General features: G+C 42.0%; 2 protein-coding genes across 6 annotated transcripts in view; one reads left to right on the forward strand and one right to left on the reverse strand.

Moving 5' to 3' along the window:
* Positions 1-316: 316 nt before the first annotated feature.
* On the reverse strand, positions 317-164609 carry LOC309568868 (uncharacterized protein; the record flags this gene model as incomplete). Its single annotated transcript, XM_082274652.1, is given in 21 exon segments — positions 317-668; positions 2955-3185; positions 11537-11747; positions 13562-13719; positions 41443-41612; positions 42650-42759; positions 44102-44146; positions 46704-46852; positions 83920-84084; positions 85689-85799; positions 99232-99244; positions 101253-101506; positions 105241-105295; positions 105299-105546; positions 107165-107375; positions 125124-125281; positions 125883-126052; positions 134529-134638; positions 148568-148612; positions 151447-151607; positions 164501-164609. Coding segments are annotated over 21 exon segments (3168 nt in total). The 3' UTR covers positions 317-384.
* A 95878-nt stretch (positions 164610-260487) lies between these two features.
* Positions 260488-288358, forward strand: part of USP28 (ubiquitin specific peptidase 28) — a 159067-nt gene continuing 131196 nt past the window's right edge. For all 5 annotated transcript variants that reach the window (XR_014225968.1, XM_082273384.1, XM_082273386.1 and 2 more), the window contains exons 1-2: positions 260488-260617; positions 285349-285426. Coding sequence is in view for 4 of the 5 variants with exons in the window: in XM_082273384.1 (XP_082129510.1) it covers positions 260507-260617; positions 285349-285426 (189 nt within the window). In the remaining variant the exon portion in view is untranslated. The remainder of the gene's footprint in view (positions 260618-285348; positions 285427-288358) is intronic.

Consider the following 288358-nt stretch of genomic DNA (forward strand, 5'->3'; position numbering starts at 1 on the left):
TGCCCATATGCTGCAGAGAAGGACCCTGCTCTATGAAGAACCATTAGCCTCTCTGCAGAGGTCTCCTTGCCAGGTCAGAGCTAGAACATTGCAATCAACAAGGACACAGAGTACAAAGGTCAGCCCTGAGCTTAGGCAGGTGAAACATCAGCCTTGATTGGGTCCTACAGCTTGATAGTTGGCTGACATTTCTGCTCTGGCAGAAATAAAAAAAAAAAAGAAATAATAGTACAGACACCAATCCCTGAGAGGTTGGGCTGTACAATAATAAAAAAAGTAAAAATTCCAGTTAATGCCTGTTATTGATGGGGTCTCTTAAACTTTATTAACATATATAATTCATGCTGAACAAGGCTTTGCAGCATACTTCCTTCAAATTATATTTTAGGCTTGCTGCCAGTAGGACCACATAGTTGCCAAGGTAACTGTATATGCCAGCACTGCCACCAGATAAATGCGGAAAAGTAGAACATCAAGGACATAGCCAACCTGTAGCCACTCCCTTGCTATATCACGATATTCATCTCTCTTTTCCAAATATTGCCGAATAGATGCAATTTCATGGAGGATGCTATCCACTACTACAGAGCTTTCCTTTGTAGGTAGAATGGCTCCTATGGATCTGTCATATTCTTTAGTGTTTTCTGAGTTGTAATGGGCCAGCTTAGCTGTAAAAAACAAAGTGGGTTATTGTAAAATTTTTCTTCTATAGCCATCAGTTTAATAACAACTAAAAATTAGGAAAGAAATTGAGTTTTCTAATAGAGTCAATAGAAAATATTCTAGTTTATTAAAACAGATTCAAGTGTAGCACAATCCCAATATAAGCCCATGGAAAAGTTTGAGTTCTTCTGCCCCTCCCAGTGATGACCAACTCGTGTTGCCTTATGAGAAGTTTATGTGTAATCTCCATTAGTAACTGTAAATAGATGTGTGTCAATATATGGATGAGATATTGAATATTGATTTCAACTAATAGTTGATATAAAACTATATGAAGTTAAGTTGTGTGAAACCAGTCTGCAGGCATTAGTAATTTATTTAGCAAGTCATTTTGAAATGCAGGAATGTGGTTAGGTTGGGCTACTTCTCACAGACCTTACGGGGCCAAAGTAAGAATTTGATAATAGGCCGTGTCACCTCCCTTGTCATCTCTGCTCCCACTTCAAAGATGCTCTCTTTAGATATACAATGAAGGTGGCTGTCTGTTCAGGGATGGACAATTTGCCCGGGAGATGACCTGGCATGATTAACCCCCCCAGAGAGGAGGGCTATCGAGAGGCTGGGTTATGCTAAATATAGGGGATGGGGAAATTGTCCAATCCTGAATGAGATAGGCCCAAAGGGAGGAGAGAGTAAGACAGCTACACCAATCAGACTGGCCCTAAGCAGGGCTGTGAGAGATAGGTCCATACTAGTTAAGGCGCGAAGGAGAAAAAAATATCTCTGAATCAGCAGACTAGAAGGAAACTCTCGTGAGAATGGTAACTATGGAATATACCTCCTGCACTTATATCTAAATGCCTGTCCTAGGTGTTGTATGTCTGGCTGTTTGTATCTTCATGTTTTGAGTAGCATACTCTATATTTGTTCAGTTAACCTATGAATATTTTCCATTTTGTATGTACTATAGATAATTGTTGTGAATTTAATTTAGGCCTCCATGCTATTTACCAATACATTTCTGTTGCTCTGTTAAAGCTTTTACTCATGGTCAAAGAACTCTCATTTAACCCGAATATTATCTGAGGTACACAAAATCTCAAAATATAGCATACGGGCAACACTCTTGATTAGACTTACAACTCACAGATGCACCAGTATTGGTAAATGGGCTTTATTTAAACAGAAATAAGCCCTGTAAGGGAAGTGCTGGTTGAACAGTTTCAACATTGACAAGGTTAACCAAATGTTAAATACTGAGACAATTTACAAATACAAAGCATATACTGTCCATTCACCCAGCTGCCTGTGCAACAGTCCTACAAAAATGAACTAGATGAGAAAAAAGGAACAATGTTAACAAAAAACATCAACAGTAACATATTGAAATATCCTGGCAATGTAAGGCAATGCAAGTGACAATGTCAATAGGAGTACTAATAGTAGGGCAGCCTAACTACTGTGTACAGGCCCAGTCTAATCAGCTGGCCAGTGGAGTAACAAACAAGTCTTATGGTTGTGGGTTCCTTAAAATTTTGTTGGAGCACTCACCCTCAAAGTGAAGGTATTTAAAATCTATGCGTTATGTAGGGAATACTCCCAAGGTATCATGGGCAGCAATGATCAAAAGACAAAAACTGGTACAGGAGTGGTGTCCTCTTACCAGCAGATTGTCCCTTTAGGCTGAAAGCAGGGGATGGAAATAGGTTGCTGTGCCTCTAGCTGAATGATGGTAGATGAGTGGTGCAGACTGCACTTTCCCTGATGGCCTCCCTATGTCTCTGGAGGGGTCAGAAGAGTGGCTGCCCACAATGCCCTGGGCCTCCCCTCTCTGAACAATCACAGCATTTCTCTTGTCTTTCCTTCTCCTGCCTGACCAATGCAGGCAGGGAAGATAAGCGAACTGTGGCAGTTATTTTATTGCCCCAGCTACATGGCTCATGCAGCCTAAAGGGGTGGCAAGCTAGGACTACATAAGCAAACTGGCTTTGCTGGTTTGGGATTTGACTAGATATCACTCCCATCACTCCTAATATAAAAACTTGAAAGTAATGAATAAAATAAAAATAGATGATATAATATATATTTCAAAATTATATTTTTAATTATGATTATGACACAGAAGGTATGTACACAACCATCAAGAAATTGCCAATTATTCCCTCACATCGGTCAGAGTGGTTGTTACCTTGGACAATGATGAGCTGCAGAAAAGACAGCCAGAAGCCTAGAAGTAAAAGCGTTGGACAAACCAATCAGCCAAAGTATGATAAAACAGTAAGATATTTTACCTGTGCTGCTATTCTCCATTTGTTGGGAAATATTAGAACTGTGGATTCGAGAGGCACTATATTTCTTCTTGTCCCGAATGCATAATAAAATTGTAATCTTTTCTAGTACCACCCTTTTCACCCACTCAGGAACATGAGGTTGGAGATCTTGCTTATGTACTAATCGAACAATCAATATTGTTTCAGTCAAACTGATTACCAGGAGTGCCATGCAAACTACAAAGTAGACACCTACAAAATCAGGACAAAAAAACATAGACATTAACATTTTCTATGCTGATAACATTAATGTTGATTATGTAACCATTTACTTTTTCATTGGTATCCTTTAGAGAACCAAAAAAAAAAACACCCTGAAATATTTTATAACACTTTTTTTTTAAAAACACTATAGCAACTTATTATTACATCTGCCTGGATGCAAAATGTAAAACATACAAAAGCTTGTTACATTTCAGCTCAAAATATAATTGCTTGCCTCTTTATTAGCCTCCGATTATTGAATTATAAAATACTAAAAAAAGAAAAAAAAATATGTAATTTCTACACAAAATATTTTTTAAATCATGACATTCTGTATGCAAATACAAACTCCCCCAAAAATGTAGAAGTTTCTGTTCTAGACCTAGCGGTGTTCTTTTATTACAGTTCTCAGACTGATCTTGTGATTCTACCATGCAGACCCTCTCACTTATCATTCTGCAGAAAGTGACAAGAATCCACTAATCCATTTTTGCATTCCATTATTTTCTTTTTTTATATACTGATTATGCATAACTATGAGTTTGTCTAAGGGCCTGACTGCGTGTTTACATGCATTTAAAACGCATTTGAAGTGATCTTAACGTGCGCTTGATGCACGCTTGAGTACGTTTTGCACTGCAATTGCAGTGTATTTTTCTATACGTTTTGTGGACTTGGCTTTCTTGGCTTAAAGCGGCTCAGTGCAGTAAATTTGAAGAGCATTTGTAGAGCGTTCCCTGCATTTGCGGCGTGGAAAAATGCAGCATGCTCTACTTTTTTAACTGTGCTGAACTTCACTAAAATGATGTGAACTATGCCTATAAGATTACCTTGATTTTAGGATGTGTATGCATTTCGAGTGCAGTTTAAAATGCATCCAACTGCAGCCAACTGCGTTCAGTGGGAAAGAGCCCTAAGCTGTTTTCTCATTTAGATCATTTTTTTTTTTCTAGTAAAAAAGCAAGAGTTTTTACACTGGGTATTAATGGCTACTTTACATTGCTGGTGACACACCCACATCAGGCCTGCATCAACATCATAATTTGATTAGTATTTGGTTTACTAGGAGTCTAGGGCAGCTGTTGAGGTGGCAACCTCAATATTCTAATGGTAGTTTTAGCTTTGTTTAGATACTTCACACAGATTTCTTGAAGTGGTGGTCAACCTACGTGATAAAGGGGGCCTCAAGTACTGCCCCGACATTCAAACAAACAAACAACCGCTCCTGCACTCAAAGGGCATTCACCAGATCAAGTTATGTAACTCTGTGGAGTCTTTGCTTCTTCTAGGGCAGTGGTGGCGAACCTTGGCACCCCAGATGTTTTGGAACTACATTTCCCATGATGCTCAACTACACTGCAGAGTGAATAAGCATCATGGGAAATGTAGTTACAAAACATCTGGAGTGCCAAGGTTCGCCATCACTGTTCTAGGGCAATACTTCAATGATGCAGCTCTCCTCAGATGGGGGAATCCAAAATGGAACTATAAAGAAACACACACAGGAGGGCACAAATGCCTAATGCATTACTCAAGATTTGTTTGTACAAGAAACCAAAAAGCCAAATAGATACTCACAGGTGACAGAAGTGACAAGCATTACACCAAGTCCATTAGTCAACTAGTGTGACATTGAGTGGCCTAACTAATACAAAGCATTGTAGGCAATCGGACCCATTTCTGGGATGCACCCCTGCCTATTGCACTACTCATGATTTATTTGTACAAGAAGCCCAAAAATCAAATAGATATTCACAGGCGACGGAAGTGACAAGCATAACAAGAAGTCCATTAGTCAACCAGTGTGGCATCAAGTGGCCTGACTAGTACAAAGCAGTGTAGGCAATCTGACCCATTTTGGGGACACACCCCCTTCCACAGAGCTGTGGCAAATGAGTGTTCCTCTCCTAATAAATGTAAAGGCACCCAAAACCTCCACCTCCATACAGGAGGAGTGTCGCAACATCAAACCAGGTCAGGCTGGGTCAAGGGTCATTAAAACAAAAGACCCATTATAAATAGGAATACAAATAAAATTAAAAATAATATTACAAATAAGATTAAATCAAATAGAATATTCAGTATACTAATATCACTATATTATCAGTCCAAAAACAACATTGCTTACTCGCTGGATGTTCAGAAGTGTTGTGGCACAAATGGATTAGGGCACACATATGTTGGAACAATTATGCAACTCAGCGTGTAGACTTGCAAAATAGTTATAGCATACGCATACGATTGGCCTCATGATGAAAGCCGCATAGCATTATTGGCCGCTGGAATGCACCTTAGGTGGGAGTGTGCTATGGACAACTGGAAGTGTGTCATTTTGCACTATGCACACTAGAAAGTGACGCAACACAACCGCGTCACAGCCAGAACAAGAAGTGTGCATCCCACCCTGCTTAACCATCGGGACTGGGCAAAAAAGAAAAAAAAAGGAAGAAAAGGAAAGTGTAAACTTCACTACCAACAACCCAAACATAACAGCTGGCAAAAAGTATATTCCTATTGATATACCTCAACTCATCAAAGGAATTAAAAATTATTATTAATGAAAAGTAATTATTATTAATAAAAAAAAGGGGAAGATGTAACTGACCTGATCTGTTGCTGGGTGCTTGTCCAATACATTCATATACAATTACTCAAATGTATGAGTATAATTATACTACAAATGCAAATATACCTATTAAAATACATTTAAGAAAGCTATATCTTAAAAATAGTAAGGGGACTCCCAAGATCAACATGATTCAAGCAATCATAATAATGATAGATCATCTCAAAAATCAATAAAAATATTTAAAAAAATATATATTAATATACAGAAAGAATTGAATATGATAAAAACTGTACAGGACATATAAAAACCTTGATAGTGAAATGAGACCAAAAGGGCTTACAACTAAGACCAATAAATTCCCAAAAGGGCCCAAATAAGATACATATAGAACATCAGTTGAAAGGCCATCCCAAAATGTATATTGGAGTAACTACTGTATATTATGGAACAATGTAAATAATATGTAATATGACCACAATAGTAATAATAATAATAATAATAATAATAAATTGCAAAGGGGAATAGAGGTCTAATGTAAAGGTGACCACAGGGACAAATGAGGCAATATACCACGTATTGAGAACTACAGTTGATAAACTACCTGATGAAATATGTGGTGCCATCACTCCCCATGGCCCCTTTTTTCTATGCCACATAAAATAGCAGCACCAACAGGTAGGAACTCTGCACCTATAACTGCCTCTCTGGTCAAAAATGGCACCACTTCCCATGGCCAAGTTGTTTTTAACAGGTCAGATCCTACTGGGGGCTATATGGCTGTGTAGATCTTTGGGTTTGGAAAATCACATCAGGGTATTCTGAAATAACCTTGGTCAAATGGGGATCCTGATGAAGTATGTCCCAATATTTCTCCAGAATCAATCCTCTTAAAACAAAATGCCTTGGGATTGTACCGAGTACAACATGTAATGTCATTTCTTTTAAATGAGCTCCCAAGTTTACGCTGGTTAACTGGCATTTCACTAGTGTCACAAGGTACCTGCCTCTGTATTTTTCATATGTTTACCCTTCTACAGAATTTTCATACCCCTTCTCCAGAATTTTTTCTTTAAGATAATACTTTGCTTATCATAATCCTGTAGTCGTGTACAAGTTTTTTTAAACTGACAAAACTGCCCAAACGGCTCGTTCCTAATCCATATAGGATGATGGTGGCTGCGAGCATGCAGGTAGGAACTTCCCACAGCCAGTTAAAAATGTGTCCAAGATATAATATGAAGATCCACATAAATCATTTGTTCCAGATCTAGAAACACATATTTCTTGCCATCCGTCACATAAGTAAAGTTAATGTTTTATGGATTGTTTTGTGTCCCCCTATATGGAAGTGGAGATTTGGGGAGACATTACATTTATTAGGAGGATAACACTAGTTGGCCACAGCTCTGAGGAACAAGCTTGCCAATACAGCTATGTATTAGTCAGGTCACTCAATGCCACACTGGTCAAAGAATAGAGTTGTTATTCTAGTCACTCCCCTTGTCTGCGAGTGTCCATTTAGCTTTTTGGTTTCTTGTACAAATAAATATTGGGTAATGCACTAGCATTATTAGTATTACGCCCTCCTGTATGTGTTTCTTTGTACTGCCCCTGATATCACTAAATGGCCACACATAATATCTAGCGATTGTAATGCTAAGAAAAGCTGTTGGGTATGACAGGCATGCAACAGGAAATGTTCAGACATGCTATAAGAGATGGTCAGAGATTGACGACATACTACAGGAGGTGGTCAAAGATTGAGAGCACGCTAAAGGGGTTGTTGGAGACTGAAGACATCCTTCAGGACAAGAATCACAGGGCAGAGACAGATTACATTGGGCTGCCAAAGATCACTGTTATTTCTTCCCCTTTAAACATGGATGCTTCCCTATTTGTGCTATGTACAGCTCTAATAAAATCAATTGTGCCACATTTGATATTTCTCTTAGCAATATCCATGAAAAAAGATCAAAGGAAATAAAACACACCAAGAGAAAAGGAACTGACAGTAGATAGAAATTGGGTCAATGTAAAAGAAATAGACCAAACTAATATACTATTGCAAGAATTTTTTTTCTTTTCTTCTCTGGCCTGAGAACCCCCCGAAACCCACAGAGGACTCCATAGTAAATGCCTTGGGCAGCAGGTTAGTTACCAGCTGTCTAGAGAGATGCTGGTTGTTTTGTATAACTCTAGATTTCATCATTTGATTGAAGTAAAGCAGAAGTTCTGATTCAACCAACACATTTGAGGATTTCTGGTAATGCTCGTAATGGTCTATTAGTACCTATAGAACAAAACAGGTAATAATCTGTAATGACTTTCACTAAAATCATTGCACTGTATATAGTGAACCAGGAGTTTTTCTTCCTGAGAAAAACATTTTAAAATGGCTACAGTATTGGTTGTTACTCAATTTTCCTTCACTGGTTTCTATATACACTTTTACAGTGCTACATTTTGTTACTATTATACAGTAAAATTTCAATTTTGTATTCATTTTTTTTTTTGTGGGGGGGGGGGGATACATTTTTATAATCTCTAGAGCAATATTATTGGACTTTCCAAAAGACCAAATACCCACCTAAGAACACATACAAACTCATACTGGGGTTGACACAAGTATATTATGAGGTTCATTTGACCAAATGTAGATGTTTTACCATCAGACATCCCATCAGGTGCTAGTGAAATTAAACATACACTCACACACAATTGGGTATTTGGCCTGAAGACAGCATCAGTGAGTTAGGTAAACTTTCTACCCCTGTAGTATATCAACCCCAATGTATAAAACTCATATTTAATTTGTTCTATGCATTAATGAATCACATAAACAGATATTGGTATTCTGCAATAACTACTCAAAATGTTTATTTGTTTAAACACCAGATGTTTCCTTTTTTTCTCTTTTTATCTTGATTCTAATGTGCTCTCCTTGGTTGCATCTGTTTCCTTTTACTACCTCAAAGACATTGATGTATATGTTCAGATCATTAATTTTTATTGTGCTACGACATCTCAGAAATATTCAGACATCATTTTACTAGTTGATAGTTCTGTACTGATACAGTTTTAGCTGTTATAAAATAGCAACACCCTTGGAAAAGTAATTAGACCCAAGGACACAATAGTCCTTCTTGCTCAAGGAGAGAAACTAATAACATTTGAAAATGTCTCACATAGAAAAACAATTCATCCCTGTAAAATGGATATTTATCAAACAATGAAACACTGTTAACCAATATCATCTACAAACAGGAAGTCATAGACGGAGAATGTTACCTTTAGGGCTGGTACGGAAGCAAAACGAGCAAATGCCCACAATATTCAGTCTTCCTTTAAAGTGGTTGTAAAAGCACAATGTTTTTTGCCTTTATGCATTCTATCCATGAGGGTAAAAAATCCTCTGTGCAGCAGCCCCCCAAGCCCCCCTACCCGCTCTTGATCCAGCGATGTCCATTAGAGCCTTGTCTCTCCGCGAGGACTCGCACTCCTGATTGGCTTTTGGCAGCAGAGAAGCCATTGGCTCCCGCTGCTGTCAATTACAGCCAGTGAGCCAATCAGCAGACAGAGGGGGCAGGGCGGAATTGCCGCTCCATATGTGAATGGACACACAGAGCCAAGGATCGGGAGTGCACCTGCTTGGGTGCCCCCAGAGCAAGCTGGTTGCTGTGGGGGGCACCCGGCAGGTGGGAGGGGCCAGGAGCGCCGGTATGGGACCCTAAAAAAAGTGGGATCCAGGCTGCTCTGTGCAAAACCATTGCACAGAGCAGGTAAGAATAACATGTTTGTTATTTCAAAGAAAAAAAACAAGACTTTAATATCCCTTTAACATTTGAGGTTGGTGAATAGAAGGTGAACAGCTATCCTTCAGACTTAGTCATACTGATAAATATTTGCATTTGTATACTTACTGACCTATTCAGTGATGTAGTTTGTTCTCTGGAGCTCTTAGGAACGCAATTGTCTGCACCCTTTTGTTAGAATCATCTCACACAGAACATTTCCTTGTTTTTTTTTCTAGTCCTAACCTGACTTTAAATATTGAGATAATGTGTACCTAACATTATATGAGATAACTGATGGTGAAAAAAAATGAGTCTAAAAACTATTCATGAAAAGGCTGCTTTTTCATCTCTGCTGCCTATAGGCACTTGCCGACTTTGCTAAATGCTTATTCCAGACCTAGGGCGATTCGGTAAAACTGAATGAAGGTAATGTTCATTTGGATTCATTTTTCAGAATCTGAAGTTTAGTCAACAAAAAATTAAAAGGTTGCTAACAGTATTCCTTTTTTTGGCTTCTACACAGTTTTTATCTGTTTTCTTCTTCATTCCCTTTCTCTGTCTTTTTCCTATAATATTAAGACAATAGATGTAACAAAAGTCAACCAAATACACTATATGAGCAAAAGTATGTGGGCACCCTTCGAAAATGATTGAATTCAGATGTTTCTGCTGCACCCATTCGTAACAGGTACATAAAATCAAGCACATAGCTATGCCATTTCCATTAACCACTTGATGCCCACGCTATAGCCGAAAGGCGGCTACAGCGTGGGCTAAAAATGCCAGGAGGGCATACATGGATGTCCTCCTTTAGTCGTACTGTCCACACTCCACCTGGGGTGCACGGGCAGCGCGCTCTGTGATCACCGAGTTATCTGCTTTTTTTTCCGTCACTCTGTCAGCGTGAAGAAAAGAAGAAAGCCATTACCCGGCTTCTGTTAGAGGGACATCAGTCCCCTTAGTGCCCTCCAGTGCTGCTAATCATTGCCCTCCAGTGCTACTAATCAGTGCCCTCCAGTGCTACTAATCAGTGCCCTCCAGTGCTGCTAATCAGTGCCCTCCAGTGCTACTAATCAGTGCCCTCCAGTGCAGTGCTGCTAATCAGTGCCCTCCAGTGCTACTAATCAGTGCCCTCCAGTTCTGATAATCAGTGCCACCTACCAGTGCCCATCAGTGCCGTTTATCAGTGTCCATCAGTGCCACCTATCAGTGCCCATCAGTGCTACCCATCAGTGCAGCCTCATCAGTGCATCCTGATCAATGCCCACCAGTGCCACCTCATCAGTGCCCATCAGTACCACCTATCAGTGCAGCCTATCAGTGCCTATCAGTGCAGCCTATCAGTTCCCAACAGTGAAGGAGAAAAATTATCCGTTTGCAAAATGTTATAACAAAATATGAAAAACAATAAAAAAACAAGTGGTGATGAAATAGCAGCAAAAGAAAGCTCTATCAGTGTGAAAAAAAATGCTAAAAAATTTCATATGGGTACAGTGTAGCAAAACCGCACAATTGTCATTACAAGTGTGAAAGCACTGAAAGCTGAAAATTGGCCTGGTCAGGAAGGGTATATAAGTGCCCAGTAAGCAAGTGGTTAACAAACATCGGCAGTAGAATAGATCATATGCCTTTGGGATGAGTTGGAACAAACTTGCCAAACATCAGGCCGGGTCTCCTCATCCAACATCAATATCTGATCTCCTAAATGCTTTTAATACTTTTATGCTGAATGGGCACAATTTCCCTTAGATTTACTCAAAAATCTTGTGGAAAGCTTTCCTATAACAATAGAGGTTGTTAAACCCAAAAAAGTCAGAGAAGCAACTCCATATTATTGCCCATAGTTTTTAAACATAATGCACAACAAGCCTAAATAGGTATGATGGTCAGGTATTTACACATTTTTGCCCATAAAGTGTAAGATAGGGTCACAGAACAAATAATAACTGAATATTAATAAACCCCATCCACTGTACCTATTAATGGGGTTCCAATAGCAGTAGCTGGTAAGGTGTCTGAAACGATAATGAGGAAGACTGAGTAACCCAGAAGTAGGGTGATCTTGAACGAGACTCTTTCTCCACTGTCAGGTGGAAGATAGAACCCAATTATGTCCATCACCATGAGGAACATACTGGGAAGAAGCAGATTGACAGCATAGAAAAGGGGTCGTCTTTTAATTACAACCTGTGAAAACAAATAAGACAATGATAATTTTATAATAAAGTATGAAGAAATTAAAATGTTAGTTGAAGTTTTAGGCTTTTATAACTGCAAAAGAACACTATGTTATCTAAGCCTCTGGTCAGTAAAATTGGCAAAACCCCTACTGAAAGGTGATAGGAAAGTAAGGGAGGACATGTAAAGCTGCATGCTATAACGTTTTTAATTGAGTATATGTTTTGCTGTGAAACACAAAAAAATAACAGATATATTAACTAAGTTGGTTGGAAAAAATAAAGAAAAAAAAAAAACTTTGGTATGCCCATCTCTACTTAAAGCCATTTTGATGCAGCTTTATGTAGCACTACAACTCAACTGATAGAGCAACTGGTGGCTTTTCTGCTAATTAGAGATGCTGTGTAGAAGGTGTGTTTTGGATGACTGTAGAGGAGAGAGGGCTGCAGATAAGCAGGTATGACCTATGTAGGAAAATTTCTTTCATCTCTGTGTATCACTGGAGGCTAGTAAACTTTTTGGCCAAACTGAAGACAGCCATTCGTTTTTTCAATACCAGTCATGGATGGGAGCAGGTTGGGGGAGAATCGGGCTATCTCCAAGCCCACCTGTTTCCCATCCATCCATCAGCATTCATGTGCTTACATTGTGGAGACACTCAGGTTGAGTAGTGTTAGGACTGCAAGATGCACAGGGTGCTGTGGAGAGGCCTTGCAGCTTACACATGCGTTTGCAAATGTGTCTTAACCAAACTCCTGTTTTTAACCTACATTGTTAGACAGGTTTATTTGGTTTGTTAGCCGGCTGTTTTCCACACACCTTTTTTAGTCCCCATTTTTCTTCAGTTTTGTCATATACAGGGATGGAGATACAGAGCAATACCTGCTGGTGTCTCATTTAAAGTCCCAAAACTGCCCATATTTTATGTTATCAGGGATGGAGACACTGTGCTTTACAGGCTGGTGTCTCATTTAAAGTCCCAATTTTTCTTTACTACCTATTCTAAAGAGATGGAGGTGTGTGCTTCCCAGCTGGTCATTATTTAGTTTGCACCTCATGGCTATTACACAGCCATTAGTTTTTTTTAATACCAGTCATGGATGGGAGAAGGTTGGGGGAGAATCGGGTCATCTCCAAGCCCATCTGTTTCCTATCCATCCATCAGCATTCATGTGCTTCCATTGTGGAGACACTCAAGTTGAGCAGTGTTAGGACTGCAAGATACACAGGGTGCCGTGGAGAGGCCTTGCAGCTTACATATTACAGATGGAGTCGCAGAGCAATACCTGCCGGTATCTCATTTAAAGTTCCAAAACTGCCCATATTTTATAAATAAACTTTTTGGCCATACTTCTCTTCTGGTTCACAGGAATCGACTGACATCATCAGTCCAGGTTCGGGAAGGATCCAGACTTTAATGTTGGGATCCACCCAGATGCTTGACAGGTAGCTGGCTCAGTCTCTCAGCATGCTGCTAAGAGCCTGAGCCAGATTCTCCAGCCCCCTCCACAGCCCAGCAATTCAATAAGCAATCTGCTCAGTGAGCAACCAATGGTCATGTGATCTCTCAGTTCTCGGTCTTAGAGCTGGTGGGGGATAGCTGCAGAATTGGACCAATGCTGCAGCCATATAGATGAGTATGTACGGTATGTTGGTGTTTTTGATATCCCGACCCACACTTTATCTTTAAGCACTAAGAAGTATAAAGTGTACTACAATAGCTATTCCACAACTTGAAAGCAAAATATTTATATCATGACTGAAGCATCAATCTGCTTGGTTACTATGAAGACATTTAGAAAAAGCATCAATCCACAACTCACATGAAATTTCATTTCCGCAAAACTATCTTCATTTTCCACAAACATTCTATATTGAGGTAATACATACAGGAGCTCCCACTCTCCTTTGTTCATAAAAACACTTTTGTCCTCTTTCACTTCTTCTGGTGTCCTCCATAAAGATACATTGATGTCCTGAACTAAAAAAGGAGGTATGTTAGCATTAGTACATTTTTAGTTAGGCACATTGACAGGATTTAACAAATTTCATAATGACCCTGTTGTGAAATGTATATGTATATTTCATAATGACCCTATTGTGAAAATTGGCAATGTTTAGCAGCCCAGTTAATTTCAAAGCTGGTTATAGGGTGACTATGAATTGACTACCCATTAAAGTAATACAGTAAAACCTTGGTTTGAGAGTAACTTGGTTTAAGAGCGCTTTGCAAGACAAGCAAAATTTTCAAATAAATTTTGACTTGATATACAAGCGATGTCTTGATATACAAGTAGCCTCAAGTCACAGCTGAGTATAAAAGAGAAGAGAGGTGCCTCTAAGTGTTGCAATATGGTTAAATTTAATGAAGGTACAAAATTTAGCAACTCACATGGTTGATGGGAACAGGCACATCTAAGTATGCAGGCATCCAGGCTAAAGCTGTCCACATAGACCATCCTCCGCACCGCCATCTACGTCATCCCTTCCATGCTGCCCCTCGCTTTCAGAGGTGGTCATCCCAGTCAGCATTACAGACTGGCAGCCGGCGGTGCAGAAGATGGTCTATGTGGCCAGCTTTACCCCGGATGCCTGCATACTTAGATGTGCCTGTTTTAATCATCAACCATGTGAGTTGCTTAATGTTGTACCTTCATTAAATGGAACCATACTGCTACACTTAGAGGCACCTCTCTTCTCTTTGATACTCTGTAGCTCCTGCTGGATTTTGCTTCTAATCCCCTTGTGGAAGCGGCTATTTGTGGATGGACATTTTATGGTTATATAACCTATCGCAATGCTATAATCTTTTTATATGGACTATAAACTGAAGGATTTATGAATAAATGGTTATGGAACGAATCATCTCAGTTTCCATTATTTCTTATGGGGAAATTTGCTTTGATATATGAGTGCTTTGGATTACAAGCATGTTTCCGGAACGAATTATGCTCGCAATCCAAGGTTTTACTGTACTAAAGTCTTGTTTTCTTTTTTTCTTTAAAAATAACAAAAATGTCATACTTACCTGCTCTGTGTAATGGTTTTGCCTGCATTCTCCTCTTCTCGGGTCCCTCAATGGCCCTACTGGCCCCTCCCTCCTGTTGAGTGCCCCCTTAGCAAGCAGCTTGCTATGGGGGCACCCAAGCTGAGCCACAGCTCTGTGTGTCTATTTAGACACAAACCTTTGGTTCAGCCCCACACCTCTCTCTCCTCATTGGCTAACTGACTTTGATTGACAGCAGCGGGTGCCAATGGCACCGCTGCTGTGTCTCAACCAATCAGGAGGGAGAGTCACGGACGGCCAAGGCACTCGTATTAGGGGGTTGAGGGGGACTGTTGCACAATGAAGGTTTATTAATAGGATGCATTAAGATAAAAAACCTTCTGCCTTTACAACCACTTTAACGAATATGTTCTCAGCTAAAAAAGTTAAACCAAAGATTTGAGTATTTGATGCTTTTTTGATAATAACCTTAGAAATAATTAGAGCATTTAAAAACTAGGGTAGAGTGTTTAAACAGGAGTAAATAACTAGTTAATGATCTAAAGACGAAGAACAGTTGTGAATGGAACATATTTAAACTAGAATGAATATACCAATGGTGTAGCGTAAGTATTAGTAGATATTTTTAGCTGCTTTTATGAACTAAAGTGTTAGAATGAAAATATAGTACGCATTTCTACTGGTGATGACACAACATTATGTAGAATTTTTACAACTTAGCAGCATATTAACACCTTACAGAAAGACCTCTACAAAATGGCAATATTAACACTTACAACACAACAAAAGCAACTAAAATAGTCCTAAGACCACGTAATCACTTTCTCCCAGCGCACATGGGATTACAATTAAAATCAAATGAAAAAAAAAACACACATATGTAATTAGTATATTAATGTATAAAAAGTTCTTTACACTGTCAGCAGCCACTATGAATAACATCCAACATTTAAATATATGCTTTAAATCTTCATAGAAAATTGTTCAGCATTAGCAGCGCTCCTCGGGTGTATTCCACCTCATGTGCCTTTAAATTTAAATTTAAACACCATGTGAGTCATGGGCGTCTGCAAATTCCTGGCCTGCTCTAAGAGGGGGAATATTTGGGGACCCTGCTTTAAAGGGGGATCTATGGGGGACCCTGGCCTGGCCTGCTCTAAAGGGGGATCTATGGGGACCCTGGCCTGCCCTAAAGGCGATCTATGGGGATCCTGGCCTGCTCTAAAGGGGGTCATATTGGCTATATATATATATATATATATATATATATATATATATATATATATATATATTCTTTGCAGGGAGTGCCTGGAGTACCTGGTGGTGCAGGAAAATGTGGTAGCATGGGGAATATAGGTGAAAAGAGGGATCTATGGGGACCCTGGCCTGCTCTAAAGGGGGATCTATGGGGACCCTGCTCTAATGGGGATCTATGGGGACCCTGGCCTCATCTAAAGGGGGATTTATGGGGGTGAAAAGGGGCGGTGCACGGGTGACCTTAAAATGATGCCCCCCTTGAAAAAAGTTCTGCGGATGCCCATGATGTGAGTATTCAAGATACTGCACCACTTGGGTTTAGAGGGATGGAATCCAAACTTAATCTGCAGATCCCGTCACCACACTTCTTGAGACCTCTCCCTTAGGCAATCAAAGTCGCCAGATCTTTAATAATATTCACCTGGGATAAACACTTGTCCATCGTGGATGATAAAGGATCCTCTAAATTTGAAATCCTCGTCTCCCCAAGGTGTCACTCATATCATGAAACAAACGGACTCATAGCATAAAACTGTTTTAAAATGTATTACCAAATTTCTCCCCTTTTTAAAATGCACTTACACACAAAATAAAACAAGTCAAGCATGTAATCACAGTCTCATACCTCTGGGCCAGCATGTATTAGTCTCACCGCTCACCTGGTAGCCGCATGATCACGCCCTAACGTGTTTCGTCATCGCGACTTCGCCAGAGGGCGTGGTCACATGGCGTAGCTCCCTGTTTTTATTGTATAGTCACCAGAGGTGTTAACCCCTTCAACTTCTTCCGTGACTACTAAACTGGCACCAGATCGAGCTTCACTACGCTCGATCGGCCACGTGCTATTTAGGACACAACATCCAATCCTGGTGCTCGTGCAATATAAGGCAACATATCCAGTGCACGATATTGGGCACAGATAAATGAAGGTTTACAAAACATTAATCATGTAATGCTTTCTTCACATAATCTTTTAACCTACATGGTATGAATCGGCTCTGTAATCTACACCTGCGGTGTCCTATATAGGGAATAATCCCAATAGCAGATATCTTATCATGTATGGGGGCCTTAACCAATCTAAATTACGGTCATATGGTATATATACACACATATATATATATATATATATATATATATACCACATTATACAAATTCATGATCTGCTAACCATTGTTTCTTCCTTAAATACCATGCAATAGATATAAAGCCTTCTTTATATTCTTCTTTAGAAAATCATAAAAAATCAATAATTGCACAATTCTAACACATTATAGTACAAGACCATACAGCCTGTGCTAACAAAATACAGGCATACCCCACTTTTAAGTACACAATGGGATCAGAGCATGTATGTAAAACGACAATGTACTTAAAGTGAAGAAATGCCTTTTTTTCACTTCTCAAAGTATGTAAATACACTAACTCAATGGGAAATATTGGTCAGCTTGACATGGCACTGTTCCCAAACCATAAGTGACAAGGACACCAAACTTGGGAAGCATATTAAGGGGACCTAGGACTATGACATGGGAAATTACCTAGGCAAGCTGGCCAGCCACAAAATAGGATATGTTGTAGTCCTGGGTTCCCTCTCAGTGCTCCCTAAGTTTGGTGTTCCTGTCACTTATGGTTTGGGAGCATTGCCAGTTTAAGCTGACCAAGATTTCCCACAGATGCCAGTGTTAGACAGGGAGCAGTGCCTTACCAAGCTGACCAAGATTGCTCATAGACACCAATGTTAAAAACTGGCAGCAGTGCCATGTCAAGCTGACCAAGATTTCCTATAGACGCCAATGTTTAAATTCAGGAGTAGTGCCATGCCAAGCTGACCAAGCTGTGTCCGTACTTGCGAGTGTACATAAAGTGAGTGTACGTAAAACGCGGTATGCCTGTATGTTATCACATTTTAGCTGCAATCACATCATTTGAAATCAATATTTTAATTTTAATCCTAAAAATTCTATCTAATTTTAGAACCCACTCAAAGTTAATAATCGGTTATGAAGCATTTCAAATCTAATTCTACATTCATTCCCCTAGGACTCAGGGTATTAGTTTGATATATCCATTTGGTCTCACATCTAGACAAATCTATCACTCTATTTATTCCCCTCCATACTGGATGGGTTTTGTCTATACCCCAAAATTTCAAACCAGAGGGGTTCCTATTATGTTTCCGTCTGAAATGAAACGATACGATGTGATCCTTATAAGCTACAGTATACAGATATTATGGATACGTTTGGTGAAGTGTTTGCCCAATGTTCTTTTAGTATGGCCAATATACATTAGCCCACATGGGCATTCAAGAACATTATCTCGTGCAACTCCACCCACGTAGTTTAATTCCTTAATCTTGAACTCCCTCCCATTTGCTGCGGTTTTAAACATTGTTAGCCGCCTAGGGTGAGTATCCACTTGTTGGCAAGCTCTGAATTTCCTGCAGGCATAAAATCCTGTTCTATCCCGAAACATCTTGGGTCTCACTGGTGGATTCAACACTTTTTTTAACCACTCTATCCCCAAAGGATGGCGCATTCCGATAGATGAAAACTGGATTGTTAGGGAGTACTTTAGTCGAGGTCTTATCCTTACTTAGTATGTTCCAATTTCCTGAATATTGTTTCTACTTCCCTATACTGGACATGATAGTTACTAATAAATCCCTACTCATGCTTTCCATCCCTTACACTATCTTTCTCTACCAGACACATATCCTGTGAAACCTGACTGACTTAATGGATTACTTTATCCAAATGTGGGGCTTTGTACCTTTTTTCCATAAACCTCTTTTTAATTATTTGTGTTTGTGACATAAAGTCTGAATCAGAGGAGCAATTCCTCCTGATCCACACAAATTGCCCTTTTGGAATATATTTCAACCACAAGTGATGGCCACTATACACAGGCAGATAACTATTCCAATCAGTTGGTTTAAAATAGGCTTTAGTAATTACCTGGTGATCTTGTAACTCTGTATTCACATCAAGATAGTTTCCCTGTTCCCTACTCCAGTGGTATTCCAATTTTATATTGTTAGTATTGGTATTAAGATAATCTGTGAATTCCACAAACGAAGATTCCGTGCCTACCCAGATAAAGAGCAGGTCATCTATAAATCTGTTGTAGAACATTAATTAATTCCTCTGTCTTCCGAAAATGTATCTGTCCTCCCATTCACTCATGAAGAGGTTGGCCAGGCTGGGCGCAAATTTTGCGCCCATTGCCACGCCCCTCTTCTGAGTGTAAAATTTTCCATCATACCAGAAGAACTTTTTCTGAGCAAAGGGCAAATTAGCCCTCTGGCTGAAAGCCCAATTCAGGGCTAACTGCGCATCCTCATGTTGGATCACTGTGTACAAGGACGACACATCTGCTGTTACCAAAAACACATCAACCCAATCAGACAATATTATTCCCTTCAAAAGTTGATGGGAATTTTTAATGTCTTTTAAATAAGCTTTTGTCTGTAAGACACTTTTCTGTAGAAATTTATCAAGATATTGGCCAACTCTGGCTGATACCGAACCTATACTATTCACTATGGGTCTGGCAGGGGGATTACCTGGATCCTTGTGTACTTGTAATACAGGTAATGTGTGAATAGCTGGCATCCTACTAAAACTTGGGACTAAATATCTTTTCTCTTTTTTAGTTAGTACTCTTATGTGGTATCCATATTCCACTAAGTTAGTATGATCCCTTCTATATCCTGCAGTGTGATCCTCATCTAATAGGGAATAGGTTTCATGATCTGTTAACATCCCTAAAAGTTGCGAGTGATAAAAGTTTTTCTCCAAAAATGCCACCCCAACCCCCCCCCCCCCCCGCTCCTTTATCTGCATTCAGTATATTCACTTCTATACTAGTCAGTTCTACCTTAGTGAGATTATAGGTGCCTGTTAGTTAATTTCTCTCCCACTTTTTCTGCTGGATCCTTCGTCTACAGCCTCTCTGTCCCTTTCTCTTCTGGGACCTACTGGTGCCTGGGGTCTCTCCCAATAAGGTGGATTCCACCATCCCCGCTCTCTGGGAGGGTGGTAGGTAGGTAGGTGGGCCCTGGGAGGTCTTCCTCTCCAGGACCTGCCCCCTCTTTCTCCAGGATGTCCCCTCCCTCCTCTTACTAAAAAAAGGACGGGGTGATTTGGGGATAGTGTCACCCCCATAGTTATAGGACGAAGGATCCACCAGAAAAAGGAGGAGAGAAATGGACTAATAGGCATCTATAATCTCGCTAAGGAAAAACTGACTAGTAAAGAAGTGAATATACTGAATGTACGTTTAAAGTGTGTGGTGAAAAAAACAAATTTTTTTAACAAATTTAACGTGTATATTGATGTAACAAATACATAAGGAAAATTAATATGAAAAAATATTTTTAGGTAATAAAATAAGTGTAGTAAATAGGTCTAATATTTCAACAATAGGTATTGATAGTGGTCTTAGAAATACAGTATCTCACAAAAGTGAGTACACCCCTCACATTTTTGTAAATATTTTATTATATCTTTTCATGTGACAACACTGAAGAAATGACACTTTGCTGCAATGTAAAGTAGTGAGTGTTCAGCTTGTATAACAGTGTAAATGCGCTGTCCCCTCAAAATACCTTAACACACAGCAATTAATGTTTAAACTGCTGGCAACAAAAGTGTTTATTACACCCCTAAATGAAAATGTCCACATTTCGCCCAAAGTGGCAATATTTTCTGTGGCCATTATTATTTTCCAGCACTGCCTTAACCCTCTTGGGCATGAAGTTCATCAGAGCTTCACAGGTTGCCACTGGAATCTCCTTACATTCCTCCATGATGACATCATGAAGCTGGTGGATGTTAGAGACCTTGAGCTCCTCCACCTTCCATTTGAGGATGTCCCACAGATGCTCAATAGGGTTTAGGCCTGGAGACATGCCTGGCCAGTCCATCACCTTTTCCTTCAGCTTCTTTAGCAAGGCAATTGTCGTCTTCGAGGTGTTTGGGGTCGTTATCATGTTGGAATACCCAGTCCCTGAAGGGAGGGGATCATGCTCTACTTCAGTATGTCACAGTAAATGTTGTCATTCATGGTGCCCTCAATGAACTGTAGCTCCCCAGCGCCGGCATCACTCATGCAGCCCCAGACCATAACACTCCCACCACCATGATTGAATGTAGATGTAGCACCCTCCTAGGTGGGTGCTAGGAAAAAGCATTTATTTGGCCTTGTCTGCTTATCGGATGGGCCTTGATTGTTCAGCAGGCTGTCATGTGTTCCCAGGTGTGCCTGTTGAGCTTGGGGATTCTCCCCACTGTGTCCATTGGGGGCTCTCATTTGGACAGTGGAGGAAACCTGACCAATAGCACGCCAGGGCTTGTATCTATCCCAGAGGGCATAATATGCCACAATGCATCCTGGGATGAGGTATAAGTCTGAGGGGAGCACATCACAGAGCATCTTTGGTGGGAAGCATAGTCCCAGGAGGAGGGTGACGACTGTCTCTCCTCCTTTCAGCGTGAGGAAGGTGTCCTGGGCGGTCGGCCTAGAGAAAAGCAGGTTAAGCTGAGCTGCAGAAAGGGATCCAGTGCATTGTGGACCAAGTGGAGTTGTTGGGGCGGACGTTTCCAGGAAAGCAGTGTTGTGAGTACTGTAAACTGCCCAGGGGACTGCCTAGGATAGGGGACCACTCCGGAAGGTCAGAGGGATCCAGCAGCCAGCTAGCCAGTAGAGGAGGCTTAGAAAGGGGTGCCAGAGTCTAAGCCCTGAAGAGAAATCTGTAAAGAGGGTGCCAGTGTGGGCCCTGAAGAGTTAAGAGTTGCAGCAGTGTTTACAAGTAGCTACCTCAGCCAGGAGGGCTAAAGGGAGCAGTACAAAGGACTTTGTGTCAACGGGGAGTGTCAAAGTCAGTTAAGTGTTAACAGACAGCAAGTCAGCGTTAACAAGTGCCAACCAGCATTGACCCGCATTCAGCCGACATCAAGTCAGTGTCAAGAGGCATTTTTCTCAGTTGTCCCATTACTTTGTGAATAGTTGAGCCAGAGGAGTATCCCACGCATTCCCTTCTTCCATCCAAGTTCCTAAATAAATACAAAACCCAAAGATGCTGGACTATTTCCTGTATAAGTACTCACACTTGGAGAACATGCTTAAATGTGCTGTTGTTGCTAGTGATAACCCTGGCAGACCCACATCCAGCACAATGGCTGGGAATCCTGCTATATAGGCAAGACACACTTGTCTTTGTACTCTTCACCCGGTTGCCGCCACACTCGCTTGACACCATCTGAACCAAATAAGTTTATCTTGGTCTCATCAGACCACAGGACATGGTTCCAGTAATTCATGTCCTTAGTCTGTTTGTCTTCAGCAAACTGTTTGCAGGCTTTCTTGTGCATCATCTTTAGAAGATGCTTCATTTTGGGACGACAGTCATGCAAACCAATTTGATACAGTGTGCAGCATATAATCTGAGCACTGACAGGCTGACTCACCACCCCTTCAACCCCTGCAGCAATGGCAGCACTCCTGCGTCTATTTCTGAAAGACAACCTCTGGATATGACGGTGAGCAAGTGCACTCATTTTTTGGTCGACCATGGCGAGCCCTGTTCTGAGTGGAACCTGTCCTGTTAAACCACTGTATGGTCTTGGCCACCATGCTGCAGCTCAGTTTCAGGGTCTTTAAAATCTTCTCGCAGCCTAGGCCATCTTTATATAGAGCAACAATTCTTTTTTCCGATCCTCGGAGAGTTCTTTGCCATGAGGTGCCATGTTGAACTTCCAGTGACCAGTATAAGAGAGTGAGAGCTATAACACCAACTTTAACACACCTGCTCCCTATTCACACCTGAGACCTTGTAACACGAATGAGTCACAATACACAGAGGAGGGAAAATGGCTAATTAGGCCAAATTTGGACATTTTCACTTTTGGGTGTACTCACTTTTTTTGCCAGCGGTTTAGACATTAATGGCTGTGTGTTGAGTTATTTTAAAGGGGACAGCAAATTGGCACTGTTATACAAGCTGTACACTCACTACTTTACATTGTAGCAAAGTGTCATTTCTTCAGTGTTGTCACATGAAAAGCTATAATAAAATATTTACAAAAATGTATAATAAAATATTTACAAAAATATTTACAAAAATGTATAATAAAATATTTACAAAAATGTAGGCCCTAGGCCTGACTAAACTTGGGCACCTCCTAATTAAAATATGACCCACCCCTTCCTGTAAAGGCCACACAACTTCCTGTTTATGACCCACCCTGTCATCTGTAAACCACAGCCACAGTCTATCAGTGCCCATAGGTGCAGCCTCATCAGTGCAGCCTCATTACTGCCCTCAGTGCAGCATATCAGTGCGGCCTCATAAGTGGCTATCAGTACAGCCCCATCAGTGGCCACCAGTGCAGCCCCATCAGTGCTGCCTCAGTGCAGCCTCATCAGTAGCCATCAGTGCAGCCTCATCAGTAGCCATCAGTGCAGCCTCATCAGTGGCCATCAGGGTATCATATCAGTGCAGCCCCATCAGTAAAGCATGTCAATGTCGCCTCGTGCCCATCAGTGCAGCCTCATCAGTGCCCATTAGTGCAGCATATCAGTGCTGCCTTATCAGTGCAGCCCCATTTGTGCCCATCAGTGCAGTTTATCAGTACCCACCATTGCTGCCTCATCAGTGGCCATCAGAGCAGCATATTAGTGCCCATCGGTGCAGCATATCAGTGCCCATCAGTGCAGCCTTTTAGGGCCAATCAATGTAGCATATCAGTGCCCATAAATGCAGCATATCAGAGCTGATAAGTGCAGCATATCAGTGCTGCTTTATCAGTGCAGCTTATCAGTGCCACCTTCTCAGTGGCCATAAGTGCAGCGCAGCCTTATCAATGCCCAATTTTTACAGCCTTATGTCACTGGATTAGTAAGATTACTCCTTTCTTTTAAGATATTTGGACTTGTGATTGCTGCCACTGATTGTAATTATAGGATTATTTCACTTATTTGTATAATGACTAGGAAGTCCATATTCATTATACAAATAAGTGAAATAATCCTTATGATTACAATCAGTGGCAGCAAACACAAGTCAAAAAATCTTTTAAGATTGGAGTAATCTTACTAACCCAGTGAAATATTGTGATAGCACATATGAGGTGAGCAAGTCCAAAATATTATTGCCATCATATACAATTATGTCCTAATTGTATATGATGCAGTTCAATACGCTCGCTCAAGGATAAGGATGTTTAAAAAAATAAATTATATTATTGACATGATACCTGCCATACCTGGGAGCGGAGGAGGGTAGGCGGAGCATTAGGCTGTAGTGCCACACTTTTTAACATTGGTGGTCGTCGGGCCAGTTGTATTAGGTTTGGTCAGCAGCCTGCAGTCTGTCTGAATGTCCTCACCGGACGGTATCATACCGGCAAGTAGCAGTGTGACCACTTTATGGGGCTGCCAGACTGATTTGCCTCCTGGACCCTGCCCTTCAGGCCCAATTCAACCCATAAGAATGGCACTATACTAAAAGTGTAGCGCAAGCCGGCGGGGACCCTTTTCGTGCAGTAGCTGGGAGGAGGCTGTTCGTTTTTAGTGCAGGGAGCAGCTTTTTTGCTGCCCCCCTGCAAAGTGCCGCCCTAGGCCTGGGCCTTGTTGGCCTAGGCCAAGATACAGCACTGGTCCAGAGAGATTTGGAGGATTTAACACCTAAGAAAAATAATAATCCCAGGTACATACAGGAGGGGATTGAATCATTGGAAGAAAGGAAAGATGTGATTATTCGTCCAGCGAATAAAGGAGGGGAGGTGGTAATTTCGGAGAAAAACTTTTACCACTGGCAACTTTTAGGGATGTTAGCAGATAGTGATTGTGAAACCTATTCCCTATTAGATGGGGATCCCACTGCAGGATATAGAAGGGATTTTAGTAACTTAGTGGAATATAGATACTACATGAGAGTACTAACTAAAAAAGAGAAAAGATATTCGGTCCCAAGTTTTAGTAGGATACAAACTATATACACACTACCTAAAGTACACAAGGATCCAGTTAATCCCCCTGCCAAACCCATAGTGAATCGTATAGGTTCGGTATCAGCCAGAGTTGGCCAATATCTGGATTAATTTCTACAGAAAAGTGTCTTACAGACAAAAGCTTATTTAACCACTTCCCGCCCGCCCTATAGCAGAATGACGGCGGGAATGTGGTTGTGTTATCCTGACCGGACATCATATGACGGCGGCAGGATAACACAGCTCTGGGCGCCCCCCGGGGGGCGCGCAGAGTGGCGATCGGTGATGCGAGGTGTTAGTCTGACACCCTGCATCTCCGATCTCGGTAAAGAGACTACTGACGTAGCTCTTTACCATGTGATCAGCCGTGTCCAATCACGGCTGGTCACATCGTAAACAGGAACAGCCGTTGATCGGCTTTCCTTAGTTCGCGCCTGACAGGCACGAGTAAAGGAGCGCCGATCGGCGGCTCCCCTGACAGGGGGGGGGGGTCGGCACTGGTAATCAGATAATTGATTACCAGTGCAGACCCTCGGGGGGGATGCCACTAGATCCACCAGGGATGCCCACTATGACCCCAGGGATGCCCACTATGACCCCAGGGATGCCCACTATGGCCACCAGGGATGGCAATCAGGGCTCAGGGAGCCCCCCATTGCCCTCCCCATCAGTGCTGCCCGCCAGTGTCCTCCCTATCAGTGCTGCCCACAAGTGCCCATCATTGCCATCCTTTAGTGTCGCCCACCAGTGCCCATTATTGCCCACCAGTGCCGCCTATCAATGCCCATTAGTGCCCATCAGTGCCGCCCGTCAGTGCCGATCAGTGCCGCCCATCAGTGCCCATCAGTGCCCACCAGTGCCGCCTATCAGTGCCCATTAGTGCCCATCAGTGCCACCTATCAGTGCCCATCAGTGCCACCTATCAGTGTCCATCAATGCCGCCTATCAGTGCCCAGCAGTGCCGCCTATCAGTGCCCACCAATGCTGAATATCTGTGCTACCTATCAGTGCCACATATCAGTGCCTATCAGTGCCGTCCATCAGTGCTGCCTATCAGTGCCACCCCATCAGTGCCACCCCATCAGTGCCTCCTCATCAGTGCCTGTCAGTGCAGTCTCATCAGTGCTCATCAGTGCAGGAAAAAACTTATTTATTTACAAAATTGTATAACATAAACAAAAAAACTTTTTTTTTTCAAACTTTTCTGTCTTTTTTTATTTGTTTATCAAAAAGGAAAAAACCCACAGGTGATCAAATACCACCAAAAGAAAGCTCTATTTGTGGGGGGAAAATGACATAAATTTGGTGTAGGTACAGTGTTGGATGACCGTGCAATTGTCATTCAAAATGCAACAGCGCTAAAAGGGGAAAATTGGCCTGGGCAGAAAGGGAGGGAAGTGCCCTGTATTAAAGTGGTTAAGAGACAAGAGAAATTTCCTTTCTTTTGAAGGGAATAATATTGCCTGATTGGTTTGATGTGTTTTTGGTAACAGCAGATGTGTCATCCTTGAACACAGTGATCCAACATAGGGATGCACTGTTAGCCCTGAATTGGGCTTTAAGCCAGAGAGGTGATTTGCCCTATGCTCAGAAAAAGTTCTTGGGGATGGCATTAGATTTCTGCCTATCCCATAACAACTTCTGGTATGATGGCAAATTTTACACTCAGAAGAGGGGAATGGCAATGGGCGCAAAATTTGCACCCAGCCTGGCCAACCTCTTCATGAGTGAATGGGAAGACAGATACATCTTCGAGACAGACAGAGGAATGAATTAATGTTCTACAAAAGGTTTATAGATGACCTGTTCTTAATCTGGGTAGGCACGGAATAATCGTTGGTGGAATTCACAGAATTAATTAATGTTCTACAAAAGGTTTATAGATGACCTGTTCTTTATCTGGGTAGGCACGGAATCATCGTTGGTGGAATTCACAGATGATCTTAATACCAATACTAACAATATAAAATTGGAATACCACTGGAGTAAGAAACATGGCAACTATCTTGATGTGAATATAATGTTACATGATCGTCAGGTAACTACTAAAGCCTATTTTAAACCAACCGATTGGAATAGTTATCTGCCTGTGTATGGTGGCCATCACTTGTGGTTGAAAAATATTCCAAAAGGACAGTTTATGTGGATCAGGAGGAATTGCCCCTCTGATTCAGACTTTATGTCACAAACACAAATAATTAAAAAGAGGTTTATGGAAAAAGGATACAAAGCCCCACATTTGGATTAAGTAATCCATGAAGTCATTCAGGTTTCACAGGATATGTGTCTGGTAGAGAAAGATAGTGTAAATGATAGAAAGCATGAGTGGGGATTTATTAATAACTACTAGGGTTGAGCGGACACCTAGATGTCCGTGTTCGACGGGTTCGGCCGAACTTTAAAAAAAAGTCCGGGTCCGTGTCCCGGACTTTTACCGAACTTTTCCCGGACACCGAACCCCATTGAAGTCAATGGGGACCCGAACTTTAAGGCACTAAAATGGCTCTAAAACACCAAAGGAAAGGGCTAGAGTGCTGCAAATGGCAGCAAAACGTAATTAAGAGCATGGCAAGTGCTCTGCAAACAAATGTGGATAGGGAAATAACTTAAAACAACAAAAAAAAACAGAAAAATAAAACAATGTTCTTCTTCATCTCTGAAGGACGAGGCCCATATGGAGTAGGAGGGAGGTTGAGGTGGTGGTGGATGTGGCGGTGACATAGGCGTGCGCACAGGGTGTGCTGGGTGTGCCTGGGCACACCCTAATCACCTAGGGCACATAGCATTGCCAGTGAGGAGATGGGAAAGATCTCCCTGGGACCTGCTCTGCTCTATTTCTCCTTGCCTACAGGTACATGGCCCCGATACATTACTCTCCCTGCTGGCAAACACATGCATGTGTATTTCAACTTTGGGGTGCACACCTTAATGCAATAGGCTGCGCACACCTATGGGCGGTGTAGGTGGAAGCGGCGGTGGAGGAGGACCAGGGCCGGATTAACAGCATCATGGGCTTGGTGCTGAGGATTTTGAAGGGCCTTAGGGCCGTGCCTTGCCATGCACCCAGAGGAGGAAGGGTGCAGCCATGCATGCCTAATTCAACATGGGATGCTGTCTCTGAAGCCCATAAACACATCCATGCATCGCCAACTGTCCCTCCTTGTCCGGCCTTCACGCTGTGTGGGGAGGTTCTGAGGGTGCTGCCTGGGGAAGCGAGCATAGAAGCCAGACTTCTGTGTTTACAAGTGACAGAAGAGCGGTAACAGTGAATATGGCCAACCCGGGGCCTATATAAAAGGTAGGGGCCTGGAGCTGCAGCTCCAATAGACCCTACATTAATCTGGCCCTGAGGAGGAGGACGAGGTAGCCAACACTGCTTCTTTTCACAAATTTTAAATGAGGGTACACCCCAAAAGAGTGAGAAAGAGCAAAAATGGAACAATGGGTGGGTAAGGTCGGTATCCATTGCTATTCTGCATAAGGTACGGAAAAGTCCCGTGGGATCCATGCCTGGTTCATTTTAATGAACGTGAGCTTGTCCACATTGTCTCTGGACAGGCGGCTGCGCTTGTCTGTTATAACGCCCCCAGCCGTGCTAAATACCCGTTCAGATAATACACTGGCTGCAGGGCACGCCAGCACCTCCAAGGCGTAAAGGGCAAGCTCAGGCCATGTGCCCAATTTGGAGACCCAGAAGTTGAAGGGGGCAGACCCGTCATTCACTACATGTAGGCGTGTGCACACATACTGCTCCACCATGTTGGTAAAATGCTGCCTCCTGCTAAGACGTTCCATCTGAGCTGCTGGTGCTGCTGTTTGTTGTGGCGTGCTGACAAAGCTTTTCCACATTTCGGCCATGCTAACCCTGCCTTCTGAGGTGCTGGCGGTGCCCTGGTTGCGTTGGCGACCTCCTCCTCCTCTGCCTTGTGCTTCCACTGTGGCCCCGCTGTCAGATGGGAATGCCAGCAGCATGGCGTCTACCAGCGTGCGCTTGTACTCGCGCATCTTGCGATCGCGCTCCAGTGAGTGAATTAAGGACGGTACGTTGTCCTTGTAACGGGGATCCAGCAGCGTGGCCACCCAGTAATCAGCACAAGTTAGAATGTGGGCAACTCGGCGGTCGTTGTGGAGACACTGCAGCATGTAATCGCTCATGTGTGCCAGGCTGCCCAGAGGCAACGAAAGGCTGTCCTCTGTGGGAGGTGTATGGTCCGTGTCCTCTGTATCCCCCCAGCCACGCACCAGTGATGGCCATGAGCTGGCCTGGGTGCCACCCTGCTGTGAACATGGTTCCATCTCCTCCTCCAGCTCCTCCTCCTCCTCATCCTCCTCATCCTCCAGAACTGTGCCCCTGCTGGACAATTGCGTCCCTGGCGTTTGCGTGTGCAGGAACCCACCCTCGGAGCCCCTTGCGAATGACTGCCCTGAAAGCCTTGGAAATGTTACCTCTTCATCCTCCTCCTCCTCCTCATCCTGTGCCACATCCTCTTCCATCATCGCCCGAATTGTTTTTTCAAGGAGGCATAGAAGTGGGATAGTTAAGCTGAGAACGGCGTCATTGCCACTGGCCATGTTGGTGGAGTACTCAAAACAGCGCAACAAGGCACACAGGTCTCGCATGGAGGCCCAGTTATTGGTGGTGAAGTGGTGCTGTTCCGCAGAGCGACTCACGCGTGCGTGCTGCAGCTGAAACTCCACTATGGCCTGCTGCTGCTCGCACAGTCTTTCCAGCATGTGCAAGGTGGAGTTCCACCTTGTGGGCACGTCACATATGAGGCAGTGAGCGGGAAGGCCGAAGTTACGCTGCAGCGCTGCCAGGCGAGCAGCAGCAGGGTGAGAACGCCGAAAGTGCGCACAAACGGCCCGCACTTTCTGCAGCAGCTCTGACATATCGGGGTAGTTTTTAAGGAACCTCTGCACCACCAAATTCAGCACATGCGCCAGGCAAGGGATGTGCGTCAAACCGGCTAGGCCCAGAGCTGCTATGAGATTTCGCCCGTTATCGCACACCACCAGGCCGGGCTTGAGGCTCGCTGGCAGCAACCACTCATTTGTCTGCTGTTCCATGCTCCTCCACAACTCCTGCGCGGTGTGTGGTTTGTCCCCCAAACAGGCAAGTTGTAAAACTGCCTGCTGTCGTTTACCCCTGGCCGTGCTGAAGTTGGTGGTGAAGGTGTTACGCTGTCCGGATGAGGAGGCGGTAGAGGATGAGGAAGCGGAGTAGGAGGAGTTAGGAACAGGAGGCAAACTGAAGCGCCCTGCAATCCTCGGTGGTGGAAGGACATGCGCCAAATTGCTATCCGCCTCAGGCCCATCCGCCACTGCATTTACCCAGTGTGCCGTTAGGGAGATATAACGCCCCTGACCGTGCTTACTGGTCCACGTATCCGTAGTTAGGTGGACCTTGGCACAGATGGCGTTGCGCAGTGCACACCTGATTTTTTCCCCCACTTGGTTGTGCAGGGAAGGGATGGCTTGCCTGGAAAAGTAGTGGCGGCTGGGCACGACGTACTGTGGGACAGCCACCGACATAAGGTTTTTAAAACTGTGCGTCTCCACCAGACGGAATGACAGCATTTCAAAGGCCAATAATTTTGAAATGCTGGCATTCAGGGCCAGGGATCGCGGGTGGGTAGGGGGGTACTTCCTCTTCCTCTCAAGTGTTTGGGAGATGGAAAGCTGAACGCTTCCACGGGACATTGTGGAGATGGTTGTTGGTGACCCAGGTGGTGGTGTTGCTGACAGATCGTCTGTTTGCGGGGTGGCAGGTGCCGGTATCACTACAGATGTGGCTGGAGCGGCCGAGACTGCAGCAGAAGAGGAAGCAGGATGAGCCAGAGACGTTTCTTGGTTTTGAAGGTGTGTACTCCACTGCAGCTCGTGCTTTGCACTTAGATGCCTGATCATGCAGGTTGTGCTCAGGTTGAGAAGGTTCATGCCTCGCTTCAAGCTCTGATTGCACAGGGTGCAAACCACTCGTGTCCTGTCATCAGCACATTTTCTAAAGAACTTCCACGCTAGAGAACTCCTTTGAGCTGACTTTGGTGCGCTCGTTCCCTTGCTGCGTTGGGCAGTAGCGGGCGTAGTGTCTAGGGCACGGCCGCTCCGCTTCTGCACCCTGCTCCCTCTTCTGCTGTGCTGGTGGCTCTGTGCGACCACCGCCTCTTCCTCCAAACTACTCAGTTCACCTGCATGACGTTCATTCCATGTGGGGTCGAGGACCTCATCGTCCTCCACATCATCTTCCACCCAGTCTTCACCCCTGCCCTCCTTGTCGGTCTCCACAATGCTGAACGCCGCAGCAGTTGGCACCTGCGTTTCGTCATCATCGGAGACGTGCTGCGATGATCCTTGCATGTACTCATCTTGAGGAATAAGTGGTTGGGCATCGCTGCACTCAATCTCTTCCACTTCTGGGGCAGGGCTAGGTGGATGGCCCTGGGAAACCCTGCTGACAGAGTCCTCAAAAAGAATAAGAGACTGCTGTATGGCTTGGGGCTCAGACTGCTGGCCTGATTTGCAAGGGGGTGAGGTGAAAGACGGTTGGACATTGGCTGCAGGTGCCAACTCTGACCTTTCTGCAGTAGACTGGGTGGGAGACAATGTGAAGGAACTGGAGGCACTGTCAGCAGCAAACCAATCTACTATCGCCTCAACTTGTTCTGGCCTCATCACTTCTAGGGGCGTTTGATGCCCTACCAAATACTGATGCAGGTTCTGTCGCCTACTCACACTTGAGGAAGGTGTTTCACTTGTGCGTGTAGCTGGCACAGATCGACCATGTCCTCTCCTTGCAACAGGAGCTCTACCAGCAGCACCACGACCCAGGCCACGGCCCTTATTTGACGGTCTCCTCATATTTCTGTAATTTAAGATCTTGCCCTAGAAAGGTTTTTATTGAATAGCGGAATAGAAAATATGATCCAAAAAAAGTGTATGTATATCACACGTACACAACCACACTAGGCCCCAATTACTATTGTTTGTACCCCTAAAAGGCTAGATGAGGAGTAGGGGGAGTATGGAACAGGCAGCACCCTCAAACCTTCAGAAGTATGAGATGAACCCCAACAACTTGGAAAGGTGGATCTCTCTCACACGTACCGACACAGACTATCCCGCAATTCAATTGATCCTCAAAGGTTTTTATTGAATAGCGGAATAGGAAATATGATCAAAAAAAGTGTATGTATCTCGCACGTACACAACCACACTAGGCCCCAATTACTATTGTTTGTACCCCTAAAAGGCTAGATGAGGAGTAGGGGGGGTATGGAACAGGCAGCACCCTCAAACCTTCAGAAGTATGAGATGAACCCCAACAACTTGGAAAGGTGGATCTCTCTCACACGTACCGACACAGACTATCCCGCAATTCAATTGATCCTCAAAGGTTTTTATTGAATAGCGGAATAGGAAATATGATCAAAAAAAGTGTATGTATCTCGCACGTACACAACCACACTAGGCCCCAATTACTATTGTTTGTACCCCTAAAAGGCTAGATGAGGAGTAGGGGGAGTATGGAACAGGCAGCACCCTCAAACCTTCAGAAGTATGAGATGAACCCCAACAACTTGGAAAGGTGGATCTCTCTCACACGTACCGACACAGACTATCCCGCAATTCAATTGATCCTCAAAGGTTTTTATTGAATAGCGGAATAGGAAATATGATCAAAAAAAGTGTATGTATCTCGCACGTACACAACCACACTAGGCCCCAATTACTATTGTTTGTACCCCTAAAAGGCTAGATGAGGAGTAGGGGGGGTATGGAACAGGCAGCACCCTCAAACCTTCAGAAGTATGAGATGAACCCCAACAACTTGGAAAGGTGGATCTCTCTCACACGTACCGACACAGACTATCCCGCAATTCAATTGATCCTCAAAGGTTTTTATTGAATAGCGGAATAGGAAATATGATCAAAAAAAGTGTATGTATCTCGCACGTACACAACCACACTAGGCCCCAATTACTATTGTTTGTACCCCTAAAAGGCTAGATGAGGAGTAGGGGGAGTATGGAACAGGCAGCACCCTCAAACCTTCAGAAGTATGAGATGAACCCCAACAACTTGGAAAGGTGGATCTCTCTCACACGTACCGACACAGACTATCCCGCAATTCAATTGATCCTCAAAGGTTTTTATTGAATAGCGGAATAGGAAATATGATCAAAAAAAGTGTATGTATCTCGCACGTACACAACCACACTAGGCCCCAATTACTATTGTTTGTACCCCTAAAAGGCTAGATGAGGAGTAGGGGGGGTATGGAACAGGCAGCACCCTCAAACCTTCAGAAGTATGAGATGAACCCCAACAACTTGGAAAGGTGGATCTCTCTCACACGTACCGACACAGACTATCCCGCAATTCAATTGATCCTCAAAGGTTTTTATTGAATAGCGGAATAGGAAATATGATCAAAAAAAGTGTATGTATCTCGCACGTACACAACCACACTAGGCCCCAATTACTATTGTTTGTACCCCTAAAAGGCTAGATGAGGAGTAGGGGGGGTATGGAACAGGCAGCACCCTCAAACCTTCAGAAGTATGAGATGAACCCCAACAACTTGGAAAGGTGGATCTCTCTCACACGTACCGACACAGACTATCCCGCAATTCAATTGATCCTCAAAGGTTTTTATTGAATAGCGGAATAGGAAATATGATCAAAAAAAGTGTATGTATCTCGCACGTACACAACCACACTAGGCCCCAATTACTATTGTTTGTACCCCTAAAAGGCTAGATGAGGAGTAGGGGGGGTATGGAACAGGCAGCACCCTCAAACCTTCAGAAGTATGAGATGAACCCCAACAACTTGGAAAGGTGGATCTCTCTCACACGTACCGACACAGACTATCCCGCAATTCAATTGATCCTCAAAGGTTTTTATTGAATAGCGGAATAGGAAATATGATCAAAAAAAGTGTATGTATCTCGCACGTACACAACCACACTAGGCCCCAATTACTATTGTTTGTACCCCTAAAAGGCTAGATGAGGAGTAGCGGGGGTATGGAACAGGCAGCACCCTCAAACCTTCAGAAGTATGAGATGAACCCCAACAACTTGGAAAGGTGGATCTCTCTCACACGTACCAACACAGACTATCCCCCAATTTAACTGATCCCCAAAGGTTTTTGATTAAATAGCGGAATAGAAAATATGATCCCAAAAAAGTGTATGTATATCACACGTACACAACCACACTAGGCCCCAATTACTATTGTTTGTACCCCTAAAAGGCTAGGAGTAGGGGGAGTATGGAACAGGCAGCACCCTCAAACCTTCAGAAGTATGAGATGAACCCCAACAACTTGGAAAGGTGGATCTCTCTCACACGTACCAACACAGACTATCCCCCAATTTAACTGATCCCCAGAGGTTTTTGATTAAATAGCGGAATAGAAAATATGATCCCAAAAAAGTGTATGTATATCACACGTACACAACCACACTAGGCCCCAATTACTATTGTTTGTACCCCTAAAAGGCTAGGAGTAGGGGGAGTATGGAACAGGCAGCACCCTCAAACCTTCAGAAGTATGAGATGAACCCCAACAACTTGGAAAGGTGGATCTCTCTCACACGTACCAACACAGACTATCCCCCAATTTAACTGATCCCCAGAGGTTTTTGATTAAATAGCGGAATAGAAAATATGATCCCAAAAAAGTGTATGTATATCACACGTACACAACCACACTAGGCCCCAATTACTATTGTTTGTACCCCTAAAAGGCTAGGAGTAGGGGGAGTATGGAACAGGCAGCACCCTCAAACCTTCAGAAGTATGAGATGAACCCCAACAACTTGGAAAGGTGGATCTCTCTCACACGTACCAACACAGACTATCCCCCAATTTAACTGATCCCCAGAGGTTTTTGATTAAATAGCGGAATAGAAAATATGATCCCAAAAAAGTGTATGTATATCACACGTACACAACCACACTAGGCCCCAATTACTATTGTTTGTACCCCTAAAAGGCTAGGAGTAGGGGGAGTATGGAACAGGCAGCACCCTCAAACCTTCAGAAGTATGAGATGAACCCCAACAACTTGGAAAGGTGGATCTCTCTCACACGTACCAACACAGACTATCCCCCAATTTAACTGATCCCCAAAGGTTTTTGATTAAATAGCGGAATAGAAAATATGATCCCAAAAAAGTGTATGTATATCACACGTACACAACCACACTAGGCCCCAATTACTATTGTTTGTACCCCTAAAAGGCTAGGAGTAGGGGGAGTATGGAACAGGCAGCACCCTCAAACCTTCAGAAGTATGAGATGAACCCCAACAACTTGGAAAGGTGGATCTCTCTCACACGTACCAACACAGACTATCCCCCAATTTAACTGATCCCCAAAGGTTTTTGATTAAATAGCGGAATAGAAAATATGATCCCAAAAAAGTGTATGTATATCACACGTACACAACCACACTAGGCCCCAATTACTATTGTTTGTACCCCTAAAAGGCTAGGAGTAGGGGGAGTATGGAACAGGCAGCACCCTCAAACCTTCAGAAGTATGAGATGAACCCCAACAACTTGGAAAGGTGGATCTCTCTCACACGTACCAACACAGACTATCCCCCAATTTAACTGATCCCCAAAGGTTTTTGATTAAATAGCGGAATAGAAAATATGATCCCAAAAAAGTGTATGTATATCACACGTACACAACCACACTAGGCCCCAATTACTATTGTTTGTACCCCTAAAAGGCTAGATGAGGAGTAGGGGGAGTATGGAACAGGCAGCACCCTCAAACCTTCAGTATGAGATTGTGTTCACTGTACCCCACAAAGATTGAGTTCACTGCACCCCACAATGATTGTGTTCACTGCACCCCACAAAGATTGTGTTCACTGCACCTCACAAAGATTGTGTTCACTGTACCCCCCAAAGATTGTGTTCACTGCACCCCACAAAGATTCTGTTCACTGTACCCCACAAAGATTGTGTTCACTGCACCCCAAAAAGATTGTGTTCACTGCACCCCAAAAAGGATGTTGTTTACTGCACCCCAAAAAGGATGTTGTTCACTCCACCCCACAAAGATTGTGTTCACTGCACCCCACAAAGATTGTGTTCACTGCACCCCAAAAATGATTTTGTTCACTGCACCCCAAAAAGGATTTTGTTCACTGCACCCCAAAAAGGATGTTGTTCACTCCACCCCAAAAAGATTGTGTTCACTGCACCCCAAAAAGATTGTGTTCACTGCACCCCACAAAGGATTTTGTTCACTGCACCCCAAAAAGATTGTGTTCACTGCACCCCAAAAAGGATGTTGTTCACTGCACCCCAAAAAGGATTTTGTTCACTGCACCCCAAAAAGATTGTGTTCACTGCACCCCACAAAGGATTTTGTTCACTGCACCCCACAAAGATTGTGTTCACTGCACACCAAAAAGGATTGTGTTCACTGCACCCCAAAAAGATTTTGTTCACTGCACCCCAAAAAGATTGTGTTCACTGCAGCCCAAAAAGATTGTGTTCACTGCAGCCCAAAAAGATTGTGTTCACTGCAGCCCAAAAAGATTGTGTTCACTGCAGCCCAAAAAGATTGTGTTCACTGCAGCCCAAAAAGATTGTGTTCACTGCAGCTCACACACAGAAAAATGGATGTGGATCACTGACACCTGCCTATCTCCAATCCCACACCACACAGCAATATCGATTGTAGTTTGTAGAACACAGTTTCCCTAAAATTCAGCAGACTCTGTCCCTAACAGGATTGAGAAGAGATCGTAGATCAGGATTGAGTGCAGATTCACCCCACCCCCCACACAGCAATATCGATTGTAGTTTGTAGAACACAGTTTCCCTAAAATTCAGCAGACTCTGTCCCTAACAGGATTGAGAAGAGATCGTAGATCAGGATTGAGTGCAGATTCACCCCACCCCCCACACAGCAATATCGATTGTAGTTTGTAGAACACAGTTTCCCTAAAATTCAGCAGACTCTGTCCCTAACAGGATTGAGAAGAGATCGTAGATCAGGATTGAGTGCAGATTCACCCCACCCCCCACACAGCAATATCGATTGTAGTTTGTAGAAGACACTGACCCTATATAATTCAGCAGACTCTATCCCTAAAATGCCTACAACTCGCCCTGCCTAAACACTCCGACCTGTCCCTCAATTCTATCCGGACACAAATGGTTTTTTCCTGCCTATCTTTCCCTAATCAGCAGCCAGCACGTTGATGTGTGCTCTGTCCCTGAATCTAAGCAGCATAATGACGCCGCTGCGGCTGCCTCGAACTTATAAAGACTTGGTCACATGCTTCAGACGGCCAATCACAGCTACTGAGACATTTGCAGGCATGGCTGGGATGGCTTAAGGCACACCAGTTAAACGATTGTTGATTGGCTGTTGAAAGCCCGCCATGAAAAGAGCGCCAAAGCATGCAAAACCCGGAAATAAAACGACCGAACACGGATTTTTACCCGAACATACAGTAAAGTGTCCGTGTCCGTGTTCGGGTACAAAAAATCCAATTATTCGGTACGAACACGAATAATACAGTCCGTGTTCGCTCAACACTAATAACTACCATGTCCAGTATATGAAAGTAGAAACAATATTCAGGAAATATTGGAACATACTAAGTATAGATAGTATCTTGAATAAAGTACTCCCTAACTATCCAGTTTTCATTCTTCCATCCTTTGGAGATAGAGTGGTAAAAAAAAGTGTTAGAAACACCAGTGAGACCCAAGATGTTTTGGGATAGAGTAGGATTTTATGGCTGCAGGAAATGCAGAGCTTGCCAACAAGTGGATACTCATCTTAGGGGGCTATCAATGTTTAAATCCACGGTGAATGGGAGGGAGTTGGAGATTAAGGAATTTTTCTCGTGCAACTCCACCCACGTAGTTTATGCCCTTGAATGCCCATGTGGGCTAATGTGTATTGGCCGTAGCAAAAGAACAGTGGGCAAATGCATCTCCAAACATATCCATAATAAATGTATAGGTTATAAGGATCACAGCGTATCGTTGCATTTTCAGACAAAAACATAATAGGAACCCCTTGGTTTGAAATTTTGGGGTATAGACAAAACCCATCCAGTATGGAGGGGAATAAATAGAGTGATGGCTTTTTACAGATGTGAGACCAAATTGATTGTTCTAACTAATACCCTGAGTCCTAGGGGAATGAATGTAGAATTAGATTTGAACTGCTTAATAAGTGATTATTAACTTTGAGTGGGTTCTAATAAAATATAGCATTTTTAAGATTAAAATTAAACTATGTTTTTTCTTATTAGTATATTTAGACCTGTGATTTCAAATGATGTGATTGCAACTAAAATATGATAGCATATTTTGTTAGCACAGGCTGTATGGTCTTGTACTATAATGTGTTAGAATTATGTAATTATTGATTTTGTATGATTTTATAAAGAATAAATCTTTGGCGCAATTTTATAGGCTTTATATCTATTGCATGATATTTGGGGAAGAAACATTGGTTAGCGGATCATACATTTTTATAATATGGTCAGTTTTTATATATATATATAGAGATATCTGCTATTGGGATTATTTCCTATATAGGACACCGCCGGTGTGGATTACAGAGCCGATTCATTCTGTGTATGTTAAATGATTATGCGAAGAAAGCTTGCGTGTTTAATGTTTTGTAAACCTTAATTTATCTGTGCCCAATATTGTACACTGGATATGTTGCCTTATAGTGCACCAGGATTGGATGTATTGTCCTAGATTACATGTGGCTGATCGAGCGTAGTGAAGCTCGATCTGGTGCCAGTTTAGTAGTCATGGAAGGTGAGTCTGGTGACTATTCGATAAATAGAAGGAGCAGCGCCATGTGACCAATCCCTCTGACGGAGTCGTGATGATGAAACGCGTCAGCCTGATCACTCGGCTACCAGGACTACCGACAGTTTGTATTGTATCCTGGAAACCACCGCGATTAATGAGTATAGATGAGCGGTGAGACTGATACATGCAGGTTGAGTGGTATAAGACTGTGATTAGATGCTTGACTTGTTTTCTTTTGTTTAAGTGCATTTTAACAAGGGGGGAATTTTGGTAATACATTTTAAAACAGTATTATGCTATGAGTCAGTTTGTTTCATGACATGAGTTACACCTTGAGGAGACAAGGATTTCAAGTTTAGAGGATCCTTTATCATCCACGGTTGACAAGTGTTAACGTTATTATTAATGATCTGGTGAGTTTGATTGCCTAAGGGAGAGGTCTCACTCAGTGTGGTGATGGGATCTGCAGATTAAGTTTGAATTCCATCCCCCTAAACCCAAGTGGTGCAATATTTTGAATATTCACATGGTTTTTGACTTGCAATTTAAAGGCACCTGAGGTGGAATACACCCGAGGAGCACTGCTGATGCTGAACGATTTTCTATGACGATTTAAGGCATTTATTTAAATAGTAACAGTTAAAGGGCAGTTTTAATTGAATGTTGATAAATGTAATGTTATGAAAATAAACAGTTGGAAAACTATATTTGAGAATTCTAGTTAATGTGGTAAGCTAAGTAGAAGCACTCAATGTCAAATAGCAGCAAATGACATACTGTATTGCATAAAAATGAGATCAGAACATATGATTTAAGTAAAAGATCCCTCCTATATAAGTAACATCTTGCATATAGGGTATAATTCTGAACATGGTATTACCTGAACATCACTCAGGAAATTCAAGAAACTTAGCAGGAGATAATAATCATATTCTATATTAAACACACGTTAAGTAAAGAGAAGAAAATTGTGTATGAAATACAATAATGAAAGCATGAAAACAAAGAACATAGAGAGTGCATTCCTGACACCTGCTGACACTCTGCAGTAGGCTGTATACAGGACAACACACAGTCCTCATCAGAGATTGGGGGTCTTTGGTAATTGACCATTTTGCCCCTTCTCCCAATTGTGGCTCTGTAAAATCCGTATTTAAGAGGCACTGTTGACTTAATAAAAAAGAAAAAGCAAAGCCACCTCATCAAATAGGAGACGTTTTACTTACCTTTCTGGTGGGCAGTGAGCAGAATATTTGCTCTGTTGAAGAGCTACAAGCACTGCTGCTAACTGACACCCCCAGGTGTTTGACAGCGTTTCCCCCACTATGTGCTGCGGTTCCTTCCTCCAGTGGCTACATCACTATTGTATTCTGTAATGACATAGTGGCTGGTGGGTGGAACCACAGAACCCACTGTTGCCATGGGCATTTTTCAGGTTTTTTGTTTCAAATATGGAATATCATTTTTAGCTATCATCTGGAAGTTAAAATGTAAATAAGGGATCACATTTTATTTTTAAAAATAACAAAAATGTTGCTTTCTTGCTCTGTTCAATGGTTTTGCACAGAGCAGCCCTGATCCTCCTTTTCTGCACTCCCCACCAGAGCTCCTGTCTCTTCTAGTTGCCAAGTGACCACCATAACAAGCTGCCTGCTCTGTATGTCCATGGACAACCCCCCCCCCACCTTGTCACTGGCTGAGATTGACAACAGTGGGAGCCACAGCCTCTGGGCCAAAAAAGAAGGTGAGAGCAGAGAGAGCCTCTGCTCTCATGCACAGCACTGGATTAAGTTTGAGCTCACGTAAGTATAGAATTCATTGAGGTAAGAAACCTTCAGCAATTCAACCACTTTAATAGGTTAATTGTGTTCAGTGAGTAGCTTTGCTTCCTCTATCTAAAAAGCTAATTACCTTGTCTGACTGGTTCAAAAGGGGCTGGTTGAACAGGAAGTGATGTTGGCCGAAAGTATAGGGAGAAAGGAAGAATTATCACATAGACATGTGTTGAGAAGGACACAGAACTCCAAGAGTGGAAAGAAGAGCAGACAGTCATGCTGTGTGTTCCTTGACCAATTGAAAACTCCATCTACATCAGAGGCAAACATCAGAAGGGATTAAATTCCCCAATTTAAAGCTAAGTAGCAATGTATTATTGTTTGTGAATGCATGTGTATATCTTTCCATATACCTTTTTACATCTTTATTCCAGTAAAGATATCCTTTGATACCCCATCTTATGTGAATGCCTCTGCTGCCTTGAAGGTTGCTGTACATTTTGAGATAATTATTTAGACAAAGCAAGACAGGTATGCACAATTTAACACCCTAGGAAGTGTAAGCAGCGGTGCAGGGAGCTCTTCAAAGGAGTGAAGATTAACCTCACTTCCCATAAAATATAAACCACCCTTTTTTCCTGGCTTTGCTCTATTTATTATGGCGATAGCCTTTCCAAAGAGTGAAATGGATACATTCTCTAAGTAACTTTCTTGCCAAACAACATCTAAACAGCATTCTGCTTTATAAATAACAATAAAAACAGCCACTGGATGTAGACATAGAGTACATAATAGTAGTGCAATTTAGAGATTGAGACCATAGGATCATATAAAGAATACAAAACTTACTTGTGTGAAGCCAGCTGGTGAATGTCAGTGAGCAGTTTTGAAGGTCAAATGGGAAATTGTAGATATTGAGGCTACAGGCAGTCACTACTTGAATAGGTTTGTAATTCTGAACTCTGCCTTCATAGTTGACATAGACATAAGGGATATCTGGAGATTTTCCAACATCCACACTGAAGGGAGACCAAAGAAACTTTGTATGGTAATCTGCACAGAGATAGTTATTACTTTTGCTTTTTTCCAGTCATTATTATTGTTTTAAAATAAAATAGATTTTTCAAATTGTTTACATTTTTGCCATAACCAATAAAAAGGAAACTAAAAATTGTTATTCACAAAAGTATCACTGAATGAAAATGCAATAAGTAAAAAGGCCAAATAAGGAATTTGGGAAAAAACAGCAGTCTTTGTTTTATTCTTGTCATTTTGTGATGGAATAAGGAGGTCCATGAGTTCATAACTGGAATATTTTTAAGAAGAATAATAGGTCAAAATTGTTACATAAACCAATAATAAATCACACTCAGTGCAGCAGTGCTTCTCAATACTTTAAAATTTCAAAGAGTCCATAGTCCTCCACCCTGGTGTTGAAGCAGTGCAGCAGAGAGTCAGTGGAGACATTTCCTTGAAAGGGGAACACCTGTAAGCTTCAAGGCTCCACCATTAGGGATACACCACTGGTAACCCACTGGGGCACGAAGGGTGTGTTATCTTTTTTGGTGGAGGATTGAAGCTTACAGGTGTCCTCTTTCAAAAAAAAATTCTCCATTGACTCTCTGCTGCGCTGCTTCAACGCCAGGGTGGAGGACTATGGACTCTTTAGCATTTTGAACTATTGTGGAGCGCTGCTGCACTGAGTGTGATATATTATATTATTTGGTTATTGGAGTAGCTATCTCCTAAGGAGTATTTTCTTTTTCTTTTTTACGCATGAGATTGGTGCATTTTTCCTGGCCAGTGTGTGTCAAATAAGTCAAAATTACTTTAATTCAAACATGATTCATAATAATATATTTAAAATGTTATTGGATTGTTTTACAAACTAAACATATGTTATTTTGTTGTATTTTATCTAGGCAACGTGGCAGATTCCTTTCACATTTACACTGAACTTGAATATTCTAAGAACAATTCAGCCTGTTCATAATGTAATGTTAATGCATTGATTGGAACATAGATCCAATGCTTTCTAAAGCCAGCTGTTACTTACAACTCATTGATTAGAATGTCTGGGACCCAGATCTTCTCAGTAGGAATGGATATTTGAGACACGTTTTCATACTTCTTGGGATCCCAAGTGAGAAACTCATCTATCCAAAACTAAACAAAAAAATCAAATTACTGTCCTTCTGCAGAAATTGTTTGTAAACAATTATAAATAAAAAATAAAATGAGGGAAAATGTAACTGTTACAGATCTCCATATATCTACATGTATTTGTTAGATAATAGAAATAGGCAAAATTGAATTTGTCATAGTGAGATGAGTTTGGAGAGTCCCAGATAGAGGCAATTCCAACAAAGAGATGCCATAAATAAGTCTTTGTAGCAGCTAAAGTCTCATAAAACAGCTGTTGTGATAAAGAGAGACATGAGAATTTAGAGGAGGAATACTCAACTCCTATTATGTAAGTAAATATAAGTAAGTGTGTGGCTATCTTATTTGATAGCATTTTCAGTGGTCGTATATACACCATGTAATACATGTGTATCTATATAATCAACAATTTACATAAATACAAGAAACCAAAAAGGAATCAAGTAACCAGTTTGTAAACGTTAAAACTATTTAAAAGAAAAGGCAAAAATCTTTACAGTTTCCCTTTAATTTCAATAGATGTTAGAATAGCATAGAACCTTTAAGACAATCAGATCTCTTTTTTGCAAGGGAAAGAAGTAAACCTCTTGTTTGTGTTTTAACATACCAAATGCTGTCCTTTAAAAAAAGACCTCCACTAAGCACTGCCTGTACCCCAACCGATCCAGCAATTTAATTGCAGTGTTATTTAAGAAAAAACAAGCTTTAGTTTTAAAAAATACTGTTATATGATTCTCAGGGTTCCAATGGTTTTACCCTTTTTGTAGACCCTTGTAAGATCCCTCCTCCACCTCAGAAAATCATAACTAAGTGAGTCATAATTAAGAAAACCTCTTGTCTGTGTTTTACTATACCAAATGCTGTCCTTTAAAAAAAGAACTCCACTAAGCACTGTCTGTACCCAAACTGACCCAGCAATTTAATTGGAGGGTTATTTAAGAAATGTTAGCCTTAGTTTTAAAACATACTGTTATATGATTCTCAGGGTTCCAATGGTTTTACACTTTTTGTAGACCCTTGTATGATCCCTCCTCAACCTCAGCAAATCATAGATAAGTGAGTCATAATTAAGGACAAAAAAATCAGGTTCCATGAACCAGAAGAAATTTTATTTCCTATGTTTCATTTATCAGCTATAAATAATGTGATGGTGGAGGTGGTCACAGACACAACATGGTTTGACTCCCAGGAGCATAAAGTGGAGCAGGTACCACTTTTTCTGGGTATCTGGTTTTGGAGTTTGGATAATTTGCAGATTAGCAATACTCATAGCTACAATAAACAAAATATTTTTTTTCTAGCTTAAAAAGGTTTTTTAATACCTTATATATACATTAGACTGTACCTGTCTGTACCATATGTACGTTGTGAGAACTTGATTCTTCTCATCCTGGCAAAAAAAAAAAAAAACATATTATACAATGACATGTATAGATGTCATTTCATGAACAGATAAATAATTTTCATGTGTATCATATGCATTACCATAGCACATAGCCATTAAACATAGACATTGCTACTGTCATTATACAATGACATGCATAGATGTCATTTCATAAACAGATGAATCATTTTCATGTGTATCATATGCATTACCATAGCACATAGCCCATAGCCATTAAACATAGACATTGCTACTGCAAGTTGTGTATTAGGATTTAAACAAATTTCAGGTGTTTGGAAGGGTCTAAATGATGTCATTAGAGAACTTGCTGCATTGGTGATGATCATGATCTTGGATATATTTAAATATATACAGTGTAGAAGTTAATTACCATAAGTCACACTTTCTGTAAGAAAACAAGTTTATTTTGGATACTATTTACTTGGAAGTCAAGCTGTCCATTTCTCCTTTTCATAAAGTCACTTTATTTTGAGGCTTTTCTATTTTCCATTATATTTGTGTGTAGGGACCGGTCAATGCAAACCACATCTCACAGCGGGGATAGCATACATTTGTTTGGTGATTGCTTTACATTATTGATTCATTCTGTTGATCATTACAACAGCTTCACAGCTGTGACACTATTTAGTTCTTTTGTGTAACATTCCTATGTTATTTAACAGGTTTTCAATGTTCAACTAAAATGGATGTTACCATAGGCTAGGTGCACAATATACACAAACATTACCCAAATTAAACTTTTTTTATGTTTTGCCAAATTATTCACTCATATAAATGTGCAATGGGATACTAAGTTAATTTTGAGATTATTACGAATCATATGTTGATGTCACCTGAAACGGTGGACACTTTACTGACACTTGCATCAGTCAAGTCAGTAAATAGATGCTGAAGGACAGTGCTCAAAATTGGTCCCTACAATGCACCAGGTAAAGCATTTATCATGTGACATGTCCACAGGGTGACAATGCTGTTGTGAGATTTCCCTGCAGAATGAACGTCATTGTCACCCTGTTAAAGGAAGTTGAAAATCAATTAATCTTGTGGTAGGATCAACAGGCAATAAATATACATCAATTTTGACACATGTTTATTATCTAGGTACCCTCCAATGTACATACTTGGTTGCCTATTCATAGGACAGAGTGCAATATGTGGGTAATCTATACTCTATCTATACTCTATCTATACTAAATCTACTCTATAATCTATCAAATTAGCTATCTATACAAAGAATTCAAGCGGTTTAAAGGAAACCTGTCATGAAAGAACTATAAGGGCTGCTTTTCCTGAACTCCTTTTGAAAGTATTAGTTGCCTGGCTGTCATCTTGATCCTTTAGCTTCAATATTTTTTAAATCACTGTCTAGAAACAAATGTGCAGATCAAGGGATCTGAAATCACTTACTGCATGCTTGTAGGGTAAAATTATTAAAAGGAGTGGAGACTGTCCACTTATTTAAATGAGTATTCACTTTAGAACGTGTATGTTCACCATCCTTAGTAAACAAGGTGAAGCTCTGTTCACTTTTAATGCCCAGTCGTGTGCAGGGAAAATAAAAAACACAGGGATTTATCTACTAAAGCTAAACAGTGCAAAATCTGGTTCACTTCTAGATAGAAACCAATCAGCTTCTAACCTCAGCTTGTTCAATTAAGCTTTGGCAATAAAACCTGGAAGCTGATTGGTTTCTATGCAGAAGTAAGTCTGATTTTGCACTTTCCAGCTTTAGTAAATAAACCACACCGATTTTTGCTTGCACATGACTCATTTAAACACAGCTTCATCTTATTCACTAATCTAAGTAAACGATCACTTTGGATAGTAAACTTTCCTTTTGCTAATTGAACAGTCTATATTTCTTTAGTAAACCAAACCTACTGACTAAAAATATTAAAGCCACATATTGTATGACTGATAGGGATTATATTTTGTATAGAATATAAACTATTTTTCATTCTTTAGTTACAACAATAAAGGTTTTATATATAATGGTTAGTTCTATAATTTAGGTATTTCTAGGATTTCTGTAGGTGTTATTAGCGTGTAGAGGCATTCAACAAAACAATGAAAAATGTATTATGTTGATTTATGTGACACATCCATAAATTACTTTAGATTTTTTAATAGCAGATTTTTAATATTTACAGTAAGGTCGAGTACCACTCAGACTGTTTGTTAAACTTTTTTTTCTTTAGGGATAATTTAGTGCCATCTGGCACTAAATTATCTCTAAAGAAACTGTTGGCTAAACATGTACAATGCCATTCATTTTCTCCCCCTGTGTCATATGTCTGAAGTCTGTAATTTTCAAACCTTTTATTTTTTTAATGTATAGCCCTGACTCACTAGGTAGTATGTTGGCACTTTATAACTAAAGTATAATGATAATAATTCTAATAATGATAACATTATAGGGTTTTTACTAAACATAATCAGAGGGTTTTGAAAAAAACACTTTTACCAAATAGGTTCTTAAATAAATGTACCGTATATAACTTATTGAATTAAATAGCGCTTTCCCGTTGCATACTCTACTTACCACTCCTAGGATGGCATACACCATGACATCTATGAAGACAGTGGTTGTCTGCCTCCAGTTATGCACCGGCCTCACACCTTTCTTGTAGCCTTCCATGAGTTCATCTGATAGACGCATCAGGACCGGCTTGGATTTATCCATTCCATATACTTTAATACATCAATATAAAACAATTACTTACTTGAATCTTATGTAATCTCGTTATTTGTAATTTCTCCAATTGTAAAGCAAATAAACATAACTTTTAATACTCAACTGTAGTTCATAATATCTCTGTCTTTACGAAAGCATGGCTTGTGGGCATTACAAGGAATTGCCTGCCAGTTACATTTTGCTATCAGTTTATAGCTGCATCAAACTATCAAAGCATTCTTTATTACCCAGATGAGCCAATAACACATCTGAAAGCATACAGAACATTGCTTATGAGGAGTAAAATACTGTATGTTTCATAGTTCTGCAAACCTATTCTTAATTCAAACACTGTTAATTCAATCTGAGTATGAGCAATCATTCTTCTTTACAGGCTTTTCAGTGAACTCATCACATTCACCCTACAGCTACATTATTTGGTTTAATACAATAACTGTTATGCTTTCCAGTTGATATATATTACAGAGATTATGTTACATAACTCTTTTTTATCTATATATCTATTTCGCATTATTTCTATAACTCTGTTTTATTTATAAATCTTTCTATTTTTTTATCTATCTATCTAAGCAAAATAAACAGTTCTGACAAACAGTACAAGAAAACACAAATTAGTACTTCATAGAATTTTGTGTATTAACTTACCAGCAGTAAACATGAAGAGGGCTGGTACAATCACGTTAGGCTGGATCCAGAATTTTCTTGGCACCATTTCGTCTGTTGGCCTCAAGTGTTACCTTCAATGTTGATTGTAACCACTAAAGGTCACTTATAGACCTTTTTTAGTCTTCAGGATCTTCAGTTTTGCTCCACAAGCAGGAATCCTCCAATGGTGCTGCATCAAAGCCTTTTATTCATTTGTCACCTTTGAATTATCCTAGCTTGTCCATTTAATACGGCAATGCATGGATTCCACTTCCAAACTTAAAGGTTTGTTTTTTTGTTTGTCTTCTATCTCACTCTTTTACTCTTTCCTTCTTTTCTTGATACGTATGATAGATATGTTTTCTGAATACCACTGAACCTTTCTGATTATTCCTTCTTTCCACTGCTCTGAATGAGTCTAGCATCAGTCTCTTTCATGTGTTCTTTTGCAAGGCTTTACTCTCGCTTCTTGCTTGCCATTAGCCAATGCCTTATCTTTAATATTGTAAGTGCATTAGTATTTTTGTTAGATATGCATAGTCACTATGATCTACAAACAAGGTATAGCTGGCAAATCACTCACATATAATTACAACTCGTACCACCCATTTATCAGATTCTGGCAATACTTATCTTGCTGTCTGGTCATCTCTTCTGTCCCTTTTACTTGATGTCCAGTAACTTTCCTGAAGATGTTTTCCTGTTGTCAGCAACTGGCAGCTTGTCACTCCTCTGCGTGATGTCACTCTGTAATTTAAGGAGTCAGATTAAACCTATTGCCCCTGTTCCCTCTTGCCCATTAGTGCTGTCATGTCCACTTAATGATAATCAGACAGACGGATGGTTTTGCACAAAGCAATTAGTTACCTGAGCTCTGATTAACCCATCTTCTGCTGTATCTATATTGCAGACATAATCATATGCTATTGCTGTGTTTGCTGCTTCTGAAACCAATAAAACAGAAGGCCAGTTAATGGATACGGATTCAAGATATCTCATACTGCTAATGAGAACACAGGCCACAAGTCTGCACTAACTCTTATTCTGCGAGGTTTATATCTAAATATCTAAATTATGAGATTTTAATAAAAGCAATTGTTCCTTCCCCATCTCCTGTCACTCGGTAAGTCATTTGCACTTTTTTGTTTTCCTTTACCAAACTTTAATTTCTGTTTGTGGTTATTCATTATACATTTTTGTATTTATTATTATTATTTTCAACAATATAAGTACAATATATATATATATATATATATATATATATATATATATATATATATATATATATATATATATGTTTAAACTGAGAAAATGTATAATTTTAAGGGGAAAATAAGTGGATTTTAAATTTCATGCCATTAACACATCTCAAAAAAGTTGGAACAAGGCCATGTTTACCACTGTGTGGCATCCCCTATTCTTTTTATAACAGTCTGCAAATGTCTGGGGACTGAGGAGACACGTTGCTCAAGTTTAGGAATAGGAATGTTGTCCCATTTGTGTCTAATACAGGCTTCTAGTTGCTCAACTGTCTTAGGTCTTCTTTGTCGCATCTTCCTCTTTATGATGCGCCAAATGTTTTCTATGGGTGAAAGATTTGGACTGCAGGCTGGCCATTTCAGTACCCGGATTCTTCTTATACGCAGCCATGATGTTGTAATTGATGCAGTATGTGGTCTGGCATTGTCATGTTGGAAAATGCAAGGTCTTCCCTGAAAGAGACGATATCTGGATGGGAACATATGTTGTTCTAGAACTTGGATATACCTTTCAGCATTGATGGTGCCTTTCCAGACGTGTAAGCTGCCCATGCCACACACACTCATGCAACCCCATACCATCAGAGATGCCGGCTTCTGAACTGAGCGCTGATAACAACTTGGGTTGTCCTTGTCTTCTTTAGTCCGGATGACATGGTGTCCCAGTTTTCCAAAAAGAACTTCAAATTTTGATTCGTCTGACCACAGAACAGTTTTCCACTTTGCCACAGTCCATTTTAAATGAGCCTTGGCCCAGAGAAAATGCCTGCGCTTCTGAATCATGTTTGGATATGGCTTCTTTTTTGGCCTATAGAGTTTTAGCCGGCAATGGCGAATGGCATGGTGGATTGTGTTCACCAACAATGTTTTCTGGAAGTATTCCTGAGCCCATGTTGTGATTTCCATTACAGTAGCATTCCTGTATGTGATGCAGTGCCATCTAAGGGCTGAAGATCACAGGCATCCAGTATGGTTTTCCAGCCTTGACCCTTACGCACAGAGATTGTTCCAGATTCTCTGAATCTTTGGATGATATTATGCACTGTAGATAATGATAACTTCAAACCCTTTGCAATTTTTCTCTGAGAAACTCCTTTCTGATATTGCTCCACTATTTGTTGCCGCAGCATTGGGGGAATTGGTGATCCTCTGCCCATCTTGACTTTTGAGAGATGCTGCCACTCTGAGAGGCTCTTTTTATACCCAATAATGTTGCCAATTGACCTAATAAGTTGCAAATTGGTCCTCCAGCTGTTCCTTATATGTACATTTAACTTTTCCGGCCTCTTATTGCTACCTGTTCCAACTTTTTTGGAATGTGTAGCGCTCATGAAATCCAAAATTAGCCAATATTTGGCATGACATTTCAAAATGTCTCACTTTCAACATTTGATATGTTATCTATATTATATTGTGAATAAAATATAAGTTTATGAGATTTGCAAATTAGTCCATTCCTTTTTTATTTACAATTTGTACAGGGTTTGTGTATATATATTATACCGCACCACCGATCGCCGCTCTGTGGGCGGGAAGGGGTTAATTTAATTTCTATCCTAAAGAATATTTTTCTTTAATGTAGCAATTATATTTTTATAAGCTTACTTTTCCATACAGGTGGTCCCTGGATTACAAACAACCAACTTACAAGCGATTCCTACTTACAAACGGAGGGATACAACTGGAATTGAGAGGAAATCTACCCCTAGGAAGGGAAAGGGAAATTCACTCCTGTAAGAGTTCTCATGGGAAAAAGGTGTCTCCACTGAAGCTTTATCACTAATCCTTGTTTTTACAACAACCCAAAATTTTCAAAATCAAGTTGTCATAGGGACAGAAATGTCATTTACATTGCTAAAAGCGCATTATATACATATCAACCAAAATGTATCTGCCACTCTTTTGCATGGGATAATGTATAATGCTTGTGAAAAAAATAGAGATCAGCTTCAGACTGCTACCAAAAAAATTCACCCTGGAGGTTAAAGCGGAGTTCCGGCCACAAAATCAACATAATCGATTTTGCGGCCATCCGCTTCCTATTTGTCACCTGAAAAAGAAATGGATAGTTACGATTTTTTTTTTACTTACCTTGTTATTGTAGAAAAATATACTCACCTTTCTTCCACTTCCTCCCTCGGCGGCCACGCCCCGCGCCGTCACTTCTGGTTTGCAATGATTCCTGGGAGCTGAACGTCATTGCTCCCAGGAATCAATGCGCCGGCACCGGCCCCGCTCATCACTTCCGGTGCGGCGCCACATTCCCTGCTAAACAGCTTCTGGGCGAGCGGGGCCGGTGCAGTCGCATTATGGGAGAAGAGGACACGGAAGAGGATGCAGAAGAGGATTGCGCTGGCTTCAGCTGCCCACATCCGAGATGGCAACGCTGGAGAAGAAATTTTAAAGGTAAGTATTTCTTCTTGCAGGTAAGTGCGACCCGGGACAGTACAGAGGCTATCCATTGTGGAATGTACTAGCCCTGGCTGTCCCGGGGGTATTTTTATTGAAAAAATTTTTTCGTGCCCGAAACTCCGCTTTAAGTGACAGGGGATTCGGGTAAGTGTTGGTTTTTGAGGTTTTAAAAAAGGGAGAGGGGTGGGAAATGGGACTTTTTTTGCCCAATGTTGCTCTTTAGAGATGCTGATGGTTAGACTCTGCCTATGTCACATCCCTTGTATACTATAGAAGAAATAAAATTCCCCTTTGGTGTTGGGACTTTTAAGGCATTGTATACTGGATCATGACAAATGACTGGACTTCCAGCAGATGACACCGCATCATATACTATTTTGACATTGACGGGTTTCCGTGGAATTTTATAGGGGTACCAGTTTTGGTACATTTACATCAGTATTTGGGACTTCCAGGGGCAGAGTTCTTTTGGGTCTCAGTGATACCTATTTTCCTGATTTGTGGCTTTTCCACAGAAAATCCGAGGAACATTATAAGATCATAACTTCATGCCATTGACCTCTTTCTTAACGATCCTCTATACAGCGTGTCATATATTGGGTGGACAGGCAGAAATACCAGACCACATTTTTAAGAAGATACATATCCATGTGTCTTGCTCTGTGATTGACTTACAGTGATACCTCCCATAACCCCTGATGAAGGAGAGCTCTTTCTCCGAAACGCGTTGGGTAGAGGAAGTCACAATTTCATCACTGCACCCTCCATAGTTGGTGCATTTCCGGTTCATTGCTATTGTGCTGTATCTACACTGTTAGGTATATTATGCATTTTTTGTATCTTCACTTGCATGTGTAATTATTTTATAATCTTTTTTATATTTTTCTATGGATTAATAAACATTAGTTTTACTTACATATATGTTTTCATTTGTCATCATCCAATATACAATGCCTTAAAAGTCTCAATACCAAGGGGAATTTTCTTTCTTCTAATGTTGCTCTTTAGGTTCACTAAATGTCCATTTATCCTTTAATCACTGGAAGATTCAAGCAGAGCATACACCCGCCCCCCACTCCCTCCACCCTCTTACTTAACAGCATTTTGCTTATTACTACAGTTCAGGTGCTCTTAAATGATGTTGACATTACTGTAAAGGAAACATGAGAGCACATGGTAACATAGACATATGAGATATTAACGCAGAGCTTACACCACTTAAACATTTGTGTGGGCATAAATTGCTCTTTTTATTACTGAAACTCAATAAGAAACAAACAACTCAGGAAGTGGGTCTCTTTCCTAAGCTCACTATAAGAGTGAATTTAATTAAAAAACAATTTTCAGTCCCAAAGACTGCTGACACCAGTCATATTAATAACAGTATGGAGAAGCAGGATGGTCAGTAAACCAATAAACCGATGTCCTTTTACAGAGAAGAACCTTGGAGTTAAAACTGGCACTTGGAGCTCCTGATACCACCTAAACCATTTTAACTCTTGCACCAGTTAGTAAGAACTTCGTAAGTAAATATAATAGTAAGGGATACAAAATGTTGGTATATTTCAAACAATTTTATTTGATTTTATTTTGATATTTTTATTTTTACTTGAGTTGAGTTTTCTATATAATATAGGGGCAGCACAGTGGTGTAGTGGTTAGCACCTTCAACTAGCAGCAAGAGGGTCGCTGGTTCAAATCCCAACCACGACACTACCTGCCTGGAGTTTGCATGTTCTCCCTGTGCCTGCATGGGCTTCCTACCACACTCCAAAGACATGCTGGTAGGTTAATAGGATCCTGTATTAAAAAAAAAAATGGCCCTACTATGTATGTATGAATGTGAGTTAGGGACCTTAGGTTGTAAGCTCCTTGAGGGCAGGGACTGATGTGAATGTGCAATGTATATGTAAAGTGCTGCGTAAATTGACAGCACTATATAAGCACCTGAAATAAATAAATAATAATATAAAGGCATATGCATATAATAACAAATATTTGTTTCGTTTTAAATACCGTATTTATCGGCGTATAACACACACTTTTTCCTCCTAAAAATGGAGGAAAAAGCAGCAGTGCGTGTTATACGCAGATATTAAAAAAAAAATGGCCAGGAAGCATTGCCGAGAGCAGAAGGGGCAGGCCGGGCCGAGGAGAAGGAAGGACGAGCTGTCATAAGAGCAGAAGGGGGCGGGCCGGCCAAGGAGAAGGGAGAACAAGTGAGCACAGTCATCGGAATTCCCGCCTATGACAGACGTCACACGTCTCGGCAGAGGAGGCGGGACTTCCGATGACTGCGCTCGCTAGTTCTTCCTTCTCCTCGGCCCGGCCCGCCCCCTTCTGCTCTTATGACAGCTAGTCCTTCCTTCTCCTCGGCCCAGCCCGCCCCTTCTGCTCTCAGCACTGCTTCCCGGCCTTTTTTAAAACAAATTTGGTCAGTTCCAATGGCGCTTGCGAGGCTGCATATATGGACACTGCTGGTGGGCTGCATTTATGGACACTGCTGGTGGGCTGCATATATGGACACTGCTGGTGGGCTGCATATATGGACACTGCTGGTGGGCTGCATTTATGGACACTGCTGATGGGCTGCATACATTGACACTGCTGATGGGCTGCATATATTGAGGCTGGATATATGGACACTGCTGGTGAGGCTGCATTTATTGACACTGCTGGTGGGCTGCATTTTTAAACACTGCTGGTGAGGCTGCATATATGGACACTGCTGATGAGGATGCATTGTTGGACACTGCTGATGAGGCTGCATTCATGGGCACTGGTGGGATGTCATTTGATTTCAAATAAAAAAATGTTCTGAGTTCAAAGCTGTTTATTTTAAATTTAAGCTTTTTTCCTGAAATTTCTCTCCAAATATTGGGGTGCGTGTTATACGCCAGCGCGTGTTATACGCCAATAAATACGGTATGTACAGTAAATGATTGTATTGCAATACTGCAAACATTTACAAAACAATAATTAAAGATTTATTAGGAAAAAGTTTTATAAAAAAAAAAGTCACTTATGATCTGCTCATAACAACTACAGCAAAATATAATTGAACATTATCATTACGTTGTATTTCTGAATGGCATGCATAAGCCATTACACCAATGATTCACAGAGGAGTCGCTCTTGCACATGGACCAGAACCTTACTTTCAAATATACACAGAGGGAAGCTGAGGAAAAGCAGAGTACAGTATACTCTCCTGGTACCCAATCTGTGGCTCAGGGGCTAAATGCAGACAGAACCCTATATTTTGAAACTTATTTAAGCCAATGAAGGAAAAATATTCTTTGGACTGGCTTCTAGTAGTTAAATGGCATGTTTGTTTTTGCAGACTGATTTTTTTTTTCTGTGTTGTCCATCCCTTTTCGCTTTTTTTGGTTTTATTCCTTTAATCTTATATAATGGAAATTTGTAAGAAAGGGTTTGTAGTTCTTTTAGGGATAAATTAAACAAAAAATAGCAACATAGCGCTAGAGTCCAATGAGTCTGTAAGAGCAAAGTAAAGCCCTAACAAAATGAGTTGATCCTAAACGATCAGAATTGTGCTTAAGCAAGTCTTAAAACATTCAGCAAGGAAGGGGTTAACTCGGTGTGGTTTATGATGTTCCGTGTTGCTCCGTCCATCAGCGGGATAACTGATAACTGCAAAAACGTAAATAGAAAAGACATAGTGCACTGGCTCCTAGTGCAACACTGTTTATTGTTTAAATGATAACAAAGTAACACTGAACACTCACATTGTGTTCAGAGATCAAGCGCGTCCAGGCTGGAACCAGGGTAAGCTAACACCCAAGTTCACAGTGTAAGCCACTCGCACACAATGGGGATCCTCCAATCACCAGGAGACTCGATCCAGATACACATCCAAGTGATCCTCAAGCAGTGCCAGCTGGTATCTGACGCTAAGATTGCTATGACAATGCGTTTCAGAGGCCCCTCTGAAACGTGTTGTCATAGCAACCTTAGGGTCAAATACGAGGATCACTTGAATGTGTATCTGGATCGAGTCTTCCGGTGATTGGAGGATCCTCGTTGTGTGCGGGAGCTTACACTGAGAACTGTCAGCTTACCCTGGATCCAGCCTGGAGCCATACACATGGGAGAGCCACTACAGTTTCACATAAATGCGCTTGTTCTCTGAACACAATGTGAGTGTTTAGTGTTACTTTGTTACCTTTTAATTCTAAACAATAAACAGTGTTGCACTAGGAGCCTATGCGCTCTCTCTGTCATTTCTATATATCGTAAATGTATGTAAAAATTACTGTGCAATCGTCTGCAGAAGCAGCTGCTGACACAACTATACAACAATATTGTTAAACAACTAAATACAAAACAAGTGCCGTGCTAAAAATGAAAAAATTGTTAGAATACTCCATCATAAAAAATGCTACATATAACTATATCAAAATTATATACAGTATATCTCTGCAAAAGATATACAAAGTGCAAAGTACTGTATGTGCAAAATGAACCCAATATATTGCTCATGAACATCACAAAATTATAATGGAAATTATATTAGAAAAGTGCAAAGTCCTTTTAGGGAGAGCCTCTCGCCAGGGTGGATACTTGGGTTGGGCTAGCTGAGTTCCTTACAATCTAGAGCCAGAAGAGCTTGAGGCAGAGGTTGATGGGAAGAGGCTACCCTCACTATATCACTATGTAGGCTTCTAACCTAAGGCAGTGAACCCTTCAGGGTAGGCCCACAATAGGGTCCATTGGAGAACACACCTAGGGGGACCTATAATGAGGGTACTAGAAGGCTGATCATCAGCCATTGAGCTTAAACTGTACAGTGCTATGGATGTTGGGGATAAAGAGGCAGAAGCAAAGTTGTGTTTTGACAAAAAAAAAAATGTTCATTCTGTTCCTGCTGCAATAAAACATTAAAAGACTGAACATGTGGGCATTCCTTTTTTCTGGAGCAAGCTACAAGAATATGTGTAACTAAGATGGCAGAGTTCCCCCCACATTATAGGTGTGTGGTACTCTATCTCCAACCTGTTGCAGATGGGAGATGGGAGGTCCCTTTGGCCAGCATGGGCATAGAATGCATTAAGGTGAAAAATGATGAGACTTTACAATTCCTTTAAAGGTGCACAAGGCAGCACAAATGTGAGAAAACTGATTTCTAAAGAGGCTGTAAAAGCAGTATTTTAGCAGCTTAGTCATTCTTTAATCTACGACTATTTCTGAAAGCATGTCTGCTGTCTCTAAATATCTCTTGTAGCATACCCAAAGTCTCTGAACATCTCCTGTTGCATATCTGTAGTCTCTAACTGCAGACATGCAGAAGGGCATCTTTCTGTAGCATTACTTTCACTGTAAGGGACCACATTTCTATCCCCTATTTTAGGTAAATTGACTACCACTGATATACACACTTCGTACTTAAGTTTTAAGGTCAATAAGTGAATAACAAAGAACATTACAAGCATTATTTTCATGAAAACTATCCAGCATGACATAGTGGAGGATGTGGCTACAAACGCATAATGGACAATTTTTTTTTATTTAACATAAAATTTCTATTGCTTTCTACTATTAAAAAAGGTCTGTAATTGCAAATGTAAAAGGTGACTATAAGATTTAAAAAATAAACGTAATTCTACATCTTCATGGCTTCTCTGTAATATATACTTTATGGTATTTATTATGATTTCTAATCATTTCACAGGTGCATAATCCAAAACTTTGCTAATAGCCCTGTAAACAAGGCAAGTGAGCTGGCATCCTATTGGTAAATGGGCAAGGAGGTTAAGGACCTCCTAATTCTCCTGATATCAACGCTCTGTTCAACATGTATGAGGGGTGCTTCGAGGACAGTTCCATAAGCTTTAAGCTCTGCAGCAACCATAATTGAGAAGGAAGATGTGCTAGAACTCTTTCCAACCCAAAGTAAAATTACCAACTGTTGCTATTGCTTTTTCTATATATGATGGTGTCAGTTTCTAGAGTGCATATTACCACTTCTGGACCGGAAGGTTTTACCCCTTTAATGACCAGGCATTTTTTTGCGATACGGAACTGCGTTACTATCAATTTTTTTAATCTTTTTAGGCCAATATCTATTCTGCTACATATTTTTGGTAAGAAAAATCCCAATAAGTGTATACTGCGCAAACATTTTTTTGCATCTACAATCTAGGGGAAAGATTTATGTCATTTTAAATTTTTTTACTAGCGATGGTGGTGATCAGCGATTTTCAGCAGGACTGCGACATTGCGGCGAACAGATTGGACACCTAACTGACATTTGTGACACTTTTGGGGGGACCAGTGACATTATTACAGTAATCAGTGCTAAAAATATGCACTGTTACTGTACTAATGACTCCACAGGGAGCGCCCGGCAGACATTGCCACCGCCTGACTGTTTGGCTCTGTAGCCAGTAGCGGTCCCGCGAAGCAACGTACAGGTACGTTGTTTCGCGAGACAGAGCCATCCTACCGCCGTAAAACTACAGCGGCTAATTGCCAAGTGGTTAACTGCTCTCCCTATGCAAGGAATTTTATTAAAGCTAATTGGATATAAAGAAATTATTAATACTTTAGCAATATAGTCAGTCCCATATGCTGTAACAGAGTAAAGTAGGGTGTAATATTGTATGTTGGTAATGTTACCAAAAGGTAATCAAAATATAGGTTTGGGACAAAATGGAATTTGCCTGAAATGGACAGCACCACATCCTTATAATGTACAAAAAATTGTATATACTTACAGTATATATTCACTCACACCAAACAGCGTAAAAAACAATAATATTAGTATAATAGGCAGCTGCTGTGTCAACCAATAGGTAAGTGATGATGGAAAAACTCTACCGGTTGCTAAGCTCCAAGCAGCTAACAACGCTTGCTTATATATGCAGTGCACCATCAGCCTAAACCATATGTAACATAAACATGTAAAAAAAAATGAACTGTGCAACACCATATTCTTCTATAGTGCATAGAAAATCCAATAAAGGAAGTCAAAGTGAATGTCAGAAATGAAAAAAACAACCCCACAAAGGAGAGAAACTCCCTCCGTGTCCTTTTCAAAACAAAGTGCTCCTCTTATCATGCTGGATCAGTGTATCCCAACCATGGATAGATGGATGCAGGTAGTCGGGTGCCACCCAGCGTATTTAATGAGTGTAAGAATTCCCACTCACCGGATGATCCTCCTTACCTTACAAAAATAGGATCAAAATGGGCTTGTTTGGTCACTATAACTCGAATGGCATGTCCTGCGATGCTTTCTCCTCTACCTCAAAGGATCCAAGCTGCAGAGATGGTTTTGCAGGAAGGATATAAAAACTGGAAAGCAACCTCCACTTCATGTAATAACCTAAGGTAGTCTTTATTTATATATAAAAAATTCCAACAGGGCTAAAAACCTGCAATAAAATAGTCCCATGTATGACTCTCCCGTGTAGGCTATTGCATTAACTACAGGGAGCCAGGTAGCTCAGCCCCGCCAGACCCGCCAGAGACCAGCGTGCCTTCCACCTGCGGTTAGATACGTCACAGCGTGCCTCCCAACGTGGCGCATTTCTTCATCAAACGTGACGTCTTCAGAAGCTCTTCTGATGCTAGTAAAAAAATTAGAGCAAAAAAATGTATTTTTGCTAGCATGCTTGGCCCTTGATCCAGTTTACGTTTTCTGGCATTTGTCTCTGTTCTCTGGGGTTGGCGTTTGCTGCCTGGTGGTAGCCCCCCCCCCCCTTTCCATCTTGGTCCCCTGTTTGCATCTGTTTACCTCCTAGCATTTATGACTGGTTCAGAGTGAGAAGTACATGCATATCTCCTGTTATTGTTGAATGTTCTGTTCTCATACCAATTGTGAGTTAATGGTTAAAATAATGAAATACATATATAAATGTTTACTGCTTATGAATTGTATATTATTTACATGTTCTTATCTCTTTTAGTTGTTCCGAACCATACACATTCCATGATCCCTTGGGGAAGCCGACATAGGCGAAACATGTCGGGCCTGAGCTAATCCTTCCTGCTGCTAAATGTGTTGTATACAAAGTGCAATAATACTTTAGTGTTATGCTGTGAATATATATATGCATGACGCTGTATGCAGGATAGAGACTTTACCTCAAGGTATGTTTGTTTTGATTGAAACAATATGTGTAGGAAATAATTCATGTTTTAAGGGTTAACACCCTTATTATGTCTTTTTTATTATTCTTGTAATAATAAAAATGCTTTTATTTTTATATATGTATTGACATTTTTTCTAAGAGGGGGTTCCCAGCACTTTAAAAGTCCCACTTTCTACATATTGTTCTTCTTTTAAAACAAAATATAACTTTGATAAAATATTGCACTAGTTCTTTTCCCCCTATAATATTTTGAACATAGTTCAGTTTTAATGTATCGGCTCCTGTTTTTATACTCCAGTCCTAGTCCTCTGTGGAACCATGAACCTAAACCTTAAATACCTAGGGATTATTGAGATAGATTTTCTCTGTTTGTGTCTGGTTTATAATGAACTGAGGCTCAAGTATCAAATTCTCCCTGAATTCAATTGCTATAATGGGATTTCATGCTAGTAACTTGCTGATCTATAATTGTGTTTCTGGGAAGCAGGTTTATGAACAAATTCTGCAAATAATTCAAATGAAAACATATTAGACTACAGTGGTGCTATGTGTCCTAGAATCAATTAAAATTGATGTGTTTTATATAAATGTTCTATATTTATTATGTTCATGTCTAAAAAATAAATATCATTGTATTTAGGTAAATATAAAATATTGCTTTAAAAGGTGAATATTTTTGCAGTAGCGGTTTTGCAGTCATGGTTCTGAATAATGAATTCTGCAACACTATTTTCATGGTGGTGAAGCTCCAGGTTCCCCTTCACATGTTTACTAGACTAACTTTAACTGCTTTGATGAATGCAGTAGTGGGATTCTGATGCTCAGATTACATGCACTGCTGAATGAGTAAGTGGAACCCCCCCAACACACCTCTTTAGAAACTCTTAATGCTTTGCAAAACCAGTGTCACAGATAAACCCTGTAGTAAATGTTTATTTGTTAAATAAAAATATGAGAGTATTCTGGGGCACAGAGGGTCAATGCCCAGCAAGCATGCAAACACATATAAAAGGAACTTGGGGTAAGCAAGTGACCAAACAAGTTCATAAATTTTATAAGTCCATTTACATCCTAGGGTTAGAATTGTGCACTGGTCACTGCTGTCCTGAGAGTTTGGCCAGCTCTGTGTGAAGAAACAGGGGGAGCGCCACCTAAGTGCAGTATTAGAACAGGCTGTTTTATTAACAAGGGATTGAAAACACTCACAGGATAAATATGAAAAAACTGCTCATCGGTAGTAGGTACTGGGAAGGTCGCTCTTCCCCATCCCACAGGTACTGTCAGTCAGGGTCCCAACAGCTGTGGAAGGTGTTGAATAGGCTGGAAAGCCTGGAGAAACCCAGGCGGATATTATGTCACTGGAAGAGTAGGATGACTGAACAGATGACAGGCTACACACTCTGAGCCTCTAGCCCCTTCTACAGGCCTATGGAAGCATTGTTGCATGCAACTATTTATAGTGCCAAGGAAGCCGTGACCATGGAACTACAAGGACCAGTAGTCCTATTGAATTTATAGCCAAGTGAAATTAAACAAATACAAAACAATTATACTAGACAATAAAACACTAGCCTAAAAAGCATTACATTCAAAAAGCAAAAACAACATCTATAAATAATAGATAAACATGCATTAAAAAATATAAAAGATATTGATATAAAAAGTACATACAGTGGGTACGGAAAGTATTCAGACCCCCTTAAATTTTTCACTCTTTTTTATATTGCAGCCATTTGCTAAAATCATTTAAGTTCATTCTTCTTCCTCATGAATGTACACATAGCACCCCATACTGACAGAAAAACACAGAATTGTTGACATTGTTGCAGATTTATTAAAAAAGAAAAACTGAAATATCACATGGTCCTAAGTATTCAGACCCTTTGCTGTGACACTCATATATTTAACTCAGGTGCTTTCCATTTCTTCTGATCATCCTTGAGATGGTTCTACACCTTCATTTGAGTCCAGCTGTGTTTGATTATACTGATTGGACTTGATTAGGAAAGCCACACACCTGTCTATATAAGACCTTCCAGATCACAATGCATGTCAGAGCAAATGAGAATCATGAGGTCAAAGGAACTGCCTGAAGAGCTCAGAGACAGAATTGTGGCAAGGCACAGATCTGGCCAAGGTTACAAAAAGATTTCTGCTGCACTTAAGGTTCCTAAGAGCACAGTGGCCTCCATAATCCTCAAATGGAAGACGTTTGGGACGACCAGAACCCTTCCTAGAGCTGGCCGTCCAGCCAAACTGAGATATCGGGGGAGAAGAGCCTTGGTGAGAGAGGTAAAGAAGAACCCAAAGATCACTGTGGCTGAGCTCCAGAGATGCAGTCAGGAGATGGGAGAAAGTTGTAGAAAGTCAACCATCACTGCAGCCCTCCACCAGTCGGGGCTTTATGGCAGAGTGGCCCGACGGAAGCCTCTCCTCAGTGTAAGACACATGAAAGCCCGCATGGAGTTTGCTAAAAAACACCTGAAGGACTCCAAGATGGTGAGAAATAAGATTCTCTGGTCTGATGAGACCAAAATAGAACTTTTTGGCCTTAATTCTAAGCGGTATGTGTGGAGAAAACCAGGCACTGCTCATCACCTGTCCAATACAGTCCCAACAGAGAAGCATGGTGGTGGCAGCATCATGCTGTGGGGGTGTTTTTCAGCTGCAGGGACAGGACGACTGGTTGCAATCGAGGGAAAGATGAATGCGGCCAAGTACAGGGATATCCTGGACAAAAACCTTCTCCAGAGTGCTCTGGACCTCAGACTGGGCCGAAGGTTTACCTTCCAACAAGACAATGACCCTAAGCACACAGCTAAAATAATGAAGGAGTGGCTTCACAACAACTCCGTGACTGTTCTTGAATGGCCCAGCCAGAGCCCTGACTTAAACCCAATTGAGCATCTCTGGAGAGACCTAAAAATGGCTGTCCACCAACGTTTACCATCCAACCTGACAGAACTGGAGAGTAAGGATGATCGAACTTTTGAAAAGTTTGGTTCGACCAGAACACCCGAATTTTCCAAAAGTTCGGCCCGGATTTCAGAACCCCATTGAAATCAATAGGACCCGAATATCGCTAATCAAAAAACACCATTTTGAAGCCCTAAAACCCAATAAATGCCCCTAAAAAGTGCCTAGGGTTCTGGGTCATGCCCCATTAACTATTAATCACACAAAAAAAGTTCTTAAAAATTGTAATTTTTGATAAAAAAGCCAATTATTGAAAAAATTAAAAAAAAAGAGAGATTTTTTTGATTTTAACTTTGGATTTAGTATCTGGGGGGTCTAAAAGGTGTGCATGTGAAGTTTCAGCTCTATAGCATGTCCAGAACCATGTAAAAAAAAAAGATCATTTTTCAGTAGAACAGGGATGTGGGTCGGGACCCTCCTTTAACTTTAACACCTATATGATCTTTTTTTCTGGTTCTGGACATGCTACAGAGCTGAAACTTCACGGCTACACCTTTTAGACCCCCCAGACACAAAATCACACAAAAAAAGTTGTTAAAAATTGTCATTTTTGATAAAAAAAGCCAATTATTGAAAAATTAAAAAAAAAAAAAGAGATTTTTTGATTTTTACTTTGGATTTAGTATCTGGGGGGGTCTAAAATGTGTGCATGTGAAGTTTCAGCTCTGTAGCATGTCCAGAACCATGAAAAAAAAAGATAAGTTTTCATTAGAACAGGGATGTGGGTCGGTACCCTCCTTTAACTTTAACACCTATATGATCTTTTTTTCTGGTTCTGGACATGCTACAGAGCTGAAACTTCACGGCTACACCTTTTAGACCCCCCAGACACAAAATCACACAAAAAAAGTTCTTAAAAATTGTCATTTTTGATTTTGATAAAAAAAGCCAATTATTGAAAAATGTAAAAAAAAAAAAAAAAAAGATATTTTTTGATTTTTACTTTGGATTTCAGATCTGGGGGGTCTAAAAAGTGTACATGTGAAGTTTCAGCTCTGTAGCATGTCCAGAACCAGAAAAAAAAGATTGTTTGTATTAGAAAACTTTCTGACAGGGGGTTTGCTTCGCTCCTGTAACACCTTGCCGGTTTAATAGAAGGCATTTTTTTGGGATCTTTGCAGTCAGGAAAAACATCTGAACTTGTGTATAGTGGTACTGTGCACAAGTTCTGATGTTTTGCCTGCCTCCAAAAACCCCCCAAAAATGCCAGCAAAAACACACCTGGGCATTTTTTTTTGACGCTAGCGTTTTTTTTGGCATTTTTTGGGGTTCTTTTGAGGCAGGCAAAACATCTGAACTTGTGTATAGTGGTGTATATACAAACATCCATATATTTATATACACACCTAGACATATATAGGTGTGATAGTAGCAGAAATATATGCTTGCGCTAATGAAATCATTTACAGTAATATATTTCTGCTACTATCACACCTATATATGTCTAGGTGTGTATATAAATATATGGATGTGTGTATATATACCACTATACACAAGTTCAGATGTTTTGCCTGCCTCAAAAGAACCCAAAAAAATGCCAAAAAAAACGCTAGCGTCAAAAAAAAAATGCCCAGGTGTGTTTTTGCTGGCATTTTTTGGGGGTTTTTGGAGGCAGGCAAAACATCAGAACTTGTGCACAGTACCACTATACACAAGTTCAGATGTTTTTCCTGACTGCAAAGATCCCAAAAAAAATGCCTTCTATTAAACCGGCAAGGTGTTACAGGAGCGAAGCAAACCCCCTGTCAGAAAGTTTTCTAATACAAACAATCTTTTTTTTATGGTTCTGGACAAAAAATCTCTTTTTTTTTTTTTTTAATTTTTCAATAATTGGCTTTTTTATCAAAAGTGACAATTTTTAAGAACTTTTTTGTGTGATTTTGTGTCTGGGGGGTCTAAAAGGTGTACCTGTGAAGTTTCAGCTCTGTAGCATGTCCAGAACCAGAAAAAAAGATCATATAGGTGTTAAAGTTAAAGGAGGGTCCCGACCCACATCCCTGTTCTAATGAAAAATTATCTTTTTTTTTCATGGTTCTGGACATGCTACAGAGCTGAAACTACACATGCTCACCTTTTAGACCCCCCAGATACTAAATCCAAAGTAAAAATCAAAAAATCTCTTTTTTTTTTTTTAATTTTTCAATAATTGGCTTTTTTATCAAAAATGACAATTTTTAAGAACTTTTTTGTGTGATTTTGTGTCTGCGGGGTCTAAAAGGTGTACCTGTGAAGTTTCAGCTCTGTAGCATGTCCAGAACCAGAAAAAAAAGGATTGTTTGTATTAGAAAACTTTCTGACAGGGGGATGGCTTCGCTCCTGTAACACCTTACCGGTTTAATAGAAGGCATTTTTTTGGGATCTTTGCAGTCAGGAAAAACATCTGAACTTGTGTATAGTGGTACTGTGCACAAGTTCAGATGTTTGCCTGCCTCCAAAACCCCCCAAAAAATGCCAGCAAAAACACACCTGAGCATTTTTTTGTTGACGCTAGCGTTTTTTTGGCATTTTTTTGGGTTCTTTTGAGGCAGGCAAAACATCTGAACTTGTGTATAGTGGTACTGTGCACAAGTTCAGATGTTTTGCCTGCCTCCAAAACCCTCCAAAAAATGCCAGCAAAAACACACCTGGGCATTTTTTTTTTGACGCTAGCGTTTTTTTTGGCATTTTTTTGGGTTCTTTTGAGGCAGGCAAAACATCTGAACTTGTGTATAGTGGTACTGTGCACAAGTTCAGATGTTTTGCCTGCCTCCAAAACCCCCCAAAAAATGCCAGCAAAAACACACCTGGGCATTTTTTTTTGACGCTAGCGTTTTTTTGGCATTTTTTTGGGTTCTTTTGAGGCAGGCAAAACATCTGAACTTGTGTATAGTGGTACTGTGCACAAGTTCAGATGTTTTGCCTGCCTCCAAAACCCCCCAAAAAATGCCAGCAAAAACACACCTGGGCATTTTTTTTTACGCTAGCGTTTTTTTGGCATTTTTTTGGGTTCTTTTGAGGCAGGCAAAACATCTGAACTTGTGTATAGTGGTACTGTGCACAAGTTCAGATGTTTTGCCTGCCTCCAAAACCCCCCAAAAAATGCCAGCAAAAACACACCTGGGCATTTTTTTTTATTTGACGCTAGCGTTTTTTGGCATTTTTTTGGGTTCTTTTGAGGAAGGCAAAACATCTGAACGTGTGTATAGGGGGTATATATAGACATATATATCTTAATATATACCCCTAGACATATATAGGTGTGATAGTAGCAGAAATATATTACTGTAAATGATTTCATTAGCACAAGCATTTATTTCTGCTACTATCACACCTATATATGTCTAGGGGTATATATTCAGACATATATGTCTATATATACCCCCTATACACATGTTCAGATGTCATGTCTGACATCAAACATGTCCTCAAAAAAGCACTGGCAGTGACATTCCCTGCAGCATAAAAAATGCTTGGCTGGTGAGAAGCCATATGGGTGTGATGAAGCTATTCAGAGAAAAGATCATTTCTCTATAGCGGTCACCCTGCTATGGAAGGGTTTTGTCACCCTGCCATAGCAGTCACTGCCAGTTAACCCTACACTACACTACGGTCCCCTTACACTTAACACTTTCCCTACAGAAACTGAATTTTTGAAGCTAACTAAAGTGTAAAGGAGCACTCTAACTACACTAGATATCCCTTTCCTCACACTAATAAATAGCTAAATGACACTTCCACTCTCTTCCATGTCCAGTATAACAATGCTAGGAATATGGCGGGGGCGATCTTATATACTGGGGGGCGTATTCACTAATGATTGGTCTAGGGACCCCTAGTCACTCCAATCACATTCCTAGCATTCTCCTGCCCCCTCAATTGGCTTTGCTAATGGTTCTGGTCTAATCACGGGCTTTTAAAGCCCATTTCCTGAAGCATTGCATTTCGGGCGGCTCTGGTTGCCGAATTCCGAACTTTTTGGGCAAAAAGTTCTAAATTCGGCCGAACCTCGAACACCCAATGTTCGGGCCGAACCGATGGTGGACCCGAACCGTTCGATCATCCCTACTGGAGAGGATCTGCAAGGAGGAATGGCAGAGGATCCCCAAATCCAGGTGTGAAAGACTTGTTGCATCTTTCCCAAAAAGACTCCTGGCTGTATTAGATCAAAAGGGGGCTTCTACTAAATACTGAGCAAAGGGTCTGAATACTTAGGACCATGTGATATTTCAGTTTTTCTTTTTTAATAAATCTGCTACAATGTCAACAATTCTGTGTTTTTCTGTCAGTATGGGGTGCTATGTGTACATTCATGAGGAAGAAGAATGAACTTAAATGATTTTAGCAAATGGCTGCAATATAACAAAGAGTGAAAAATTTAAAGCGGTTGTAAACCCTATAAAAAAAAAATAAAAAAAAAAACCTGCAAGACAAAGGCATAATGAGCTAGTATGCATCGCATACTAGCCCATTATGTGTAACTTACCTTAAAACGAAGCCCCGACACAGACCCCCGGACATCGCTGCGGGCGCTGCCATGATCCCTCGTCGTCTCTTCCGGGTTCGGCGGCTCCGGCGCGCTGATTGGCCGGAAGAGACGGCTCCGGCGCGATGATTGGCCGGAGCCGCGATGACGTCACTCCCGCGCATGTGGGAGTGATTTTTCCGGCAAGCTCCCGGCAACTTAATTGAAGGTCCCCCCGGACCTTCAGAGCGCATGCGCCGCTCGCGCGAGCGGCTGCATGCACTGTAAATATCTCCTAAACCGTGCCGGTTTAGGAGATATTATTTGTACCTACAGGTAAGCCTTATTATAGGCTTACCTGTAGGTAAAAGTGTCAAAAAGCACTATACTACCGCTTTAAGGGGGTCTAAATACTTTCCGTACCCACTGTATATTGTGCATATATCTTTTTTTCCCTAACATATATGAAATAGTGATCATAAAAATAAGTCAATGTATATGCACAGTATATATAATAAATAATACAGGAAGAGATATAAAGGAGCAATAATATAGTGGTACTTCATGTAACGGGTGCATGTGTCTATACATTTACAAACTTTATGGTACTTACTCTGGAAGAGGAAGTAAGTAAGAGAACCTTAGAAGACATTATGAGACCGAACTCCATTTCTAGAGGAGACCATAAGGGTCCCCTGAAAAATAATTTGAAGACAAAAATCAGAAGAGAAAAACAAGGAAGAAGAAAGTAAAACTGTGAAAAATATATGCAACATGGTAATGCTAATGATACATTGTTAGAAAATATGTACAAAAAAGGGGAGAAACCAGACAAAATCCAGTATAGTATGGAAATGTATGAATAATTCTATAAAGAGTGGGGTTACATGTTTACGGCAATGTATGTACCCCAGGGTAGGGGTGTTCAAGGAATAAATCCAATATGTAACAAATGTTTGAAACATACAGCTATGGGTAATGCTCTGGGGATGGCCTCAATGACCCATACAGTACCTTCAGTCTGATGGTGGATTTTTTATGGTGCTCAAGGGAGTGCCTCGGGACAATGTGCTTATCACAGCCATCTTCTATGAAATGCCTGTGTTCCCTGAATCGCTTACGCAGGGTCCTGATGGTTCTACTCTTGTAAAACAGCCCACGGCATTTCAAACAATATACAACTTACTTGGTCAACCAGTTGTAAAAGTCCCTGATGGTATAAGTCTTTACTTTCACAGCAAAGTCTTTTTGGCCATATTGGACAAATTAGCATGTGAGACATAGTTTTTTCTTACATTGACACATGCAAGTAGGGGGAATTAGAGTGGTGGGTTGTTTTTCTATATCAGGGGAGATTTTTTCTTGGGGTCACTTTGCTTGCACTGATGTTTTTACCAATTTTCCTTACCATTTTTCTTCATCTTAAAAAAGATAGCATTACTAGAAAAGAGCAAACTTTTAAAAATCTAAAAATTAGATATACCCCCAACATCCGGGATATGTCTTGAATAACCATCATGATTTACAAATGTTTTAACCACTGGTTTGTATAGGGTTGATTTCTCCTGCTGTACAGTGTAAAGCATATTGAAGGCTACACTAGCTGTCAAAGAGAGAATATTGCTGCCCTAGTTGACATTGTAGAAGCCCCGATTTTGGATGTAAATGATTCAGTTGTAAAATTGCATATTGGAAGCATCACAACATATAGAGGAGTTTGTTGCTTACTTAGTAGGCAATACTTTAGAGAATCCCAACTTACAAATGTTTCTTGGGTAATTTAGGGAAGCTAAATTTTCATAACAACCATGGAAGTAACTACTCTATGGGAATGGGAGTACAGTAAAGGCTTTAAATTGATGGTGGCAGAAGAATATTTTTTATTATACAGAGGAACAGATTTTTTGATCAAAACAATAAATATTGTATGTGTTGCCTCCTAGGTATTCTGATTTGGTACATTGTTGGTTGGATAGATGTATTTTTGTGTAGTGTTAGGAATGTCCCAGGGTCAATATTACAGATTGGCACCAGTGTGCTAACTTGTGACTACAGCAGGTGTACCAAATGTATTCCAAAATGGCATCTGCCACAATATCTCTTTTGGCACTGAATGGCCTCACATTCTGCCCTGTGCCTTGTCACCCTTTACACAGCAATAGAAATGTACTTTGTAAGCACATTTTGCACAATTATCTCACTGCATTGGAGGTGGACACAGTGAGGTTGACTAAAGTCAATTAGGCTGCTCGCTTTCCAAGGTAGCTTTCATTTGGAAGGGAATGTTTACCATAACTTAGTGAATGTGGTGAAAATTAATTTTAGCAAAATTAAAAAACAGTATTGCACATAACTGGATGATGGAAGTCACTTAAGTCGCTATTTTAGGGGAAATTTCCTTGCAAAGTAAAAATTACAGTGAGCACTAGGGACTACTAAAAAATTGATATAACTCCACCACCTAGGGATCCAAGCACCATCAGCTAGCTCAAAACCACAAACCTCCCTCAAGGGAAAAAACTTCTCTTAAATAAAAACAGTGTCTTTCAACAAAATTGCAGCTTTGCCCCTGTGACAGTACTCACCGTCACTGGAAGTTAAAGACAGATGATTAATGGTTTGAATTGCTTCAGATGGGACAATCATATTTGCCAGCCATATCTCCATATAGGAATATAAAGATTTATTCCCATTTGCCATGAAATCTGTTCTTCCTAAATGCTGTGTATATTACATATCTTTCAATATCAGACAGGTTTTCCTTTTGTTGTGTATTGGGAGGGAATGTGGATTGCCCTTTCGCATTGTTAAGTGTTAATGACCTTCCATTGTTCTGTGTCTGGCTATTGTGTACATTGATTGTCCCCTGGGGGCTTCTGTCTCATTACACATAACAGTCCTTCTAATCAAGCTATCGCACCAATCCCTGCTGACTCATTTTCAAGTCCTCATTTGCATGGCTAAGGAGGACCTGAAGGAGAACAACATGTACTTTACAATTGACCAATAGGAAAGCGGTTGTTGGGGGCGGGATGTTCCAAATGCTGTATAAAAGTGTGTTGTGCACTTCCAATAAACTTCTTCCTGTTTGAACTTACATACAGCCTGCCTGGTGTTTGTTCTAATTGATTCCGAACGGCACATAGCTGTAGTTCGGATCCTGGAGTCTTGGGGGAGCAAACCATCAGACGTTGCGATCTGCAAGCTGACTCACTAGTAGCAGAGGAGTGTCGGGAGAGTGGAAGCGAGCAAGCAAGGGTCTTGTTACATTGGTTGGCAGCGGTGGGATTTGCTCTCTAGTTACCGGGACACTCCAAACCACCACAGTCAATGATCAGCTATGCAACATGCAGGAGAGCCACACTGAAGGACTTACTTGAGAGCCGTGGAGGGACCGGTGGGACAAAGAACCAGGCCACCCTGATCAGTGAGCTAGCCAATATGGATCAGAGGGATAGTGATGCAGGACCCCGGTCAGTTGAAGACGTGTTTCAGCAACGAGTTCGAGAGCGGTTGGCATTATATGGTGCTAACCCATCAGAGACCGCCATACAGAATGCCATTAGAGACATCCAGCTGCAGGATAAGCGACAAGAGAGAGAAAGAGAGTGGCAACATGAGCAGAGAATGGCAGAAATACGGCAATCGGAGAAAACGCCTAAAGATGCAACGTCCCCATATGAGGAGGAGTTTCTCTGGAGGTTGCAGCAACACTTGGTCCAACAGGATGGGCCTGTATCAGAGGAAGCCATACTGTACTGGAGAGATTTCACTCGAAAGGAAATGTGGTATGAGGCTTTAGAGGATGTGCAGTGGAGGCGGAGAGAGAACCTTCACAGCGAGGAACAGCGGTTCCAGGTATACGTTGCCCTGCGGTTACCTTTCCTAGGAGAGCAGCCCCTGGATGAGTGGGTGACGGAGCTGTGGAACCTGATTTGGAAGGAGTTGTGGCTGGATGAAGCTTACCGGGCACTAAAGTGGTACGCCACCAGCTACGACCACTGGATGGCTGACGACAATATGCCGGAAGGTGAGGACTATAGTGGCCCGGCCTTGCTATGGAAGGCCTTTGAGGAGAGGGACTTTGGATTCCAGCAGAGTTTCGGCGTTGGGAAATCCAGGACACCAGGGAAGCCCTACTGGGTCTCACCAAAGCAGATGACTTGGGGTCAGACCGGATCCATCTGTTTGGAATGGAGTGGGAACTGGAGCAGGACTACCAACGCCTGCTCTGCTCCATTCCACCCCAATCTACCCTGCAAGCAGAGCCGGAGTCCTGGGTGGCAGATCCAGACCCACAACTCTTCAGTTGGAGAGACAGTACAGACTGGTGGTACTTGGAAGACCCACCGATGGCAGGTGGAGATGGGACCGAGGTCTCTCTACCTGCCCTACAGGGAAGCTGGGCAGCCGGCCCAGGTCCCCAGCTACAGCAGGAGTTACAGGGAGCCGAAGGTGTCGTCCTTCCTTCCAAGCAGCAGTGTACCTTACAGGGAGAGGAGACAACTCATCCTTCTCCCCAACCACAGGGAGACAAAAGCCCTGACCCCAATGGTACAGATGGGACCGCGGTCTCTGCACCAGACCTACAGGGATGCTGGACGGCCGGTCCAGATCCCCAACCTGCCCCACAGGAATACCAGGAGGAGGAGGTAGGTGATCTCTCCTCTCTACAGCAGACCCTCAACCAGGTCCTGGGGGTATTATTTGCCAACCCCAACCCAGCAGAAGAGCTGGCAACAGGGCAGAGTGTTACCGACCTCTGCCCAACACCCACAAAAGCAACAGTCTTCATTTGTACACCCCAGGGATGCTGGACAGTCGGCCCAGATCCCCAACAGCCTGACACAGTGAGCCCCAACCACCCTGTCTTCTCTTCAGCGGCTGAAAGGACTCCCAGGAGAAGGGCCAGTCCACACTTATCCCCAGCAGCGGGTATGTTCTGCGAGAAAGGAAGAGGTTGGCTGGGTGAGTAACACTGTATTCCAGACAATTTTTTTGGGGTACTGGGTGGGTGCAGACATTGGGAGGGCCCGTGGAACACAATCTACCTTAGAGAGGTTGAAAAGTTCCTCCCTCAGCCTACTAGGCTCCTCTTATGTCTAAATCACCCTGTGTCTCCTCGGGACACAGGGTGCCCAAGAAGCCCAGTCTGGCCTGCCCAAACCAGACTGTCACAAACTGATAGGCTATGAGAGCTCCATGCGCCTTGCCAAGACAAACTTACAAACTATGTGGCATTTTGTCAAGGAAGCTGACATGATGGATTGACTCTTTGAGACTTGTTACCCGACTAACTCAGGCACAGACCGATTGGAGGTCTGGTACCTGGTTTGTCTACCTTTGGGGGGGGAAGATATGTGACAGTACTCACCATCACTGGAAGTTAAAGACAGATAATTAATGGCTTTGAATTATTTCAGATGGAACGGTCATATTTGCCAGCCATATCTCCATATAGGAATATAAAGATTTATTCCCATTTGCCATGAAATCCGTTCTTCCTAAATGCTGTGTATATTACATATCTTTCAATATCAGACAGGTTTTCCTTTTGTTGTGTATTGGGAGGGAATGTGGATTGCCCTTTCGCATTGTTAAGTGTTAATGACCTTCCATTGTTCTGTGTCTGGCTATTGTGTACATTGATTGTCCCCTGGGGGCTTCTGTCTCATTACACATAACAGTCCTTCTAATCAAGCTATCGGACCAATCCCTGCTGACTCATTTTCAAGTCCTCATTTGCATGGCTAAGGAGGACCTGAAGGAGGACAACATGTACTTTACAATTGGGGGCGGGATGTTCCAAATGCTGTATAAAAGTGTGTTGTGTACTTCCAATAAACTTCTTCCTGTTTGAACTTACATACAGCCTGCCTGGTGTTTGTTCTAATGGATTCCGAACGGCACATAGCTGTAGTTCAGATCCCAGATCCTTGGGGGGAGCGAACCATCAGACGTTGCGTTCTGCAAGCTGACTCACTAGTAGCAGAGGAGTGTCGGGAGAGCAGAAGCGAACGAGCAAGGGTCTCGTTACAGCCCCAATGGAAAATACTTTTTCTTTCCAGCTGTAACAAGATCCAGGATGACAAAACTAAGTCCTTGCCCCTCTCCCCCCTCCCCCTCTCAACTCCTCTTTAACATAATTACACAGCTACAAGAAAGAAAGACCTCAAGATCCAGAGACAAGAAGCTTACAAAACTGAACCTTGAGAACCTGTACAATAAAAACTTTGATACTATCCAATAGAAACTTTAGATTGTGGAACTGGGTGAGCAAACAGATATGCTAGAAAATAAGCATGAAGGATTTGGAGAACTGTGATTAAACAAATGCCACATCTGCAGAGTATCAGGAGTAGTAACAGACCTCCATTTCTATGTCCTAGGCTACTTCAGTCATATGCTTCCTGATACAGCCCAGAATAGATTTGAATGTGATGGCATTCACAGAGCTTGTAATTTCCAGTCTTCAGACTCGCCAAGGGATAATATACTAAGCCTTGTATATTTCCAAGTCAAATAAGACATGTTTAGAGCTGCTCGAGCAATCTCTGGCTGAAATTATACTCATAACATTTGGATTTAACTTACACAAAATATCCCAAGTACCTAGGCAGTCAGTGTTCAGTCACAAAATGACAAAATGTCATGCAAAGACCCCCACATGGGAGGTGGTTTGAACTATTCATGTTTGTGGCATTAATATCTTTCAGATCATTTTGCAGATCATTTTGGCCAAATTTGTTTCTGGAATGTATCTTTATTTATACGTTCTCCACTATATCAATGCAGTTTTTGCTAGTGGGGGCTCCCAACCAATAAAATACCTGCCGGAAAACCAAAATTACCAGCTGCATATCAAACCTCAGTGTTTCGTTGGTGGTGTATACCAGTTTTTTGCTTCAGTAAAGACCTTTGCAGGATTAGAGATTGATCCCTTTCTCCCTAGCTGCAATACACTAGAGGGGAAACTGTTGAATTTCTTTAAACCCAGGATTCAATTGAATGCCTGGTGGTAGGGAGTTGTGTTTTAGTGCGGGGGAGAGAAACATACATACACATACATGTATACATCCCAGGAAACCTTATTCAGTATGTAATTGATGCTATTCTCCTGAGGACTCCTTCCTCTGTGAAATTACAGCCTGGGTCCCTAGGATGTTCTGTGTCATGATTCAGACCCCGTATTTGGGGTTCTGTGTTGCTTGGGAAGGAACTCAAAGCACACAAGCTCCTTTACTAACAAGAGCTTTCCATTACTTATGCCAGATTACCTTAGCTGGCCACCAACTGGCTGGCTGCTTATGCACACAAATCACTGTTATTCTTAGCAACAGCATATTAACCTTTTCTTGATTAGCTTGACCACACATCAGGCATATGTACTGGTTCCTTCTCTTACTATTCAAACTATGCTATGCATGCACAACTTTTCTTGATGGTGGAATAGCTTCTGACCAGACAATTGTCAATGGCAACAACTTCTCTTTACTGTGCCCAAAACTTTATTTGTTACAGCTCTCAAAATGGTACCTTTCTTTCAGCATGGTATACAGTCTTAATCAAATTCTCTAACTGTGGTGCCTTCTGGTAGCCCCTGCCCCATAAATTTTCATACCTCTATAATGAAGAAAGTCCTTAAAGTCCATAATGTCCTGGGATCCCCGACTAGGTTCCCACCAAGAGGAGCAGACTTAAGCAGAGTTCAATAGCATAGCAACAGCATTTCCTCTCTAGTTCCCATCCTGGAGTGAACGTCCACCCCCCAGAGACTGCTGATCCCTTGATCGCAGTGTCATCCAGAATACACACACTCTCTAGGAGTAATAATACAGCAAGGATGTAGATTGCTTCTCCTGAAACACAGATAGGTATTCCCTGTAATATCTACAGTTAGGTCCATTTAATGTTTTCTACAAATACTATATATGATCTGTCAAGCATGTCAAAAGGCTAAACTCATTTCAAATAATTCCAGATAAAAGTAAAAAAATATGCTTACTTCTAGAGAACATGGCTTTCATTTTTACGGAAACAGAAAAACAACAAAAAGACACAATAATTGCACCTTAAACTTACAACCTGAAATCCCTGTACATTCTAATTGTATTCTAATAAATCTAAACAACTGTAATATTTTACCTATGTATTTCAAAAGTACATGCAATACTGTGCTACAATGAAAGCATACAATTCATAGCTTGGAAGTGTTTGCATTGAGAATGACATTGTTAAACTGACTATTTAAAGCAATCTATCCAAGCATCAGTAGGAAAAAAAGAATTTGAGATTATTTCTGCCAGTTGTGAAGAATTCCATCTTGGAGTCAGCTGCAGCTGTCAAGATCAATAATAAATAGTTATAAAGTGCCAGGGCATGGGTTCCACTGCGTTGCCAATTGATGGCCTCTGCAGCAGATGATAGTGTTTACAGAATTACATGTCGTTTATAATTTATTGCCAAACACCTGATATCCACCACCATTTGTAAATGCTGTTCAGATGGGACATTCATTTTAATGCATGTGAATGCCGACTTGTTCATATGCAGAAAAGTAATATATTCTCCAGATTCATGCAAAGACAGGGAAGTGTGGGTTGTCCTCAATGTGCAGCCACAATGATCTAACTCAAGCAAATGCCTGTGTCATTGGCACTGATCAACTCTATAACAATAGTGTTACACTGTAATACAAAAGAAAGAAATTGCCAATAAATAAATGTCTAGTAGAAAGCAGTTTTTTTCAATTCCTTCCTATATTTGCACTGTAGAATGGCAAAGTTAGAAATTTTGGCATCATTTTTTATCATTATTTTTTTATTATTCCTGCTTTATTATTATTGTTGTTATTACTAATAATATTAGTATTTATACACTACTCAAAAATCTCAATGGGGAAAAATATCATGCTGGATATCTATACTGATAAGGACTGGGTAATGTGTTTGGATCGAAAGGATGCCACATCGTTTGAAGTAAATGAAAATGATCAACCTACAAAGGCTGAATTCAAAGACACCCCCAAAATAAAAGTAAAATAATTATGCAACAGGCTAGTCCATTTTGCTGAAATTTCATTGCAGCAACTCAAAATGGTACCCCACGTGCATGGCCCCCAAATGCTTGTATGCATGCCTGACAATGTTGGAGCATGCTCCTAATGAGACGACGACTGGTGTCCTTGGGTATTTTCTCCCAGATCTGGGCCAGGGCATCACTGAGCTCCTGAACAGACTGAAGTGCAACCTGGGGGCGTCGGATGGACTGAAACATAATGTCCCAGAGGTGTTCTATTGGATTTTGGTCTGGAGAGCATGTGGGCCATTCAATGGTATCAATTCCTTCATCGTTCAGGAACTGGCTGCATACTCTCGCCACATGAAGCCGGCATTGTCGTGCACCAGGAGGAATCCAGGACGCACAGCACCAGTATGGGGTCTGACAATGGGTCCAAGGATTTCATTACGATACCTAATGGCAGTCAGGTTGCCATCGTCTAGCCTGTCGAAGATCTGCTCATCCCTCCATAGATATGCCTCCCCAGACCTTTACTGATCAACCACCAAACCAGTCATGCTGAACCAAGTTATAGGCAGCATAACATTCTCCATGGCTTCTCCAGACCATTTCATGTCTGTCACATGTGCTCAGGGTGAACCTGCTCTCATCTGTAAAAAGCACAGGGTGCTAGTGGCGGACCTGCCAATTTCTGGTGTTCAATGGCAAATGCCAATCGAGCTCCACTCTGCTGGGCAGTGAGCACAGGGCCCACTAGAGGACGTTGGGCCCTCAGGCCACCCTCATGAAGTCTGTTTCTGATTGTTTGGTCAGAGACATTCACACCGGTGGCCTGCTGGAGGTCATTTTGTAGAATTCTGGTAGTGCCCATCCTGTTCCTCCATGCACAAAGTAGCAGATACTGGTCCTGCTGATAGGCTAAGGACCTTCTACGGCCCTGTCCAGCTCTCCTAGAGTAACTGCCTGTCTCCTGGAATCTCCTCCAAGCTCTTGAGACTGTGCTGGGAGACACAGCAAACCTTCTGGCAGTGGCACATATTGATGTGCCATACTGGAGGAGTTGGACTGCCTGTGCAGTAGAGTCCAGGTATCACCTCATGCTACCAGTAGTGACACTGACCCTGGCCAAATGCAAAACTAGTGAAAAACAGTCAGAAAAGATGGGTAGGGAAAGAAATGTCAGTGCCCTCCACCTTTAAAACCATTCCTGTTTTGGAGGTTGTCTCATTGTTGCCTATCTAGTGCACCTGTTGTTAATTTTCTTAACTCCAAAGCAGCTGAAACTGGTTAACAACCCCCTCTGCTACTTAACTAACCAGATCAATATCCCAGGAGTTTAAAAAATAGATGCGTTATGCTGATTAAAACCTGTTCCTTTAATTTTTTTGAGCAGTGTATACTTAGTAAATAAAAAAAAATTAATTCCCCTACTGGAGTTTTCTAGCACCAAAAAATGGACAAGCAGGTGTACCCAGAGAAAAAAAAAAACAAAAACAGCGCAAGTTCTTTATTATGCTCACATTTTACATGCAGGGCTAGATTTGTGCATAGCTTGTCTAAATCTAGCTTGTGTTAGATGTTTACAACATAGGCTGTGGCCTAGGGTGGCCATGTTTGTAGAAGCAGCACACAGCCACGCACACATCATGTTGCTGATATGGTCTGTACACCTAGAACCAAACTGCTAGTGCAGAAGAGCAATCATTTGTGCCATAAGCAAGGGTAGATATTGGAGAAAGGTACAACATACAGATGCAGAAAGTGTTTAGTATTATGGGCATGAGGTAACAATGAATTGTGGGGATATGAACAATCATGATAACAGAATGTCTTCACTAGGTCAAGGACACCATTTAGATCTAATACAAACTGGGCTCCAACGAAGTATAGCTTTTGTTTGACTAGTCTAAGTTGTGATCTTTTTACCAATGCTTTATGGTATTTTGTAGTTCATTATGATGTATATGCATGTCATCAGATGATTAATTTTGCATGTATACATTGTAGCTTCTGTGGATTATACTGGATGCATGCAATTGGTCATTGTGGGGGTGAGCTCAAGTGGGGATAACCTTCCCTGGGAAAAAGGCAATCCAAACGGCAGGTGTTTTCTTAAAATTATGACTTGTAGACAATTTTCTTTTAAAAGGCTGCAAGTTTGCAACCAAAACAAACAGAAAATAAATCCTTGCCATCTAGGCACTAACTTAACATTACACATTCCTTGTTGACAGGTGAAAGGCTTCCCTCCAAAAAGCATTTTGCAACATTTTTTTTTTCTTAAGAGGAGGATTAAGAAGGGGATTGGAGGACCTTAATTATGAAGAGCGTCTACAATCGCTTAATTTATTCTCCCTGGAGAAGAGACGCCTGAGAGGAGACATGATAGCAATTTATAGATACCTCAATGGTGATCTCAGCATAGAAAAAAAGCTATTCAGTCGCAAGGAATGCATGAGGACTCAAGGCCATACAATGCGATTAGAGGAGAAGGGTTTTGACCTCAGGCAACGCAGGGGGTTCTTTACTGTTAGGGCTACAAGAGTGTGGAATTCTCTACCACAAGAGGTGGTTTCTGCTGGAAGTATGGCTACTTTCAAAAGACTCTTGGACGTACATCTCAAGGATCAGAACAATAAGGGGTATGAGAGATGATTACGGCCACACACACCTACACAGGTTGAACTGGATGGATTATTGTCTTTATTCAACCTCAACTACTATGTAACTTATGTAACTATGTAAGGAGTAAGCACTGAGGAAATCAGAAGAAAAATTACGTACAAGGCACGATCGTTTGATTCTTGTATAGTGTGTATACGATTCAGACTTTGCAAATGAAAGATTCTTAAGGGACAAACTCCAAAATTTTGCTCGTATATGAACAGAACGTTTCCGTATGATGTTTGTACAAGAGAAATCAGAAATAAAAGACTACACATGATCAGAAACAATAAACAACAAAAAAAAAAAGCCTTTGCTATACGGTTTTTTTATACATTATTTACTTTCTCGGTTCCGACTTGCTGTGAAATAACGAGGAAAATAGTACAACCATTCACCCAATTTTCTCATAGTGTGTACCCCCCTTAACAGAGCAAATTCCACATTTTGTTCCCTCTCTCAGATAGCTTCCTGAGTCCCAGGCCAGAGTACCCTCTTGCTCCAGCCCTTCCTTATTTATCCCACCTGCTGCTGGTCACAAGTGGGAAGCAAGGCCAGGTTCAGATCCCACACTGCCAAGGTGGCACGGAAAACCCAAACCAGGATTCCACCTTAGATTCCCACATACTGTATACTGTGCATACGAGATGACACGTAGCGTCCCTCAACCACCTCACCTTTCATTATGGCACAGTAATATGAATATATAAACAATGGTTACTTATTGATATTCCCATTCACTCCTTGATAACTATATTTCATTACACCCCAAAGAAGCATCAGGTTTCCAGGTAAGCTCCTGGACTTTGTTAGGTTTGGGATCCATACATGCAGCATTGAGCAGCAAAGATTTTTTTTATTCAGCAAAGCGATCTAATAAACCTTTATGGACGATTCAGATTATATATGTGAGCCCATCATTATTAAAATGCCTAATGGCTGCAGATTTTGTGGACAAAAATAGTTTACAAAACTGGGCAATAAATTAACACATGGCCTTTTTTTTATTCTATGGAGAAAATCACAATTCCCAGTTTATTCCTTATTCTTCTTCAACTGCAAATAGCAGGATGTGACAGGAGCAAATAGTCAAATATGCTTTTGTTCTGTAATAGAGGAAAGGGTACATAATCGATTTAACATCATAGAGCTTAACAGGTTTCAGATGGAACAATTCTTTGTGTAGCAGTTGTGGGACCAGTGTGAAATGAAGTATGTTGAAAGTAAGAGTTCATAGCATAGACACAAAGGATCCTCAATAAAAATGTAAAACTTATGAGTTACATTTACTAGATACTCATAAACAGACAGTCAGGCTACTAAAAATGTCCAGTCAAGGATAAGAGAACTACAAGAATATATAGGAAAAAAGAAGCTAGACTGACTTCTCCAAAAAACAGACTTTGTGGGCACAGCATGAGGCAGTATGTATTAAAAAATTACCAGAATATATTTGAATTACATTTAAATACAACAAACATGACAAAAGCATTAATAAAACACCCTTTGTCAACAAGAAGTCAACAGATACCCTTGAAAGTGTTTAGTATTATGGGCATGAGGTAACAATGAATTGTGGGGATATGAACAATCATGATAACAGAATGTCTTCACTAGGTCAAGGACACCATTTAGATCTAATACAAACTGGGCTCCAACGAAGTATAGCTTTTGTTTGACTAGTCTAAGTTGTGATCTTTTTACCAATGCTTTATGGTATTTTGTAGTTCATTATGATGTATATGCATGTCATCAGATGATTAATTTTGCATGTATACATTGTAGCTTCTGTGGATTATACTGGATGCATGCAATTGGTCATTGTGGGGGTGAGCTCAAGTGGGGATAACCTTCCCTGGGAAAAAGGCAATCCAAACGGCAGGTGTTTTCTTAAAATTATGACTTGTAGACAATTTTCTTTTAAAAGGCTGCAAGTTTGCAACCAAAACAAACAGAAAATAAATCCTTGCCATCTAGGCACTAACTTAACATTACACATTCCTTGTTGACAGGTGAAAGGCTTCCCTCCAAAAAGCATTTTGCAACATTTTTTTTTTCTTAAGAGGAGGATTAAGAAGGGGATTGGAGGACCTTAATTATGAAGAGCGTCTACAATCGCTTAATTTATTCTCCCTGGAGAAGAGACGCCTGAGAGGAGACATGATAGCAATTTATAGATACCTCAATGGTGATCTCAGCATAGAAAAAAAGCTATTCAGTCGCAAGGAATGCATGAGGACTCAAGGCCATACAATGCGATTAGAGGAGAAGGGTTTTGACCTCAGGCAACGCAGGGGGTTCTTTACTGTTAGGGCTACAAGAGTGTGGAATTCTCTACCACAAGAGGTGGTTTCTGCTGGAAGTATGGCTACTTTCAAAAGACTCTTGGACGTACATCTCAAGGATCAGAACAATAAGGGGTATGAGAGATGATTACGGCCACACACACCTACACAGGTTGAACTGGATGGATTATTGTCTTTATTCAACCTCAACTACTATGTAACTTATGTAACTATGTAAGGAGTAAGCACTGAGGAAATCAGAAGAAAAATTACGTACAAGGCACGATCGTTTGATTCTTGTATAGTGTGTATACGATTCAGACTTTGCAAATGAAAGATTCTTAAGGGACAAACTCCAAAATTTTGCTCGTATATGAACAGAACGTTTCCGTATGATGTTTGTACAAGAGAAATCAGAAATAAAAGACTACACATGATCAGAAACAATAAACAACAAAAAAAAAAAGCCTTTGCTATACGGTTTTTTTATACATTATTTACTTTCTCGGTTCCGACTTGCTGTGAAATAACGAGGAAAATAGTACAACCATTCACCCAATTTTCTCATAGTGTGTACCCCCCTTAACAGAGCAAATTCCACATTTTGTTCCCTCTCTCAGATAGCTTCCTGAGTCCCAGGCCAGAGTACCCTCTTGCTCCAGCCCTTCCTTATTTATCCCACCTGCTGCTGGTCACAAGTGGGAAGCAAGGCCAGGTTCAGATCCCACACTGCCAAGGTGGCACGGAAAACCCAAACCAGGATTCCACCTTAGATTCCCACATACTGTATACTGTGCATACGAGATGACACGTAGCGTCCCTCAACCACCTCACCTTTCATTATGGCACAGTAATATGAATATATAAACAATGGTTACTTATTGATATTCCCATTCACTCCTTGATAACTATATTTCATTACACCCCAAAGAAGCATCAGGTTTCCAGGTAAGCTCCTGGACTTTGTTAGGTTTGGGATCCATACATGCAGCATTGAGCAGCAAAGATTTTTTTTATTCAGCAAAGCGATCTAATAAACCTTTATGGACGATTCAGATTATATATGTGAGCCCATCATTATTAAAATGCCTAATGGCTGCAGATTTTGTGGACAAAAATAGTTTACAAAACTGGGCAATAAATTAACACATGGCCTTTTTTTTATTCTATGGAGAAAATCACAATTCCCAGTTTATTCCTTATTCTTCTTCAACTGCAAATAGCAGGATGTGACAGGAGCAAATAGTCAAATATGCTTTTGTTCTGTAATAGAGGAAAGGGTACATAATCGATTTAACATCATAGAGCTTAACAGGTTTCAGATGGAACAATTCTTTGTGTAGCAGTTGTGGGACCAGTGTGAAATGAAGTATGTTGAAAGTAAGAGTTCATAGCATAGACACAAAGGATCCTCAATAAAAATGTAAAACTTATGAGTTACATTTACTAGATACTCATAAACAGACAGTCAGGCTACTAAAAATGTCCAGTCAAGGATAAGAGAACTACAAGAATATATAGGAAAAAAGAAGCTAGACTGACTTCTCCAAAAAACAGACTTTGTGGGCACAGCATGAGGCAGTATGTATTAAAAAATTACCAGAATATATTTGAATTACATTTAAATACAACAAACATGACAAAAGCATTAATAAAACACCCTTTGTCAACAAGAAGTCAACAGATACCCAATCCCATTGTATGGAGATGAGGAGCCACAATGTATCACAAGGTATGTTGAATCAATAGATATAGTGTCAATGTAGATCACCAAGACATGGCCCAATGTTGCTCCATACTAAGACAGACTCCCTGTTGACGGAGTGTGCTTTGTAACGCTTCTGTCATGTTTGTTGTATTTTAATGTAATTTAAATAAAATTTTGGTAATTTTTTAATACATACTGGCTCATGCTGTGCCCACAAAGTCAGTTTTTTTGGAGAAGTCAGTTTAGCTTCTCTTTTCTTATATATGTATTTTGGATGTTGGCAAGGTGAGGGTCCTCCTCTCTGAGAGCTGGGGACAAAGCAGAAAAGCAGGAAACTTCTTAAGATTTAAAGTGATTGTAAAGACACAGTTTTTTTTTGTTATAAATAACAAACATGTTATACTTACCTGATCTGTGCAATGGTGTTGCACAGAGCAGCCCCGATCCTCCTCTTCTCAGGTCCCCCACCGGTGCCCCTGGCCACTCCCTCTTACCAAGTGCCTCCATAGCAAGCCACTTGAGTGCGGGAACTAGTGAGTGCTCGCTCCCGAGCCAGCTCTGTGTGTCCATAAGACACACAGAGCGTGGCTCAGCCCTGCCTCCAGCTCCCTTCTCACTGGCTGCTGTGATTGGCTCAGGCACAGCAGTGGGACCTATATGCTCCTGCTGTCAATCAGGAGAAAGAACAGAGAGAGCCTCTGCTCTTGTGCACATCGCTGGATTGAGATGTGGCTCAGGTAAGTATTTAGGGGGGCTGGGAGGGCTGCTTGTAGAAGGTTTTTTTGTTTTTTTTTACCCTAATGCACAGAATACATTAAGGTAAAAACCTTCTGCCTTTAGAACAACTTTAAAATACTGTATATGAAGAGACTTTTTCTTAAAAGTTTGGTTAACATCCACTGTTTGTTATAGTTTTGGTTAATTTTAAGATGTCTTGACCTTGATTTGAGACTTGTGATAATGCTAATGTATAAAGCAGCAATTGTGTAACTTTTTTTTCTATACAAACAGAAATAATTTCCATTCCGATTTTCATTTTACTGTTGCCTTGAATGTCTGTGAACTGTTTTGCTGTTTTCTGTGAACTGTCCCTGTATACAGTGCTCAGTGTGGCATAAATATAATCAATCTGGATTTTTGCTTTCTTAGTTTGATTTTAGCTCTCTTCTTTTATAGGTATGAATACAGCATGAAAAAAAACTAAAAACTTTAAAATACAGCGCAAAGAAGGTGGTATAAATACATTTTAGATCAAGATATATGTGAATCAAAAACCACTTCCAAAAATGGTGTCCCAAGAAATATGGAATTCAAGAAAAAATCACAGTGACCTATTAGGGGCAACTTCTGTGCTAAACAGTTAATTCCAAAAATAACTCATAAATCCCCAATCCCCAAAGAGAGTCCAAATCAGCAAGTGTCCAGTGAAGAAATGTGCAGTATGCTCTGCGCTGTCTTCTTAACATAAATTGGTGCCAATCCGTGAAATAACGTGCAATGTGTGCAGGTCCACTCCCGATAAATGATGCACTTACCAGACTCAGTGGACAACTTAGCAATATTGCATGTGGGTCGATCAGGTTTGGGCCTGGTAAGATTAGGCACTGAATCTCCTGGTGGGTGCTCTGTCTCCTCAAATTGGTCCCCCCAGTGGAATGAATACAGCATGGCCGGCACCTCCTTATTCACATTATTGTGTTCTTCACAAAAATAAATAAACAGAGATTGGAATAAAAGGAAACTTTACAGAGACCCAAACCAAATAACAATCAAATGCATACAAAAAATACAAATACAAAAATTACTAAACCAACTAAAACGGTTAAAAAAAAAAAACAGTAATAAAAAAATGTTTTTGTTTTTTAAGAATTTTTTTTTCTACGTAGCTTAACAAGTTAAACAAAGAGTTTACGCTTCAACAAAATTTCACCAACAGGAAAATAAGTGATTTTGCAGCAAAGTCAGTTTTGCCAAATTTAGTCTGCTCATACCTAATCTTTTCAATTGTAGCACTACGACTGCTGGTAATAACTGATTCTTCCTTAAAAGTAGACACTGCCCACCACCACAAGCACCAGTCTATTCATACTAGCTCCATTAACACAGCCTAGGGTATGTCTTTTTAAGATCTATTGCTTGAGGAAACTTAGCAGGAGAGGGGTTAGGGCATGGGATACTCCAAAACAATTTGTTGTTGTTTTTGTTCAGTCTTTTAGTCGAGTCCAACTCTTTGTGACCTCATGAACCATAACGCGCCCGGCTTTTCTGTCCTCCACAGCCTCCCGGAGCTTGCTTAACTTCATGTTCATTGTTTTGATGATGCTATCTACCCATCTTATTTTTTGTCGTCCTCTTCTCCTTTTTCCGTCTATGTTTCCCAGCATTAGGGTCTTTTCCAATGAGTCCTCTCTTCACATTAGGTGGCCAATGTTTTCGAGTTTCAGCTTTAGGATCTGTCCTTCCAGTGAATATTCAGGGTTGATTTCCTTCAGGGTTGACTGATTTGATCTTCTTACCATCCAAGGGACTTACAAGAGTCTTCTTGTCAGGGTGGCAGGAAACCAGACCACATGGGGATGTAGATAAATAAAGCAGTTTATTGGAGCAAACAGCAATAAATGCAAAGCAAGAGTGAGGAAGTGAGAGCAGTAACAAGCCAGGGTCAAGTCCATAAGCCTGTAGTCATCCAAACTGGGGTCGAGTCCAAAGGTGGGTAGTCTACCGATGCCAGGTCGTCTGCCGATATGGGTTCGAGAGCCTGGAGAGTCATCAGCCAAGCCAGGTCGTACATGGAGGAACAGGGAGAACTGAAGACTGCTAGCAGAGATGCACCTTGGAGCACAAACGCAAGGGAAAGGACTGCAACCCATCAGGTGATAAATATAGTCAGGTGTGCAGCATCATCACTGTGCGACACCCAGGCAGCAGGCAAGTGATGATGCAATCAGAGTTTATAAGAGGCAGCCGTCTGCACATGTCCAAGATGACTGCCAACAGGAGGGCAAGGTAAGACCTTGACACTTCTCCAACCCCATAGTTCAAAACCATCAATTCTTTGGGGTTCAGCCTTCCTCATGGTCTACCTTTCACACCCATGGGTTACTACTGGGAATACCATAGCTTTGACTATACGGCACTTTGTCGGTAGGGTGATGTCTCTGCTTATAATGAACAGTCTAGGTTTGTCATTGCTTTCCTCCCAAGAAGCAAGCGTCTCTTAATTTCATGGCTAAAGTCGCCTACTGCTGTGAACTTGGAGCCTCCTCTTTCACCTTCATTAAGAGACTCTTTAGTTCTTCTTTACTTTCTGCCATTAGTGTGGTTTTGCCTGCACATCTCAGGTTGTTGATATTTCTCCCTGTGATCTTAAATCCAGCTTTTGATTCATCAATCCTGGCATTTCGCATGATGTACTCTGCATATAGGTTAAATAAGTAGGGTGACAATATACATCCTTGCCATGCTCCCTTCTCAATTTTGAAGCAGTCAGTTGTTCCATGTCCTGTTCTAACTGCTGCTTCTTTATTTGCATACAGGTTTTTCAGAAGACAGGTGAGGTGGTCTGGTATTCCCATTTCTTTCAGTATTTGCCACATTTTGCTGTGATCCACACAATCAAAGGCTTTACTATAGTCAATAAAGCAGAAGTAGACATTCTTCTGGAACTCCCTTGCTTTCTCCATGATCCAGCAAATGTTGGCAATTTGATGCCTAGTTCCTCTGCCTTTTCAGAATCTGGCTTGTACTTGTGGTAGCTCTCAGTTCACATGCTGCTGAAACCTAGCTTGTAGAATTTTTTAGCATAACCAAACAATTAGCAAATAGCAATTAGAGGACAATCCAGTCCTTCATCATTTGTAGGTGGAGGACAGTCTAATGCCTCACAGATGGGGACCATGAGGCAAGTCTCTGAACAGTCTAACACCTTGCAGGTGAAGACCATGAGGCAAGTTTTTTTGGCATCTGGGTGCCTTGCACCAATGCACAACTGCTGGTACCCAGTGCAATCTCCACAACACACACACAGGGATCAATTCAGGGTGTTTGTTTACAAGTTCCCTGGACAGCTGACACTTTTCAGCTTCAGATACGGTCCAGTGAGTGATACTGTTCTTCACCAGACCAGATCCCTTATAGTGGGGTCCTGCAATCAGCTTCTAACAAGGTCCATCCAGGCCCTCAGCTCTGACACCATTGAGGCTTTTAAACAGCAGCATAGTCCATAGCCTGCCTGAAGGCAGCAGCCCCTCAGGCTCTGGAAGCCTCCTGTGGAGAAGAAACCCAGTTCTCCAGTGTTTCAAACTACTTTCAGCCCTTTTCTGGACACTCCTCTCCAGGTATTGGCTGGAGCATGATAAATATTCAGGCTGGTTATTTGCATCCCCATTCCTAAGCTCTGGAAAAGAGAGGGGGAAGCAATCAAACTCCCAGATTCTGAATTCCTGAGCAGGCCAGAACAAATGATCACTTCTCCCTTGGTTACAGTTCCTAGTATCCTACATTAGGAGAGTGCTACAAGATGTATTAAATTCAAAATAGTTTCATTATTTAGAAAATAGCATCTCTCCGATGCCCTGTTCACACCTGAGCAATTTTCAGCTTCAAGCTTGTATCTCTAAAGCACTCAACAAGCCAAATCCCATTCATTTTAATTACCCCTGTTTACATTAGAGTATTTTGTCTAAAAATGTCTGTTGCTGAAAAAATCACAAGAGCTTCTTTTTGGCAGATTAGAGGCATTTTGGGCTCCTCAGACTTCAATGGGAACTCCTGAAACTGCATGCAATGAGTGTTTTATGAGCATTTCCTGGCCACATTGCTGCTCTCCACCCATATCCAACTTTACTCCACCTCTAAACACACCTTTTCTGAAGAATGGAGGACAGCACATCACGTCTCTTTTACCCAGAGAGCTTCAATGCCCTGGTGCATGTCCATACATGCCTATATGACACAAAGGACCCTAAATATTAAAACAGGGGCCAGAAGAACCAGGGCTGGGAAGACATCCCATTCAAAGTATTTTCAGACTGGGCCCAGAGACAAGAAAAATGTAATCTCGCACCAGCATTGCTTCTCTGCTCACATGTCTGCAACATTGCAGTTGCATTTTTTGCAGACATCTGATGACTTCTACCACTTTATGCGTCATGCTTCATAGAAGGCTAGCTATTGAGGGAGTTTAAAAGCAAGATATGTGCATGAGCAGGATCTTGATTTTGTAAGCCCTATCATAGAAATGTCAAAGTTATCATCTGAAAGTGTAAATACTGTCGTAAAGAATTTAGGTGTTCTAAAGCATCTTTCTGATTTCAGAGCCCAAAGCTCCAGGGAACCAGTGGGTGAGGAGGAGGATGAGGAAGATGAACAGCCAGAACAATCCACCAACAGCCACCAGTTCTTAAAGCACTTAACCCTTCCCAGAAGAGGGAGACAGCATTCCTCCCATAGCACCGACACAAGTGCAACACAGGAGAACAAGGCCTAACAGGGGCAGGGACAGGCGCTGAACTATGAATAACTAGTAGACATTTTGGCAGACTGCAGATGAAAAATGGACAGAAGTGAGACACTTTTGTTTCTTTGTAGCCTAGTGGGACTTGAGAACAAAGTCCCAGAGTACCGCCAGGTAGAGATTAGGACCGGGTCATGAACCTAATTAATTTGTTTATTTCCCACCCTGCTCCATCCACATACACACTTGCACCATCACTGGCTTCCTCCCCTCATTCACCAAATTACCCAAATACTTATCATCCCCCTGCTCTGTCCACATACCACCAAGCACCATCACCAACTCCCCTCTCTTTACCATTGTCCAAATTACCCACCTACCACTTATCTCCACCAAGATCCAACAAGCAAAAGCAAGAAATGTTCCACCACAATACCAAACACCTGTCCGATGCCAACAAAAAACTTTTCCTCCACTTCTTTGTACTCTACTTTCCCTGTCTGTGGGGGGTGGGGGGATTCCATCCACTTTTATCTGTTATATTGACTAGTTTGTTGATCCAGTACAGGTATCAAATTCAGCGCCGGTCTGTCCTGGGCTTCCGGGATCCGGGATCTTATGCGCATGTCCCGGAGCCTTCTTCATGTGGGTGGGTGCATGCCATTGCTGCCCGCATGTACCTAGCAGAGAGTTGCTGAGACAGAGACTGATTGGCTCCCTGCGGCTCCCCACTCCCCCTTTTGTAAAATGAAAGTGGCAATTTTCTGGAACTCTATATCCAGGATAAGGATTGGTGGCTAAATGCTTTATTCCCACATATTGGTGGCACCATGATGGGGGTTGGCTGCTGCCTGTTAAGGCTTAATTCCTCTCCCTTATATATTGGACGTTTTGTTTGGATCACATTGGGAACCTGACTGCAAGCCATGTACTTCGTTAGGCTCCAACATTGTTAGATGATTTGGTAGGTTTTTCTGCCTTTTTTGTCTCTCTCTTTTTTTGATTTTTTGTTTGCATGAGTACTTATTTGGGGTACATGTGTGTTTTTTATCAAGATGTCCCCAGTATTATATGATTGGGACTCATCTTCTTACTGTTTGGGCTTCCATGGACACCTTGTGGATGTACTCGTTAGCATTATCATACTTTGGTAATATCTAGTATCTTCTGTTTCTCCTTCCCCTTTGTGGGGGGTGGTCTTTTACTATTTGTTACTTTGTACCCTTTTATATTTTTGTTTTTTAGATTTTTGACGGGGAATCCATTATTCATATCTCCATCTCACATGTATTGTATGCACATGCCCCCCCCCCCCCCCCCGCTTTAGGAGTCACATTGTGCCCCTATAGATACTTTTTTTTAGATTTGGAATCCCTGCTGCTATACTTGCAAAAGGAAGCTATAATCCCACTATGTTTCTGGAATAAAATATTTTTAGTGATCCAGCATATACATAGTTGATTATATTCGTCTTTATTTACTTAGTTCTGCACCTTTTGCCCTCCTTTGCCCATTTAGGTGCGGATGCAGGGTGGAGGAGTCCCTGAGTGGCTTTATTCTTATCACCAACACTGTGAGTGTATTTCATTGCAATTTTGTATGTTTTGGTTACTATATTGTTATCTTGTAAAAACTGTGTGAAAACTAAATTAATACCCGCGCTAATAGATAAATAAATAAATAAATGTGTAGAATAAATAAATAAAGTGCAAAAAGTTATGCAGCAGCTGCAACACTAAGTAAATCTTAGGAAAATATAAAAAATCTAATTTAAGCAGCACTAGCATTAGTGACAATAATCATGTGAAATAAATGTAAATAATCAATTTATCAACCATTTAAAATGCATATGTAAAATACTATAAGTGATTAAGTTAAAGTGCTCAAGTGCTAAAAGCTAATGAAAAAGTCCATCAAATGCTGACACATGAATAGATGATATAAGTCCTTATTCGTGATCCAAAGTAAAGTGCTCAAGTGCTGAAATACATATAAGGTGCTTCAAAGTGATAGGTGCCCCTCTCGGTTCCCCACTCACCAAATTGCCAATATTTAGAAGCCTTGAGATTAGATTGCACAATAGCCCTTTGATGCCAGGATCTTACAGAGATTTGTCTATAGGTCTTCCGATATGAGTAAGTATATGGATCCGCTTCCGCATCAAACCATAAATGAAAAAAGGCCGTACATAGTGAAGTAAGTTGTAACTAGTTTATTCACTGATAAGCCAAAAGAATACTTACAAACGGAAGATCATAAAGGCATATGCAGATTATCTCGTGTTCGCAGCGCTTGGCGTGCGTTCCACGAGCAGGAAGTTCCTGACCGGAAGTGACGTTCCGTCCTGTCCGTAACCGGAAATGCGTCAAAGACCTTCCTGCTCGTGGAACGCACGCCGAGCGCTGCGAACACTAGATACTCTGTATATGCCTTTATGGTCTTCCGTTTGTAAGTATTCTTTTGGCTTATCAGTGAATAAACTAGTTACAACTTACTTCACTATGTACGGCCTTTTTTCATTTATGGTTTGATGCGGAAGCGGATCCATATACTTACTCATATCGGAAGACCTATGGACAAATCTCTGTAAGATCCTGGCATCAAAGGGCTATTGTGCAATCTAATCTCAAGGCTTCTAAATATTGGCAATTTGGTGAGTGGGGAACCGAGAGGGGCACCTATCACTTTGAAGCACCTTATATGTATTTCAGCACTTGAGCACTTTACTTTGGATCACGAATAAGGACTTATATCATCTATTCATGTGTTAGCATTTGTTGGACTTTTTCATTAGCTTTTAGCACTTGAGCACTTTAACTTAATCACTTATAGTATTTTACATATGCATTTTAAATGGTTGATAAATTGATTTCACATGATTATTGTCACTAATGCTAGCGCTGCTTAAATTTGATTTTTTATATTTTTATCTTGTAAAAACTACCTACCCTCTCAACCCCCTGGAGAAGATGACTGAAGTTGAAATGCATTGGGGTTCTTTTCTTGTATTAGTGACTTTATGGGTCTCCTTTTAGTGGATTGATTGGTATCCATTTGACAATTATATGATATTTGTTTTATATGTGGTCTCTGTAATGGAACCATATGGTTAGTTTTAATCTTTTACGATAAACTTTATGCATTTTATTTGTGAATAACTCTTTTGGTGCCTTCAAAGTCCCATCCTTCATTTATACTTTTATGTTATATTCCCTGTCTATATTGTGTTGACAGTTGGTAAATCTGAATGTTGATGACCTGCAAAAGGCTTTTGAAACATTGCTTATGGACAATTTTTGTTAACAGTTTTTCACCATTTACGGGCACTTAATGTTTTGAGACTTGATATACAGATATTTGTTTTTTTTTCCCTAAACACAGGCTTGTCTTTTATATATTACTGGTATTTCTAAAATTTGACTGGGTATTTAATTCTATTTGTGTGCTCTAAAATTGATTTGGGTGAATTTTTTTTGCTGAAAAATATACATTTTATAAACAGTGGCTCAGAAATCATGCCCTTTGCTATTCTGACCCTGTTTTGCAATATTGGTTTTAACTTTGCACCTGTTCAGTACACTGCCAGTTACAGTTCTTTGTGTCTGATCATTTGGTTGATTACCCATCCTGCTACACTCAGGACAGAACAGTAAGTGAAGAGAAGTCTCCCTAATAAAACACAGACAGAAAAAAAAAAACAGACAGTGGTTATTTACTTAATATAAATTCCTAAATCCTAAGCTGTAGCACTAAATCAACCCAAAAAGTTATATACTTATATAACCAGGTGCCTAAAATATCTACACTGATTGTTCAGTAATGGCAGTGTAGGGATCTGCTGCCCTCTGCTGTTTGTATTTGTAAATGTCTGGGCTGCTGATATATTATGCCTGCACTTCCAATCTCTGGGTTGTTAGGTTGAAAACCCCAGAAGGAGGAAGTGGAGAGAGAGAGTCTAAGATCACATGTCCTGTCCATTAGGAAGTTGCAAAGCTGCAGCTAAATCCAGGACAGAAGGGATTAACAGGCAACTGCTCCTATATTTAATAGTTTACTATTGTTGCCAATAGCCTCTGTGTGTAAATATATACAGTATCTATATCTATATACACTGCTCAAAAAAATTAAAGGAACACTTTGAAAACACATCAGATCTCAATGGGAAAAATTCTCATGCTGGATTTCTATACTGATAATGTTTTAGAAACGAAAGGATCTCACATCGTTTGATAGAAATGAAAGGTATCAACCTACAGAGGGCTGAATTCAAAGACACCCCAAAAATAAAAGTGAAAAAACAATGCAGCAGGCTAGTCCAATTTGCTGAATGGGTTTTGCCGCAATCCCTTCTGCTACTTAAATGAACAGCTCAATATCCCAGAAGTGTAATTGACTTGATGCTATACTCTGATTAAAAGTGTACCTTTAAGGTTTTTGAGCAGTGTATATATATATATATATATATATATATACTGATGGCAAAATGATATCTGTCTCCTTGTTGTTATCTTACATGCACACTATATCAGATAATTAAGTCTGTGATATGGTGTGCATGTGTAGTGGTGACCTTGCTGTATATTAGTAGGAGAAACTGTTTTTGCAATACAGTTAATATTTAACTGTTGTTATTTTAGTTAACTCTATCCCTTCTGGTCTGGTATTCCACGGCTAGATTTACCTTAGGGCTCAATAAAAAGCATAGGCTAGAACCAGGCTAGGCACCTGATGGCCACTTCTGGTAATTAGAGGTCTGGTTGCATAACAGATTAGAAACTACTAGGGACTAAAGGCTTGTACACATGGGCCGAATATTGTTCGGAATCAGCCGGTTTAACAGAAACCGCCCGACATTTGGCCAGTGTGTACAGCACCCTGTCTGACAGAAGCCAGCCTTACAGCTTCTATCGAACAGGCATGCTGGAAAACCAACATCCGACTGGCATTAAATCAGGGCTCACAGCCAATGGTTGCAAATCCTGATCAGTGTGTCCTGGCGGAGGGGGCTGTCCCACTATCAGAACACAATGGCACAGTGGTGGAGACCGCTGTACATTACTTGTGTTAGTACAGTGACCTGTCAGTTTTTATAGTGTGTACCCCACATAAGACACAGAGTAGATAGGCTGAGTCTAAGTTTCAGTGCCACACCATGGTTTCAGCTTGTGATAATCAGAATTCCAGGCTGATTGAGCAACAGTTAGGCCCCTAACACACATGCGGACCGTTCAGATCTGCCTGTCAGTTTTTCAGGCAGATCTGAAAGGATGCCCCATGCATCCGCTGACATCTGATCCGATCCTGTCCGTCAAATCCGGATGGATGGAAAACCTATTTTCCATCTGTCTGGCAGATCAGATCAGATGAGAATGGACAGGCGGTCCGTTGTCATCCGATTCCCCCATAGAGGACAGCGGGGATCTGACACCTCGGCAGACCAATCCCCTGCTGAGCAGAGCGGCTCCGTCGACGGAACAGAGCCGTGTGAAAGGGGCCTTAGAGGATCTCTTAATCATCAGTGATCTTGTCTTAAGGTCTCCAATATCAAGATGAATGCCGCATTGTGAACATCTTCATGGACCGCTGTAACTGAACTTTGCTGCAGCATTCATCTAAAAGGATCTCTATTAAAAAATATACAGCATATCCCCAGGTATATCTGCACAGTTGCACAAGGCTTCCTAATGACACCAGCTTGGTGAAACGCACGTCGAGGTATAGCTTCTGGTCACGTCTCTTCCGGTCTGGTAATTGGAACGCAAGCGGGTCCAGGGTAGCGAGCAGAGAGGTGGCATTTTTCTCCTTGCTTGTGGCGTTTGATTACAAAGCGGGGTATTCGTGTGCCAGATAGGGCACTTTAAAATGTGAGCATTTTAATGTGTGCTTGTTAAATGTCTGGACAAATAAATATACTACCTAGTTTCTTCCTTGGTTTCTATGGTGGAGTGGAGAAGTCTAATAAGATACAGACCTTTGATTATGGTGTGAATTGCAAAAGATCTAAAAAAAGTTTTATGATGAAGTGGAGGAGCTTATAGGGAAATAAACACCAGACCATGGCATAAGCTGTGGAGGAGCAAGCCGAGGAGGTTTTTCACAGAAAGAGCATACGATGACCTTCTTTTGCAAGAACGAGGTCATTAAGGTCTGATGAGTAATTTAATTCATATAACACTATCACGGGTGATAGCACAGGATCCTGTGGTGGTGGAGAAGAACAGTATAAATTTACATGTGATAAATGGACTTGATTTTGTTTTTAAGGCACTGTAAAATTCACTGTTATGAATTGTGTGTTATACAAATTTTGATTTTTATAATAACTATTTGCATGAATCATCGGGTTGGGTATATTCTTGTATATATGGTTATATATTTTTTATTGTTTATATGGGTTAGCGCCCCTATTTTCTCACTTTATATAGGACGTTGGGCCTTTTGCTGATAATACTTGTTTGTACATTGGATGTAAGTGCTATTAATAATATTTTCTTATATAAAATGTTTATTTCTTTACTAGTGTGCATCTATTTACTTGTGGGTAATGTTATATGCTGGATGCAGTAGTCTAGGGTTGCCACCTGTCCAGGATTCACCCGGACAGTTCGGGTTTTGAATCATGTGTCCGGGTTTCAGTCTGCCTGAAACCTGGACACATTATTCAGACCATTAAACTCATATACAGTGCTGCGCCAAAACTGTGAAAAAAAGATGGATGAACCATATAGTGCAACAATATTCAATAAAGTGCTAATCAAAGTAAAAATAATATGTTTAAAAACCATTGAAATCTAAAAATCAATGTGAAACATTAAGTCCATAAATGATAAAAATGTGACTTGATAGAGCCAATGAGCAAGATGATCCACTATACATTGCAAACAAATATCTGTATGCTAGTGCTCGCCTCCACCTGTGCAATCACATTTTAACCCCTGTGTTAAAATCAGCGGTTCCCTTCAAGAGACAAGAGATTGATCTAGCGTGCTGCTGGCACTCTATTCCTCTGTAACTCACTCTCCCTCCAGCCAGCTCTGTGAGCCTCAATACCACTCCACAATATATCAGGGAACAAAAGAATTGCAGAATCTAGTGCTCTCTGTTATGATAAAAATGTTATTGTTCCACGTAATAAAATCAAAAGATAAAACACTTACAAGTGTAGCACTTAAGCAGTGCAAACTGATCAGATATGTATAATTCGTATCTCTCGGACGAGATGGCCATGATATGACGTCAGCACGTAGGCTCTGCCCTCTAAGCATAGGTGTGCGCAGCATATGGCATTAGGGTGTGCACCCCAAAGCTCAAACACATATGTGTGTGTGCATGTGTATATATACTGACAGTGTCCGTAGGCAGAGATTGGTGTCAGGAGGGCAGTGGATACGGACTGTAGTTTTTATATTCATTTTTTTATATTATTTTTTAGTTCTATTTATTTTTATTATTTTTCTACAATATTTTTAGCGTCTAAACCGGGGGAATCTGCGCCACATAGGATGATTAAGGTGTGCCCAGGCACCCCTGGCACACCCTGTGCGCACGCCTATGCCTCTAAGGATCATTTTGCTGATTGGCTCTATCAAGTCACATTTTTATAATTTACAGACTTTATGTTTCACAATAATTTTTTAGATTTTTATGGTTTTTACACATATTCTTTGTACTTTGATTAGCGCTTTATTATATTATTGATTATTGTTACACTATATTGTTCATCCATCTTTTTTCACAGTTTTGGTGCAGCACTGTGTAGGAGTTTGATGAGTTGTATTGAGTGTTGTGAAAAACTGTTTCAGTGACAGCAGCCACTTAGAGTTATATGCACATCTGTATTAATTTGTTTACACTGTGATTGCGCCGATTGTTTTTTGGCACTGATACACAATATTCAGACCAGACTGTGGCTGGGGGGTGAGCAGTGTTGGGGTGCTCAGTGCCGGTCTAGGGGTGATGGGACAGACGGTCCCATCTCTGCATTGAAAGGGGGCACGCTAGCATCTCTGCATTGAAAGGGGGCACGCTGGCATCTCTGCATTGAAAGGGGGCATGCTGGTATCTCTGCATTGAAAGGGGGCATGCTGGTATCTCTAGATGAAAGGGGGCATGCTGGTACGTATCTCTGCATTGAAAGGGGGCACGATGATCTCTGCATTGAAGGGGGCATGCTGGTATCTCTGCATTGAAAGGGGGCATGCTGGCATCTCTGCATTGAAAGGGGGTATGCTGGCATCTCTGCATTGAAAGGGGGCACGCTGGCATCTCTGCATTGAAAGGGGGCATGTTGGCATTTCTGCATTGAAAGGGGGCATGCTGGTATCTATGAATTGAAAGGGGGCACACTGGTATCTCTGCATTGAAAGGGGGCACGATAATCTCTGCATTGAGGGGGGCACGCTGGCATCTCTGCATTGAAAGGGGGCACGCTGGCATCTCTGCATTGAAAGGGGGCACGCTATACCTTAATTACTGAAGGCCCCTTTCACACTTTTGTGACCTCAAAGTCATGCAATTTTTTACAGCGTTTTTTGCCGCAAAGCAATGCCTATTACATTTTTCTGTTTGCATATAAATGGTAGCTTATATTATCAGATATAATAAGCTAAATAATATTTATTTACCAGACCACACTTTCAAATCCAACAATCCCAATATTTTGTTGTCTATGGCTCTGAGCCAACCTATTTTACCAATTTCTGTTTTACAACATAATAGCTGTGCCTGCTGTGCTATATTGTTGGCATTGCTTGAAGAGTGAGGCATGCTTTCAAGCCACTGTCATTGTCACTACAGAGCAGGGAGAGCAAAGCAGGGATTGGCTTTATTACTGGAGGGCAAAACTGGAACTGGACAAGACTGGAGGCACAGCAGAGAACACGCTTAGACCTATTTATATCATATGTATAAGATTTTATTAGTATGATTTTAATCCTGTTTAAAAAAAAATAATAATCATGTTACTCTCATAATTTGTGATAACATTTTTATGCATACAGTTAGGTAGATAAAAGTGACATTTAAATAGATGAAAACAAAAGTCCAAATGACATAAACATTCGTAGAGACTGTTTTAGGATAGGTACATGTTTTTGTAGTGATGAATGTTAATGTTATAATGCCTTTACATAAGGGAACAGTCAACAATAAATGCACTTATCACGTGAAATAATTTTTAATTAAAACACATTTTATGTATAAATAATATTTCCAACTACTAACTTTCCAAACAGCAGCTAATACTGCAGTATTGCAAACAATCACCTTGTAAAACAACCCATTCAGTTTAAAATATAAATAAAAGGCAAAACATTTTTGTATAGGAATAAAAAAAAAAAAAAATAATTAAAAAGACATTATAAATGCCTTTTTTATTAGTGATCACATTTCCTCTGTTCTTAGCTGCATAAGAGCTGGGGGAGGAGAAGCAGCAGCACGCTGAGCTTCCCAGTGAATGGCTGTGCAGCGGGAGGTTGTCAAGATAAGTATGATCATTGGAGGAGAGCAGACTGAGTTCCCAGCATAGCTAGAGAACTGACCAAGGTGTACTCTCCTGCTAAGTGTGGTCACTTTTTAACATAAAAGCAAAGGGACTGGCAGGAACACCAGGGGTATCGTCCAAAGAAAGCAATACAAAGAGAACGGGATACTTTCTCATACAAGTACATGGTACAGCAGGCACATATCAGGAATATGAAATGTTGGGGTAACAAACACTTTTATTAATGGAACTGGATCTGGATATAAGACACATTTCCCTCTACCTGAAAATGCTATCAATGGCTGGAGAAATGATTTAGTGTTCAGACAACACTGGGCCATAACAGTAAAATTGCACCAGCCAAGTAGGGTCATTTTTTGTCATGGAAATGTTAAGGGGGTCCCTGTCACCCAATTTAAAGATTGTAGGTAAAAGCACAGAAAACGCAAGTATTTAAATGCTTATTTGCAATGTTGTTCCTTTCCATAAATTATAATTTATTGACTTGCAATGTGCCTTTGAAATTGCTAGAAAGTTGACGATTACAGGAATGTCAATTCTCTAGCACAGTCCGTTCTTCCCTACATGTCATGGCCCTCTACTTTTCTGGGAGCCTCTGATTCAGGGGTCTTCAAACTTTCCTCCAGTTGTTCAGGGACTACAATTCCCATCATGCCTAGTCATGTCTGTGAATGTCAGAGTTTTACAATGCCTCATGGGATGTGTAGTTCTGCAACAGCTGGAGGGCCATAGTTTGAGGATCCCTGGTCTAATTACTGACTGTGCTGACCCAGCATCTTTGTCCATCCTTCTCACCTCCCTATATAACCATTTCTGCTTTTTATAAATTTTATGTAATCTATTCAATCATTTGCTATTTTGAGTTTTAGCTAAGTGGTGCATAGCGCAGCTGTTTTACACTGTTTTATAACTATTTCTGTAGCTGCCAGGGATGGAGCTAAGAGGAATACTATAGAGTCACTTGGGTGACAGCTCTGAATCTGCTAGGGCTGTTGACATCACATCACAATCTAAGGCTTTTGGATGTCAACATAAGTGAGGCTTTTACAGATAAAGAAAATACATTATATCTATTAAATTAACCTATAATCTTATTAAAAGATTTTTGTTAAAGATATTGGTCTGGTAACAGGGTCTCTTTAATGGTTATTGGTTAATTCTGTTTTACTCCCGTTTTAAGTCTTCATTGCTACAACGTTTAGATTATGTCCAGACTCTGGAAAGGATATAGTAGGTATTTCTCTGAGTTCTGGAATATGAAACACTTTTGTTACGTAGTGATAGTTCCTGCAGTTAGAAATTACAGCCTACCTGGCAACCCCCCCCCCCCATATGTATCAAGACATCATGCTGTTGGGGCCCTCCCTGTGTGCCTGGGCCCCCTACAGGAGGACTGGTGCCCCCCCCCCCCCTATCAGCGACCCTGGTCCCTGTGATTATATTTTAAAAGATCTTAAAGTACATCCATGATTATGGCATGCAATTTACTGTAAATTAGAGGTTTTACTGCTATACTGGCCAGTGGCCACATCCCTATATCACAATCTTTACCAAAGGTTTGATTCCCTTATAGGATGGGACTTTAAGGCCTCAACGTACACTTGCTATTATCTTGAAATGTATAAAATAAAAAATTTAGATTCAGTAAAAATTAAATAGGTAAACAATATTAAAAATTTCACATAGTAGAATGAACACAGAATCACAAAATGTGATATATCTAGATAATCTAGACTTATTTTATATGCAGAGATCGCATATAAGTGTCCAACGCTTTTCAAAGTCAGATAGATTTGTGCAGCATGTATGTGGGAAGACAGCAGGCTGTTTTTCCATATACATGCTGCACAAATATGACCTGACTGTGAATCCACACTGGGTTTAACATACCTTTCAGTGTAATCTAAAAAGTCAGCAAACAACGCTTAAGTGGTCTAGAAAAAGCAGCATGCAATATGTGTGAATATACAAACACAAAAAGTACCTACAAAAATAAAAAAAGCAGCGCTGTATGATTATTAGTGATACTTCTCAACAAGTATACAAATGTGCATAAACAAAACTGAGTTTTAAAATCAAATAAAATAGATCACAATAATCTGAATAAAAGTCATTAAGGGTAAATTAAATAGTTCCATTATTATTACTTCACAATCTCAGTGAATCAGCATCTGTGTGCTGCCTCCACCAAATATAAGGTGTGCACACTCACCAGAACCAGTTGCTGTCTAAGTTATAGGACAGCAAAAGTGCATTCAGTATTCAATGGTCTTCCTTATGAAGATACATCTGATACTCTATGGATGTAGTAGATCTTCTAACCTCATAAGTGCAGTCATCAGGGAAACTGCTCATCTCATCAAGACAGATAGAGGAATCACCGACACAAGAAAAAAAGGCTCATAGTGTATAGTTTATTAAAATGTGTAAAAAAACAAAACAGCTGGGAATGGTGTTTAGACTCTACAACTAACGGTGCACGCAGTCCATATAAAGTGCATAAAAATGAGACATATAAACGTACATAGTATGCCCCCAAACTGAGATCCAAATGGTGGAAGGACCTCTAACATATAAGTCAAGCTCAAGAGTATCAGATGTATCTTCTGGTTTTGGTGAGTGTGCACTTCTTATATTTGGTGGAGGCAGCACACAGATGGTGATTCACTGAGATTGTGGAGTAATAACACTGGAACCTTATTCATTTACACTTATGGACTTTTAGTCACATACCTTTTAGTGTACATAGGACATCTACTCATATGAGTCACCATTTTTTAAACCATGTATCTGGTAGATCCAACAACATTTAATTGGAGGTGGTCCCAGTGCACAGCTGGTCAAAGAGTCTTCACCTTCCCTCTCGCTTGTCCATTCTGTCCTGGGGATCTAGCTGATCGATGTAGATGGTGGCAATTGTTTAGTCTTAATTGTTTTTTTTTTTTACCAAGAACACGTTATGACATCATACTATCTGCAGAGTTATCCCTGAAGTAGAAGCTATCTGACTTGAAAACACGATGGACACTTTTTTATGATCTCTGCATATAAAATAAGTCTAGATATATCGCATTTTTGATTCTGTGTTCATTCTACTAATTGGATTTTAAATATTGTTTGCATATCTATTTTTTACTAAATTTAAATAAAATTTATACTTTTTAAGATAATAACAAATATTGTTTAAACCATGGGTGTCCAAACTTTTGGCTTCTCTGGGCCACATTGAGTGTAGAGAAAATTTTTCGGGCCACATATAAAATATATACTATAGTTATGGTATATAAGTAATAAAATGCTGCTGCGCCCTTCCCGAGCTGCCGCGCCCCCAGCCCCCCCCCCCCCCCAGCACTAATTTAACACAACTAGTGGATGATCTCCTCCGAGGCAGCCTCTGCCAGGTTAGTTTGAAGCCATCGTGGCCGTGCCCCCGACTCGACTTCCTTCCTCCCCAGCAAAAAAAAAATTGTCAGGGGGCAGTGGGCCGCATTGCCTGCGGTTCCGGGCCACATGCGGCCCCCGGGCGGCAGGTTGGACATGCATGGTTTAAACCCTTAGAGTCCCAGCCAATGGGGAACTCAAACCTTTGGTAAAGATCATTATGGCATGGAAACCAAGGTTCACTTTAAGGTAGCAGTAGATATGAGAAGACCCTCATCTAATCTTGGCAATTCTGGCTTAATCAAATTACAATATCATGTTGGGAAAAAAGATCATTCTTACAATGTTACCCTTTATGTCAAGCCTCAGGAGTGCCTGACTAGCTCTTTTTTTAACTCGTCGGAAAGGGATCTAAAACAAAAGAGGAGTTCCTTCAAAGTATTAATTTGTTAGGGAGATTTAAATAAAGGCAATAATATTCTTCTCAAGTAGCTGAACAGTTCAATTGTTCGGTTGTTTCATGCTGATACATCATATGAGCTCCATGACCACCATAGGAGGCTCAGAGTAGCTGCGTAGGTTGAAAAGAGCAGTAGGTAGGCTTTGAACATAAGGCTGTCTAATTTGTAACAAAGGCCAAGCCAGTGGGTGTGCCAGGCTTCCTCTGACTCCATCCCTTGTACATAGGTACGGATGGAGGTCACCTCCTGCAGGATGTGCTCCATCAGCTCGTCATCGACTATTGCAGGGCTCTGGAATACTTCATCAACACCACAAATGCTTTCTAGAAGGCAAGACAGAACAAATTAAAGTTTATGTAAATTCAAAAAACTCCAAACAATTAATTTAAAGACATATTATAGCCTTCCTGTGCCAGTATTTTTTCTTCTTTTTCATGCAAAATATGCAAAAATACCCAGTGAGTCTTATTGTACCCCTGTTTCTTGCTCTATTCTGTCAGTGCTATCTGCAAGCTCTGAGTTGTGGTATCATTGACAGGCATGTTCAGTTCAGCCTTCAAAGGAAGCACCAGGCACAGCAAAACTAGAGCAAGTCAGCAGTTTCCTTGTGAGTCTATGTCCTCACAGGCTGCCATGTCCCCCACAGCCAGCATGGACCGTAAGAGAGAAGCTTGGCTGGTCCATGCTTGTCTTGTCATTGGAAGCAACTTCCTCAGGGGTCTCTGCCCCTATTCCTCAGAGCTCAGGGAGAAAAAGGGGATAAAGCAGTCATGTAAGCAAGTTTGAAAAAAGCCAAAAAATATCTTTAAAAGACAATTTGTGGAGGTTCTGTCAATGCGGATTGCTTGAAGAAGCTTTACTAAATATTAGCACGGGATTATTGCATAAATCAATAACATACACTTTACATGAGCAAAGGAGTAGAAAAAGTCCACCAGTGGGCAGGATAGTCAGACAAACTTAGAAAGGCTGTTAGGCACATGTTTTCATTTAAAAAAATGTGTCCAGTTCCAGGTTTATTGTAAAAAATACTTCACTGAAATGCATCATGTTAGGAATTATAAAAGTGTAATCCACATCCCCTTTCTAGTTAGTTATATTTCTCAGCAAGATGGACCAGATCTCTGTATAACCAACATCATCTGTGGCTGAGGCAGCTGAATATTAAGGGTAGGCACACAGCTCTCAACACATTATATACTTTACTGTGTAGTCACAACTTACATCCTCTGGCTCCTAACTGACTGCTAACAGAGCACAGTGTTACTCTTTAACCACTTAGCGACTGACCACAATGTACTCTGGATGATCGGCTGCTGTAAGCAAAGCAACAAACCCGTACGTTGCTGCCTACTTCGGGGTTTAGGGTGCTTGCATGCGCACACCCCTGACGGCACCGGCTGTGATTGTACACAGCAAGAGCCTGTCAGTAAGTCCAGGCCAATGATTCACGGCCGGGACTTGCTGATCGGCTGTGTATGTTCACAGCCCAGAGCTCTGTGTTGACCTTCAACACAGAGCTCTGTACACAGGGAATGATCTCTGTATTTCTCATCCCTGAAAAGCAGGGATCAGAAACTTAGGGAATAATTAGTAGAAGCAGCACACTTTACACATATTACACTTAGTTTGGCACATTTTTAACCCCTTGATCACCCTAGATGTTAACCCCTTCCCAGCCAGTGTCATTAGTACAGTGAACATGTATAGTGTTATTACTGATCACTTTATTAATGTCACTGATGATGTCAGTGGCAGTCAGTCAGTTACCGCCAGCGTCAGTTAGTGTCATATTTCCAGCCGCAATATCGCAGTCCCATTATAAGTCATTGATCGCCGCCATTAGTAGTATAAAAAAAAATTCCAGCTTATGTACCATAGTTTGTAGGCACTATAACTTTCACACAAAGCAATCAATATACACTTATTGGGATATGGTGTGGGGTTGTTTTTCAGGGGTTGGGCTTGGTCCCTTAGTTCCAGTGAAGGGAAATCTTAAGGTGTCAGCATGCCAAGACATTTTGGACAATTTTATGCTCCCAACTTTGTGGGAACAGTTTGGGGATTGCCCCTTCCTTTTCCAACATGACTGCGTACCAGTGCACAAAGTTAGGTCTCCTGTAAGGGAGATTCACCCTATCTGTTTGTTCTGTATATTTTTATCACTGAAAGTAAAAGAAAATCCCAAATTTTAGGTTGTTCACAGAACAGGAATACTCAGGATATCTTCCAATAGGGACACTAGTTCTGGTAAGCCTGGTAACAACCAAGGATTCCTTCACTTTAGAGTGATTTTCTCTCACCTTCTCTTTTGGGTATAGGACAAAAACTAAAGGGAAATCTCCTAAATGTGACACAGATGACAAAAATGAACCTATTATAGCAGTTGGATATTTCCCTTACTGCAACATGTAAAAATAATACTTGCCTTTAGTTCTACTTTAAGCAAAATTGGATAGTTTTATATGGCACTTGCTTACATTGGTTGTAGATTGTTTTTTTTTCTAGATATTTTTCTGACTTTCCTTTTTGTATGTTTCATTAAATGTTTAACAATTACTTGTCCCATGTAGTGACTTGTTCTCAGAAGTGTGGTTCCCTCAGTCATTTGCAGTGCTTGGTGCATATAAAATACCTACATGTAATGTAGGCATGATTAAAAAAACTACAATGAAAACAAGAAACAACTACATTTAAATAAATCTCTAATTACATTCATAGTAAATCTTTTAAACCAACTGTTACTCAAAAATAATCAACCGTATTGAAGAACAAAGCTCATTTTTCTACCTGCTTAGCATCTTAGCTAGCTTACCTATCTACCTGCCCAGTGAGTACCGTAAATACTATCAGATTGTAATATAAGTTTAAATAAAATCTGGATGCTGGCTTGCAAGTCAATAACTTCATGCTATTAATACATGTTAACCGGTTGCCGACTGCCCACAGTATATTTACTGCGGCAGTCAGCCCCGGCCAGGCAGAGTGACGTAGATCTACGTCACTCGCCTGTCATCCGCTTTAGAGCCAATAGCGGGCGAGCGCGCGCCCGCTGAGGCTCGTTCACGGAGGAGTGCGGGAGTGTGACCGGCGGACCCGATGTCCGCCGGTCACACTACGATCGTCGGTAGAACGGGAGAAAGGCAGAGCGGCTTATGTCAACAAGCCGCCTGTCATTCTCCCTGTGTAAAAATGCAAATCAGACGGTTCTACTATGTAGAACCGTTGATCTGTGTTTTTACACTAGGAGACCTGTCCCACCACAGTTAGAAGCAGGTCCCTAGGACACACTTAACCCCTCCCTGTCCAATATAGTTAACCCCTTCCCTGCCAGTGTCATTTTTGCAGTAACAGTGCATATATATAGCACTGATTACTGCAGTAATGTCACTGGTACCCCCAAAAGTGTCAAAAATGTCAGTCAAGGGTCCGATCTGTCCGCCACAATGTCGCAGTACCGCAAAAAAAAAATCGCAGATCGCCGCCATTACTCGTTAAAAAAAAAACACCAAAAATGACAAAAATCTTTCCCTTTGTTAGTAAACGCGATAACTTTTGCGCAAACCAATCAAAATATGCTTTTTGAGATTTTTTTTACCAAACATATGTAGCATAAAACAAATTGGCCGAAAATGTTAAAAAATTTTGATTTTTACTTTTTTTGGGGGGGGAATTTCATATAAAAAAAAGTGAAAAATATTGTTATTTTTGCAAAATATACGCTCTTTTTTTGTTTATACCGCATGATCAAAAAATCGTACAGGTGATCAAATACCACCAAAAGAAAGCTCTGTTTGTGGGAAAAAAAGGACGTGAAATTCGTTTAGGTACAGCGTTGCACGACCGCGCAATTGTCCATTAAATTCACGCAGTAAAAAATCGCAAAAAAAACCCTGGTCAGGAAGGGGGAAAAATCTTCCAGGGCTTAAGTGGTTAATACTGTATAATATTCTGTATAGTCACTGTTTTTTATGTCAAAACCTTTTATTTATATTGTCTCCACACTTACATGCAGGCAAACCTGTCCAGAAAAACTGGCAGTAAGAGTAACTGCCACTGTCAGATAAAGGGCATGTGTAAAGTTGCCCCCCCCCCTCAAGGGAATACATTTGTTAATTGTTGTTAAGGCCTTTCATTTTCAGAAATAACATAACTTTATCACCTCCTGTTAAATTAGTTGAACTTATAGACTGATCCTCTGTGTTTTCTTCATGATCATCCTGTCTCTCTTGGGTCAGCATTCGGCATCGGGATATCAAAAGACTTTCAGATCCTTCCTTGTCAAAATGAAGAAACTTTACCACCATTATAGATTTGCCAAGACTCAGCACCATTAGGGCCATGAAAACCAAAAAGAATACACCTAAAAAAAGATTTGGAAAGGTTTTTAGATACAAATAATTTGTTTGGTTACTCTTTTTATATAGGTGGTGAAACTATGACCATGTCATCTATCATGCAAAAACCTAAACCTATACTTGGAGTACTATCAAGGCTGACATTGCCGAATCCCTTAGTTAGCCTCCTTGCTTATCCTATCCTTATATCCTTCTATATTAAGAAATGCAATAATTGAATTCAGTTTCTTTTTTTGTAAGCATTTGAAAAATATTGTAAGCCATGTCACAATAAATCCTTAAAGGTGTAAGGTAAGGAGTGCCACACCAAAAGGTTTATGAGTCCAAGAAAATGTATTTCAACATAGAAGTCCAAAACATTTTTTGGAACTCTATAATAAAATAAATATTCTTGGACACCTAAGCATTTGGTGTGACAGTCTTGTTTTCCCTACACATTTTTGTATCTACCCTCTGAGGCCCCTTAGCGTTAGATGGCTGCATAATCATAGACATTGCATTCAAGAAGCAAAGCATTAAAAAAGTAAAGCACTACTAAAAAAACACAATAAATCATAAAGGTCATAATTGCACATCGAAAAATATAGGAATATGAATATAAGTGTCCAATCCCCAGGGAGGACCACTGCATCACTTCCAGGTGTTGGAAAGCTCTACACTAGTAGTGGGCAAGGATTAATTCCAAGGCTGTTTATGTTGGTGCTAACGGAAGCACCATAAGATTTAAGGAATTCCATCAGTTACCATCCCAAATATTTGAGGCTTGTTAAAGGCTCAGAGTTGTGCATTCTACACGCACTGTAGTGGAGCACTTATATAAGGCTAATATTTTTTTCTTTTGAAAGGACTATTTCACATTATTGTACACTTATATTCATATTCCTATGTTTTTTTTATGTGCAATATTTGTTATCACATTTATGATTAATTGTGTTTTTTCTAGTAGCGCCTTACTTTTTTTTAATGCTTTATTTTAAAGTGGTTACATCCACTTAAAGCTGCACATTTATTGTGAGATTTTTCACATTGTTGGCACCACATTTATCACATTGTTTGAATTGCACTCAATAGACTTATATTACACTGAGATACAAAACCAACATTGGATCTAGGCCCAATTTTTTTCAAAGATTAGCAATCATGTCAGTGGTGGCAACTCGCCAGCTGCATAAATGCTAAAAACATTGCTCACCTTCAATGTTCAATGAAACCCGGCTTGTTTGAGTACTGAAGGGGCAATAACATTACAGCAGGCAAGTGTCTTCTCTGTTCTTTTACTGATTTTGTTGCTGGCAAATTGCCATCAGCAACTGGATCACTAATATGACATGGCTCTAAATCTGCATTAAAACCTTTGCATTTTTCATACGTTGTGGTGGTGCAATGTGCTTTTGGCATGATTTTCATGTGCTGTCATTCGTAAGATGCAGCAGACAAGATTTTAAACAACACACCACAATGAAGCATCTGGGTGTGAATAAACCATGGCAACATGTTTGATTAGCTTTTGCTCTGAATGAATAAAAACTTAAATACAATAAAAGAAACAAATTAGACAGTTGAGGATATTTGTACAACACATACAAATGAGATATGTTATTTAATTTTTAAATGACTACCTACCGATTAATGGTACACTTAGAGTGGTAGCTGGCAGTTCATCTGCCATATTAACCCTGAAGACTGTATAGCCAACAAGAATGGTGGTTTTGAACATGATTCGGGTTCCACTGTCCGGGGGCAGGTAAAAGCTCATGAGGTCTACAAACATGAGGAGAATGCTGGGCAAGAGGATGCTTACAATATACAGAAGAGGGCGCCGGCGGATCACAAGCTGCAAAAAGGATCAGAGGTTATGAACTATGGATATTGTATAATCTGCCATTATGAAATATCACAAACAGATGATATTAATTTATACATAACACTTGTATATCAAAGCAAGATTAAAAAAGAGTGAGGGTCCTGCTAATAATAGCTTGTATATAGAGGGAGATGGAGCAAAAATAGGATGGAGGGACTAGTCATGTATCAGGTGTCTGTTATTGCCTTGCCAGTGCAGAAAAAGCAGCTGTGGATCAGTTACCAAAGAGTAGTGAAGAGTGCAGTAATTTTACGACAAAATTGCTAATTTCACCTTTGCCAAAATTGGCCTCAAAATTCACCATAGAAAATTATGTTACAGTGGTTGTAGACCTCAGACATGAAATATGAACAAAGCACATATTTCTATAGAGTTTACTTGTCTCTCTCCAAAGCTTTAGGTGTCATTTCTGTCTGCTGTCTAGTTTCTCTGTTATCTGCATGAGTCACTTCTGACAAGTTTTCCTGACACCAAGCAAAAAAAAGGTGATGGTGGGGGATCAATCTCTTGATTGACAGCTTCAGCTCTGTTTCTGTGTGCTGTGTAAAAAGGGGGGGGGGCAGGGCCATCTTACCGATTGGGCAGTTGCCCGGGGGCCCCACTTGCCCAGGGGGCCCCACCTGCCCAGCGACCCAGCCCCAGCCAAGCATTAGTCCCGATTCCCGTGTGCATCCCGCCGCCAAACTTAGCAGGTCACTGGGGCCATGGAGGGGCCACTTGGGCCGTGGAGGGGCAGCCCAGGACTGCTGGAATGCCTGTCCACCTCCATTGGAGCAGGCACACACAGGACAGTGGAGTCTGACTCCCGTCCGCATGTGTGTTCACCGGAAACCAGCCGCCCAACTTAGAGGCTGTTATTAGCGTTGCACTGCTTTACCAATAAATATCGCCATATCGATAATTAGCATTTTTATTCTCGTGGGTGATTGTGTCGGCAGGGCCCCAGTGCACTGCATTGCCCGGGGCCCTTTAATGCTCTTAAGATGACACTGGGGGGGGGGGGTTCTTCCCTCCAATAAGCTCTCACAGCTCTTGTACAGTGTGTGACTGCAGCTCTCATATTGAGTTTTACAAGGATGTACGTGTCAAATCGCTGCAAATAAACAGGTACAATGTATGCAGGAGGATTTGTTTCATCTCTGTAAATCTACTGAGGCTAGTCACTTCACTGGGTCTAGGTAAGGGTTTGCAACGGCTTTAAAACAATGGCTTCATATGGTGATCAATGGCTTTGTTAGTAAAAATAAGAGTTAACTTTAGAGTTAAAGTGGAGTTCCACCCTTAAAAGTAATTTTTCCCCATCTGCTTGCTCTCTTTCACCTGAAAAATAAATGGATAATCACGATTTTTTTTTTCTTTACTTACCTTGTTTTAGAAGAAAATATACTCACCATACTTCCTCTTCCTCTCTCTTCGACCGTGACCCGCGCCTTCGCTTCCTGCTCGCATTGATTCCTGGGAGCTGAGCATCATCGCCCCCAGGAATCAATGCGCCTGCACCGGCCCCACTCGTCAGTTCCGGTGCAGGCACGTCATTCACTGCTAAACAGCTTCTGGGCATGCCCAGAAGCTGTGCAGGAATGACGTGCTTGTACCGGACATGACAAGCGGGGCCGGTGCAGGGCATTCTGGGACAAAGAGGACACAGAAGAGGACGCAGAAGAGGACGTGCTGGCTTCAGCTGCCCACACCTGAGATGGCAGCGCTGGACAAGACATTTTCAAGGTAAGTATTTCTTCTAAAAGGTAAGTGCGACCCGGGACAGTTCAGAGGCTAACCATTGTGGAATGCACTAGCCCTGACTGTCCCGGGGGTATTTTTATTAAAGAAAACTTTCCAAGGGAGGAACTCCGCTTTAAGCTGGAGCCACAGAATGACAAACCCCCACTTCTGGGCTATTGTATACAGCAGTCAGAATACTTGAAGAGCAGCTGCATCTGATTCGATGGAGCCACTGATCAGCTGACAATTTTCCGCCCAGCTCCTTCAATTTTTCAATTGAAAGATTTCAGATGTAATCTCTGTTTCTGATCTAATGTTATGTTTCCACCTAACATGAGGAAATTTTTTAGCACAAGAGCATGTCCTGGATAGTTGAAAGGTGGTTTTATAACCCTCAAAAGCCAGTTGCACCTTAAAAACAACCTTAGGGCCAGTTCACACTAGATGTGGTGCAAATTCACAGCAAATTCACTGCAACTTCACACCGCATCAAAATCGCCACCTGTTCATGCAAACTGTTTGCGAAGTGAATGTTAAGTTAACGACAGTTTGCAAAATGCAGCGCGATTTGCAGAATCAGATCGCATGGGTATTAACAGCCATGTGATCCAATTCTGGTGTGGACAAAAAAAGGGTCATAAAGTTGTAAAAAAAAAAAATTAGATACAATAAAAAACATAGAAAGAGCCAATTCACATGGGCGGGCTCCGTAAAGCAGATCCGCCTGCTCAGCAGGGGATCTTTCCGCTATGCAGAATGGATACAGACACAGTCCATTTTCCTCTATGGGGCAGTTGGATGGAAACGGACTGCTTGTCCACTTCCATCAGACTACATTCCAATCCACCAGACAGATGGGGAATAGTTCCCCCATTCGTCTGTTTTTAGCGAACAGAATTGGATCAGATGGCGGCAAGTGTAAACGGACAAGAAGGGGTGGGACAAATATAGATGGGGGAGTGCCCAATTTTAGTCTTGCCTAGGGCAGCTAAAAAAGCAAAATACACTGCTGATTCCAGGGCCCATTTCTCACTGTATTTACAAAGGCCCTACAACATAGGCTGATGAATAGCCCTATACACAGTTTGACAAGAGAAAAGGGCCAAAATTAAACTGATCAGAGCAAGCATGATGCAAATGAAAATAGAATAATAGGAATCTATAGGGAAACAAGCCTCATAGGACTTTAATTCTCTTTGACGCCCAAATAATTGGCTTCAGAAGCTGAAAGAGATGCTACAGATTTAGGTTGTTCCAGAAAGAGGTATGAGGGGACTTGGTGGGGGTGGACAGCGGAAGCACCCTAAGTCTGGACTATGCTCCAACAGGGGATTTCATGGTTGAGGTAAGAGGATGGGGGGCTTGACAGTCTCTATAATAGAGCCACTGAATCCCCTAAAACTATTTTTTTACTGTGACTCACTTTTTTACGTGATGGAGGTTCTGTACTTTAAAACCTTCTACTAGTGGCTATGTGTATATCAAGCATTACAGGTAACAACATCAATTTACCACACAAAACAATAGGGGGTTGATTTGCTATATAAGGAGAAGGTGTTCAATTAGCATAGGGTATGTTTATGTATGTTTATGTAGCTAAGTATGTAAGATGAAACTGTGTTCATTCTAATAATATAAGGCAAAAAAAAAAAAAAGGTTGCTTGCGCACAGGAAGCACCGTCTGAATATATAATGAGCATATACTGTAAAGCTGCCCCCATGTTCATATACACTAAAAAACTTTACATTCAGCATGTCATTTGTAAGAGATTAGCACACACTGATAAGATTATTTAAATAGATCGTATTAACAAGTATACCTGTGATCTTTAAAAAGATTATCTGTGGTACAATATGCTAAGTAATATACAAAGCCCATTGCAAATGTGTAAGCAGTAAATATTTTACAGCATTGCTTCTAATTGTTTCTACTAAAAAGATAAAATAATTCTAGAAAAAAAGAACACTGGATCTGTTTTTTCCATTGTTATTTATTTCTTAGCGATGCCAAAGCACCATGGTGAAACTGTACCTTTAAAGTGGGCTCTGCTGTGTACACTATTGTTTCGAATTCCCATTGATGATAATGAAAGGAATAAATCTAATTGGGAATTTGTACATGATGAGCACACAGAAGATGAAATAGAAGCCCTACGGTGTTAGCCTAATTGCTGTGCTGCTCGTCTAACCTTCTGCTGGTTCATTTGATAAGGTTCTTTTTATGATGCTATGAATTTCGGAAGTGCTCATTTATTCCACACATAATTCCCCCTACCCCCCCCCCCCTTTATTTCACCCTCTGCTCATTTGTGAGCCGTTGTCGCAATGATAATGATTTTGCCATTAAAGCTGAAATCACTGCTGCATGAGAGAGCTATGTCCCAGGCTGGCCATTCATCTCGCTGTGTTTTGTGTGGCTAACTTCCCGTCAGGGTCGTTGTTAGTCCTGGACATGCCAGAGCAGAGGAAAAGGAGTGGTGGTATAAAGATCGATCATCATGAAAGAGTGGGGCAAGCTGGCAGATTATAACAGAGTACGTACAATTTGGTGATCAGCAGCGTCCTTGTCTCTAATAAAGCCTGTGTTCACTCTGGTGACAAAGTATCACCATGTACATGGCATTGTTTTACATTCAACTTTTTAAAATGTTCTTCTGTTCTGCTTGAAAAAAAAGAAAAAAAAACCTTTCCAGAAAAGGAACAAACGAGCTTTAATAAAATTAACTGGGTCAATATACTTTTAAAAAATACCGGGACCAGCTTACAATTTTGTTCTTCGTGCTACAGCAGAAGTTACAATCTTTTTTTAAAACATGCTAGCAACAAACATTCAAGCTGCTCTCCAAGGCATCCATTTTCTCCTTTAATCAATTTTTTTGTAGCAGTAACCAGGCTTACAATGCACAGTCCATCCTTCTGGACAACATGACTTAACCTCTGATGTATTTCATTCTCGGTGATCATAGAGATTCCTATAATTAAGCCCCTACCAGGGGTGAAATACGTTAGAGGAGTCATGTCCATCACTCCCTATTACTACTTCTAGAGAAAATAAGTTCGGTTCGGCTTGAATGTGTGTTGATTGCATGGTAAAGAAAAATACAGATCCTGTGTTGAGTCTTAGCATCCGAGGCCGGTGAGGGCAACACAGTGCACCACCTAGAGCAATACCAACTTTGGTGGACTTTAATGAAACATGATAGATGTCTCAGTTACTCATTATTAGTTCTAGTCTAACTGGAATACAGGAAAATCCATGCTTATTCAATCAAGCAAAGAACAAAGTAAAGAGTGTATAAATTCACAGCAACCAATCATGAGTCATCTTTTGGTTGTCTCATGTTAGCTGGTTACTGCATTTTTACAATTCCTGTTTGCAGTTTATGCTACCCTTTTATGATGACCCTCGCCAATATGAAAAAAGTTCTTCTGGGTAATAACTTGCCTAGCTTGGTTGGTCTGTAAGTGCATATCCTACATAAGCAACCAGACAACCCTTGCTAAGTTAGATCACAGACAGTATGGTATTACCTTAGTGGACCTCATCAGCACAGGACAGCTCATTGGGTTTTGTGTGTGAAGCACCAAAGAAATGTCTTCCCTATAGTGCGCAGAACAAAATTCTAGCGGAACGAACTTATGTAGGACTCACCCCTGGAGGGGCCACTGAAAGTATGCCCAGGTCCCCCTTGCTAGTACAGAGGCTGCCAGTCACAAGCACAGTTCCATGCACACTGAAAATACAGCCTCTGTCTAGGGGATTTATTTTTACACTTTATTGCTGAGTACCTTAAAACAGGGCAAGGGTTCAGGGATTCAGGAAACTCCAAAATGATCAATAGGAGGACAAATTCTAGCTCAAATCCTTATAGTAATTAGACACACATGAAAATCCCACAGTATGATTCACTCACAGTGTCCTAGAAGTTGAGTGCCACTCAGCTTCCACAGGCAAGTCCTTAGTAAGTGTCGGGATTCGAACCCATGACCAGCCACATCCCAGGCGGTAGCCCTGCTTACTAGGCTACCGTCCTCTCTGGACATTCCTCCCTGAAGCCTATTATTTCAACCTTAGTCTTGCCATGCCTTGCTCATCACCCTTGATTCCCCATACTTGGTACTTCCCTATATAATTCCAGCCCCTTACACTCAAGCTTGCTGATTATTGAGCTCCCGAGCCTTGGTCAAGCTTCTCCTCACCTGCTGCTCTTATCTACTACCACAAATCCACTCCTGACCAGGAATTGACTACTGACTACTCTTTGTCCCTACCTACTGAACTGCTACCTCCATTGCCGATCCGGATTGTCTGACCACGCTTACTGCTGCCCGCCCCGACCTTTGGCTCATCTGACTTCTCTCTGGTTGTCCCTGTTGGAGATACAACAACTTTAAAGCTTAGCCTATTATAGATTAACTGCAGTTCACAAATAGGACAGTAGATGTTGCTAATGCTAAGTGATATGCTATGCATTTTCTATGATGTGCATTTCCTGTAAACTGCACTGTTGGTTATCTCTTCCTGTCTGTTGTTCTTATTACAATGAGGTGACACATCTTTGATATCTGTGTTATGTTCCAATAAAGAAGCCAGTTCCTGTTTACTCCACAATGTCTGATCTGAATGGACTCCGCTGCACCCAGTAATCGCACTCTGCAACAGTCCCTTGTCTGCTTCTCCACCTCCAGACCGAACCTGCACTCTGCCTGGCTGGGTGATCCTGGGGACCGCAACCTGGTGTTAGCTTGCAGCGCAGTCTATCCCCACCATCAGAGGCTCTAGTGAAAACCAGCTAGCACTTAGTTTCCGTACCTCAGGTGAACCCGTATCCTCATCAGAGTACTACCTGGTGTCCATCCGGTATCCAGCACTTCTACCATTGTAGCCATCCCAGATTGTCTGACCACGCCTCTGCCAGACTTCCTGCTCCTACTACCAGCCTGCGGTCCTTGCACACAGGGCTCCACTCCTACCTCTGGCCAGCAGTCCTCTGAATCAGGTGAGCCTGTAGGATTGTTACAGTAAGGGAGCTAAAAGATCCTTCTCTAGACAAGGTCTTCATAACAGTGCCCTCCAGCAAAATACTTTAAGAATCTTCTCTAGACCCTCAGCCCAGCACCTACTGAGGCATAAGCTGCAATTCTTGCCTCAGTATAGCTGCATCCCAGGGGCAGCAGCCCAGGAGAACTGGAACCCTCCCGGAAGAGGAAAAAAAAACCTTGGCCTCCCAAAAAAAAAAAAAGTTATAACATCTCCAGCCACCTTCTGGATGCCCCCTACCAACGATTGACTGAGGTATGATACATTTTCATCACTGGATATCTGACTCTCCTTGCCTGATATTATGACTCTCCCTGCCTTATATTTTTAAAGTGTACTATTTTATCACGCTGATTGACATCACTGCACAGTAAGTTTACCAAGAAGGCTCCCATGGCATCATGGGAACAACATTTTTCTCTTTTTGGCCAGGATTTGCTAAGCTATTTTATAAAAATGGAAGGTGTAGTCACATAGGAGAAAATAATTAAAATGTGCATATGTATTGTTGGCAGTTGGAGTAAAAGGAAACCCTTTCAATGATAAATTAGTAATTATAAAAAAAGCAATAATTTGATTTTAGAATCCTGCAGTCAGATCAGATAATAGGAGGCTAATAATTTGTTGCTATGGGATCTGGTACTCATCATTGCTTATTGCTCCGCTGTTTTGAACTCTGGATGTATTTGGTAGAGTTTTCTCATTTCTCTCTATTACAGAAGAGGAAGTATTTGACACTGGTGGTTTTCTCACATTCATTCACTGAGTGGAACATTTACATAGCCACGTTTCTATTTATATTTGAATGTTATTTCAGGTAAATCAGATAGTACTTTACGTTTTATTGATCCTTTGAGGGTTTATTCACAGACACGGTTTTGTAGCTGTTTATGCATGGCACATTTAATGCAGATAAGCAGGTACTGAACTGCTCGAGAAATGTAATGATGCCTGTAAAAGCAGCTTCTTCCTGCCAAATCACAGACATGTTATATCCAGTTCTTTAGCATGGTAGAGTCAATGTAGAGTACTGGTGCTATACTTTATAGGACATCTTGCTCAGGCTTATGGGGGAAGGTAAGGTAAATGGCGCTGCCTATGAAAAATAATTTAAAATGATATTAAGGAATATAATAAATGGTAATAATAAGTATAGACGGAAAATTGCTAGATTATAATAATATTGTACAATCCAAAGTATACAGTTGCACAACAATAAATATAACCACAAAAAAAAATGTGCAAAGTGCAAAAGAATAAATATAAGGTGCAATGGTGAACACCGAATTGGTATTTTGGCGAATGGGTGCCAATAAATAAAGTGATAAGCGTAGATGAAATATAGAGTGATAAATAAATGGTACACAAATAATTTGACCATAGGAGTGTAAAGTGTAAAGAAATATATAAGGTGCAAATAGGACACCAAATTAGTATATAGGTGTATGTATAAAATGTACCTAAATCCCAATACAAAATTGCAATCTATTGCAAACTGCCAGTCCTTAGATGTGGCTTTACTGGTTTTCTTTTCTCAGGCTTTTTTTCCCTCTATTTTCACCTGGTGACCTTTCCAGTAACACACCACATGTCCTACGCTCCCTTATTATACTGCATCAATGAGGGAGCAGCATTGCCACCCTAGGATGTTCTTCTGATCTGCACTACAAACACATCTTCCTCTCCTCACCTCCATTACATAGGTGTTAGGAGCAGGGCCACTGATAAGGCAGTGCAGCCAGACCTCCTGTACTGGGCCTGGGCCCCATCAGTTTAAAAGGGGGGCAACTGCTGAGCAGGAGGGCCAGTTGTACTGTTTTATTGCAGAAACAACTTCTCTTTTGCCTCCCCTGTAGCTCTGCCAGCTTCTTCTCTGCTTCTCCCTATGGCTGCCCTTTAGGGGGATTGGTCCTAGCACATGTGCTCCTTCTATCTGCTGTCATGGCCCCCCATGTGCTCCTTTCCCCCACAGCGCTGCTGGCTTCCCTCATCTCCTCTCCCGCCGGCAGCAGCTATGGGCACACAGGGGGATGTTTCAGGATTGTGAGCAGTGAAGGGGCCAGTCAATATGTCATTTACTGTCCCCGTCTTTTTCTGAATGAACAAAGTGAGAAATCCGTACCAAATATCCTGTGTCAATTCATCATAGAAGCATAGTAAACCGTGTCTACTATACTTCAGTTTGTGAATGAGCAGGAAGCCTCTGAGCGCTTCCTTTTCGTTCATCTTTACAGCTGAGGCTGCAGAGAAAGGGACTGATAAATCTATGTCCTCAGTCACTTTCAGCCGGGGGGGCTTGTTAGGTAGGCTTTAGAGGGGCCTTGTGATATCCAGCAGCAGCCCTGAGTAGGAGAGTTTGTAGATCACAGAAAATACCTGGGAAAGGTAATATCCTCTTTTTAGAATTTAGTTTAGCACACATAAAGTTGCAAGGACTAAAGATTACTGGCAAGATCAATAGATGTTTTCTTTACTGAAAAAAAGAGTAATACGGCCACCACATGTAAGGGCCGGTAAGCTGCAATATAGTACATATTTGATCTATAGTTTAGAACTTTAGATATACTTTAACAGCTCTCAATATACAATTTACAATTTCAACATACTGTAAGTCATGGCCAGGTAAAGTGTGTATCAAGCCAATATTTTTTTCTAGTTCTGGCTATAGAATGGATATATTTGAATACTTGGCAGGTTTTTACTGCTATCCTGGGTCCCGTCCTGCTGACCACAGTTTCTCCATCTATGCATAGCAAAGGCGATCTACTCATGAGTTACTGTACAAGACTGATATCTGCATTCTATTACCGTTATAAGTCAGTATTTTTTTTAAATACATTTTTATCGTTTAAAGTGTAAGTCCACCCTAAAACTAAAATCCCTGCATCTGCAGACATCCACGTTCTAACACTAACCTATCTAGCCCTGTAAAGAAGAAATCAGTATACATGCCTTTTTTGAAGAACGTAATCAGAAAAAGGTAGAAAAAGACCTTACTGAATGTATAAAACACTATACTATGGATGAGTTTAGAGCATTAAGAGATTTAATGTTCTTATATGAAGAGAGCTCTGTGGAGTCTACCCCTCCCACAGTTGAGACTGCCTTGGATGTTATTGCCATGCCCAATTTAAATATTTCACAGACACACACTGGGTTTAAACCTAAGTCTCAGCACTTCCCTGCCTTACTAACATGTCCAATTTTTAAGTCTTTACTTCAAAAAACGGTTAGAGACTTAAAATCACAACAATGGCAACCATGTTCGATAAATTTGACTCCAGAACAAGAGTCTCGCCTAAAATCGCTCCAAAACGGCAAAGATATAGTCATTAAACCTTCTGACAAAGGTGGGAACATAGTGTTAATGTCCCACCCTCAATATCAGACTTTGTGTCTTAACATTCTTTTCAATCGACAGTGGTATTGTCCTATTGATGAAGGAGTGATCCCCACCTTTGTAAATAAACTACATGCATTGTGCACCAATGCTTATTTAGATGGACTGATCGATAAAGACACTTTGGAATACCTAATTGTCAAATTTCCATGTCTCGCAACATTGTATTCTTTGCCAAAAGTCCATAAGGGCATGGCCAAACCTTCAGGGTGAACTATCATCTCTGGCATTGGATCACTTCCCAGCTCATGTCTCATATAGTGGGACTTCCATCATTTATTCAAAATACTTCTGACCTGCTAAGATATGTGATGGGTACTCATGTTTCCTGCTCGTAGCGGTGGATATACAAGCCTTGGGCTCTAGTATCCCGCACGGGCGAGGTATCCGGGTGATCGAGTCCTTCCTAAAAGAACAGGATCTTAACCACTTTAAGACCGGAAGGAATTGCCCCCTTCCTGACCAGGCCATTTTTTGTGATTCCGCACTGCGTTATTTTAACGGACAATTGCGCGGTCGTGCGACGCTGTACTGAAATAAAATTGATGTCCTTTTTTCCCTCAAATAGAGATTTATTTTGGTAGTATTTGATCACCTTTGCGAAAAAAACAATATTTTTCTCATTCTGCTATATAACACTCCCCAAAAAAAAAAATTAAAAATCAAAATTTTTTTAACATTTTAGGCCAATTTGTTTTCTGCTACATACTTTTGGTAAAATATGCGTATATAAGCATATTTTGATTGGTTTATCCAAAAGTTATTGCGACTACTATCTATGGGAAAGATTTATGTCATTTTTATTTATTTATTTTTTTTTCTGGTAATGGCAGCGATCTGCGATTTTTTGCGGGACTGCGACATTGCGGTGGACAGATCGGACCCCTAATTGACATTTTTGACACTTTTGGGGGGACCAGTGACATTACTACAGTAATCAGTGCTAAAAATATGCACTGTTACTGTAATAATGACACTGGCAGGGAAGGGGTTGATCAAGGGGTTAAATGTAAGCCTAGGGGAGTGTTTCTAACTGTATGGGGTTGGGCTTTTGAAAATGATCACAGAGACCTGCGATCCTACATAGAAGGATCACATGGGCTCTATGATCATTCCAGGGAGAAGAACGTTCAGAAGTGTTTACAACAGCTGACCGTCCTTCTCTCTCAGTGGGGAACGATTGCAGGTGCCACCGGCCCCCGTGCATTGGAGTCCCTGCTGATGAGTGGGGGTGGGAGCAATAATTCTCTCTAAATGGCACCTGACCTCCAGTGTTCACAATGCATTAGGCCAGCCGCTAAGCATGGGAGCCAAAAGCAAGTGGAGATCACGGAAGCAGAGGTGTCTACTTCAGTAATATCCAGCTTCCAGGACCTTCAGGATGTACAGTATGTACATAGTCACGGCCAGATACGGTTTCTAGATGGTTACATTGGCCCAAGCTGGTCCAATTAAAAATAAATAATATAGCTGTACCTGAAATTCTTCTTTAACCGCTTCCTATGGTTATACCAGGATGAGGCCTGCATTTCTTCTTTATTTTATTTTTTTTACAAAAGGACTTGTTAAAAACTTTTTTTCAGGATTTTTTTTTACTGTGTACTTTTTTCTAAATGTGTAAGAATACAATGTACGGTACCTCTTTCTCATTTACAGAGGGGGGGGCTAGTAATTGGGAACCCCTTATTGCTAAAGGAGGCTTCTAGATTCCAATAATCCCCCCCCCCACAGACTCCAACAACCACCGGGCCAGGGTTGTGGAAAAAGAGGCCCTTGTCCTCATCAACAAGGAGATAATGTGCTCTGCTGGGGGGGTGGTTCTCCCCGGGCAAGGTCCCCCCATGTTGAGAGCATGTGACCTGGTATGGTCCAGGAAAGGGCCTGGTGGGTTACTTGCCTACCGGGCTGCATGCTTGGAAAGGGAATGGTATGGATTTTTGGGTGGACCCCTCACTTTTTTCGTATTTCTATGTGGGGTTCCCCCTTAAAAATCCATACCAGACCAAATTAGTCCAGTATAGAATTTGGGGAAGACCTCACAATGTTTTTTTTTTTTCACACAAGGTCCTTCAAATTCATATCAAATCTAAAGGGCCTGGTATGAATTGTGGGGAGAACCCCCACAATGTTTTCTTTAACACTCTCTCTGCTTCTTTGTGTACATTTACTTGCCAACCCACAATTCCCAGCTGACAGCTGAATTAGCCAGATGAAGAAAAGTCACTGGTTGGAGGTCTGCGATATATGTAGCACTGCCCCATAGAGTACTGCTGAGAATTATACTTTCTGGATTCCCCTGGGTTACCTGTAGCAACTGATAGCAGATAAACAGCAATAAAATTCCATGGGATGTTGGTTTTTGTGTTTTTATTGAGAACTTGGATAGGAGAAGGGATGAGTGAGAGATACTCCAACTATTAACTATTCACAGTCTTGAGGACAGCTGACTGTAGAATGCGGCAAGGCCGCTGCTTCACCTTGCCACTGAAGTGAATATACTTTATAGGTTACTGCTTGGTTATTCTCTTCAGGGTTCTAACTTGGCACCCCCTTTACTCTCACTGCCTATGTGCTGACATCCGTCCACTGACTCTAGCCTCTGGGGTGGTCCACTTCATGACAGACCCCTGGGCAAGTTGTTCTGTACTCACGAACAGTGTTTTTCCAGAACCACCGTTGCCTCCAACTCCACTAGTCAGCTTCCACTGCACCTCTGCGTTCAGCCACACTTTCTGGTTCACTAGGCCGACTGCCTGAGACCACCTTCCACAGCTTCAGAAGAGGAGACAGCCGTCATTCTCCTTCTGGGATTTGGCTTCCCGCCCAAAGACACCCTGCCACATGTGTCCTTGGCTTTTATAGCATATCCCAGGATGCACCATTTGCCTGTGCCAACCCACTGAGACAGCCACAAAATCCTGTGTGTCACTGGCTGGGTAGGCCTCCCTATTGGATGCAGTGGGGACACTCTCTCAGCCCAGATGATTCACACATCAGACACACTGAACAGGCCTGTCTAGTGATCATGCTCCCCTGATAAGCAGAGTTTAGCTCTATTTTGACTGCTGCTCTCCTGATAGGCAGGCAGAGCCAAAACTACTCTTCCTACCTAGCACCTAACTAGGAGGGTATATAATTTGCATATATATATATATATATATATTATAAATCCATATGTATATACCTAACTCAAATTAGTTTTTTGTTGTGAACAAAAAATATATATATATATATACACAAACACACACACACATATATATATATATATATATATATATATATATATATATATATATATATATATATATATATATATATATATATTACATACAAACACTTAACTTAAAATGAAATGTATAACCTTTCAATGTGCAGAACTACAATTTTCCAACTTCTCTGCTAATCTGTCCATATCAGTGTATTTCAGCGCAATCCCTCTAACAGGTAATGGTGTGTAGCCTAATAGCTGTTCCCTGCATTACTTGATGTGCAGTTGTGTATTCCATACAACACTTGCTATCCTGTTTCATGGTAATGAGGCTGTATGGCTCATATGCAAATTAACGAGCTGTGGAATTTTAGCTTAGCGAAAGACGACATCTATTTGTAATTCAGAGCTAAACCACCAATTCAGGTCTTACAGACAATAGATAATGATGTTTCATATTTGTTTTCATGGTTACTACAATCCATGGATCATGAAATGCTTAGATTACCTAATATAGGAATCTCTTGTCTGCTTCAAAACTTAATTTTCTATATCATCTACTAATCCTTGGAATCGTAGAAAGACATATGCAAGTCAAGGTTTGGAAAATCCAAAAAGAACATTTAAAATGAGTATGTAATGGTAAATGGTTGATTGGCTTCTTGTATGAGCATAACTGAATAATTGTATGGAAATGTGTTACTGCAAATGTATATACCACAATTGCTGTTAGAGTGTAGCCCGAAGTAAATCTGAGGGCAGCATTTTCAAGGACTTCCACAAAAAGGCAGATGCCTTATGGGGTATGGCTAGGAGAAACACAGTTGTTGTTGTTCAGTTGTTTAGTCGTGTCTGGCTCATGAGGTCACGAAGTGCACAAGGCTTTTCTGTCCAGAAACACAGTAGAGCCTAGGTAAAGCACAACACTCAACTCCCTGTCTCTGGAGCTACCCCAGCTACTTAAAAAAAAAAATTACATTATGCACATTTTTTTGCCTACAGTCTTCTGGCCGGTCCTTCTTCTTCAGTGGCAGTCCTTAATCCTTAACCTGAGCCCAGGCTGGGATAATAATATTTTTACTATAATCAAACTGGCAACTTCTAGGTTTGGTTTAAATGTGTGTGCAGGGAAATAGATATACCAAGTGTTGCACAATTCCCCTCTGGGATTGAGGACCCAATTTAAGATGTGGCTCATAAAGGTGCTGAGATGCCCTTCTAAAGGTCACTTTGTCATGGGCAATGTTTACTACTAGGGCAGGTGAGAAGCAGAAAAAAATTATTTTTGATGCCCCAACCATCCAGATTTGTAATACCCAGGAGGTGTTGGGCAGTAAGTTCCTCTAGGACTTCCTATGTGTCTGGTATGGGGATATGCAGAAGGAATGTCTTATTTCCTATTTATTCTTTTGACAGGAAAATAGAAGGAATGTTCTCTGACCTAACCCTGTTTGCATATTTAGGAGGGTGAGAGAGTTCAGGGCATCAAAAAAGACGCTCTTTGCCTGCATCTATTTATAAACAGTAAATATGATTTTGTACTTGAATAGGCGGCAGTAGCTGTTTTTACACAGGGGCCCTTTACTGAGTACGTTCACCATCATGTGCTGCATGTAGCAGATAGACTCCTAGACTCCTCTGGTCAGATGACATCAGAGGATCTGGCAGTGAATACTGCAATGTACCAAATCATCTTCTTCCAAAATCCATCAGGCTGTATCATTTCACTACAGAGATTGAAAGTGGTTGTACACTTCAGATAGAAATATGAACAAAGCATTACCCTCTATAGTGTGCTTTTCTCAATCGAGGGCACTCAGTGTCACTTCTGTCTGCTGCCTCACTCCTCTGCTATCAGCATAAGTTACTTATTACAAGTTTTCCTGACACCAAGAGAAAAAAATGTGACAGGGGAGGGACCTCCAGCCAGGGTTCGAGTCCTGCGGGAACGCATGGGAACGGCGTCCCTGTACTTATTCTACAACAGGAACGCCATTCCCGTTCCCCCCGAGCCCCGACACGATCCCAGCGCCACCTCCTGCTCTGGGATGGCGGGTCGGTAAGCCCAGATTGCGGGTCCCCGACCCGCCATCCCCGAGCATCGCTGTAAACATAGCCGGAGGCACTACAGGAAGCAGAGCGGATGCTTCCTGTATAGCGCCGGCTTCTGTCACAGGCGGAGTGATATCAAATGTACTCCGCCTCCGCCTGTGACAGGGCATAGGAGCCACAAAAGAAACATCGACTCTGCAGATGGGAGGGAGGGAGGTAAGGAGAAACATGAGAGGACAGAGACATGAGAGAACAAGAAAGAATGACATGAGAGGACAAGAGAGAGAGACATGAGAGGACAAGAGAGAGACATGAGAGGACAAGATAGAGAGACATGAGAGGACAAGAGAGAGACATGAGAGGACAAGAGAGAGAGACATGAGAGGACAAGAGAGAGAGACGTGAGAGGACAAGAGAGAGAGACATGAGAGGACAAGAGAGAGACATGAGAGGACAAGAGAGAGAGACATGAGAGGACAAGAGAGAGAGACGTGAGAGGACAAGAGAGAGAGACATGAGAGGACAAGAGAGAGAGACATGAGAGGACAAGAGAGAGAGACATGAGAGGACAAGAGAGAGAGACATGAGAGGACAAGAGAGGACAAGAGAGAGACATGAGAGGACAAGAGAGAGAGACATGAGAGGACAAGAGAGAGAGACATGAGAGGACAAGAGAGAGAGAGAGAGACATGAGAGGACAAGAGAGAGAGAAAGACATGTAAAGAGAGAGACATGAGAGGAGAGAGACATGAGAGTAGAGAGACACAAGAGGAGAGAGACATATGAGGAGAGAGACATGAGAGGAGAGAGACACGAGAGGAGAGAGACATGAGAGGAGATAGACATGAGAGGAGAGAGACATATGAGGAGAGAGACATATGAGGAGAGAGAGAGACACGAGGAGAGAGAGACACAAGAGAGAGACATGAGAGGACAAGAGAGAGAGACATGAGAGGAGAGAGACATGACAGAGAGGAGAGAGACATGAGAGGAGAGAGACATGATAGGAGAGAGACATGAGAGGAGAGAGACACGACTGAGAGGAGAGACATTAGAGAGACATGAGAGAGAGAGACATGAGAGAGAGGAGAGACATGAGAGAGACATGAGAGGAGAGCGACATGAGAGCGAGAGAGACATGAGAGAGAGAGAGATGAGAGAGAGAGAGAGAGACATGAGAGAGAGAGAGACATGAGAGAGAGACATGAGAGGAGAGACATGACAGAGAGGAGAGAGACATGAGAGGAGAGAGACATGACAGAGAGGAGAGACACATGAGAGGAGAGAGACATGACAGAGAGGAGAGACATGAGAGAGAGAGAGAGAGAGAGAGAGAGAGACATGAGAGAGAGAGACATGAGAGAGAGACATGACAGAGAGAGAGAGAGAGAGAGACATGAGAGAGAGAGAGAGAGAGAGAGACATGAGAGAGAGACATGAGAGAGAGAGACATGAGAGACAGAGAGGTATATACGGTATACACGAACACACACTTTTTTTTATTTTTGAGGTTGGGTGTGGTAATCTTGGGTGAGTTCCCACACTTTATTTTCCAGGACTTGACCCCTGCCTCCAGCTGATTGAAAGCCTCAGCTCTGTTCCTGTGTGCTGTGTGAAGGGGGCTGTGCCCCTTCCTTCCAATCAGCTCTCAGAGCTCTCCTCACTGATAAAGCTTCAGCTCTCCACCCCCTGCTTTTTCAGAGCTGAGAGATCCTGTGTAAATTCTGAAGTTTGAATGAATGTCTGGAAATGAGGGCTGTAGATAAACAGGTACAACTTATGTAGGAGGATTTTTTTGATCCCTGTGTATCACATAAGGCCAGTCGCCTCACTGGATATATGTAAGAGTTTACAACTACTTTCAATTGTTTAAGTATTTGTGAAGAAACTTCTTTCTTGTGTATGTGTAGCTTCCCCATTTTTACTCCTTTTGTGATGTATAAAACAATCAAAACAAGACACTTCTAAAATCAGAACAGCCAATCATGGGCATGGTAGCAGAGTGAGAAGGTCAGGTCTTTAAAATATCTTTCCTACTATATATAATTCATATTTTAGGTTTTTCACATTATAAAAATTGCAGAGTCTGTAATTTTTAATTAGACACATTTTATCAGAGAGATAAAAGCATTCACAGGAAAAGAAAATCTTCCTATGTAATTAAGGTATTTAAAAGATGAACACCCTTTAATAACATAGGTTACATTCAGCTGGTGATCTTAACATGTCCTGTATGTATTAGATTAATAAAAATGCTACAGATCCTTTTACATTTCAACAATTTTATATACTTACATTAAATTGGACCTGAGCAAAGCTGCCGCCATGAGTGTGTAGGATCTCATAGGTGGAAGGAACAGCAAGAAGCTCCCATTCTCCGTCATCAAGAAATATACTTTTGTCATTCCTAATTTCCTCATAACTCCTCCAGATGGAGAGATTCAGATCATCCACTGCAACAAATGGCACACAGTACAGATATAACATTTTCAAATTTTATATCAAGTTTGTAATAACATACTTTGGAAAATTAGGCTAAGCAAGGGCATAATAAATATGATAATATTTGTTGAATGATGATTTATTATGAATAGATGACAGTAGAAGGACTGTGCAGTTCTGCATGATGATGACTATTATTTTACTTTCCTAATTCATGAATGATTGGTGTGTTTTGAATGAAACCTGTTTCAATAATCCCCAACAAGCCAAGAGATATCCAAACTCAATTGTAAAAGTTACCTTTAAATTTTATAATGTATAATGAGGCCTTATTACCTATATATATATATATATTACCTTATATTAAGTGTTTGCTCAAACAAGTGCTGGAGGCAGAACATTTAGAAGGCAATTGAAGTCTATGGTATGAATGCTGCATCCAGCTACAAAGCAGATGACTAATTTGGCTCAATGCACTTCATTGGAACCATCACTTGGGTAGTGGTCGAAAATGGTGAGAACTGCCTGTCATAAGCCCAATTTACAACAAACAAGCCTTAACTAAGAAGCACTGATTTGTATTTGTAAATGTAAGGAGACTGGCAGATTTACCTGTATGTAAGCAGCTGCTAAAGGTCAGACTGCAGTTCTGTATATCAAAGGGAAAGGCATAGGTCTCCAGGCTACATGCTGACACCACTTGCATAGGTTTGTTGTTTTTGATGGTCCCAGAGGAGCTCACATAGACATAGGGCAAATCGGGTGACTTTCCATCCTCAACACTATGAAAACACATTATGTCATGTGGTTTGTACAAAAACACATTAGTCAAAACATAGGAGAGTGAAAAATGACTGCAAATAAATTAATGGCAGATACTGTACTGTAAAGTCATCAATCACATAAAAAAAGAAGTAGTGGTTCTATTTAATTAATTCCTCATCTACAATCCATTTAATTTAAAGGGGGCAATGGTGGTAAGGTGTTACATGGAGTGACAAAATTGTCTATATGTAAATTTAGTTGAACAATTCTTTCCTGACCAATATGATCTAAGGTATTTTGATGAAAAAAAAAAAAACCTGACTTTGATTGTTATATGATATAACATTATTAATTAGGTTTGTCCTCACGGACTGACCATTTTTCTGATTTAGTGGCTTCAATACCTTTTAGTCAGTGACCAAGAACAAGTACGCAAATCAGGAAAGTCAGAGAAGTAAGAAGTCCTCTGTTTATTCTTAACCAATGACTCAAAATATATTGAAGCCACTGGATATTTAAGACCCAGCCAACAAGAATGTTTAGTAGTCAGAGTAGCCTCCATGATGATCAAACATTGAAGCCACTGGATATTTAACCACTTTACCACTAAGCCTATTTTTGACATTTTTTGTTCACAAGTTAAAACCAGTATTTTTTGCTAGAAAACTACTTAAAACCCCCAAACATTATATATATTTTTTTAGCAAAGACTCTGGAGAATAAAATGTCGGTCATTGCAAAATTTTTTGTCACGCGGTATTTGCGCAGCGGTCTTTAAAACGCAATTTTTTGGGAAAAAATTAGAAAAATCACATTTCACTGCATTTAAAAAATACTAAACAGTAAAGTTAGCCCATTTTTTTGTATATTGTGAAAGATGATGTCACGCCGAGTAAATAGATACCCAACATGTTACGGTTTAAAATTGCGCCCCCCCGTGGGATGGCGACAAACTACGGTCAATAGAGATCTCAATCTGCGACGCTTAAAATGTATTTAACGGTTACCAGTTCAGAGTTAGAGTGTAGCTCTTTTTTTTAATTATTGCCCACGCTCTGGCGATCGCGGTGATACCTCACATGTGTGGTTTGAACAGCGATTTCATTCGCGGCTCGACTTGCGTATATGTTTTTTTTTGTGCGCGAGCTAACGGTGACGGGGGCGGCTAAATTAATTTTTTTTTTTTTCCTATTTATTTTTTCTTTTTTTTTAACTTTATTACAGGTTTTTAAAAAAAAAAAATCTTATCACTTTTATTGCTGTCACAAGCAATGTAAACATCCCTTGTGACACCAATATGTAGTGACAGGTACACTTTATGGAGGGATCGAGGGTCTAAAAGACCCTATACCCCTCCACTACACTTCCCTGTATGCAAAACGCTGAAAACGGCATTTTTGCATACAGCCGTTTTTCAAATGTGCCGCCTTTTGCAGCACAGTAACCCGGAAGTGACGTCATGGACGCCGCCTCCGGGTTACGTCATCGGAGACCCGATCGATGCCGTTTCCGGCATTCATCTGGACTCCATCCAGCCGGCGGATGTGCCGGCTGGGTGCTCGGGGCTCCCGGTGGGACGGGAGCCCCGAGCAAAGCCACGGAAGGCGGCGGGAGGGGGGGGACGTCCCCTCCCGCCCCCCGGGTAACGATCGAGCGGCTCCCGAGCCGCATAGGTCGTTACCGACGGAAAGCCGACCGTTGGCTTCAAACAACGGTACCGGGATGGTGTCTCTAGCTAGAGGCATCATCCCGGCATAACCCCTTAAAGTCAGACGACGTAGGTCTACGTGGCTAGACGTTAAGTGGTTAAGACCCAGTCAACAAGAATGTTTAGTGTCAGAGTAGCCTCCATGATCATCAAACATTGAAGCCACTGGATATATAAGACCCAGCCAACTAGAATTTTTAGTAGTCAGAGTAGCCTCCATGATCATTAGCAAGTTCTTTCAATAATGAAGTGTACTGTATTTCTGAAGGGTAACATTTTTATCCTACTCTAAAACTTCATATCCAACCACCATTTTAATACAGTAGCAACTTTAGGAGATTTGAATAAACTAGGTAAACTTTAGGCATATCCAACATTAGTACCGGACCTCACAAATTTTTTTTTGGTTAAGCAAACAGAACACACATTCCTACATTTTATTATCGCCTTTCAAAAACAGCAGGGGTGTTAAATCTACAAGGGGGAAGGGTTCCACATTAATGTTCATAGTTTTGGGATGTGATGTATAACAATTTCATGTACTGTAAATGTTGATGATCAAGTGCTCACAAATTGTTGGCCTAATAGGTTATAACTTTACCATTTCTCATTGTAGCTCAGTAATTACGTATTTATCGGTGTATAACACGCGTCGGCGTATAACACGCACCTAAATTTTAGGGCAGAAATTTCAGGAAAAAAGCTGAAATTTAAAATAAACAGCTTTGAACTCTGAACATTTTTTTTTAATTAAATGTAGTCTTACCAGTATATAGCGGAAAGAGATGTTTGTATGGGGTGCTACCTGTTTGAGCAGTTATTTCAAAAGAGAAAAAAAGGGGTACAGAACCCCTACACAGGCTGTATGTGCACAAAAAATCCTGTGATGAATAAAGTGCTTAAACCAAGCTCATGCAAGGGGTGGGTTAACCACCACCCCTTTGAAGATAAAGTGCTCTTGTGCCAATAAATGTGTATGTATAACTGCTCATAAAAACGTAAAGATTGAGAATGCAAAATGTGCACAAAGTGTCATAAATGATTCAATGCAGTGCCAGTGAAACATAAGTAATGTGCTGAAACCAAGTGAACAATGGTGTAAGCTAAAATGGAATAAAATATCACTAACAAGTAGGTAAAAAAGTCATATAAAAGTCATATAAAAGCACACCCGGTGTATAGTATGTACAACCGTGAATAGGTGATAAAAATGTGAAATGAGTGTAATAAAAAAGTGCCACTAATGAGTGACACTCTCACCCTGTTATCCTCCTCTGGGCGAGCAGTACAGACAAGCCACAGAGGGGGGGGTTCCTTTTCGAATGGTTCCGGGGTTCCTTCACGCTCAAGTGTGCCGCTATGGGAGTTGCCTCCCTCCAAGGAGCGGATCTATGGTGCTCAAGCAGAAACAAGGAAGACCCCAATGGCGTAGTATATGACAAAAATCTGTACAAACAGTGTAGACAAACTCACAGTTCGGACCGATCACTGCAGTTCTTCAGAGATGGACGCCGGGACGCTTCCACTTCCGCGTTCCACGGCTCCGAACCACTAAGCCGGAAGTGACGTGTCGCGTACGTAGCTCCGCCCTACGCGTTTCGTCATCAGACGTCTACTGGAGCGGCGTCTTACCAGTGCCCACAAATGCAGCCTCATCAGCGCAGTGTCCTTAAATGCAGCCTCGCCAGTGCAGTGCCCATACATGCAGCCTCGTCACACAGTACCCATACATGCAGCCTCGCCAGCGCCAGTGCCCATACATGCAGCCTCACCAGCGCCAGTGCCCATAATTGCAGCCGCGCCAGTGCCCATAATTGCAGCCTCGCCAGCACCAATGCCCATACATGCAGCCTCGCCAGCGCAGTGCCCATACATGCAGCCTCGCCAGCGCCAGTCCCCATATTTGCAGCCTCACCATCGCCAGTGGCCATACATGCAGCCTTCGCCAGTGCCCATACATGCAGCCTCGCCAGTGCCCATAATTGCAGCCTCGCCATTGCCAGTGCCCATACATGCAGCCTTTGCCAGTGCCCATACATGCAGCCTTTGCCAGTGCCCATACATGCAGCCTTCGCCAGTGCCCATACATGCAGCCTTCACCAGTGCCCATACATGCAGCCTTTGCCAGTGCCCATACATGTAGCCTTCGCCAGTGCCCATACATGCAGCCTTTGCCAGTGCCCATAATTGCAGCCTCACCAGCGCCCATAATTGCAGCCTCGCCAGCGCCCATAATTGCAGCCTCGCCAGCGCCACTGTACACATCACTTTAAAAATCTCCAGAAAGCAGCACCAAGAGTTAGAAGGGGGCGGGCGGCGCCAAGGAGAAGGAAGGATGCGCTCCCATCGGAAGTCCCGGTGTTCCGTGAAAAGACCATACCCGTGAGAAAACCATACCCTCGTCACTTACGGTGCACCTACGGAGGGTATGGATTTATCACAGTAGTGTGGGTAACGTTACACTTGCCGCGATTACATTAAAACAGCTCCTCTGCAACATGAGTCATCTCCGCTCCTTCCCCTCTCACTTCCCTGATCTCGGCTAATAAATATAAAAGCGGATCACGGAGCCGACATCTCCGTTATTTACATTTCATACAACCGCCGCCGCTTTTATATTTATTAGCCGAGATCAGGGAAGTGACAGGGATAAGAGCGGAGATGACTCATGTTGGAGCCGAGCAGTTTTAATGTAACCGCGGCAAGTGTAACATTACACACACTACCGTGATAAAACCATACCCTCCGAGCATGCGCACATGTCAACTTCTCTGCTGTTCAATGATGTATCCGGGGCTCTGAGCATGAGCACTGCTACGCTGCTCAGCTGTTTCGGACAGGAAGTGACGAGGGTATGGAATTCTAACAAGGTATGGTTTTCTAACGTTACACCGGCGCCTATGATTGAGGTCGGCATAGGAGGCGGGACTTCCGATGACATCGCATCCTTCCTTCTCCTCGGCGCCGCCCGCCCCCTTCTACCTCTTGGTGCTGCTTTCTGGACATTTTTTTTCTCATATCAGCGTATAACACCCACACCTACTTTTTCCTCCATTTTTAGGAGGAAAAAGTGTGTGTTATACGCCGATAAATACGGTAGCTACTTTCTCTGGCAGTTCTGAGGTTTCTGGTTCGGTTCCCACAGACACTATATTTATTGAACCTTTATGTTGCCTAGTGTTTGCATGGGCATTTCCTAAAATTCAAAAGCTTAAAGGAATAGTCTAACTAAAATTACCCCAAGCAGATGTCATAATGACTGCTTTTTGCACTAAATTCTTTTCATATAGATATTCATAAACATTTGGAAGTTCATGTCAAAAGTTTGAGTGCCGGGTCACACTTGTGCGATGCGGGAAGGCTGCAAATTCGCAGCCTGTTCCTGCATTGCATCCGCACCCCTGGCAGTTCACACTGCCATATGCGATACGCAGGGGGTGTAAATTAAATGTTAACGACACCCCCAGTTTGATCGCATATCGCAGTGCGATCTGACAGTTCGCACAGGATCGGATCGCACAAGTGTGAACCACTGTGCGATCCGATCCTGATGCTGCTGAAAAAAAGGGTCCTGTGCGTGTTTGGTGCGGATACAGTGCGAATTCAGCCATACAAAGTGTATGGCTGAATTCACATCCGCACATCAGATCGCATGTAATGAAGGAGCAGTGCACTCCGAATTACATGCGATCTCGCAAGCCGCAATAATGTGAACCGGCACGGAGTCATTTTTAGTTACTACAAACATTAGGTTAGTTTCCAAAAAATGCCTAGATTTTTTGAAGAATTGTTTTTTCTCTATAATTTTGTCTGCTTGCCCAGTTTGTTAATGGCTACCACTTATGCTGAGAGGTTACAGTACCCTTAGAAATATATTTTCTTTGTGTATAATTTCTTTTTTATTGTCAGCACTACTGCCTTTACTTTGGATTAGTTATGTTGAAGCTTTATTTCCCTGATTTTCCACCTGAAAACAACAAATTTAATTAATATAACCTAAAGGTCTACAGTTTAAATTTGCAAATAGACAGATCATTGTTAAAGCAGATTTTAACCACTTTAGCCCCAGCCCTATTTCGGACACTTTTTGTTCACAAGTTAAAACCAGTATTTTTTCCTAGAAAACTACTTAGAACCCCCAAACATTATATATATTTTTTTAGCAAAGACTCTGGAGAATAAAATGTCGGTCATTGCAAAATTTTTTGTCACGCGGTATTTGCGCAGCGGTCTTTAAAACGCCATTTTTTTGGAAAAAATTTGAAAAATCACATTTCACTGCATTTAAAAAATACTAAACAGTAAAGTTAGCCCATTTTTTTTGTATATTGTGAAAGATGATGTCACGCCGAGTAAATAGATACCAAACATGTTACGGTTTAAAATTGCGCCCCCCCGTGGGATGGCGACAAACTACGGTCAATAGAGATCTCAATCTGCGACGCTTTAAATTTATTTAACGGTTACCAGTTTAGAGTTAGAGTGTAGCTCTTTTTTTTAATTATTGCCCACGCTCTGGCGATCGCGGCGATACCTCACATGTGTGGTTTGAACAGCGATTTCATTTGCGGCTCGACTTGCGTATACGTTTTTTTTTGTGCGCGAGCTAACGGTGACGGGGACGGCTAATTTTTTTTTTTTTTTTTTTTCCTATTTATTTTTTCTTTTTTTTTAAACTTTATTACAGGTTTTTAAAAAAAAAAAAATCTGATCACTTTTATTGCTGTCACAAGCAATGTAAACATCCCTGGTGACAGCAATATGTCGTGACAGGTACTCTTTATGGAGGGATCGAGGGTCTAAAAGACCCTCGACCCCTCCACTACACTTCCCTGTATGCAAAACGCCGAAAACGGCATTTTTGCATACAGCCGTTTTTCAAATCTGCCGCCTTTTGCAGCACAGTAACCCGGACGTGACGTCATGGACGCCGCCTCCGGGTTACGTCATCGGAGACCCGATCGATGCCGTTTCCGGCATTCATCGGGACTCCATCCAGCCGGCGGACGTGCCGGCTGGGTGCTCGGGGCTCCCGGTGGGACGGTAGCCCCGAGCAAAGCCGCGGAAGGCGGCGGGAGGGGGGGGACGTCCCCTCCCGCCCCCCCGGGTAACGATCGAGCGGCTCCCGAGCCGCATCGATCGTTACCGACGGAAAGCCGACCGTCGGCTTCAAACAACGGTACCGGGATGATGCCTCTAGCTGGAGGCATCATCCCGGTATAACCCCGCAAAGTCTGATGACGTAGAGGTTACGTGACTGGTAGTAAAGTGGTTAAGAAAACCCTTTATTTCTAGAAAATACTTATAGGCTGTAAGCTCCCCAGTGGCAAAGATTGATCTAAATAGTTTTGTTTACTCTGTATAGTCTGTTAAAAACCATATATCTTCACATATGAAAATGATATAGTTAGTCAAGTTGAAAAAAGTTAAAGAAATAAACCCTTGCATTCTTAGAACTCTTTATCAGCAAAGTTGTGGCCAAGTGATACTGGTTTTCCAGAAAGCTCATGAGACAAGGGTCGAAAGTCATCTGGTTTCTGCTTAACCAAGCATGTTTGGCTCATCTTTACCCAGCTTTAACAAGCTGTAACTAAGATTTAAAGGCTGAAATCTTTTTTTACCTTCATGCATTCTCTGCATTTAAGTAGAAAAGCCTTCAGTATGCAGCTGATCCCCAGCCCTTCTTCTCCTCCTCCTTTTACTTACCTGAGTCCTATCTCAATTCAGCGATGTGCACAAGAGCTGAGGCTCTCTTGGCTCTTTCCCTCCTCATTGGCTTAGACACAGCAATGGGAGCCATCAGCTTCTGCTGCTGTCAATCACAGCCAGTGAGTGGGGAGCCAGGGGCTACTCAGGAGCAAGCCTGCACAGGTGCCCCCAGGGCATACGGCTTGCTATGGGGGCACTCAATGGGGGGAGGAGCCAGAAGCACTGGCAGGGGACCCAAGAAGAGAAGGATTGTGGCTGATCTGTGCAAAACGATTGAACAGAGCAGGTAAGCAAAACATGTTTCCTATTTATTTTCACTTTAAATCAAGCCTAAACAGATGTCCCTAGCCACAGCCACTCTGGAACAATTCCTCCTCAAAGTACACAAGAGAAGAGGTGAAGTAGTCCAAGTTAGGTCTCAGCTTATAAAAGCCCCAGTAGCGGCAAAATATGTTGGAGGGAGGATGTGGGTGGAGTGTCTCAGTCGCTACTGACGAAATAAAGATTTTGTATAAAAGGGATCAGCAGTGTGGGTCTTCACTACCTTCAATTTAACAGTGTAGGGAAGTGATAGGACCCAGAGAGGTTTAAAGGACATGTGAGAGACACCTACTCAGCTCTTACATTAGAGATTTCCAGGCTGGAAGGCTGCCAAGTCAATACTGAGAGTTGGGAAAAAAAACCTCTGCTATAAAAAAAAAAAAAAGGGGGAAGTGTTTTTGCTGTAAAGTTGAGGAAAAATTAGTCCACAGTACTCGCAGCTGCAGGGGTCGGTGAAAGCTAGTTTTACAGATTACATTAATTATTATTTATTAAGAAGATGCAAAAATGTGAATGTCCATAGCCTGGCCACAGAACTTTCCACTGAATTCTCTATTTGGGCTATTTTTATCTTTTTACAAAGCATTCGTACCCCCAATTGCCTCTACTCAAGGAGAAATTTGATAATATGAATTAATACATTTTTAAAAGAGTGTGTCCAATGTATTTTTCACAAGAAAAAAATTATTTCATGCTACTATTATGAGAAAATATACATAAGTGAATTTTGTGTTATAATAATAACTTTTACATACAATTCGTTAATGACAATATCAGGCACCCAAATGACATTAAGCGGGAGGGAGATTTCTCCAATTCCATCAAACTGACTGGAGTTCCATGATAGAAATTCATCTTTCCACATCTAGAATGAAAAAAGGTAACATTAGGAATGGCAGATTATCCATTTGTACAGTATTATTATGGGCTTAACAGGTCTTTTCGTCCTTCTTTTGACCTCACATTTTACTAATAATGAGAAGCTCCTCAATTGGAGGGATGGCTGCTTTTTTTCCTATATGACATTTGAGAGTTTAACCACTTTAGAACCGCTCACAGTAATACTACTGCGGCAGAGTGGTTCGTTATCGTCCAGCGACGTAGTATTAACGTCGTTGGACACTCCCCCTTCTGGGCGGCGCTTGCGCGCCGCCGGAGGCTCGCTCCCGCTGTTTTCATTCACAGCGGGAGTCGGGCCAGGGGAGGAGCAGCGGCGATCGCCGCTGCTCTTACCCGATCGTCGGGGATCGAGTCTGGAGATCCGCCCGCTGTGTGTAAACACAGCGGGCGGATCTCCATAGTGACAGGGAGTGACAGATCGGACTGTTCAGTATAGCTGGACATCCGATCTGTCCATGACTCACACAGTCACCTCCCCCCCTACACGTCAGTAAGCACCAGGCATACATTAACCCCTCCCTCTCCAATAAAATTAACCCCTTCCCTGCCAGTGTCATTTTTACAGTAACAGTGCATATATATAGCACTGATTACTGCAGTAATGTTACTGGTACCCCCAAAAGTGTCAAAAATGTCAGTCAAGGGTCCGATCTGTCCGCCGCAATGTCGCAGTCCCGCAAAAAAAATCGCAGATCGCCGCCATTACGCGTTAAAAAAAAACACCAAAAATGACAGAAATCTTTCCCTTTGTTAGTAAACGCAATAACTTTTGCGCAAACCAATCAAAATACACTTATTGCGATTTTTTTTACCAAACATATGTAGCATAAAACAAATTGGCCAAAAATTTTTAAAAAAATTGGTTTTTACATCTTTTTTGGGGGGAATTTCATATAAAAAAATGTTAAAAATATTGTTATTTTTTCAAAATAAACGCTATTTTTTGTTTATAGCGCAAAAAGTAAAAATCGCACAGGTGATCAAATACCACCAAAAGAAAGCTCTGTTTGTGGGAAAAAAAGGACGTAAATTTCGTTTGGGTACGGCGTCGCACGACCGCGCAATTGTCAGTTGAAGTCGCACAGCGCCGAATCGCAAAAAGTGGCCTGGACGGAAGACAGCAAAATCCTCCGGTGGTAAAGTGGTTAAGCATGTATGATAATACAACTCAAGCTTCATGTTTTGAAAAACCTAATATTATGAAAAAGGTGGTCAAGTAAGAAGACTCAAAAGATACTGTATACCCTTTAATAGGATAGTCATGTTTCTATTCACGCTGACCTGGGGGGAAGAAAACTGTTCTTGTTGCCCATAGCAACCAATCAATTTTCAGGTGTCATTTCCCAAAGGACCTTAGAAAGCAAAAGAAAATTGCTGAGTGGTTGCTTTGGACAACAGGATTTTTCCTTCATCCCGTTTTTAGTATTTTGACCCAAGATTAGTGTTGAGCGAACACGGACTGTATTATTCGTGTTCGTACCGAATAATTGGATTTTTTGTACCCGAACACGGACACGGACACTTTACTGTATGTTCGGGTAAAAATCCGTGTTCGGTCGTTTTATTTCCGGGTTTTGCATGCTTTGGCGCTCTTTTCATGGCGGGCTTTCAACAGCCAATCAACAATCGTTTAACTGGTGTGCCTTAAGCCATCCCAGCCATGCCTGCAAATGTCTCAGTAGCTGTGATTGGCCGTCTGAAGCATGTGACCAAGTCTTTATAAGTTCGAGGCAGCCGCAGCGGCGTCATTATGCTGCTTAGATTCAGGGACAGAGCACACATCAACGTGCTGGCTGCTGATTAGGGAAAGATAGGCAGGAAAAAACCATTTGTGTCCGGATAGAATTGAGGGACAGGTCGGAGTGTTTAGGCAGGGCGAGTTGTAGGCATTTTAGGGATAGAGTCTGCTGAATTATAGGGTCAGTGTCTTCTACAAACTACAATCGATATTGCTGTGTGGGGGGTGGGGTCTGCACTCAATCCTGATCTACGATCTCTTCTCAATCCTGTTAGGGACAGAGTCTGCTGAATTTTAGGGAAACTGTGTTCTACAAACTACAATCGATATTGCTGTGTGGTGTGGGATTGGAGATAGGCAGGTGTCAGTGATCCACATCCATTTTTCTGTGTGTGAGCTGCAGTGAACACAATCTTTTTGGGCTGCAGTGAACACAATCTTTTTGGGCTGCAGTGAACACAATCTTTTTGGGCTGCAGTGAACACAATCTTTTTGGGCTGCAGTGAACACAATCTTTTTGGGGTGCAGTGAACAAAATCTTTTTGGGGTGCAGTGAACACAATCCTTTTTGGTGTGCAGTGAACACAATCTTTGTGGGGTGCAGTGAACAAAATCCTTTGTGGGGTGCAGTGAACACAATCTTTTTGGGGTGCAGTGAACAAAATCCTTTTTGGGGTGCAGTGAACAACATCCTTTTTGGGGTGCAGTGAACACAATCTTTTTGGGGTGCAGTGAACAAAATCCTTTGTGGGGTGCAGTGAACACAATCTTTTTGGGGTGCAGTGAACACAATCTTTTTGGGGTGGAGTGAACAACATCCTTTTTGGGGTGCAGTGAACAAAATCCTTTTTGGGGTGCAGTGAACAAAATCATTTTTGGGGTGCAGTGAACACAATCTTTTTGGGGTGCAGTGAACACAATCTTTGTGGGGTGCAGTGAACACAATCTTTTTGGGGTGGAGTGAACAACATCCTTTTTGGGGTGCAGTGAACAACATCCTTTTTGGGGTGCAGTGAACACAATCTTTTTGGGGTGCAGTGAACACAATCTTTGTGGGGTACAGTGAACAGAATCTTTGTGGGGTGCAGTGAACACAATCTTTGGGGGGTACAGTGAACACAATCTTTGTGAGGTGCAGTGAACACAATCTTTGTGGGGTGCAGTGAACACAATCATTGTGGGGTGCAGTGAACTCAATCTTTGTGGGGTACAGTGAACACAATCTCATACTTCTGAAGGTTTGAGGGTGCTGCCTGTTCCATACTCCCCCTACTCCTCATCTAGCCTTTTAGGGGTACAAACAATAGTAATTGGGGCCTAGTGTGGTTGTGTACGTGTGATATACATACACTTTTTTGGGATCATATTTTCTATTCCGCTATTTAATCAAAAACCTTTGGGGATCAGTTAAATTGGGGGATAGTCTGTGTTGGTACGTGTGAGAGAGATCCACCTTTCCAAGTTGTTGGGGTTCATCTCATACTTCTGAAGGTTTGAGGGTGCTGCCTGTTCCATACTCCCCCTACTCCTAGCCTTTTAGGGGTACAAACAATAGTAATTGGGGCCTAGTGTGGTTGTGTACGTGTGATATACATACACTTTTTTGGGATCATATTTTCTATTCCGCTATTTAATCAAAAACCTTTGGGGATCAGTTAAATTGGGGGATAGTCTGTGTTGGTACGTGTGAGAGAGATCCACCTTTCCAAGTTGTTGGGGTTCATTTCATACTTCTGAAGGTTTGAGGGTGCTGCCTGTTCCATACTCCCCCTACTCCTAGCCTTTTAGGGGTACAAACAATAGTAATTGGGGCCTAGTGTGGTTGTGTACGTGTGATATACATACACTTTTTTGGGATCATATTTTCTATTCCGCTATTTAATCAAAAACCTTTGGGGATCAGTTAAATTGGGGGATAGTCTGTGTTGGTACGTGTGAGAGAGATCCACCTTTCCAAGTTGTTGGGGTTCATCTCATACTTCTGAAGGTTTGAGGGTGCTGCCTGTTCCATACTCCCCCTACTCCTAGCCTTTTAGGGGTACAAACAATAGTAATTGGGGCCTAGTGTGGTTGTGTACGTGTGATATACATACACTTTTTTGGGATCATATTTTCTATTCCGCTATTTAATCAAAAACCTTTGGGGATCAGTTAAATTGGGGGATAGTCTGTGTTGGTACGTGTGAGAGAGATCCACCTTTCCAAGTTGTTGGGGTTCATCTCATACTTCTGAAGGTTTGAGGGTGCTGCCTGTTCCATACTCCCCCTACTCCTAGCCTTTTAGGGGTACAAACAATAGTAATTGGGGCCTAGTGTGGTTGTGTACGTGTGATATACATACACTTTTTTGGGATCATATTTTCTATTCCGCTATTTAATCAAAAACCTTTGGGGATCAGTTAAATTGGGGGATAGTCTGTGTTGGTACGTGTGAGAGAGATTCACCTTTCCAAGTTGTTGGGGTTCATCTCATACTTCTGAAGGTTTGAGGGTGCTGCCTGTTCCATACTCCCCCTACTCCTAGCCTTTTAGGGGTACAAACAATAGTAATTGGGGCCTAGTGTGGTTGTGTACGTGTGATATACATACACTTTTTTGGGATCATATTTTCTATTCCGCTATTTAATCAAAAACCTTTGGGGATCAGTTAAATTGGGGGATAGTCTGTGTTGGTACGTGTGAGAGAGATCCACCTTTCCAAGTTGTTGGGGTTCATCTCATACTTCTGAAGGTTTGAGGGTGCTGCCTGTTCCATACTCCCCCTACTCCTAGCCTTTTAGGGGTACAAACAATAGTAATTGGGGCCTAGTGTGGTTGTGTACGTGTGATATACATACACTTTTTTGGGATCATATTTTCTATTCCGCTATTTAATCAAAAACCTTTGGGGATCAGTTAAATTGGGGGATAGTCTGTGTTGGTACGTGTGAGAGAGATCCACCTTTCCAAGTTGTTGGGGTTCATCTCATACTTCTGAAGGTTTGAGGGTGCTGCCTGTTCCATACTCCCCCTACTCCTAGCCTTTTAGGGGTACAAACAATAGTAATTGGGGCCTAGTGTGGTTGTGTACGTGTGATATACATACACTTTTTTGGGATCATATTTTCTATTCCGCTATTTAATCAAAAACCTTTGGGGATCAGTTAAATTGGGGGATAGTCTGTGTTGGTACGTGTGAGAGAGATCCACCTTTCCAAGTTGTTGGGGTTCATCTCATACTTCTGAAGGTTTGAGGGTGCTGCCTGTTCCATACTCCCCCTACTCCTAGCCTTTTAGGGGTACAAACAATAGTAATTGGGGCCTAGTGTGGTTGTGTACGTGTGATATACATACACTTTTTTGGGATCATATTTTCTATTCCGCTATTTAATCAAAAACCTTTGGGGATCAGTTAAATTGGGGGATAGTCTGTGTTGGTACGTGTGAGAGAGATCCACCTTTCCAAGTTGTTGGGGTTCATCTCATACTTCTGAAGGTTTGAGGGTGCTGCCTGTTCCATACTCCCCCTACTCCTAGCCTTTTAGGGGTACAAACAATAGTAATTGGGGCCTAGTGTGGTTGTGTACGTGTGATATACATACACTTTTTTGGGATCATATTTTCTATTCCGCTATTTAATCAAAAACCTTTGGGGATCAGTTAAATTGGGGGATAGTCTGTGTTGGTACGTGTGAGAGAGATCCACCTTTCCAAGTTGTTGGGGTTCATCTCATACTTCTGAAGGTTTGAGGGTGCTGCCTGTTCCATACTCCCCCTACTCCTAGCCTTTTAGGGGTACAAACAATAGTAATTGGGGCCTAGTGTGGTTGTGTACGTGTGATATACATACACTTTTTTGGGATCATATTTTCTATTCCGCTATTTAATCAAAAACCTTTGGGGATCAGTTAAATTGGGGGATAGTCTGTGTTGGTACGTGTGAGAGAGATCCACCTTTCCAAGTTGTTGGGGTTCATCTCATACTTCTGAAGGTTTGAGGGTGCTGCCTGTTCCATACTCCCCCTACTCCTAGCCTTTTAGGGGTACAAACAATAGTAATTGGGGCCTAGTGTGGTTGTGTACGTGTGATATACATACACTTTTTTGGGATCATATTTTCTATTCCGCTATTTAATCAAAAACCTTTGGGGATCAGTTAAATTGGGGGATAGTCTGTGTTGGTACGTGTGAGAGAGATCCACCTTTCCAAGTTGTTGGGGTTCATCTCATACTTCTGAAGGTTTGAGGGTGCTGCCTGTTCCATACTCCCCCTACTCCTAGCCTTTTAGGGGTACAAACAATAGTAATTGGGGCCTAGTGTGGTTGTGTACGTGTGATATACATACACTTTTTTGGGATCATATTTTCTATTCCGCTATTTAATCAAAAACCTTTGGGGATCAGTTAAATTGGGGGATAGTCTGTGTTGGTACGTGTGAGAGAGATCCACCTTTCCAAGTTGTTGGGGTTCATCTCATACTTCTGAAGGTTTGAGGGTGCTGCCTGTTCCATACTCCCCCTACTCCTAGCCTTTTAGGGGTACAAACAATAGTAATTGGGGCCTAGTGTGGTTGTGTACGTGTGATATACATACACTTTTTTGGGATCATATTTTCTATTCCGCTATTTAATCAAAAACCTTTGGGGATCAGTTAAATTGGGGGATAGTCTGTGTTGGTACGTGTGAGAGAGATCCACCTTTCCAAGTTGTTGGGGTTCATCTCATACTTCTGAAGGTTTGAGGGTGCTGCCTGTTCCATACTCCCCCTACTCCTAGCCTTTTAGGGGTACAAACAATAGTAATTGGGGCCTAGTGTGGTTGTGTACGTGCGAGATACATACACTTTTTTTGATCATATTTCCTATTCCGCTATTCAATAAAAACCTTTGAGGATCAATTGAATTGCGGGATAGTCTGTGTCGGTACGTGTGAGAGAGATCCACCTTTCCAAGTTGTTGGGGTTCATCTCATACTTCTGAAGGTTTGAGGGTGCTGCCTGTTCCATACTCCCCCTACTCCTCATCTAGCCTTTTAGGGGTACAAACAATAGTAATTGGGGCCTAGTGTGGTTGTGTACGTGCGAGATACATACACTTTTTTTGATCATATTTCCTATTCCGCTATTCAATAAAAACCTTTGAGGATCAATTGAATTGCGGGATAGTCTGTGTCGGTACGTGTGAGAGAGATCCACCTTTCCAAGTTGTTGGGGTTCATCTCATACTTCTGAAGGTTTGAGGGTGCTGCCTGTTCCATACTCCCCCTACTCCTCATCTAGCCTTTTAGGGGTACAAACAATAGTAATTGGGGCCTAGTGTGGTTGTGTACGTGCGAGATACATACACTTTTTTTGATCATATTTCCTATTCCGCTATTCAATAAAAACCTTTGAGGATCAATTGAATTGCGGGATAGTCTGTGTCGGTACGTGTGAGAGAGATCCACCTTTCCAAGTTGTTGGGGTTCATCTCATACTTCTGAAGGTTTGAGGGTGCTGCCTGTTCCATACTCCCCCTACTCCTCATCTAGCCTTTTAGGGGTACAAACAATAGTAATTGGGGCCTAGTGTGGTTGTGTACGTGCGAGATTCATACACTTTTTTTGATCATATTTCCTATTCCGCTATTCAATAAAAACCTTTGAGGATCAATTGAATTGCGGGATAGTCTGTGTCGGTACGTGTGAGAGAGATCCACCTTTCCAAGTTGTTGGGGTTCATCTCATACTTCTGAAGGTTTGAGGGTGCTGCCTGTTCCATACTCCCCCTACTCCTCATCTAGCCTTTTAGGGGTACAAACAATAGTAATTGGGGCCTAGTGTGGTTGTGTACGTGCGAGATACATACACTTTTTTTGATCATATTTCCTATTCCGCTATTCAATAAAAACCTTTGAGGATCAATTGAATTGCGGGATAGTCTGTGTCGGTACGTGTGAGAGAGATCCACCTTTCCAAGTTGTTGGGGTTCATCTCATACTTCTGAAGGTTTGAGGGTGCTGCCTGTTCCATACTCCCCCTACTCCTCATCTAGCCTTTTAGGGGTACAAACAATAGTAATTGGGGCCTAGTGTGGTTGTGTACGTGTGATATACATACACTTTTTTTGGATCATATTTTCTATTCCGCTATTCAATAAAAACCTTTCTAGGGCAAGATCTTAAATTACAGAAATATGAGGAGACCGTCAAATAAGGGCCGTGGCCTGGGTCGTGGTGCTGCTGGTAGAGCTCCTGTTGCAAGGAGAGGACATGGTCGATCTGTGCCAGCTACACGCACAAGTGAAACACCTTCCTCAAGTGTGAGTAGGCGACAGAACCTGCATCAGTATTTGGTAGGGCATCAAACGCCCCTAGAAGTGATGAGGCCAGAACAAGTTGAGGCGATAGTAGATTGGTTTGCTGCTGACAGTGCCTCCAGTTCCTTCACATTGTCTCCCACCCAGTCTACTGCAGAAAGGTCAGAGTTGGCACCTGCAGCCAATGTCCAACCGTCTTTCACCTCACCCCCTTGCAAATCAGGCCAGCAGTCTGAGCCCCAAGCCATACAGCAGTCTCTTATTCTTTTTGAGGACTCTGTCAGCAGGGTTTCCCAGGGCCATCCACCTAGCCCTGCCCCAGAAGTGGAAGAGATTGAGTGCAGCGATGCCCAACCACTTATTTCTCAAGATGAGTACATGCAAGGATCATCGCAGCACGTCTCCGATGATGACGAAACGCAGGTGCCAACTGCTGCGGCGTTCAGCATTGTGGAGACCGACAAGGAGGGCAGGGGTGAAGACTGGGTGGAAGATGATGTGGAGGACGATGAGGTCCTCGACCCCACATGGAATGAACGTCATGCAGGTGACCTGAGTAGTTTGGAGGAAGAGGCGGTGGTCGCACAGAGCCACCAGCACAGCAGAAGAGGGAGCAGGGTGCAGAAGCGGAGCGGCCGTGCCCTAGACACTACGCCCGCTACTGCCCAACGCAGCAAGGGAACGAGCGCACCAAAGTCAGCTCAAAGGAGTTCTCTAGCGTGGAAGTTCTTTAGAAAATGTGCTGATGACAGGACACGAGTGGTTTGCACCCTGTGCAATCAGAGCTTGAAGCGAGGCATGAACCTTCTCAACCTGAGCACAACCTGCATGATCAGGCATCTAAGTGCAAAGCACGAGCTGCAGTGGAGTACACACATTCAAAACCAAGAAACGTCTCTGGCTCATCCTGCTTCCTCTTCTGCTGCAGTCTCGGCCGCTCCAGCCACATCTGTAGTGATACCGGCACCTGCCACCCCGCAAACAGACGATCTGTCAGCAACACCACCACCTGGGTCACCAACAACCATCTCCACAATGTCCCGTGGAAGCGTTCAGCTTTCCATCTCCCAAACACTTGAGAGGAAGAGGAAGTACCCCCCTACCCACCCGCGATCCCTGGCCCTGAATGCCAGCATTTCAAAATTATTGGCCTTTGAAATGCTGTCATTCCGTCTGGTGGAGACGCACAGTTTTAAAAACCTTATGTCGGTGGCTGTCCCACAGTACGTCGTGCCCAGCCGCCACTACTTTTCCAGGCAAGCCATCCCTTCCCTGCACAACCAAGTGGGGGAAAATATCAGGTGTGCACTGCGCAACGCCATCTGTGCCAAGGTCCACCTAACTACGGATACGTGGACCAGTAAGCACGGTCAGGGGCGTTATATCTCCCTAACGGCACACTGGGTAAATGCAGTGGCGGATGGGCCTGAGGCGGATAGCAATTTGGCGCATGTCCTTCCACCACCGAGGATTGCAGGGCGCTTCAGTTTGCCTCCTGTTCGTAACTCCTCCTACTCCGCTTCCTCATCCTCTACCGCCTCCTCATCCGGACAGCGTAACACCTTCACCACCAACTTCAGCACGGCCAGGGGTAAACGACAGCAGGCAGTTTTACAACTTGCCTGTTTGGGGGACAAACCACACACCGCGCAGGAGTTGTGGAGGAGCATGGAACAGCAGACAAATGAGTGGTTGCTGCCAGCGAGCCTCAAGCCCGGCCTGGTGGTGTGTGATAACGGGCGAAATCTCATAGCAGCTCTGGGCCTAGCCGGTTTGACGCACATCCCTTGCCTGGCGCATGTGCTGAATTTGGTGGTGCAGAGGTTCCTTAAAAACTACCCCGATATGTCAGAGCTGCTGCAGAAAGTGCGGGCCGTTTGTGCGCACTTTCGGCGTTCTCACCCTGCTGCTGCTCGCCTGGCAGCGCTGCAGCGTAACTTCGGCCTTCCCGCTCACCGCCTCATATGTGACGTGCCCACAAGGTGGAACTCCACCTTGCACATGCTGGAAAGACTGTGCGAGCAGCAGCAGGCCATAGTGGAGTTTCAGCTGCAGCACGCACGCGTGAGTCGCTCTGCGGAACAGCACCACTTCACCACCAATAACTGGGCCTCCATGCGAGACCTGTGTGCCTTGTTGCGCTGTTTTGAGTACTCCACCAACATGGCCAGTGGCAATGACGCCGTTCTCAGCTTAACTATCCCACTTCTATGCCTCCTTGAAAAAACAATTCGGGCGATGATGGAAGAGGATGTGGCACAGGATGAGGAGGAGGAGGAGGATGAAGAGGTAACATTTCCAAGGCTTTCAGGGCAGTCATTCGCAAGGGGCTCCGAGGGTGGGTTCCTGCACACGCAAACGCCAGGGACGCAATTGTCCAGCAGGGGCACAGTTCTGGAGGATGAGGAGGATGAGGAGGAGGAGGAGCTGGAGGAGGAGATGGAACCATGTTCACAGCAGGGTGGCACCCAGGCCAGCTCATGGCCATCACTGGTGCGTGGCTGGGGGGATACAGAGGACACGGACGATACACCTCCCACAGAGGACAGCCTTTCGTCGCCTCTGGGCAGCCTGGCACACATGAGCGATTACATGCTGCAGTGTCTCCACAACGACCGCCGAGTTGCCCACATTCTAACTTGTGCTGATTACTGGGTGGCCACGCTGCTGGATCCCCGTTACAAGGACAACGTACCGTCCTTAATTCACTCACTGGAGCGCGATCGCAAGATGCGCGAGTACAAGCGCACGCTGGTAGACGCCATGCTGCTGGCATTCCCATCTGACAGCGGGGCCACAGTGGAAGCACAAGGCAGAGGAGGAGGAGGAGGAGGTCGCCAACGCAACCAGGGCACCGCCAGCACCTCAGAAGGCAGGGTTAGCATGGCCGAAATGTGGAAAAGCTTTGTCAGCACGCCACAACAAACAGCAGCACCAGCAGCTCAGATGGAACGTCTTAGCAGGAGGCAGCATTTTACCAACATGGTGGAGCAGTATGTGTGCACACGCCTACATGTAGTGAATGAGGGGTCTGCCCCCTTCAACTTCTGGGTCTCCAAATTGGGCACATGGCCTGAGCTTGCCCTTTACGCCTTGGAGGTGCTGGCGTGCCCTGCAGCCAGTGTATTATCTGAACGGGTATTTAGCACGGCTGGGGGCGTTATAACAGACAAGCGCAGCCGCCTGTCCAGAGACAATGTGGACAAGCTCACGTTCATTAAAATGAACCAGGCATGGATCCCACGGGACTTTTCCGTACCTTATGCAGAATAGCAATGGATACCGACCTTACCCACCCATTGTTCCATTTTTGCTCTTTCTCACTCTTTTGGGGTGTACCCTCATTTAAAATTTTTGAAAAGAAGCAGTGTTGGCTACCTCGTCCTCCTCCTCAGGGCCAGATTAATGTAGGGGCTATTGGAGCTGCAGCTCCAGGCCCCTACCTTTTATATAGGCCCCGGGTTGGCCATATTCACTGTTACCGCTCTTCTGTCACTTGTAAACACAGAAGTCTGGCTTCTATGCTCGCTTCCCCAGGCAGCACCCTCAGAACCTCCCCACACAGCGTGAAGGCCGGACAAGGAGGGACAGTTGGCGATGCATGGATGTGTTTATGGGCTTCAGAGACAGCATCCCATGTTGAATTAGGCATGCATGGCTGCACCCTTCCTCCTCTGGGTGCATGGCAAGGCACGGCCCTTAAGGCCCTTCAAAATCCTCAGCACCAAGCCCATGATGCTGTTAATCCGGCCCTGGTCCTCCTCCACCGCCGCTTCCACCTACACCGCCCATAGGTGTGCGCAGCCTATTGCATTAAGGTGTGCACCCCAAAGTTGAAATACACATGCATGTGTTTGCCAGCAGGGAGAGTAATGTATCGGGGCCATGTACCTGTAGGCAAGGAGAAATAGAGCAGAGCAGGTCCCAGGGAGATCTTTCCCATCTCCTCACTGGCAATGCTATGTGCCCTAGGTGATTAGGGTGTGCCCAGGCACACCCAGCACACCCTGTGCGCACGCCTATGTCACCGCCACATCCACCACCACCTCAACCTCCCTCCTACTCCATATGGGCCTCGTCCTTCAGAGATGAAGAAGAACATTGTTTTATTTTTCTGTTTTTTTTTTGTTGTTTTAAGTTATTTCCCTATCCACATTTGTTTGCAGAGCACTTGCCATGCTCTTAATTACGTTTTGCTGCCATTTGCAGCACTCTAGCCCTTTCCTTTGGTGTTTTAGAGCCATTTTAGTGCCTTAAAGTTCGGGTCCCCATTGACTTCAATGGGGTTCGGTGTCCGGGAAAAGTTCGGTAAAAGTCCGGGACACGGACCCGGACTTTTTTTTAAAGTTCGGCCGAACCCGTCGAACACGGACATCTAGGTGTTCGCTCAACCCTACCCAAGATCATTTAGTTTAAAAATACTTTTACTTGGTACCTGCTGCATAGTCACATTCACGCTGTTTTAAACTTTACTACATTGTTTAAAAAACATAGTATGGCTCCAAGTACAGAATTAGTTTAGAATAGATATAGCTGGTATATTTTTCCAAATCTTGAAATGCCAACCAGACATCCCAGCTATGCTCCTGAAACCTTACCCTAAGGGTCCATTCACACTAGCGCGACTTTTCAGGAGACCAAGTCGCCTGACAAGTCGCGGTCGGTCGCTCGCCATTGATTAGCACAGGACCCGTTCTAATAGGAGCGACACAAGTCGCTCCGACTTAGAAAAAGGGTCCTGTACTACTTTGGGGCGACCTGGAGGCGACTTGCATTGACTTCAATTATATGAAGTCCGTGCAAGTCGCCCCTGGAAGTCGGATCGCGCCAGTCTGAATGGGCTCTAAGAGTAACACAGACTCTAATGTTAACCCTAACAATAACCTTAATTCTTTGTTTATAAACAAAGCCATTAGATTGTCATGGGGATCATATGGCTTTGTCTATCATCAGATCTGACATCGCAATCACATGACTTTACTGTTGAATAGAATTTATAGTTGGGTCCTTTCCCATGGGCTGGGTCGGCACAGTTCAGCAGGGGATTTGTGAACAGACTCCCTGCTGAATCAGAGCTGATAGAGACAGATATCAGTATTGTCACATCTGTGCCCGCCCATTTAGTCTCAGGCTGCATTTGTACAGCGGATATCTATGGACCTGTTATGGCTCTATAGGTAAAGGCATGCCATCTACAATGAGAGTAAGAGCTAGGTTAAGCTAGCGTTAGCCCTCTTTTAACCGCTATAAACCCATATTGCAGGTGGGTGTCAGGCGGTTGAAGCACGACCTCATTCAGGTGAACTGGTTGTGTTCAGTGGGTGGTACTGCCTGTCAAGTGCTGACAAGGGGATAATTCTTTCTGTGGCCATGAAGCAAAGTTTTTTGGCCGCGGCATGTATTCATCCCTGTTCGCTGCCTTTGCAGCTTAAGAGGGAGCAGTTGGGGAGAGTAAAAACGTGGTTCAACAGTGTGTTTTTAACACCCCTCCAACCACAAGTGTAAACAAGCCCTTAAATCCAGTAAGAATAATAAAAATAGTTTAAAAATGGTGTCTGTTCTGAGTAATTGAAAATCACAAACTGAACAGGATCTTTGTTCTGACTTACATAGTAAAACATTCTTTGTCAATAAATGTGAAAGTAAATAAAGATGTGTGAGCTTTGAGTAAATTATACTGTTCTGGAGCTCAATTCAGATTCTAACCCAACTGCAACAACAAGGGGGCAGTGGCGGTTGTGCCTGGTCATTCTGTGAAGGTTCAACGCTCTTCTAAAAAGCAGTGTTGGATGATTTCAGAAAAAAGCAACATATCTGTAAATGCATTTGTGCATCTGTACTATATGTTTTACTGATCATGAGAGTTCTTCTTAAAGCTTACCTGTCGATACCAGATACTAGTTGTCAGCTTTTGATTTTGTCCATCCTGGAAAAAGAAAATATAATTGATAAAAATATGGACTATATGGCCAAAAGTATATGGACATCTGACTACCAATCCTATATGAGCTTGTTGGACATCCCATTCCATACCTATAGGTAATTTTATGAAGTTGGACCCATTTTTCTGGGAAGGGTTCCCACTAGCTTGGTGAGAGGTTGTGGTAATTTATGCACATTCAACTATAGTTGTGCTTTAAATTGAATTAAAGTAAGAGTTTTACAAATAGTGTTAATAGTTACATGTTGGTTGACACATATTTTCACTAAAGTTTGACTGGCAGTTCGAACTGTGGGGTAAAGCACCAGAAAAAAATTTAAAAGTTGACATTAAACGTTTAATTGTTTGGGAATCATGTTGATGTATGATGTACTGATATCACCTAGAAATGTCATTTTTTTCCCCCAGCCGGTAAGCTCATTGCTGTTCCTTCCAGATTTTCTCTTGTTACGCTACTGGAACCAATCACGTGACTTAAAGCAGAACTTCACCTAAAAGGGTAAGTCCTGTTCTTCCTCCTCCTCCCCCCTCCTCCTCTTGAACTTCTGGCACATTAATTCTTTGGAGGGAAGAGGGTACCTAGATTTGATAGGTACTCACTCCAATTTACGCCCCCCCCCCCCCCAATCCCAATCGAAACCCTATGGGCCCTGTCAAAGGTCTTAGAAGGCTGCGGGACAATTCACAGGGCCAGTGGGAAGTTGACTGTGAAGCAGTCACAGCCAGCTTCCCACAGTTAACATCAAGATCCAAAAACCAGCCTGGATGAGGACAATGCTTTATCCCTGGACAGGGGAGTGCCTGTTTATTAAAAGTCAGCAACTACCTTTTTTTCAGCTGCTGACATTTACCTTTTGAAAATCCTAGCTGAAGAACCTTTTTAAGCTGAAGACCTTCTCATTTAAGAGATATTACAGAATGCAGGACATCAATAAAATCCTTATATTCCAGTAAAAACAGGAGCATGTAAGACTTTGCAATGAAGATCCTTACAATATATGTAACTGACCAGGGGAGGATTGCTCTTTCCTCAGCAAAAGGGAAATTACACAACAACTTGATGGTTTTAGCCCATAAAATAAATTTGTTACAGCCATACATTTAAGAAGAATGGCATGGCCATTCTGTAAGTGGCTGTAGCCTACACACGACGGGAAGATGAAATGGAAATAATAGTGTTTAGTTTGACCTGAATAGTTGATAGAAGACACCCTGTTGGGTTTTCCTTGTAAAAATGATAGTGAACCTAGCTTATTTCCCACTTTGTCAGAAATCCATTGCAAAAACGGAGTGCGCTTTAATTCATTACATGTTGTCCGTGGAGCGGTTCCTGGTTTATCTTTGATTAAACTGAACGTCACCTTCAGATGACACATTAAACAAATCACCAGCCTCTCTCGCAATTTTAATTAGTTGCTAAGTCATTAATCAGGATGTTTGGGAGAATTATATTACTCAGAGGTTCAGACTGTTGCTGCTCTTCATAAGCGAATGTCTCACAACAGAAACTTATTCTCAATAAGATTTTCAACGTAGATACTCGCCACTTTTTTTATACTAAGCAGAAGCTGCAGCCATATTTCCATCTGTGAGACATAAGCTTCTACAAATTAACTGCACCTGTAGATTTGGAGAAAACAGTATACTGCAAAGCAGTTAGGTAGGAATAGAAGGTACTGGAAATTTTTTCCCCATCGAGATTTTAGTGTATTTCCAAACAGCAGCACAGATAGGACTAATGAATGAAACTCTGTGTAAGCTCCAGGCTTCTCTACATGGCAGTGTTGGGCTATTCACTGAGTACAAGCATTGTCACTTGAGAGGAACAGTAGCAAGTCACATGCCCTTCATACCATTCCTAGATTTTGTTTGTGCTTTCAAAGTATGAACAAAGCACCATAGGGGGGTGGGTAAAGTGAATCAGTTGAATTGTCCTGCATGGACAAGCACAGGTTTGCTTTAAAGGATATGCTATAACTTTATATAGGGATCTGATGCCCTCTACGGTATGTATTTGTACATACCTGTAAATATACTATGTATGCTCTTCCTGTCTCTTGATGCAAGGTTAAGAAAAAACACACACAGAAGGAGGGAATGGGGATAGAGGCAGAACATTTCAGACATATGTCCTGTCCAGAGGAGTTGCTGCTGTTGTATTTCCACCCAGACCAGAAGGGAAGACTATTATGCAAGTATTCCTATCCTCTAATAGTTTAACTAGAGCTGCCCATAGCGTATTGTATATTGAGTGGGTATCTGAATCCTTGTGACAGATAGTGTATCTCTGTCCTATTGTTATTATCTCATATGCACAGTGCCAGATAGCTAGGTTTGTGCTACTGTATGTGTGGATTAAAAATGTTTAGGCATTAATGTCCCCCTTTTACTTGAGACCTTATTCAATCCAGCACTGTGCCATTTGCAGCTCTTTTCTCCCCTCACTTCCTGGCCTCTTTGACTTTGCTGAGACATTGACCCCCACTTCTGTCAATTAAAGTCAGTGAAGAGGGAGTAGGGGCTGAGTTTCTCTGCCTGTATCAATAGACACAGACACGAAGGCTCTGGAGCGAGCCTACATGAGTGCCACCATAGAAAGCAGCTTTCTATAGGGGCACTCAGTGACAGGGAGGAGTGCCAGCAGGGGACCCTAGAAGAGGAAGTTTAGAGCCACTTTGTGCCATTCCATGGCACAAAGCAGGTAATTATTAACCTGTTTGTTATTTAGGAAAGAAAAACAAAAAATTGCATTTACAACCACTTTAAATGGAATAAATGAAAAATAGTCATCTATATAATGAAATAGTACTGAAGCTTACAACATCTAATACTGCGTGGATAAAGAGATCAATGTACACCGTGGTAGCCTGTGTCCAGTTCTTCACTGGTCTGACGCCTTTGCTGTAGTTCACCAAGAGATTTCTTGTCAAGTAAAGTAAACTTGAATTCTTAGTTTGTGAAAAGTTATCCGTAAAGGACTCTGGGGGGGAAATATAAAAGCATATTATGAGTTGTCAAGGTCTATATTTTTATCTGAATGCACTTTTCATTTGAGCAGAGATGGTAATCACTACATTTTAAATTTAAAGAGTATGTTAAAGTGGTTGTAAACCCTTGCATATACACAGTAGGGTGACTGGCCTCAGGAGATACACCTTTGTGTAACAAATCCTCCTACATAAGTTGTACCTGTTTATTCGCAATCTTCTCTTCTCTACATATGTTCAAGGTGCTGAATTTATAAAGCTTGTCTGAGAGTTCCGAAAAAATGGGGATGGAGTGCTGACATTACACTCTTTAGAGCACAGTGAGGAGAGCTCAGAGAGCTGATTGAAGGGAAGAGACACCCCCCCCTTCCACACAACTTACAAGAACAGAGCTGAGGCAGTCAATCTGCTGCAGGTCTCTGCCCTGTCACCATTTTTCTCATGGTGTCAGGAAGTGATTCATGTTAATAGCAGAGGTACAAAGCAGCTGGCAGAAATTATACTTAATGCTCTTAATTGAAACAAGTATATAGCAAGTAATAGACACACTAAAGAGCAGTGTTTCTCAACCTTTATTCAGTTAAGGCACCCTTTAAAAATGATGGACAATCTCGAGGCACCCTTTAGAGATTAAGGACAGTCTCGGGGCACCCCATCCTAAAATGTAAATCTTATTCTAATAGTTTTACATAATGCAGCAACATCCACACACGTAGTACACCCAATGTTAGAGGTGATTTATTCTTCTAAAGCAAATACACTCTTGCAAACGGGTACTAACTAGTATTCCAATGTTTCTCTTCTCCCCCAGTTTTTCTCTTTCACTCAGTTAATGTGACCCCAGTGCTGGGAGAGAAGGGCAGGAGAGGGTCAAACAAGGATGCTATGCAGAGATGACTGATGATGACATTGGTTGTTAGGATGTGGGCAGTTAGAGGGTTGTAATAGTGTAATAGAGCACAATGAAAGCCTGTGGCTTTGTGTAACTAAAAGGCAGCCTTCAACCACATGATGGCTTGTATACAATTTTGTGACATTTTTTTGGGCATTTTGCCAAGGCACCCCTGAAGAAACCTAAGGGCACTGTAAAAAGCGCACCAGCCTAGTGCATTACCTTTGTGACAATTTATTGTTATAACAGTGTATACATCATACTCACAAATGTGATGAAAATGTCAAGCGAAATATAGGTAAAAATTCCACCAGATGATCCACTCAGACTGCTGACTAGTGACAGTTGTGGAATTGAAACATCCAAACAAACTGATGCAATTCGAGGGGTATCCCCTCTATCTTTAGGGCTGGATTTGGAATGCAGGTAGCTGGTCTTTATATGATTAAAACCATGTGATCATATAAAGACCAGCTTCCTGCATTCCAAATCCAGCTCTGAGGAAGAGGGGGACACCCCTAGAAACCCGTTAGCTTTATTTGGATGTTTCAATTCCACAACTGTCACTAGTCAGCAGTCCACGATGAGTGAATCATCTGGTGGACTTTTTACCTATATTTCGCTTGACCTTTTCATCACATTTTTGAGTATGATGTATACACCGTTATAACAATAAATTGTCACAAAGGTAATGTGTAAGGCTGGTGCGCTCTCTGTTAATTTCTTTTTAGAGTTTAATTTGGGTTTTCCCTGACCTGTTGTGAGTGGCAGCACAGCAGATGTGGCGGCTGAACCAGATGAAACACATGTTTTCAATCAACCGCACAGCAACTTCTGAAGCGCAGGAGCAGTAGCTTCTCTTTTCTGACCCGGGCACCTTGGTTAAAAAAGACTGCTAGAGAGGATAATGCTTTGTATATATTTAATGTCTGGGATTATTTACAACTACTTTAGGCTCGAACTTTTATGATATCCTTGAAGAGAGTAGGACATCTCTGCAAAGCGAGGGCATATTCACCTGTAAACACATGTTTCCAGAACAGTTGACCCCAGTGAAGGATCTCCCCGAACCTACTGTTACAGTGGCAAATTTTGGCCTGCCCATTACTTTCTGTACTAGAGACAATTGTTGCCATTACAAATGAATCATCTTCTCTTTGAAAATACAGACAGCAATTAAAAGTTAGTCACGTATAACTGTTTTACATGACTGAGATAATTTTGCAAGGTTTGAATACATTTAAACTATCGAATTCCAAGATCATAAACAACATGTTTCTAGCTATTGGTTTTAGCACATAAATGTGATAGTGTGCTGTACTCAGCTAATCTCAGAAATGTACTGATAACTATTTTTAGAATCCTTTTTTTATACACTATTTTTTGTTTTACATTTATGTTTTAGCCCTGATGAATAGTGTGCAGTCCCTGAAACACATTGGCTGTATCACTAGCTGAAGATTTTGATGAAAACTTAATTTTGGACTGTCTTTCTGGGCCAAGGTATTTTTAATTCTTTCAAATTTGTTTAACACTGATATACAACCAGACCATTGGATTGCCTTGCTAAATAGTAACCCATTGGAGCTGACCAGAACCCAATTTTGATTCCTTCTTCAATTTACTGCTGTTACGAAACAGACTTTAGCCACATCTTGGAAAATGCAGATGCTTTGGGCCTAATTCACTATAGCAGCTAGTTGGCAAATGGGTGAACAAATGGTCACAAGCAACTAAAATCCATAGAAAATGACTAAAACTAGTCAGAAATGGTATTCACTATAGCACGTGGTGAATAAATAGTCACAAAATCAAATTCACGATAGGTCACATAAATCAGTGACCGTCTAAATCAGTAGTCATGCTAGAAGCAGGTGAATTGCACATGGAAATAATGTTTAGAGCTTAATCTCATAGAATAAATGGTTCCTAAACCTGTGGTATATTGTTTAGAGATGATCTGCTTTTACATTTCTTGAAATATTGTTGTGAAAGCAGAAATATGCTTGAAAGTCTGGGAAGAGATAAATTCACCCTGTTTTTAGAACTCCGTACTGACACAACTGAGCATGCCCAGACTAGAAAACTAGTCACAAACCTACACTCATTTCGTTTTAGTCCCATGCTATAGTGAATTCCAAAATATGTGAATGCCTAACAAGCGTGAATTAGTACATAGTTTGCTAGCTCTTACAATTTATATATAAATGCAAGTGTCAACCATTGATTCTCATTGTACAACTGTTATCTCCAAAAAAACATACATTTTAATTTTGAGATGAACTCTTTAATTCCTAAAATACATTTTCCTCGCTAGGTTTTTTTTTTTTTTTTTTTATTGCTTCTCATTCCTTTTTTTTTTATAAACAATGCTACTAATGTTTTCCTGTTTTTGGAACAGATAATAATCTCTCTCTGCACACACATATATATATATATATATATATATATATATATATATATATATATATATATATATATATATATATATATATATATATATATTTATAAGAGAGAGAGAGAGATAATTATATATATTTTGTTAACATAACATGTTAAACTGAGCATGCTCAGATACTTAGCTGTTTGACATCTGATAAGTAAATGGTAGATAATGCACTTGTTGTTCTCATTTCACATAAATCTAAACCAAAACTCCCACAGCTGTCTTCAAACAAACCACACACAATACCATTGCTGATGCAAATTTAAAATGAGTAACAATTTTGTGTGTTGTTTAGTATTTCCAAATGATCGTCATTTTCACCACAAAAATCAAATATGTGTGCCAACATCATTAATCCAAATTAAAATGTCATTACCACAATTCAGAAGGTAACACCACTATTCTACACTCACACGCCAATAAACACCAAATATCACAGAATAAATCAAGAAACAGAACTCCTGCCTGATGTAATTCCACCACCTATAGGCAAATGCCTAAAGCAATGTAGTATTTAGGTATAGGAGGGTTCCACCACCATTGCAATTCTTGCCATATGTGTTCCACGGGGACAAGAAGCAACCTTGTGAATTGCACACCAGCACCAATTGCAGCCTCTTACCAAGCAAAAAGCCCCAAAATTAGAGATGGTCCTAAAGGAGCATGCTGACAGTAATCATCCATAACCAGCCTTGGAACCAGGTGGCATATCACAGAAACAGGTTGGCACTTAGGGTACATCGGCATTGATTAACTTTTTGCACCCCAGGAACTTTGGGCTGTTTAGCACCACAGAGATGGAAGCTCCATGCATGTGGCAGCACAGTGGCTAACTGGTTAGCACTTCTGCCTTGCAGCATCGGGGTCATTGGTCTGAATCCCAAACGTGCCACTATCTGGTTAGAGGCTCTTCATCTGTTGTGGTGTTATAGCTTCTTTTTCACAAGGTATTCTATTTCTGATGGGTTTCACATAATACAAACACACAAAATTACATTGTAAATAAAGTGAGTGTGGGTTTTACCTGTCAGATATGGATTTAGAAGTATGGTGTGATCCTGCACCCATATTTAAATGTTGTATGCTGATGACGAATGTGCTTGCCAACAATTTGTGTGAAGCAGACCTCACAAAGTTGACATTTCTTGCTTTGTACCCTCCACATGCTAAACAATTTACAACTTGAATTGTTTTGTTTTTGGTATCACTGATCATGGCCAGAGACTTGGACATTTAATATTTTCCATTATACACTGAACAAATACTTATGCTTATATAGCTGATGCATTCTTTCATTTGCCAAGAGTGTGTGTCCCTGATCAACAGGTACTTGAGGCATCCATAAAGAGACAGAATTAATTACACTGGTGGATATGTCCTTTACTGGGTGGGCGTAGGTGTGCTATCAATCCAGCCTATGTTATAAAAAAGCCTGCACTAGTGTGGTTTGCTTTGCCTGAGAAGAGGCCAGATTATTTGCGGGCAGGGTGCAATAGTGTGCATAATGACCCACACTGGGTGTGGTTTGATGGATGTTTTGTCTGTTTGCTGTAATCATTTGTGTCTTTGTCCAGTGTGACCATTTGTTTCTTGTTTGTGACCATCAACTGACCCCTCTCTTTTAATTTTTACTTACAAATCGCACGTGTTAAGCCTCGTACACACGCAACGAATTTCCGCCGACCGGTCGTCCGTCTTTTGTCCAGAGTGGTGTCTGTTGGTTGGAATGTGCTCTAGACTGCACACGAATTTTCCCACACAACAGAATTCTACTTCAGAAGTGATGTCATGTGTTGGATTGCTTTCTTTGTGTTCTTTCATCTCTGACTATGCCCAGTCTTGCTCATAAGATTTTTCCCCATCGAAATCTGTACTAATGAGACGAAAATCGAACGTGTTTTGACGGTCGACAAAAATTATATAGCCTGCACACCAGGATTTTTTCGGCCGAAAAGTCGGAGTCGGTTGTCGGAAGCATCATACTAACAAGCCGAAAATCGGCAAATCGGTCGTCGGACGAAATTTCCCAGCCAAATTTCTACTCGTGTGTAGACAACTCCTAATGATGATCCAGTTTCCTAAATAGTTTTTATAAAAATGAAGCTTCCATCTAACTGAATTGCTGGGGTGCAGTTATTGTGCTGCCTTTTATTTTGTCAAATTTTGTATCTGTTTTGTTTGTTTAATCCTGCACTTAAACTTTTGATGGTGAGAGTTGTTATACATTAAAATGTTTGACATGGTTAGTGCTCACCTTATTTTTGTCCCTGCTGTACACTATGAAATTTAAGGTGTCCAATTTAGGTGTTTCTTTTAGCTTGTAAGCTCTTTAGAGCAGGGCCCTTCTAACCATATTGTAAAGTGCTGTGAAAAATGTTGCAACATTAAATGCCAGTCAATTTTTTAGGGCAAAGTAACTGAGTGAACAAAATAGTGTTCCTATTGTCCAAATAAAATGTAGAATTGGTTTTGAATTTGTTTTTTGTTGTGTTTTTTTTTTGTTGGTTTTTTTGAGGTTTAATAAAATATTTTAGAAGTAAAATGTCTTGTTAACACACCTTCCAATCTCTATTTAATCCACTTTGCTACAAAAATGTTTTTTCTGCACACAAGCAAGTCATTAAAAAGAGAAAAAAACTAAAAGAGCAAGCTTTTAACAGCTCCAATGCTGATTTTCAGGTTCCAATATTTTTTGCTATGGCCTAGATAAACTATTGAACATGTCAAATGAAGTATTCATTTTCTCTAATCACCAGTTGCTGGCCTCAAGAACACCATTTTTTAAAATAATTATTGAGTGAAATAAGCGTACTGAACACATGTGAAAAGATGTAATCAAATTATCTATTGCGACCGTGCATATTTTTTTTCAATAGCACACAACTGGTTGCCCGGGCCGGCTCCTGGCCTGGAAATGCATCCTTGTGCGTGGAAGGATGTTCGGACGCACTTGCAAGTGTTAAGGCCCGTACACACGAGTGGAAATTCGGCCGGGAATTTTCGTCCGACAACCGATCTGCCGATTTTCGGATTGTTAGTATGGTGCTCTCGACAACCGACTCCAACTTTTCGGCCGAAAAAATCCTGGTGTGCAGGCTATAACATTTTTGTCCTCCGTCAAAACACATCCGATTTTCGTGCAGTCAGAACAGATTTCGATGGGGAAAAATCTTATGAGCAAGACTAGGCATGCTCAGAGACGAAAGAACACATACAAAGCAATCCAACACATGACATCACTTCTGAAGTAGAATTCTGTTGTGCGGGAAAATTCGTGTGCAGTCTAGAGCACATTCCAACCAACAGACACCAATCTGGACAAAAGACGGACGACCGGTCGGCGGAAATTCGTTGCGTGTGTACGAGGCTTAAGTCTTGCTCAGAGTTGTCAACCAGTTGACATGGCAAGATCACTTTTTTTTTTTTATCATGAGGCGATGTTGCTGATTTGCAAGGTAAGTGTGGGAGATGTCTTGGTGTTCCCAGGGATTAGGGGGATGTAGTGTTGGAAGTTTATGTTTAGTGATCTTCAGAACACACGTCACTGCCTGATTCTTTGCACAGAAGACTTCCTGCATTTGTACATGTACTGTATATACAGTGTGGAATGTGTGTATGCATTTTACCAAGTGCTCTACAAACTGTTGATAAAATCAAATCCTGTATAGCCATGATGAACTCTACACACATGTAACTTTACTACCAATTTTCACCACCCCATACATACATGTCTTGTTTTTGGTTGCCTCATCCTGGTGATGTTCACCATTCACAGAAAAGGCCACAGATGCGTCATCTCTGGTCACATTTAAAAGTTTTCCCTAACAGCTAAGTTCACTTTGCATTTTGCTAAATTCCAGCTCCTCTATGTAACAATATACCATTAATGTACCTCTGTTGCAAAACAATACACAATTTCTTTAATTGAGAGAAGGCCATACCTGTGATTTTGCTATATTTCCTTAGAACGCTTCATCTCTTGCTGGTATGTAGAATTAGAAGCCAGTAATGCTGGCCATACACTATATAAATAATCCTTCAAACTCATTTTTGAAAAACAAACATTTGGCTGTGAGAGCAGATGATCGTGTCATCATGTAATGAGTGATAAATCGTTCAATGGACATAAATGAATTCTTTTTTTTGTTCGTTTTTTCACATCTGCTTAGTGCAAACAGTTTGGACAAGAAACACATTAACCTTTCAACTTATTGTTCATTCGTCAGAGAATTTCCAAACTTGTCCTTTTGGCTCAAAAACATCACAACCGATTACCGATTTGGGCCCATCACCTGGCCGAAAAATTAACAAACTGTCCAAATGAAGGAATTTCAGCCGATTTTTCATATAGTGTATGGCCACCATAAGACATGGGAAGGAATTAATCAGATGACCTCATTAGCACACACCTGTGGCTGCATTCCCTCCTTCCAGCAGATCCCAACCACCCCCAGTTAGGTGCACACTTTTCTAATACAATTAATCAGTGATCACTGGTCTCACTAAATACAGACATTTTTGTTTTGTCTTAAATTCTTCTTGCATAGATCTGCTCATTTGGAGAGTGCAGGAAATAAGAGATCAGATAACTGCCTATATGGATAGAGCTATAGTATTGAAAACAGGAGAAGCGTGTCCTGGGTTCTGTTAAGTTCAGCATACACTATACAATCTGATTGTGCAATCTCCTTTAGATCTGCCATCAATTATGTAGTGCAAGGGCCTGCCTGATTGGATACAGAGTGATCGGATAGCTGGTGTATCCTCCCACTATATATAGTTTTGGTGAATCTAAAGGAGATTGTACAGAGCTTGTACAATGAAAATTGTATAGCGTATGGCCACCTAAAATTAACTAGTTTCTAACTACTTTTAATCCTTGTTTGCTTTGCAACAAAATTTTCAAAATACAAATCCGCTTCAGTAAAATTTAGAAAGTTAGGGGTAGCTCTTAATTGTGTCCAGGGAACTCTACGTAGCTTTGTGGAGTGGAGTTGTGCTGCCTGCCACAAGTGGGTGTAACAACACGAATTTGATCCCGAAAAAAATCAGCGTTGGGTTCCCCCAATCCAAACCAGGCTCTTAGGTCTCTATTATAGGATAAATAATTGGTAATGTTAAATAGAATGTTGACTTCTAATTATATATGTTTAAGCTTTTATCATGGTACTACTACATATTCTAGGTACTACTAATCAACACAATGGCTTAATGGTTAGTGCTCTGCTCTAGCAATAGTCAGGTCATGGGTTCAAATGCTATCACCTCCCTAAATTTTCAATAACGAACGGATATGTGCGTAGGCAAAAGCATATTTGCCATCAGGGGGATACAATTGATCTCTTGCTGATGGCACTTATGCGTTCGCCAAAGAACATATGCATTTGCCTTTGAAATTCTAGGGAGGTGGTAGCATGGCTGCTGCTAACTAATAGTGCTAAAGATTAAGCCACTGTGCTGAGTACAATTATACCTAGAATTTAAAGAAGTGCTATGATTACAAAATGAACATAAATAGAACTCAACATTTTCATAAAATGTGAATTAAACATAAAAAAGTTTGACATATATAGAATAGAGATATAACTCTTACATCAATGATATAATAATATAAATATCATCAAAACAAGTCACATCTACTAATGTTTGACGATTTAGTAATGGTCTTGCATTTGTATTTAAGGGGAATATAGATTCTCTTGATCTATGTTAATTCGTTAATCATGGCCCTACTGTAAATTCTAACCATATTTGTGCCCATCTCAATGGCTTAGTGGGTAGCACTCCTACCTAGAAAGACTAAGACCATGGGTTTAAATCCCAAGCATGGTATAAACTGCTTAACTTTTAAACAGCAGAGTATGCTAAAAAATAGGCGAACACCTAATTTCCACCGTCACTGCCACATCAGCATGGTTGTTTCCATAATTTGCATGCTCAATTTCATGCAATGGTATGTTATTTAGCAAAAATATTATTGTGTGGAAATAAAATAATTAAACACTAGTGAACACACAGGGTGTTAGCATGGTTGGGATTTGAACCCATGTCCTAAGAGCTTTTCAGTCATGAGCGCAGACCACTAAGTCAATGTGCCAAGTACAGTTAGACTTGCATAATAGTTTAGTATGAATAAAGAATGAACATAGATAATTAGAACTCTATAGTCTCCTAAAAAATAAATAAATAGAAATATATATGTAACATGAAAAAAAGAAAACTAGCATATAACAGATATGTATTTGTAAATTATAAATACATGTAACCTCATGGAACAGCAGACATTACTCTGTAATAATCATTCAGAACAGCATTTGTTAGCAAAAGAAGAAAACAAACTATGCACAATAATTGTAATATAAATGAATAGCCACGCACGAGGTAGAGCACACCCCATATTTATTGGCATACATGTACACACATGATCATAGCTAAATACTGCAGTGCAGTTTCATAGAGGAAACTTGTTGGCAATTGCCAGATATGGAACCGTTACTATGCCGATTTGGAATTCACTAGCGCATATTCGCCTATTTGTACTCCTACTTTTCGGTTCACATGTTCACCTAGTTGAGGTCTCAGTTGTTTTTATTGGGAGTAATTAAATGTAGAGTGACTATTTCTTCTCCTTATTCTTAGTGAATTAGGCCCTTTGTATCCTTGCCACAAAGCATCAAATTGCCCAGGCCATGATTCCTGCCAAAATTGAAGCAACCCTTCAGGACAGAATGAGGAGCTATACTAAAATCTGCAAACCCGGGGTTGACAGTTACTTGCCCCTGAATTTTGTCAAATCCCTTCTAGAGCCCTGATACAGATAATTATCTTCTCTATCACAAGCTTTAACAGTGCCGCCACTAACAACCCCTGGGATCCCCCGTCGTCCTACTCTTCCTCTCTTTCTGTCTTCCTTTTCTCCCCCCTTGACTGAAAACTCTTCTGGTGCCTGGGCATCCTTGCCGAAACCCCTAGCTATGGCTGGGGTAGGACACCTATGGCACTTTTCCCCTGCAAGTACTGGCTCGGCTCGGCTCGGCTGTACTCGGCCCTGCTTGGCCCTTCTTGGTTTTCCACTGCATGGTACCACATGGTGCGGTGTTGGAACGGTTCGGTACGGTTTGGTACTGTTTGCTTTTCCACTAAAGTAAAGTGGGTGGGATAACAACGACTCTCTGACCAATCAGTGGCTAGTAATGACAAACAGTCAAGGCTGAATGCAAAGGATTGTGGGATATGGTACCGGTACGGCCCTCTTGGAACCACAACTGAGGTGGTACTGTTTAAGCGAGCCGTACCGTTCGGTTCCATGTAGTGGAAAATCGCCGCCGTACCGTACCGTACAGAACCGTTCCAACTCCGTACCATGCGGTACCATGCAGTGGAAAAGCGCCACAAGATACCATTGTTTAAATCTTAATACACCACAGTATATTACACGTGTTTATTACTAAAACTTTGTTCTGTTACAAGTGCCCATTGGCGCCCTTTGACTTGGTACTTGCTATTGCTACATGCACATTTCTGTTTGACACTGTACAAACCTTCCTGTGAGGGGGTTTCCTAGAAGCATGTATGTTATTCCCTCAATAAAAGGAATAACATTTTGAACAAGAACACTTCATTTTGGACTCCCAGTCCTGGGGTAGAGCTCTGATTTTCACACTCAAACACTAATTCTACAATCCAGTCACTGTTCCAGTTTCTCATTTCATTAGAGCAGTCCACTCATCACTTAGACCCCCATTTTAATGTCATCAGTATATTTTTGTCAAATACATTAATTAGGATCTAGGCATATCTACATAAGGTTACAGTGCCACCAGTCTATCACATCAACCAATAAAATCCTCACAGGAGTTCTAATCCTTCCAATTCAAAACAAAAAAAAAGTGTGGTTTTACATATACTTAAGTCATCACATTGACTGTAGAGATTTCTGAAAATAAATTCAAAACAGTGACACCAGCAATCATAAATTACAGCACTAAATATGTTTTTTTGCTAAACATTATATACTGTATAAATTATAAGGCAAGAATTCACAAATACCATCCTGCACAAAATTATGATATGATGTATATAACAAACGTGACTTCAGATGGAGGAAATTTAAAACTAATCTTAAAAAGTATTAGAAAGTATAATTTTATCAAAAGAGTAGTATTACTTGGAATAGCCTTCCAGCAGAGGTAGTGAATCAGTCAACAGTAAGTGGATTCACTTACTGGGGAAAAACATAGATTGATAGTCAGACAAAAGAGTTAAAAAATATTGTCCTTTTTCTGCCATCACTCTATGAAAATATTGTCACAACCCCAGCATTTACAGATTATTTTAGATTCATGGTTAATCAAAACTAATAGCTATAAAACTAAAAAGACATGATATTATATTTCATTTTATCTATGATAATTGTAATCTATTATATCTGTTATAATAATGTTTAATCTATTGCACCAGAAAGAGGAAATTAGAAATATATTAAAAAGTACTTTGGTGTACTTCATCATTTCTGGATGTGACATCCCCATTAACCACTACTTATTTCCAAACTATGCTAGCTCATAGTAGGCAGGTTGGAATCAACTTTAAACAGAATGGATTAGTTACACTCATATTTGTTTGGGTTTTCTAAATGATAGAATCAGAAACATAGAAAAGCTTACAAATCAGGTTTCTTGTTTCACTCAAAGGAAGGTTGCACATGTTTTCATATTTCAAAGGACTTACACTTATAAGACAAGGGCATGGAATCTACAAGTTCACTGGGTAAGTAAATGGAATCTACAAGTTAACTGGGTAAGTACATGGAATCTACAAGTTAACTGGGTAAGTACAACAAGTGTTAGTAATTTTCAGAATTTATTGAAAGTGGACATAAATTGGTAGAATATAATAAACACTTACTGGTCACAATATCACAATAAAGTAACACATGGTCTCTACATGGTGGTTTGGTGAGGCAAGATTTGTTTTGTCTATTTGAACCATTTCCTATGCTAGTATCCAATGACCAGAAATAAAAGTGATACATGATACTTTTGCTGTAGTTTTCATAGATATGTGAAACTTTGATTTCGACATTTATTTATAGACATGGACATTAAACTAAAAATTTCAAACATTCATATCATAATTGACAAAACCTGATCTTAAAGGGTCAATCTACGAAAAAGTAGAATTTTAGTAAATGTTGGTGATCTGAATTATCAATTTCTTTTACCTCCTAAGGACTTTAATGGCTAGATCTTTAAGCATATGTCTCCAGGCTAACCCACCAGCTGCTGCAGGCTTTTAACATAGGTCTCACTCTCCTCCGTAGTGCTGTAACGTGCTTAATATAAATATGAAATACTGCAGAAAGTGTAAGACTGTCTACTGCTGTGAGGCTCCAAGGCAGGGAGGACATATGACAAGGAAATCTCATTATTCTACTAAAACTATAAAAAGCCAGTAAAACCAGACGTGATTCTGAAAGGTAAGTTTTGGATGAGGAGGCCATTTATTCAACAGCTGTCATATATACATATTTGAAAAGTTTCACTTACCTGATATAAAAATGATCAGTATAGTAAAAAGCGTAAATGCCATCTGATAGAAGATTTTAGAGCTGGAACACGATGGGCGGCTTGAGGCTAAGAATCTTGTAGCAGCCATACAAAGCCATATACAAACACCTCAAGGCCTGTAGACAGATAAAAAGTCTACTGTTACCTGAAAATTATTACTGTCCATTTACCCTCCTTGTTCTAAGTAATCCTATTAAAAGTCTGATTTCATCTTTTCCAAGATGAAAGAACAGGAGATACCACAAGTCCTTGGAAAGCACCAAATGCACAGCTAATTTGATTTTGCACACATCTTTTACCTGTGGCTTGGGTCCAGATTGCATGAACGAGTCTCATTCTGGTTAATCAGAACGTCCAAAATAGCATTTGTGAAAGGAAAGATAACCCTATTTCTGATCACTGTGACCTAATGAAAGTCATTAAGAGTACATAATGAGTGGATAATCATGCAGAAATTTAAAAATCCATATCCATATGTCTAAAAGAATAAGTGGAACTTAATTTTCACAGAAGAACTTCCCTCTTATCGACAGTCAGATATTAATGTAGGATACAGACAATTCCTTGGTTACATATCTATATCCATCAAAGCAAGCAATAGCTTGTAGCAATAGCTAACACATACTGTATGTGCACAAAATATACACTGAAAATTTGCATAGACTTGAAACATCAATGACGTAGATATGAAAATTCAAGGAATTAATGTAATTCACTTGCTCCTTAAAAACATCAGATTTTTAAGAGATGGAATTTAAAGCAGAATTAAAATATAAAAGGTATAGCTTTTTAGCAGATGGTAGATGGGCAATTGTTCACAGTCTCGGCTCATTCTCAGTATTTGTAAGATGGTGGCAATTGTCCAGGTGCCCATGATGCTGTAACACCTGTGCACATGCACAGGAGTAACATCATCAGTGGTCGCCCAATGGTTGAAGAGGATCACAGCGGGACCTAAAAGAATCAGCAGGAGAGATGGCGTGACAGTTGCCCAGATCCATCCATGGGGATGCAGCAGTGACAGTTGCCCAGACCAGTTAGCATTGAGGAAGTAGGTGTTTGCCTGCCAACAGAAATTATTTATGTGAAATACTCCAGTAATAATAGGTACATATCCAATGCAATAAAATGAATACCATATACACAAACTATTGCTGCTGGCACAAAACACACACTTACATCTGTGCACTAAATAAGATAAATAACAGACTGTGCCTGCACAACATAAAGTGCCAATCTTTATATGTTCAATCCTTAAATGTCCAAATCTCATATATTCAATAAAGTGCAATATGTGCAAATCAAAACAGGTATTTGCTGATCCAATCGAATATAAAAAAATGTTTTTTTGAGATCAACGATACGTTTACAGGAAATGTGTATATTCATTATTACAACCAGTAAAAATAAATGTGTATATTCTTAAAATATATATATATATATATATATATATATACAGTATACTGTATATATAAAAACAAAGATGAAAATAAAAAATACAAATACTGTTTAGTGTCCCGTGTCCATTTAATATATATACTGCTTTTTGTCAATCCTTTCTTCTGTAGTAAAAAAAAAATAAAAAAAAAAAATATATATATATATATATATATATATATATATATATATATATACAGTTTTTCCACCAGTGAATATTGTAGGGTTGTTTGTATTTGTAGTGCTTCTATCCCACCACCAGCGTTATACCCCTCTAACCTTACAAGATGGACCTAATATAAATACCAGGTCAACCACACTTTTCCCTTTTTATCATGGGATTATTGTGTTCCTCTGTATACCTCCTCCCTGGTTAGTGTGGTATTGGCCCAGTGTTTGCCTGGACCCTTTATCTCCACAGGAGAAGGTAGGTGTGTGCCATAATCTTCAAGTGTGCTGCGCATACTTGCCGATTACCTTCAAAAGCTCACCCCCACCAATGATGTTTGTTTAATATTGAATTTATAGTTGATAGCTGCAGTATCCATCATTGGTTTATATATATCATAAATAAATGGGTACATTTCCTGTACGCATCACTTCCAGTCTTTGCAGCACAGGTAGAGCACAAACCGGTGCTTTCAGTTTCTATTTTAGCCTATACATGCCTGAGTATTTGTTTTATTAATGTAAGCGCTAATTTTCTATATTTTTCTATATATATTTGAATTACTACGCTATTAGAGGTTCCTTTACTGTTTCCCTTTACGAGAGAGATATACAGTGGGGAAAATAATTATTTGATCCCCTGCAGATTTTGTAAGTTTGCCCACTTACAAAGAAATTAAGGGTCTATAATTGTTATCATAGGTGTATTTTAAATGATAGAGACAGAATATCAACCAAAAAGCCAGAATAAAATACATGATACCAATGTTATACATTGAGTTGCAGTTTAGTGAGTAAAATAAGTATTTTATCCTCTACCAACCAACAATAATTCTGGCTCCCACAGACTGGCTACAGTATGCGCTCATGTGGCAAACAGATTTGTTTTGTCAATTTAAGGTTAAGGCTCCTAACGACAACTCATTATATGTATAAAAGACATCTGTCCACAGAATTTCTTTCTTCCTTTCACACCTCACCATCATGGGCAAGACCAAAGAGCTGTCAAAAGATGTCAGGGACAAGATTGTGGACCAGCACAAGGCTGGAAAGGGCTACAAGACCATCAGCATTGGTAACACAATACACCATTATAAATTGAAACCTTGCAGAGCCCGCAAGGTCCCCCTCCTCAAGAAGGCACATGTACAGGCCTTTCTGAAGTTCACCAATGAACATCTAAATGATTCAGAGAAGGATTGGTAGTAAGTGCTGTGGTCAGATGAGACCAAAATTGAGCTCTTTGGCATTAACTCGACTTTTTTGGAGGAAGAAAAATGCTGACTATGACCCTAGGAACACCATCACTACAGTCAAGCACAGAGGTGAAAACTCTATGCTTTGGGGCTGTTTCTCTGCTAAAAGTACAGGCCAACTTTGCCGCATTGAGGGGCCAATGGATGGGGCCATGTATTGTATAATCTTGGATGAGAACCTTCTTCCCTCAGCCAGAAAACTGAGGATGGGTCATGGATGGGTCTTCCAGCATGACAATGACACAAAACATACCGCCAAGGCAACAAAGTAGTGGCGCAATAAGAAACACATTAAGGTCATTGAGTGGCCTAGCCAGTCTCTAGACCCTAATCCTATAGAAAATGTATGGAGGGAGCTGAAACTTCGAGTTGCCAAGTGACAGCCAAGAAACCTTAAGGATTTAGAGACGATCTGTAAAAAAGAGTGAACCAAAATCCCTCCTGAGATGTGTGCAAACCTGGTAATCAACTACAAGAAATGTCTTACCTCTGTACTTGTCAACAAGGGTTTCTCCACCAAGTATGTTTTGCTCGTGGATAGAAACATAGAAACATAGAATGTGTCGGCAGATAAGAACCATTTGGCCCATCTAGTCTGCCCAATATATCTGAATCCTATGAATAGTCCCTGGCCCTATCTTATGTGAAGGATAGCCTTATGCCTATCCCATGCATGCTTAAACTCCTTCACTGTATTTGCAGCTACCACTTCTGCAGGAAGGTTATTCCATGTATCCACTACTCTCTCAGTAAAGTAATACTTCCTCATATTACTTTTAAACCTTTGCCCCTCTAATTTAAAACTGTGTCCTCTTGTGGTAGTTTTTCTTCTTTTAAATATGCTCTCCTCCTTTACGGAGTGGATTCCCTTTATGTATTTAAAAGTTTCTATCATATCCCCTCTGTCTCTTCTTTCTTCCAAGCTATACATGTTAAGGTCCTTTAACCTTTCCTGGTAAGTTTTTAGTACTTATCAAATACTTATTTTACTCATTGAACTGCAACTCATTTTACTGTATAACATTGGTATCATGTGTTTTTTCCTGGATTTTTGGTTGATTTTCTGTCTCTATCATTTAAAAATTCACCTAAAAATTACAGACCCTTAATTTCTTTGTAAGTGGGAAAAAATAACAGAATCTGCAGGAAATTAGATTGTTTTCCCCACTGTATGCAGAGTCTCTTAAAGGTGCAGGAGCACTATTTAATAAATGGTGGTATTCAGTCGTCCCAGTGTACAGAATGTTAAAAGGGATAGAGCAGTAAGCGGATGGAGAATATAACAGCCATATGTGGGAGACTGCAATTGGAGATATTATAAGCATGTTGTGACTTTTTTTTAAAAGAAGGGGTCATATACAGTAATTCTGGCGAGTGTGGCGTGCTTCTGTTTGGGGAAGAGGAAGAGCACTTTTTCTTTTAGTGTCACCTTCATTCTCATTTGGAATAATTTATTTGCACCGGGGGGACTTCCACTTTCCATTGAATCCTACATTTCATATTTTGGAGAATTTAAACGGCAGACAAAAACCTCCAAGGCAAAAACAGCTAAAAACTACAATGAAAAATCCCTATAGGACAAGGCTGCAGCACTATTTAACCCTTCTATGACCTGTGGTTAAGCAACGTCAGGATGCATCTGATAACTTTGCAATAACTCTATAACTAATCTGCATACCTAAATCACACACACACATATTATATATATATATATATATATATATATATATATAGTATATGTAAATATTTAAGTATATGTTTTTAAAAAAAAAGTCTGTTCAATTTTTTTTTATAGACTGAACAACAGGCAAAAATGTAACACAAAATGACAATTGTTTTTTTTCTAATCCATTTTTTTTTTTAAATCATTTAATTGCATATCACAATTACACTATTAAATAGATGGCATGGTAGATCCCACTGCTCATCTGTAGTCTGAAAGCTTATTATAACAATGAAGCCTCCGCCCAGGTTCACACTGAAGCCGCTTTGAAATCGTGCCAGTTCAGCTGAGCCTACATAATTTCAAGCCGGCATTTCAGTTTGACTTCGGGGGTGATTTCAAAGACATCTGTGCAGGTCCCTACACAGATGTCTATAGAAATCGTTCCACAAAGTCGCCAAAAGTACTACAGAAGCTACTTTTGGGAATCAGTGCAGCGCCACAAAGTCGACATCACACCGATTCGGACAGTGGAATTGCCGGCAACTGGCTACGATTTGACATGTGATTTGACATGTCAAATTGCATGTCAAACTGGACCAATGTGAATATGGGCTCCATCTTGTATGTGATGACCAAGTCAGAGCTGTTCCAGATCCTTGATTTACTAGGCAATGGAACAAGGATGACAAAGGCTGCTCAGAAACCAGCAACTTTATAAACAAATCAGCCCTTATAGTTCTTTCCCCTCATAATGCTTTAAATACCTAGTCATTTGAAAAAAATAAAATAAGGGAATTGATATGCTGTTTATTAGAATACCTTTCACTATGCATGATAAAGATTGTGGGGCAGAGATCCAAACAATATGCAGTGGAAATGATACCTTGATGGAACAACTTGGGCCATGTTAAAAAGTTGCAGATTATACAGAACCTTCAGAACTGCCTACATCTAGGTCAGATCTGAGTTGGTCTAAAGAGTTTTCACACTTCTAGTCACCAGTGCTGGCCATGTAATTTGTTATCACAAGCTCCTGTGCACATTTTGTCATTACCATTTCCAGGTAGAATGTCCCACATTTGATCCCTTTAATTTGCCACTGATCAGGCAAAAATGGTAGATTGTGGTACCTTGGCTCCAATCAAGCCTAATGGGTCATATTGTCTGTTGTAGCACCGATTGCATGTCAGACAACAATATATGTGTGAGCATGATATTCTAGTGTTCTATGTTTAGTGTCTTTACCTCTGGTGCATTTAATTTTCTTGAAGTCACACATGAAAACACTGGAAACAAATCAGTTTCCTTCCAGTAATTTTAAGTGCCTAATTGTTTTTTCTTTTTTTTCTTAAGTAATTACACACTAATGACCCCTTCTTGGATATATCCACTGCTGATTAATTACATTAAATGAAAACACGATATTTAATCAATTTTTAGAAGTTGTTTCTCAAATTCTTGAACTGTTGGGTGTGCAAAGAGTACATGGTTTTATAAAAGAATGCTATGGAAAGACCATACTACATGATAATATGAATATGTCACTTGCCAATTAATTAAGTGAAATATTCATTTGAAATCAGTAGAGCTCATGAAAAACATGAAAACAAATTGTCTGAGTTGCCCTATGGCAACCAATTTGATCTTAGTTCAAATTTCAAACCTGCTTTTGAAAATTATTATTAGAAAACTATTATCTGCAATCCATTTTGTTAATGTTAAAGGCCCATTCCCATTGTTAAAGTGTGTTATGTGTGTTTATGAATTAATTTTTAATGACACCCTAATGCACTTTGTTAACATAGATGCATTGCAGCACTCTGCAGTGCTTTATGGATTGTGGAGTGCTGAATTGCAAAATATAGTCAGATTTTTTGTGCCATTTGGTGCATTGCCAGACCATTCAAATGAGTAGACTGCCTTATCGCAAAGCAAGGTAAAAGATGCCTTCATGCACATCAACATGCAAAACCGCAACAGTTTGAATGGGACCTAAGTATCGGCCTTGTTTTCTTTGTAATAGCAAAAAACACAGTACTGTATATGTACGTTTGTTTATAAATGGCCCATATAGAAAATTCAATGAAAAGCTGTTAAATAGAGGTGCAGTGTTTTTTATTTAAAGAATAATGTTTTATTAAATTTCCAGTATGCACGTACAGACATCAAAGAAGAGAAAGCTTCATCACGACGTACCCAACAAACATTTTCGATACACAAATACAGATGGCATCGACTGGGAATGGAGATGCCTCATCAGAGGAAACGCGTCGGGGGGAGAAGCCTGCGCCATCACCACCCATGGTCCGCGCTGCAGAGCGGCCACGTTTGAATTTGCATTTGCCTATTTAATCAACTTAACTGTAAGTGTTCTAACTTTTTTAATAAAGTCGTTTAAGAGGTAATGCACGATTGCCTGTTCCATTCTTTTTTGGGCACTATCTGTCACTGAGTTTGAGGGGTATAGGAGAGAGACCAACCCCCATACAGCAACAGGAGACAGAACAAGATTTACAAGAAAATTCACTGCCTGCTAGTCTGGATAATTTTCCTGATGATTTGGAGAACATTATCACTCACCATCTGACCTGTGAAATACTTGCCTTTGGTAAGAGTTTTGATATACCACATATCGGGTGGAAGAGTGAAAGGTCAGGACTTTATATCTATTACACTGGCTGGTGTCATCTTCTCAAGTGTTTTAATATGTTGAGTTGGTAAGGGTATTACCTCTCTTTTCTTTACACGTGGGTGCCAAGAGGGATTTTGTGTTTGCATGTCCTCTTCTTCACCTTCATTCACCATCAAGAAGATTTCAGCCTTTTTTTCATTTTGGACTTGTTTTGGACTGCTCATATTTCTATAGCACGTTTTTGTTCACATTGTGCACCATTTATAATATCTGTGTATATTTATATATTAGGTATTTTGTTCATTGTGTTTTCCCTTTTGGTTCAACACACATTGCTCACATCTAGCGCACCCATTTTTTGCTCATCACACGTTTACTTTATCAAGGTTAAAGTTTCAGTTGCTGCTGGAGATTAATTTTTTGTTTGCGCACCTCATTCTTCAACACTCTCTGTCTGGTGTGCAGAAAAGTGAATGTCGTGGAAAAGTTTTATTTTTTTTAAATTACATTAAAGTTTGTGTGTCTTAATATTCAGTGAAGTACTTTTTCCTTTTTTGTGTACCCCCAGGCCTTATTTTTATTAAAACTTAGCAAGCAATAAAGCTAAAGGTGCAAAGCTATAAACCATACGCTGCAAAGTGACAACCACTTTATTGACCACACCCACTTTTGAGCCACACCTCCTGGTGCTTAGAAGATAGCATGCTTTCTGTAAAGTATTTTATTTCTGTGCAGCATTTTATTTCTAGAACACCACAAAATGTCCCTCCTATTTTCAAATTATGGCAACTGTGAATAACTGTGAATAACTATCTCTCAAGCAATAGTGGATTAAATGACAAAGTTGTTTACAGAATTCTATAATATTTCCTTTAACAAAAATACAAAAAAACCTAACCCCAATGACATAAAAGACTTCCTATATAGAACCAAGCTACCTATACAATCTATGGATGAGTTGTCCCAACTATCAAAGCCAAACTGGTTTGATAGTTGACGAAACAGTCAAACTCAATAAGGCCATCTTATATTTTTAATCTCAGAAATACCACGACCAGGATAACTTTACACAGTGAATGAAAATTACAAATCAAACAAACAGTACCTATCTGCCCTCATGTGGAATGTTTTCAACAAAGTATCCACTGAAGGAACATTTCTGCAGGATATTCTACAAACATCAATTGTGACACTTCCTAAACCTGGAAAAGGACATGTAAAGCCAGCCAACCTTAAGCTGATTACTCTGCTAAAGTCTGATGTAAAAGTCTTTGCCAAGGTAATCACAGCTAGACTGACTTACAGCCAAATATCATTAACGCATACCAGGTAGGGTTTCTAAAATAGAGCCAGGCCCCTGATGGGAGCAACATAACAATAAACCCAATTCAATGCACGAAATACACCAGAACGCCTTTTCTGCTTCTAGGTTTGGAAGTAGAAAAGACGTTTGACCAAGTTTGCCGATTACACTTATCTCAGGAGCTTAACAAGTTTGGATTCATGTATGAGTATTTACCTCATGGCTACTTTTAAATCAGTTATTTATTACCAATGATATGCCCTTGATCACCACTTATATTAGCTATACAAACCTTCGCCAAAGGAGTACAGGTCTGCAAATTGTAAACTGCAGTCATAATACCGCATTCTATGTGAATGGAAAAGCAAGCACATCCCTATACTGTATGTCCCTTGCAGAAATAGTAAATGTCATCAAAAAATTTGTAAAGGTTTTGAACTATAAAACAAATGAGAATAATTCTTAAAGTAGAATTATAGGCAAAAAGTTTTTTTATCATTTTTGATAAATGGGGATAACCTGATAGGGGTTATAACTCTCCCTTGCTCTGTGTCCCATTGTGGAGATTTCCCTTCACTTCCTGTCCCATAGCCAAACAGGAAGGGAGAAGGAATTCCTACCATTTAAGGGAATTCCTTTGGGAACCCCAGGTCACCAGAACTAATGTCCCCATTGGAAGATTTCCCCTCTATTACTTTTCTGGGGACGAGCCAAAATTTGGGATTTTCTTGCTTTCACTTTCAATGATAAAAGTAAACAGGACAAATAAAGAGGGTGAATCTCCCTAACAGGGGCACAGATGGCATACAAAAAAACTGACAGGTGTTCTAATCCATCTCCATTCTATCCAAAATGAAAAAAAAAAAAGTTTTGCCTTTAGTTATACTTTAAATACTAAACAAATACAATGTAAAAAATGAATTTGGCCAGGAACAGTGATTTCCTAAATTACTGACAATTAAAATGGTTTTAAATTGCCCCCCAAAATGCATAGCAGAACTTTTTAGTCTCATATGGATTTTAGGGGATACCTCGCACAAAAAAAATTGTGAAGTCCCCCTAAAATTCCATACCAGACCCGCAGCTACCTGCGGTAAGGGACGGGTGTCCAAGCCTGGATACACCTGATTGCGTTCAGGCTTGGACATCCATTCCTAACAGCAGGTAATCACTTGCTGTGAGGCTATATGACAACAGTGATGGCTGCTGTCATTCTCTCAATACTTTGTACAGGCTGACTGGCTGCCACTATTCGCATGCACCTGTCAATACAACCACAAGAATTTGAAAATTGTTGAGTCTGGTATATGTGGCTAAATGGCCGCATAAAGGAGGCCTAAGGCCCTGAGATCTATGATGCTCAAAAAGATGGACGAGCTACAGAGCAGTTATCTGGAAAATTAATATTAAAGTTCATTCTCTGCACTGCCAATCTTCTCTGACATTTCTACTCAGGGCACTGATCCCTAGTAGTTTAATTACTATTTTTGTAGTTCTCCTTCTACTTGTATTTGATTTAAACAAACAACCTTTTTTTTACCCTTCTCACCCAGTTTGATGTACAAATCTCCCCTAATTACTCATACACAAGAGACTGGGCTCAACCCTCTTTCCTGTATAGCTGTCCAAAATTTTGCAACACAGTAATTGTTCATATGTATCAAACACAGTAAGTTCTCGTTCACTCTGCACATAGCGGGAACTTGTGTTCCCATTCGCGATTTTGTGTGGGCAATTCTCACTCGATACCACGTCACGCATAAGAATAGTATGGGCTGTCCTATGCGTGTATGTTGTGGCAAATAAGCTCAGAGACGACCAAAATATGGCCCTGAGCCAGGAGCAATTTTGCATGCACGTTTTGCTGCTATTCTTGCCCCTTTTTCACTTAACACTCGCTGCAAATTCACACCTCATTTGGAATGCCATTCAGAAAGGATTTGTCAAGGACAAGCTGGCCATAGCACAGCTGAAGTACTGAGGCGAATGCAAACGAGTAGGTGCAGTCCTGTGGGTGTCAACACCTATGTGCATGCGCATTAACCACTGACACTGGCGCCAAATGGCCTATATACAGGTGCATATCCTAAAATTAGAAAATCATCAAAAACGTATTAATTTCAGTAAAAAATGTAATAAAGTGCGCTTTCCTGAAAGTGCTTATATACCATCAAATAAACGTCAGTAGAAAAAGTGAAGTAAAAATAAAATAGAATAAAATAAAAAAAACTTTAACGAAAATAAAATTGACAGGTGTGGTGATTCCATAAAATTACATATCAAAAAAAATAGTGATACATTTCTATACGTTGTGTCTGATTTCCAATAGATAACTATAAGGAACCAGTTCATAAAAAACAAACAAAATCAGTCCAATGTAAAAAGGAAATTTCACTCAGTGACACATTGTGAATTGGGAGGATAAACTACTCCAGTTGTGGAGATAAACAATGGCCGCTTACCAGCAGGCTGCGGGTAAGCAGCTCTGAATAACCCAGCTTTCCAGTGTAGGATCACGTTCCCTATTCTGTTCAGGTTCTCAAGCCGACATCTTTATCACAGCAGCCGGCTACACATATAAACGACCAGGCTCTCCAGTGTACGATCACAGTCCCTTTCTATTCAATACTCAAGCTGACATCCTTGACACGGCAGCTGATGGGCTCCATAGATGAAGAACGTGCATAAAAGGAAAGGGGACTAGTAATGCATTACCTTCTAAATTCCCAGTGTATTAATTAAAGATTACACTTACATCCGACCATTAGAAAAGAGCAAACGATGTACAAGATGAGCAAACACGGCCACCTGCAGTGACAGTCGCTAGCTACTCCGTCTGACGCGTTTCCCCCTTTTGCAGGCGTGCTAGTTGACAGGTACATTAGTAATTATGATTTCTTATATATCTGTCCAGAAGGCACTAGCTATAGTACAGCTGAAGCCTCTAGATGTTCACAGGTGCATAGGCGCAGATGTGTGGGTGCCCATCTTTCTGTGCATAACCATGCCCAGTTGCAAATGCGCGTGCGCACACTGCTGCTAATGTTGGCACCATTGGGACGATTTAAACTGCAGCAGTTGTTTTAGTCAGTGCTGTCTGATCTGCAGCTATTACCAGTGTTCCTGTGTCTGTTCCTGTGTTGACACCTGTTATCAACCTGGCTTTCTCTGACCTTGCTTGAACACTTCTGGCCCTGACCTTGACCTGTTTCTGGATTTGCTCTGTTTCCGGCTAATCGGCCTGATTCCATGATGCCGACCTCTGCTTGTATCCTGACCATTCTCTGCCTGCCGTCTATGCCTGTATCTGACCGTCTGTTGCTGACCAGGTTCGTCTGACCTTGCATCCAGTTATCCTCCAGTTCTATTCTGCATGCCACCTGGTCCCTGTTGGTTCTTCACCTGCTGAGTGCTATCAACCCTGCTGCACCTGCCACCTGCTAGTCAAGCACCTTCCACCTGCTGTCTGCCCAGTCCTGGATCTGCTGTCTTTGCTGCCATCTGCTGTTGCAATGATCCGACCTGTCTCTGGTGATGCAGCTGCTACTCACTACCACAGCTGATGAAATATCTTACAGGCACTCATATTTTGCCGTGCTCTCGGGGCCAATGTCGCAACATCAGTGGTCTCAGAGACAGGGCGGTACCTCTACATGTCAGGCTCTGCCAAAATGTACATGACAATATCGAACATGATATATTTCTGATGTATATTTCTCCTAGGAAAGCCTTTTTCAACCAGGGTTTCATGGTTTATCAATTACAAATAAACCATATTTACAGACAGGGCAACCATCAGAAATTTTGGGGCCCCTTACACAGCTTTAAGCTTAGGCCCCTCCAGGCCTGACCACCAATGTTCCGCAGGACCCGCCCTCTGGCCGTCCCAACAAATCTGTCCACTGGCCGTCCCACCGGGTCCTTCAGTGCACCCACTTCTATTTTAACACTCATACAACTTAATACATGAAAATGAATCCAATCCAGCAAAGAGACATCCCCATATATTCAGCAAAGAGACATCCGAGACCAGCAAAGAGATGGCCTCATACATTCAGCAAAGAGACATCTCAATCCAGTAAAGAGACAGCCTCATATATTCAGCAAAGAGACGTCTCAATCCAGTAAAGAGACAGCCTCATATATTCAGCAAAGAGACATCTCAATCCAGTAAAGAGACAGCCTCATATATTCAGCAAAAATACATCCCAATCCAACAAAGAGACAGCCTCATATTTTCAGCAAAGAGACAGCGCAATCGAGCAAAGAGATATCCCTTCAGCTGCATTGGCTTACTCTGCAGCCGCCCTGCTTTAGCAATTGCTAGTTATTACAGCAGCAACAACTCAGTCTCATGGTTGGGGCCTGAGCGACCGGCCCCTCAGAATGCCCAGGCCCCCTACATGTGTATGGGCTGTCCCCCCCTGATGGCTGCCCCGTTTACAGATAAAGATTGTGAACAGCTCCTGCTTTGCCAAGCCGCTGGAAGGTAACACAGGATCTACAGTAGCTGGCTCTGTCTGTACCCATTTTAGGCCAGAAAAAAACTCTGCATCACTCAGGACTTGGTCCTATGATTTCCCAGGTGACCTGGTAGGGGAATTCCATACGCCACCTTCAACAAGTGTCCCCAAAATTTGTTGGTTACAAAATGCTGTCTTTTGACCATTTTTGCCTCACTGCCTTCTGTATACATATTCTCTTTGTACAGTTTTCCATTGTTCCAATACACATTTTGTTCATTAGAAGGCCAGACATCCGAGCTGCTCTAAGCTTGGGTAAGTTGCTGGTGCTTGCTCAAAAGCAGCACTACAAGTCCCAGCCAACTGTCCTATGGCAAACATGGACAGCAGCTGAGGTTCAGCAGAGGGTGAATACACTCGGACTGTGCCTTTGTGGTCTTTGCAGTGCTATGAGTGGCCTGTAATATCAGCAATACATTGTCATTCAGATTTACATTTTTAGAAGTACATTTTTAGCATCAAACTGACATGTATTTGGTAACTGTGCATGCAAGGTGGTTACTCCATTACTGTTTCCTTCCATATGAGCACCTCCGACCCATTTGCCTCCCTCTGTCCATTCCCAAGTTGCCCAAATTTCACATCCACAGCTTTGCACAGTACCTTGGTGTATCCATAGAGTTTTGCTGGTAAATCATTGACGTCATCAGAAGGCACATAGTATGGGACTAAAGTTTCCAAATTTGTGCCAGCACTGCTGGGAGATTATACGTGAGACTCCAGCTGTACTCGCCCCACTCCCCATCCCCCAACTGATACAACCCCATGTACAAGGTGCACAAAAGCAGGTTCCTCAAACTCCAGTGAGTGTAAGGACTTTCTCTGTGATAATGTTATTTTTATCCATCAGCTCAGGCTTCAGTGTCTCAAAAGCCAGTAAAAATTCAGTTGCCCACAAGGTCAGGCTGTAGGTTCTCAGTGTTGCTCCTTGCTTTCAACCTATGAGCACAGAGAAAGATGCACTGCTGACTGGTTGGCTAAGCGATACTGGCTTCTTCTGCTCAAGTCAACTGTTCCTGAAATGTCAGAGTTTGCCACAAAATATTGTATCTGGGAGATATGGCTCACAGGTTTAGAAGTAATTACCATTACCATTTGGTAATTTGCCTCTTTTACAGCCACTAGGGGGAGCCCTGCTGCAATCAGACACCCAATGTAGGCATCTGCTATTTCTGCTGCCACTTTGGCAGACTTTTGCGTTCCATCAAAAACTGCCAGACTTCTGCAAGACAGAAATGTAGAATATAGGAATGTAGGAATATTTTTTCAGTCCTTTATTCTAGTGCCCAAACATATAGATGTAGCAAGCCACTTATACGCCATAAGTATCTGCAGGTCCTTTCTTCAGTGACCTAAATTTCTTGTAGTAGGCCTCTGTGATACTTTGTAATTACATCATTCTTTATGGCTTCATAATCCTCATCTTTCTGGACTGGCAATTCTGGTTTACTTTGGCTCTCAGCCCTGACATTAGATACCGAGCTCGCTGTTTCAGTGGTGGGAAAACCATACAGATGACACAATTTCTCAAGGGAGGGCAGGTAGGTAGTAATGTCACTGTCCATGACTGTTAATTTGGCTGTATGGCTCACAGCTGAAAGTCAAAGATATAGAGACAGTCCATCTAGTGCTGGCATGCTCAGATTTTGAACCTGAGGTTGTGTTAGTCATTACATTAGGTTTAGGCCTTGTACCCTCATCCCAGCTGGGCTGTATGAGAACCACTTGTACCTTAGACAGATGGAACCCATTCTGCTTTAGGCTCCTGCAGAGTCTGCTGTGCCTGGTTTGCTGCCCCCATGTAAATCATAAATCGGTTCTCTATTTTGATATTTCATATATTTCAATCCACCATACTTGACATGCATTCATCAGATCCCCTTTAGGCTCCATGTACACGGGACGTTGTTAAAAGTCCCTTTGAATGCTGGAATTTTTAGGACGTTTGAAACGTCCGTTCGGTCGCGTTTGTACCCACGTTTAGCGGGCGTTTGCGGGCGTTTGCGTTTAGAACCGTTCCTAGAGGTCAAAAAAATTATTCCCCTTTAAAATGGAAAAATGCGAATGCTAAACGCGGGTCATCACGTTCGGCCGTGTTCGGTCGCGTTTTTGTGTTTGAAACGCCGGGAAACACATGTTCGAATGCAAATAATTGCGTTCTAAAAAAAAGTCCCTGAACGCAACTGCCTGCAAATGACTGTAAACAACCTGGTGTACATGGACAGAAAAGATAACATGGAGCTGCGTTCAGGGGCTTCTGAAAAAAACGCCCAACTGCTCCTAAACGGCCATTTCCAGCGTCCCGTGTACATGGAGCCTTACTCAGGGCGTTTCTTTTTTTTTTCAGAAAAAAGGTGCAGGAACTCAACCACGACCCTGTGCTTACAAGTGATAGTGATGAGCAGGGAGCAAAGGGCCTGAGCCAAAGGTGGTGGAACTGAGTTCCACCAAGTTCCAGCTGAAAAAAAAGCCCTGCCTTTACTCATTCTATGCAAAAAAAAATAGGATAGAAAAACAAAGAATGGGGGAGAATTGTTGAAATATTTTTTAATATGTTTATTTATGTTATGCATTTTATTTCTAAGAACAGCTTCCATAGAGGTTATAGTCCTTTAGTGCAGCATTATTTACTTACCCTATGCACTAAAGCTCTGTCTAGGCAGAAGAATCCTTGGACTCAGCATGTGCAAAGGGTTTTTCCAGCTCTTGGGACAACAGTTCAGCACTAGCAAACTGAGAGTAATCATCACCGTAGCAGGTTAACTATGTAGTTAACCCTTTACAGATACAATAGCCGCCACCATGGGTTTTAACAAAAATATGCACCATTCACAGCATCTGCTGCTGCGGTTCTGACCTTTAAAAATGTCTGCATCACTTGCTGTCATGCCCTAACAGAAACGTAATGTATTTTAAACAGTAGCTTCTGCAAAAAGACATTCTTGAACTCTAATTAAAGCTTTCAGAGATTCAGCTTAAGAATTTTTAAATATTGTTATAATGAAAAGGAAAAGAAGACTGAAAAAAATATTAACAGAAAAGATATTGCAAAAGTAGGCATAGGCATTAGTAAAATAAAAGGGTTCAAAAGTTAAATATAGTTAAAATGTTAGTTCACCATTTTAAGGAAATGCTACAGATGCCACCTGGGGAGACTTATCGTCTATACCAAATTACCCATTTCCTGCGAACCATAACAAGAGCTCAGATTGATCTAACCACATGGACCCTGCTCGAGAACCGATGCATGCGTGGGTCAGGACCGCGGGTGAGGGGGGGGGGGGGGCTGATTACGGAACTATATGCTCTGTTCACCAATCAGGGTGAAAAACCTTCATATCAAATGGCATGGGAATTAGATCTCGGGGAAACAATTGAGGAGGAGATGTGGACGAAATGGTCGACTATGGTGCACAGGGGTATACTCAACACCTCCTTAGTAGAGGCAAACTACAAAGTGATATCGCGCTGGTATCTTGTTCCGACAAGGTTGGCGAAGCTGTATCCTGGTACCTCATCCCTATGCTTTCGGTGATGTGGATAGGAAGGTGATATGTATCATATCTGGTGGTCCTGTCCGAAGGTCCGGCATTTCTGGATCAGGAAGTTCAACTTGATCAATTCGGTTACGGGGCAGAATGTTCCCAGAGCTGCCAAGACAGCATTTTCTGCCGACCTGTCAGAGGAGATCCCCAGGCATCTACGTACCCTCATATTCTTTATTCTCCTAGCTGCTAAAATAACCATAGCGCCTGCATGGAAATCACCGGTGCTAAATTATACGATGGTTAAACATAAAATATCCTGGATTATGATTAACTAAAAACTGACCAGTATCGCAGAGATAGACAAGCCAGGTTTGACAAAGTGTGGAATCCCTGGGCTACATATCTTCAGGCTCCTTGAATGTTGAGACATATTGTTAGGGGGGGCTCGGACTAAGGGGATATATTTTACCTTACTCTCCTATATCTTTTTCTATTCTTTTTCTTTCTATTTCTTGTGGCCCAGGGATTTTAATTCCCCGCTCTTCTACCACTTCTCTGTGCAGCACTTGTAGGATGGATCAGAGTGATACTCTATGACTGCGCACTGACCAACCACCATCACTCTGATCGATCTCTGTCCTGCAAAGAGAAAAGGGAAAAGAGCGGGTATTTCAAATACCCAAATTGCTAGACCGGCTGCGTGGGCACTGACAGCTCAGCATCCCCGGAGGTATCCATAATAACCATAAAGAAGGCGCTGTTTAAAAATGACTTAAATATATAAATGTGCTGATATTATATTTTATCCTGTGGCATAGACCACAAAGATAAATAGAAGTGAGCCAGTAAGGGGCCTCTCTTTAATAAATAAATATATAAATAACTCATAAAATATCATCAAATGAGTGCCTCTAATATAGCTCAATCTATATTATATAGTTGATAAATATATTAGAATACATTAATAAATACCATAAAGAAGATAAATGGAACAAATCAGTGGATACAGTGCATATCAATATAAAAGTGCTGAGTGCATATATGAGATAGTCCAAACTTTCCAAGGTAATATCAAATATTGAAGTGAGAGTGATGGCTATTAAACTCCCCACACCATAGAAGAGAATAGTGGAATCGTTTTCACCCAGTGGGTAACAATAAATAATATATGCTCACCAGATCGCTTCAGGCCTCAAGGACCTATAATGCTTAATAGGAACCAATGGCTGGTAGTACTTCACCCATGGATCTCTCCCACACTCCAAGGATATCAGCAAGATATGGACCCAAAGTTATACAATATTTGATGCAAACCGGTGTTCAGTATCACATCTCCCTGGGATCTTTCCATACTCCAAAATTATGAACGATATATGGACACAAAAAAGGCATATATAGTGTAATACCGTTTTATTGAGCCCAAAATCAGAGTAAAACAATGAGAATATGCTTACATTTAAAAGCCTCAAGAATAAGGAAAAACAATCCTTCCCCGATATCCCCGCTAGTCTTGGACACCTGGAGCCGAGCACTACGTCTGTGTGAGCCGGCAGGAACGGCATGCGTTCCACTGACACCGGAAACTGGAAGTGACCAGAAACCGGAAGTGACGTCACTAGTTAACAGGAAGTATCAGAGGGAAATCAGACCACAATGCATTTTGCGGTACTCGGGTCCCCGGAGCTATGTACAGTGGTGAACTTATACTTTAAAAAAGAATTATACCTTTTTTTACATTATTCAGTTCCTGATGGGAGTATTCTTGTCCCACTATAGTATTTTGTCCCACTTTCCTAGTTGCCCTCTATCACTACCTGCAATGCTGGACAGTGTGTCTCCCACTTGGTGCACGGCCACCTGACATTGCAGCTATGAAGGAGATGGCTAGACATGTGCATGACGAAGAAATTTGTTTTGTTTCGATTTGTTAATTTAGTTATTTAGTTTTGTTAAATTCATTTGATTTGTTCAATTCGTATTCGGGATTCGTATTCAGAATTCGTATTTGTCTTTTTCGACTTTTCGACGAATCAAATGATTACAATGACTCTTTAAATATTCTTTGGCTTAACAAAAACAGCATTATTTCGAAATGGTACTCTAATAATACAGTCTTTGATTTCAGAAGTATGTTTACAGTTCGAATCTGACTGGAATTTGATGTAAAATTTGTTTCAAATTTTGATTCAAACTTCCAAAATTCAGATGAATTTAGTTTCATTATTTGGAGCATTCAGTAAACTTTATTCATACTGCAAGTCGGGTATTCGGACATATCAGAATCTCCGTATAATGAAAAATTAGTCAGAATATTTATTCGGAACGACATGAACTGAACATGTCTAGAGATGGCTACTTTGATAGGGAATCATCTGTCTCTGTTTTCCAGGACTTACCCAAGCCAATCACCCACAAGAGAAATGCAGAGGGAGGTGGGGCTCACACACATCACAATTCACAAATGATAACTCTACATGAAAGAGAGTCCACCTGGTCAGGGTACAGTGCAGAGTGCAGATCACTTAAAGATTAAGCCCAGTTGCTAGGGCCACAGCTTTTTTGTGTCCCCTGGAAAGGGTGTAGCTGTGCTAACTCAACTCAATCAGAGGATCTGAGGGGTGTGTTGTAGGTGTGCTTGAGCATTTTATTGTGCCCAGTAGAGTACATCTACATTTTCATTAATTTAAAATCCCCGGAGCAGCATATTAATTAGCAGAATGATGTCATGATTTCTTAGATACTAAGCATAATATATTGTATGTCTGATGTATGTTTCTGTAAGTCTATAATGTCATACTAGCCTTCTGGACCTTGTGCAGGTACATCTCATAAAATTAGAATATCATCAAAAAAAGTTAATTTATTTCAGTAAATCAATTCAAAAAGTGAAACTCGTATATTATATAGATCCATAAAACACACAGAGTGAGATATTTTAAGCATTTCCTTCTTTTCATTTTGATGATTATGGCTTACAGCTAATGAAAACCCAGAATTCAGTATCTCAGAAAATCAGAATATTACATAAGAGCAAAAAAAAGGATTTTTACTACAGAAATTATGGCTTACTGAAAGTATGTCCATGTACAGTATAGTATGCACTCAATACTTGGTCGGGGCTCCTTTTGCATAAATTGCTGCATCAATGAGGTGTGGCGTAGAGGCGATCAGCCTGTGGCACTGCTGAGGTGTTATGGAAGCCCAGGTTGCTTTGATAGTGGTCTTCACCTTGTCTGTATTTTTTGGTCGGGTGTCTCTCATCTTCCTCTTGACAATACCCCACAGATTCTCAATGGGGTTTAGGTCAGGCGAGTTTGCTGGCCAGTCAGGTACAGTGATACCGTGATTATTTAACCAGGTATTGGTACTTTTGGCAGTGTGGGCAGGTGCCAAGTCCTGCTGGAAAATGAAATCAGCATCTCCATAAAGCTGGTCAGCAGAGCGAAGCATGAAGTGCTCTAGAATTTCCTGGTAGAGGGCTATGCTGACTTTGGACTTGATAAAACACAGATAACCAACACCAGCAGATGACATGGCTCCCCAAATCATCACTGACTGTGGAAACTTCACACAAGACTTCTTGCAACTTGGATTCTGTGCCTCTCCATTCTTCCTCCAGATTCTGGGACCTTGATTTCCAAATTAAATGCAAACTTTACTTTCCGAAAAGAGGAACTTGGACCACTGAGCAACAGCCCAATCCTTTTTCCCCTAAGCACAGGTAAGACACTTCTGACGTTGTCTCTGTTTCAGGAGTGGCTTGACACAAGGAATGTGACAGTTGTAGCCCATGTCCTGGATACATCTCTGTGTGGTGGCTCTTGAAGCACTGACACCAGCCGTAGTCCACTCCTTGTGAATCTACCCCAACTTCTTGAATGGCCTTTGGTTCATAATCCTCTCTCGGCTGCAGTTATCCCTGTTGCTTGTGCACCTTTTTCTTCCTCACTTTTTCCTTCCACTCAACTTTCCAATAATATGCTTGAATACAGCACTCTGTGAACAGAAAGCTTCTTTAGCAATGACCTTTCGTGACTTATCCTCCTTGTGGAGGGTGTCAATGACTGTCTTCTGGACAACTGTCAAGTCGGCAGTATTCCCCATGATTTTGTAACCTACTGAATCAGATTGATAGACCATTTAAAGGCTCCGCAAAACCTTTACAGGTGTTTTGAGTTAATTAGCTGATTGGAGTGTGACACCGTTAGTCTACAATATTGAACTTTCCATAATGTTATAATTTTCAGAGATAATGAATTTTGGGTTTTCATCAAAACTAAAAAAAAAAAAAAAATGCTTGAAATATATCACTCTGTGTGTAATGAATCTATATAATATACGAGTTTAACTTTTTGAATTGATTTACTAAAATAAATTAACATTTTGATGATATTCTATTTTTTTGACATGTACCTGTCCTTATAGTTGTTGTTGTTGTCTATCTTAGTGGTATCTTCTCCAATTTTTATGTGACCCCTTTTTTAGGACTGTAACTCCATTACTGTAGGAGTTATGGAATATGAACAAAATTTAACTTTTGTGGAGTTCAGTTAAAGGGCAATAAACCAGTATCATAGATGTGCATTCCCTAAACTGCACTGCAGACCATTGACGATGGGGGCTCTTCAGAATTCTTTTGAAGATCCTGGCTATTTGAGGTTTATTATTTCTCTGCATTCTTTGCCTGCCCTACCTATCTGATATTTGTCAAATGTACCTAGAGCGCTACCCCGTAGGAGCCACTGGTGAATATGGGTATCTCCAACCCTGCACGGCCAGGTACACAAATTTTCCACACACTCATGAGATAGGAATCAGCCCTTGTAGAGTTTGTTTTTGTATTTTATTAGGGGAATTGAACTTGGATGGGGATAGGGTTATTATGGGATGCTCATCTGATTAACAAGGAAATCTTCAGGGACACAAACTATATACATCCAGTATATACACACTTCTCTTCGTCTACCTCTTGCTGTCTTATTCCTGTGGCTACTGATCCCAGTACCACTTCTTCAGGCACTGCCAGCCAAACTGGCTGCAGCTGCCACTTTCACTAGTCCTCAAAGGCTACTTTCTCACAGTCCTCCCAGACTGCCTTTGCATCCATCCCAGACTTCTTGCACCCAGTCCCTTCAGGCATGTCTCTCAGTCTTCTGACTTTAACACCCACCAATGGTCTTGGTTGTCTTTCTCCCAGGAGATTTGCACGGCAGTGTTCTCCTGGTGTCCTCTACTTCCTCCCGTGCCTCCTGGTCAGGATCCCCCTGTGTGTCAATAGAAGGGGTCCCTTCCGCACCCAAGCCCAGGCCTAACACTCCATCTCCATCTTCCACCCAAACTCACACTGCCCCAGAGTATGAGGGGGCCTGCCCCCTGCCAACCAATCTGTTGGGTATTGGTCAGGGACCTCATGAACACTCCAGACAGCTACTCCTAGGCCCCTCCCAACTGCTTCTGGAATCTTCTCCAAGTTTCCAGCAAGCAGGGGGAGTCCCCAGGGATAATGCTGCTGAGTCATCCAGCCCCCCTTAGTCACTGATCCGACACACATAGCTGTCAGCCAAGCCTGACAATTTACCTACTCTAACACAAAAATCCTAACTGTAGCACATTAGCAACGCTAGGGGATGCTACATACCTTAAGATGGCTTAAGCATGGTAATCTAAGCACAGATAAGAGACTTTCATTTGACCCTCTTGTGGCATTGTGTTCAATACCACTTCTTCCATATCCCCATACTATTTGGACTTCATAAGACATTACTATTATCACACATCTATGTTCCTCAGAGGACTTCAAAGCTAATAAAGAAACATCTGTCTATATAACCTGGTAAACCATAACAATAGCTTTTTCCAACTAACTAATGTTAGTAAATGGGAGAATGAGTTGAACATGAGAGTCTAAATACGGTCATTTTTTATATTTGGATAGAGTGGTGAAGAGTTAACATTTCTGATGTTTTTATTTCTTCTCTGGTCCCATTAGGAGGATTTTTCCTCACTTCATGACCCCCAAAAAAAAAAACCATACAAGAAATAGAGGGTATAGTCTCTTGGACAGAAAGGAATGGGCAACAATAGGAACATCAGGGGGTACAAACCTTCCAAAGTTTTTATACATGTTTTTTATGTGTCCCTGTTGCAAACATTTCTCATCATTTTAAATTTTTAAATTTGTCAATCTACTTTTATGTTACTTAGGACTTTCCTCTGTTCCATAGAGCACGTTCCAGTTTCTGAAAAATACAAACATGTTTAAAAAAACAGAACATCAGTGGGATCTTTATTAGCATTTGTGTACTTGAAGCAACTTAAGCATGCAGCATAATACTGTAACATATGCATTGTAATCACTAACAGTTTTTTCATTTCTGTTTATTTCCAGGATCATTTTATTTGATTTCCAACAAAATGGACCAAAGATCTATAGTCACACACATTCACTTCTTCATAACTATATTTAACTTAGCTCTGTCCTTCCAATAGCTACACTTAATCCTAACCAGATATCATTTAACACATATTATATTCATTATCTGTTCCTCGTCATATATTTTAATTCAGCCACTTATTCACTACAGCTGTCTATTTCCAGTAGGATTTTCAAAAATCCAATGCTGCAGTGTACACAGAGTGTTGTTTCTATTATTCAGCCTTTTATCTTCCTGCAGGCTTGCAGAATGCCAATCATTGATTCTGTACCATGTGGTTTTTAACTATACAAGTTACATATCATTGCCAATACCTATTGTGCATTTTATTGCATTTGTATTTATAATGTAGTGTATGCTGTTTTTCTTTTTCATTCTGAATGTTGTTCAGGTTTAAATACTCACTGCCGTTGGTGGGCTGCAGTTTTGTTTGCAGAGAAAAACCCAACAATACAAACACATCCGTCCAGCACTGTCCAGACAAAGGGTCCGGAGTCCTGCAGCCTCATATGACAGTCAGAGGAGAATGGAAACTCCTCCTACAAGGCTGAGGAAGAGGAAGGTCCCTCGAAACATGTCTTGCGACCCCAGGCCTCAGGTGGACATTAGCATCTATTGGCCATTGACACCAGGAACGAGAAAGCCACGGCACTTGCATTTGTATTTATAATGTAGTGTATGCTGTTTTTCTTTTTAATTCTGAATGTTGCTCAGGTTTAAATACTCACTGCCCTTGGTGGGCAGCAGTTTTGTTTGCAGAGAAAAACCCAACAATACAAACACATCCGTCCAGCACTGTCCAGACAGAGGGTCAGGAGTCCTGTAGCCCCATATGACAGTTAGAGGAAAATGAAGACTCCTCCTACAAGGCTGAGGAAGAGGAAGGTCCCTCGAAACGTGTCCTGTGACCCCAGGCCTCAGGTGGACATTAGCATTGACACTGGGAATGAGAAAGCCATGGCACTACACATGCTTGCTGGGCTGTCAGAGACATTTCCCTATTAACAGTCAGAGGATCCGGACTTTGTGCCTGCAATAGCTCATTATCCATGCATCCAGCTGCACCCTTTCAGGACTGTGCCTCAACCACAGGCTCGCCCTCTCCTATGGACTCCTGTATCTGTGTATATATATATATATATATATACTATATATATATATATATATATATAGTGAGTGTTCGTATTTAACCTTTCTTTGTAATTAAATCTTGTTGGAACCTACTAAACCAGAGTGATTGCGCTGTCTCCCTCCCTTCTCCTACAAGCTTTAACCAGTGCTCAGCCGGACACTGATAGAAGTCACATGACTGCTATATACTGCTGAAGAAAAAAGATATTTAGCGGTTTATATTTACTAAAATTATTGTATTTCCATGTTCTGTGTTTTATGGGAGACAAGATATTGTGAATGCAGGGTCCTGGGATAAGTAACCTCTTTCTGTGGCACCTGGCAGTGGCATTTAAGACAAGGATGATAAGATTTTAACATAAAGAATACCTAAATTAAGGACAAATAACAGGAGAAATGTCAGCATTGTCAGTGCACTATAACAGATCATTGCTGTGGATAGAATTTATCAAGGAAGAGGCAGCAGTGCTGGGAATTAACTTTTAATTTAGTAAGCAGCACACCAGAATTTTTCATCATCAACTGATCTTTTATGGAGTATAACATTTAAGGCTTTGGTGCAAAAGGTAAAACCCTTCCAACTCCCCAGAAAGCAAGAGCTGAGCATCGTGGTTTAGTAATCAATGCGGCACAGTGGTGTAGTGGTTAGCACTTTCACCTAGCAGCAAGAGGGTCGCTGGTTCAAATCCCAACCATGACACTACCTGCCTGGTGTTTTCATGTTCTCCCTGTGCCTGCATGGGTTTCCTCCCACACTCCAAAGACATGCTGGTAGGTTAATTGGATCCTGTATAAAAAAAAAAAATTGGCCCTACTATGTATGAATGTGAGTTAGGGACCTTAGGTTGTAAGCTCCTTGAGGGCAGGGACTGATGTGAATGTGCAATGTATATGTAAAGCGCTGCGTAAATTGACAGCGTTATATAAGAACCTGAAATAATAAATAAATAAAAAATATAGGTAAATAAAGTATCTTATTATTTTATATTACATAATTGATGGTGCTCATATGCACAATTACTCTATAGCCTTAATATAAACCACTGTAAATGTGACTTTTTTCCTTTTTTTTTTCCAAACCTCAACTGTTTTCTCTCTTTTTAGATGTGGAGACACTATGGGATTTTTTTCAGCTTCAGACAGTGCTGTATCTTGGCCTAGGCAGACAAGGCCCAGGCCTAGGGCAGCACTTTGCAGGGGGGCAGCAAAAAAGCTGCACCCTGCACGATAAAAAAACAGCCTCCTCCTGGCTCCTGTACGAAAAGGGAAGGGTACCCGCTGGCTTGCGCTACCCTTTTTTGTATAGTGCCAGTCTTATGGGGCAAATTGGGCCAGAGGGCAGGGTCCAGGAGGCAAATCAGTCTGGCACCCCCATAAAGCAGTTACACTACTACCTGCCGGTATGATAATACCGACAGGTGAGGACATTCGGACAGGCCACAGGCTGGGGAACTAATCCTATGATTACAATCAGTGGAAGCAAACACAAGTCCAAATATCTTAAAAGAAAGGAGAAATCTTACTAATCTAGTGACATAAGGCTGCACTGATGGCCACTGATGAGATGGCACTGAAAAGCTGCACTGATGGCCACTGATGAGGTGGCACTGAAAAGCTGCACTGATAGGCTGCGCTGATGGCCACTGATGAGGTGGCACTAATAAGCTGCACTTATAGACTGCACTGGTGGCCACTGATAAGGCTGTACTGATGGCCAGTGATGAGGCCGCAATGATATGCTGCACTGATTGGCATGACTGTGGTTGTGGTCTATGGTTTAAAGATGATAGGGCGGGTAACAGGAAGGGGTGTGGCCTTTACAGGAAGGTGTGGATCATATTTAAATGAGGGGGTGCCCAAGTTTAGTCAGGCCTAGGGCAGCACAAAACCTAAATACACCACTGGGTTCAGAAAAGACCTCTACAATTTGGCCCCACGTTAGCACAATGCATTAGAGGGCTTTTCTTTGAGTTGACACCATTTCTTATTCATTTTGCATTCACAGTATGCTGAGTCTGTGTGCTGTCAGCCGCCATTTCTTGTTCACAGAGACTTTGTTTAGCACACAGGGTTAATATCAGTTTTGAGCAAGGATGCCCAGAAGAAGCTTTAAAGGTAAGGCAATACATCTACTTTACAGATGTAAGGAAGCAAAAGAGATGTGTGATTAACAACAATTCACAATGAGAGTAAAAAAAGGAATTTCCCCCTAATCATAAAAGTGACAACAAAGGCACCTTTGGAAATGTTTAGTAATAACAATCTACCAACATATACTTATAGATAATTGCATGCTTTTTGTCTGGATAAATGTATGTCTTTTTACTTTTGGGAACTCTGCCTAGAACTCTGGAACATGAGACAGGAACCTCCCAGGATACATCTGTGAGGCCAGGGTTACATCACCAGTGACTTAAGAAACTAGAAAGTTGAAAAACAATAATTGTAAGTAAATGAAAAAAATGTTTGTCTTACTAATGAATGTCAGATGATTTATTATCATCATGCAGAGCTATATGCCTATGTGTTTTTTTTTGTGAAAGAGGGGAAAGGTCCGCTTTATTGATGCAATACTGGATCTGTGTTTACTTTTAATTTACATATATTTTACATGTTGCCTCAACAAACACCCTACTTGTTGCTGCATTAACTGTTTACTAAAAAGACAACTTTATTTTTTGTAAAAATGCCCTTTGAAGCCAAATTTTGACTTTACCGGTTACAAAATTGCATATCTTCTACAGTACTGAGCTGAAAGAAAAAACGCTCAGGCAATCCTCTTGCATTTTTGCATACAATTTATAGTTTCAGCTACTATGGCAGGGGCTCTTTTTCAGACTATGTGATGTCTATCGTGGTCCATGACAAGTCATTGACACCCCCCTTCTCTAGTTCTCTGTACATAGTTGCCCCATCTCCCAACATATACAATATCTCACAAAAGTGAGTACACCCCTCACATTTGTATAAACATTTTATTGTATCTTTTCATCTGACAACACTGAAGAAATGACACTTTGCTACAATGTAAAGTAGTGAGTGTACAGCTTGTATAACAGTGTACATTTGCTGTCCCCTCAAAATAACTCAACACACAGCCATTAAAGCGGAATTCCACCCTCAAAATTAACTTTTCCCCATCCGCTTGCTCTAAATTACCTGAAAAACAATTGGATAATTACAATTTTTTTTTTCACTTACCTTGTTTTTAAAGAAAATATACTTACCTTACTTCCTCTTCCTCCCTCTGTGGCCGCGGCCCGTGCTGTCACTTCCTCCTTGCATTGACTCCTGGGAGACAAGCGTCATCGCTCCCAGGAGTCAATGCACCTGCACCGGCCCCGCTCATCACTTCTGGTGCAGGCCTGTCATTCCCTGCTAAACAGCTTCTGGGCATGCCCAGAAGCTGTGCAGGCATGACGCGCCTGCACCAGATGTGACGAGCAGGGCCGGTGCAGGGCATTCTGGGACTCCAACATCACCGAAGAGGGCACCGAAGAGGATGCTCTGGCTTCAGCTGCCCACACCTGAGATGGCAGCGCTGGACCAGACATTTTCAAGGTAAGTATTTCTTCTAAAGGTAAGTGAAACAGGAGACAGTTCAGAGGCTATCGTTGCTTAAATGCACTAGCCCTGACTGTCCCCGGGGGATTTTTATCTAAAAAAAATTTTTCAGGGTGGAACTCCGCTTTAACCACTTAAGCCCCGGAAGATTTTACCCCCATTCCGACCAGGGGGTATTTTGCGATTCGGCACTGCGTGATTTTAACGGACAATTGCGCGGTCGTGCGACGCTGTACCTAAACTAATTTGGCGTCCTTTTTTTCCCACAAACAGAGCTTTCTTTTGGTGGTATTTGATCACCTGTGCGATTTTTTGATCACGCGCTATAAACAAAAAAAGAGCGTCAATTTTGCAAAAATAGCAATATTTTTCACATTTTTTTATATGAAATTCCCCCCAAAAAAATGTAAAAATCAAAATTTTTTAACATTTTTGGCCAATTTGTTTTATGCTACCTATGTTTGGTAAAAAAAATCGCAAAAAGCGTATTTTGATTGGTTTGCGCAAAAGTTATCGCGTTTACTAACAAAGGGAAAGATTTTTGTCATTTTTGTCGTTTTTTTTTTTAACGCGTAATGGCGGTGATCTGCGATTTTTTTGTGGTACTGCGACATTGCGGCGGACAGATCGGACCCTTGACTGACATTTTTGACACTTTTGGGGTTACCAGTGACATTTCTACAGTAATCAGTGCTATATATATGCACTGTTACTGTAAAAATACACTGGTAGTGAAGGGGTTAACTTTATTTGGGAGGGAGGGGCTGTGTGTGTCCCTAGGGGCGTGCTTTCTACTGTGATTGGCTGTGGCTTGAGCTGTAAGGACACTGATCAACGGATCTACATAGTAGATCCATGTGATCAGTGTCTTTACAGCGAGGAGAATGACAGGCAGCTTGTTTACACAAGCTGCCTGACATTCTCCCTCTCCCCCGCCGATCGCCGAATGGCCGGCGGACATCGGGTCCGCTGGTCACACGCGCGGGGGGGTCCGTGACCACGCGGGAGCGGGAGCGCGCCTCCGGCGGCGCGCACTCGTTTCCTAGACCCTCACAAGCAAGCAACGTAGCCCTACGTTAGTTTGCCTGTGAGGGGCTGACCGCCGACGTAGATAGTCGTGCGGCGGTCGGCAAGTGGTTAATGTCTAAACCGCTGGCAACAAAAGTGAGTACACCCCTAAGTGTACACTCACTACTTTACATTGTAGCAAAGTGTCCTTTCTTCAGTGTTGTCACATGAAAAGATATAACAAAATATTTACAAAAATGTGAGGGGTGTACTTGTGAGATACTGTATGTACAGCCCACCATCTGCCCTGTGTGATCTAGCAACACCTTCTCTCTTCCTACCTGGAGAAGCTTGCTGGAGATAAGAAGAAGCCTAGATAATATTGTGGCACAGGCTAGTACTGCCCTTTTAATACACTCAAAATAAAAAATGTATTATATTGCAGCTTATTAATCATCAGATTCTGTGGCTTTTTCCCTCTCTTTTTGGTTATCTGGCCAGTAACACACCTGTAACAGTGAGACGCCACTCTGAAGGAACCAGAACAGGGGGAACCAGGGTCGGGGGGGGGGGGGTTGTATACCTTACCAGATTTAGAATCACTAACAAATTGAAGCCAGGCTCCAGCTCACACTTCATTATCAGTTACAGCAAACATATTTTTTCCTTTTGGGATAAAGGTTTTGCATGAATAAATAAAAGCTAAACATTTTAATCACCCCTGCCAGTGTTAGGTGGTTTGTCCCATACATGTAAAGTGATACATTTTGCTGTAGAGCTGGCAAAGAAGTGCTGCAGCCATATACACAGTGGAATCTTGTAACAACATCACCTTAGACATTGACATTACGGCATATATGGGCTACATACCCATTTTCTGTTTACACTAAGGGATTTTGTATTCTTTTCTATAAATCCACATGAAGCTATTGTTCAAAGTTTGATTGGTTGTAAAATATATTCTGTGATATGTGTGTTGTTTGGGGGTTTTACAGATATTACTGGTTAATTTTGGCCATCTATTTAATCAGCCTTATGGTTTTTTGAAAGTTAGTTTTAGGTACTGTTCAATAAAATGTTTTGTAACTAAAAACCAAATTTTTGGACAGTGGCGGGATAAGGTCATCTACTGCCCAGGGCCAAAATGCCAAACAGGAGGAGTTGGGAGCAGGGGCTAGAGAAGCGTATGCAGCGCTGAAATGTATGTAGTGGTTGCGGCATGTGGTGCAATGATTACATCCTACTACGCCCTAAGCTGCAAAAGCAGTCACGACATCCCCTGCTAATCTCTGACCTCCCCTGCTAATCTCTGCATCCTTATCCACCCTCTCTCAGCCCACCTTTGAATCCTAAATACTCCCTGTTCTCCCCTGTACCTCAAACCCCAACCCCTCTCTTCTTACTTCTACATGCCCCCATCTGCTCACCTTTGCACCCCAACCCCCCCCCCCCTTACCTCTTCACACCCTTTGCTCACCATCAGGGACATAATAACTGTAGCGGAACCCTACTCCCTCCACTCCATCGTAATATACATACTGTACAGATATGGGAGGTGAAGAAAGATCATGTGGCCACTTATATCAATGGAAACCAATCTTAGGTGCTAAACAAAGCAAAAAGGTATCAAAACCACATGGAGGAAAACCGGAAGAAAAAGCTTCTTATATCCTGCATTGCGCTCCCTGTCATTTCCAGCACAATGACACTACTTCCAGTGTCATGATGGCACTGTCATGACACCACCGTCCACAGAAAGGATGCTGACAGAAAGGATGATTTAACCACTTAAGCCCCAGAAGATTTTACCCCCATTCCGACAGGGGGTATTTTGCGATTCGGCACTGCGTGACTTTAACGGACAATTGCGCGGCGTGCGATGCTGTACCTAAACACATTTGGCGTCCTTTTTTTCCCACAAACAGAGCTTTCTTTTGGTGGTATTTGATCACCTGTGCGATTTTTTGATCACGCGCTATAAACAAAAAAAGAGCGTCAATTTTGCAAAAATAGCAATATTTTTCACATTTTTTTATATGAAATTCCCCCCAAAAAAAATGTAAAAATCAAACTTTTTTAACATTTTCGGCCAATTTGTTTTATGCTACCTATGTTTGGTAAAAAAAATCGCAAAAAGCGTATTTTGATTGGTTTGCGCAAAAGTTATCGCGTTTACTAACAAAGGGAAAGATTTTTGTCATTTTTGTTGTTTTTTTTTTTAACGCGTAATGGCGGCGATCTTCGATTTTTTTGCGGTACTGCGACATTGGGGCGGACAGATTGGACCCTTGACTGACATTTTTGACACTTTTGGGGTTACCAGTGACATTTCTACAGTAATCAGTGCTATACATATGCACTGTTACTGTAAAAATACACTGGTAGTGAAGGGGTTAACTTTATTTGGGAGGGGCTGTGTGTGTCCCTAGGGGCGTGCTGTCTACTGTGATTGGCTGTGGCTTGAGCTGTAAGGACACTGATCAACGGATCTACATAGTAGATCCGTGTGATCAGTGCTTTTACACCGAGGAGAATGACAGGTGACTTGTTTACACAAGCCGCCTGACTTTCTCCCTCTCCCCCGCCGATCGCCGAGTGACCGGCGGACATCGGGTCCGCCGGTCACACGCGCGGGGGGGGTCCGTAACCACGCGGGAGCGCGCCTCCGGGGCGCGTGCTCGCTCGCTCCCTAGACCCTCACAAGCTAGTGACGTAGCCCTACGTCACTTTGCCTGTGAGGGGCTGACTGCCGACGTAGATCGGCGTTAGGCAGTCGGCAAGTGGTTAAGCATAGAACATGGAAACAAGGCTAAGGGACTCAACTCTCTGGAAACTCTGGAAACATAGAAACTGGGGTGAAGAAAAATATTTGGCAGTAGCAGGAGGCAGTTTGTTTGCTGAAGTGCTGGAGAGCAGTACAATAATGAGTGTGTCAGGGAATCCCTGTGAGATTCCCTGCAACATTTCCCATGGAAAGCTGACTGGTGCACGCATGTGCATAGGAAGGCGCAATGGGAATGCGAGTGCGCATACTGGTGCTCATAGTGCATGTTGGCACCAGTCGGCCTATGCCTTTGTCCTTGCTCAATTGCTGACAGATCTTTAAGCTCTTCCCTGTGTCCTGCATTCATCCTGTGTGTCTCCTTTGTTGCTGACCCGGCATGCTCCTGACCTGATGTTTGATTCTGCTTCTGACTTGCCACCAGTTCTTGACCCCTGCTCTGTTCCTGACTTCAGCTCTGCTCTTTACTCTTGTACCTCTCTTCCATTGATCACCCAGGCTATTTCATTGGCAATGCGCCTGTCTCCAATCCTGGCTTTTCTTCCTACTCGAGTGCCTGCCTTACCATCTGCTAAACCAGTTCTGTGTACCTGTTTCTTTTTTTTTTTTTTAGTTCTCCTGTCTCAAGTCTACTGAGAGCCCTGACAAGCCACATGTCTGGATCCTGCAGCGCAAGTGGAGTGCCCCTTTGCCCCTGCTGGACTTCTGAGCACAGTTACTGTTCCTGTCTTGATGGTCCTCCATAGTGAAAATATGTATGGATTCCTTGAGAGCTTGCTGGTTATATCCTTTGAAAAAGTCCTGTAGGATGAAATGCATCAGGATCGTGTCTTTACAGCCAGACTTGCATATTTCTCTGCTCTTACCATTGGAATGTTTGTGAGTGTTTCTTCCCTTTTTTTATAAATATTTTATTGGGGTTTTACACTATGTCTGTCTCCTTTGGTTTACCTCCACATGGGTCTGGTTATCTGTAAGTGATCCTGTCCATCTCCCCTGTTGGATACACACAGAGGAGACATCCGTGGTTGCAGATTGTTCAAGGAATCCTACCTCATCCTAACAGCTCCTTTTGACCCTCATGCCATATGGTATTTAGGGTCAACAACATCTGGTGAGCGCATTTATTTGGTGTTGGTGACGGGACATCATTATCACGACTCACTTTTGTATTTTGGAATATTCTACTCACACTTATCATTTGGAACCTAAATATGGACCCTTTTGATTATATTCTTTTATAGACTGTCACATATTTTTTATATATTTTTCTCCACTGTGAACTGTTGGAGTTTCTTGTTATTACAGCGCTGCACTTTATTTTCACTATTTTGTATATCAACCTTTTTGTCAGTTGTTTTTGTCAGCAGCTTTTACACTGGATTGGTTAGCGCAGTTTATTTACCCCTTTTTTACACTGTTTTGACGGTCCTCCAGTCTCCTTGGGACTGCATCCCCTGCTGCAAGTTCTCCTATCAACATCTGCTGGCACTCGTGTTCCCCCTGTCTCCCCAGTATCCTCTGTTTCACTCTCAGTGGGGCCCAGGCTGGATATACAAGAGAGGAACACCTCATCATTTCAGTCTCCGATTAGATACATGACAGAGTCTGCAGGCAACAGTGAATGGTGGAGGTTCCTTGCAAGTTTGGAGTTGCATTTCTGGAAAAACGGAGTTGTAGATTTGGTCAGGATCAATGGTGTCCTCAATGCTGAGAAATACAGGCAGATACCTATCCATCATGCCATGCCATCACAGAGGCGTGCAATTGGCCCCAAATTTCTTCTGCAACATGACAAGGACCCCCAGACATACAGCCAACTATCTTTCAATATAATGAAGTCTGTCTGGGATTACATGAAGAGACAGAAAGATTTGAGGCAGTCTACATCCACAGAAAATCTGTGGTTAGTTCTCCAAGATATTTAGAATAACCCATCTGCTGAGTCCATTCAAAAACTGTGTGCAAGTCTACCCAGAAGAATTGATGCTGTTTTGATGGCAAAGGGTGGCCACACCAAATATTGATTTGATTTGGATGTCTCTTCTGTTCATTTACTTTCCGTTTTGTTAATTGATAAAAATAAACTAATCACACTACTATTTCGGAAAGCAATCTCAATTTACAGCGTTTTTTGCACAGAACTTTAAATATATATTTAAAAACCAGTAGTTCTTAAATCTGGTCCAAACAGTGTATGAAAATCTGAACTAAATTGGGAATTGTAAAACTTTAGCTTATATTCTGATATAAAGCATTTTTAAATGATTTGCTGATAAAGGTTTATTATATCCTAATAGGTCAACACTTAGCTCAGACAAGCCATGAAAAACAGTCTTCTGAGAATCACAGACAGTCAATCAATTTAGTTGGCCCAATTACTTGAAGAGATTGTAATGGTAAACAGATTATAACAAGGCTAAATGCAGCAATAGAAATGGGCAGACGCCTCTACTTTGTGAGCAAGGCGCACAATCTGAGCTGCGACTAGGAAAACAACATGATATTGACTGGGGAAGAAAATCATTGCACATAACGTCAGAGATTTGATTTAGCCCTGAGTAGATTATTACTGATAATTTAGAGATTTAAAATGAATTTAAGTACCTGTTACAATTTTCATTGGCAGAGTTTAAAGTGCTTCTGTCAATAAACTGAACAAATACCTGAAAACAGAAAATACAAAAAAATTGGATTGTTTTTAATATAAAACATTTATCTTTTAAAGTATACGAACGGGCAAAATGAAAAAAAAAAAAAAAGAAATATATTCCATACATGCACATTTCTCTATGGTTTATCCCTTTTAAAAGTCTGTAAGTACAGAAAATGAACTGTTTATCTGCCAGAAAATACAGCAAGGTCCTAATCTGCTGCACTAAATCAGTCTTTCTCAACTGAACCTTTTTTCAGTTAAGGCACCCTTTAAAGTTCTGCACAATCTTGAGACACCCCATTCTAAAGTGTAAGAAATTAAACTGAAAGTCTTACATAACGAAACAACATCCACACACTTGGACACTTGACATTACAAATTATGTGTTCTTCTAAAGCAAATACACCTTTACACACTGGTACTGACTAGTATTCCAGATTTTCTCTTTTCTCCCAGTTTCTCTCCCTCACTCAGCAAATGTAACCCCAGGAGGATTAGCAAACAAGGAAGCTGTGCAGGTACCTGACATCTTCCTTATCAACCGTTGATGTCATTGGTTGTAAGGATGTTAGCAACTGAAAGGTTGTAATGGTGCACAATGAAAACCTGCTAACTGATATACAATTTATAAAGCAATTTGCCAAGGCACCCCTGAAGGAACCTGAAGGCACCCTAGGGTCCCTGGGCACTCTGGTTGAAAAAGGCTGCACTAAATCACCAAACAATGTTATCAGCCCTGCCTTTGAGTTCTCCTTCTTTGACTACACAACACCTACCCCCCTCACCTCATCACCATTGCAAAAAGTTGGGGCTGTTCTGTAGTCCATAGAGGAAAACTCTGGCAGGGCCGACAATGCTTTCTGAGACTGCAGTGAAAGAAGAGGAAGTGTTGGTTGCTGTGACAAGAAGTGAGAAACTCACTAGATTTCTGATAGGGTCAGCTAGTTGGAAAACACAGAGGAATGTACAGTATATATATTTCAAAGATGTTCTGAGTATTTTATTTTTGCCCAGACATACACGTTAAAATCAAATTGTCTGCTTACCCATTCCCTTCTGCAAAGGACCCCTGGCCCCCATATACTTACCCTACTTGAAGTCTCCTACAGCTGAGGACGGGAATATCTGATACATCTGTGTACAGGATAGCATTTGACCCAATCACACAGCTGGGGGTGGGATGTCACAAGTGTGCAAACACCCCCTTATTGCCTGACAAGACAGGGAGAAGGCAACGGGACTTTGTATGTGCCACCGAGAAGTCACACAGAAGTAGTAAAATATCAATATTTAATTTATAGCGTGTATCACATGAGATGAAAAGCAATGTACTAAGTATCCTACAGTCTCAAACTGCGAATGTACTAACACAGCCTATGCAAGGTAGGGATGTGGATAATGATGATGTTGAAAAGTGTGTTACAGACAATGTTGATGGTTTGATGTCTCCCATGGCAACCGCAGGCAGTGCCGCATAGTTGTTGCTAGAAATCTCACAAGGCTCCATGTGTTGGAGCCGGTGATGGTCCAAGACAGCTCTGAGACTGCACAGGTGGAACAAAAGGGGAAAATAACTCAAATGATAGAGCATTGATTATTACAATCTGATGTGGTTGACAGTGACTGGTGCAGGATGTCTGCTGCCAAGCCACTCTGTCCACCTGGGTCTCCTTGGGCAGATGGAGCAGTGTTACAGAGTGATGGTGATTGGAGCATAGACAGGATAGACTAGGAAGAGTGGCACAGGGAAGCTGTCATGGGTCTGCCACCTAAGGGTTAGGGATGATCGAACTTTTCAAAAGTTCGGTTCGGCCAGAACATCCGAACTTCCCGAAAGTTTGGCCCGAATTTCAGAACCCCATTGAAATCAATGGGACCCGAACTTCGGTAATCAAAAAACACAATTTTGAAGCCCTAAAACCCAATAAATGCCCCTAAAAAGTGCCTAGGGTTCTGGCTCATACCCCAGGGACTATAAATCACACAAAAAAAAAGTTCTTAAAAATTGTCATTTTTGATAGAGAGACAATTATTGAAAAAATTAAAAAAAAAAAAATTAAAAAAAAGAAATTCCGCTCCTATCACACCTATATATGTCTAAGTGTAAAATATATATAAGTATGTGTGTATATATACCACTATACAAAAGTTCAGATGTTTTGCCTGCCTCCAAAGAACCCCAAAAAATGCCCAAAAAAATGCTAGCGCCAAAAAAAAATGCCCAGGTGTGTTGTTGCAGGCATTTTTTGGGGGTTTTTGGAGGCAGGCAAAACATCTGAACTTGTGTATAGTGGTATATATACACACATACTTATATGTATTTTACACTTAGACATATATAGGTGTTATAGGAGCGGAGCCATATTAGTGTAAATGATTTCATTAGCGCAAGCATATATTTCTGCTACTATCACACCTATATATGTTTGGTGTATATATACATATAAGTATGTGTGTATATATACCCGTATACACAAGTTCAGATGTTTTGCCTGCCTCCAAAGAACCCAAAAAAATGCCCAAAAAAACGCTAGCGCCAAAAAAAAAACGCCCAGGTGTGTTGTTGCAGGCATTTGTTTGGGGTTTTTCGAGGCAGCAAAACATCTGAACTTGTGTATACGGGTATATATACACACATACTTATATGTATATATACACCTAGACATATATAGGTGTGATAGTAGCAGAAATATATGCTTGCGCTAATGAAATCATTTACACTAATATGGCTCCGCTCCTATAACACCTATATATGTCTAAGTGTAAAATACATATAAGTATGTGTGTATATATACCAATCTGTACTGGGAAAGGTATCCCAAAGGGTGAAACCCACAGCTGGAACCTGAGGTGTACAGGTAGGTGCTGGGGTGAGAAGACACAAGAAGGAAGAAAAACAAGTAAGAAAGAGGGAAAGGAGAAAAAGAAAATGGAAAGAAAAGGGGAAGGGGGAAAAAGTGAAAAGAAAAGGGGGGGGAAAAAGAACAAGGAAGAGGGAAAGGAAGATAAGAATCAAAATAAGGAGAGAAAAAAAGGGGATAGGGGACGGGAAACGAGGCTACCATACCCCCTGGGATTAATGAGGTCCTGACTTACAAACCTTTCTTGGGCTAAAGTGGTCTTTTCCCCAACGCTCTATTCCTTCCTTTTTCTCTCTTTTTTTCATATACATTCTATATACATTTTTGATTGCTCTTGAACCCGGTCGATGCTAGTTGCTGAACGTCTATGTCCTTTATTTGCCCACGATTTATCTCTGGACCATTCACCCCCTATGGCACCTCAGATGGGACTCTGGAGAATGGTGAGTCTGCTAATTACTCTCATTATTGAAAACTTTATACACTCATTTTTCGAGTTGATGTCTCTCTGGGATTCTATATCTCCAATCGCTGTAGTAGTCAATACTCAATATCATGATATGTTTTATTTTCTATGATGTCAAATTTCCCTTGTGCTGGAGGATTTCAGTTCTCCATAACATGGTATCCTTATATAGAAACTATGGGGAACTTATTGCTTCCTATAAGTTTCCTCTACAATAACCACTTACTGTTAGGATTATAACTCTATATCTTACATAAAAATTAATAGGTGTTTTTGTTATTATTTTATCCCTATTGTCCATTGTCATATTTGTTTACATGCATGCTATGATTCTTTTGGCGATCAAAGTACATTCTGGGCACTATCCATGTGTGTGGTCTTTCCTCCTGCCACTGGGTGGCGTGTTCTCCAGACGTCTCAGCGGATGTGTGGTCCTCTCACACACCGCTGGCCGGGTGTTGTTTATCCGTCCGGCGGTGTTGTGGCCGCTTTCTGGGCTGTCCTTTGCGGCCTATTTTGAGCGACACTGCGCATGCGCCTCTTCGGATGCGCGCGCAGTTGAGGACCTGACCCGCCCACGTTACGCATGACGTCATGCGCGGCGTGGCGTCGGGTTGAGGGCCATAACAGGGGGAACAAGCGTCTCATTCAGTCACTCAGGAATTGGTGTATGCGGACATGGCGGTCCCACGCGGGTAAGATACTCAGGATCATATTGGCGTACCTGTTGTCTGATGATAGACGGGTTCTCCTTTCACTTTGTAATATATTGATTTTTCCATATGCTATCTAGATGTCTGGGATGGTTGGCCTCACCCCTCTGACTTAGCAATACAAATGCAACAGCTCACACTTGGGCTTTATTCATATCCCTAGTTACCTATCTTTACCAAGAAGGACTTTTCCTCCATCTTTGCAGGTATAGCCCCCCTTTCGCTTATTTTCTAACCATTCAACAGAGACATAATATACAGCATTTTGATCACAGATGCACTACTTATTTGATTTCCATCTCTACAGATCATCACCCCGCTGGGTATCCTTCCAACTTGGCCGCCATGTTTGACACCTCCTGCCCTTAACCTTTTTTACTTTTGACTATACAAACGTGTCCATTTTAGACACTGAATAAGGTATATATGTTAGACCTACAAACAGGTTTTTCTCTTTTTTTGCTTACTGGGCGGTGAAAGCTTCTTTAGCTTACCACACCTACATCTCTATCCCACCCCCTATGCCCCTCCACATCCGCGGGTGAGACGTCCTTTCTGGGGAGCTTTCTATCCAATTGGTTTGGTGGTGGATCTCTCTATGGTGATGGCCCTGAATGTTCCTTTGATGTTCCATATTAGCATGCACTTTCTGCTCTTGTTGTTAGACATATATGCACCTGAACTAACAATAATTGTTTGTTGTCACTGTATCATATAGGCACTGTACGTTGACATATTCTTATTCCCCTGAAGAAGCGGTGCATCACTGCCCGTGAAACATGTCGGGATTGGTTTAATGCTCATCATTGGACCTATGTATCTACATTATCATTACTGCCTTATGTTCAGTACATTTGCTCTTCTTGTATATGTCAAATTACTTGTATCCATGTTGTATTTTTTGTCTTGTATTTTAAAGATGTTATGTTAATAAATATCTCCAGTTTTTAAATTATGTGCTTATCATTTTGAACTACCTGGTACCTTTAAAGTCCCACTAGCCCTCCCCTCTTTTTCGCATCTTTATTTGCTTTTCCTTCCCCCTTTCCTTCTCCATTTTCCTTCTTTCTCTCCCCTTTTCCTTCTTTCAAAACCCCCCCCCCCCTCCCTTTTTCTTTGTTTCCCGTCCCCTATCCCCTTTTTTTCTCTCCTTATTTTGATTCTTATCTTCCTTTCCCTCTTCCTTGTTCTTTTTCCCCCCCCCTTTTCTTTTCACTTTTTCCCCCTTCCCCTTTTCTTTCCATTTTCTTTTTCTCCTTTCCCTCTTTCTTACTTGTTTTTCTTCCTTCTTGTGTCTTCTCACCCCAGCACCTACCTGTACACCTCAGGTTCCAGCTGTGGGTTTCACCCTTTGGGATACCTTTCCCAGTACAGATTCTATACAGATTAGGGATGTGGTACCTTTTGTTTACAACCTTATAAAACAAACACACCTTTTCAATTCGTGTATATATACCACTATACACAAGTTCAGATGTTTTGCCTGCCTCCAAAAACCCAAAAAAAATGCCTGCAACAACACACCTGGGCGTTTTTTTTTTTGACGCTAGCGTTTTTTTGGGCATTTTCTTGGGTTCTTTGGAGGCAGGCAAAACATCTGAACTTGTGTATACGGGTATATATATACACATACTTATATGTATATATACACCTAGACATATATAGGTGTGATAGGAGCGTAACTATATTGGTGTTAATTATTTCATTAGCGCAAGTAGTGTTTTCTGCTCCTTTCACACCTATATATGTGCAGGTGTATATATACATACATGGGTGTGTATATATACCCAATATACACATGTTCAGATGTCATGCCTGACTCCAAACATGTGCTCAAAAAATCCCTATAGAAGCCGGCAGCCAAAAAGCAAGCTGACAGGGGCGAAGCCATATTACTGCAGCGAAAGTGACTTCAGAGAAACTAGCTTTTCTCTATAGCGGTCACCCTGATATGGAAGGGTTTGGTCACCCTGCCATAGCAGTCAGTGTCAGTTCACCCTACACTACACTACACTACGGTCACCTTGATATGGAAGGGTTTGGTCACCCTGCCATAGCAGTCAGTTCACCCTACACTACATTACGGTCACCCTGACACTTCACACTTTCCCTACAGAAACTACATTTTTGCATCTAACTAAAGTGTAAAAGAGCACCCTAACTACACTAGATATCCCTTTCCTCACACTAATAAATGCTAAATCACACTTTTAAAGTAAAATTAACAGAACTGTATCCACTCTCTTCCATGTCCCTGTATAACAATGCTAGGAATTTGGCGGGGGCTATCTTATATACTGGGGGGCGTATTCACTAATGATTGGACCCCCTAGTCACTCCAATCACATTCCCAGCATTCTCCTGCCCCCTCAATTGGCTTTTGCTAATGGTTCTGGTCCAATCACTGGCTTTTAAAGCCCATTTCCTGAACCATTGCATTTTGGTCGGTTCTGGTTGCCGAATTCCGAACTTTTTCAGCAAAAAGTTCTAAATTCGGCCGAACCTCGAACACCCAATATTCGGGTCGAACCGATGGTCGACCCAAACCGTTCGATCATCCCTACTAAGGGTTAACTTAGTGCAGGCTAATTTTAGTGATTGGCAACAGGCTGCCTTATTTAAACACCTCAGCAGCACTATGTCTTTGCTGTCTGATCTGTAGCTTCCTGTGTTCCCTGCTCCTATTTACCTGCTTCTGTGATTGATCTCCTGTATGACCTGGCTTGACTTTTGGACTTCCCTTGCTTTCTGCCTGCACCTGACCTCTGCACCTGGCTAACCTCTGACCTCGAACCTGCCTGCTCCGTTGGATTCTTTGGATTCCAGGCCGCCTGCCAGTTGTTGACCCGGCCTGTGAACTGATCTGTTTGCCTGTGGGCTCTGCTCCAGCATCTCCCGTCTGAGCTCTATCAGCCTCCTTACCTTCGCTTGAATCCACACCCCTCTGAACTATGTACTGTCTGCCAGATCTAACTTCTGGGTGTGCATGAGTATGGACTCGGGCGTTCCAGCCTTCAGCCTGCCTGCTGTTCGCATCCTCCTACCAGCTGGTTGTCTCCTCTAAAGTATCTGGGACCGTGGAGCTGCCCATCCAACAGCTGACCCGCCAGGCCCTCATACCATTCTGCTCTCCCGTGCCACCTGTCTGCTCTACCAGGGGCCGCGAGTCAGATACGTAAGCGAGGCCTCCCTCTGCACTATCAGGCTCATCAGTCAGGTACGTGAGAATTTTGACAGTATCACTCAATCAATCAATATTTAATGAAGTAACTATGCCCTACCAGGCTATGTTGTGTAAAAGTGAGGCAGACACTATTGCTCCTGAGACAAATCCACCCAGAGACTGATCAAGTTATTCACCTTGCAGGTGGACAGAGAGACAAGGAGAATGCCACAACCAAAGCCAGGATGCTGGAATGAGGAGCAGGAGCACTAGATGCTTCTGACACTACCCCCACCCCCCTCTGACGAGGGGCCCCTGGACCATGAAAGACAAGCTGGAAATCCAGCACAGGACCATCAGGCTGGGCAAAGGTCAGGGGACCAGCGAGGTCAGGTTGGTTAGCCAGTGACGTGTCACTGGAGTCAAGCTGAATAGCTAGAACACAAGCTGGATGCAGAGTGGCTTGAAGACAAGGTTGAACGCCCAATTTGGCTGAATGGGTTAGTTTATCCAAAGGATGAATGGAACTTCTTAGACAGGTTTAAGCAGATGCAGTTGCAGTAGGGTGAGGTCAGGTTACTGAAAGTCCCGAATATGAAAGACAGGAGGATTAATTGGCATGGGCTGAACCGGCATAACTGGTGCAGAGACAAACTGGACCGCATAATCAGGTGTAGGGGCATCAGAACTTGAGTACAGGTTAGCCTGAATATGCATCCAAGGGCGTTTAGGGAAAAGCAAAGGTAAGAGTAATCCAGAGGGCTTGACTTTTGACGACTTATAGTCAGCAAAGGTTCTGCAAGCCTTTACATAGGAACAGGAGTCTTTATGGAGAGAGGGCCATTAAAGCCCATGATAAACCAAAATAAAAGTTTTATCAATCCCTGGGTACCTGGACGTCTTAGCGTCATGTGCTTCTGAATGCACGTTAAGCCTAAGTTGGAGGGGAACAAACAGCTTTCCAGGAGGTAGATTGGGCAGAACACAAGACTGAGCCTTTAAATTAGAGTCCAAAAGGTCAAGGGAAAAAGCTCTCATTACTTATGCTGGAGGTAAAATATTGTGAAACTTTGAGGAAGTTTCCAAACAGGGCTCAAGGCTGCGAGAAAGCGGATAAGAGTGGCCTCTGGGAGGAAAAGATCCAGACTGTGGCAATTGGCTGGAGAAGTGACCTGTAGACGATTCAATAAACTTGTCAGAGTATTTTGCTATAACAGAGTCATATGAAGGCAAACTGGAGTCACTGTCATGATCAAGATAAGAATAGGAATGCAATAAAGGCACATGACTGGTACTGGCCACAAAAGAGTTACAAATAGGCAACTGGTCAGAAGTTTTAATGCAGTTCTGCATTCAGGTCTGGGACCAGGACCTAATCTCCCTATAGCCCAATCTATGTGTGGGTTATATAGTCTAAGCCAAGGATACCCTAAGATAAGGGGATAGGCAGGAGATGTAATCAAGTAGAAGCTGATTGTCTCCCTATGAATGTCCCCAATGGTCAGAGTAATAGGTACCGTGCATAAGGTGATCAGTCCCATGGACAAGGGAGAGTTATCACCAGCCAAGACTGAAAGGGTCTGTGCACATTAGTCAAGGGAATCTGTAGATGGTGTGCTAGGTCTCTATTAATGAAATTGCTAGCTGCACCAGACTCTATGAAAGCTGAGAGGTGATGAGAAAACGTGGGATAACCAAGTTGTGCAGGAACAATAATTTGTCTTGGGGGAACCTGTCACTGTATAGTCTAAAGGAGCAGACCTCAACCACACTAGACTCTTGGTGTTTCCTTTTCCTGGCTTAATATGGCAGCTGGTGATAAAGTGGGCGTGGGTGTCACAATTTAAGCAGAGTCCCTGGGATCTTATTCCAGCCTTTTCCCTAGAGGATAAATTAGGGTTTGGTTTTAGGCTAACAACTTTTCGACTTCATGCTGGATTTAACAAATCACCCACGAATCAGATCCAGGAATATTCGTTAATCCGTTGTGAACAAATATCTATGTGAAATTGACTTATTTTTGTAACTACTTGCTGTGGTGACCGCCAGCAATATATATACTGCGGCAACGTAACTGTGCGTAATTTCGTGGGACCGCTAGTGGGGGCATGCACGTGCCACCGGAGGTGCGCGCACAGTCCGATTGGTACAGGGGGAGCCAATCAGTGGGTCTGGCGGCCTGCGATTGCTGCCTGTCACCCGCGATCGCTCCCCATGGAGACAAAACAGCGGATCCTGTGTTCCTCCTATTTAGGAACACAGGTCTCTGTGTTCATTCAGCAAGCCCATACCCCCACACAGTTAAAAAGCACCCCCTAGGGCAGTGATGCCCAACCTTGGCACCCCAGATGTTTTGGAACCACATTTCCCATAATGCTCATGCACTCTGCAGTATAGGTGAGCATCATGGGAAATGTAGTTCCAAAACATCTGGGGTGCCAAGGTTCGCCATCACTGCCCTAGGGACATATTTAACCATTAGATTGCCCCTGGTGTTAACCCCTTCCCTGCCAGTGTCGTTAGTACAGTAACAGTGTATAGTTTTAGCACTGAATATTGTAGGAATGTCACTGGTCCCCCTAAAAGTGTCAAAAATGTCAGTTAGGTGTTCAATCTGTCCACCGCAATGTCACAGTCCCACTAAAAATCGCTGATTGCCGCCACTACTAGTAAAAAATAAATAAATAAAAATGACATAAATCTTTCCCCTAGTTTGTAGATGCGATAACTTTTGCGCAAACCAATCAATTTACACTTATTGGGATTTTACCAAAAATATGTAGCAGAATACATATTGGCCTAAAATGATGAAAAAATAAGATTTTTTTTTTATTTTTATTGGGAATGTTTTATAGCAGAAATTTATTTATTTTTATTTTTTTTTCAGAATTGTCGCTCTTTTTTTGTTTATAGCCCAAAAAATAAAAATCACAGAGGTGATCAAATACCACCAAAAGAAAGCTCTATTTGTGGGAAGACATAAATTTCTTTGGGTACAGCGTCGCACGACCACACAATTGCCAGTTAAAGTAACACAGTGCATGAAGGCTCTGGAGTCCAGAGCGGAGGATGCTGAGAATCGGAACAGGAGGAATAATCTCCGGGTGGTCGGCCTTCCTGAGGGGGCTGAGGGTCCGGACCCTGCATCCTTTACTGAGCGCCTGCTGCGCTCCCTCCTTCCTCAGGCACAGTTCTCCCCTTTTTTCGTGGTGGAGAGGGCGCACAGAATGCCTGCGGCCCGCGGCCCCCCGGGATCCCCACCACGCACATTTATTTTCCGCCTCCTCAACTTTCGTGACAGGGATCTGGTCCTGCGGGAGGCTAGGAAGTTGGATTCCCTGCACTTCGAAGCGGCTAAGATAATGATTTTCCCTGATTACTCGGTGGACACACAAAGGCTCTGCCGCTCCTTTGACCATGTCAAGTTGGATCTCCGTAACAGGAAAATGAAATACAATATGCTTTTCCCTGCTCGGTTGCGGGTACAGGATGGGGAGTCGGTTCGGTTCTCTTACTTCGCCAGATGAAGCCTCACGTTGGATTGAAACCCTCCCTAGGACCTGATTCACCTTTCCCTACCCGCCTACTATCTGCACTTTTGGGAGACCTGATGTAGTCTGGCTGTGACCTGGAACTCTTATCTTTTTCTCCTTTTTTTTCCCCCGGACTGCCACTATCAGCCCTGTTGTCCCTCCCATTGATGTCTTCTACACCTGTCCTTTGGCATCCTGGTACGATGCCTTGGAACTGATGCTATTGGATTCTCTATTCCTCGTTGTTACTCCTTCTGAAGTTGTCTGCAATCAAGCTTTGTGCCCCCGGACTCTTCCGGGTGATTCGCTATCCTGCAGGGACAGTGCATCCGTGATTTTTTTCCATTCTACATAGCGATCCACGTAGGGGCCTGAACTCTGGAACTTGGCCTCACATCGCCCTTCGGGGTGCCACTGTTCATTCCTCCATATGGCAGTTGCCATTCTGGTTTGGGGCTCTGAAACGTGCCCAGGTTTGGGGGGTTGCGTGGGGTGGGGGGGGAGGGTTTGTTTTACCTGTTTTTTCTGTTGGGGTTTACTGTGATATGTTTTTATTTGTGGATTCCCCTTATGCAACGATGGTCTACTGGGCTGCTCCTGTTGATTTGGAGCCGCCCCTCTACTATTTCTGTCCTCTGGTGCTGTGTCCCTTGCCCTTCCCTCTTTCCTAATTGATCCTGGGGTTTGGGTGGAGATCTGGACCCCCCTCTGTTGTCCTTCCCTGCTATTATGGCCCCACTAGTCATTGTGTCCTGGAATGTCCGGGGCCTTAACTCCAAATTTAAACGCTCCCATATGTTTGACTACCTGAAGAAATACCGCCCACATATCTGCATTCTCCAGGAGACTCACCTGATGGGAAGCAAACTCCTTGCACTTAAGAAACCGTGGGTGGGCTCCCATTATCACTCCACATATTCTTCCTATTCGAGATGTGTCAGTGTCCTCATCCACAAATCCCTGCACTTTGTCCTCCTGGATCTCCACCTTGACCCCGGGGGTAAATATGTTGTACTTCATGCAATGTGTGACAGGCTTGAAATGGTTATCGCAGGGATCTACAAACCCCCCCCCCGGCCGTTATGTCTCTTCTCCATACGCTGACCCCGATCCTTGCCCAATACCCTTCTGCCCTGGTGCTGTTGGCAGGTGACTTTAACATGCCTCCGTTCCCTTCGGTGGATAAAATGGGAAGCGATCCGGCAGGGGACTCCCCACTTTCCCGCTGGGCTGAAGTCTATGGCCTCTGGGACGTCTGGCGGTGGAAGCACCCCCACGAGCGGCAGTTTACCTGCCACTCTGCCACTTATGCCACACTCTCCCGTATAGACCTCATATTGGTCAGCAATCCCCTCCTGGCGCTCACCCTTGAGGCCTCCATCCTCCCTAGGGGCATCTCGGACCATGCTCCTGTGCTCCTGTGGCTCTGCACGGACACGTCTACTGGGCTCTGCCTTTGGCGACTGTCTCGGTTCTGGGTGACGGATGAGAGGGTGGCCCCGAGGGTGACGTCTGAGCTCCTGGACTTCTGGGTTCACAACAAGGGCACTGCGGACTCGGCCACGACCTGGGATGCCTTTAAGGCCTATGTTAGGGGCAAGTACCAACTGATTATAGGGAAAGCTCATAAAGAATCCTCCCTGGAGCTGGAGGACCTAGAGTCCAGGGCCAAGAGACAGGAAGCGGAGTAGGTGACCACTGGTAATAGAGAGATACATGATTCCCTGACGATGGCCTATAAAGAAATTACCCTCCTCCGGACTGCCTCCTGCAAAAAACTGGTGCTCTCCCAAACGCAGCGTATTTTTGAACAGGGTGAGCGGGCGGGCAGACTGCTGGCATGGCTCTCCAGGGAACGCTCGACCACTACCCACATAGCACGCATTAAGGGGGATGACGGCTCTGTCTGTTCAGACCCTAGTCAAATCAACGACCATTTTGCTAGATTTTATGCCCGGCTCTACGCCTCGAGGGTGGACTACACTAATGCCGAGTTGGACTCCTTTCTCTCCCTCGTTGACTTCCCTGAGTTGTCTACTGACGCTGCAAAATGTTTGGAGGCCCCCTTTACTCTGAAGGAGATTCAGACGGTGATAGGCTCCCTGCAGACGTGTAAAACTCCCGGCCCCAATGGGCTTCCATCTGAGTTTTTCAAGGCTAATGAGGATGTTCTCCTGCCCCACTTCCATGGCCTGGTGAACGATGTGGCCGACCGGGGCGCCCTTCCCCAGTCCATGGCAGAGGCGGGGATTGTGGTGGTGCCTAAGCCCCGCAAAGATCCTGAATTGTGCGGGTCTTATAGGCCGATTTCCTTGCTCAATGTCGATACCAAGATCTTTGCTAAACTCCTCGCTATTCGCCTGAACTCGGTGATTCTGTCCCTTGTTCACGGGGATCAAACTGGCTTCATGCCGGGCAAGGGCACTGACATTATCTCCGCCGCCTCTTTACCAACTTGGCATATGTGGGGGACTCTGCTTCTGCGGGTCTTGTGGCCTCCTTAGACGCAGAGAAGACCTTTGACTCCGTGGAGGGGGGCTTTCTCTGGCGGGTGCTTCGTTGTTTTGGGGTGGGCGCTAAGTTTATTTCCTGGATCCAACTCCTTTACAATAATCCCAGGGCCCAGGTGCGGACGAATGGTATTCTTTCGCCCTCCTTTGGGCTAGGTAGAGGGACCGACAGGGGTGCCCGCTCTCCCCCTCCCTATTTGATTTGGCATTGGAACCCCTCGCTATTCTGATAAGAGCCCTCCCTTCTATTGCTGGGATCCCGGTGGGTCCCCTGCTGGAGAAGATCTCCCTCTACACAGACGACACTTTACTTTACCTCCCTGACGTGGGGGACTCTCTTGCTGCGGCCCTTGCGATTATAGATAGGTTTGTTTGATTCTCGGGAGTCCGGATTAACTGGAATAAATCCCTGCTTTTCTCGCTGTCACCAACGCCGCCGCCCTCTGCGCCCTCCCCTCCATTGTCCTGGGTCCCGAAATTTCGATACCTGGGGATTGAGGTGCAAAGGGACCTCTCCTCCTTCCTCTCCGATAACCTGTACCCTGTGCTCCAACAACTTGTACTTCGGTGTCAGGCCTGGAAGATGCTCCCACTCTCCCCTGTCGGTAGAATTAATCTTATTAAAATGACCTTTGTTCCTAAGTTCCTATACATTTTCCGGAATACCCCAGTCCCCATCCCCTTATACTTTATTTGGTCTGGTTCTGTCCCACGAATAGCGAAACATACTCTTCAGCTGCCACTTTCGCAGGGAGGACTGGCATTGCCCTCGTTTCGTCAGTACTACTGGGCGGCGGTCTTGGTGACGGTGCGTTTGTAGTTTGCCCAAACTCGTTCCAACCCGGCGGTTAACCTCGAGGCGGCCATCCTGGGCTCCTACGCGGCGCTTAGTAACTTGGTGTATAGAGGCCATAAGACACACCCTGCGTACCACGGTTATGGTCTGGAGGCAGGTGTCGGAGGTGGTCTCAGGGAATGGGGACATCTCCCCCCATACTCCCCTTTGGGGGAACCCTCACCTCCCTCATTTTTTTTTCCATTCCGGATCCAGCTCTTTGGGCCAAATATGGAATCAAGAAATTGGAACATATTATGCCGGACGGTACTCTGCACTCGTTTGATGACCTTAAGTCGACCTTTGCACTTCCCCCGTCTATGTTCTTCCGCTTTCTTCAGCTTAGACATGCATACTCGAAGCAGTTTCCCACTCCGCCCCAGGTGGCTCCACATACGGTGGAATGTTTCCTTATTACCAAGAATGCGGATAGGCTGCTTTCCTCAATATACCTCAGGATCTCAACCTATGACCCTGTAGCCTTGACCCGACTCTTTGACGCCTGGCAGGGGGACATTCCTTCCCTGACGATGGATGACTGGGAGGAAGGCCCGGAGGAATTACATTCCGCTGGTCATCTCAGCTAGAGACCGTTACACACAACTCCGCTTCCTGCACAGAGTATACTATACCCCGCAAAAGCTGGCCCGGATATATCCCTCTAGGTCTGACCATTGTCCCAAATGCCAGAAAGCCTTGGGCTCCTTTATACATCTAGTTTGGTCCTGCCCTTTGATCCAGGACTTCTGGAGGGTGGTTGCTGGGGAGCTGTCCGCTATAACGACCCTAGATGTCCCGCTGGACCCCAAGATTTTCCTCCTGGGTATTGCTGATGACCTCCCTGCGGGGGAAACACACTAAACTTTTGGTTTTTTACGCTGCTTTTTATGCAAGGAAAACTTTACTTGCCAACTGGAAAAAGCCTGATCCTCCTACTAGGTCCCAATGGCAGAAGGTGGTGGATGCGCTCCTCCCCCTATATAAATTGACCTATATGTCCAGAAAATGCCCGAATAAGTTCGATAAGATATGGGGACCCTGGCTGGATCGCTAGACCTCTTCCCTGCTCCTTGCAGATGCAGGGATTTTGACCCTCTGGCCTTCATCCCTGTCTTTATTTTGGCCCCTCTTTTCCCCTCTTTTCCCCTCCCCCCCCTCCCCCCCTTTTCTCTTTTCCTCTCCCTTACACCTTTTCCCTGTTTCCCTTGCTCTATCTATTTGATGACTTCCCCCCCCCCCTCCCCCACCTGCTCTCTTCCCTTCCCCCTCCTTCTCAGCACTGTGACATGTGATGCCTGCACTATTGTTGTTTTTGAACCTTGATACGCTTCAATGTATTATTTATTGTCTCTGTTCTAGCACCTTTTTATTTTGTAACCCCGAAGTTTGTGTTCCGCTTTTGATTGGATGTACCTTGTGTTTGTATGTCCTATGTTTTGCAACTAAATAAAAACTTTTCTGTTAAAAAAAAAAGTAACACAGTGCCGTCTTGCAAAAAATGGTCTACAGGACAACAGTGCTTGCCTTCTTAAAGCAGAACTTCACCCAAAAGGGGACGTTCTGCTTGATTGTATCCACTTTTACTATTGTCACTTGTGAGGGAGGGGGATGGGTGCCTCGGCAATCCGAGTGGAAGTTTGGACCCCCTCCTTCCCCCGAAGCCTTCTGAAACACATCACAGGTCCCAAAAGACTGCAGGACTATTCACACAGCCCATCGGGAAGCTGGCTGTGAAGCCTCAAGGCTTCACTGCAGGTTTCCCTCGCTTAGAATTCTGACACCTGGACCCAAAGCCGATTGAAAAATTGGCTCGGGTGAGGGCAGTGCTGGATCCTTGGACAGGTAATAGTCAGCAGCTACAGTTTTTGTAGCTTCTTACATTTACTTTTTTGCGGGGAGACTGGAGCTCCTTTTTAACATAAATATAATCTTTATTGCTGCCTAAAGATAAGTGAGTGGCCATAAAAAAGGAAAAAAATTAATTTTTAATATTCAAATGTGATTATTGCCTTGGAGAGCTCACCTAGTGTCTTTGTGAAGTTTGAGTGAAGTAGGTGATAAACTTTTTTTCATTACTCAGTTACATCCTCTTTCATTTCACAGGAGAACCCTTGTGGGACTAACAATTTATCTATATATATTTCAGCATAACTAGAAATAAATACAAATTAAGGTGAAAAGTATACTCTGATAAGGTATAATTAAGTCAGTCTAGTATGGTTCAATGATTAACAAGTAATGGAGGCAAAGCTGAGCACATTCAATCAATGCTAACTCAGTATGCAAGAAGTAATACAGTACTTTGGCAATTTCACATGCAAGGTCAATTATACAGTAAAACCTTGGATTGCGAGTATAATTCGTTACTGGAAACATGCTTGTAATCCAAAGCACACTTATATCAAAGTGAATTTCCCCATAAGAAATAATGGAAACTCAGATGATTTGTTCCACAGCCATTTATTCATATATCCTTTAGTTTTTAGTCCATATAAAAAGATTATAGCAATGTGATAGGTTGTGTAACATTAAAATGTCCATCCACAAATGGCACCTCCACATGGGGATCAGAAGCAGAATTCAGCAAGAGATACAGAGTAAAAAAGAGAAGATAGGCATCTCTAAGTGTAGCAAAATTGTTACACTTAACAAAGTTTCAACATTTAGCAGCTCACATAGTTGATGATTTAAAGAGGCACATCAAAGTATGCAGGCATCCGGGGTAAAGCTGTCCACATAGACCATCCTCCTCCCTGCCGGCTCTCACCAGAAGGCCTGGCTCGCAGTCTGCGCTCTAATTCATCCCAAAGGTGTTCTGTTGGGTTGAAGTCAGGACTCTGTGCAGGCCAGTCATCCTTCACCACAAACTCGCTCATCCATGTCTTTATGGACCTTGCTTTGTGCACTGGTCCAAATAATTTGGTGGAGGGGGGATTATGGTGTGGGGTTGCTTTTCAGGGGCTGGGCTTGGCCCCTTACTTTTGGTGAAGGGAACTCTTAAGGCATCAGCATACCAAGACATTTTGTACAATTTCATGCTCCCAACTTTGTGGGAACAGTTTGGGATGGCCCCTTCCTGTTCCAACATGACTGTGCACCAGTGTACAAAGCAAGGTCCATAAAGACATGGATGAGTGAGTTTGGGGTGGAGGAACTTTACTGGCCTGCACAGAGTCCTAATTTCAACCCGATAAAACACCTTTGGGATGAATTAGAGTGAAGACTGCAAGCCAGGCCTTCTTGTCCAACATCAGTGCCTAACCTCACAAATGCTCTTCTGGAAGAATGGTCAAACATTCCCATAGAATCGCTCCTAAGCCTTGTGGACAGCCTTCCCAGAAGAGTTGGAACTGTTATAGCTGCAAAGGGTGGGCCAACTCAATGTTGAACCCTATGGACTAAGACTGGGATGCCATTAAAGTTCATGTGCGTGTAAAGGCAGGCGTCCCAATACTATTGATAATATAGTGTATTTGAATGAGCCTTTAAGGCTGGTTACAGATGGATCAAAAATTCAGCCGATTCAGCATGCACAAGCCAGATTTTGATCTGTGTAGGGCCCTCCCTGTTCAACAGACATTGATCTTTAGATCGATTTCTGTCTAATTATCATGCTAGAAAACCTTTATTGATCAGTTGTTACAGCTAATCGTCTGCAGCAGAGCCGAAACAAGGGGTGGGCAGGAATGGTTTATTGCAGGGATGGGTTGGCACCTTGACTCTAATCCTAAGGGAAAAGGGGGTGCAGGTTGGCATCCTTGCCCTGCGCGCCGGATGGCCTTTTCCCGTCACTGGCAGCAGCTGATCAATGTATTCTGACAGCTGAGAGCCCCACTGTCAGAATACCATGTCTTTGCTTGGCAGAATGGGGGGATTCCTCCATCCACCTCGCTTATATTGATAGGGGAATCAGTTTGTTCTTTCCCTGGTAGGATTGTGCTGAATAGAAAGTCAGTTATACACTGAAATAAATCTTTCTCCACTATTTCACCTTCACTTTTATACTTCCAGTTGTAATCATTTCCTGAAATTTTGTAACTTCGTTTTATTAAAACTGTTTTATTTAAACCAACATGTTACTTGTGTTTAATGGACCTTTAATGATGATGGTTGGTGGTTTTATTTTATGCTGTACGTCTTAGGAGGTTAAGGCAGTAATCGCTTTTTATTAATGGGTTGGCTAATCTTTTCTATGTGTCCTTCTGCATCTGGAATCAGCATGGCACTCTGGGAAAACAGATCAATCCGCGATGCTTCACTGCTGCTGCTGGCACTGAATGGGTTGAATGAACATAAGTAACACTTTTATAGTATTAGACTCCTTTGTCTCCTATGAAATTAACAGATTGTGTGACATAAATCTGATATAGCCGCACGCACAATGACTACCTGCGTTAGAGGGCAGTGCAAAATCATTGCTAATTTACATTAATGTTGTAAGATCCACTTTCTGCTGCCTGTCAGTCTGTAACTCTAGATAGTTAACATATTTCAAATGTAATTACGCTGCCTTTATTTACTATGAATAGCTTTTTTCCGGGACAATGCATATAAAGTGCATTCTGGCATAGAGTAGTTTTAATGAGTTCTAGGCCACAAAAAATTCTGATTAGTGTTTTATAAGTGTGTGACAGGAAGTCAGCTAAATCTGGGAATGTAGTCACAGGAAGGAGATACATTTCCACCTGATTGAGAAGTCCATTAATTAATTTAGGGTGTTGGCTACAGAGCTAGCCAGCAGGAAGTTGAAAGGCCTTCACCTGTTCAGAATGAGGGAGTTAAGGCTCTATAATTTGTTTAGAGAAAGTCCTATTGTTTGCTGCCTCCAGAAGCTGCATCCTGAAGCCATGTGGGCTGGGAGCAGGAGGACAGTCAGCGTGTGCCTCCCGACAGGATGTGTGGGCCTGGGAGAAGACCCCCCGGAGTGATGTGTGCCCGGGACGGTAACCAAGGGTGAATACGTCTCAAAGGTGAGAAGACGAAGTGTTTCTGTGTGAAAGAAACAAAAGGACTGTGTTGCCCTGTGAAACTATTATAAAAGGACTATTGAGTGTCCACTGTAGGACAAGGAAGTCTGCCCGACGGTAGGTTGGAGACAGACACTTAGGCAGGTTCCAGTTGTGAGAAGGTAGCCGCCCACAGAGGCAAGGATTTATTTTCTGTTTTATTTTATTTTGGATGTTTTGCTGCATACAGCCTGGTGAAGAAAACACCATTTAATAAACCACACTGTTTGTTTGCAAGCACTTGTCGGCTACCTCTCTGGGAAAAAACACCCCCCAAGGGGTCATCCACACCCGCCACCGAGCTAATCCCTCACATATGGTGGAGGTATGCAGTGGGCATAAGCAGAGATCCCTGCAAAAAAATGCAAAGATAGATGAAATGAGAGACCGGATTCTATGGATGGAGGGGATGTTACCGTCTGAACCAACCCCATCCATGCCTAAAGAGAGTCTACTAAAGAGGAAGGTTGTTGTCCCTAGCAACACTGATGAAACTGCTATGGAGACGCAGTGTGCTCAGATGAAAAGTAAACCCAAAATGGGGGAGATGCTGAAACAACGGAGCTTTGCAGCTCAACAAAAGGCTCATCAAGAGAGCATGGCAGGCTGGAAACAGAGACGCCAGCAGCCAATGGAGGCCATCGGTTTGGAGGAAACCGAGTATGTGTGCAGGGCTGAGTTGGATGCCTTGCAACGGAAAATGGAAGAAAAGGAACAAGCCTTGGAATTGCTTAAAATGGAGCATAGAAACTTGCAGGAAATGAATGAACTACTCAAGTCTCATGTGTCACAGTGGGAAGAATCCACTGCTCTTCTTTTGGTCGAGTTGCAAAAACGCAGAGAGACTATAATGGAGAAAGATACCATCCTCAAGGAAAAGGAGGTTGAAATTCAGACTTTGCAGGAGCAAAGTATGCATGATATGTTGGAGTTACGAAATCAGCTGGAAAAAAGTCTTCAGTCTTTGGAAGCTACAAAAATAGACCTGCAGGGGGCGCAGGAACAGAATGTCGCTCTGAAAACGACATTGTCTCTCAGCGACAACGAGAAAAGTGAAAGAGAGGCTAAATTACTGAGTACTGTGTATGAGCTCACCACTTTGAGCAATGTGGTAGATGAATTACGTGCAGACTGTGAAAGTTGGAAAGGTGAAGCCCAACGTTTCCAGCAGCAGTTAAAGGAGAAAGAAGCCTGTGTGGCAGAATTACGGTCTCATTCCCAGAAGCTAGCCAATGAGGTGAAAGCTCTTATGCAGGGAAAAGAAGATTGTGAACATAAGAGGGAAAAAGTAGAGGCACAGCTTCTGGAATCGCAAGTCAAGGTGTCAGAAGGTGACCGATTGTGTGCTAAGCTGTCAGAGAAGGCAAACCGACTGCAGGTTGAGTTGGACAATGTTACAAATCAGCTTTCTCAAGCAGACAGCAAATCTAGAGAAATTGCGGAAGATTTTTCTATCTTGGAATCGCAGCTGCAAGACACGCAGGAACTCTTACAGGAAGAGAGGTGTCAAAGGCTGAGTTTTAGCACAAAGCTCAAACAAATGGAAGATGAGAAAAATGGCTTCCTGGAACAATTAAAAGAGGAGGCGGAAGCAAAGAAAAACCTATCAGAGCAAGTCGCAACATTGCAAGCTCAGATAGCGGATATGAAAAAACGCATGGAAGAAAGCGTTGCTTCATTACAGTGTGTTGAAGATGTGAAAAAGAAGTTTGATCAGATGCTTGGTGAAGAGAAGACTGTGTCTGCAAAATATGCAGAAGAACGCGACCGCGCAGAAGCGGAGGCGCGTGATAACGAGAGCAAAGCCCTGTTCTTGGCTCGCTCTTTGGAGGAAGCTCTAGAGTCCAAGGCTGAACTAGAAAGAGTTAACAAGCAGCTATGTACAGAGATGGAACATGTGGTCAGCTACAAGGATGAGGTTGAGAAAAGCGTTCAGGAGCTAGAAAAGTCTAAACGAGCCTTAGAACAGCAAGTAGAAGAGATGAAGATTCCGTTGCAGGAACTGGAAGAGGAATTCCAGGCAACAGAGGATCTGTCCCAAAGAGGGGATAGTGTGCCTGATGCAGTTTTTAAAAGGATCAGTGTTTTGGGGTCTGTCCTGAGTGAGCCTCAGAAATGTGATGACACGTGGCTTGAATCACCCCTTTGGAATAAACCGTTCCTTCAAAAACTTCAAGCATTGGAAAATGTATCATTAGAGCTTCAGCAAACAAAGGAGCTGAGTAAGAAATGTGGTGGTTTCTCAGTTCAGGCTGAAAACCTAGTGGAGAAAACTAAGGCTGTTGGTGAAAACGTGAAGCAAATGAATAAGTGCCTTTCAGGGAGTGTTTCCAAAATGGAACTGGTGAAAGACGGGTGGCAGAAGTTTGATCGTGATCTTGAGATGCATTCCATGTGGAATTCAGATAGAGAAAAAGAACTAGGTGACCTTGAGCGGTCAAATAGTTCAGCAGAAAGTGCATTGAAGAAACCTGTAAAAGAATGTGTTGCAGTTCCATGCTTCTTCACTGATGCAGAGAGGAGGTCTATAATGGATACCACCCAGATCGCTGGGTTCAACTGTGTTGTTGCCTTTGACCCCTATGTTGGTGGAAGGAAAGTTGATGATGTTCTGGTTGGCTTCTTCTGTGAAGAGTTTGGCAAGAAATATAAACTGAATATCAAATCAAATAGTAGGCCTTTACTGCGACTCGCTCAGGAGGGCGAAAAGTTTAAGAAGTTGATGAGTGCAAATGCTTCAGATCTGCCTATGAATATGAAATGTTTGGTGAATGATATTGATATCTCTGGGAAAAGGAACAGGGGTCACTTTGAAGAAATGTGTGACAGCCTGTTGTCTCAATTGGAAAATCCTCTGCACAGCATCTTAGAGCAAGCAAAGCTCAAGAAGGAAGATCATTCCCTTTTACAACAAAAAGTCAATGATTGTGTACAGATGTATGGAGAGGCAACTCAAGTCACAGAGGGATGTCAAGAGTCCCTACTTGGAACAAAGCTTAGTGAAGCAAAGGTTCTCAAAGTTTTGTGGAAAACATTTATGGATTGCAGAGAGAGGCGTCTTAAGAATGTTGAAGACATTAAGACTAGCCCAATTGAGTTGCCTATGGATCACGGTCCTCCATGGTGGATTGGACAGACGGTTATGAGGGACAAGCTGTCTGACATTTATGAGAAAGCTGTCAATGAAGATGACAGAAACGAGAAGGAGCAAAATGATGCCAAAAATGCAGTTGAAGAATGTGTATATGAGATGAGAGACAAACTGTGTGGCATTTATGAGAAATCCGTCAATGAAGATGACAAAACAGTTTCATCCGGAAGCTTGAGGATAATAGGAGGCTTATCAGTGAGTCAGCAGTGCCTGACACATGCGTGCCTGGAAATATGTGTCCCAACCCTAGGGTTGAAACAAGAGGGGGGGGTATGTGACAGGAAGTCAGCTAAATCTGGGAATGTAGTCACAGGAAGGAGATACATTTCCACCTGATTGAGAAGTCCATTAATTAATTTAGGGTGTTGGCTACAGAGCTAGCCAGCAGGAAGTTGAAAGGCCTTCACCTGTTCAGAATGAGGGAGTTAAGGCTCTATAATTTGTTTAGAGAAAGTCCTATTGTTTGCTGCCTCCAGAAGCTGCATCCTGAAGCCATGTGGGCTGGGAGCAGGAGGACAGTCAGCGTGTGCCTCCCGACAGGATGTGTGGGCCTGGGAGAAGACCCCCCGGAGTGATGTGTGCCCGGGACGGTAACCAAGGGTGAATACGTCTCAAAGGTGAGAAGACGAAGTGTTTCTGTGTGAAAGAAACAAAAGGACTGTGTTGCCCTGTGAAACTATTATAAAAGGACTATTGAGTGTCCACTGTAGGACAAGGAAGTCTGCCCGACGGTAGGTTGGAGACAGACACTTAGGCAGGTTCCAGTTGTGAGAAGGTAGCCGCCCACAGAGGCAAGGATTTATTTTCTGTTTTATTTTATTTTGGATGTTTTGCTGCATACAGCCTGGTGAAGAAAACACCATTTAATAAACCACACTGTTTGTTTGCAAGCACTTGTCGGCTACCTCTCTGGGAAAAAACACCCCCCAAGGGGTCATCCACACCCGCCACCGAGCTAATCCCTCACAAGTGTTATGAGGAATATTAGATGCCTCACAAACCATTATGTACATGAGAAATGACTATTAGTCTTACATAATGTACAGTATGTATATCAATAGATCACTGATTTTGTAGATGAATATTTAGGGTCGAATGTACTTTGGCATCGTTTGCCCTTGCTGAAGGCACTGTAATGTTCCATTGTTCTGAGAGTGAAACCTGGATATCACAAGCAAGTCTTCTATTGGAAAGTGTTTGTAAACCTTAACAATAAGCTTCACTTATTTGCTATGTTTTGCCTTGTTATGGTCCATACACACGATCCGAAAATCTGACGACAGATCGTCCGTTTTTTTTTTTTTTGCATGCTAGTTGCATATCGAAAATGGAGAGGTTACTAAAGTTCCGAAAATCCTCGTATGACAGAATAAAAAATCATAAGTGTGATAAACAAGAAAAATTAGGTGTTGCGCTAAATCTCATAAAACAATATAAACGTAGAAGGTGAAAAAATCAAATGAATGTAAGTGAGGACATCAAATGTAGAATAATTATGTAGAATAATTTGTGGCTCATATAAAACAAGAAAATAACAGCAGGTATAGGATGCATAAAAAACAACCTTGCAAGTGAGGTGAACAAACAAGTCAGAAAACGAAATGTATACTGAAAAGTGATTATAACCAAAAAATATAAAGTCCACAAATTGTGTGCAAGCATAAAGTGTCCATATACAGGGCCATCTTACCGAATGGGCCCAGGGGCCCCACTTGCCCAGGGGGCCCCACCTGCCCAGCAACACAGCCCCAGCCAAGCATTAGTCCCGATTCCCGTGTGCATTCCTGTCAGTCCTGCGCTGCTGTCAGGCCACTTGGGCCGTGGAGGGAGAGTCCACAACTGCAGGAATGCCTGTCCACCTCCATGGGAACAGGCACACATAGGACAGCCGAGTCTGACTCCCGTCTGTGTGTGTGTTCACCGGACCCAGCCGCCGAACTTGGAAGCTGTCATTAGCCTGGCACTGCTTTACCAATAAATATCGCCTTATCGATAATTTGCATTTTTATTCTTATGGGTGATTGTGTAGGCAGGGCTCCAGTGCACTGCATTGCCCGGGCTCTTTAATGCTCATGCCCATATATCATGTATGTGTCAGGATTATTGGGGTGATTCAAATAATAATAGGTAATTAACTAATAGAATAAAATGATTTCAAAAGCCATGTATATTCATATCTTATGATGCTGAACAGTACAGCATGGCTTCCATTTTGTTTTGAAGGTGAAAGAAAGTTCATATATGTACTTGTTAAACAAAATGTCTCTTACAAGCTTACAATAGGGTCTTATAATTTCAACAGAGGTCTTTGTATCTATGTAATTGTAAATAAGGTAATACATTGACATCTCATCAGATAACGGACAATTAGCGAGACACCATACTAGTCTAGCTTGTAATCTTATCTATATATAACAATGGACAATACCCCAGTATACTCTAGCAGACATTTAAAGATGAACTATATAAGTTTTTATAGATACATTATTATGCGTGAGAAGATATTAGCCATAATTATGTCATTATATTATGTAAGGCATATACATATATATTTAGGAATGTTATATCACATTTTGGGTTTATATTCTTACAGTAGTAATCTTACTTAGACTTAAGAGTGAATACGAATTACTTCATTTTAAAGGCATGTGGTAGGAGTGTTTATATAAGAATTGCTTTGGATTAGGCTAAGTGTTTTAGGTATCGTAAATATTACAGGCCAGACAAAATGTCTGACAACATGTGGCATGGTCAAATAATTAATGGACTTTCACTAGCCAGAGGTCAAAGAGGTCATCAGATAAGAAGAGTGATAATTGTTTCTAATTATTATTTAACTACAAAATCTAATGAACGGTACGATACTGCCCTCTATAGACGAAATACCAAATGCAGTTTTGGGATATTTCAGATATTCCCATATAGAAATATTATATTGTATTAAAAATAATTATTATTGAAATGCTTTACCAGATCCAATAATTGCCAGAGAATGATGGAGATACAGATGGACATTTATGTATGTACTGGGAGTATGGACAAAGTTTTATGTTGTGTTTTGTGATTACTCTTACATATAGAGAAATCATCCTTTAATTTTATTATACATACATTGGGTTAATTATCAGGAGAGGTGTGTCTATGATCTCACCAGTTTAGGTATAGAATATCCCAACCAGTGGGGATAATGTTTCATCCCTCTGGGTTTAACTTATGGTAATTTTTATAGCCCTTTGTTCATACCATATAAAAGAACAGCCCAGATATGAGAGAGGACACACACACACATTACATTACACTACTGACAACACACCTTACACTTACATCACACACGCTACTACGTCCATCTATAGACTCATCCAGACATACTCCATTATCCATCATTCATCTGAAACTTGGAGGAAACTCCTCCCTCACTGGCATCCATTTTAGGACTCTGGTAACGACCATTTGAAGCTAGCCACCATCTTAAGTGTGGTAAATATGCCTTGCTATGTTATTTGATTTTATTCAATATTGTTTATTCCTTCCTTATATGTTTTAGATTGCATATTATAGGGTAATAAGATTACAATCCCAGCCGTATAAACCATAGTAGATTTTTCTCTAAAAAGTTGATTTTTGTTTTTATACATTTTTATTAATATCAGATTTAGCGCATAATTGCAATTTTAAGTCTTCCGTTTTGCATGGCTTATTTTCACTCCATCTGAAGTGGAATGACTTTCGGCTATGTGACTCGCAGACAATTGTGGTCTGATTGTATAGAACATACCTATGGCTTATGCTATACCTGGAGAAAGGGTAATCTTGCTTTCGTTTTGTTTTACTTTCATTTTGTTTCAGTTTCACTTTCATTATTGAGCTAAACATCACATTGCATTGATTGTTTGAAGTTAGTATTTTTTCTGTAGAGTTATCTTTTTGTGTCATTTCTTGTTTGATCATATATTGTGATTACATGTCTTGAGAATAAATATTTTTATATATATTCCATACTGTAGACTGTACTCACTAAGATTGGTATATGCTTTTAAAAAGAAATTAATCAATTAAAAAGAATTCACTACATATTGATTTGTGGCAATAGGTGAAGACTCTCCTTTCTCATAGATCTTTGCTTATTAACTATAAATAGACACTGTCATATTCAGAGCAGTATAAATTTCTGACATAATGAAGTACGAGCGCGAGATATTGTTATTAAATATTCTTACATATGAGTTGTCAATCCAGAAGGTGGGTTAAATCCACTGAATCCTGGGATGTAAACAATGGGACACCCACTTTATGCTTGCACACAATTTGTGGACTTTATATTTTTTGGTTATAATCACTTTTCAGTCTACATTTCATTTTTTCACTTATTTGTTCACCTCACTTGCAAGGTTGTTTTTTATGTATCCTATACCTGGTGTTATTTCATTGTTTTATATAAGCCCTAAATTATTCTACATAATTATTCCACATTTGATGTCCTCACTTACATTCATTTGTTTTTTTCACCTTCTATGTTTATATTGATTTTTGAGATTTAGCGCAACACCTAATTTTTCTTGTTTATCACATTTTTTCAGCCTAGGAGGGGCTGATTGGTGGTTGCAGTTTTATTATTTCTATTATACTTATTGTTTCACCTTGTTTCACCTTCTCAAGCTAGCGCAGGGGTTATCCGTTTTTCAAAAAATCAGAAGTGATCTCATGTGTTGTAGTGTATTTGTATTGTATTTTCAGACGTCAACTGTACTGATTAAAGGAAAATCGTACGATCTGGTATCGTACGAGAAAAATTTCTGTCCTTGTCTGATCGAATAATATTGGATGAACTGTCATGATTGGCTCTTAACAGCTCTGTACAAACAATCAGATTATCGATTGCTTAGAAAGCGGTATTTTTCGTCTGTTTTTCGGATCATGTGTACGGGCCATTAGGGTTTCTAAACCCACAACAGTAAATCAGTTGGTATATGCAATAAAGCATTAAATAAATATCTTACTAGGAAATGCGTAGGAGGAGTCAACTCTGCGTCTGACATCACCAACCAGGAAGATCTGCCGCTGTCTCCAGCGTTACTGGACACCTGTCTTTTTATGCTGTACATTGTTGTTTAATCGGTGAGTGCATCTGCTTTGGATTAATAAATTTTAGTTCAAGACATATTGCACTATGAATTCCTTTATTTTGTGACGCACCCTCCCCTTCCAATGGACGGCATTGAGTTATCTGCCTATACATGGAGTGAAGTGTATTTGGCACCTCTGTGCTGTGTTCATTGGGACAAACATCCAGTTCTAAAGTGCTGTAGATCATTGTGCAAGCAATGATCCTGACCTTCTAGTAAGGGGCTGTCTACTCAATGTGGTGGAGGTGCATGTCCATCTGGATCACTTGTGTCAGCTTACCATTTGCACATCGGGAGGTGGAAATCTTTGTCTCATCTTCACATATTGAATACATTATGGACTAATCACAATTGTTTTTAAGCTCTGCATTTTATATTTTATATGCAATAAAGCATGCTTGTTATACTCACTGTGGAACCCAAGAGGCTGGGGAAAGACAGCCAAAATGTAGCCGTTATGCTGTCAGTCTAAACCACTACTTAAGGGGAGCCCAATCATGGTTCCCAGTGGGCTTTGAAACCTATGGACTTACCTGGACTTGTACTACCTTAACTGTACTCTGTTATGGATTATTGCTACCTCATGTGGATTTACTACTTTTAACCACTTGCCTTCTGTGCACTTAAACCCCCTTCCCATCCAGACCAATTTTTAGATTTCAGCGCTCTCACACTTTGACTGACAATTGCGCGGTCATGCTACACTGTACCCATATGACATTTTTATCATTTTTTTCACACAAATAGAACTTTCTTTTGGTGGTATGTAATCACCTCTGGGTTTTTTATTTTTTACAAAAAGACAGAAAATTTTGAAAAAAAAAAAAGTTTTTCTTATTTTCTGCGAGTAAATTTTGAAAATAAATACATTTTTCTCCTTCACTGATGTGCGCTGATGAGGCGGCACTGATGGGCACTGATAGGCTGCACTGATAGGCACTGATGAGGTGGCACTTATGGGCACTGATGAGGTGGCAATTATGGGCACTGATGAGGAGGTACTAATATGCCGCACTGATGAGCACTGATAGGCGGCACTGATAGGTGGCACTGATAGGCGGCACTGATGAGCACTGATAGGCGGCACTGATGAGCACTGATAGGCGGCACTGCTGGGCACTGAGAGGTGGCACTGCTGGGCACTGAGAGGTGGCACTGCTGGGCACTGAGAGGTGGCACTGATGGGCGGCACTGATGGGCACTGATAGGCGGCACTGATGGGCACTGGCGGATGGCACTGATGGACACTGACGGGTGGCACTGATGAGTACTGATGGGCAGCACCATCAGTGCCCACACTCAGTGCCCACAGTGCTGCCAGTCAGTGCTCATCAGTGCCTAGATGAGCAGGCACTGATGGGCACTGACTGGCAGCACTATGGGCACTGATTGTGGGCACTGATGGGGGGGCACTGTAGGCGGGAACTGTGGGCAATTTGTGTATGTGTTTTACCTCTTGTAATCAGGGCACTGGTGATCGGTGCCCTGATTACATTTCTTCTGTGTCCCCGGCGCTGTGAGGCTCCCCCTCCTTCCTCACACTGCAGGCTCCGTGTGAGGAAGGAGCGCCGGCGATGAGAGATGATCTCATATGTTTACATATGAGATCATCTCTCATTGGACGGTCCGATCACGTGGTGAATGGCCGCTGTGATTGGCCATTCACCACGATCTGTGATCGGCTGTGTCCAAGGGACACGGCCGACACAGATTTTCCCCGATGCGCGCTCTCGGGAGCGCGCGGGGAGACTGCTTCTGGGAGGCCGTTTAAAAACGGCCTCCCGAAAATTCGAGTCCGCGCTGCAGCCGTATATAGGCTATAGCGCGGACCGGAAGCAGTTAATGAACTCTTTATGGATTTAGCCATTTGCTAATCATAGTCATGAGGTATGACTACCTCATTGGGCACTATTCAGGGGGACTAGAGTACTTTGTACAGGAAAGTTTGTGGAAGATGACTTTAAGAACTGTATGTTACCTGAAACTACCTCAGTAACAGATCTTTGTTGTTCATCTAGATTGCCTGGTCTGTAGTCTTTAAAGGGGGGAATGTAAGGCGTATCAAAAGAACAGGGATTACAACAGGAGACTGAAGAGGTTAGAGACAGTACAGTACAGGGGTCTAATGAGCAGAATGCTGTTCAGAGGAAGCTATATTGCTGTTGCTAATGACTACCATATTTGTGTCACTCGCTAATTCAGCCAACTAGTCAAGAACCCGGTGACATGATGGAGCTGACAGATGCTGTGGTAGTGAAGAAGTGTTATGCTTGGGCCCTTAGTGACCAGTTCACCCAGATACTGGGACCAACCTCGGGGCACATAGTACTTAGGGACTAGAGTTGAGCGAACACCTGGATGTCCGGGTTCGGCGGGTCCGGCCGAACTTGAAAAAAAAGTCCGGGTTCGTGACCCGGACTTAACCCGAACTTGACCCCGATCCCGAACCCCATTGAAGTCAATGGTGACCCGAACTTTTGAGCACTAAAATGGCTCTAAAAAAACATGGAAAGGGCTAGAGGGCTGCAAATGGCAGCAAATCTTCTTAAGAGCATGGCAAGTGCTCTGCAAACAAATGTGGATAGGGAAATAACTTAAAATAACTTAAAAAACATAAAAATAAATTGGTGATTTTTGAATAGCAGATTAGAATACAGCAGTGTCTAAAGGCTTTATCTCACAGTAACATATAAAGGAAAAACTGAAAAAAAAAATTCCCTTTAAATTGGTGATTTTTGAATAGCAGATTAGAACAGCACTGTGTATAAACGCTGGATGTCACAGTAATGTATGAATGAAAAACTGAAAAATAATAATTTTTCCCTTAAATTGGTGCTTGTTGAATAGCAGATTAGAACAGCAGTGTCTAAACGCTGTATGTCACAGTAAAATATGAAGGAAAAAACGTTTTGTTTTTTTAAAATCCAGATTAAGCAGACACATATGCACTGAGCTTGCATTAAATGTCCGCTGCACGCCGCACGCCGCCCACCTAACAGACTGATAAAAGTTTTTTTTTTTTCTCCCTCCTCCTCACTGGGCTCAGGTGAGGGCAAAAAGATCGTACACTGCACCCCCACACAATAAAATCGATGTAGATCGTTGTCTGATTAAAGAAGATTCTTCCTATTCTTTCCCTGAAAGCAATCTCCAGCCTGCCCCTACAATAATCTCCTATCTCTCCCTCAGCAGCATCAGGAACCTGTCCCTATAATAGTTAGATTGAGTGACGTGCGGCGCTATGTGACTCCAGCTTATATAGAGTCTGGGTCACATGCTGCACTGGCCAATCACAGCCATGCCATTAGTAGGCATGACTGTGATGGCTTCTAAGGGCACACTAGTTAAACGCTTGTTGATTGGCTGCCCTGCAGCTGTTGAAACCGCGCCATTAAAACCACGCCAAAACAACCGAATAGCGGACTGTATCCCGAATATACAGTAAAATGTTCGGGTCCGTGTCCAGGTACCGAGAACCCAAAAGTCCGGTACAATCCCGAACAATACAGTCAGTGTTCGCTCAACTCTATTAGGGACCTATCCTGGGAGTCATAGGTGATGTAATGAGTGAGCATGAAGTTACGGAGAAGAGCATTTTGTGGATTCAAAAGTAACATACGGATTGTCACTGGGAGTGAGGTTAAGGGAACTGTTGAATTGGTGGAGGTGGGTACAAGCTCCGCGGTAGGAGGGAGAGATGTTCTCTAACAGAACTATTGCCATGGAAAAAAGTGTTAACTGTGCAAGTGCTATATCAAGCAATTTGTGCACAACCAGCATGTGGGTTTTTTTCCTAGCGATCAGTGCTGCCAGCTATAGGCTACTCACCGGCAGAATACAATAGCACAGCAGGAGGATTCCCCCATCTACAAGGAATGTGTGGTTGGGGGAATAGGCTCATTTTTTTATCTTTCAACCCGCTGGTTAAATAAAAAATCATTAATATTTAAACATAGTTTTCTTTGAGCGTTTTGGGCTGGAAACCCTTGACTGCTTGACTGCATTAACAATGGTATTTTATTGTTCTGATGAATGTGTTGGTAAGGTTAATTTAAAAAGCTGATAAGCTGTTGTTAAAAAAAAAATTTCAAAAATGTTTTGCTATTTATGTTACTTTCGGTCATATTGTATGATGCAAGGTTTATGAGGAATTGCAGAGCAGTAAATCAACAGACACCTGTAACCAGCCAGCAGGACCGCTAGATGTGAAAAACTACCAATCACCAGTTAAAACCTAGCAACATCCAGTCAAGATGTGGCTCTATGTAAAGCTCTGCTGATTGGTGTTTGTTACATTGCGTTCAAAATGTGCCTGGTCATCAGGTATCAATGCAAGTACTGTATATCAAAATGGAATGGAGGGGGAATCTGGGCATGACAGTAGGCAGTGATCTGTTACATAGTAAAGTAAGGTAGTTATCTGGCATGCTCACTCCATGTTGAAGGGGAACTCAGCATCTGACAGTAACAGATTTGGGCACCAGACCATGAATGGGAGAGGCTGGACACTTAACTCTCAAATTGGTCTTGGCTATAAAAAGCAGTTCAATAAGGAGAAACCATGGTTACTAACTCATGGAAAAGTTGACTGTGGGACACGGGGCCTGATATGAAGGGCCACGACATAGTACAGGGTGAATGGTGCCATAATGACACCAAACAATATTCCTGTTTTTCCAAAATAATCCATACACATACACTACTTAATGGCTCTATAAACCGATTTTTCATGAAACTGTTTCCTAAAGTGTTTTTGCCACCCTGTAACATCCTCCAAACTTTTTCTTTATCTTCTCACTTCTGTTTGTTTGGAACTAGCTCATTCTCTGCCAAAGCAATGTGTCTGGTTTCACGTGCCCTGTTATGCAAGCTCCTAGTTGCTACATTTATATCTTTTATATTGACATTCATGATAGACCAGACTAATGCCAAGTTAACAAAGTGACTCCATGTAACAGACACTGATATCATTCTAGCAATTGTGTTACAGAAAGAACAGGGGGGTTCCCACCTTCAGACCCCCTTATTCTCCTCATTGTATAGCACAGAGGTTGATCCTTCTTACTGGTAGTTTGGCATGTGGTATGGAAATTATGAGGTGCATTTCCCTTTCTGTGACTTAAAGTAGCATTTTCAGGTTTGGTGTGTACTTTCCACTGTTGACCCCTGATTGATGATTGCCAGTTGGAACATTACACATCATATCTTGAGTGTAAACAGCAAAGTCCACTGTTGTACTAATATGCCTGATGCTGGGCTTGCCATAACAGAACAGTGATCCAAATGGTAATATTGCCCACTTGGATCGAATTTCCAAAAACATTTAAGTAAAAACAGTGCTCACTAAAAATAAACATAAAAGTTTATTTTTAAACATTTAAAATCCCAGTCCAAAAAGTGTTCTTTCAAAGGATTTAACATTCCCAAGTCCAAAATGAGTCAAGCAACTCCAGTGATGTCCACTCTGATGAAGCTTCTTTGTGATATTTCCCTTCTGTCTGTGAAAAATCTCAAAATAAAAAATACTATATACGGTGTAGTATCCATTATTAAATATAATTGTCCCCGCCCTGCAATATTTATACTGTATTATTGATGAAAAACAGACTGCTGCTGTGGTGAAAGGTGATGTGTCCTTTAAAATTAAAATGTATGTGCCCAGTGCTGTCTACTAAAAATTCAGTGCAAAAAATGACACATAATCACTCCATAAAAAATAAATGATTATCTGTATACATGAAATAATGAATTAATGATGAATTAAAGTTCATAAAGTGCAAAGGCCAGAAACCTGGGGATTGTCATTTCCTAACAGGCATTTTTTCTACTGAGAGTTAGTGAGTGAGGGCATGTGTCAGGGAAATGGCCGTAGGAGTGCTGGCAACATTACCAGTAATACTAATGGGCGCTCTTGGCGCATCCGACACATCCCTGTACGCCCTGATGTAAAAATGGCAAACGCGCGTACACAACGGCGCAAAGGCGCAATGCGTGACAGACACAGCCTCCTGCTGGCCTATAAAAGGTGGCTGTGGGATCCTACTCATTGCTGGATTATCATCAGCTTCCCTGTGTTCCTATGTCTCCTGTATTCTGCTTTTGGATCTCCTGTTTTGACCCGGCTTGCTCCTGACTCTGCTTGATCTTCTGGTTTTATCCTTTGGCTTGCTCCACCAACCTCGCTCCTGTTTACCTAATGTCTATGACCCCGGCTTGCTTCAAGGACTTCTCTCTGTTTCTCTGTGAGTCTCCTGCGCATGACCTAGGCTTTCACTACGGATTCTGCTACCTTCTCCAGCCCAAGACCTGGGCCAGTTCCTGTCTTTTCTACCAAAGACTTACCCCTGGATTGCCTTCCAGTGTTTGACCCTCTGCCTGGACTTACCATTGCACAAGGTTGCCTAACTTCCCCGGAGCTCTTGATCTGTCTAACAGTTTGCATTAAAAACAGGCGTTTAGTATACACACATTTGCAAATACATGTGTAGTATTTTTGCTATGGAGATTTTTCACATCCTGGAGGGAACCATCATAAAGTAGCTTCATTAGAGGGGACATCACTGGAGTTGCTTGACTCATTTTGGACTTGGGAACGTTACTTTGGAAGGACACTTTTTGGACTGGGACTTTAAGAGTACATTTTGTTTATTTTTAGTGAGTGCTATTTTTACTTATATGTTGTCTCCCTGTTGGGATTGTGGGATTTTCTCAGCTGCCATTATAGCCTTGGGGTAGATAATACGAAAACCCAGTGCTCTGATTTTTTTTTTTTTATCTATAACTTCAACAACATAGTCCATATCCTAAACCGAGAAACTATTCTTGAGCAGCAAACATGGTGTTATTCTGAATCAGGCAAAATGCCAAAGAGCTTCAAAATAAAAAAAGCCTTGATTTTGGCTTTACAGACATGGTGCTGAATGAGTACTAATGCAGTAAGCACGTGCTTTCATAATTCTCCATCATCTTTCCATTCACCATTTGGAATGCCATTTATTTATAGGTATTTACAGGAATTTACAGGGAAGTATTATCTGTTGTACAGCACAGAGTAGGTAATAAACGAACATTGAGGAATCCTTGAAATAACTTTCTGGTCCCAAGGATCCCCTGATAATACTTACTATATCTAAAAATCACATTACATAAGCATGATGGTCAATGAGAAGAATGCTCCCTACAGTTGTGGTTAGTGGAAACAATCCTCCCCTCAAAGATAGCTACAGTCAGGTCCATAAATATTGGGACATCGATACAATTCTAATCTTTTTGGCTCTATACACCACCACAATGGATTTGAAATGAAACAAACAAGATCCAGCTTTAATTTGAGGGTATTTACATCCAAATTAGGTGAAAGGTGTAGGAATAACAACAGTTTGTATATGTGCCTCCCACTTTTTAAGGGACCAAAAGTAATGGGACAATGGGCTGTTCAGTTGTTCCATGGCCAGGTGTGTGTTGTTCCCTTATTATCCCATTTACAAGGAGCAGATAAAAGCTCCAGAGTTCATTTCAAGTGTGCTATTTGCATTTGGAATCTGTTGCTGTCAACTCTCAATATGAGATCCAAAGCGCTGTCACTATCAGTGAAGCAAGCCATCATTAGGCTGAAAAAACAAATCAAACCCATCAGAGATATAGCAAAAACATTAGGTGTGGCCAAATCAACAGTTTGGAACATCCTTAAAAATAAAGAACGCACCGGTGAGCTCAGCAACACCAAAAGACCCGGAAAACCATGGAAAACAACTGTGGTGGATGACCGAAGAATTATTTCCCTGGTGAAGAAAACACCCTTCACAACAGTTGGGCAGATCAAGAACACTCTCCAGGAGGTAGGTGTATGTGTGTCGAAGTCAACAATCAAGAGAAGACTTCACCAGAGTGAATCAAAAACAGGAAGGCCAGATTAGAGTTTGCCAAACAACATCTAAAAATGCCTTCACAGTTCTGTAACAACGTCCTATGGACAGATGAGACCAAGATCAACTTGTACCAGAGTGATGGGAAGAGAATAGTATGGCGAAGGAAAGAGACTGCTCATGATCCAAAGCATACCACCTCATCAGTGAAGCATGGTGGTGGTAGTGTCATGGCGTGGGCATGTATGGCTGCCAATGGAACTGGTTCTCTTGTATTTATTGATGATGTGACTGCTGACAAAAGCAGCAGAATGAATTCTGAAGTGTTTCGGGCAATATTATCTGCTCATATTCAGCCGAATGCTTCAGAACTGATTGGACGGTGCTTCACAGTACAGATGGACAATGACCCGAAGCATACTGCGAAAGCAACCAAAGAGTTTTTTTAAGGGAAAGAAGTGGAATGTTATGCAATGCCCAAGTCAATCACCTGACCTGAATCCGATTGAGCATGCATTTAAATTGCTGAAGACAAAACTGAAGGGAAAATGCCCCAAGAATAAGCAGGAACTGAAGACAGTTGCAGTAGAGGCCTGGCAGAGCATCACCAGGGATGAAACCTAGCGTCTGGTGATGTTTATGCATTCAAGACTTCAGGCTGTAATTGACTGCAAAATATCTGCAACCAAGTATTAAAAAGTGAAAGTTTGATTTATGATTGTTAATCTGTCCCATTACTTTTGGTCCCTTAAAAAGTTGGAGGCACATATACAAACTGTTGTAATTCCTACACCGTTCACCTGATTTGGATGTAAATCCCCTTAAATTAAAGATGAAAGTTTGCAGTTAAAGCACATCTTGTTTGTTTCATTTCAAATCAATTGTGGTGGTGTATAGAGCCAAAAAGATTGTGTCAATGTCCCAATATTTATGGACTTGACTGTATAAAAGCCATTGGTGTCAGTGGTTACTTGTCTGAGAGGCATAAAAATGCTAATTGCTCAAAGTAAGTTTTGGAGTAAAAAGGAAATAAAACCCCTTTTAAATTTCCATCTCTGTCTGTATCTCTGCTAGGTTAAGTCACCCTCCTTGTTTGTCCTGGACCTGGTGACCTTTGCCACTGAGGCAAAAACTGATGGGAATGCCACATTTTTACAATTGTCATTGGAACATGGGGTGAGGGTAAATCTTTCAAAGGGGATACCTGTTCAGGTTTACAACTTTCTATGAGGGAAATTCCTCTAACTTTGTAGCCATTTACTCTCAGATCCTGTCGTATTTCAGGGACAAAAATTGTAGTGGACTCTCCCCAATGGGTCACAGACAGAAAAGAATAAACTGACAGGGGTTTTAACCTTTCCCTAGTCTATCTGAAACAGAAAGTTGAAACTATACATGCACTTTTAGGGCTCATTCACACAGATACAGAGACCCATATAGCATGCAATATCTATGTGTGTATGCGTCTGGAGCAGCGGGATGGAGCCTAGGTTAGTCAATGGAGAACCAGCAGCTGTATAGACTCACCCACACATCTGAGTTCGACAGGCATTCAGTGGCAATTGCAAATGGCTTTCTCACACTATATAGACCTCTATATCCCTGTGAATAAGCAATAATCTAAGGTGAAGCTCTAAGTAGAGATATTACAATACACAGAGACTGTGGGCCCTATTACCTGTAAGGCCTCATGCACATTGGGTGTCACAAATGCCACTTTTAAGGGCATTTGATATTTCTTTCCCTGCCTTTAAATACCCCTCTTTGTTAGTCTATATGTCCATGCACACATACAGTGGGGATCGAAAGTTTGGGCAGGTAAAAATTTGTATTAATGTGCATAAAGAAGCCAAGGAAAGATGGAAAAATCTCCAAAAGGCATCAAATTACAGATTAGACATTCTTATAATATGTCAACAAAAGTTAGATTTTATTTCCACCAACACTTTCAAAATAACAGAAAACTAAAAAAATGGTGTCTGCAAAAGTTTGGGCACCCTGCAGAGTTAATATCTTGTACTACCCCCTTTAGCAAGTATCACAGCTTGTAAACGCTTTTTGTAGCCAGCCAAGAGTCTTTCAATTCATGTTTGAGGTATCTTTGCCAATTCTTCCTTACAAACGTCTTCCAGTTCCTTGAGATTTCTGGGCTGTCTGTCACGCACTGCTCTTTTAAGGTCTAGCCATAGATTTTCAATTATGTTGAGGTCAGGAGATTGTGAAGGCCATGGCAAAACCTTCAGTTTACGCCTCTTGATGTAATCCCCGTGGATTTTGAGGTGTGTTTAGGATCATTATCCATTTGTAGAAGCCATCCTCTCTTTAACTTCAGCTTTTTCACAGATGGCATCAAGTTACCATCCAAAATTTGCTGAAATTTTATTGAATCTATTTTTCCTTCTACTCGTGAGATGTTCCCTGTGCCACTGGCTGCAATACAACCCCAAAGCATGATTGATTCACCCCCATGCTTAACAGTTGGACAGAGGTTCTTTTCATTAAATTCTGTGCCCCTTCTTCTCCAAACGTACCTTTGCTCATTCCGGCCAAAAAGTTCAATTTTAACCTCATAGGTCCACAGAACTTGTTTCCAAAATGCATCAGGCTTGTCTATATGTTCATTTGCAGAGTTCAAACGCTGATTTTTGTGACTCTTCCATGAAGACCATTATTGTACAAGTATCTCTTTATAGTGGAATAGTGTACCACAACTTCAGTGTCTGCCAGATCTTTCTGGAGGGATCGTGCAGTCAAACGTGGGTTTTGAATTGTTTTTCTCACAATCCTGTGAGCTGTTCTGTCTGATATTTTTCTTGATCTTCCAGATCTTGCTTTAACTTCCACTGTTCCTGATGACTGCCATTTCTTAATTACATTCCGAACAGAGGATATTGACATCTGAAAACGCTTTGCTATCTTCTTATAGCCTTCTTCAGCTTTGTGAGCGTCAACTATTTTCAGTTTCCGTTTTCTAGACAACTGCTTAGAAGATCCCATGGTGCTGATTGTTGGGGCAAGGTCAGGTAAGTCTGGGCATTTAAAACCTTTGAGATTGACATCACCTGGTCTTCCCAGACGATGATTGAGAACAATCCATGACACTGGCAGGTCTCAGCCATGCAAAGGGGGCAGTGCATGCTATAAATTCTGCAGGGTGCTCAAACTTTTGCAGACACCATTTTTTTGTTTTCTGTAATTTAGAAAGTGTCAATGCTGGAAATAAAATCTAACTTTTGTTGACATATCATAATGTCTAATCTGTAATTTGATGCCTTTTGGAGATTTTTCCATCTTTCCTTGGCTTCTTTATGCACATTAATACAAATTTTTACCTGGGGTGCCCAAACTTTCGATCCCCACTGCAGGTGTTTACAGGCTTTTAGAGGCAAGAGCTTCCCGTCCGGCCTATAGCAAAATGACAGCCGGGTGGTGGTTTAATTGTTCTGACCACATGTGTGCACAGCCTATTGCATTCGAATGTGCACCCCAAAGCACAAACACACATGCCTTTCTCTGCAGCCTCAGCTGCACTGGACAGTGAATGAATGGGAAGTGCTCTGTGCTGAGCGGCTTCCTGTTCATTAACAAACTGAAATATAGTAAACACAGCTTACTATGCTTCAGTTATGAATGGACACAGTTAGCGAGTGTGTTCATTGTGTCCATTTAGAAAAGGAAGGGGACAGTAAATTACATAGTTACTAGCCCCTTCCCCCGCTCTCCATCCTGAAATATCCCCAACAGCAGCTGGAGGGAGAGGAGAGGAGGGAGGCCAGCCGCAGTGCAGGGCGGGAGGGTCAACAAGGGGGGGATAAGCCCAGGCAGATGGAGAAATTGGCACCACACATAGTGATTAGGGTGTGCCCAGGCACACCTGGCACACCCCCTGCTCATGCCTATGGTTCTATGCATGCCCCCGGGGCTCAGACACACTGCATTTCCAAACACGGTAAAGAGCTATGAGGTAGGCTTTTTACCATGTGATCAGCGGTGTCCAATCACAGCTGATTACAGTGTAAATAGAAAATGCCAGTTATCGGCATTTCTCTACTCACACTGACATCGCATGAGTAGAGGACAGCCAATAGCGGCTTTCCTCACAGGGGGGATCTGCACTGATAATTAGTGCAATGATTATTAGTACAGCCTCATCAGTGATGCCCATCAGTTCTGCCCATCAGTTCTGCCCATCAGTGCTGCGTGGCAGTGCCACTTATCAGTGCACATCAGTGCTGCTATATTTTTTCTGAAAGCAGACACCCTAGAGCAGTGTTTCTCAACCTTTTTTTAGTCAAGGCACCCTTTAAAAATGATGGACAATCTCAAAGTACCCTTTAAAAATTATGGACAGTCTTGAAGCACCCCATTCTAAAATGTAAAAACAATTCCAATAGTTTCACATAATGCAGCAACGTCCACAAGTCCAAGTAGGACACCCAACATTAGAGAGGATTTATTCTTCCAAAGCAAATACACTTTTGCAAACTGGTACTGACTAGTATTCCAATGTTTCACCATCACTCAGCTTATGTGACCCACCGCTGATGAAGAGGGGCAGGGGAAGGTCAAACAAGGATGCTATGCAGGTGACTGACATCCTCCTTATCAACTGATGACACCATTGGTCGTTAGGACACTGGCAGCTAGAAGGATTTAATGATGCACAATAAAAGCTTGTGACTTACTGTAACTAAAATGCATCCTCAAGCCGGCTTGTAAACCATTTTTGGGCAATTTTTAGGGATTTTGCCAAGGCACCCCTAAAGAAATCTCAAGGCACCCCAGGGTGTGGGCACCCTGGTTGAAAAAGGCTGCCCCAGAGAATAAGATAGTGGTAGTTCCAACTTTTCTGTCACATAATATTGCTGCAAAGGTCTAAGAAAACAACATTTCAGTAAAAAATTTACGAAAGCTATTTTTAGGGCGCACAAACACAAAGAATTACCCAATATTTTGGTAAACTATAAAAGATGAGATTGCACCAAGTGAATCGATACCCAACATGTCAAACCTTAAATTTGCGTGCACCTGTGAAATGGCGACAATCTTCAGTACCCAATATTTTCCATAGGCGAAGCTTTAAAATCCCACTATAGGGTAACAGTTTAGTATATTATTATTATTATTTTATTTTTTTTAACCTAGCTTTTTTTTTTCATCACATAGGGGACAAAAAGTCCCCTATGTGATTATTTTTGATGACATTTGATGACATTTTTAACTACTTTCCCTCCAGAAGATTTACCCCCCGTCACAACCCGGCCATTTTTTGAGATACGGCAAAGTTACTTTAACTGACAGTTGCGCGGTTGTGCAACGCTGTAACCAAATAAAATGTATGTGCTTTTGTTCCCATAAATAGTGCTTTTTTTCTGGTGGTATTTGATCACCTCTGCATTTTTTTTTTTTTTTTGGAGCTATAAATAAAAATACAGATAATTTAGAAAAAGTATATATATTTTTTACTTTCTGCATTTTACAAATCCAATAAAATAAAAAAATTAAAAAAAAAACAATTTAGCCAAATATGTATTCTGCTACATATTTTTGGTAAAAAAAAAAAAAAAAAAAAAAATCCCAATATGCATATATTGATTGGTTTGCGCAAAAGTTAAAGTGTCTACAAACTTTGGAATATTTGTATTCATTTATTTATTTTTACTAGTAATGGTGGCAATCAGTGTCTTATAGCCATATTGCGGAGGACAAATCGGCCATGGACACTTTTGATGCTTTTTGAGGACCAGTGACACTAATACAGTGATCAGTGCTAAAAAATATGCACTGTCACTGTACAAATGACACTGGCTGGGAAGGAGTTGACATCAGGGGCTATCAAAGGGTTAACTGTGTGCCTAGCTGGTGTTTTCTTAATGTGGGGGAGTTACTTGTACCAGGGGAAGGCATGGATCGTGCCGAGACACAGGATTCATGCCTTCTGTACTGACAGAAAGGCGATCTGCCTTGTTTACATAGGCCAATCGCTGTTCTCCCCCTGTGCCAGTGGACATCGAGTCCTCAGGTACCTGCCGACCAGCCATAGGCATGCGCAGCCTATTGCATTACGGTGTGCACCCCTAAGTTCAAACACACATGCTTGTGTAGATATACTGTATGCATGTGTATGTATATATATATATATATATATATATATATAGTATATATAGTATATATATATATATATATATATATATATATATATACACACATTTATAAATATATGTAAACAAACATTTTAAGTCATATTAAAACATTTCTTAACCACTTGAGCAAGTCAAAGGCAGACCTTGCTGACCCGGTGACAGAGATGGTCACAGACATGGGGGTGAACCCACAACCCCATGGAGCTGCCCCTGGATTAGGGTGTGCCCAGGCACACCTGGCCCACACCCCCTGCACACGCCTATGCGACCAGCTGTGTATAATCACAGCGAGAGTGGGCCGCCGCCGGCATGTCTGCATGCCCCAGACCCAGAAGTGTCAGATCACGTACTGGGTGCGTAATCCAGCAAAGCCGCGCCACTTTGCCGCTGTATAGCTAAGTTATACGGTCTAGACCCTAGATGTATCCCCTGTGGTCCACTGAATAGAATGCAATGCAGTTCACATTGCATTACATTCTCTCCCAGGTATGCTGGCCAGGGACACCGAGAGGCAGATCCAGAAGTGACATCAAACACGTCAGCAACATGGAGAGCAAACATGAGCCCTCTCTGCTTCCTCCCCTCTACCCAACGGCACCTGCTATGTTAGTCCCGGGCCCTCAGATGGGCAAGCTGATCATGGGATACATGGCAGGGGCACGAGGGGTGGGGTGGTGCCATTACCAGGGGTGTGTGAAAGTAATCTGGTGGCACCGCAGCCACCCGATCGCTTCCATCTGACAGCCAGGAGTCTGCTTGTGAGATTTATACACAATCTCGGTGGCTGTAGCCACCAGGAATGTGTGTAAAACCCCCGGCTGTCAGTACATTGTATGGACCTGGTAGCAAAAGGGTTAAAAGGCAGAATTAAAAAAGATCACTTGCATGGTCAGGAGAGTAGCATTTCACCAGAAAAACTGCACGACACGCCTAAATGTGTGTAAACACACCTAAAAGCACCTAAACTTTAGACGCGTTTATTGCTTGAATGTTCATTCATTCCAATGACCAGAATGAACACCAAAATGGTTGATGTGCCTAAATGCTCCTAAACGTATTTACAAAATGCGACTTCAGGCACGGTTTTTACACTTCTTTTCTCCTGCCAGGAGAAAGGTGTTCCAGAAGAGCTGGACAAACGCCCAGTAGGCATGAGGCCTTAAAGAATAGTTCACTAGAGCCTCCCCTGATAGAAAGGTCAGTAGGTGGTACAGGTGATTGTTGGCTGTAGAGAGTGAATCCTAGAAATGTCCCAATGAGATGCAAAAGTCTGCTGGAGAAAGCCTCATGCCTGAAATGATGTCCCTTAAAAATCCATGCCTTGCAAATGCAGAATGTAACTTGGCAGGATGTTGTGAGAGGCTTTATCTGCTAATACAGTGCAATGCATGAGGGTCTACAAAAATAGACCTTGTAGGTCCGTGACACGCTACTCCCTGATAACAAGAAAACAGTGCTGATGTGAAAACGTTAAAGCAAAGAAAGCTGAAGCAAAAGTAGAATCAGCGTCTATAGTATCCAGACGGGAATATCTTCTGAGTTAAACAAATGTTTGCTCTGAGCAATTGCTTCAGTTTTACTCTAGTTTGTAAGTGTCGCACAGTCAGCCATAGTGATGGGACAGAAAATATTTATGGTTGAGTTGAGCTTTCCCTGCCCCTCACCGACCACCGAGTCACAAGTTAACATGGCCAGCCATCATTTAGCCCACAGCCCATATTCCCATCACACTTGTTACTGGAATGAGCTCTTAAGGTACTGGGTGCTGTAGCGACTGCCAGCTGGATACTGGAACCTTTACTATATGCAGATATTTGCCAGCACACCAAGGATCATCAATTTCATCCAAACGGTTTTTATTCAAGAAAGATCACATCACAAAACGGTGTAGTGCAATATTTTTTCGAAGCCAAGCAGGACCCCTTCTTCAAGCATGTGCACATACCTGACGAAGGGGTCCTGCATGGCTCCAAAACGTTGCGCTGCAATATTTTGTGATGTGATCTTTCTAAAAATAAAAACCGTTTAGACAAAACTGATGATCCCTGGTGTGCTGACAAATACCTACATATCTACATATAGCCACCATGTTAGGACACACAGCTTCAGTTGTGGCTAAAGATGTAAAATTTCAGGAAATTTTAAAGCCATGGGGAAAAAAACATTTTTTTCCTTGTTTTTTCCTGGGAAAAAATACATTTTAGGAAAAATTAAAAAAAAAAATTCAATGTGGATTAGTTTTAGAAACTGAAAGTCATTTTGTTACACTTGTCATTTGAAATGCAGTGTATATAAAAAATATTATGCTTGAAACAAAAGTACATCTTATTTAGTAAATAAACTAAACTGTGTATGCTGTGCGATGGCATCACTTCCCGTCCCTCTTGATAACGTTGATGTGACGAAACGCATTAGGAAGGACCGAAAGTAACGCCATCATGCTGCATACACCCGGAAGTATGTATGGTATGCATACTGCACAGCCGTCACAGTAAGGATAATATAGTACACTGCAGTGAATGTATGCATTTTGTGGTGAACACCCCTCGGCGCGAGGTTTAGTACCTTACATTGTGAATAGGAGGAGTGGAAGCATTTTGTGTTTTAATAAAAAAAGGTTTTACCCTATATTGATTCCCCTTGACTTTCTATGTAACATAGGAATAACCCAATCAAAAGGGATATTGATGAATAGCACATAAAGGAGCAGAACCCTTTGATAGAAGCTGAAAGATAACAAAGCAAATGAGAACCCTCTGATATGCCTTACATTACTTACCTGTAGTGGGTGGTCATGGCTATCCAGTAAGATCTCTAGCTTGGAAAAGGTGATGGAGCACTGAAGCAAATTCTTGAAGCTCCTTTTGTGTTGTTTTGGATAGCACCTTACCTGCACAGCATGTTGACACTTTGAAGTTGGAGTTCAGCTCAGTAAAAACTTTGTAGCTTGTTGAATGCACTTTTTGTGAACTGTCTTTTTGTATAGTATTTTTTTACCCTTTTACTTTTATTGACACCATTTCCCTTAATGGGATCGTACGGAAAATTGCACTGCACAGTTTGATTATAACAGGTTAGCGCTGTTTATAAAGTAGAGGTAAATCGCATATACAGTAGCACTGCGACACTGGTGTGAGCCCACTACAACTGTTTAGCACAGAGTTGGGAAGATTTATTTATAGGTACACCCTATGTATTCTTCCCTTTATAGCCTTAAGCCTCGTACACATGCAACGATTGTTGGCCGACCGATCGGCCGTCTTTTGTCCAGTGTTGTTGTGTTGGTTGAAATGTGCTCTAGACTGCACACAAATTTTATCGGCCAACAAAAACCAACTTCAGAAGTGATGTCATGTTCTGGTTTACATTTCGTGTGTTTTTTCTTCTCTGAGCATGCCCAGTCTTGCTCATCACATTTTTGTCTGCCGAAATCTGTACTGACTGAAGAACAATTGGCCGTTCTGTTGACGGCCAACAAAAATTTTATAGCATGCACACCAGATTTTGTTTGGCCGAAAAGTCGCAGTTGGAAGCATCATACTAACAAGCCAACAATCGGCCGATCGGACGTTGGCCGAAAATTCACGGCCAACAATCGTTGCGTGTGTACGAGGCTTAGGCTCTATTCACACCTGCACGCCGTGCTTATGCACTTATATGGGCTATATAATATAATCAAGCTGCGCTAAGTGAAGAAATATAATCTTGAATAATCAAAGTGCCAAAATACACAAATATATGACCCAAGAAGTGATAAAAATATCAAAGGTGATAAAAAATATCAAAAACTTCAAAAATATCAGAATAAATGAATATCAAGGAAATAAATATATAGTGAATATATCAAACATGGAAAAGTCTCTCAAAAAAATGTCCAAATATTCCCAAGGTAACCGTGAAGGAAATCAATCACCAATAGTGCAGTATCCACCACCAGTGATACAATCAGCTTACCAGAGACAAATATAAAGCAAGCCTGTAGATATATGGCAATCTCTTATCACTTGACCCTCAGGAATTTCTTGTAGGAGTCCAGGGAGGTGCCTCCAGAAATAATCAAGGTATCTCAGGCAGGAGTTATGCAGGCAGAGCCAATGGTCACAGGCAGAGGTATTACCATCCACTTTCCATAGCAAACATTGCAGTATCATGTGAAAAGAAGAAGTAGTCCCATAGTGTAAAACTGCATAATGTTTATTAAAATAAAAGAAATGCACTTACAACAAGTGGCAAAGTATAGCGCATTCAAATCGAGCCGCCGGCCGGTCGGCTCTTCTGCTCGTCTTTCGTCTCACCCTGGTGTGCTGTCTTATGCGCAACAAACCTGCCAAAGTAGCTCCTGCACACCAGTCAGTGTCCCTGATCACTGCCACACTAGGCATATGATGTTGCAGTACTGCACCGGTGACAATGGGATCCATTTATGATGCGATATTTACCGCTTTAGGAAACACAGTAAAATGCCGTATTAGTGTTTTTCAAAAACGTTTTGGGCATTCACTAAGAAACGCTTCTAAAATATCACATTCAGTATTTTTCCGAGATATGCAGTATTTATCTCATGAAACCATGGAGTATTTTATTCCACATGATATCCAGTGGAATGGATACAGTGGAGAAAAATTAGAATCCCTGTCAGTTTCTATTGCTAATAAAGAGGTAAAATGGTTTAAACAGTAGAAATATGGCAAGTCACTTACTAAGTCAGTGCGGTCCATGCAGCATATGTATTAAAGGAGATGTATGGAAATCTGTTTTTTCGCTAATTTATACTTACCGAGGCGGATGCTGCATCTGTCCCCCGGCACCTATGCCTTGAGAACGGATCGATCGAAAAGCACTGATCGCTCGGTTCTGACAGCTCCCCTGAGCAGAGAGCTGCTGACTGTCAGTCACTGCTCTCTGCTCTGCCCCCTCCTCGCTCATTGGAGTGCTGGGCTGTGGAGGGGCGGGGAGTGGCCGGCTCAGGCTCTCAGTGGCTCGCTAAGCGGCTGAGCCAGGTGTCAGTCCAGGGATCTGGCGGATCCCGACTTCCATTGTCGTGAGGAGGCGGTGACTGGACCGACTTCTGTGACGCCAGCAGAGAGCTGACTTCAAACCGCTCTCTGCTGAAAATGGGTCACAGGAGTGCAAAACAAACTTCACTCCTGGGATCCATAGGAGATGTAGAGCCAAATCAGCTGTACATCTCCTTTAATGAAAAAGGAAAAAGGTGACTAGAATACCAATCAAAGGGAAGCTGCTTTCACAGGACACATGTGGTGTATCAAAAATAACTAAGTTCAATTAGGTAAATACAAAATATCTTTAAAAATGTCAAATGAAAATAGTATAAAAACATCACACAAATATAACTACCATTCTTCTACAATGTTGTCTTTTTATTGGAAGAAAAAGGGTGTGTGTGTGTGTGTGTGTGTGTGTGTGTGTGTGTGTGTGTGACAGTGTTAATTTTGGCAGCAAATTTCAATTTAGTTTTAGTCTTAGTCTTAGGACTAAAATGGCATTTTAGTTTTAGTCCCATCTTAGTCTTCTGCAAGTGTATTAGTTTTAATCGTATTTAGTCGACTAAAACTCCAGTACATTTTAGTCGACTAAAACGTCCTACATTTTAGTCGACTAAAACTCAATTTAGTCATATATAATCGAATGGGTGTAGTTCAATTGTAATTTGTAATGCATTATTTAAGCATTTCTCTACAATTTCCAAACTCATTATATACTACTGCTGGTCCTGGAGTGAAAAATCGAATATTTTATTATTTATGGTGGTATTAAGCTTTCAGCATGCACAAGTGTTAATTTTGGCAGCAAATTTCGATTTAGTTTTAGTTATAGAGAAAGATATATAATAGATAGATACTCAGCAATATCCCTATATATATATATAGTAGCGCAAACTTGTCAAGAAGCAAGTGCCAAAAAAATACTGTGCCCACTGCACAAAAGTCCGAAATGCAATAGATGTCACATAGGCAGCAGGAAAAAGTTCAGAAATGACTCAAACAGTCCATAATCCTTCACTCTATCTCCTGGGATGATAATGTACGAAGACGTGTTTCTCAAAAGGATCACCACCACCACCGTGCTCCAAGGGGGGAGGAGAATTGCCCACTCACCAGATGCTGTGGCCCAACCCACTTTCGTGTTTGAGCATTCAGGCTTATAATGATGGTCACTGGTCCAGAGTATCCACAACAGGAATCGCACCAGCGCAGTCAAAAAAAGCTCAGCAGCATATGGGGAGGAGAGAACATAATCCCAATAGCGTGATACCGTTTGAAAGGGTTTTATTAAATAAAATAAAACATAAGGTAACACACTCACATGTCTTGTATGTCATCCAACGCAAAAAAACAGTCACGAATAGGGGAGGGATGCCCTTCGGGAGATGATGTCCAGGCTCCACGCCGTGGACGCCGCGCCTTCTGGGTAATCCGAACTCCTCTTACACAGCCTGGTTACATCGCCTGGTCACGCCCCAACGCGTTTCGTGATTTCCACTTCTTCCCCGGGAGCGCCAGGAGATAGAGTGAAGGATTATGGACTGTTTGAGTCATTTCTGAACTTTTTCCTGCTGCCTATGTGACATCTATTGCATTTCGGACTTTTGTGCAGTGGGCACAGTATTTTTTTGGCACTTGCTTCTTGACAAGTTTGCGCTACTATATATATATATAGGGATATTGCTGAGTATCTATCTATTATATATCTTTCTCCATATGTTTTAGTTAAGTAGCTGCATAGCCAATTTATTTATTGGTGAGTGGTCCTCATTTGAAGCGCTTGGGATAGCTTATACCTTTATTTGGTTTTCGTTGGGCATTTAAGCTGTCATATTATATAGTTTTAGTTATAGTCTTTTGACTAAAATGCCATTTTAGTTTTAGTCGTATTTTAGTCTTAAGACTAAAATGCCATTTTAGTTTTAGTCATATTTTAGTCATCTGAATTGTTTTAGTTTTAGTCATATTTTAGTCGACTAAAATTGTGTTTATTTAGTCGACGAAAACGTTTTAGTCGGTTTTAGTCGACGAAATTAACACTGGTGTGTGATCTTTGATACTATTTTCTTTCAGTATTTGACATTTATAAAGAAACTTTGTATTTACTACAAGTAAAGGAAAAACGTAGTTTTTTAGTTTTGGATAGGGTAGAGAGGTATGAGAACACCTTTTAGGTTTTTATTGGTGTCTGTGCCCCCATTAGGGAGATTTACCCTCTCTATTTGTCATATTTACTATTATCATTGAAAATTGAATTAAATAAAATCTCTTTGTCTCCAGAAAAGTAATAGAGGAGAAATTTTTCAATGGGGACACTAGTTCTGGTGACCTGGGGGACCCCAAGTGATTACCCTAATTTGCAGGGATTTCCTCTCACTTCCTGTTTTAGGGGACACAAAGTGAAGGGAAATCTCCCCAGTGGGACACAGATGGCAAAAAAAGGGACAGGGGTTCTAACCCTCAATTACTCTATCCAAAATGAAAAAATGTTTTGCCTTTAGTTATGCTTTCAAGCAGCCTTTCTCAACCCTTTCAACACAGAAGAACCCTTACATTTTTTTTTCAGTCTCAGGGAATCCATGCTCAAAATGACTATATCTATAACTCCTGATTAGAGTTGAGCGGACACCTGGATGTCCGTGTTCGGCGGGTTCGGCCGAACTTTAAAAAAAAGTCCGGGTCCGTGTCCCGGACTTTTGCCGAACTTTTCCCGGACACCGAACCCCATTGAAGTCAATGGGGACCCGAACTTTAAGGCACTAAAATGGCTCTAAAACACCAATGGAAAGGGCTAGACTGCTGCAAATGGCAGCAAAACTTAGTTAAGAGCATGGCAAGTGCTCTGCAAACAAATGTGGATAGAAAAAATAACTTAAAACAACCAAAAAAAAAAAACAGAAAAATAAAACAATGTTCTTCATCTCTGAAGGACGAGGCCCATATGGAGTAGGAGGGAGGTTGAGGTGGTGGTGGATGTGGCAGTGTCATAGGCGTGTGCACAGGGTGTGCCGGGTGTACCTGGGCACACCCTAATCACCTAGGGCACATAGCATTATTGCTCTGTTTGCCAGTGAGGAGATGGGAAAGATCTCCCTCGGACCTGCTCTGCTCTATTTCTCTTTGCCAGCAGGGAGAGTAATGTATCGGGGCCATGTACATGTAGGCAAACACATGCATGTGTATTTAATATAATATAATGCAATAGGCTGCGCACACCTATGGGCGGTGTAGGTGGAAGCGGCGGTGGAGGAGGACCAGGGCCGGATTAAGAGCATCATGGGCTTGGTGCTGTGGATTTTAAAGGGCCTTAAGGGCCGTGCCTTGGCATGCACCCAGAGGAGGAAGGGTGCAGCCATGCATGCCTAATTCCACATGGGATACTGTCTCTGAAGCCCATAAACACATCCATGCATCGGCAACTGTCCCTCCTTGTCCGGCCTTCGTGCTGTGTGGGGAGGTTCTGAGGGAGCTGCCTGGGGAAGCGAGCATAGAAGCCAGACTTCTGTGTTTACAAGTGACAGAAGAGCAGTAACAGTGAATATGGCCAACCTGGGGCCTATATAAAGGTAGGGGCCTGGAGCTGTAGCTCCAATAGCCCTTACGTTAATCTGGCCCTGAGGAGGATGAGGTAGCCAACACTGCTTCTTTTCACAAATTTTAAATGAGGGTACACCCCAAAAGAGTGAGAAAGAGCAAAAATGGAACAATGGCTGGGTAAGGTCAGTATCCATCGCTATTCTGCACAAGGTACGGAAAAGTCCCGTGGGATCCATGCCTGGTTCATTTTAATGAACGTGAGCTTGTCCACATTGTCTCTGGACAGGCGGCTGCGCTTGTCTGTGATAACGCCCCCAGCCGTGCTAAATACCCGTTCAGATAATACACTGGCTGCAGGGCACGTCAGCACCTCCAAGGCGTAAAGGGCAAGCTCAGGCCATGTGCCCAACTTGAAGACCCAGAAGTTGAAGGGGACAGACCCCTCATTCAGTATGTCTAGGCGTGTGCACACATACTGCTCCACCATGTTGGTGAAATGCTGCCTCCTGCTAAGACGTTCCATATGAGCTGCTGGTGCTGCTGTTTGTTGTGGCGTGCTGACAAAGCTTTTCCACATTTCGGCCATGCTAACCCTGCCTTCTGAGGTGCTGGCGGTGCCCTGGTTGTGTTGGCGACCTCTTCCTCCTCCTCCTCCTCTGCCTTGTGCTTCCACTGTGGCCCCGCTGTCAGGTGGGAATGCCAGCAGCATGGCGTCTACCAGCGTGCGCTTGTACTGCAGCATGTAATCGCTCATGTGTGCCAGGCTGCCCAGAGGCAACGAAAGGCTGTCCTCTGTGGGAGGTGTATCGTCCGTGTCCTCTGTATCCCCCCAGCCACGCACCAGTGATGGCCATGAGCTGGCCTGGGTGCCACCCTGCTGTGAACATGCTTCCATCTCCTCCTCCAGCTCCTCCTCCTCATCCTCCAGAACTGTGCCCCTGCTGGACAATTGTGTCCCTGGCGTTTGTGTGTGCAGGAACCCACCCTCGGAGCCCCTTGCGAATGACTGCCCTGAAAGCCTTGGAAATGTTACCTCTTCATCCTCCTCCTCCTCCTCATCCTGTGCCACATCCTCTTCCATCATCGCCTGAATTGTTTTTTGAAGGAGGCAAAGAAGTGGGATAGTTAAGCTGATAACGGCGTCATCGGCACTGGCCATGTTGGTGGAGTACTCAAAACAGCGCAATAAGGCACACAGGTCTCGCATGGAGGCCCAGTTATTGGTGGTGAAGTGGTGCTGTTCCGCAGAGCGACTCACGCTTGCGTGCTGCAGCTGAAACTCCACTATGGCCTGCTGCTGCTCGCACAGTCTTTGCAGCATGTGCAAGGTGGAGTTTCACCTTGTGGGCACCTCACACATGAGGCGGTGAGCGGGAAGGCCGAAGTTACGCTGCAGCGCTGACAGGAGAGCAGCAGCAGGGTGAGAACGCCGAAAGTGCGCACAGACGGCCCGCACTTTCTGCAGTAGCTCTGACATATCGGGGTAGTTTTTAAGGAACCTCTGCACCACCAAATTCAGCACATGCGCCAGGCAAGGGATGTGCGTCAAACCGGCTAGGCCCAGAGCTGCTATGAGATTTCGCCCGTTATCGCACACCACCAGGCCGGGCTTGAGGCTCGCTGGCAGCAACCACTCATTTGTCTGCTGTTCCATGCTCCTCCACAACTCCTGCGCGGTGTGTGGTTTGTCCCCCAAACAGGCAAGTTTTAAAACTGCCTGCTGTCGTTTACCCCTGGCCGTGCTGAAGTTGGTGGTGAAGGTGTTACGCTGTCCGGATGAGGAGGCGGTAGAGGATGAGGAAGCGGAGTAGGAGGAGTTAGGAACAGGAGGCAAACTGAAGCGCCCTGCAATCCTCGGTGGTGGAAGAACATGCGCCAAATTGCTATCCGCCTCAGGCCCATCTGCCACTGCATTTACCCAGTGTGCCGTTAGGGAGATATAACGCCCCTGACCGTGCTTACTGGTCCACGTATCGGTAGTTAAGTGGACCTTGCCAGAGATGGCGTTGCGCAGTGCACACCAGATTTTTTCCCCCCCTTGGTTGTGCAGGGAAGGGATTGCTTGCCTGGAAAAGTAGTGGCGGCTGGGCACGACGTACTGTGGGACAGCCACCGACATAAGGTTTTTAAAACTGTGCGTCTCCACCAGACGGAATGACAGCATTTCAAAGGCCAAGAATTTTGAAATGCTGGCATTCAGGGCCAGGGATCGCGGGTGAGTAGGGGGGTACTTCCTCTTCCTCTCAAGTGCTTGGGAGATGGAAAGCTGAACGCTTACAAGGGACATTGTGGAGATGGTTGGTGACCCAGGTGGTGGTGTTGCTGACAGATCCTCTGTTTGCGAGGTGGCAGGTGCCGGTATCACTACAGATGTGGCTGGAGCGGCCGAGACTGCAGCAGAAGAGGTAACAGGATGAGCCAGAGACGTTTCTTGGTTTTGAAGGTGTCTACTCCACTGCAGCTCGTGCTTTGCACTTAGATGCCTGATCATGCAGGTTGTGCTCAGGTTGAGAAGGTTTATGCCTCGCTTCAGGCTCTGATTGCACAGGGTGCAAACCACTCGTGTCCTGTCATCAGCACATTTTCTAAAGAACTTCCACGCTAGAGAACTCCTTTGAGCTGACTTTGGTGCGCTCGTTCCCTTGCTGCGTTGGGCAGTAGCGGGCGTAGTGTCTAGGGCACGGCCGCTCCGCTTCTGCACCCTGCTCCCTCTTCTGCTGTGCTGGTGGCTCTGTGCGACCACCGCCTCTTCCTCCAAACTACTCAGGTCACCTGCATGACGTTAATTCCATGTGGGGTCGAGGACCTCATCGTCCTCCACATCATCTTCCACCCAGTCTTCACCCCTGCCCTCCTTGTCGATCTCCACAATGCTGAACGCCGCAGCAGTTGGCACCTGCATTTCGTCATCATTGGAGACGTGCTGCGATGGTCCTTGCATGTACTCATCTTGAGAAATAAGTGGTTGGGCATCGCTGCACTCAATCTCTTCAACTTCTGGGGCAGGGCTAGGTGGATGGCCCTGGGAAACCCTGCTGACAGAGTCCTCAAAAAGAACAAGAGACTGCTGTATGGATTGGGGCTCAGACTGCTTGCCTGATTTCCAAGGGGTGAGGTGAAAGACGGTTGGACATTGGCTGCAGGTGCCAACTCTGACCTTACTGCAGTAGACTGGGTGGAAGACAATGTGAAGGAACTGGAGGCACTGTCAGCAACCCAATCTACTATCGCCTGTACTTCTTCAGGCCTCATCACGTCTAGAGGCGCATTATGCCCTACCAAATACTAATGCAGGTTCTGTCGCCTACTCACACTTGTGGAAGGTGTTTCACTTGTGCGTGTAGCTGGCACAGATCGACCACGTCCTCTCCTTGCAACAGGAGCTCTACCAGCAGCACCACGACCCAGGCCACGGCCCCTATTTGACGGTCTCCTCATATTTCTGTAATTTATGATCTTGCCCTAGAAAGGTGTTTATTGAATAGCGGAACAAAACAACAACAGTATCGCACGGGTGTATCTGACAGTCAAATATGCAAACTATGCCGCAATTTAATGTTTTTTAAAAGGGTGTATATTGAATAGCGGAATAGGAAAAATGTTATAATACGGTGTATCTCACACGTACAAACAAAGACTAGGCCCCGATTACAATTTTTTGTACCCTAAAGGCAGGATGAGGAAGAGGAGGAGTTCGGAACAGGCAGGAGGCAGACTGAAGCACCCTCAAATCCTCGGCAGTATGAGATGCGCCCCAAAAATTGGAAAGGTGTATCTCACACGTACCGACACAGACTATCCCGCAATTTAATTGTTTATACCCAAAGGTTTTGATTAAATAGCGGAATAGAAAATATGATCAAAAAAAGTGTATGTATCTCACACGTACAGAAGCACACTAGGCCCCAATTACTATTGTTTGTACCCCTAAAGGCAGGATGAGGAGTAGGAGGAGTTTGGAACAGGCAGCACCCTCAAATCTTCAGAAGTATGAGATGAACCCCAAAAACTTGGAAAGGTGGATCTCACACGTACCAACACAAACTATCCCGCAATTTAATTGATCCCCAAAGGTTTTTATTGAATAGCGGAATAGGAAATATGATCAAAAAAAGTGTATGTATCTCACACGTACAAAACCACACTAGGCCCCAATTACTATTGTTTGTACCCCTAAAAGGCTGGATGAGGAGTAGGAGGAGTTTGGAACAGGCAGCACCCTCAAATCTTCAGAAGTATGAGATGAACCCCAAAAACTTGTAAAGGTGGATCTCACACGTACCAACACAAACTATCCCGCAATTTAATTGATCCCCAAAGGTTTTTATTGAATAGCGGAATAGGAAATATGATCAAAAAAAGTGTATGTATCTCACACGTACAAAACCACACTAGGCCCCAATTACTATTGTTTGTACCCCTAAAAGGCTGGATGAGGAGTAGGAGGAGTTTGGAACAGGCAGCACCCTCAAATCTTCAGAAGTATGAGATGAACCCCAAAAACTTGTAAAGGTGGATCTCACACGTACCAACACAAACTATCCCGCAATTTAATTGATCCCCAAAGGTTTTTATTGAATAGCGGAATAGGAAATATGATCAAAAAAAGTGTATGTATCTCACACGTACAAAACCACACTAGGCCCCAATTACTATTGTTTGTACCCCTAAAACGCTGGATGAGGAGTAGGAGGAGTTTGGAACAGGCAGCACCCTCAAATCTTCAGAAGTATGAGATGAACCCCAAAAACTTGGAAAGGTGGATCTCACACGTACCAACACATACTATCCCGCAATTTAATTGATCCCCAAAGGTTTTTATTGAATAGCGGAATAGGAAATATGATCAAAAAAAGTGTATATATCTCACACGTACAAAACCACCCTAGGCCCCAATTACTATTGTTTGTACCCCTAAAAGGCTGAATGAGGAGTAGGAGGAGTATGGAACAGGCAGCACCCTCAAATCTTCAGAAGTATGAGATGAACCCCAAAAACTTGGAAAGGTGGATATCACACGTACCAACACAAACTATCCCGCAATTTAATTGATCCCCAAAGGTTTTTATTGAATAGCGGAATAGCAAATATGATCAAAAAAAGTGTATGTATCTCACACGTACAAAACCACACTAGGCCCCAATTACTATTGTTTGTACCCCTAAAAGGCTGAATGAGGAGTAGGAGGAGTATGGAACAGGCAGCACCCTCAAATCTACAGAAGTATGAGATGAACCCCAAAAACTTGGAAAGGTGGATCTCACACGTACCAACACAAACTATCCCGCAATTTAATTGATCCCCAAAGGTTTTTATTGAATAGCGGAATAGGAAATATGATCAAAAAAAGTGTATGTATCTCACACGTACAAAACCACACTAGGCCCCAATTACTATTGTTTGTACCCCTAAAAGGCTGAATGAGGAGTAGGAGGAGTATGGAACAGGCAGCACCCTCAAATCTTCAGAAGTATGAGATGAACCCCAAAAACCCCAAATATCATTCAGCTCTGCTGCAGGCCACAATTTAATTTTTTTTTAACCCAAGGCTGTATATTGAATAGTGGAATAGAAAAAAAGTGTATGATTTTTGAAACCACTCAATAATAGCACATGTGAACTGAACACAGCAGTGTATGATCAGTCAGCACAGCTGAAGGAAAAACGCTGCACACAGTGCCTGATAGAAAAATACTTTTCTCCCTCCTCCTCAGTGGGCAAAAAAGATTGTGTTCACTGCACCCCAAAAAGATTGTTTTCACTGCACTCCAAAAAGATTGTGTTCACTGCACCCACACACACAGCAAAATGGATGTGGACCACTGACACCTGCCTATCTCCTATCCCACCCCACACAGCAATATCGATTGTAGTTTGTAGAACACACTGACCCTAAAAATCAGCAGACTCTCTCCCTAAAAGGATTGATAAGATCGTAGATCGGTCACTGCAAACCCCACCCCACACAGCAATATCGATTGTAGTTTGTAGAACACACTGACCCTAAAAATCAGCAGACTCTCTCCCTAAAAGGATTGATAAGATCGTAGATCGGTCACTGCAAACCCCTCCCACACAGCAAAATCGATCGTAGAAAACTGACCCTAAAAATCAGCAGACTCTCTCCCTAAAATGCCTACAACTCGCCCTGCCTAACACACTCCGACCTGTCCCTCAATTCTATCCGGACACAAATGTTTTTTTTTCCCTGTCTGTCCCTAATCAGCAGCCAGCACGTTGATGTGTGCTCTCTCCCTGAACTAAATAGCAGAATGACGCCGCAGCGGCGCTGCCTCGAACTTATAAAGACTTGGTCACATGCTTCAGACGGCCAATCACAGCTACTAATACATTTGTAGGCATGGCTGGGATGGCTTAAGGCACACCAGTTAAACACTTGTTGATTGGCTGTTGAAAGCCCGCCATGAAAAGCGCGCCAAAGCATGCAAAACCCGGAAATAAAATGACCGAACACGGATTTTTACCCGAACATACAGTAAAGTTTTCGGGTCCGTGTTCGGGTAACAAAAATCCAATTATTCGGTACGAACACGAATAATACAGTCCGTGTTCGCTCAACCCTACTCCTGATTCATTAAGTGTGATGGTCAGTGGGAAGAATGCTGCCTTACACTTGAGGTGTCTGGGAAGAATTACCCCCTGTATAGATAGCTAAAAAGATCAATGATGTCAGTGGGAGGTAACGCATCCCCACTACTTATGACATACGTTCTAACAAGGGATTAGACCATTGTGATATGCATGTACATTGAATTATATTTGGCCTGATTGAGAGTTGTTTTGCAGCAAATGATGGATATGCTTGTATATTCACAAAAAGTCTTTGAAAATCTGGTGAAATGACAGGAGAAAATAAGTGTATTTTACTACATGTGATGGGTGGATTTACTAAATGCAATGGATTGAATTTACTAAATATAGAAATATTTATATGCATATATACAAACCCGATTCCTAAAAAGTTGGGACACTGTACAAATTGTGAATAAAAACAGAAAGCAATGATGTGGAAGTTCCAAATTTCAATATTTTATTCAGAATACAACATAAATGACATATCAAATGTTTAAACTGAGAAAATGTGTAATTTTAAAGGAAAAATAAATTGATTTTAAATTTCATGGCATCAACACATCTCAAAAAAGTTGGGACAAGGCCATGTTTACCACTGTGTGGCATCCCCTCTTCTTTTTATAACAGTCTGCAAATGTCTGGGTACTGAGGAGACAAGTTGCCCAAGTTTAGGAATAGGAATGTTGTCCCATTCTTGTCTAATACAGGCTTCTAGTTGCTCAACTGTCTTGGGTTTTCTTTGTCGCATCTTCCGCTTAATGATGCGCCAAATGTTTTCTATGGTGAAAGATCTGGACTGCAGGCTGGCCATTTCAGTACCCGGATCTTTCTTCTACGCAGCCATGATGTTGTAATTGATGCAGTATGTCGTCTGGCATTGTCATGTTGGAAAATGCAAGGTCTTCCCTGAAAGAGACGACGTCTGGATGGGAGCGTCTGAAGATCACGGGCATCCAGTATGGTTTTCCGGCCTGGACCCTTATGCACAGAGATTGTTCCAGGTTCTCTGAATCTTTGGATGATATTATGCACAGTAGATGATGATAACTTCAAACTCTTTGCAATTTTTCTCTGAGAAACTCCTTTCTGATATTACTCCACTATTTTTCGCCGCAGCATTGGGGGAATTGGTGATCCTCTGCCCATCTTGACTTCTGAGAGACACTGCCACTCTGAGAGGCTCTTTTTATACCCAATCATGTTGCCAATTGACCTAATAAGTTGCAAATTGGTCCTCCAGCTGTTCCTTATATGTACAACTTTTCCGGCCTCTTATTGCTACCTGTCCCAACTTTTTTGGAATGTGTAGCTCTCATGAAATCCAAAATGAGCCAATATTTGGCATGACATTTCAAAATCTCTCACTTTCAACATTTGATATCTTATCTATCTATTATATTGTGACTAAAATATAAGTTTATGAGATTTGTAAATTAGTCCATTCCTTTTTTACTCACAATTTGTACAGAGTCCCAACTTTTTTGGAATCGGGTTTGTATGTGTGTCTCTATGTATATGTGTCTCTATGTATGTATGTATGTCTCTATGTATATGTGTCTCTATGTATGTAAGTCTCTATGTATATGTGTCTCTATGTATGTATGTGTGTCTCTATGTATATGTGTCTCTATGTATGTAAGTCTCTATGTATATGTGTCTCTATGTATATGTGTCTCTATGTATGTATGTCTCTATGTATATGTGTCTCTATGTATGTGTGTCTCTATGTATGTATGTCTCTATGTATATGTGTCTCTATGTATGTATGTCTCTAGGTATGTATGTCTCTATGTATGTATGTCTCTATGTATGTGTGTCTCTATGTATGTATGTCTCTATGTATGTGTGTCTCTATGTATGTATGTCTCTATGTATGTATGTGTCTCTATGTATATGTGTCTCTATGTATATGTGTCTCTATGTATGTGTGTCTCTATGTATGTATGTCTCTAGGTATGTATGTCTATATGTATATGTGTCTCTATGTATATGTGTCTCTATGTATGTATGTCTCTAGGTATGTATGTCTATATGTATATGTGTCTCTATGTATATGTGTCTCTATGTATGTGTGTCTCTATGTATGTATGTCTCTAGGTATGTATGTCTATATGTATATGTGTCTCTATGTATATGTGTCTCTATGTATGTATGTATGTATGTATGTCTCTAGGTATGTGTGTCTCTAGGTATGTGTGTCTCTATGTATGTATGTATTGATGTATGTATTTCTCTATGTATATGTGTCTCTATGTATGTCTCTATGTATATGTGTCTCTATGTATATGTGTCTCTATGTATATGTGTCTCTAGGTATGTATGTCTTTATGTATATGTGTCTCTATGTATGTCTCTATGTATGTGTGTCTCACTCTCTATGTATGTGTGTCTCTATGTATGTATGTATGTATGTATGTATGTCTCTAGGTATGTGTTGTCTCTATGTATATGTGTCTCTATGTATGTCTCTATGTATGTGTGTCTCACTCTCTATGTATGTGTGTCTCTATGTATGTGTGTCTTACTCTCTAGGTATGTGTGTCTCTATGTATGTATGTCTCGATGTATGTATGTCTCTATGTATATGTGTCTCTATGTATATGTGTCTCTATGTATGTCTCTATGTATATGTGTCTCTATGTATATGTGTCTCTATGTATATGTGTCTCTAGGTATGTATGTCTCTATGTATATGTGTCTCTATGTATGTCTCTATGTATGTGTGTCTCACTCTCTATGTATGTGTGTCTCTATGTATGTATGTATGTATGTCTCTAGGTATGTGTTGTCTCTATGTATATGTGTCTCTATGTATGTCTCTATGTATGTGTGTCTCACTCTCTATGTATGTGTGTCTCTATGTATGTGTGTCTTACTCTCTAGGTATGTGTGTCTCTATGTATGTATGTCTCGATGTATGTATGTCTCTATGTATATGTGTCTCTATGTATATGTGTCTCTATGTATGTATGTCTCTACAGGGAGTGCAGAATTATTAGGCAAATTAGTATTTTGACCACATCATCCTCTTTATGCATGTTGTCTTACTCCAAGCTGTATAGGCTCGAAAGCCTACTACCAATTAAGCATATTAGGTGATGTGCATCTCTGTAATGAGAAGGGGTGTGGTCTAATGACATCAACACCCTATATCAGGTGTGCATAATTATTAGGCAACTTCCTTTCCTTGGGCAAAATGGGTCAAAAGAAGGACTTGACAGGCTCAGAAAAGTCAAAAATAGTAAGATATCTTGCAGAGGGATGCAGCACTCTTAAAATTGCAAAGCTTCTGAAGCGTGATCATCGAACAATCAAGCATTTCATTCAAAATAGTCAACAGGGTCGCAAGAAGCGTGTGGAAAAACCAAGGCGCAAAATAACAGCCCATGAACTGAGAAAAGTCAAGCGTGCAGCTGCCAAGATGCCACCAGTTTGGCCATATTTCAGAGCTGCAACATCACTGGAGTGCCCAAAAGCACAAGGTGTGCAACACTCAGAGACATGGCCAAGGTAAGAAAGGCTGAAAGACGACCACCACTGAACAAGACACACAAGCTGAAACGTCAAGACTGGGCCAAGAAATATCTCAAGACTGATTTTTCAAAGGTTTTATGGACTGATGAAATGAGAGTGAGTCTTGATGGGCCAGATGGATGGGCCCGTGGCTGGATTGGTAAAGGGCAGAGAGCTCCAGTCCGACTCAGACGCCAGCAAGGTGGAGGTGGAGTACTGGTTTGGGCTGGTATCATCAAAGATGAGCTTGTGGGGCCTTTTCGGGTTAAGGATGGAGTCAAGCTCAACTCCCAGTCCTACTGCCAGTTTCTGGAAGACACCTTCTTCAAGCAGTGGTACAGGAAGAAGTCTGCATCCTTCAAGAAAAAACATGATTTTCATGCAGGACAAAGCTCCATCACACGCGTCCAAGTACTCCACAGCGTGGCTGGCAAGAAAGGGTATAAAAGAAGAAAAGCTAATGACATGGCCTCCTTGTTCACCTGATCTGAACCCCATTGAGAACCTGTGGTCCATCATCAAATGTGAGATTTACAAGGAGGGAAAACAGTACACCTCTCTGAACAGTGTCTGGGAGGCTGTGGTTGCTGCTGCACGCAATGTTGATGGTGAACAGATCAAAACACTGACAGAATCCACGGATGGCAGGCTTTTGAGTGTCCTTGCAAAGAAAGGTGGCTATATTGGTCACTGATTTGTTTTTGAATGTCAGAAATGTATATTTGTGAATGTTGAGATGTTATATTGGTTTCACTGGTAAAAATAAATAATTGAAATGGGTATACTGTATATTTGATTTTTGTTAAGTTGCCTAATAATTATGCACAGTAATAGTCAGCTGCACACACAGATATCCCCCTAAAATAGCTACAACTAAAAACAAACTAAAAACTACTTCCAAAAATAGTCAGCTTTGATATTAATGAGTTTTTTGGGTTCATTGAGAACATGGTTGTTGTTCAATAATAAAATTAATCCTCAAAAATACTCATTTGCCTAATAATTCTGCACTCCCTGTATGTATGTGTGTCTCACTCTCTGTGTATATGTGTCTCTATGTATGTCTCTATGTATGTGTGTCTCTATGTATGTCTCTATGTATATGTGTCTCTATGTATATGTGTCTCTATGTATGTCTCTATGTATATGTGTCTCTATGTATGTCTCTATGTATGTGTGTCTCACTCTCTATGTATGTATGTATGTCTCTATGTATATGTGTCTCTATGTATGTCTCTATGTATGTGTGTCTCACTCTCTATGTATGTATGTCTCTATGTATGTGTGTCTCTATGTATATGTGTCTCTATGTATGTATGTCTCTATGTATGTGTGTCTCTATGTATGTATTTCTCTATGTATATGTGTCTCTATGTATGTGTGTCTCTATGTATGTATTTCTCTAGGTATATGTGTCTCTATGTATGCACGGCTCTATGTATGTGTGTCTCTATGTATGTGTGTCTCACTCTCTATGTATGTATGTCTCTATGTATATGTGTCTCTATGTATGTCTCTATGTATGTGTGTCTCACTCTCTATGTATGTATGTCTCTATGTATGTGTGTCTCTATGTGTGTCTCTATGTATATGTGTCTCTATGTATGTATGTCTCTATGTATATGTGTCTCTATGTATGTATTTCTCTAGGTATATGTGTCTCTATGTATGCACGGCTCTATGTATGTGTGTCTCTATGTATGTGTGTCGCTATGTATGTGTGTCTCTATGTATATGTGTCTCTAGGCCAGCGGGCACACTCTCAGCTCGGCCCTCACATTACAGCGAGCGCTGCACGCCAGTGACGTCACGGCCGGAGCTCGGTCCGGGGATAAATGAGCAGAGGTGGGCGGGGCCGCCCGTATAGGGGGGTTGCTGGCCTGGCGGGGTGGGCGTGTCGCTGGGTCGCGCTCCGGAGATGTCCGGGGAGTCCCGAGCACGAGGTGTCACGGCCGGCAATAACATGGGACCGAACCGGCAACCGGATGAGGACGGAGAGAGCGACGGGGAGAGGAGTCCGCACAGCACGGTGAGGGGGAAGGGGAGCGAAGGGAGTTATAAGTGAGAGGAAGTGCGGCAATGGGGACACCAGAGCCCATCACTGTGTACCCCGATCACCCCTCTACTGACCCCGCTACACCCTGCACAGGGTCAGCCGAGGCCCGGGACAATGGAAACTTTTCCTCCATTTGCACTTTATTTATAGACTGCCTGTCCTCAGGAACCAGGGCCCGCTGTGATCTCCACCCAACCCCCCCGCTGTGATCTCCAGGGTGCCCCCCCCCTCCCCACTGTGATCTCCAGGCCCCCCCCCCTCCCCACTGTGATTTCCAGGGTGCCCCCCCTCCCCACTGTGATTTCCAGGGTGCCCCCCCTCCCCTCTGTGATTTCCAGGGTGCCCCCCCTCCCCACTGTGATTTCCAGGGTGCCCCCCCTCCCCACTGTGATTTCCAGGTCCCCCCTCCCCACTGTGATCTCCAGGGTGCCCCCCCTCCCCACTGTGATCTCCAGGGTGCCCCCCCCCTCCCCACTGTGATCTCCAGGGTGCCCCCCCCTCCCCACTGTGATCTCCAGGGTGCCCCCTTCCCTCCACACTGTGATCTCCAGGGTGCCCCCTTCCCTCCACACTGTGATCTCCAGGGTGCCCCCCTTCCCTCCACACTGTGATCTCCAGGGTGCCCCCCTTCCCTCCCCGCTGTGATCTCCAGGGTGCCCCCCCTCCCCACTGTGATCTCCAGGTCCCCCCTCCCCACTGTGATTTCCAGGTCCCCCCTCCCCACTGTGATCTCCAGGGTGCCCCCCCTCCCCACTGTGATCTCCAGGGTGCCCCCCCTCCCCACTGTGATCTCCAGGGTGCCCCCCCCTCCCCACTGTGATCTCCAGGGTGCCCCCTTCCCTCCACACTGTGATCTCCAGGGTGCCCCCCTTCCCTCCACACTGTGATCTCCAGGGTGCCCCCCTTCCCTCCACACTGTGATCTCCAGGGTGCCCCCCTTCCCTCCCCGCTGTGATCTCCAGGGTGCCCCCCTTCCCTCCCCGCTGTGATCTCCAGAGTGCCCCCCTTCCCTCCCCGCTGTGATCTCCAGGGTGCCCCCCTTCCCTCCCCGCTGTGATCTCCAGGGTGCCCCCCTTCCCTCCCCGCTGTGATCTCCAGGGTGCCCCCCTTCCCCGCTGTGATCTCCAGGGTGCCCCCCTTCCCTCCCCGCTGTGATCTCCAGGGTGCCCCCCTTCCCTCCCCGCTGTGATCTCCAGGGTGCCCCCCTTCCCTCCCCGCTGTGATCTCCAGGGTGCCCCCCTTCCCTCCCCGCCATGATATCCAGGTGCCACACAACACACTGTAATTTCCAGGGTCATACAGCTCGCTGAGATCTCCAGGAGCTCCACTGTTATCCACAGAGCCACATCACACAGTAATCTCCAGGGCCTCTGCACCCCAAACACTGCCATCTCCAGAGCCCAGCGCCCTCGACCGCCGACATCTCTAGGGCCCTGTGCCCTTGACCGCCAACATCTCCCTATGGATAACTGTCAACGTCTACAGGCTCCCTGCCTGCCAACATCTCCCTATGGATTTTCCGCCAATGCCTTCAGAGACCAGCGCCCGCCAAGGTCTCTCTCCCCTCCACGTGTCCAGGGCCCCTGCCCGCCAACATCTCCCTATGGATTTCCGCCGAGGTCTCTTCCCCCCCCCCCCCCCCAACGTGTCCAGGGCCCCTGCTTGCCAACATCTCCCTATGGATCACCGCCAATGTGTCCAGGGCACTGATGTTCAAAGAGCGGTTACATTTGAACGGCCACCAGAACATGAAAAGGGAGGAAATATTCCATGGCTATACTTGTTCCAGAGACAACAGTCTAAATTGGCTCATCCCTTACATGGAAAGATATCCTCTCACTTCCTGTTGAATCCACAGGACAGGAAGTGAAGTAAAATCTCCATAATGAACCACAGATGGCAACAAAAAAGCTCACACTTTGGCAGTCAAGCTGATATAGTTCAATCTCTTCCATGTTTAAAGTGTCAGGTGCATCCAAAACCTAAAAGTGTAAAGGCCTGTACACACGATAAGAAAATCGGAAGTAAAATTTCATCCAACAAATGATTTACGACAGCCAATTACGAATTTTCGGATGACAAAAACTGAATGGGCAGGCCATAAAATATTTATCGTCCGTGAACACAATGCCCGATTTTCGTTTATTTGGTACAGTTTTCTTCTGTAAATAATTGTAAGAGAAAGATTACGTATGCTCGGGAACTAAAGAATACATACAAAACAATTCAACACATGACATCACTTCCGAAGTAGAATTCTGCCGCACGGGAATTTTTGTATGAAAGTAACCTCTTCACTTTCCATATGAGACCAGCATGCAACAAAACACGGACGAAAATTTGTCCGATAATCTGATTGTGTGTACGAGGAATAAAGCGTTTGTATACCCTGCTTGGTGATTTCTACCTACAGGTAAAGCCTATTAAGGTAAAATGAATATCTCCTAAACTTGCGCGATTTACGAGATACTCTCCCTGCATGCAGCCACCGACCTCAGCAGCGCATGCGCTCTGAAGGTCCCGCGTATCGTGCCGGAGCTTCAGAGCTCCTTGCTGGAACAGGAGTGATGTCATCGCGCCTCCGGCCTTTCACAGCGCCGGAGGCCACGATCCCGTAAAAGACTCTGAGGGAACATGTCAGCCCCCTCAGCAGTCACCGGGTGCCACTGAGGGGGCTTCGTTCTAAAGTAAGTATTTCAAAATGTGCTAGTATGTGATGCGAACTAGTACATTATGCCTTTGTCTTGCAGTTTTTTTTTTTTTTTTTGCGCTTTAAAGTGGTTGTAAACCCACTTTGTTGAAATTTACCTATAGGTAAGCCTATATTAAGGCTTACCTAAAGGTGCTGTAAATATCTCCTAAACATGCACCGTTTAGGAGATATTTACAGTGCATGCAGCCGATGACCTCCTCGGCGCATGCGCTCTGAAAGAACGGTCATCCGTGCCGTTCCTTCAGAGCCCAGTGACGTGAACGGTGATGTAATCGTGCCTCCGGCCAATCAGATGGCCGGAGGACGCGATCCAGGAAGCAGGACGGCCTAACAGGTCGGCCGTCCTGTCGGCACTGCGGGGGCTTCGTTTTTATGTATAGCACTGATTACTGTAGAAATGTCACTGGTAACCCCAAAAGTGTCAAAAATGTCAGTCAAGGGTCCGATCTGTCCGCCGCAATGTCGCAGTCCCGCAAAAAAATCGCAGATCGCCGCCATTACGCGTTAAAAAAAAAAAACAACAAAAATGACAAAAATCTTTCCCTTTGTTAGTAAACGCGATAACTTTTGCGCAAACCAATAAAAATACGCTTTTTGCGATTTTTTTTTTTTTTTTTACCAAACATATGTAGCATAAAACAAATTGGCCGAAAATGTTAAAAAATTTAGATTTTTACATTTTTTTGGGGGGGAATTTCATATAAAAAAATGTGAAAAATATTGTTATTTTTGCAAAATTTACGCTCTTTTTTTGTTTATAGCGCAAAAAGTAAAAAGCGCACAGGTGACCAAATACCAACAAAAGAAAGCTCTGTTTGTGGGAAAAAAAGGACGTCAAATTCGTTTAGGTACAGCGTCGCACGACCGCGCAATTGTCCGTTAAGTTCACACAGTGCCGAATCGCAAAATACCCCCTGGTCGTTTAGCAGCCAAATCCTCCGGGGCTTAAGTGGTTAAACAAAGGAAAATTATTAATTTTGATAAATAAGAAATATTTTTTTTACTTTTGGCTATAATACATATCCAGTAACAAATGCAAAGAATCAAATTTCTTAATAAACTTAGACCGATATTTATTCTGCTACATATTTTTGATGAAAAAAAAATCCCAATACGTGTATATTGATTGGTTTGCGCAAAAATTACAAACTATGGGATACATTCTGGAATATTTTTTTGCTGGTAATGGCAGTGATCAGTGATTTACAGTGGGACTGTGATATTGTCGTGGACAATCTGACACTAACTGACACTGTGGGAACCAGTGACAATAGTACAGTAATCAGTGCTAAAAGTATGCACTGTCCCTGTACTAATGACACTGACTGGGAAGGGGTTAAACATCTAGGGCGATCAAAGGGGTTTTTGTGTGCTGCTTTTATGAATGTAAATGATGAATTTTGAAATCAAATGTTGTTTACCTAGGCAAAGTTCTGTCCAGCCACTCTCCTCTCAGATCAGTGGTTCCGGCAGACATTTATTGGCCGCCACCTGCTGATTGGCTTGTGCTGCGTCTAATCACAGCACAGCTGCATTGCTGGCAGCACGCATGCCCTACCCGGAGATGCCGGATCACATTCTAGGTACCTGATCCGACGCAGGCCGCCATATAAGTATGTTATGAGTGAGAGCAATATTCTAGGTCACTCATTTACAGTTTTATCCAAACTGATGAACTATAAAGGTGTTTCAAACGTCCTCTGTTAATTTTGAGTATCGTAATTTTTTGCCATTTTGTGGCTTGGCATATTCTTGTTTAACTATATTAAAAAAGAATAGCGCGCAAATGCAAAAGAAATTACTACCAAATCTGAAGAGAGTCCATAAATAAAAATGGGGGTTTGGTCCCACCATATGGCCATATCGTGCTCAAGCCCACTACTATTCTTGTTTAACTACTTCTCTTTTATTTTGTACAACAATTTGGGGAAAGAATTGTGTTTGTGTGAATTAAAATCATTTTTAGTGTTTTTTTTTTTTCTTCCAGAAAATATAGATTTGATAAACAGTTGTGCAAATATTGTCAAATTAAAAATAAAATGCAACTACCATCTTTTTATTCCATGTTGCTAAATCATTCAAAGTTCTGCAGGTTTTAGAGCTAATCACGGGATTTCATTTAACTTTAAAGCCCCGTACACACGTACGGATCGTCGTCATACAAACGTCGGTGGACGAAAGATCTGCCGATTGTACGCGTGTTAGTATGGTGCCTCCGACAGCTGTCTGCGCACAATCCGCGGACAAGAGTCTTTCTTGCAAACATGAAAATTTTTGTCTGCGGACACCAGAACGGACGATTGTTCGCCTGTCAGTACAGAAATCGGCCGACAGACCGCAGATTTGCAAGACTGGGCATGCTCAGAAAATAAAAAACACAGGGAAAGTTAACCATTACATGACATCACTTCTGCAGTCAGCTGAAGTCTGCGGACAAAATTCTTGTGCTGTCCTTGTGCTGTCTTTGCACTTTTCAACAGACACCGACATCCCGGGGAGAAAAGACGAACATTTGTATGACGACGATCCGTACGTGTGTACGGGGCTTAAGCCCCCATTCACATTGGGGATGGACAGGTCAAAACGCAGCCTATTGCCGGCAATGGGAGCGTCCCAATCAGTGCGACGCCACACCCAATTCCAAAAGTAGTCCCAGCACTTTTACCCGCACAGATGTCTTTCAAGTCGCCCCCAAAGTTGGACTGAAGTGCAGCTTTGAAATCGTGTGAGTTCAGAAGTATTCAGTGTGGATGAAGGCTAAGGCCCTTTCACACAGGCGGACCGTTCAGATCCGCCTGTCTGTTTTTTTTGGCGGATCTGAACGGTCCCCCCATGCATCTCTATGGGGCATCAGATGTCAGCGGAGACATGTCTGCTGACACCCAATCCTTCAAATCTGGATGGATGGAAAAAACAGAGTCCGTCCGACGGACATGCTGTGTGAAAGACGGAGTCCGTCCGACGGACATGCTGTGTGGAAGATGGAGTCCGTCCGACGGACATGCTGTGTGGAAGACGGAGTCCGTCCGACGGACATGCTGTGTGGAAGAGCCCTAAGGCCCCTTTCACACAGGTGGACCGTTCAGATCCGCCTGTCCGTTTTTTTGGCGGATCTGAACAGTCCCCCAATGCATCTCTATGGGGGATCGGATGTCAGCGGAGACATGTCCGCTGACACCCGATCCTTCAAATCTGGATGGATGGAAAAAACGGAGTCCGTCCGACAGACATGCTGTGTGAAAGACGGAGTGCGTCTGACGGACATGCTGTGTGGAAGACGGAGTCCGTCCGACGGACATGCTGTGTGAAAGACGGAGTCCGTCCGACGGACATGCTGTGTGAAAGACGAAGTCCGTCCGACGGACATGCTGTGTGGAAGACGGAGTGCGTCCGACGGACATGCTGTGTGGAAGACGGAGTGCGTCCGACGGACATGCTGTGTGGAAGACGGAGTGCGTCCGACGGACATGCTATGTGGAAGACGGAGTGCGTCCGACGGACATGCTGTGTGGAAGACGGAGTCCGTCCGACGGACATGCTGTGTGGAAGACGGAGTCCGTCCGACGGACATGCTGTGTGGAAGACGGAGTCCGTCCGACGGACGTGCTGTGTGAAAGACGGAGTGCGTCTGACGGACATGCTGTGTGGAAGACGGAGTGCGTCCGACGGACATGCTATGTGGAAGACGGAGTGCGTCCGACGGACATGCTGTGTGGAAGACGGAGTCCGTCCGACGGACATGCTGTGTGGAAGACGGAGTCCGTCCGACGGACATGCTGTGTGGAAGACGGAGTCCGTCCGACGGACGTGCTGTGTGAAAGACGGAGTGCGTCTGACGGACGTGCTGTGTGAAAGAGCCCTAAGGCCCCTTTCACACAGCACGGTCCGTTCCCATCCGATTTCCCCCATAGAGATGCATGGGGAACTAACAGCTGTGTCTCCGCACACAGCACAGAGACACAGCTGTCATCCTCCTGCTCAGACCTCATTCACATGGACCCTGAGGCCCGTACAGCGTGAATGAGATGTTAGTTTACATGTCTGGAGTCGCATGCAGGCAGCCTATGTTACATGCACTCACTGTACGGACACACGTTTCCAAATTTGATAGACTTTGGGATTCATGACTCCCAAACACACACACCTATCATTCAAAATTGATGAGGTTGCGTCTGTACAGCCGATGTGTCTCCATTCACTAACATAGGCTGGCAGCACGTGGCACCTGACATGTAAACAAAGGCCTCCTCCATGCTGTACAGGCCTCAGCGCTCATGTGAATGAGGCCTTCCCATGTGTTGGGATCCTCTGCTGTTCTCTTCCTCCAGGATCGCTGTGTCCTCTAGGAAATCATTTTGCTCTTGCTGACATTCTGTAAAAGTAAAAGGCAAACCCAGAGCTGTGGAGATATTCCGTCATTTGGAAGTGTTTTGTGGAGATGTACCTGGCAGGGCGGGTGCTTTCCTTGTAAGCAGCGATTACTGTAATAACAGTGATATGGTGTTTATTTAATTACACAATGAAATGAATTGCCAGAGGTAATCGGATTATATAATGTGTGTTGGAGGGAAGGCTGAGGTATATTTTTTATTTCCAAGGGTTTTCATACACAAGCCCTCGTGCCATCAGGACACCTTATACTAGGACCTGTGAGGGGAATTCATAGTGTTGCACCTGAAGCACAGCCAATCAGCTTTTACATTTTCATTTTCTAAGCCGTTTTGAAAAGTTAGGCCTCCTTTACATAGGCGTGCGTGGCATGCTTCCAATTTTTATAATGCTGTAATGCAGTTTACTTCAACATGAAAAAGCCTTCAGTGCAGCTCACCACAACATATACACGATATTGTCATATGTGTTGGGATGCTGCTGGCCCTTACACGCACATGAACTTTAACCACTTAAGCCCCGGAAGATTTTACCCCCATTCCGACCAGGGTTTTTTTTGCGATTTACTGCGTGATTTTAACGGACAACTGCGCGGTCGTGCGACGCTGTACCTAAACGAATTTGACGTCCTTTTTTTCCCACAAACAGAGCTTTCTTTTGGTGGTATTTGATCACCTGTGCGATTTTTACTTTTTGCGCTATAAACAAAAAAAAGAGCGTAAATTTTGCAAAAATAATATTTTTCACATTTTTTTATATGAAATTCCCCCCCAAAAAAATGTAAAAATCAAAATTTTTTAACATTTTTGGCCAATTTGTTTTCTGCTACATATGTTTGGTAAAAAAAATCGTAAAAAGCGTATTTTGATTGGTTTGCGCAAAAGTTATTGCGTTTACTAACTAAGGGAAACATTTCTGTCATTTTTGGTGTTTTTTTTTTTTAACGCGTAATGGCGGCGATCTGCGATTTTTTTTTTTTTTTTTTTGCATTACTGCGACATTGCAGCGGACAGATCGGACCCTTGACTGACATTTTTGACACTTTTGGGGTTACCAGTGACATTACTGCAGTAATCAGTGCTATACATATGCACTGTTACTGCAAAATGACACTGGCAGGGAAGGGGTTAACCTTATTGGGGAGGGAGGGGTTAAGTGTGTCCCTAGGGGCGTGCTTTCTACTGTGATTGGCTGTGGCTACTAGTGTAGGAACAGTGATCAACGGCCCTACATAGTAGAACCGTCTGATCACTGTTTCTACACAAGGGAGAATGACAGGCAGCTTGTTTACATCAGCCCCCTGACTTTCTCCCTCTGTACCGACGATCGGCGAGTGACCGGCGGACATCAGGTCCGCCGGTCACACACACTAACTTCCCTGTGAACTAGCCGCGGTGGGCGCGCGCCTCCGCGGGCGCACGCTCGCCCGCTATTGGCTCACAAGGAAGTGACAGGCAAGTGACGTACTGATACGTCACTCTGCCTGGCCGGGGCTGACCGCCGCAGTATATAGTCGTGCGGCGGTCGGCAACCGGTTAATGGTTCTTAGGCCGTTGGGTTCAATATTGTCCCACCCTTTGCAGCTATAACCGCTTCAGCTGGGAAGGCTGTCCACAAATTTTAGGAGTGTGCCTATGGGAATGTTTGACCATTCTTCTAGAAGCGCATTTGTGAGGTCAGGCACTGATGTGGACGAGAAGGTCTGGGTCGCAGTTTCTGCTCAAATTCATCCCAGAGGTGTTCTATCAGGTTGTTGTGCAGGCTAGTCATGTTCCTCCACCCCAAACGCTCTCATCCATGTCTTTATGGTGTGCACTGGTCCAAATCATTTGGTGGATTGGGGGGGGGGGGGGATTATGGTGTGGGTGGTTTTGACCGGGGAATCAAGCGTTTCCCCCCACCCCCACAACCCATGGTGGAAGGAAAAAAAAAAATAGAGTCCTTTATGGGCTGCTTTAGATGAAATGTATATTGCTACAAGGTCCCCTGCTCCTTCACCCGCTGCCGAGCCAATTAGAATGCTTAGCGCACTTTGCGCATGCGCAGTAGAGAAATGGCTGTGAAGCTGAAATGCTTCACTGCCGGTTTCCCTTAGAACAAATGGCGACGGCAGCCGATTCGAAAATCCCTGGACAGGTGAGTGTCTATATATTAAAAGTCTGTAGCTGCAGTAATTGTAGCTAACTTTTATTTATTTTATTTTTCCCCAGCTGGAACACGAGAATATGAAACTATGGAGTTTAGGAGTAATAGTTTTCCCTGACATTCAGAGATACATATTCATGATTTACCTTCACCTTTATAATAAAAACATATTTGATACAACGTAATTTTTTTGTCACCAGTTGGGATATTGTAAAACATGAGATAACAATGTATCTTTGTGAAGTGGTGAGCCTGTGTCTGTATCAGTGAAGTGTCTGACCTCAGGAGCCATCCTCTGAGTTAAAGCGGAGTTCCAGTCTTTTTTTTTTTTACCACTTTAAGACCGGAAGGATTTTTCCCCTTAATGACCAGGCCCTATTTTGCGATTCGGCACTGCGTTACTTTAGCGGACAATTGCACAGTCGTGCGACGCTGTACCTGAACGAAATTTACATCCTTTTTTCCCACAAATAGAGCTTTCCTTTGGTGATATTTGATCACCTGTGTGATTTTTTGCGCTATAAACAACAAAAAGAGCAACAATTTTGAAAAGAAATATACAGTAAACCCCCCTCCATCGCGGTGGTTACGTTCCAGACCCACCCGCAATAAGTGAAAATCCGCAAAATAGAAATACCCTATTTAAATACACTGTAGGCATGTTTTTATAACTTTCACTGTACTTTTAAAAGTATTTTAAGGTCTTTAAACACACTTTTAAAACAATAGAAACACATTTAAACACATAAAAGAGACTGAGAGACAGACCAAGAGCAATGGAAAACACAAAATTACTTAATTAACAACGATTTAATAAGTAAAATAATATCAATAGGTCTTACAGAAAAAAACGCAAAATACCGGGACCGCGAAAACTGAACCGCGATATAACGGGGGTTTACTGTATATATATTTTTCACATTCTGCTATATAACATCCCCCCCCCCCCCCCCCAAAAAAAAAAAATTAAAAATCTGAATGTTTTAACATTTTAGGCTAATTTGTTTTCTGCTACATATTTTTGGTAAAAAAAAATCGCAAAAGGCGTATTTTGATTGGTTATTAAGTCTACTAACTACGGGAAAGATTTGTCATTTTTTTTTTTTTTTACAAGTAATGGCGGAGATCTGCGTTTTTTTTTTTTTCTTTGCCGGACTGCGACATTGCAGCGGACAGATCGTACCCTTTAAATTACACTTTTTGCCACTTTTGGGGGGACCAGTGACATTACTACAGTAATCAGTGCTAAAAATATGCATTGTTACTGTAATAATGACACTGGCATAGAAGGGCGCACCGACCTAGCGCATTATCCTCAATAGTATGGCTTTAATAATAAATCATAAAAATGGCTACTTACAAACAGAAGTTAAAAATGATCATATCAGACTCAATCGCTTGAGTGTCAGGAATAGTCCATGTCCATAGTCCTGTTGAGATGACGGCTGACGCGTTTCATAGTTACATAGTTTGTGAGGTTGAAAAAAGACATCAGTCCATCCAGTTCAACCTATGATGTGTGTGTGTTTGCTGTTAACCGTACATTGTATACCCCTGTATGTTGTGGTCTTTAAGGTGCCCATCTAATAGTTTTTTGAAACTATCAATGCTCCCTGCTGATACTACTGTTTGCGGAAGAGAATTCCACATCCTTACTGCTCTTACAGTGAAGAACCCCCTGCGTATTTTAAGGTTAAACCACCTTTCCTCTGGTTTTAGTGAGTGGCCACGTGTCTTATTGTATCTCCTTTCTCTTAGTAGGATTTTCCATATGCTAGGGTTGCCAGTACAGTATTTGTACATTGATATCATATCCCCCCCCCCTCAATCGTCTCTTCTCCAGAGAGAATAAGTTCAGTGCTTGTAGTCTTTCCTCACCTCATAGCTGATGTCCTCCATTCCCCTAATTACTTTTGTTGCCCTTCTCTGGACTCTTTCCAGTTCCAGCACATCCTTCCTGAGGACCGGGGCCCAGAACTGGACAGCATACTCCAGATGTGGCCGGACCAGAGTCTTGTAGAGCGGGAGAATAATCTCTTTATTTCTGGAGTGAATCCCCTTTTTTGTACATCCCAGTATTCTGTTGGCTTTGCTTGCAGCGGCTTGGTATTGCATGCCACTGCCAAGCCTGTTGTCTACCAGTACCCCCAGGTCTTTTTCCATCCTAGACTCACCCAGAGGTTCCCCCCCTAGTGAGTAGCTTGCTTTCTGGTTTCTGGCACCCAAGTGCATTACTTTAAATTTTGCAACATTAAACCTCATCTGCCATGTAGTTGCCCACCCCGTTATTTTGTTCAGGTCCGCTTGTAAGGTTTCCCCATACTGCCCAGAAGATATTGGCATGCTTAGTTTAGTATCACACGCAAATACTGAGATTTTACTCTATATCCCCTCCTCTAGATCATTTATGAATAATTTAAACAGGATTGGCCCCAGGACAGAACCCTGGGGGACCCCGCTTTCCACACCCGCCCAATCCGAGTACTCCCCATTAATCACCACCCTCTGTACTCTCCCCTGGAGCCAGTTCTCTATCCAGGTACTCACCTTATGGTCCATAGCTACCTTCCTTAGTTTGTACAGTAAGCGTTTGTGGGGAACGGTGTCAAAGGCCTTTGCAAAGTCCAGAGACACCACATCCACAGGCTTTCCTTTATCTAGGTGGCAGCTCACTTCATCGTAGAAGGTTAATAGATTGGTTTGGCAAGAACGATTTTTCGTGAATACATGCTGATTACTACTAATAATACCGTTTTCATTACTAAAGTCTTGTATGTGGTCCCTTAACATCCCCTCAAAAATCTTGCAGACTACTGATGTTAGGCTGACCGGCCTATAGTTACCCGGGATACATCTCGGCCCCTTTTTTAAATATTGGTACCACGTTGGCTTTTTTCCAATCAGCTGGCACCATACCCGTCTGTAAACTATCCTTAAAGATCAAGAATAATGGTCTGGCAATCACCTGGCTGAGCTCCTTAAGAACCCTCGGGTGCAAGCCATCCGGTCCCGGTGATTTATTTATGTTAAGTTTCTCTAGTTTAGTTCTAAGTCTATCTTCTGTTAGCCATGGCGGTACTTCCTGAGGTGTGTTGTTTACTTTGGCCTTACAAGCTGGGTTAGTGTAGCCCCCCCAATTATTTTGTGAAGACTGAAGAGAAGAAATTATTTAACACTTCCCCCTTTTCCCTGTCCTCAGTGGCCAAAACTCCCTTATCGTCTTTTATGGGGCCAATGTGTTCTGGCCTCGCTTTCTTACTGTTTATATACTTAAAGTATTTTTTGGGGTTCTTTTTACTCTCTTCCGCTATATGTCTCTCGTGTTCTATTTTAGCCGCCCTGATTTCGTCTTTACATTTCTTATTACACACTTTGTAATGTTTGAATGCTGCCAATGACCCCTCAGTCTTGTATTTTTTGAAGGCCTTTCAAGGCTTAGCCTCTTCCTCAGAGCCACCAGTGTTAACTTCTGTTTGTAAGTAGCCATTTTTATGATTTATTATTAAAGCCATACTATTGAGGATAATGCGCTAGGTCGGTGCGCCCTTCTTTGTTTTCTTGTGTTTGTAGTACTGTTGGACTACCCCAGTCCTTTAGGGCAGCAAGACTCTAGCCATCCGAGACGCCATATGTGAGTCCCGTCGGAAGTGTGGTCGGGGAGCTTGGATTCTAAGCGCAGGAGAAAGGTGGCATCACCATATGGTTAACCCTTTGGGTGATCAAGGGGTTAAATGTGAGCCTAGGGGAGTGATTCTAACTGTGGAGGAGCGTGGCTTCTGAAATGACATAGAAACCTGTGATCCTATATAGAAGGATCACAGGGGCTCTATGACCATTCCAGGGAGAGGACCGGTCAGCTGTGTTTATAACAGCCGACCATCCTTCTCTCTGTGGGGAACGATCGTGGGTGTCAGGCGGCAATCGGAGCCACCTGACACATGCATCGGCTTCTCAGTTGCCGAGTGGGGGCAGGAGCGCGCCGCCTAGCTTCCCTCGTGCGACCGACGTAGACTTATGTCGGTTTGCGCAGGAGAGCCAGTAGATAGGCTGCAGGTGGTCGGGAAGTGGTTAAAAGTCAGCGCTCTCTGATTGTCCCGAAGTCTTCTAGGACCTGTCATGTGTCCCATAGGACTTCGGGAAGGAGAACTAATGCTTCGACCACCCAAGGCGACTCTGGGAGCAGCTACCTGTCAAAATCAGGTACCTGCTTCCTCCTCCCTGAAAGCTCTGTTTCACAAACAGGAGCTGGGGAGGAGGCCTTAAAGCAGAAGTTCCACTTTTGGGTGGAACTCTGCTTTAATTGATCCCTGATATAGAGGTAGTTCTCACAGGGCTGCTATTAGAAATCATGGGGCCCCGTACAGCCTACCTGACAGGGCCACCCACGCGAAAATATCAAAACAATATCTCTCTTCATGACCAGCCCTTTTTTTTGTGATACGGCATTGAATTATTTTAACAGGCCATTGTGTGGTTGTGCAACACTGTACCCAAAAAAAAAAAAAATGTATGTCCTTTTTCCCACAAATAGAGCTTTGTTTTGGTGATATTTGATCACCTCTGTGGTTTTTATTTTTTGCGCTCTAAATAAAAAAAGCCCGACAATTTTGAAAAAATAAAAAAAAACAAAACAATATTTTTTACTTTCTGCTTTGACATACCCAATAAAAAAAAAAAAAAAAAAAAAAAAAATCAAATTTCTTCATCAGTTTAGGCCAATATTTATTCTGCTACATATTTTTGGCAAAAAAAATCCCAATAAGCGTACTGTATATTGATTGGTTTGCGCAAAAGTTATAGCGTCTACAAACTATGGGATATTTTTATGGAATTTGTATTTGTTTTTTCTAGTAATGGCGGGGATCAGCAACTTATAGCAGGATTGCGACATTGCGGCGGACAAATTGGACACAAAGTGACACTTTTGACACTTTTTTTGGGGGGGGGGGGGGTGGAACCAGTGACACCAATACTGTGATCAGTGCTAAAAAAAATATGCACTGTCACTGTACTGACACGGGCAGGGAAGGGGTTAACGGGTGATCCAACGGGTTAAATGTGTTCCTAGGGAGTGCTTGCTAACTGTGGGGGAGGTGCATGTACTGTGGGAAGGCAGAGATATGCGTTCTTGCTTAGCAGAAACACCGGATCACAGCCTTACCTTGTCACAGAAAGGCGATCTGCCTTGTTTACAGACTGCCATTCTGCTTCTCTCAGGAGCGATCGGCGGGTCCAGCCCCGGACCTGGAAGTGCAGAATCATGTACAGGTACATGATTATACATAGGAGAGCCGCTTTGCCACCGTATACATGCAGTATACTGTCAGCAAGTGGTTATTTCCTGCGCTGTATAACGTGCGCAGGAGAAGAAATGAGTGTGAGCCTAGGTTCACGCTGAATTCGCACGATTTATAACCAGCATTTCAGTCCGACTTCGGGGGCGATTTCACAGCTATCTGTGCGGATTTCGGCAAAGATGTCTATTGAAATCTCCCCCACCCGAAGTCACCAAAAGTAGTACAGAAACTACTTTTGGGAATCGGTTTGGTGCTGCAAAGTCGGTTTCGCACCGACTTCAGCAATTGGCTCCGATTTTGATATGTGGGCTAAATCTCTGAGGTCCCGTTCACACATGAGCAGAGCCGTCTTCAGGTGTTTTTATTTGAGAGTTTTGCAAGTATTCCAAGCATTTTACATGTCTATTCAAGTGTCAGGTGTTTTTATTTTAGCCAGTAGACAGCACCAGGGGGAGAAGATTACAAGTGAAGAGCTATATTTAAAAAAAAAAAAACTAGACTTTACAATCACTTTGATTTGGCATTTCCACAATTTATGTACAGTGCCTTGCGAAAGTATTCGGCCCCCTTGAACTTTGCGACCTTTTGCCACATTTCAGGCTTCAAACATAAAGATATAAAACTGTAATTTTTTGTGAAGAATCAACAAGTGGGACACAATCATGAAGTGGAATGAAATTTATTGGATATTTCAAACTTTTTTAACAAATAAAAAACTGAAAAATTGGGCGTGCAAAATTATTCAGCCCCTTTACTTTCAGTGCAGCAAACTCTCTCCAGAAGTTCAGTGAGGATCTCTGAATGATCCAATGTTACCCTAAATGACTAATGATGATAAATAGAATCAACCTGTGTGTAATCAAGTCTCCGTATAAATGCACCTGCACTGTGATAGTCTCAGAGGTCCGTTTAAAGCGCAGAGAGCATCATGAAGAACAAGGAACACATCAGGCAGGTCCGAGATACTGTTGTGGAGAAGTTTAAAGCCGTATTTGGATACAAAAAGATTTCCCAAGCTTTAAACATCCCAAGGAGCACTGTGCAAGCGATAATATTGAAATGGAAGGACTATCAGACCACTGCAAATCTACGAAGACCTGGCCATCCCTCTAAACTTTCAGCTCATACAAGGAGAAGACTGATCAGAGATGCAGCCAAGAGGCCCATGATCACTCTGGATGAACTGCAGAGATCTACAGCTGAGGTGGGAGACTCTGTCCATAGGACAACAATCAGTCGTATACTGCACAAATCTGGCCTTTATGGAAGAGTGGCAAGCAGAAAGCCATTTCTTAAAGATATCCATAAAAAGTGTTGTTTAAAGTTTGCCACAAGCCACCTGGGAGACACACCAAACATGTGGAAGAAGGTGCTCTGGTCAGATGAAACCAAAATCAAAGTTTTTGGCAACAATGCAAAACGTTATGTTTGGCGTAAAAGCAACACAGCTCATCACCCTGAACAAACCATCCCCACTGTCAAACATGGTGGTGGCAGCATCATGGTTTGGGCCTGATTTTCTTCAGCAGGGACAGGGAAGATGGTTAAAATTGATGGGAAGATGGATGGAGCCAAATACAGGACCATTCTGGAAGAAAACCTGATGGGAGTCTGCAAAAGACCTGAGACTGGGACGGAGATTTGTCTTCCAACAAGACAATGATCCAAAACATAAAGCAAAATCTACAATGGAATGGTTCACAAATAAACATATCCAGGTGTTAGAATGGCCAAGTCAAAGTCCAGACCTTAATCCAATCGAGAATCTGTGGAAAGAACTGAAAACTGCTGTTCACTAACGCTCTCCATCCAACCTCACTGACCTTGAGTTGTTTTGCAAGGAGGAATGGGCAAAAATTTCAGTCTCTCGATGTGCACAACTGATAGAGACATACCCCAAGCTACTTACAGCTGTAATCGCAGCAAAAGGTGGCGCTACAAAGTATTAACTTAAGGGGGCTGAATAATTTTGCCCACCCAATTTTTCAGTTTTTTATTTGTTAAAGTTTGAAATATCCAATAAATTTCATTCCACTTCATGATTGTGTCCCACTTGTTGATTCTTCACAAAAAAATTACAGTTTTATATCTTTGTTTGAAGCCTGAAATGTGGCAAAAGGTCGCAAAGTTCAAGGGGGCCGAATACTTTCGCAAGGCACTGTAACAGTGCAGTCATTCTCTGCTTAGAGCTGTCAAAGGAGAAAAAAAAAAACAGCCAGCTAAGTTTTATCACATTTGTCAGCGCTTTAGAGCTAAAGAGAAACATTGTATCATTTTGCTCTTTGAGGGCAGTTTAACCAGCCTTTTTCTGACATTTGGTGTTTACAAGTTAAAATAAATATTTTTTGCTAGGAAATGACTTAGAAGAACCAAACATATGTTTTTATATATTAATATTTTATTTTTTTTCTTAGCCCAAACCCTAGAGAATAAAATGGCAGTCGTTGCAATATTTTATGTCACACTGTATTTGCACAGCGGTCTTTCAAATGCATTTTTTTGTGTAAAATTACACTTCAATTAATAAAAAAATAAATAAACAGAAGGTAAAGTTAGCTCAATTTTTTGTATAATGTGAAAGATGATGTTATGCCGAGAATTGTGATTTTTATTTTAAGCAAAAAAATTGTGATTCTCATTTTATCCAGAATTGTGCAGCTCTAGCTTCAGTACAACCAGCCCCCACATACATGGATCGAATCTCGGACGGTCCCTGCTGAACTGGCCAAGATTCGATCCATCTATGGCTGGCTTCACTCATGATCATCATGAATGTGATGTACATGAAAGAGAGAAATATAAATGAAAGTTTTTTTGCTATTCGTGCAAAAATGTGAAGCAAAGTATTTGATTTAATTACACTTTTTAAGGTTTGTTGAATAAAGCCGGCCATTCACTGATCAAAATTCATCCCTGTCCTGCAGGGAATGGATGAATTGCAATCAGTGTTTGGTCTCTCCTGATCAAGAGAAGCTGATTATTTAATTGATTTCTGTTTGAGGCATGTGTTAGAAAATATTCCGATGATCAGCGGCTGTAGCAGCCAATCAACTGCAGCCACTAATCAGTGTATTCTGACAGCAGCAGGAACCACTGTTCAGAGTACAATTCCCTAGCAATGTATGGCCAGCATAAATAGGAAAAGAATTGATTGCGCTTAATGTAAAAAAAAAAAAAACTAACAATCGTATGATACCAATTAACGCGCAAGTAAAGCTTCTTCTGTAACTTCTACCTATAGGTAAGCCTACAATAAGGAGATATTTACTTTGCATGCAGCCAGTGACATCCCCAGTGGCGCCGCTGGTGCCGTTCCTTCAGAGCCCTGTGCCGTGAACTACGGCTCCTGCATGCATGTGCGGGAGTGACGTCATCGCGGCTCTGGCCAATTAGCTGACCAGAGGACGCAAGCCCCGAAGGAAGGCGGCTGAACATGTCAGCCGTGTCACCAGTTTGCGGGCGGCGCTGCGGGGGCTATGTTCTAAGCTAAGTATTTCATAATCAGCTAGTATGTGATGTATACTAGCTCATTATGCCTTTGTCTTTCAGGTTTTTTTTTTTTTTTCTGAGGTTTACAACCTCTTTAACAACTAAGATTGAATGTGACAGCAGCACTCACTAAACTCCCACATACAGATAAAAACGATACCTGGTAGGGTGATGACTATGCTGATTTATCTACTTGCCTGAATTTATCTGCCTTGTGTGAGTAGTATTCTTTTATTTAATAAACGGGTGAAGTTTTATACTACTATACTATGAGTTCCTTCCTTATCTCTATATTCCCCCGAGCTTCTTTTGCAGAGTGGTCTGGGAGCCCTTATTCTGTGTTCTGAAGTGTGCCATCCATCCATCCAGCCATCCATCCATTCCAGCAGGAATCTCTCCTAAAAAGTGTAGCCAGACCTCCATATATGCATATATATATATATATATATATATATATATATATATATATATATATATATATATATGAGGTCTTATCTGTTGGTAAGCAGTTTGTGAGTTGGCTGCTCACCTGGGTGTGGAGTGGCATATGGTTACATAAGAAGTTTGGGCCAATATACACATTTACTTCAAGAATTTTCTTGCACTGTTCACTTATTTGGACTGATTTTGCACGGTGCACTTTATTGAATTATCATCTTTGGACACTTTTTGATGTATTGATTTTTATGCAATATCCCTATGCTAATGGGTTGTACTATTAATGTATTAGCATGTTGTATGGCCAGCATAAATGCCATAAGTCAGGGTCTCCCTGTTAGATGGAAGTGGAAGTCCAGGAGTGATTTGATCACCAAACAGTTCTGTGACATTCTGCCAGGAAGGGGAGATAAAGGACTCTCTGGTGGAGAAGGGCATTTGATTGGAAAGTTTGAGTCTGGAATGGGATGGATTGATGTTTCCAGGAGCACAACACACTTCACAGATGAGGCACAAGGGGGTTGATTTACTAAAACCAGAGAGGGCAAAATCTGGTGCATCTCAGCACAGAAACCAATCCGCTTCCAGGTTTTTTTTTTTTTGTCAAACTGAAGTTAGAAGCTGATTGGCTACCATACACCGCTGCACCAGATTTTGCACTCTCCAGTTTTAGTGAATCAACCCCAATGTGTTGTAATGCCAGGGACAGAGGCACAGGGACACTAGTGCCAAGCTTTGGTATTTCCAATAGCACTGATATGTTTGGAATAGAGAACATGTAGATTTCCAGGATCATCATCTTCATTCATCATCAATCCATCATTGTTCAGGATTTATATAGCACAAATAGTTTGCACAGTTCTTTATATGTAGAGGAAGACCGTACAGTTACAATATAATCCAAGGCAAGAGGGTTAGTACGGTAGAGCTCTACACGTGAGAGCTTACAATGTAGTTATTATTATTATGATATAGGATTTATATAGCGCTTATAGTTTGCGTGGCGCTTTACAACTTGAATAAGGAGCAATTTGCCCAAAAAGTAATACCTGTTTGGGGATGAGTTGACGAAGAAAGATGTCGATGAAGCATACTAATGAGTCAAGGTTGCTGTACCTGGTGCTAGACACATGACCCAGGAGCCTCCCTTGTAAGGCATGACATGCAATAATTGCATACCTGCTTCCATGCTCAGTAATCTATTAGAGTTCTTTGCTCGGGCACAGTTAGCAATTAGACATATGCATACTGTGCTGCTGTCCAACTCCATTGTGTCTGAAGACTACCTCTTTCAAGTGTGCCAGGGCATGGTACGAAGCAATCACACTAGTCAAACGAACTGGACTTTGGGAGTCAAACGTGCTTAGGCTCCTGTGGGGAGTACATCCTAATAAGCTCTTATCAGTCTTTTTAGCTCAAGGCGTGGAAGTAACATATACAGCATCTAAGGCTCCATTCACACTTGTGCGACTCCAAAGTCGCACGATTTCCAGTGTGGCTTTAGAGCGACTTTGATCTGACTTTACACTCTCTGGCACGAAGTCACATCAAAGTAGTGCAGGCATCTTTCCAAAGTCACTGCGACCTTTGTCGCACTGGTCTTAATGGGTGTCTTTGAAAACAATGGGCTACGACTTGTCATGCAACTGTGTCCAAAGTTGAATGACAAGTCACACAAGTGTGAATGGAGCCTAAAAGCTTGGAATGTGTTTTTTTCTTTCCTTATGTACAATTCCAGTGTGGAAAAAAGCCATAAGGAAGCCGGTGCCAAGTTGAGTTGAGGACGTGTGTCTGTAGTGGAGCAGCAAGACTTACAGGGAGAATATGCAAATGAATGGAAAACTCGCAGAAGAAAAATACAAATTGACATTTGTTAGATGTTTGTTAGTCTTCTACAGGTATTCCTCTCCAAGTTCAAAGATCAAGTGCAGCATCGCTGGAAAATAACCGATCCGACTCGAGTAAAGTGAATCTGGTTAACCAACATTGCTTTTTGCTCTGCATTGTTGACTAAGCCCAGTGGTTTGTGAAACGGAGTGCTGAGGAATTGCTAATTTGTTATTTCCAAAGAAAGCAGACAAGTGGATTTGGAGATTTGAGGAGCTCATTTCTAAGCCCTTTCCATTTTTGGTTTAACGTTGACATCCTGTGAAGGATTTTAGATGCTGATGAATTGCATTCCTTTAACAGGTAGCAAATTCTAGTAATACGCTCCCCATCATCAGTGTTTTAGTAGCCCAGGCTTTGCTGATTCTCAGTGACGAGTGTCTGGCACATCATTGTGAAGGAGTGAATGACAAACTCTAATGGCATGTGTAACTGACCTTAAAATAGCTCATCAAGCTCATTTACATTCCCTTGCCTCCTTATATGTCCCAGTGCATAGAACCGCTCAGGACTTTTCCAGTCTCTGCCATCCTCGAAAGCCATTCTGTCTGCTCAGCCGTCCCCACTTAGCATCTGATAATTGTCTGCTAGGAATGTAGCTTTCTGAATAGTTAACAAAGTGGAACTATTCATAAAAAATATATTTTGTAATGGGAGGATTTGAAGTTGTGGAAAGTAAGAGACTTTGGGCGTAATTTCACACTGAGGCCAGTTTAAAATCATGCGATTTCAGCTGAACTCGCACGCTTTCAAACCGGCATTTTCAGTCTGACTTGGGGGGCGATTTCACAGACCTCTGTGTGGGTTCCTGCATGGATGTCTATTGAAATCGCCCCCCGAAGTCACCAAAGGTAGTACAGAAACTACTTTTGGGAATCGGCGAGGCACCGCAAAGTCGTTGTCACACCGATTCAGGTGGTGCCATTGCTGGCAATTGGCTCTGATTTGACATGTCTTTTAGCCCACATTTACATTGGTCTGTTTTGAAAAAGTAACTCCATGTCTACTTAACAGATTCTCTGCCCATCTATTATTAATGGGGGGAATACTGTGCTTCAAGGATAATTATTATATAATATGGGAATAGAAGTATAAATTAGTGTTAAATATGTGAAAAATGAATAAATAAATTCATAAACCATTATTCTTCCTTAGTTCTCTGTGAAATATTTAAACCAACAGTACAGTGGGTACGGAAAGTATTCAGACCCCCTTAAATTTTTCACTCTTTGTTATATTGCAATATAACAAAGAGTGAAAAATTGAAGGGGGTCTGAATACTTTCCGTACCCACTGTATATGCATAGATCAGATATCTTCAAAATTGTACATACATATTAAATCTAGAAATCTAGGAGCCAGCTAAAAAAGTTAGGAGCCAGTTTTTTTTTTTTTTTTTTAAACTAACAACCAAGCTTTATTTAAAAAAAAAAAAAAAAACTGATACTAAATTTACACATAAATACGACTAGAACCCCACTCTCCTCTATAGGGCAATCGGATAGAAACAGACCGTCCGTCTGTTTCCATCCGATGCCATCTAATCCGATCCACAGGATGGATAGAAAATAGAACCACCATCCATCAGTTTTTGGCGGACAGGATCAGATGGCGGCAGATTATCGCTCCATAGAGGAGACTGAAGGGTCCGATCAGGTCTGCCCGAGAAACTGACAGGCAGACCTGATCAGACAGCCTGTGTGAAAGCGGCCTTCGGCTGTGTGGCTGTGGCATGGTAGGGAGATGATAAAAATATATATATATTTATATATTTTTCAATTTAAAAAAAAAATTATTATTATTTTTTAAATAATTAAAAAAATAAATAAATAATAACCACACTCCCTTTCCACTTACCTTTAAGCAAAGGTAAGTGAACAGGGAGATGAAGACTGCAAAAACTTCCATCTCATCTCCTCTTTGGAAGGAGATGGGCAGGCATTGAGAACAGGCAGTGGAAACCGTCATTAGTGACTGCTTGTGAAACTCCCGGCCACCATAAGAGGGCGCCAGTTCCCCGTTGGAAGCCTCTCTAATCTCACAGAAGAAGGCCGGGGCCTCAATTTTCGGACGGCGCGGTAGTCCGTGCACTCGGGGAGGAGGGGGGGGGGGCGCAAAAGGGACAGGACACCTCCTGCAGGGCACCCCAGGCGCCAGGCCGCTAATTCTAGTCGCCAATGCGACCTGGCGCCCCGGGGTTTGTCGAGCCCTGTACTATAATGCTGTTTACCAATATCTAACTAAAATAACAGTGATTATTCATAGTGCTTTGTGCTAATGATTAAATAAACAGTGCTGGTTTATTTAGGGTAAAATCTTTTTCATATGTTTTTATTATCTGATATTAATTAAGACAAGTCCATTCAATAAGGTGCTTCAGTGTCACAGGAAAGGATGTCAGTATCCCAATCTCAGAGCCAATACACCTCTTCCACCTCTATAATGTGCAAGTGCTGGTGCTCTTCAGTGTAAATCGCTTCTAGGTGTGCAAACCGCTCACTTTACTCCTGCATATAATACGCCTTGGATATTAATGCCAGTATAGGGGCTTCGCTTCTATCTCCACATAGTTATCCTTCCATCTTTCTGCGGGACTTGTGGGTACAATCCCCAATCCACTGGAATATTTGTGGGGTAATATCGGGCTCACACGTATCACTCTCTCCTCACATCTGCCTCGCCAATTTTACTGCGTTTCTTAAAAAGACTTTTAAGCCTTCATAGTGCAGTATTGTCAGATTTTATTAAGTAAAAAAACTTAGTAACTTAAAGTTAAAAAAGCTTAGATCTGCTTGCTCTGTTTGCCGCAGGGTTCGTTTGTATACCTCGTAGCGTCAGTTCCGGTGTATGCTTCCTAGTACACCCTACACGTTACGTCACGCTGTCGCGTGACTTCTTAAGATTCCCTGAAAATATTTGTAAAAAAAATGTTGAAACCCACCCCTAAACAAGGGACGAATGTGAGAGGTCCCATAGCGCTGTACTATGTATAATTTGGGAATTAATTTAACCTAAAGTGTGACTTTTGACTTCATCACCTTCTAGATTGTAAGCTCTAACGAGCAGGGTCCTCTAAATCCTCCTGTATTGAATTGTATTGTAACTGTATTGTCTTCCCTTATATTGTAAAGCGCTGTGCAAACTGTCGGTGCTATATAAATCCTGTATAATAATAATAATCACTCACTTTTACATTTTGCGGTTGGTTCTGTCCAGGTGGGGGCGGAGACTGAGAGGGAAAACCCACCCCTTTTCTTGTATCTCTCTTATTCCCACCTTCTGCTCACTTTCCCCCCTCCTGCCCCCCCCTCCTCTTTTCTTTCCCCCCTCCTTTCATATGGCAAATATTATTAAAAACTTCTGTACCCCTAAACAACTACCTATGTCAGTATTATTTTCTGATCTATATAGGCCTCTTGGGGCTGCCCTCAAATTATTACCATCTACTACTTATCAACATTCTCCCATACAACCTCCTATATATCCATACAGCCTTTACGTTTTCTATGAGACCCATTCCAGTATCAGACCGAGGATATGATGTTACCGCTCTAATTAATAATGTTTGTATATCATAACATAACTATGCGTTAGGCGCCATTGGAATCCTCGCTCTTTCCACTATGCATGGTTTTGCATGTTTTTGTAAATGCCAATGTGTTGTATTCTTCTCTGTATCCCTTTATGACGTTATTGTAAACCTTCATATACCTTTTCAATAAAAATCCTTTTTTGAAAAAAAAAAAAAAATACATTTTGAAAACCATTTATCATTTTCCTTCCACTTCCCAATTATGTGCCATTTTGCATTGGTCTATCACATAAAATCCCAATAAAATACAATTACGTTTTTGGTTGTAACATATGAAACTGGAAAATTTCAAGGGGTGTGAATACTTTTTCAAGACACTGTATGTGTCTGTCGAGAGTTCAGCTTTGAACATGGTTGTTTGCTGCAGGGCACCCATCCAGCTCTAAGTTGTGACCCTTTTATAAACCATGTCCAGTGTGTTCAGACAATGTTTACAATGTTGTTTGTACTTGTTTGGCTATGTCTGGATGATCCAAATTTTTCCCCGGAGAACAGAAACCTGGAATGCTTTTTAGCAGATTAGCCAACAACCATGTATTCAATAAATGCTGCATTTGGCATGTCATGTTGGTCTAAAAGCTCTAACCAAGGAGATCGCTATGATGATCACGCATGACCCATGCTGTGAAGATTTATTTGTATTCTAGATCTGCCTTTGTTATATAACATTTAATGGCTTTTTACTGTACTGAATGTACTGAACCACTATCCTATAGTAATGTTTTTTTACCACTGATTTTTGTTTCATTTTCAGGACACTCAGATGCGGATTAACCAACTTAAAGAGATAACCGGGATCCAAGATCCAGCTATTCTAAATGAAGCACTAAAGGTCAGATTCTATTACTAAGTGAGCTGGGCATTTCATGTGTAAAAGACAAATGTTTAATTGAATTTGTTACTAAAGCCATAACAGTAAAATCAGTGTGTATATGCAGTAAAGCATGCTGGTTATACTAGCTGTTGAACCTAAGGAGTTGATTGTGTAAAAAGGCTGTTTGATTCTGTCTCCTCTAATCCTCCCCTCCAACCATAGTCCCCAAACCATCTCCTGATAGAACAGAGGCTATGGGGACAAGCTGCACATGCTCAGTTTGGTGTGCATTGCTAGAGAGTTTTTTTTCCCTTAGGAGGGTGCATGTGATCAGCACAGGGCCAATCAGCACTGTCCAGACAGAGGGTCAGGAGTGCTGCATCCTCATAAGACAAGTCATGGGAGAATGAAAACTCCTACAAGCTTAAACCAGTGCTCTGCTGGACACTGATAGAAGTCATGCGAGTGCTATATACTGCTGATGAGAAAAGGTTTTTAGTAGTTTATATTTACTACAAAAATTGCATTTCCATGTTCTGCGTACTGTGTGAGACCAGATATAGTGAATGCAGGGTCCTGGGTTTAGTAACATTTTAATTGTGAATATTTTGGAATTATGTCCTATAGACAAACAGCATTGTACAAAATCCCGTGACCCATATTGGTCAGAAGTAGCTTAAAGGCCCGTACACACGATAAGAAAATCAGAAGGGAAATTTCGTCCGACGACCAATCTGCCGATTTTCGGATTGTTAGTATGGTGCTTTCGACAGCCGACAAAATCCTGATGTGCAGGATATAAAATTTTTGTCGTCCGTAATACAACGTCCGATTTTCATCTCATTAGTACAGATTTTGACGGAAAAAAATCTTAAGAGAAAGACTAGGCATGCTCAGAGACCAAAGAACACATACAAAGCAATCCAACACATGACATCACTTCTGAAGTAGAATTCTGTCGTACGGGAAAATTTGTATGAAAATAACCTCTTCACTTTCCACATCAGACTAGCATACCACAAAAAAGGGACGACAGATCGTTCGATAATCTGATTGTGTGTACGGGGCTTAAGTATCATAGTTGCTTTTCTCACCTATACAAGTGAATGTGATTGCAAGAGCAACCAAGAAGCAGTTTCCATTCAGATGCAACAGTAGGCAAATCAAAACAACATAAACTGGAATTACACTGCATCTGAGCACCACAAATCAAAAACACTATTTCATTATTATTTAAAGCAAACCCATCCACGTATCCATGTCTGCTTTATTTTGCTGAGAAATCGCTTTGAAAACCATACCCTAGCATTTCTGGCAGTGGATATCTTAAAGCGGTAGTATCCCGCTTTTTTTACACTTTTAACTACAGGTAAGCCTATAATAAGGCTTACCTGTAGGTACAATTAATATCTCCTAAACCGGCATGGTTTAGGAGATATTTGCAGTGCATGCAGCCGCTCACGCGAGCGGCGCATGCGCTCTGAAGGTCCGGGGGGGACCTTCAGTTTTGCTTGCCGGAAAATCACTCCCGCGCGCATGCGCGGGAGTGACGTCATCGCGGCGCCGGAGCCGCCAAACCCGGAAGAGACGGCGAGGGATCATGGCAGCGCCCGCAGCGATGTCTGGGGGTCCGTGTGGGGGCTTCGTTCCAAGGTAAGTAATACATAATGAGCTAGTATGCGATGCATACTAGCTCATTATGCCTTTTTTTTTTTTTTTTTTGGAGTTTTGGAGTTTTGGGTTTACAACCGCTTTAAGTAAAGACTTATGATTCATGTAGTATTTACATCCTGGAATCCATCTGCCATTAGCTTAGGCATGCATGCCAGGTGTGCTTAGCTTAGAAAACACCTCCTCCCATGAAATCTCCTGGGATGTATGAGATAATTTGCCTAGGCATGGAAACCAGGAAGTTATTTTGTCATCTACTCCCATGCTTGCCTCCAAGACTTCTCCTGAGCCTCTCCCATCCTTTTTGGAATTTCATACCCAAATCTGTCCAACTTTCTCTTACTCTATCCACTTTTAGGCGATCCCTTAAAACTGTCCTCAGAGAAACCAATCCTGCCTCCACCTAACAACCGTACTTTCAATTTCTTCATCCCCCACAGTTATTACCTTTTTGCATGACTCGCCCCTACCTTTTTAGATTGTAAGCTCTAACGAGCAGGGCCCTCTGATCCCTCCTGTATTGAATTGTATTGTAATGTTTTCCCTAACATAAAGCGCGGCGCAAACTGTTGGCGCAATACAAATCCTGTACAATAATAATAAAGTAAGTGAAGAAATGTAAAAAAAAAGTTTAAAACAAATAAAAAAAAAATGCCTTCCTATCGATTTTACGAACGCTAGCAGCATAAGGATTACAAATGGTCAATGTTAACTGAGAGAGTGAAGTTCCACTTTAAGACCCACACACGTGTGTCACTGGGAAGGCAATGGTAATGTACTGGGAATGCGCTCCCAGCACAAAGACCGAGCTGCTGAAATTTGCTCTAAGCCCGGAGAAAACATCTTTAGCTGGCGGGACTGGCTTCCAATCATGTAACCACTGTGACAGCCAATCACATGATTGGTGACCCTTCCCTGGGCATTAAGAACTTTTTAAGTGGACGCCATGATGGGAGGGGGTTCGGTATGTGTGATAGTTGGGTTGCGCTTTAAAGTAGTTGTAAAGTCAGAAGGTTTTTTTTTATCCTAATGCATTCTCTGCATTAGGATTAAATCCTTCTATGTGCAGCAGCCCCCCCTTCAGTCCCCCTAATACTTACCCGAGCCCCATCTCGAATCAGCGATGTTGCAGGAGTGTCTCAGCTGCCCCAGACTCTCCCTCCTCATTGGTTGAGATTGCAGCGAAGCGCCATCGGCTCCCGCTGCTTTCAATCAAGATCAGTAAGCCAATGAGAGAGAGAAGGCGGGGAATGGACACAGGGAGCGGCGGCTCAGCTCC

The sequence above is a fragment of the Pelophylax lessonae genome (assembly GCF_965119305.1).
Source record: "Pelophylax lessonae genome assembly, chromosome: 12".
NCBI lineage: Eukaryota > Metazoa > Chordata > Amphibia > Anura > Ranidae > Pelophylax > Pelophylax lessonae.